Source organism: Photinus pyralis, unplaced genomic scaffold (genome assembly GCF_008802855.1).
Source record: "Photinus pyralis isolate 1611_PpyrPB1 unplaced genomic scaffold, Ppyr1.3 Ppyr1.4_LG6, whole genome shotgun sequence".
Taxonomy (NCBI): Eukaryota; Metazoa; Arthropoda; class Insecta; order Coleoptera; family Lampyridae; genus Photinus; species Photinus pyralis.
This window is the reverse complement of record NW_022170663.1, coordinates 38,315,321-38,560,473: the sequence shown is the minus strand read 5'-3', so window position 1 is coordinate 38,560,473 and position 245,153 is coordinate 38,315,321. Positions and strand designations below refer to the sequence as shown.

The 245,153-nt window shown below is 36.2% G+C and overlaps 29 protein-coding genes across 57 annotated transcripts; 11 read left to right on the top strand and 18 right to left on the bottom strand.

The window, feature by feature from the left end:
- Window positions 1–393: 393 nt before the first annotated feature.
- On the bottom strand, window positions 394–1,765 carry LOC116174697 (KRR1 small subunit processome component homolog). Of its 2 annotated transcripts, XM_031492657.1 has the most exons (3): window positions 1,401–1,765; window positions 870–1,307; window positions 394–813 (listed from the first exon to the last, which is right to left on the bottom strand). In XM_031492657.1, exons 1-3 carry the CDS (start codon window positions 1,647–1,649, stop codon window positions 568–570), a joined length of 933 nt encoding a protein of 310 aa, XP_031348517.1. In that variant the 5' UTR covers window positions 1,650–1,765; the 3' UTR covers window positions 394–567. The 2 variants fall into 2 exon arrangements, with proteins under 2 accessions (XP_031348517.1, XP_031348516.1); XM_031492656.1 differs by having other exon boundaries at window positions 870–1,763.
- A 7,048-nt stretch (window positions 1,766–8,813) lies between these two features.
- On the top strand, window positions 8,814–23,015 carry LOC116174679. Of its 2 annotated transcripts, XM_031492626.1 has the most exons (16): window positions 8,814–9,475; window positions 9,522–9,817; window positions 9,865–10,164; window positions 13,592–13,765; window positions 13,956–14,129; window positions 14,178–14,314; window positions 14,861–15,008; window positions 15,138–15,182; window positions 19,470–19,724; window positions 19,776–19,968; window positions 20,014–20,197; window positions 20,245–20,533; window positions 22,111–22,270; window positions 22,323–22,525; window positions 22,571–22,705; window positions 22,751–23,015. In XM_031492626.1, exons 1-16 carry the CDS (start codon window positions 8,899–8,901, stop codon window positions 22,976–22,978), a joined length of 3,498 nt encoding a protein of 1,165 aa, XP_031348486.1. In that variant the 5' UTR covers window positions 8,814–8,898; the 3' UTR covers window positions 22,979–23,015. The 2 variants fall into 2 exon arrangements, with proteins under 2 accessions (XP_031348486.1, XP_031348487.1); XM_031492627.1 differs by lacking the exon at window positions 15,138–15,182 and having other exon boundaries at window positions 8,815–9,475.
- Window positions 23,016–27,636: 4,621 nt separating this feature from the next.
- LOC116174682 (neuronal acetylcholine receptor subunit alpha-7-like) lies at window positions 27,637–49,655 on the bottom strand. Its single transcript, XM_031492631.1, has 9 exons — window positions 49,506–49,655; window positions 44,399–44,541; window positions 41,246–41,400; window positions 36,523–36,706; window positions 32,775–32,991; window positions 32,585–32,719; window positions 29,673–29,872; window positions 29,228–29,360; window positions 27,637–29,171 (listed from the first exon to the last, which is right to left on the bottom strand). Exons 1-9 carry the CDS (start codon window positions 49,570–49,572, stop codon window positions 28,942–28,944), a joined length of 1,464 nt encoding a protein of 487 aa, XP_031348491.1. The 5' UTR covers window positions 49,573–49,655; the 3' UTR covers window positions 27,637–28,941.
- Window positions 49,656–57,710: 8,055 nt separating this feature from the next.
- LOC116174683 (actin-histidine N-methyltransferase) lies at window positions 57,711–88,951 on the top strand. The gene is made up of 5 exons (XM_031492633.1): window positions 57,711–58,703; window positions 87,995–88,109; window positions 88,173–88,300; window positions 88,352–88,551; window positions 88,599–88,951. The coding sequence occupies exons 1-5, from the start codon at window positions 57,970–57,972 to the stop codon at window positions 88,874–88,876; spliced, it is 1,455 nt and encodes a 484-aa protein (XP_031348493.1). The 5' UTR covers window positions 57,711–57,969; the 3' UTR covers window positions 88,877–88,951.
- Window positions 68,760–79,189, bottom strand: LOC116174680. The gene is made up of 2 exons (XM_031492628.1): window positions 78,902–79,189; window positions 68,760–70,844 (listed from the first exon to the last, which is right to left on the bottom strand). Exons 1-2 carry the CDS (start codon window positions 79,037–79,039, stop codon window positions 68,919–68,921), a joined length of 2,064 nt encoding a protein of 687 aa, XP_031348488.1. The 5' UTR covers window positions 79,040–79,189; the 3' UTR covers window positions 68,760–68,918.
- A 7,794-nt stretch (window positions 88,952–96,745) lies between the features above and the next one.
- On the bottom strand, window positions 96,746–114,294 carry LOC116174681 (ATP-binding cassette sub-family G member 1-like). Of its 2 annotated transcripts, none has more exons than XM_031492629.1 (9): window positions 113,874–114,294; window positions 103,827–103,944; window positions 98,653–98,842; window positions 98,455–98,600; window positions 98,021–98,259; window positions 97,577–97,969; window positions 97,426–97,526; window positions 97,226–97,381; window positions 96,746–97,175 (listed from the first exon to the last, which is right to left on the bottom strand). In XM_031492629.1, exons 1-9 carry the CDS (start codon window positions 114,016–114,018, stop codon window positions 96,783–96,785), a joined length of 1,881 nt encoding a protein of 626 aa, XP_031348489.1. In that variant the 5' UTR covers window positions 114,019–114,294; the 3' UTR covers window positions 96,746–96,782. The 2 variants fall into 2 exon arrangements, with proteins under 2 accessions (XP_031348489.1, XP_031348490.1); XM_031492630.1 differs by lacking the exon at window positions 113,874–114,294 and adding an exon at window positions 113,731–113,841.
- A 6,569-nt stretch (window positions 114,295–120,863) lies between these two features.
- LOC116174433 lies at window positions 120,864–126,243 on the top strand. 4 transcript variants are annotated; one of them, XM_031492351.1, is made up of 10 exons: window positions 120,864–121,012; window positions 123,436–123,647; window positions 123,705–123,845; window positions 123,889–123,961; window positions 124,018–124,082; window positions 124,138–124,213; window positions 124,266–124,372; window positions 124,432–124,646; window positions 124,705–124,864; window positions 124,928–126,243. In XM_031492351.1, exons 2-10 carry the CDS (start codon window positions 123,446–123,448, stop codon window positions 125,038–125,040), a joined length of 1,152 nt encoding a protein of 383 aa, XP_031348211.1. In that variant the 5' UTR covers window positions 120,864–121,012; window positions 123,436–123,445; the 3' UTR covers window positions 125,041–126,243. The 4 variants fall into 4 exon arrangements, with proteins under 4 accessions (XP_031348211.1, XP_031348210.1, XP_031348212.1 ...); XM_031492350.1 differs by having other exon boundaries at window positions 124,913–126,240; XM_031492352.1 differs by lacking the exon at window positions 124,928–126,243 and having other exon boundaries at window positions 124,432–124,657; window positions 124,705–124,823.
- Window positions 126,244–129,239: 2,996 nt separating this feature from the next.
- Window positions 129,240–137,271, bottom strand: LOC116173739 (protein LSM14 homolog B). 3 transcript variants are annotated; one of them, XM_031491410.1, is made up of 6 exons: window positions 137,006–137,271; window positions 136,532–136,948; window positions 131,292–131,476; window positions 129,962–130,554; window positions 129,708–129,910; window positions 129,240–129,661 (listed from the first exon to the last, which is right to left on the bottom strand). In XM_031491410.1, the coding sequence occupies exons 1-6, from the start codon at window positions 137,124–137,126 to the stop codon at window positions 129,654–129,656; spliced, it is 1,527 nt and encodes a 508-aa protein (XP_031347270.1). In that variant the 5' UTR covers window positions 137,127–137,271; the 3' UTR covers window positions 129,240–129,653. The 3 variants fall into 3 exon arrangements, with proteins under 3 accessions (XP_031347270.1, XP_031347272.1, XP_031347271.1); XM_031491412.1 differs by having other exon boundaries at window positions 136,610–136,948; XM_031491411.1 differs by having other exon boundaries at window positions 131,292–131,488; window positions 136,610–136,948; window positions 137,006–137,270.
- Window positions 137,272–140,589: 3,318 nt separating this feature from the next.
- LOC116174342 (cytochrome c1, heme protein, mitochondrial) lies at window positions 140,590–142,211 on the bottom strand. Its single transcript, XM_031492249.1, has 5 exons — window positions 141,929–142,211; window positions 141,679–141,726; window positions 141,481–141,629; window positions 141,141–141,433; window positions 140,590–141,093 (listed from the first exon to the last, which is right to left on the bottom strand). The coding sequence occupies exons 1-5, from the start codon at window positions 141,998–142,000 to the stop codon at window positions 140,735–140,737; spliced, it is 921 nt and encodes a 306-aa protein (XP_031348109.1). The 5' UTR covers window positions 142,001–142,211; the 3' UTR covers window positions 140,590–140,734.
- A 337-nt stretch (window positions 142,212–142,548) lies between these two features.
- On the bottom strand, window positions 142,549–143,774 carry LOC116173540 (ubiquitin-conjugating enzyme E2 variant 2). The gene is made up of 4 exons (XM_031491060.1): window positions 143,643–143,774; window positions 143,510–143,576; window positions 143,171–143,439; window positions 142,549–143,117 (listed from the first exon to the last, which is right to left on the bottom strand). The coding sequence occupies exons 2-4, from the start codon at window positions 143,532–143,534 to the stop codon at window positions 142,977–142,979; spliced, it is 435 nt and encodes a 144-aa protein (XP_031346920.1). The 5' UTR covers window positions 143,535–143,576; window positions 143,643–143,774; the 3' UTR covers window positions 142,549–142,976.
- Window positions 143,775–144,258: 484 nt separating this feature from the next.
- LOC116174341 (dynein assembly factor 4, axonemal-like) lies at window positions 144,259–145,508 on the bottom strand. The gene is made up of 2 exons (XM_031492248.1): window positions 144,603–145,508; window positions 144,259–144,554 (listed from the first exon to the last, which is right to left on the bottom strand). The coding sequence occupies exons 1-2, from the start codon at window positions 145,471–145,473 to the stop codon at window positions 144,274–144,276; spliced, it is 1,152 nt and encodes a 383-aa protein (XP_031348108.1). The 5' UTR covers window positions 145,474–145,508; the 3' UTR covers window positions 144,259–144,273.
- A 486-nt stretch (window positions 145,509–145,994) lies between these two features.
- Window positions 145,995–148,263, top strand: LOC116174695 (E3 ubiquitin-protein ligase rnf146). The gene is made up of 4 exons (XM_031492654.1): window positions 145,995–146,209; window positions 146,260–146,499; window positions 146,899–147,090; window positions 147,761–148,263. The coding sequence occupies exons 1-4, from the start codon at window positions 146,131–146,133 to the stop codon at window positions 148,108–148,110; spliced, it is 861 nt and encodes a 286-aa protein (XP_031348514.1). The 5' UTR covers window positions 145,995–146,130; the 3' UTR covers window positions 148,111–148,263.
- A 2,885-nt stretch (window positions 148,264–151,148) lies between these two features.
- LOC116173434 (histone deacetylase Rpd3) lies at window positions 151,149–154,011 on the bottom strand. The gene is made up of 4 exons (XM_031490914.1): window positions 153,842–154,011; window positions 153,220–153,332; window positions 151,922–153,167; window positions 151,149–151,590 (listed from the first exon to the last, which is right to left on the bottom strand). The coding sequence occupies exons 1-4, from the start codon at window positions 153,888–153,890 to the stop codon at window positions 151,526–151,528; spliced, it is 1,473 nt and encodes a 490-aa protein (XP_031346774.1). The 5' UTR covers window positions 153,891–154,011; the 3' UTR covers window positions 151,149–151,525.
- A 603-nt stretch (window positions 154,012–154,614) lies between these two features.
- On the top strand, window positions 154,615–156,406 carry LOC116173435 (regulation of nuclear pre-mRNA domain-containing protein 1B). 3 transcript variants are annotated; one of them, XM_031490917.1, is made up of 5 exons: window positions 154,615–154,638; window positions 155,010–155,144; window positions 155,193–155,432; window positions 155,485–155,978; window positions 156,027–156,406. In XM_031490917.1, the coding sequence occupies exons 2-5, from the start codon at window positions 155,021–155,023 to the stop codon at window positions 156,177–156,179; spliced, it is 1,011 nt and encodes a 336-aa protein (XP_031346777.1). In that variant the 5' UTR covers window positions 154,615–154,638; window positions 155,010–155,020; the 3' UTR covers window positions 156,180–156,406. The 3 variants fall into 3 exon arrangements, with proteins under 3 accessions (XP_031346777.1, XP_031346776.1, XP_031346775.1); XM_031490916.1 differs by lacking the exon at window positions 154,615–154,638 and adding an exon at window positions 154,720–154,937; XM_031490915.1 differs by lacking the exon at window positions 154,615–154,638 and adding an exon at window positions 154,720–154,937 and having other exon boundaries at window positions 154,989–155,144.
- A 3,643-nt stretch (window positions 156,407–160,049) lies between these two features.
- On the bottom strand, window positions 160,050–165,344 carry LOC116173994 (probable cytosolic oligopeptidase A). Its single transcript, XM_031491759.1, has 3 exons — window positions 165,138–165,344; window positions 164,284–165,090; window positions 160,050–161,449 (listed from the first exon to the last, which is right to left on the bottom strand). The coding sequence occupies exons 1-3, from the start codon at window positions 165,221–165,223 to the stop codon at window positions 160,186–160,188; spliced, it is 2,157 nt and encodes a 718-aa protein (XP_031347619.1). The 5' UTR covers window positions 165,224–165,344; the 3' UTR covers window positions 160,050–160,185.
- Window positions 165,345–166,074: 730 nt separating this feature from the next.
- LOC116173873 (polyglutamine-binding protein 1) lies at window positions 166,075–167,080 on the bottom strand. The gene is made up of 3 exons (XM_031491593.1): window positions 166,950–167,080; window positions 166,685–166,904; window positions 166,075–166,638 (listed from the first exon to the last, which is right to left on the bottom strand). The coding sequence occupies exons 1-3, from the start codon at window positions 167,002–167,004 to the stop codon at window positions 166,170–166,172; spliced, it is 744 nt and encodes a 247-aa protein (XP_031347453.1). The 5' UTR covers window positions 167,005–167,080; the 3' UTR covers window positions 166,075–166,169.
- Window positions 167,081–168,113: 1,033 nt separating this feature from the next.
- LOC116173850 (15-hydroxyprostaglandin dehydrogenase [NAD(+)]-like) lies at window positions 168,114–169,342 on the bottom strand. The gene is made up of 5 exons (XM_031491567.1): window positions 169,201–169,342; window positions 169,030–169,156; window positions 168,878–168,984; window positions 168,503–168,834; window positions 168,114–168,454 (listed from the first exon to the last, which is right to left on the bottom strand). Exons 1-5 carry the CDS (start codon window positions 169,294–169,296, stop codon window positions 168,322–168,324), a joined length of 795 nt encoding a protein of 264 aa, XP_031347427.1. The 5' UTR covers window positions 169,297–169,342; the 3' UTR covers window positions 168,114–168,321.
- Window positions 169,343–169,524: 182 nt separating this feature from the next.
- Window positions 169,525–171,117, top strand: LOC116173848 (15-hydroxyprostaglandin dehydrogenase [NAD(+)]-like). The gene is made up of 5 exons (XM_031491564.1): window positions 169,525–169,662; window positions 169,709–169,835; window positions 169,879–169,985; window positions 170,033–170,364; window positions 170,504–171,117. The coding sequence occupies exons 1-5, from the start codon at window positions 169,567–169,569 to the stop codon at window positions 170,658–170,660; spliced, it is 819 nt and encodes a 272-aa protein (XP_031347424.1). The 5' UTR covers window positions 169,525–169,566; the 3' UTR covers window positions 170,661–171,117.
- An 8,580-nt stretch (window positions 171,118–179,697) lies between these two features.
- LOC116173847 (sodium-coupled monocarboxylate transporter 2-like) lies at window positions 179,698–182,290 on the top strand. Its single transcript, XM_031491562.1, has 8 exons — window positions 179,698–179,937; window positions 179,986–180,263; window positions 180,308–180,527; window positions 180,573–180,713; window positions 180,766–180,984; window positions 181,035–181,305; window positions 181,354–181,508; window positions 181,555–182,290. The coding sequence occupies exons 1-8, from the start codon at window positions 179,771–179,773 to the stop codon at window positions 181,820–181,822; spliced, it is 1,719 nt and encodes a 572-aa protein (XP_031347422.1). The 5' UTR covers window positions 179,698–179,770; the 3' UTR covers window positions 181,823–182,290.
- A 379-nt stretch (window positions 182,291–182,669) lies between these two features.
- Window positions 182,670–183,938, top strand: LOC116173849 (15-hydroxyprostaglandin dehydrogenase [NAD(+)]-like). 2 transcript variants are annotated; one of them, XM_031491566.1, is made up of 6 exons: window positions 182,670–182,756; window positions 182,812–182,941; window positions 182,987–183,113; window positions 183,160–183,266; window positions 183,319–183,656; window positions 183,704–183,938. In XM_031491566.1, exons 2-6 carry the CDS (start codon window positions 182,846–182,848, stop codon window positions 183,831–183,833), a joined length of 798 nt encoding a protein of 265 aa, XP_031347426.1. In that variant the 5' UTR covers window positions 182,670–182,756; window positions 182,812–182,845; the 3' UTR covers window positions 183,834–183,938. The 2 variants fall into 2 exon arrangements, with proteins under 2 accessions (XP_031347426.1, XP_031347425.1); XM_031491565.1 differs by lacking the exon at window positions 182,670–182,756 and having other exon boundaries at window positions 182,793–182,941.
- An 823-nt stretch (window positions 183,939–184,761) lies between these two features.
- Window positions 184,762–185,861, top strand: LOC116174807 (15-hydroxyprostaglandin dehydrogenase [NAD(+)]-like). The gene is made up of 5 exons (XM_031492797.1): window positions 184,762–184,912; window positions 184,957–185,083; window positions 185,130–185,236; window positions 185,289–185,620; window positions 185,669–185,861. Exons 1-5 carry the CDS (start codon window positions 184,817–184,819, stop codon window positions 185,796–185,798), a joined length of 792 nt encoding a protein of 263 aa, XP_031348657.1. The 5' UTR covers window positions 184,762–184,816; the 3' UTR covers window positions 185,799–185,861.
- Window positions 185,838–186,954, bottom strand: LOC116174806 (15-hydroxyprostaglandin dehydrogenase [NAD(+)]-like). Its single transcript, XM_031492796.1, has 5 exons — window positions 186,777–186,954; window positions 186,604–186,730; window positions 186,445–186,551; window positions 186,069–186,394; window positions 185,838–186,017 (listed from the first exon to the last, which is right to left on the bottom strand). Exons 1-5 carry the CDS (start codon window positions 186,870–186,872, stop codon window positions 185,876–185,878), a joined length of 798 nt encoding a protein of 265 aa, XP_031348656.1. The 5' UTR covers window positions 186,873–186,954; the 3' UTR covers window positions 185,838–185,875.
- A 4,298-nt stretch (window positions 186,955–191,252) lies between these two features.
- Window positions 191,253–194,870, bottom strand: LOC116174357 (sodium-coupled monocarboxylate transporter 2-like). Of its 2 annotated transcripts, none has more exons than XM_031492271.1 (8): window positions 194,698–194,870; window positions 194,011–194,284; window positions 193,617–193,894; window positions 193,351–193,573; window positions 193,163–193,303; window positions 192,900–193,118; window positions 192,580–192,850; window positions 191,253–192,530 (listed from the first exon to the last, which is right to left on the bottom strand). In XM_031492271.1, exons 2-8 carry the CDS (start codon window positions 194,190–194,192, stop codon window positions 192,207–192,209), a joined length of 1,638 nt encoding a protein of 545 aa, XP_031348131.1. In that variant the 5' UTR covers window positions 194,193–194,284; window positions 194,698–194,870; the 3' UTR covers window positions 191,253–192,206. The 2 variants fall into 2 exon arrangements, with proteins under 2 accessions (XP_031348131.1, XP_031348132.1); XM_031492272.1 differs by having other exon boundaries at window positions 194,011–194,268.
- A 7,604-nt stretch (window positions 194,871–202,474) lies between these two features.
- LOC116175219 (sodium-coupled monocarboxylate transporter 2-like) lies at window positions 202,475–204,592 on the bottom strand. 5 transcript variants are annotated; one of them, XM_031493367.1, is made up of 8 exons: window positions 204,567–204,592; window positions 204,160–204,369; window positions 203,838–204,115; window positions 203,571–203,793; window positions 203,392–203,532; window positions 203,126–203,344; window positions 202,810–203,077; window positions 202,475–202,761 (listed from the first exon to the last, which is right to left on the bottom strand). In XM_031493367.1, the coding sequence occupies exons 2-8, from the start codon at window positions 204,339–204,341 to the stop codon at window positions 202,648–202,650; spliced, it is 1,425 nt and encodes a 474-aa protein (XP_031349227.1). In that variant the 5' UTR covers window positions 204,342–204,369; window positions 204,567–204,592; the 3' UTR covers window positions 202,475–202,647. The 5 variants fall into 5 exon arrangements, with proteins under 5 accessions (XP_031349227.1, XP_031349225.1, XP_031349226.1 ...); XM_031493365.1 differs by lacking the exon at window positions 204,567–204,592 and adding an exon at window positions 204,432–204,561 and having other exon boundaries at window positions 204,160–204,382; XM_031493366.1 differs by lacking the exon at window positions 204,567–204,592 and adding an exon at window positions 204,432–204,476.
- A 21-nt stretch (window positions 204,593–204,613) lies between these two features.
- On the bottom strand, window positions 204,614–207,279 carry LOC116175218 (sodium-coupled monocarboxylate transporter 2-like). Of its 2 annotated transcripts, XM_031493361.1 has the most exons (9): window positions 207,246–207,279; window positions 206,976–207,194; window positions 206,653–206,930; window positions 206,387–206,609; window positions 206,201–206,341; window positions 205,937–206,155; window positions 205,617–205,887; window positions 205,419–205,564; window positions 204,614–205,375 (listed from the first exon to the last, which is right to left on the bottom strand). In XM_031493361.1, the coding sequence occupies exons 2-9, from the start codon at window positions 207,179–207,181 to the stop codon at window positions 205,141–205,143; spliced, it is 1,719 nt and encodes a 572-aa protein (XP_031349221.1). In that variant the 5' UTR covers window positions 207,182–207,194; window positions 207,246–207,279; the 3' UTR covers window positions 204,614–205,140. The 2 variants fall into 2 exon arrangements, with proteins under 2 accessions (XP_031349221.1, XP_031349222.1); XM_031493362.1 differs by lacking the exon at window positions 204,614–205,375 and having other exon boundaries at window positions 205,466–205,538; window positions 205,592–205,887.
- A 4,177-nt stretch (window positions 207,280–211,456) lies between these two features.
- On the bottom strand, window positions 211,457–215,782 carry LOC116174239 (sodium-coupled monocarboxylate transporter 2-like). Of its 2 annotated transcripts, XM_031492129.1 has the most exons (10): window positions 215,544–215,782; window positions 214,090–215,484; window positions 213,764–214,041; window positions 213,488–213,710; window positions 213,299–213,439; window positions 213,030–213,248; window positions 212,714–212,981; window positions 212,533–212,669; window positions 212,305–212,486; window positions 211,457–212,050 (listed from the first exon to the last, which is right to left on the bottom strand). In XM_031492129.1, the coding sequence occupies exons 2-9, from the start codon at window positions 214,263–214,265 to the stop codon at window positions 212,312–212,314; spliced, it is 1,617 nt and encodes a 538-aa protein (XP_031347989.1). In that variant the 5' UTR covers window positions 214,266–215,484; window positions 215,544–215,782; the 3' UTR covers window positions 211,457–212,050; window positions 212,305–212,311. The 2 variants fall into 2 exon arrangements, with proteins under 2 accessions (XP_031347989.1, XP_031347988.1); XM_031492128.1 differs by having other exon boundaries at window positions 211,461–212,486; window positions 215,544–215,781.
- Window positions 215,783–217,108: 1,326 nt separating this feature from the next.
- Window positions 217,109–219,314, bottom strand: LOC116174158 (sodium-coupled monocarboxylate transporter 2-like). 6 transcript variants are annotated; one of them, XR_004146045.1, is made up of 6 exons: window positions 218,944–219,314; window positions 218,529–218,863; window positions 218,336–218,484; window positions 217,700–218,290; window positions 217,448–217,645; window positions 217,109–217,398 (listed from the first exon to the last, which is right to left on the bottom strand). XR_004146045.1 is itself a non-coding variant. In XM_031491980.1 (3 exons), the coding sequence occupies exons 1-3, from the start codon at window positions 218,808–218,810 to the stop codon at window positions 218,053–218,055; spliced, it is 669 nt and encodes a 222-aa protein (XP_031347840.1). In that variant the 5' UTR covers window positions 218,811–219,312; the 3' UTR covers window positions 217,666–218,052. The 6 variants fall into 6 exon arrangements, 1 of the variants encoding a protein (XP_031347840.1); XR_004146044.1 differs by having other exon boundaries at window positions 218,529–218,799; XR_004146043.1 differs by having other exon boundaries at window positions 218,529–219,314.
- A 4,204-nt stretch (window positions 219,315–223,518) lies between these two features.
- Window positions 223,519–225,741, top strand: LOC116173876 (sodium-coupled monocarboxylate transporter 1-like). 4 transcript variants are annotated; one of them, XM_031491601.1, is made up of 8 exons: window positions 223,768–223,905; window positions 223,950–224,035; window positions 224,092–224,227; window positions 224,275–224,497; window positions 224,539–224,898; window positions 224,941–225,211; window positions 225,258–225,412; window positions 225,461–225,741. In XM_031491601.1, the coding sequence occupies exons 2-8, from the start codon at window positions 224,012–224,014 to the stop codon at window positions 225,723–225,725; spliced, it is 1,434 nt and encodes a 477-aa protein (XP_031347461.1). In that variant the 5' UTR covers window positions 223,768–223,905; window positions 223,950–224,011; the 3' UTR covers window positions 225,726–225,741. The 4 variants fall into 4 exon arrangements, with proteins under 4 accessions (XP_031347459.1, XP_031347460.1, XP_031347458.1 ...); XM_031491599.1 differs by having other exon boundaries at window positions 223,519–223,905; window positions 223,950–224,227; window positions 224,545–224,898; XM_031491600.1 differs by having other exon boundaries at window positions 223,521–223,905; window positions 223,950–224,227; window positions 225,466–225,608.
- Window positions 225,742–232,232: 6,491 nt separating this feature from the next.
- On the top strand, window positions 232,233–236,787 carry LOC116174754 (sodium-coupled monocarboxylate transporter 1-like). 3 transcript variants are annotated; one of them, XM_031492736.1, is made up of 8 exons: window positions 232,233–232,738; window positions 234,749–234,896; window positions 234,947–235,224; window positions 235,269–235,488; window positions 235,531–235,671; window positions 235,719–235,937; window positions 235,982–236,404; window positions 236,449–236,787. In XM_031492736.1, the coding sequence occupies exons 2-8, from the start codon at window positions 234,859–234,861 to the stop codon at window positions 236,717–236,719; spliced, it is 1,590 nt and encodes a 529-aa protein (XP_031348596.1). In that variant the 5' UTR covers window positions 232,233–232,738; window positions 234,749–234,858; the 3' UTR covers window positions 236,720–236,787. The 3 variants fall into 3 exon arrangements, with proteins under 3 accessions (XP_031348596.1, XP_031348595.1, XP_031348594.1); XM_031492735.1 differs by lacking the exon at window positions 232,233–232,738 and having other exon boundaries at window positions 234,002–234,896; window positions 235,537–235,671; XM_031492734.1 differs by lacking the exon at window positions 232,233–232,738 and having other exon boundaries at window positions 234,002–234,896.
- The last annotated feature ends 8,366 nt before the right edge of the window (window positions 236,788–245,153 follow it).

The following is a 245,153-nucleotide window of genomic DNA, read 5'->3' as shown; positions in this document are numbered from 1 at the left end:
TATTTTCAAAACTATTGAAGATATTATAAATTTCTTTTTAGATTATTATTCAGCACGAAAATTCGCAACTATGCCCTAATTTAATCAAGTTTCTATCTCTTAAGATAAGCGAGATTCCCATAGTGGCACTCGAAAAATGGACACAGTGTATACGTTTTCGATGTGTTATGTACATGCATCAGACATGCTTTGTAAATTGGTATACTAGCAAGTGGATATACTGTGATACCATAATTCCTCTTCTCAAAATTGACACTTTTTTAAATTTACTTGTTTGGGGGCCTTGACTTTTTATGAAATTTTTTATTCTAATTTATTCTTTTTTATTAGTACCGATTGTTCTAGGGGTTTTCTGTTAACAAATATAGGACTTTGTGTCATCATAAAAAATAATGCATTTTATTAATTTTTATTTTTTCAAAATTTACAAATATTTGCGCTATGGGTACACAAATGAAGTGTAGTAGTGTGTTACCAGTGTTACATAGGTTTTAGAAAAATAGGTATATACACAAAATTGTTATCATAACAATAACATAAACAATTTTAGTTGCGAATCTAGCACACTTAAAAATTCAGCTTCCCTTTCTGAGCCTTCTTAATTTTAGCTTTTAATTTTTCTAAATTTACGCTTGTATCGGATGCAGAAGCTTTGGTCGTAGACTGTTCCTTAGGAGGTACAAAAGCTTGATTTCTTTTCTCTTCCCTAAGTTTCGTAGCAATCATTTGCTTCTCAGTCATTGCCTTCTGTTGCTTTATTCTTCTCTGTTGGGCGCTCAAGAAATATTCACCACTTTCCAGCATTTTATCAATCTACAATGAAATAATTCTGTTAAATAAACGTTTAATTCAATTAGTACCATTTTTACCTTGCTTTCCATTTGACGAGGCGGAAACGGTGTATACGGTCCTTTTTCTCGTTTCTTCTTCGGCTGTTTACGCTTGCTGATATTTTGATTGACAAATTTAGGTAAAAACCGCTCCCAATTTTCATTCTTTAACTTCGGATCTTTGGCCAGTTCTCTTTTGATCATTAACGCTTTAATGTTGTATATGGGATGTACGTTCTTCATAGTGTCTTCAACGATCTTTCTAACTTGTTGCAGACCTTTATACGGTCCCAAAGCAGAAACCGTCTGCCCCTGGACCAAGACATAGCAGTTTGTTAGAAGTTCAATTGACTTTAATGTACAGCCGTTAGGACCGATTAAACGCAGTCTGCGCTTAATAAATTTATCCTTGTTTGTCGTTATTTTACCAATTTTGATAATATCGCAACCAACGTCGTCTTCAAGGACTCGTTTGGCCTGCTCAAACGGAACACTACGGGACATTAATTTAATCATATCCCTGGCTTTAATAATGATATACGGATCCCAAGTCTTTCGTGTCGTCCTTACCGTCATACTGCCTTCGACTACGTCCAATTCGGCTTTAATGAAATGTTCGCCTAGTGTTTTTTCAACAAGCGGCCAGATTTGTCGTAAGTACTGCTCTCTATATTGTGGAAATAGGGTGGCAAATGAACTTTCTTCCAGTAGTCCATGTGGGTTGTGTTCCGCTTTAAATTTGGGTAGTTTCATTTGCCAAGCATTTTCAAGTGGTGCCGTATGGGACGGTTTTTCTAATTCGACATCAGATTCGGTCATATTTATAATTTGGGTTTGAAATTAGCACACTTTTTGAATCTTGCTGAGACTTCACTTACAAAAAACAATACATACCTAACCTCACAATTCGCGAAAATTCATACCCTCAAAAATCAGAGCTGAGGCAACGAATACACTATCATTATAGAGCGGCACATACACTATGTCTGGTATAGCCTCGGGTATAGCCTAGCCGTGTAGGAGACAAAACACTTATTTTAATTAATATCTAAAAAATGTACGTCAATTATGTTCTAGATTACGATCGCCCTTTTGATTCTGTAGTCTCCATCGTTGCAATAATCACCGTATATGTAGCTTCCGTAATTTCTGTATACTTTTTGGAATAACCATAGGGGCTGTAGTTGAGGCAGCCCATGTGGCTTCTGTTGCTCCTGTTCTTTTGCCCTTAATGTAACCCCTAACTTCTGTTGCCTCTGTAGCTCCTGTAATTTATGTAGCTCTTCAGCAGCTTCAAGGGTTCCTTTAGTTTTTATGTGAGTACAGTTTGTACTGTAGCTATTGTAGCAGCTGCTGCTTTTCTAGTTTTTTGTTTGTTTGTGTAGTTGGTGCAATGTATTCTCCTAACTAACTCCAGCTCTTGAAAACCCTACAATTCTTCCTTCTGAATTAGCAGTTCTAGTTCTTGCATGTGGTGCAATTCATGTAGCTCCAGTACCTTTTTCTGTGATGTCTCTAAATACGGCACTTCATGTACCCTTGTAGCTCTGCTTTGAATGTACTAGGTTGTGTAGCTTCTGTAGTCCATCTTTTTGTTTGTAGCTTCCATATTTTTCTTTTAGTTTTTGTAGTGTTCCTATTTTTTTCTGTTCCACCTATTGCTAATTTTGGTAAGTCTATTAGAATTTGTTTTTAATATTGGTGAATTTTTTGACCTTGGTTATTTTGCTGTTTTTTGTTTGTAATGTTTATCTCCCTTTTTAAACCTTTGTTGTCTTCAGGATTTAGATTTTGGATTTTTTGAAATATTTGGAATATGTCCTGCGCTTTTTTGTGGCTTTCTTAATCTGTAATTTTGTATCGCTTATTCACAATAAAGACAAGGTAATGCAAAACACTATTTACCTATCGCTTTGTTTGGTCATTCTTTATCTTTAAAATTCTGGATTTTTTGAAATTTGTATGTTTGTAAATTTTTTTTTGCAATTAACCTTTCGGTTAGAGTACTACCAGATTAATGCAAAACACCCCGAAAACCCCCCCTTGGCTACGCCCATGGTATCGACCCTATTGTTACAGTTGCGTGGGTCTTTCTTTTTTAATTTTCTTTCCAATTGTTTGAATTTGTATTCTGCCTTCGCAATCCTTGCAACCATCGGACACATTGGAAACGACAACCATAGCAGATACGCCCATGGTCAAATTAGAAAAAAGATGCGCAATTAAAGAGCTAGTATCATGCTCAAAACCAGAAAATTCCTATTTGCGAAGATGCCATAAAAATTTACCGATTTCGTTTTTATTTTTTTTTTGTAATTTTTTTTACACAGATACAAAAAACACTGTCTCAATGGGAAAAATCATTATGAACTTCATTTTTTATAGGTATGGCTCGTAAATAAAGTACATACTGTATTGAGTAGCACTTTTAGCGCATTTTTGAAACAAGTTGTAAATCAGCATATGCATGATTAAAGCGCATTTTTGGTAATACAGATCAGTGTTTTATTAGCGAAGTTTAAAATTATCCATCTCACGAGTAATTTTGGCTGCGTTAAATAATTAATTTTATTTAATTTCAATTGAGGGTACGTCTTCATTTTGTAAAACAAATCACAAAGTAAATAATAAGTTTTTATACTGGTAGCGCTATCTAACGGTAAAATTATACCACCTCCTAAAACCATATCGGAATTATTTTCTTAAATTATCGATCTCATGAGTAACCTAACTCAAAATAGACTAGAGCCTGCACATCTACACTATAGCAGAAAGCTTTTAGTGAAAATTTGAAGTCTCTAGCTTTTGTAGTTGCTGAGATCTCACCGGGACAGCCGGCCAGCCAGCCATAACGAATATAATAGCGTATTTTTTTCAAAAATGCGCTAAAAAATACGCTAGTATATTCGTTATGGCTGGTTGTCTGACTGGCTGGTTGGGATCTGAGATCTAAAATACTGATCTGTATTACGAAAAATGCGCTTTCATCATTGTACCTATATATGCTGATTTACAAATTGTTTATGACGAATACAAGTACAACGATATAGGGGTACACCCTGGGGTACACAAAACAAAAGTTGGAAATTGTTGGTTTCAACAGGATGGTGCACCTGTGCATAACACCCTGATCGTGCGAGAATACCTATCGGGCAAATTTTCCATTTTCCAGGAATCTGGGTAAGTCTTTAAATCAGTTGTTATCAGAACGACAAGTGCAACAGGGGGAATATTTTCTTTGTCTTGTTGGCGCGTAAAATGTAGGTTGTATTTGTATTTTTTTCTGTAAAACCAGTGCCGGATGCGTTCCGTTACCAGGACATCTCTGATCGTAACACTATCAAAGGAGATGTGCGAGAATAGATGGAATAATGAAATTATAGATCGTCTCACGTAAAAAAGGAATCGGGAGAAAGTAGTGTAACCTCCCACTAAGTTTATTGTTCATCTCAATGTCGCTGTGCTTTGAATAAAGATAGGTATAAAACTGGTAATTATTGGGGCCGTTGGAACCACCCTCTAGACTCCCAATGAATGAGCGAAGTGTTTATAACCGCATAGATGTTTATAATTTGAATGGTCAACTGTATTTATACAGTTGACATTCTATGCGGTTATAACTTCTCTTATATATATGTTATAAACACTTCGCTCATTCATTGGGAGTCTAGAGGGTGGTTCCAACGGCCCGAATAATTACCAGTTTTATACCTATCTTTATTCAAAGCACAGCGACATTGAGATGAACAATAAACTTAGTGGGAGGTTACACTACTTTCTCCCGATTCCTTTTTTACGTGAGACGATCTATAACTAAGCACCATATCGACAGTATCCGCGAATTTCCTTCGGCTATACCGATCACGGTCGAGTACGGTACGATCGTCACCTGATACGACGCGGTTTGAACGAATCATCGTAATTTTGTACCTATTCTACGAAAACACTCGTGAAAGTATAAACATTTGCAATGTTATTACATTTGCATTATTGTTACTAATTTGCTTGTCAAGAGCAATGGTTGTGATGATCAAACACGATTTTAAAATGAACGGTGTTTGAAAAGGCCCCGAAAGACCAAGGTTAGTTCCGAAAAACCTCCACGTAGCTGTGACGTCACTACGAATGTTGGCGCTAGCTGTAGTGTTGCTTACAATTAATCCAGTGCAGGAAAAAAGCCTGGAATAAGTAATATTGTATTGTGCCGGGGTGTAATAATAGATCGTGAACCTAATAAGTTGTTTATAAACGTCTCGACAGGGAATATACGAAAAAAGTGTGGTTATAACTCCGATGTGGTATCAAGAGTGTCCCTTTGACGTCCTGCTTATAATATTGTTGTGAAGACCATTTTAATGTAAGTACATAATTTACTTTTACTTTCAATCAGTTATCGACGAAAATCCATCGATATACCTACCTATAAAACTGTAATTGTAATTCAGAAAATGGTTTACTTCCAACTCAATGTTGGGCATATCCGTGACCTTACTGTGTACACATTTTTCTCTCTTTTCGCTTCCATATATCCAACAGCACCATCATCATAGTTTTCACGTTGACATCTGTAAGTAGGGGCGCCATTTGAGGGGGACAGGAGAGGGTGGTCCCCCCTTCCCCCCGCAATAATTCGAAAAAAGAATCAAAATACGCAGGTACTTATAGTAAAAATGTAATGTATATGCCGCATGAACCGTATCATGTTTAGCATAACAAATGCCTATGTAAATGAACCTAGGTATAGTAAGGTACATAGTACATACACTCGTGGTCAAAACTTTCATGTAATATTAAATATACCATAGGCCTGCATCGCTTAGCGCTGCCCGCCCTACCCCCCCCCCCCCCCCCACGGTAAGGTGAAATGGAACCCCTGTCTGTAACAATGTTTATTAGATACACTATACAGATAAAAATTGACGTTATGCTTCATTTGAACCATAACAGATGTCAGACCTAATGGGCTTTGACTCCACTCGTTACAGCTGAATTGTAGTACTCGCGTTTCGGGAAAAAGGCGGGGACGAATAATGGCAACCTTTGGCAGACTACGAACCGCCCACCGCCCTTTTACGAGCCCGACAGAACTCATTTTTACCAGGACCAGGAATCCGAATCAAACAAAATCTCGATGATGTCGATCTGTCTGTACTGTACTCGTAGGTCTGTACTCTCAATTTCGGCTAGACAGCTGAACTGATTGGTACCAAATTTGGTACACATATTACATGTTATGCAGATGTCGCTGTGAGTAGTATTTTATAAAAGATAACTTTTATTTATTTTATTTATTGTGTTTCTAAATATTCTTTACTTTTTACACTTATTGAGAACAAGGGATTTTTAATATTGTTTATTTTACCATCAATGTTTTTTTGTATTTATAGGAAACATAGCGCTGTTTTTGTAGCATGTTTCTTCAGTATTTAAAAGTTCGTTCTCACTGTACTGTAGTAATAGCCCGGTCATCTCCTCTCTTCTTTTTATGACGCCACACACGCGCGAGATTTGAATTTTTAAATTTCCGGATGTCGGCAATTTTGTCGCGGTAAATTTGAATTTGTGCGGGTGATTTGAATTCCAATTGTGGCTCCGCCTAGTGGGGGGATTTGTTGGCGTTACTAGAATCGCTAATATAGTTTTCTGTAATTAGCATCTATGTAGCTCGGCATCTAGTGACTGACTCATGAAATAGTGGTGTCGTAGTGGTAAATTCGAAAATAAATGTATAGGGAATTGCGAAAGTATACATGGTGAAATGGTGTTACGGTGCCAATGTTTCGGTGGCGTCTATTTTTATTTAGATCAGAGGTCCTAATTGGTCGGTCATTTTGTTCTGGCGTCTCCGTATGTCATGATAACCCGCTAACATTTGAAATTTGTTATAATATGGTAAATTTGAATTTTTGCGGGGATTTGAATTTTAAATATACAAGGTGTAATGAGGGTTATATACAGGGTATTTGTGATGGGCGTTTTTGTACCGGTGCCAATAGGTTAACACGTCGGCCATTTTGTTTCGATGATACCAAATTGAATTGTGTGTGTCGGTATATTTGAAATTAAATATACAGGGCGTAATGATAATTATACACTTACGGATAGCCAAAAGCAAGTATCACTTTGAAATAGGTTACCAATCCAATTGGAGCCAAGACGTCTTTCGTATAAGTAAAGTTATAAGGCGACGGCCGCCTGTTACTAGATTAGTTGATTTAAAAGACGACGAGACGGAGGGTGCCTTCTGCGAGGAGGAAATACAGTTGGTTATTACCATTGACGAGGATACAGACGATACAGTATCACAGATCACATCTCGTTTGAAAAATTTCGTTTTCAACACTCGTTACGTAATATACTATTTTAGCACTCTCGTTCAGTGCTGAATTTTTAAGTCCATAATTTCGTGATATTCAGAGACAATATAGCTTTTCTCTCGAGACTACCGGATATAGGCGCATATAATGTCAATAAAAAAGGGCCTTAAAATGCAAATCTACATTCATTTCTGGGATCTGAAGTAATGGTTGCAATTTGAAATACTGAAGTCTTTGACATTTTCTTATTGCTAATTTTGAAAAATGGCAGCAGTTCTGAAAACTTTTTCAAGACGTTAGAAAGTAATAGAATCTAGCCTGTTTCATTTTAATAAAAAACAAGATGGCGCCTACTTTACTGAAGCGTCACCATTTCGAAATTATTGTCTTTCAATTCGCAATGGTCGATTATGGTTTTTAACCAAATTTTAATCCAAGTTTCTATTTCAACTACAAGTTTAAAAACTTTTAACGAACCGGTTACGCGAATCTCCCTGTATAGAGATCGCGGCCCTGGTTTTGCGAAGGGCCTTTCTAAACTCAAAATAGTACAAACACGTGCAACGATTGCTTTTGTAATCTCTGCACGGTGCGGCCCTGTCTTTTAGATATTAAATGGTATTAATTAAAATAGTACGCGTTTGTCTATATGTACAGGGTGCAGCATTTAAGACTCCCCCTGATCATAATTTCTTTACTATAAAAGATACCGAAAAAGTCTTAGAGCAAAATTGTACGCAATTACCGCTGGCACGGCATGTTTCTAAAATATTTTCGATCACCAGGGGCGTGCTGTATTCCAGTGGCGTATCAAACTTGCATTTTTTTTAATGCAACACCCCATATTTTATTACTGATTTGGAAAGTACTTGAAAAGGACTTATCTAACATGTTATACCCCTAACTTTCACGATTTCCCTGTTATAATCTTTTTTGTCAAAATTGGGAAGTTTTTCGAAGTTCTTTTTTAGAGAGACTAAATCGCGCTGGCAACTTTTGTTTCATCATGGCACACTTGGGCTCGGAAAAGAACAATTTGACGTTTCGACTTGGTTTTTCTCTGAAATTTTCTTGTGGAATGTGCGGTTTTGTTTATATCAGTGGAAAATTTGTAGTTTTTGCTTCTCAGAGGTACAATTTGTTTAGGGGAGTGCCATTTGAAATTTTTAAAAAACATGACATTTGGCGAAAGCCAATCAAAAATTTTATTTAAAGTACCTAAACGAATTATGTGACTGTGGAAGAGGTCTTAACCTGTGCCTCAATTAAAAAATTAGTCGCCTGCGCGATTTAGTTTCTCTAAAAAAAATTTCGAAAAATTGTAAAATTTTGACGAAAAAGGGTTGGAACAGCGAAATCGTTAAAGTTAGGGTATAACATGTTACTTAAATAATAAATACTTTTCAAGTACGTTCCAAATCAGTCATAAAATATGAGGTTTCCATTTAAAAAACTACAAGTTTGATATGCCACTGGAATACAGCACGCCCCTGCTGAGCAAAGATTTTAGAAACATGGCGACGGTAATTATGTACAATTTTGCTCTTAAGACTTTTTTCGGTATCTTTTATGGTAAACGAATTATGATCAGAGGGCCTCAGGATTAGGTGCTACACCCTGTATAGTGTATGTGCCGCTGTATAATGATACTACATTCGTTGCTAATTTTCCGTTGCCAACTTCACACAACAGCTATAAATCAGTGTTTGTTTATGTAGTTTAAAAATGTTTCGAACGCAACTTTGCCCAAAATGAATTTCGTGGAATTAATAAACGATCTAGAAGGGACATTAACATCTTCAAATTATGTGGAGCACCTTTGGTGTAAAATTCGCGAAGTGATACCTACAATTTCAATTTCATTAGAAGATGAAGAAGTATATCGGAACCATCTGCCACTGGATCTCACAAAGTTTCTAAAAAAGTCAGTCTTTAAACTGAGAGACATGAAGAATGTCTCACAGCCCGAAGTATGGAACGATTTAGATCCGAAGTATATAAGCACACTTGTGTACTTTGTGTTGGAACAAGAAGACGTGACCATGCAAAATGCGTTGTACGTGGCGAATATTTTTGTTTTGCTTAATGTAATACCGATGACCCAAAAACAGCACTTCTATAAGGTGACATATTTAAAAATACTAGAAATGCTGGGCGAATTCAACCGCTCCCAAGATTTAACGTGTAATAGCATTATATTTTTGATGGACGACTTTAAGACTATGTTAATGAACACGTGCATTCCAGAGGAGACTGTCATAGCGACTATTGCCGTTCTCCATTCGTATACATATTGTTGTAATGAAACGTTTAAAACATTTGATGTTGGTATGTATCGATTAGTATTTGTGTGGTTTTTAGATTAAATTTGTAGATATTTCCTTTGAGAATCTCGGATATTTAGCATTTGTAAGTTTGAAAGTGCTTGCAGAACAGCTCCAGCAGCAAAAAAATAATGACCGAAAGTTATTTCCGATCCTGTTGTGCTTGATGTCGTGCCTCAAATCCTCGTCTGTTAGGGACCGTAGCAGAAGTGTGAAAACGGCCCATTTGAACAATGTCCAACAGTTTTTAAAAGAAACTTTTGAGTTATTTCAGTCGAGAACTTTTTCCTTAATCACAGATGCTCTAAAAACTATATCTTTATCCAGAGAGTATGATAATTTTGATGTAAGTGGGTGGTATATGTATACAAAATAATACCCAATTTATTTCAGGATATAGCCAAAGTCTTGCAGCAGCTACCCTCGGATGTTAATCAAGTTTTCCAAACTTTTTTTGTGGAAACGTTGCTCTGTAATAAGGACGAATTTAAATTAAACCTGCTAAATTTGGTTATACCCATACTCAGACATCCTCCAGAATACGAGACCATTTCTAAACGAGTCGTTAAAGCGGAAGTGCTGTTGTATAATGTTATAATGCTATTTGCCGATAAAAATGAAGCAACTAGAGAAAATGCATTGAAGGTGGTTGCTGAATTTTCGGAGGACTCTTTAGGGCGGCGTGTTTTACGAGTAAGTTTTAGGGATAAGAATTCTATAGTAAAGTTGTATTATACAAATTTCTTTTGTTTGCACTGTTTTATTCTCCTCACCTCGTTTACACCAAGGTTGGGTGTAAGTTGTAAGAGAAAGAGATTTCCTTTTGCTTTACCAAACTGAAAGTACCATAAAAAAACAAGGTAAATGCTTATCCCATTTTGGTTGCTTGCCAGCATGTTGCTACAAGTGGACCTTGTTAGAACTCAGGTCTACCCTGGCTAACTAATCGCACGGATTAAAATCAAGTATTATTATTATTACTGTATTTTTGTCATAACTTTAGAATTTCTTTTTCATTTTGTTTATGTTATTGTGTACTCTATTCCTATTAATTTGTTGTTGTCCTGTGTTTGGAAAACGTTTTTTTCTGTTGAACAATAAATATATTATTATTATTATTATTATAACGTACCATGACAATTTAATATTCTGATGAACACATACTATTTATTCGTTACCATATAAACTGGAGGTCCTATTCTGTGATATAAAAAACAACTATCTCGTGTATTGCTTACGCTTAATACTTAACAAGAAAACGGACGTGAATGATATATTTACTCGTCCAGTTACTTGTCGTGGTCTAAAACTAAATTACATAAGCTTAAAAAATGTGACAATAATATTATTACAAAAGTACTTGCTGAATAATCCTCTGTTTTTCAAATTAGTATATGGGCTCGTCCAAAAACATTATGGGACCTAACCTCATTTTTAAAATAGAACACTGTATATTTTAATACAAAAAGATTTAAAAATATAACACACTAGTGATGGTTTAAAAGTATACAAATGATTCAATAAAATGTAAAAAAAATTCAAAAAGATTTAAAAAAAGAATTAAAAAAATTTAAAAAAAGTTCAAGTGATTTCAAAAAATATCAACACCAAAATTTTGAATTTTTTTATTTTTTGAAAAATCTTTTTCAACCAATATTGAATTTTTTTAAAATTTCTTTACTGCAAAATATGGCGAAGAGAATTTAATTTGCCTTTAAAATAAAATATACAGGGTGTTCCACTAAAAACAATGAGATTAGGTGCATTAACTTTTTTACCTGATCCCGTGCAGATTATTCAACAATCATAATGAAACTTTTCTGTATATCTTTTATCTAAGGAAATCTAGAGTCATTCTGAAATTGTCAATGTAAAATTTTCAAATTTTGATTTTACCATTAATTTAAGTTTGACCCAAAAAGGGCATATAACGTCCTATAGTACTTTTTTGATGGCAGTAACAATTATGGACATACTTATTATACTTACAATAGCCAATTTCACGAGCAATTGCGATGTTAATTTGAAAAAACTTATCACTCTATCGTTATTTCAGGTTCTTCTCAGTTCTCTTTGTTTATAACAAGTATTTCGGGTGGAATATAATCGTAATGAATCACTACTTTAGATAGATTACGTTTTAGCAAAGATCGCCATTTTTTATTAGGTTAGATGTATGATTGAAAAAGCGTAGTGTGTGTTAGGCCGTTGGTAAACCGTATAGCACGCTTCATAATTTCGGGTGAGCGGTTGATTTATAATTGGTATAAAGTCTGTGTTTTGTGACCGAAACCGTTTAATGCTGCAGAATTTCGAGCGAGCGTTTTATTTATTGGTAAAAACTTGTGTTTTGGGAACGGAACCATATAACACGCTTCATAATTTCGGGCGAGCGGTTGATTTATGCCGATCTCGCTTTCGGCTCGCTCGGCATTGGTATAAACTCTGTGTTTTGTGACGGAAACCGTTTAACGCTCCAGAATTTCGAGCGAGCGGTTTATTTATTTCTATGAAATTTTCACAAAAATAGCTCCGCGACCTTGTCTTGGAGTTCTGTGATACCCTGAGAAACCTTATGATGCTTTTTTTATGTGAAATTTTAATAAAAACTATTATGTTCTTTATTGTCTGCATTTACCAAGTAAGTAACTAGGCGAACTTGCTCCATTATTTTGCTTACAATCTATCTCTTCTAACGTCAATAAGAACGCATTCGTTAACAAAATTTCTAATCGCCCCCGACCAGATGTCCCTAGATTTTAACACGCAATTTTACGTTTTACAATTTAATACACAAATTTAAATAAATAATTTACAAAAGCGATAAACTATAAACCAAAAAAAATACGCAATTAAAAACAATTCTAAAAGGAAAAATAGCCACTGAGATAACAAATTCAAGTAAAATAAACTTCTTCGTAGATAATCCCTCTGCACTTTTTTTTTACATTATGCCCATATATGTCCACTTTTATTTATTTATTTATTTGCATTTTGCAACAGGTTACTTGTACTGAAATAAATAGCTATAAATAGTATATCGTTTGAATCGTTGAGGTGAGGTCTTTTTATTAGTGTCAACTATGATTTCAATTAACACAAATAAAAATTATGTGCCATAACTAGTAAATATAATTTGATATGAAAAATTCGGTTGCACTCTGCACATTATTTTACAGGAAATTTGTTGCTTTAACTAGTTTTCCTGAAATCCATGTGTAACAATTGAAAGAAACATGAAAAGAAAAATCGTTTTTGCGAGATATTTACTTAGTCGTATAATTTCCACAAAAAAACAAACAAATAGTACCTACAGTGTGTCCTATTTTGGTTGACACTGCAGTGTATCTCAACTGTTTTTAAAGATAGAGCCGTGCGGTTTTCGCGACCATATGCCACTTTTTTGTGAAACTTTTAATACTACAAAGAGAATCTTTAACTACGTTTGTTTCTGAGATACAGGGCGAAAACGAAAAGCTTAACTTTTTGAGATGTTATCACATCTTACTATCCATGTTTGAAAAAGGTAAAATCTGCCTATTATAGATATTTTTATGTAGAATCCAGTGGCGTAGTAGAAAAAAATGTTGGGCCACTTTTTCTGAGATTTGACCCAAAGTTTGTATTTTTTAAATGCAACACTGTATATTTTAACGTCAATTTTTTTGCGTTCATTTTCCTGATTCTATTAATGTACAATCTATCTATCATGAGTATCTTTGGAAACCATAGAACATACCACGATGGTTAAATTGCAGAAAAGATGCGATTGCGTACAGACAAAAAAAATAAAAAAAATCACTTTCTCATTATCACTTTATGAGCTCTACAAGATCGCATTGACAGATTTTCAATACAATGTTTCGTTTCGGAGATATCATCATCAACTTTATTTTTTTATATGGGCCAGAAAAAAAATACATACTGTATTGAGTAGTATTTTTTATTACGAATAGGTTTAGCGGGGCATTTGATCCGACACACTCCCCGAGCCCAGACAGATCAATTATTACAGCCAACAACTAATTGCATTACTTACCCAAATTTTATTATTTTAAGGTTTGATGACAAAATGGTGATGATATATCCGGAGTTCTACATGCATGTTCTTTTTTTTTAGAAATTAATGGCTTCCGATAATTATGGAGATGTAAATAAAGACTCTATACAAGACGTTTTATACAATCATATTGATCAAAATTGGAACAAAAAGAATGTGAACGTTTATTACATTCAACTTATCTGCAATTTGTTCATTATAAGACGAGATTTGGTTACAATAAAAGGTTTGAATGTAAGTAAAAGGTGTTAATTTACGTTGTATTTATACTATCAACTAATAATCAAGTATTAATAAACCACCACATTCTCTTATAATTTTTTTAGTTGTTAGTTGATCGTGTAAACTTCTTATTTCTTCAAGCAGAATCTGACTTTGTAATCTATAATTGGTTTTCGTAATTTGAGAAAAAGGTCTTTTTCAGAGATTAAGAAACATCTGCCTAAATGGATCTCCGTATGATCTAAAGCCGTGCATAATTTATTTTAAACGTCTACTTGAGTACCATTCCTGTGATAATAATGTAGTATTGTATATCTTAAGTATATTTGTAAAACAAATGTTCCATTCCATGGCAACATCCACACTATTTGCGAAGGTACGTTATAAACATTTTGTCCTTTGTAAAGTAAATGCTAATTTAAAGGAATTACACGCACAAATTTTTTCGAATATTACTGTAAGTGACCACAGTTTTGTATGGAATATCGTTAATTATTTGGTATCTCATAATTTTGACGTGCTGTCTATTTTTGAGAGGTTTCATTCTTTGCAACTACTGAGGTAGGTATGCACAAAGATAGGGAGGTTATTGAGGAAACGAGAAAATTAATTAAATGAGTCACTGTACGACTTTTGTCAACTACTGTCATACTATACTGTATTCATTTTAAGAAGGTAGCGGTAGAAAGCATAGGGAAGCTTTGACCTTCACTGTGATTGGTTAAAACACGAGTCAGTGAAACATAAAACGACTGGTGAATTTTGTAAGGGAGTAGTTTATGTTGCCAACTAAACTGCCACAGTGTCATTAGCTGTTATTGTCAAAGGTTTATTTCTGTTCGCAGTGCTGAATATTTCTACTTGACAATAATTTGGTGTCGTTTTATATTTTTCCTGTGTGTGTTTATCTTCAAACGCAGCGCCATCTACTACCTTCTTATAATGAATGCAGTTAAATAATGTTGGTTTTTTGCCAGTTTTGACTCCTAACGCTGGTTACATAAATTCTCCATTGCAATTGATGAGGATTTACAACTACATTTAACCAATTGTCTCGTTTCACTAAATACTAAAATTACTGTGTGCATGCTTTGTTAAATCTTGCAGCCAAAATACAATCAGGATTTTAATGGAATATAAAATTCACGAGGGGCAGTCGAGAACACCCGCATTAAAGCTGTTATGCGTTATGTTAAACTTTATACCTTACGATAATTGTCATTTGTTGGAGGAAATTTTAGAAGATTGGTTAATTGTGAGTATTACCTAAGAAGTAATGTATTTTAGGTCCTGCTTTCACATCTGAATCATATTTTACATAAATTATTTAGAAATTTGTTGTCTTATTTATCAGTTTTATATATTAAAAGATTCTTCTTTGTAGAGTGGCACCCGACCAATGCAACAAAGAAGACCACATAAACGAAATGTGGGTTAATGTATACAAATTTTCTAGAAGACGCAAAATTTAGTACAGAGTCAACTTTGAATTTAATGATAACATAAAGTTGGCTATCTCTCTTCGTCAACTTAATTACTACTAATCTATAATGTAGACTACCGACTGAGGCACGGCTCTTTTACGTATGTCCGAAACTAAATAATCTGGTTGTAGTGGCATTTTAATGTTCTTAATTATTGTTCATTAAACTTCTCTAAGGATGACTGTATAACCCCATAATTATGCAGGACGTTCCAAATATTCTCACTAGCCCAGTCAATCTATGTTAAATAAAAATAAAAAAACTTCTAGTTTTGAAATTAGTCAAGCATGTTCTTTGGACCTTCCTTTTGAACACATCCGAAAATCCCGTATGTGGAGGGTGCGCAACAGGACGCCATTTTGGATTTTATGCCACTTTTTGGGTTTCTCGAAAACCATCAACTTCTTCATAACCACTTATACAGGGTGCTGCAACAGTGCGTAGGTCTTTCCTAGCTCATACCTGGTAAAAAATTTCAAAAAATCTTTTGGGCGAATGTCAACTATAGATGGTTGCGTATCTACAGAAATTATCGTTGAATGTACAGGGTGTCCAATTTTTACGGTGTCAATACACAGCGGATTTTTTTTAATGGAACACCCTATATATTTTTAGCTGATTCGATGTCATTTTTTAGCCTCTGCATGGAAACCTATTCACTATTTGGTTTTTTGTCAATGTTGCCAAATTATTAATTTTTTTCGAATAATTCTCTATAAACATTGTTTAAAAATTAAACAATGCTATAAGCCACCCCTACTTTGATAAATCGTAGGGGATTTTAAAGGTATTCCTTAACTTTAAAATCAATAATGTGAATCTGAATAAAAGGCAACACTTTGTTAATGAGAAAGTTGCATTTAGTGATACAGGGTGTTCACAAAAAAATAGTAAAGTTTCTCTATTTCATAGTCTTTTGTGTGCTCTGTCCTGTGCCAATCTTTTCCCAAAAATAGTTACACATTAATTAATTACATGTTTATAAACAGGAGTAGGCGGTGATAATAAAAAACCAAAGAATTTATGATTTGCTGCAAGTGTACTCTTTATTTCGTAGTAAAATAAGATTATTTAAAAAGACTAGTTCATCTTTTTCGAAATTCGCCTTTTTAATTAATCTTATTTTACTACGAAATAGGGAGTACACTTGCTTATTTGTGACACTTGCATTTTTTCTGACATTCTTTTGTTTTTTATTATCACGGTACACGGTCTACACCGGTTTATAAACATGTAATTGATTAATGTGAAAAGTATCGAGTAACCTAAAAACTACGGGGACATCCCTTATAACAATCGGAACATAAAAGACTATCGAATAGAGAAATAAAATAATGGTAGTTGCCTTTGAAAAAAAATAGTTATGACACTTTGACATTTGGAAACTTATTTTTTTGTAAATACCAGATTGACGTTATTGATTAAATGTATTTCTTAACTTTAAAATCAAGGTCGCTACGATTTATCAGAGTGGGACTTGCCTATGGCCAATTATTCAGAAAAAAAAAATATACAGGGTGATTCCTATAGTACCTGCCACCGTTTGGGAGCGTATAGGGGGTGCCTAGGGGAGTATTTTGATATAGGACACTTGGGGTCGGAAATCTAAAATAAGGGCGCCAGAACCAAATTTATCTTCTGGAATTTCACGCCTGTATGTAGGCAACCCAACCGACCGACGTTTCGCGCGGAGCGATGCAGAGCGAGTTAGCGCGAGGAAGCGACATGGGAGGGAAGGAGGGAAAACGACAGTCAAAAGCAATAACGTTTACAAGTGTTCAACGTGGCCACCGTTGTTCTCAATGCACTTCCTACATCTAGCCAACTATTATTATACTATTGCCATAGTGTTTATTCACTTGATACGCGTCGTTGCAGACGGGATTTCGTGGGTTTAAACAAAATTCTGATCAAGTGTCAGCCACACATCGCCGCCTGAGATCGCTCCGTGTGCACCGCCGGCCGGTTGGGTTGCCTACCTACAGGCGCGAAATTCCAGAAGGTAAATTTGGCTCTGGCACCCTTATTTTAGATTTCCGACCCCAAGTGTCCTATATCAAAATACTCCCCTACGCACCACCTACACGCTCCCAAACGGTGGCAGGTACTATAGGAATCACCCTGTATTTGTTGTATAAATTGTTGAATTACAAAAAATATGTAAAAGATAAATATGGACATGCTTATATTGTTAAAAAGGTAATAAAATCCTACATTTAATGCGATAAAAAAACTTGGTAGTTCCATTTAAAAAGATCAAGTTACCTTTGATTGAAATTTTGATAATTGACGGAGTGATTTCTTTTAACACAAAAGAATTTTAACTTTAGTCGTTTGGCGTATGTTAATACATTTCATGATTAGTACCACTGCAAAGTCACGGCCTTCTAAGTTTTATGGTAACTGCGATATTCAATTTTTACTGGGCATCTACTTTTTGACAAAACGACAAATTGCGGCTATACGACTCATTTTAGATATGTTTAATACATAAAGTCACACTAAAATTGACCAAGGAATCCAAATATGTAATAATATACAGGGGGTTCCATTAAAAAAAATGCAACTGTGATATAAATCTCCCTGTATAACAATTGCAATTTCGGTGAAAATATTTTTAGGTTGTAGCCCTAAGGTCCTTTCAACATTCCCCCGCAATGAATTTTAAGTATGCGCGTTAATAAACCCACAATCTTCCACCCACACACTAATGGCGCCCACCCTGTATAGGGTGAATAAAAAGTTGTTAATAAAAGTTGAATGACTACATATTTGCCACAACCTAACGGTTTTCAATTTTTTTCTGACGTCATAGTTTCAGAATGTGATGTCATGGCAAAGAATTTTAAATGGCACCCTAAATTTTTTTCGGCGATGTGAGATAGTATTTTGTTTATTGTTTTCTCTCGCATGTGTGTACTTAAAAGAAAAGCAAATTATTTCATTAATTACAATATTTAATAATTTTAATTTACTAAAATTTGTTAATATAAACCACACTTTTAAAGTGACCCCACAAGAAAAAATCCAACGGATTCAGATTCGGATTTTTTTGCATGGACGTAAAGAGAAAACAAAATACTATCTAACATTGGCGAAAAAAATTTAAAAACGATGACATACCCTTCTGAAACTATGACGTCAGAAAAGAAATTGAAAATCGCCAAATTGTGGCAAATATTTAATCATTCAATTTTTATTAGTTTAACTTTTTTTTATATGACCAAAATAACGGCTCCAGCATCAGTGCTCCTTAATTTTTATTCATCCTGTACACCTCCCAAATGGTTAAAACTTTTTGTACATTTTTTGTAGGAAATTTAATGAGCTTTCATTTTCTGAATGTGCGTGGTTATGAAAAGGTTGATAGTTTCCGAGATATTGAGGAAAAACTGACAAAAGTGGCCTAAAATCCAAAATGGCGGCCTGTTGCCCCCCATCCCCACATATGGGGTTTCTGTATATGTTCAAGAGGAAGGTCCAAAGAACATTTTACGCCCAATTTTTAGTTTTATTTGGGGATTTTTGGTGATGATAGCCCGAGCTACACTTAAAACCGGAAATCGATCAAGTCCTTGTTTTTGGAAAACTATTTTTTTAAGTTCCTGGTCTCAATTTCAGTTATAATCAGGTGATGGGATCGCATGTGATTAATTTTATCTTCCTGATTTGGTGTTGGGATGTGGACAAGTAGAGGAGTAGTAGGTATAAACTATTGCATCAAGCAAGCACAAATTCCTAAACATAAGAATAGCAATAACATTGGTTTTGTACAATACAGTACAATGATATGGGGAAAAGTGGCAACCACAAGATGCTTTCTGTGAAAAAAACAACTGCATCAATGTTTGTTAACATATTTAGATTCAAAAAACAATATAAACCAAAGCATAGCTGTTTCGGAAACTGCCATATTATAAATTCTAACTTCCAGCTACACTTTTAATTGCTCATTTATAAGCGGTAGTATTACAGAATGGTCTTTCTACTATGTAGTTTAAACTGTCTATTCTTATTAATTTTAGTAACATATTATCAAAATAACGTATTTAGTTTGAAAATAACTTTATGTTATCATTTTATTCAATCATTGAAGAAGAATCTTAAATAAGCTTGATCCTTATTGTGGATAAGTAATATTTTCCCTATTTGCTATGTAGTGTTGTTTAGCTTGAACATTTCTCAAATTTGGTACCTAATGCAGTCTTAATGATAAACTTTTAATTTTTTAGGGTAATCACTTAAATATATCCCCTACAGATCTATGTTTTGTATTATGTGCATTGACAAAAATAATGCAAACAAAGAGACGTTGCGACTGCACCCAATCGGAATTGGACAATTATCGTCAAATGCATTACCTTACATCCCAGGCATTTTTTGAACAAGTGTTCCCTATTGTTTGTGTGAATTACGCAATCACCCTTCTCGCTGTGTATTCAGACTTAATTAATGAAGATGTTGCTTGGGATAGATTGGGTTGTACAGTAAGTATTTAAAAAGTTACCCGCTATAAATTTCAAAATACGAATTTCAAGCAATTTGAAGAGACCTTAGTAACAAAGCTGAACGAAGTGTATGGTTGTAGCTTGCAACATCACACATACTTACTTAGGGATGTTGCATATTTGGGAGATTTGATTATTTTGCGCAAGGTAAAGTTAAGCGACAACGCTTTCAGCGTACTGAGAAAAATTGCGACTGCTGCTGAACATACAAAGGAATTTACAGGTAAATTGGTATGTTTCTGAACTTTGACGAAAACCTTTATTTTAGATTATCTAAAAACCCATTCGGAAATCTGGAATACATGTTTGTTGTTGTATATAAAGGCCTGTTTTATCAATACACAATTAAGTGAAGTGTGCGTCCAAAACTTGGAGTACATTTTGTCTACAAAATTAATCGAAGAGTACTCAAAACTGCAACTTGTATATGCTCTTTATGATATTTGTTCTACGTAAGTAGATCACCTCTTACCGGTGCTTCTTCTAATAATGTTTTTAGTCATTTTCAGTACTATGATCCTCTAGTTCCTTTCCTGTTTGAGTGTTTAAATGACACAAATGCTTATATAAGGTTCATTTGTTCTAAGATCATAATGAGACTCATTAATGAAGAACAGTTGCGGTTAATGGATGGCAATTACTTTATATTTATGAGTCTTTTAGCCGACGCAAAAGATATTGTTTCACAAAATGTCGAAACATTTATCAAAGAATCTTATATAAAGAAGAATTACCAAACAGTTGCAGGTCAATACGTGGCTTGCCTTGTACATTATAATTTTTGTTATGTGAGTATTTCCTTGTTTTATCTCATGGTATGCGAATGTTGTGATTATTTTGTTCACAACCTTCTTAAAGCGAAATAATTTGAGACGTTCACATCATTTGTAAAAACGAACGTATTCAGGGAACAAAATAAAAATTATATTGGTTGGCCATTGCAGCCAAGTTTGGTGGGTTTTGGGCAGAGCTTGGGAAAGCGTGGGTAGTCGTGGTTGTCTAAACTCAATTTGATCGTGGTTGTTGTCAAAACTAACTAGGTTCTTGCCTGAACTAATGTCATTGAAGGTCATAGTGCTTGTTGTCAAAACTAACGAAGGTTATTGCCTGAACTAATGTCACCAAAGGTAATCGTGGTTGTTGTCTAAACTAAAAATTCACTGAAGGTCACGTGATTCTTTCCTGAACTAAAGCGATTTTATTGATTGCGATTTTGGGAACTGAGATATGATTATCGGGCATTCTTGAGATTTGTGTTTAGGTCATCTTTGCTCTTGATATTGATAGGTTAACAAGTGTGAAATCCTGGTTTCTTATGTGACAAAAGATTTTTATCGACCTAACTTAATCTCGAATTTAACCAAAGACAGATTGCATAAAATCTTGGTTCTTATTTTATTCTCTCTAATTGCATATGGTTTTATTTCTTTTCTTCTTTATTTAATGTATATAGTAAAATAATACTTGCACTACTCAAAACAACAAACTATCAATGCATTAAAGATAACTAGATCTAATTAATTAAGGTTAAATTAAGTTTAAAGCTTGAGAATTGTCCAGTAATCAGAATTTTTTAATATTATTTGTGATTATGAACGGACACTGTCCCTAATGTTTTGGATTACACAGCAGTAGGTATCATTGGAACAATTTGAGGTTGTATTGTGCTGCGTTTGCTTGGATAAAACGTCATTTATATTACTTTTATGGGGATATTAAAAAGTGTATACTTCCCAAATTCATGCACATTGTCAAGGGAACGTTCCACAAAAAATAATAACTGAAAGTTGGTAGAAAGAAAGAGAGCTTCGTTCAGTAGACCAGATATTTCGGACCCCTATCGCTGTCCTTCTTCAGTGGATTCAAAAGGGTACTAAACGCGTCCGGTAGTTAAAAATGATTGGATTGACCAAAACGGTAGGCGTGGTTAATTCAATCATTTTTTAACTACTGGACATGTTTAGTACAAAAATTTTGGGCCCTAGGCATACTTTGATGACATCCTCAATTTACAATAAAAACAAAAAAATCAAAGTGGGCCTAGGACATTGAAATTCTGTTTCTGTTTTAGTCAGTTTTTCATTCTGAACAACTTTTCTAAATAACCTTTGTGCATATCTCGTCCTCAAAGAGCACTTATGCACGGTATGCAAAAAACTTTCATAGGCGCCCTTGATTTTTTGAAACTAAAATTATGTCATGAATTAGTTTCCAATCAAGCAGGGCTGATCCATAGAAGCTCAAAATTACATTCCAAAATTTTTTGTCTTACAAGAGACGACAAAACACACTGTATATACCAGTACACCAAATGCACAACATAAGATGAACTTGAAATGTGAATAATAAAATATACTATTTTTAGACTCACCCTGTTGTATCTTTATCAAAAAATGACTGCAATATATTAAAAAGCAAAAATTACTCATCTTCCGATCGGCACGAAATATATTATTGCCTTTATCAATATTTACCAGACAATACAAAACTAAATGTTTTGAATGTGATCTCTACTGAAATATTGGGTAAGTTAAATTTGCCATTTTTTCGAAATAGGGTATTAATGCAAATTTGTAGGAAGAATTTTGAACGAAAGTCTTCCACATTCGCCAGAAACTATGAGAATATTAGAAGACGCTCTCAGCACAATTTTGTACATGGTTCCAAAGAGTTCAATACCGACCATAGGTGAGGGAACAAGCTTCTATGATGACGAAGTTAAATACATACATAATCATTTAATGATCCCTCTTCCAAAGAGTCAAGAATATAGACATAAGGTAAATAGTCGCATGTCTTTTTGAAAACTAAATTCGCCATTTTAGGAGAAAAATTCTACCTTAAAATCTCTGTGCAAGCTTCTACTTCAGATTTTCTATAGTAAACTCAAAGAAGATCCGAAAGTTTGTCAAAACATTCTATTCACCATTTCCGTATTACGAAACACATTTGAACTCAATGTACGCAATTTTTCTGTGTCACAAGATAAAGTTTCCCTATTTTAGATTCGACATATTATAAGTGAAGATACCGAGCTTAAAGATTTGTTCGAATCTTTGAAGAAGTTCTATCAGAAACATCGCCAACAATTTCAGTATTTGGCATTGTCAATTGGCCCTAAAAATTGGCTTAAGTCGTTTGGAAAAGAAGACGTCGTATTTTATTGGCAAAATATGCCTGATTTCACTTATATTCCTCCTTGCAAAATTCTGCGAGGAGGTAATTTACAGTGAACGGTGAACAGTTATAATTAAAAAATAATTTGCGTAATTTTATTTTTTTGTGTAGATACCTATAATAGTGATCCCTTAGTTTTTCAAAAGCTTAGCTTCTTTTCTTTTATCAGGACGTTGTGTAACAGATAAGGGATTTGCTACTTCGTAGATGATGGTTCTTATATTATCACTGTACTGTAGGTATGTCCTATTTTGGTTGAGACTACGGAGTATTTCAGTTGTTTTTAACTCGCGATTTTCGCGACCCTGTACCACTTTTTGGTGAAACTTGATACCACAAACAGTCGATCGTTTTTTGAGATACAGGGTGAAAACGAAAAGTTTGACTGTTTGGGATGTTATCGTTACTACCCATGTAAGATAGAAAAAAAGGTGAAAACTGCCCATTCTAGGTAGATATTTTTACGTAGAATCCAGTGGCGTAATAGAAATAATTTTTTGGACCACGGTTTCCGAAATTTGATCCAAACTTTTTTAATGCAACACTGTATATCGTAACATAACAATTTTGTTGGTTTTCCCTTGCCTTGTGCAGTTTTATTTTATTTCGTATTGTGGAAAGCGATTGTAAAATAAAAGAATATAATAATAATATTCGCCAATTACAAATACAATAATTATTGTATTTGCAATTGTCGAATAATAAACATCGTTTTGAACCAGCAAAACACTACTGATTACAGTTGTAATGAGTATATTGATTGTTCTCGTTCTTGCTCGTATATTGTTTAATTCCTCGCTTCAAGATAGCCGTCCAGGTATTGCAGTCACGCCAGACCATTACGAAGATACTAGCAAACAAAAACATTTCTTCCTCTTGTCAATATCACCAGAACTTCTATCCAACATACGATGAATTCGAGGCTTCTTCTTCACAAGGATTAGGAAGTTGCAAGAGTTTACTTCATCACTAGCAGTAGTGTCAACGAATACGCATCAACATTAAGGTCAGATCATTTCCTTTTTTTACATTATTTCCTTATCACACTTACCTACCTGTCTTTACCATGCCGAATAAAAAAGAACAATTTTCAGTAGCCAAGCACAAATCTAATTGAAGATTTGCAGCGATTAAAAAACAAACTCTTATATTTAAACAAACAATTTACCATTTTACAAAATTACTTAGACGAGCCAGATTCTTACAGTTGTAAGAATAAGGTTCAGAAACAATTTGAAGTTTGCGATAGGGCTTATTGATTCTTTTGAATCATTTTTGGAAAGCAGATTCGATGCTGACCATGATGATTTGTATGAGGATTTTTTTCCGAGAGACGGAAGAGACGGTTGGCCCCCTATTAATTTGGCATCATTCTCGGGAAAATACGAAGAATGGTTACGTTTCCGCGACTCCTTACGGTTAAAGAAAGGCATTTATGCCATAACTGCTTAAGAGTAGGCCACAAATCAAAAGAGTGTAAAACTTCCCGGTGCAAAAAATGCCATGGTGCTCACAGTACACCTAAACACTAACATCAGGGCCGTAGCCAAATGGGGGGGGGGGCCTCCCCTCTCATCTTATGCTTATGTTTTATTCTGTCCTATTTTAAAACTGCTGAAACAAATGAGTAATAATAATAATAATAAGGTGATATCTTGGTAACACCTTTGGACTCTATTTGTTTTAGCCGTTTTACAGTTTTTTTAACCTAATAGCACAGAGTGCACTTAACATCTTTATTGTCTTCAACGCTTGAAGTTATACTTACCGTGAGTAGCGCAATTACTTACACTGTTCACTTTTGATTTTTTTTACTTTTTTTTTAAATTACACTGATAGCAGTGATAGAAAGTTATTCAAAGCGAAGTGTGTCAAAGAATGATGTACCTACCTATATATCCCCTACTCCTACGATGATTCTTTAACTTGTCCTTATTGCTGGTTTCATAATTACACTGATCACATTTAAAATTCTTGAAAGTAATGTGATAAAATGGACGTTTTAAACTATCCTTTGCATTGATTGCAAATTAAATCTTTTTTACTTTTACAGTCAAAAAATTACAATATTGATTACTTTTGGCCATTGTAAATAAACAAAATGGCGATCTTATACCATCTATAATAATTACAATGTGCTGCCACCAGAGGTCTCACTGTTAAATCTGAATCACGAATCCAATAAGAGTCAAACCAATCACAATTAGCCAGTACAGTGCATTTCTCAGTAGGCATTTTTCGAGTGCAAGTTGGCATTTTTGACACTTTCTATCTAATCTAGGTACTTACCTCCCAACTTGGTTTTATCAACATGCTTGTTACAGATCAAAGGTAATGATAATGACGTGATTTTTATAGATGCACGTGCAACCGATCAGGTGTAGGTAGATTTCTATAAAAGGGTTCGCCATTTTGTTCCAATATGGCGGAATTGGCTGATTCACGAACTTGACCGAGATATTTAAGAGTTACACTAACCCTTAGACCCGGTTGACAATGTCAGTTTAAACCAGATTAGTTTCACTAACAGATTTCAGAAACATGATTGGCCAACTTTGGAAATATTAGCGAATCAAATCCTTTATCGCACAATTTTACTAAAACTGAAGCTTAAACTGATATTGTGCAACTGGGTCTTAAAGTTTGGTCGAAATCGGTTCATAATTACGAAAGTTAGAGTGTTTCTTGGAAGTGATATATCTCGGTAAATATCGACAAAGTTTTTCTATATGAAATTTCCTTTGAGATTTTATTTCCCATAATAAGGCAGCATTCCACTGTTTTTATTTCAGAAAACAAATGAATAACGAAAAACAATTGAATTTTTTTAAATAGCAATGCACACTTTCATTAGGCTCATTTGATAGAAATTTTTTTTCTCTTTTCAATGACTTAACACGTTAGAACCCGCGCAGAAGATATTAATTTTTATTTCAAGTTTGAAATGAAATGAAAATTAACCATTTTACTGCTACTTTCGTTTTGTCTTCAAGGTTTAATAAGAAACGTACATGTTCATTTGTTTTATTTTGATGTAGGGTATCTCAATTAATGTTATTGATCTAATTATAATACCTTTTTTTGAAAAATTTTCTTGAATAAGGGTACCAACGTGTTAGGTATCTTCGGAAAGAGAAAAAATTCTTATCAAATGAGTCCAATGAAAAGGTGCACTGCCATGTAAAAAAATTCAATTGTTTTTCGTTAGTCAGTTGTTTTCTGAATTCAAAACAACTGAATAAATAAAATGTTAAAATTTCATATAGAAAAATGTTGTATATACATTCGATATTTACCGAGATATATAATATTCCTACATAATGGGCACCCTATATAAACCTATAGACCTAGTAAATGTACTGGTACCATTACAATAAGTGGAAGAAATCTACCTAAAACTACAAAAAGTCCATTACAGTTTCCTAGTGAGTTTCTTAGTTTTTGAGAAATTTTAAATTACAAAGTTTATTTGGTAATTTTTTTTAATTTCCATTTTTTTCGAAAAGTAAGCACCATAGCGAAAAATGTTAAATACAAAAAAAGAGTGTTTTGATGAGCTGTAGAAAAAATCTCATACACTTTTTGCGTCGGGTTCAAAATAAGTAAAGGCACCCAAGACACATACCTATTCGGAAAGTCGGAAGTTTTGTTAAAATTTGACATATTTGACTGCTCCTCCCATCAGCCTTAAGCCACGGGATCTCGCTGGCAGACATGACGAGTTCCACTTGACTATACAGGGTGGTGACTTGCGTAACGCATTATAGGGATTTCAATGTAAAATTCATAACATGCGATTATTGGCTCCCTAAATTATTTTAGAGCAAAAATGTATTAAAGTTTTGTATAGAAAAATTTTTTTTACGCCAAACCACCGTATTAGTTTTCAATTTTTTTCATATAAAGACGGAAAATGGAAAAATAAAACCCCCATCTTTTTCAAGAATCTGCGATGCCATGGAATTTTCCAAAACAAAAAGATATCCAGTTAATTAGCAGCAGTTCGAAATGGATTTATGATCGACTTGGTTACCGTCTTGCAGTTAATGGTGACTTATTCGAACATTTATTGTAAATTGTTACATTAGGAAACCGTTTTTAGTAATTTGGTATTTCTTTATGTTGAATTCGCTGTTCTAAATATAATAATTTTTGATAGAATTTGATTTGTTTTATAGCAGACATTCCATGGCATGACGGATATTGGCGTAGTTTTTGTATTATAAAATTCCATGGCATCACAGATTATTGAAAAAGATGGGGTTTTTATTTTTCGAATTTTTCGTATTTATTATGCAAAAAATTGATAACTAATACGGTTGATTGGCGTAAAAAAAATTTCCTACAAAAAACTAATACATTTTTGCCATAAAATAATTTGGGGAGCCAGTATCCGCATGTTATGAATTTTACATTGAAATCCCTATGATGCGTTACGCAAGTCACCACCCTGTATATCAGAATCAGCCATGTAATGATAACTAACATTTTCCTGTAGCCCAGCTCTTAGACTTGGGCTATAGTATGTAACAGAACAGATAATTAAGTGGTAGTTGTACTTTTGGATAAAGGGTTGTACCATGTAAGTCTGTTGTGCATCTAATCGTCAAAACCAACCAATTATTATTTACGTACAGAAAATCAATGATACAGATTCGATGGGGACTTACGTCGCTTAAATTTGAATTTATTTGCTGAGAAAGAGTCGTACAGGACTAAAATCTACTAACACATACATTATACTTTTGCTTATAGTTGGTCCATTTCTAATAATAATGATAATATCTAATAATAACATACTAAAAATACAAAGTTCACCCTTTTGTTTGCGAATATTAATATTACCTAACTGGACGAGGACAATAACGAGCGAATTGTTTTGTTGTTTGTTCTGGTTTTACAGCCCTTTACAAAATTCCTCGTTATTGTGCCTCACCTTGTATTAGTTGCACCATTGATTAAAATTGTTTTTATTCAATGGTAAGACGTAGACCAGGAACTTTACGCTAAATTCGTACTAAATCTAGAATTTTTCATGAATAGTATATGGGGGATTTCGGAATGTATAAAATACACGAAATAGGCTAAATTGGGAAAGATTTGCAGTTCATGTGCCTTACTGCTAGATATTTTGAAAAAAGTAATAATATCTAGCAAACCATGAATATGTTGGAAAAACAAATGGCGTAACGCAGGGCCGAATTAAGGTTTGTCCGGGCCCTAGGCACAATGAAATTTTCGGGCCCCTTTTCATAAATTATAATAACTCGTGTTCCAGCACAGTTGTGTACTTTTTCGCATATACGTTAAACCGTTCGTAGCTCCTTCTAAATATTGAAGTGGCGCCATTTTGAAAATATTTTAGTTCAATTCATCATGTGCCAAAACCTTTAAAGGACTTATCAGTTCAGCTTAATTTTCAAAGGTTTCCCATATCTTTCTAACTGACGCTCGTCAAGAATGACCCTGTATAGTGTAAAATTGTTGTGTTGTGTACTTTAAAATCTCACACGTTACGTTACGTGTCCTTAATTTTTCCGGGCCCCCATCCTTCCCGGGTCCTAGGCACCTGCCTAGTGTGCCTAATGGGTAATACGGCCCTGGCGTAACGTATATAAAACTGCAAATCTTCCCCATTTAACCGAATTTGCATCACCTTGTACTTTCCGAAATCGACTACTACCTATTCATAAAAAACTCACCCTGTATATAACATACATAAGTAATTACTTCACTTTATTTATATTTATCGAGATTCTATTTTTTTTGTGAGATAAAAATTGGCTTAGGTACTTTAAGAATATCGCTTCAGAAATCTTTTTCATATTTTTGAGATATCTGAATAGCCTGAAGTAGGTAGCCGGTTTCAGATAAAACTTTGTACGTTCTACTCTGGTTCTACCCAACATTAAGGTACCCCGACGCACCCCGGTACCGGTTACACGTGTATTGTCTAAAACACTATCCTTACTACGTATTTTTTCAGATCACTAAAACACTCATTCCTTAATCATTCAACTCATTGGGTGAGATCATCGCGCGGTGGACCTCCGCACAAAATCGTAGTTGTAGTTATAATAGTAATAAGAAAAAACACGGCTAGTAGTAATCTATCTAGTACAAGTGATGCTTGTTTCCATTCCATCTCTGTTAGTTCTCTTCTATCTTGTTCGGCAAGTCTTTGCTCGTTACGATCAATACTCGCATGGACCTTATGTAAAATTCGTATGATTTGGTTTTCGAAGTAATCTGGAACGAAAAGGAACCTTCATAAAATTGAGAACACGCCATAGATATCAACTGACCTATATGATCCACTCTATCTCTTGTTAAAAATCTTGGGGATCTCTGTTGAAAGCAGCAATCATCCTTTTGTGAGCCCTTGTCGGTCCATGACCACTGGCAGTCTAGTCGATTTCCGGTTTGTGGATTAACTTCCTGCAACAGTGATTGTGCAATCAGTATAATACAGTTCTCCATTGCGAAAACACGCTGTACACGATAATTTACGTTTCCTTGCTTTTTGTTTCAGAAGAGATCTTTCCACCGTTAGTATACATACTTCTTTTTGAGTCATCCTACTAGACTAGGGTGTATGATAACGTTGCAAATAAACTAATATTAATCGATGAAATTGAACTACTAAGTAAAATACAAATAGGTCATATTATAGGGTTTAATGAAATTTATTTCTACAATTCCTCCATTTTGTTTCTTGAATTGAAGTAATTTATTGGTTGATAAACTTACCTGCATTTGGGAATTTCTATGGCGGGCATTGTTGGTTTCTAATCTCATAAATACAATGTGCGATAATCGCTCCAAAACAACTTTTCGAATAATTTTTGGGACTGCTGCACCTCTGACTCCTCTGTGGTATATATTCAAAGTCACCACCGATAAGCCGGAAGCGAAGGAGACTAGACAGATGCTCACCCCGTAATATAAACCTGGAAGTAATAAATAAATAAATCATTTCCGTCACAAACGAAGCTTTGGTGACGGTGGTATGATTTCCCATGTAAACAAAAATTTTAAAGGTCAATCATTTTTGATCGCAATGTATAGTAATGTATGGTAATTATTCATTTATAACACTGGTTCATTTCCCTACAACCCACATCTTAATTATGATCATGATCATCTTCATTTACCACACTTCCCTGGTAGATCGATGTGGAGAAAATTCATTTCCAAAGTATCGAAAAAAGGTTAGGTACTTATGAGAATGTATCTACACCAGTGTTTCTCAAACTTTTTATCTGGCGGCACACTAAAATTATTAAACAAAATTCGCGGAACCCCTAGTATTATTTTTTTACTTTTTTACAGTTAGTAAAGATGTGAAGGATGAGAAGTCTTTACAAAAAAAATTTCTAAACACAAAAGCATTTAAATCTAGTTGTCAGGTAAACTCCTGACTTGACTTTCCGACTATTAATAGTCATTGCAATTATCTTTGGCCATAGTATAACATTTAGAAAATGCCCTCTAGCGCCTTTATTTTGAACCCGACGGAAAAAGTGTAGAAGCCTTTTTTTGTAAATCTCATCAAGACACATCTTTTTTGTAATTGACATTTTTCACTCTGATGCTTACTTTTAGAGAAAAATAAAATAAAAACTTTTAACTCTTCAATTCAAAACTTCTCAAAAACAAAGGAACTCATAACAAAATTGTAATGAACTTTTTTGTAGAGTTTTTTAAGCCATTTTCGCCAGTAAAAGCCGTTATGACTCTTTTAAAATTTTGACACCCTCAACAACCTTGAAGATGGTTACGGATCAAAACCAAAACAGGACGTTTTCGATTCCCCATACCACCCTATATGCACCCCAAATATAAGTTATAAGATTGAGAAAGTCTGATGTAATGCAATACCAGCATATGATTGATTAATCAATTATGAACCATAGCAATAAATAAAATAGAAACTAAAAAACAGAATTGTCTTAAAAAACGAATATTCATTTTTTATAATTATTTTAATTACTTTTTTAATATATGTAGTTTTAAGCTTATTAAGTAAATATTCAAAAATTTCGCGGCACCCTTATGAAGTGCTTGCGGCACCCACTTTGAGAACCACTGATCTACACAATCAAGGTTATTTGGAACCTTTTTTCGTCTTAAAGAACTTTATATTAACGCATATTTAAGTTAAAATTTAAAAGACTAACGAAAAAAGGGCCATTTTTATAAAGACCGGTATAGTTATTCTTTGGCACCGCCCCCCCTTTTTTTTCAAAGATTTTACTTAAAACCACTAAATGCATGCGTATGCAAATTCTGAGACCAGTTGGTTATCGCATACCTATGTGTTACATTCAAAAACAGCACCCTAAGAAATAATTCACGGGGGGGGGGGGGGGCTTCAGGTAGTGAAGTTTGATGACCGTCTGGCACACAATGCCCTGAAAAACATAGATACTGCTGTGACCCTTACATTTCGGGCCACATATAAAACACCTCAAACTTAACTAGCTTAATGAAGTTTCTCTTAGTACACTTCCGCACCCCGGAATAACGAAAATAATTCAAATCTGACTTAAATTCCTGATTCCAAGCAAACAGTGGTCAAGATCAAACTCCTTAAACTCCAAAAATGCCTTTACCAAATTTTGAAAGCACTTGAAATGAACTTTGTGCGCGGATCAATAAAATTAATCATAATGGAGCATGAGACATTTCTCTGAATCGTTAAAGGGATCGAATAAACACACGACTTGCATAATTTTACATAAACAAAATTTATTGTGCAACCACAAATGAAATTAAACATAAAATCCTATTTAGTGTTCGAATAAACAAACCCTCGCACATGCGTTCGATTATAAAATTAACAAACATCAAGAAATCTAAATATTACTTACAGTTTTCAAGTTATAAATCTCAATAAACATCCGGGCAAACAAAACACTAATTGCGAAAGGAAACTAACGCACTTAATCGACACGTGACGCACAAAACTGTGGTTTTCTGGTTTATTTCCCAGGCAGATTGTAGAAACGTAAATAGTGATATCTGACTGAATGCAAACTACACCACCGATGACTCGACTGGCTGTCCGTTTAGAAACTGCTCACCAGGACGTACTGAACTTTTAATATGGCAACACGTCTTCTCAAATTAAAAAAAAATAAAAATTTGCCCTCGAAGTATCACGACAGGTTTCTTCTAACGAACGGTAACCCCGTCCTCAAAATTGATAAAAGGTTTCTTCAACGGACCGCAACTCGGCCTCGAACATGACGAAAAAGCTTCTATAAACGAATCGCAACTCGGCCTCGAAACTGGCAAAAAGCCCCGATCTTACGCCTTAATTCTAAGAAATATCCTTTCTTCTGCAATGAAATAGGTAAACACGAGATTGATTAAATGAGTTGTAATGAGGATTTGATTTAATTAATTAAACCCTCAACGTCCAAAGCGACATTGTTTGGATAACTAGACGTAGATACCTATTAGTTCACGGTCTGCTGTCTCAATCGCAAATTATTATCAAATTATTATTAACAAATGCCTCCGAAAAACTAAACAAATTTGTATTAAGCTTCCTTTAGCTATAGCCTATGGGTAGGTATATACTTATATAGGTTATAGATAGGATCGAAGGATAGACGGGAAAGTGAGAATAAAAGCGCAAAAATTGGGAAACTTACTTATCAAAGGTGTTTTCTCCGTAGGCGGCAGAGTTTCTCTTATTGTCATAAGAAAAACGGTCATCGATAGTAATGCACTTATTCCAAGGGTCACTTTCTCTCCCGATTCGGAAGGAACGTAAAAGACCAGCAGTGCTGAAATAGCGATTCGTTAATTGTGGTACTTCACTTACGGCGAATTATTAGGTACCTATTCCGTTAATTAAGATGCACGGAAGGATGAGGTTGAATACGTAAAAAAGTGGACGCCTTTTTAGCTTGATCGTGTAGGTGATGTCTGGATATGGTTCAGGACAGCACGAATAATATTCCACGTGTTTTATTGCAGAAAAGCTCAACAAATCAAATTCCCCATTCGCTTGATAATTACTTACGTCTCCTTCTTCACTTTGCTTCATTAGTTCTATCTGTAATTAAAAATGTACAAAATAATGTATACTGGAGGTTCATTCTTTATTATTTGAATTTATAATTTCTAATATTGAATGGAATCAAAATAATTTGAGAAATAGTGTTTTAAAACACATCTTTCTCAAACAAATTTACTAAGGGTGCGCCGAACCACTCAACCTTTTTTTGCGTAATTTTGAAGGGTGGGTTACCGCGTTGAATAAAAACACTATTATTGAACGGTTACCGTTACTCTATTATGTCTTCCAAAGTCATTATTGAAAGTTCGAATAAGAAATTCTAACTTTGCCGATTCAATATAACTTTCAAAATTATATTATGAGCGAATTAAGCTCGAAATTAAGTCCTAAGTTCTTGTTTGCATGTCCCTGTTTGGTTATGTACCGTGTCTCTGTCTATCTAATCTATTCATCCATGCGTTATATGTGGACCTCTAACTTTCAATTAATTTACAATTGCCCTATCGTAATGTAGCAAAAATTAGGTGTTCACTCGACGATTTCCATTGGCTGCGCACAGTCCTTGTTTATTATAAGGTAAATCGTTCAAAATTTTCAGAACTTACACCAGCGCCTACAAGATTTTATACAAAACATTCCTTTTTGGTCTGAGTATACACACAAGTAGAAAAATGATACCTCGCCCTACCACTTTTTGCACTTTTTTGTGAAGTCACAAGGTTTTTGTGGTCTTGCCGAGGGGTGATTTCTCCAGTTATGTGACTCGTTTTGCGTATTTTTTAAATTTAACTACAGATGCTTCCAGTAAAGACAAGCATATCGCATATTTTAAACATCAGGTGTGTGTCTGCCCAATTCTAAGTTTCTTATTTATAAGAATTTTTATGTTCTAACTTCTTGCACCCCAACGCTACAATTTTTTGCCATTTCGCACATAACCTTGGGCGTTAAAAAAACGCAAACACATACAAGGGGAAAACCCCAAACCACGACCTTGCACATGCACTACAAAACTTACGTAACCGGGGAAATCACCTTCGCCAAGGTCTTGTGACCTCACAAAAAGTGGTGGGGCGAGGCCGAGGTATCTCTTTTCTACTCGCATGATAGCACTCTTTATATGTGTAGAAATTTGACAATGATCTATACCTACTATGTCCAATAAGACTGTTCCTCGGCCATATCTCGGGAACCGGTCGTCGTATGACTTAGGGGTTAAAAAAATTATTGAGTAAATCGGTTATGAAAAATCTCTGGAAAATATTTTGAAGTTCTAAAAATGACCACCAGAGGGCGTAACTGCCATCTTAAATTTTAAAATTGCATATTCTTTAAATTTCGTATAATACCTAAACTACACATTCTTTTTTCACATTTTTAAAGAGAACCAGTTTATCTAACATTTTCATAAAAACAAAAACTCAGTTATTTCAAAAACAAAGATGATGTGGGGCGTTCAATTGTTTTTTGCAATAACCTGCTTTAACTTATTAGCCGTTTGACTGATTGTAACAAATTTGGTATCGTTGAAAAGAGCATTCCTTGGGCAACAAGAATCAACCAAAATCTAGTTAATTTAGTTGAATCCTTCTCCGACTACGGGCTAGTTTTGACACTGATCCAAAATCCTAAAAAAATGAAATGGAATGATATGGCTTTTTCTTTATGAGAAAGTAGCCAAATAACACCCAAAGAGGCAAGTGAAAACCGTTTTTCAAAATCTCGTTCCTAACCTTAAATATTGGGAAAATGAGATTAATTAATTCATAAAAATGCTTAAATTGTATCTTATTTGACGTATTTCCGGTATTTGTCGATGGCGCGAAAGATTTTATGGAAAAGGACCCTACAGTTTTAGGTAGGCCTTGGAAAATTAAACAAATGAAACACGATGGTCAATAATTTTTTAACCCTAAGTCATACGACGAAAGGTTCTCGAGATATGGCCGAGGAACAGTCTTATTGGGTCACCCGGTACATTTCACTCCCTCTGTTATGGAACTTAACTGGAACTTTAATCAGTTTGAGGTTGAATTTCTCCGTTTTTTCTTGTTGCGTTTTAGTTTAAATTTTACATTTTAGTGTTGTACTGACTCTGTCGTTCTAAGACAATGAATGGCAACATGAGATATATCGAATAGGTACCCAAAACAGTCACCAACGGGGAGCACATACACAATTAACAGTTAATGATTTATAAACCCCTCACGATTGCTAAAATCAAAAAATCTCTGTAAAAGTAATGTAGGCATACAGATTTGGTTAACTTTCACCTTCTATCTAATTTAAATTTCAATTTTTTGACGGTGGGTCTTTTTTACTGTCTACCCTTAACGGTGTATGTAACATTTTTTTTGTTATGCTTTTCGTTATTGGTGGAGCCCTTTAGCTGTTACTCGCCAAAATACTACTGCGTCATTAATCGTTCCTGATACTAAGATTTTCAACCAAGTTTGGGTATAGATTTTACCTAAGCTTTCAACAAATTGTATTCTGCGGCTTTAATAACTTAATCGTACTTTAGTCGAGAAAATTGTACCTACCTAAAATAATCCTTCAAATAATACAATATTACAATATACTTAGCGTAATCGCCGAGTATTATTTTAGACAATAATTAAATTTAAATGCGACGAATTGATTAAACTTTGTCTCAATTAAAAACGTCGCATTCGCCGAGATCCCCATGCGAAAAAACAGGATCTACCGTGTGTCCTATTTTGGTGGAGACTCAGCTGTTTTTAAAGATAGAGGCAATTTTCGTGACTCTCTACTATTTTTGTTTGGAGAAACTTAATACCACAAACAGAATCAATCTAGCTACGTTTGTTTCTGAGATATAGCGTGAAAACGAACACTTTGAATGTTATCGTATATTGCCCATGTAAGATAGAAACAAGGTAAAAACGGCTAATTCTAGATATTTTTACGTACAATCCAGTGGCCTAGTAAAAATAAATTTTGGATCACCGTTTCTGAGATTTCACCCATAGTTGGTATTTTGTAAATGCGACATACTGTATATCTTAACGTCAATTTTTTGCTTTATTTTTCTTGATTACATTGATTGATTTAATTTTAGCGGTTTTGTACGGTTTTTAAATCGTAGGCCATGGATTCATGGAGATTTTGTTTTTTTATTGTATTCATTGCAGCCGATACCAATCAATAAACATGACTGACAGTAGAAACCTGTTATTTCAAAATTTTGAAAAAATGTTATAATATAATGTATAATTATATAAAAAGATATAGGTTGTGATATACCAATGTAATTAGGAAAACAAATGCGAATAATTGAGGTTAAGATATATAGGGTGTTACATTTAAATACCAACTTTTGGCCAAATCTCAGAAACGGTGGTCCAACAAATTTTTTTGACTACATCACTGGATTCTACGCAAATAATGTCTAAAAGAAAGTTTATATTTTTTTTCACCCTGTATCTCACGTGACTAGATTTATTCTGTTTGTGGCATTACTATTTTAACAAAAAAAAGTGGTACAGAATTCTCTTCTGAATTTCCGTTTGGCAATTGCGAAAAATAAATATTCAAATTAACTACCTGGTATCCATCGTATGTCCACGAAGCCCATTTCATATGACAATTTTGCAAATCGAATGGAAAGTATTCTACGTTAATATCACAAGACGAGCGGTAGATCCCATGGCTTAGCCATACCACCTCTCCAGAATTTGATACTATTACATTGGTATTTATTACGGATGCTTGAAACTGTGGATCGGCACTGAAAAGAGATTTTTTTTAAAATAAAGCGTTAATTATAATAATAATACTCAAGATGAGAACCAGCGTTTCTGCAATGGTATTATCCCAGACTTATTTATTTATTTTTTTTATTCTAACGTATACCTATAACTATACCGGGTGCCCATTATGTATGGAATATAGGTATAGTACGTCGGGTACATGGCTAGAATAGGGAAAATACTGCACTTTTTGATTGGAATATGCCACTTTCTGTGGTAATAGTTAATACCAAAAGGCAACTTTTGAGATAGGGAGCCACTCGAAAATCCGTGCAGGAAACCAAAATGGTGGCCGTCAAAATGGCGCCATTAGCCGCAATATATTTTTTTGTATTTCTGCTCCTAATATTCCGATTTTAATTTTCTTTTTTTTGATTGAAAGCTCTTGTGACGAGGAAACTTTTTTTCTATATAACATTTTTCTCTCAAACTTAAGGATTTAGCACAATTCTCTCAATAAAAAATATTCTAAGCGAAAATGCTTTTTACACTGTCGACGAGTTTTTAGAAGTAAGTAAGTGCTCAAGGTTTTAAGTTATGTTATGTTATCTTTATGTTAAATTATATCAATGTTTTCTTTCGCTTTTTCTTTCTTTTTTCTTCATTTTGTGACATGTCCTAATACAATATTATATTGTCAACAGGAAACAATAAAAGTTATGAATTTTAAAAAAGTGTTCTTTTTACGAATTTGAATCACAGGTAAGCTCTTAATTGTGCAATATCCCGGTCTTTTCGACATAAAAGGCCATCATTTAGAAATTCAATCGATACAACCCCAAAACTCCTTGTATCTACCCTGCAAGTTCGGAAAATTTCAATCCGCCATGTTTTTTTTTGGAAAAAATGCGCAATATTTGTTTCATCAGGCACGAGATCAAGTATTATGAAAATTGAAAGGAAAAGCCTCGTCAATTTTTTTCTCTGAAAAACAGAAAAACACTCAGTATATCAACTTTAACTCTTACTTATCCTATTTTATTTAACTAATTGGTTTAAGCTACGACGAATGAAATTTGGAGTGCTTATTTATCAGATCATGGGTTTTTTCGAGGGATTTCTCTCGGGTTTTCTTTAAGAATATTAACGGAATATTATGATTTCCAAGTTTTAGATACCTATTCATATAAGTTGAATCATTTTTATTATACAGGGAATCCACCTTCTGTAAGCGGACGATAGAGCCTCAATGGTTGAGATTAATGGTAACGGTTTGTTGGTGAGGGGAAGCCTAAAACGTATTTTTAGGTATATAGGGTGTTCTTGAGGGCATTTTGATATTTTTTATAGGTATCCCCCGGTATATCCGTTAACAAAAGAATTATTTTTGTAGGTCTTATCGGTTTTTTTTCGTAATGCTAACCGCGAGGCTAACCGTTTTCCGGATATGTTTTTTATACAGGGCTGAAAATTTTATCTTCAAAACATTTTTTCAAAAAGCTTTTTATGACATCCATAATTATAAAAAGTACTCCACGTACATTCAATTTGGGGTCAGTAGCATACTTCTGCACGGTCAAAGGGGGCATACTGTTTTTAAATAGCAACCACTATTTTCTTGACGTAGTGAATTATTTGTCGATACAAATTGATACAATGAAACTCGTTTTTCAAATAATTGACTTTTAATATTTCTTTAGCTAATCGACTTCGAATCGTATAGACCGATTCATCATCAGACCTTAAGAGTCAGAATATTGTGCTGAATAATACAAATCCTTACATATTAACATTTGACGTGGACAAGTTACACATAAAAATCGGGTTGAGCTTACTTGTGATTCAAATTCGTAAAAAAAACACTTTTTTAAAATTGTGCTAAATCCTTAAGTTTTAGAGCAAAAAAGTTTCCTCGTCACAAGAGCTTTCAATAAAAAAAAGAAAATTAAAATCGGACTATTAGGAGCAGAGATACAAAAAAATATATTGCGGCTAATGGCGCCATTTTGACGGCCACCATTTTGGTTTCCTGCACGGATTTTTGAGTGGCTCCCTATCTCAAAAGTTGCCTTTTGGTATTAACTATTACCACAGAAAGTGGCATATTCCAATCAAAAAGTGCAGTTTTTTTTGGCGTACCCAACGTACTAGTAGTATATGTATATCTCGATAAATAACGACTGTGTAAAAAATGTTTTATACAGTGTGTAAAGCGATGGGGTATACAAGAGGGAATTTTTTTAAATATTGATTTATGAAAAAAATTTATTCTTCATTATATTTTTTGCTTACTTTGAAAGTACCAATAACGTTTCGATTGTTTGTGGTTTGATAGCAATACTCTATCTTAATTATAATGTAGAATGATAACTTTCAATAAAAAAAATTAATTTTATTATTTTTCCAGATTTCTATAAATAAATTTTAGATTATCGAAACGTTATTGGTACTTTCAAGGCAAGCAAAACATATCATGAAGAATAATTTCAAATCAATATTTAAAAAAAAATTCCCTCTTGTATACCCCATCGCTTTACACACTGTATAAGAGTTATTTAACATTTTATTCCCCATAATAAGGCAGCATTCAGTTGTTTTTATTTCAGAAAACAAATCAATAACTAAAAACAATTGAATTTTTTAAAATAGCAGTTTACTTTGCATTAGGCTCATTTGATAGAGGTTTTTTCTTCTTTTTTCGATGACGTAACATGTTACATAAAAAATTTTTCAAAAAAAGTTATTATAATTGCATCAATAACATTAATCTAGATATCCTACATTAAAATAAAACAAACGAACGTGTACGTTTCTTATTGAACCTTAAAGACAAAATGAAATTAGCAATAAAATGGTTTTAATCGCAATAAGTGTTCAAAATATTTTTATTATTGCAAGGCAGTGAACTAACCTATCACGGAAAGCTTGAAATGAACGTATGAGTATTCATGGAGAAATTGCTGCAGCAATTATTGCTAATTTCGTATTGTCTTCATTTGTTTTATTTTGATTTATGCTAATATTAATGTTATTGATGTAATTATAATAATTTTTTTGTATAAGGATACTAACTAACGTGTTACATCATCAAAAAAATTTAAAAAATCTACCATTGCTATTTAAAAAATTCAATTGTTTTTCGTTACTCATTTGTTTTCTGAAATTAAAACAACCGAATGCTGCCTTATTATGAGAAATAAAATGTTAAACAACTTTCATATAGACAAATGTTGTATACAGTGGATATTTACCGTGATATATACTACATATATGAGCACCCTGTATAGTTTGTGACGGTTAAATAATGATACAAATATATGCTCCTCGTTTTTATCCTCATCTCGATTTTTGACCACAGCAAACTTTAGGGTTTAAAGTAAGGGAAAGATTCGGAGATATTCTTTTAATACATACACTGCATTTCAGTTAAAACGCGCCACCCTATAATAAAGTAAGTTATTTGATATTGCGACTGTACAAAAATCGCAAAACACCAAATTTACTTTTCACGGGGGCACATTTCTACGTGAAAATCCAACCCCTGTCACAATAAGAACCCACATGTCAAATTATGTAAATTCTTCCGTGCCACTTTCACTTTCTACTTTGAAAAGATACAAACTTTTTCTTACATTTCTTCTGCTGTAAAAAAATGTTGCAGAGTTAGATACAGAATTGAAAGCCCTTTTAAATCAGGTGTTACTCGACTATTATTTTCGTTTGAAATTTTTTACATGAGGGTTGTGGGAATTAAGGGGATTGTACGTAGAAATGTTCCCCCTTGAAAACCAAAGTTGACGTGTTTCATTCATTTGTTATAGCCCCAATATCAAGTGATTTAGTCAGGGTGATTCCTTTTTAAAATGGAAAAAAATTATTATTTATCACTTCGGTATGATGTTAAGAGTTAAGACTAAGACTAAACACCATTCAATTTAGTTAGGTAGCAGATAAAACCGTTCTAGAGAAGTCTCGAGTTAGTATCTCATATTTCATGGAAAGAATGAGTTACATCCGATTTTATTCCTTATCGCCCTTGACTAATTCTTTGTCGACTTGAAGACAGTTTGGTATCGCTCTAGAAAATTCGCTACAGTATGTGTTCTATTAGAAGGATATCTCTGAATGAACCCGTTAAGCAAAACTAAAAGGTTCTTCGGGCTTTTTTCTGCCTGTTCGAACTTTGGTCACGATTATCAAGGAAACGGTTTGAGAATCTGACTTCACTTCTTCGAAAACGTGAACCATGTATTTAATGAAACTGTCAGAGGTGTGGTGTTATTATGGTCCTAGACTGCGATCAAAGTACCTAAGCACAACACCTTCAATTTATTAAATTATGAAAAAAAATTACCTCACAAAACTTTGTTTGTAAAGTTTCAAGGGCGTCGAAAAATCAGTAGGTGCCTGTGTATAAAAGGGTGCAGGTATGTACTTTAGAGTTAAATTTAATTGCACTCATTAGGCGCACATTCAATAAATTGCACAGTACACCTAGGAGTTTTTCAGAGTTGTAAAACATGCTTTTCAGTTGCATTAAAAGCAAAGCATTCATGCTAGGTATATAAAGAACTTACTTATTGTAAAGTATTAAATCAGGCCTCCATACCCGATTGTATGGTATTCGTATCACTTTTATTCCTGAAAAGTCAGAAGCGTTCCATTTTAAATGATGATCGATCCAAATTTGCGTTATCCAACAGTTTGTTGTCAAAATTTGATTCTTTTCATCCTATAACAATAAGAGGAAGATTAGAACTTATTGGCATTTAATCACTCTAAGTGGTTTCTAACAAAATCTAAGTCGACTATTTTGAAACAATTTAAATTAAGCGGCGATAGGTCGGGTAATTATAGAAGGGAAGGATTTTAATTCACTCCGCAATTGTACTTGATCTTACAGATTATTGTAAAAAATGTGCCAAATTCTTGACAGAACAGCTTCCTAGCTCAAACCAAAAAGTGTCTTCGAAAAATGGTACGTGTTTCCCACGAACGTTTATTATTTTCCGATGTTGAATAAGAATATTCAATAAAAAGTTGCCTCGCACTTGATCCTTAAGGAACAGTTATGTAAAAATGTGCATAGCATCATTAAATGGGCCGATACGAAGAATGTTTTATATAAATTATTTTTTGATACTCCGCTAGTTTCCGCAATAATCGACTGTCAAAATAAATGAGACACCCTGTATGTAAATTAATTCAGTGACATTCAAACACAGGCTGATTCAAATTTGAGGTTTACATTTGGCAAAGTTGAGTATTTTGATGCTTATAACAAAATGCAGTTTTGGAACTGAAAACATTCCGACTACTTTCGGAGATATCCGGAAAAACATGAAATTTTGCTAAATCTTTTTGATTTTTTACGGAAGTTATTTAAAAAATTGTTTCAAAATAAATAACACATTATTATGGCCATTTTTTCCCCTCCATAAGATGCTAGTTTTAAATTTTAAATCCGACGTTTCGTCATCGGTTAACTATCATCAACTTTGTTTTTTCTTATGGAAATAATTTTTACTTTTTGTGCCATTTGATAGAGAATTTTTTTCTGATTTCAAAAATCTAAACAATTTATTTAATGTCTTCTATTTTGCCTAGAAAACTTTGTCTTGAACAGTGTACGTACGTAGTTTCTTGCGTTTTTACGAATTAATAGCGCTATTTCTTATTAAAAGATAGTGATGTTTACATTTTTTAAATCAGAAAACAATTCTCTATCAAATGACACGAAATGTAAAAACTACTTCCATAAAAAAAAACAAAGTTGATGATGGTTGACCGGAGACGAAACGTCAAACTTAAAATTTAAAAGTAGAATCAATTCGTCTCGCTTATGCAGGTGCAGTATTTGGTCTTCAAAAATTGTTCCAATAAATCATCCCCTGAAACTGATATCTGTTCTAGGTAAAAATGCTTGCTTCAACAGTATCGTATATAACATGTTCTTTATTATCGTTCTGTAGCGTCACAATCACGATCTGATCACGTGATTTTAGCGTGGTGACCGACCCGCAATATCCCCAAAGACAAAAATTTTAGAGATGAATTGCTCCGTGGTTTTCGAGTGTATTTTTTAAGGAAACCAATAAACATTTAAAGGCCTCCTAGCATACATTCAAAATCCTCCGACACTCCATTCTGCAGATAATCTATCTCGTCCTGACGTTCCACTTGCCCTTTATGAGTACCTTTTTCCGACACTAAGTTTGCAAGGGATTTGCTTCAACTCGATTCATTTTGCTTTTGAGAGTACTTTCTTCCGACAAACTATTTGTAAGAAATTCGCTCTTAAAGTTTTTACGTTATCAATGGATATGTTTTTTGCAGATGTGCTAATCGTTCTTTGTGAGTCGACGAGGAGGTTGGTAGAATTTAATTCCTTTCGTTGATACCTTTCATTAGAGTACCATGAAGTATGAAACCAGTTTTACTCTCCCCTTTAATTAGAATACCATGAAAGATGAAATGAATTTCTAACACCCCCTCCCCCCCGGCACCGTCACCCTTTGATCTCTATACTGATCTGTACCTATGGCTCTGTCGACCTGAATTTCAAACAGTCTTCCAAAATCAACAATACTGACGTGATGCTACATGCGAATGCTTTAAATTTTGATCGCCTTTCTATACAGAGTATTTTAAAATTAATGGTCAAGTTTAACATGAACCACAAAAAAAATTTTTCAAATGAAATTTGCTTTATTTTTTTGCACTTTCAAATGTCGAATAAAATTCTACATCGATCAATTATTCCATTCCTTATACCTATCTGTGATGGTTTTCGTTTTATTTAAGATGTACTAAATTGTGACCGTTACATGCATAATTTTCTTAGGAGGCCTTGAAATAAATGCGTCCTATTTAAAATAACAAAGTTGCTATCCACATCCGGTAAATTCGGAAGTGAAATGATCATGATAATATTTTCCTTCGATAGATCATAAGAAAGAAGAATAATCAAAAATGACAGCAGAAGTTTACTTTTTCTGAAGGACGCCTACTTTTATGCAACCAAAATAACTTCTTGAAACAAATAAAGATCTGGCTGTAATATTAATCAATTTGATTATTGTTGCTTTGGCTTAACAGAAAATAAATCTCTTACGCTCCTTAAACTGTTACTGGCACTATACCATTTGAGAATATCAACTGTTTACTCAGTTGAAACATTGATTAAATTAATTTTTTATTCAATGAATTCAGTGTAGTCACACCGCACCCGAATGAAAATAAAAATACGGAAGCCAAAAGCAACTATATGCAATTTAATTAATAATGACACGCAGATCGTTATTTTTAAAAGAAAGTTATTTTGGTTGCATAAAATTAGGCGTCTTTCAGAAAAGATTTTGTCATTTAAAAGTAGACATAGGGAAAACCAACACACGCAAATCCCCATGTCTACGGCAAATTTTTCAAAAATTATTGAGAATTGTTATTTTTATTAAGAGTATTTGAAAGACTTTATTTATCTGTATACAACCTACAAAAATTGTGCCAGGTTTTATAACAAAAAAAACTGGAAAAAACTGTCAGAGTAAAAGAACTAAAATGTTTTTTTTTTATTTTGATTTCTTAAAAATTATGCAAATGTACATTAGCATGTAAGTCTGGCAAACACTTTTTTTACCAACTGGTTTAAGCTAGGAAGCCGTTCTGCCAAGAATTTGGCATCTGGTTTGGTTTTGTGTAGAGAAAAAATAAGATAATATTGAACTTACCACGTCAATGATGTGATGCAAAGAAATTCCAAATATCACAGATAAAGGTAAAGATGAATTTTTCACCGGTCGAACGGCCGGATCATAATTTGACATCAATTGGCGCATTAATCGGGCTTCATGTTCATCACCGAAACATTTATCTGAAAAAAATCCAACTAGGTACTAGGTACACAAATTATGAACACTATCTACATTCAAATTAGAATAATCGATATCACTTTCAAAATGGCAATCAGAAACGCTTCTACGTCATTTGATGCGTGTGCAATAGCTCGGTATCTTTACGCTTTTGCTTTTTGAAAAAGAAAGTAATACTGAAAGCCATTATGTATAAATCCAACAATGGAAATTCCTGCACTGCTTATAGAAAGACTTTTAATATTTGCGCTGGTTGCATGCAAAAATGAATTGAAAGGTTGACAACGCGAAAATGAAACCAACATTTGGAATCCATACTTGAATCTTTAATTTATTACTTTTTTATGCGGGTAATTAACGCAAATCTAATGACGGTAAATTAGATTAGGAGGTTGTTTAGCGTAAGTAATGGATTTAATGTAGATTTGTTGATCCACATTAAATGCCCCCGAAACTTTGTCAATCTCCATACACCTAAAACCAACAAATTGGGCCAACAGGGTACTAAGCGTTTCTGACCACCTCTACAGTGAACACACGCTAAGACCGTAAGAAACGAAAACCACCTGACAGGTTAGATTTGTTGGAATATAAAGGTACCTAATAGTCGGTGGAGTGATTCAATTGATAAGTAGAAAAATATTTTTTATTATACCGTTCTGGACACTCAAATGAGTGCGAAATTGGGTATGCTGCCAAATCTGTTCCAGTTCTTAATTGCAGAATTGCTTGAAGTTTTGAATGAATGCACTAAAATACCATTGACATTTCCTTCATATATTCCAGTATTATCGATCGTAAGATGCTTCCTATTCATCCACGTAAACAACTTTTCATATTCTCTATAATAGGCACTACTGGATTTGGATTTTGCACCTACCGACTTTTCTTCTGCTTTTACAACAAGCCATTGTATAAACGGTGTATTATCTTTTTCAACCGAAATCATTTTATTTACAAAAACTGTGATTTTTGTAAGCAAACGTTACGTGACATTTCCATGGCAATCGTGGAATTAAGAATAAACATGCCACTTAATTAGACTGTGAAACTTTTAAAGAACTTAAATCTCAGATAAGAAAGCACTAAATTAATTCAAAATGGGTCTGAATAAAGATTTCAAGTCAATTGTCATAACTTCCAGATGCGACACTTTCGCGAAAGCAGTTATAGCACTTGTTAATTATTTTATTGTTACAACCTGTGAACGTTAACCTTATATTACGAAGATCAAGAATACAATCTTCGATTTAAAATTATTGGGGGCTCGCCCCCGCTATGGCTTTGTCCCTCAGGGGGGCGAAACCAGCAAAAAAATGGTTCCCCCTTGAATCAAAAATTGTCGGGTCCGAGGAATTTTGCATAAATGTTTTGACATCCCAAAATAGGCTTTGTTTCGTTTTCAAATGGCCACCCTGTATGTATATAAAAGCAACCATACAGTGACTCTTATTTTTACTCATCTTTCTCACCTGATACCTCTGTCTTGGCCAAGACTCAATTCTAGAAAATACGCAAGCGTTCGAACTACATGATACACTACTCAGAACCTCAATTAAATAATATATAATATAAATAATTAACAATAAACAATTCGGCAGCGTACCCTCAGGTCATGAGACATCCGTTACAGCTTTACAACTCGGCATGAAATTCGAGTACAATAGTTACTTATGATATTTCGCGAGACCTATTCCTTTCCATTTTAAATTTAGTCAACTTGTACAGGATGAGTCAACGATTGCGCGGAGTAACTTAATGCCTTGAAGATAAGATTTTTCGATAGAGTGCTTTTGTATTATGATATGGTTGAATATTCTCCACATTTTAAAAATATTTGGAATTGTACAGGGTACGCCCACAAAGCAGGGCGTCAAAATGGCACATTTTTTTAAATAGAACTCCCTGTATTTGAATGCATTTTTGAATTGTACGTGTAATTGTACGTCTTTTTTATTATATGGTTAATATCCGAAAAGCAAGGACTTTTAAAGATAATTTCTTCTTCTTATCTTTTATCCTGGGTTAAGTAAAAGTCAAATAAATACACTAAAAAAATAGCTTACAGGGTGTTTTTTTTCTAGATCCAAAGTTACAAAACTTCATATTAAAAATCTCACTTTTTTTAAATGGAACACCCTGTATTTTTCTGTCATCTTTTAGCTCCTCCAAAAACCCTAAACTTTTGATAATAATGACCTATACCTATCTCTGATAGTTTTCGAAATATCTTGGTTTTCCTGGTTTTTATATTCTAATCTTAAATAAGTATATGTAATTTACATAATAGTGAGGTGGCCATGCAAAAAAAGGCAATTTTTATTTGCCTCGTTCAAAGATAAAATCATATTTATTAATTCATTTTTCTAATAATTCATTTAAGTCTATAAAAACTGGAGAATAAATTTGATAGTAAAAACATAAACAAATATCTTGGTTTTTCTACTTATTATATTTTAATCTGAAATAAGTTCTAATTTACATAATAACGAGGTGAATATGAAAAAAAATGAAACTAATATCACTGACTGGATTAGTCGATATGATTTTCGTTTTGGACGAGATAGATAAAAATTGCCTTTTTTTGTTTTTTTTACATGGCATAACTTATTTAAGATTAGAATATAAAACCCAGGAAAACCAAGATATTTCGAAAACTATCAGCGATAGGTATAGGATATTATTATCATGAAGGTTTTTGGAGGAGCTAAAAGATGACAGAAAAATATACAGGGTGTTTCATTTAAAAAAAGTGAGATTTTTAATATGAAGTTTTGTAACTTTGGATCTAAAAAAAACACCCTGTAAGCTATTTTTTTAATGTTTCATAATAGATGTATTTATTTGACTTTTACTTAACCCAGGATAAAAGATATAAAACCTGGAATCAAAATTTAAGTATCTAATAATTTTGACAATAAATATACTGACGCTTGCAAATGCCCAATTTTTCTTAAAAATCCAATTATCTTCAAAACTACTAGCTTTTCGGATATTAACCATATAATAAAAAGACGTACAATTACACGTATTCAAAAATGCATCCAAATACAGGGGGTTCGATGTAAAAAAATGTACCATTTGGGCTCCCTACTTTGTGGGCGCATCCTGTATAATTCCAAATATTTTTAAAATGTGGAGAATATTCAACCATATCATAATACAAAAGCACTCAATCGTTGACTCGCCCTGTACATTATTCATGTACAATTGTATTGGGTGGTATAAATTTAACACTTTCTTATGGCAACAGCCTTTATTTTAAGAGATACCTAAGAAATTGTGGTCTCAAATAATCCTGCCCTCTTGTGTTGGTCATGGAAACCTAGATGTCTGCAATAAAAATAATTTAATGTAGGTATAAAATGCAATATTGCAAATTATAATATTTAATATAAATATAACAAGTGCAAACGCAAGAAAATTGGACTTGCAAATTGATCTGGATATCATTTTGTTTTTTATAAGTAGTTATTGTTCTGTTGATTGGATGCGAATTAAGCGATTTAAATATTTATGAGTAAATTCGAGCTGGAGGGTAATAGTCGGCTGGCTGATTTCAATTGATTAATAGAAACCAATTATTTGACTGTGTCAGGTTGTTTTTATTTAAATAATAATATTCACCTTCCACATTAATTTATTTTCGAAACACCGTCCCATATTCTAAAGATCAACACTATCTAACAACTCCGTCTTGTTTTAAGAAGTTATTATGGTTGCATGGATATTAGGCGCCTTTCCGATGAGATTTTGTATTTTAGAAGTAGACATAGGGAAAAACAATACACGTAAATCCCTATGTCGACTTCTTAATAAATACAAGTTATCACTGTATATTCGTTTACACATTTTTAATCCTTTTAATAATTTCGGTCAAATCTTTGTTGGATATCGATATCGAATAGAGTAAATTTGAACTTTAATTTAACCTCTAACTAAGCGACGTAGGTATAGACATAATTCGAGGGTCGTCAGGATCAAGTTCTCTTGAAATTTATACTAGGGCTCCACAATCCACCATAAATTTTTAATTCCTTGTACCTATTAATTTTCCTAACATGATATGATGCCTAAATAATTAGTAGTCCCTCGAAGATCAAGTTTGGGGTTTAGACAGGGTTAAATCACTACATTGTAATAATATTTACCTATATAAGACTGTTGTTGCTCAACTATTAAGTTTCAACTCTGTTTAATGATTTTAGAATTGTTCTTTACGTATATTTTTTTGATTTCTGTTAAAAAGGATCGGAATTACAGCCAAAAGATTAAATATCATATAAACTAAAGGATATCCGATCTTTGTCAACATTTATTGTGGATTATCCTTGTAAACTCCTTGGGTTAGAAAATGGTACGTTACCTAAATATTGAACCTTGTATGTCGTATGTTTTGTTAAACCCGTTCAGCCGTTGCACAATACTTTAATAATGTCAGTGAAGGGTGCGTTATAGTTATTTACATAAAAGTCAGGAAAATGATACATTGCTGGCGAGGAAATATTGAAGTGCGAGGCCCCCTCGGGGTCGAGTACTTTAATTTCCGAGTCATCAGGTAATGACATTTTACTGACGAGTTGTATTAAATTTTACCCGAAATCGTCTTTTAATATAAAATTTCAATTTTTATATAGAACTCTTGATTAATGTGATGACAGGAGTCATTATAGACATTTGGAAATGTCAAAAATGGCGGCTGGTAAAGTGACAGGTGCGGCCACTAAAGTGACAAGCGGCAGGAAACGTAGTCTGCTCTGTCTCTGTCATGGAAACTAAAATTTCCTGACAGAAAGTAGGCATGAAAATCAGGTTTCAGAACGATTTTGGGTAAAATTAATAATATCTTGAACTCGAAAATGCTCAGGAAAGTAATGACACTTTTATTTAATTAGTACTATTTCGTCAGCGTTTCTGCATTATTTTTATGTGACCATTAAGATGAAGATGGCATACTTATACTCACCTTGTAATAAAATCTTCAGCGCGAAACATACAAAGAGGAAAGTCTTCATTTCTATTACGAGTGCCATAACATTTAAAATTAATAAAAAATGATCTGATCGAGATTCCTTAAATAAGTCTGAGAGACACTGAGTTTTGGGTAATTACTCTTTCACCGTAGTACACGCACATGTGAGAGTTACGGAGGAGTACGTACCGCCCTTTTGATTATTTGAGCGTAGACTGAAAGCAAATCGACGCTGGAAGTTTCGAACGCATGTCAGAAAGCTAGATAACTAGGAAATTATTTGCAACCGGCTGGATCGCCGATACATACATGTTGGGAACATCTACAAATTACGTTACAGATAATTAATACGTCGTAGCCATATCTCGTTCAATATTCAAATTTCAAGCTCTCTTTCCAAATGCTTATGAGCGTTTTTGGTGTGAACGTGCGCTCAAATTTCAACTAGAAGCGAAATTGTTAACTCAATTAAGACCGCTACCAATTTCTGTTAAATTTAACTGGCAGCTAATTCCTTTATACAGTAATAGTTTTCGTAATAATACCTACTAGTTTACAAACTGGAGTTTTCTCCTGCTCATACACATATAAGTATAAACATACATACAAAGAGATTTTAATAGGGTACATAAGCATAACATTCTCCTATACATCATTAGAAATATTGGGTCTATGGATGAGTGCGAGAGAGAAACTTGATTAAATGCCTGCGAATTCTTAATCTTGTGTGAAGTAATCCGCTCTCTAAACACTAAGTAATCAACCAATGGTGGAATAGTAATGGCGGAGGGATCTTATTAAATTTCATTGGTTCAAAAAAATCGGGAATTCTGTAGTGTCAGCTTATTTACAGTTGCAGAAGTAACTTAACACGACCGATTTGTAGCGTGTAATTCAAAACCAAAGCCAGACAACGAGGCGACAAACAATTTAGAACAAACAATCCATTGACAAAACCTGTGAGAAGTTACGAAAGCTCGCTGCTATTACAATCGACAAAATAAAACTTTAACTTAACACGAGTAATATTTGTTTGGTGGAATGTTCTTGAAACCTTGACTTTTTTCATCTTGGAAATTTTTAAACGGTGCCGGATTGATTTTATTTCCGTGTTCTTGTAGTGCGAAGTTAGGATAGAACCTGGGGGTTAAGTACATTACAAGTTTGGGAATTACGCTCCTAATTGCCTTGGAAAATATGTTCTATGCCCTGTTAGTTTTAGATCTTTTGCACATCAACATGTTTCCTTTTATTCAGATTAATATTATTGATCAAATGTATTTCTTAACTTTAAAATCAAGGCCGCTACGATTTATCAAAGTGGGCTTGCTTATGGACAATTATACGGAAAAAAATTAATCATTTGGTAACATTGACAAACAGAAAAAGTTAAGAGGTTTTCATGCAGAGGTTAAAAAATGACATCGAAACAACTAAAAGTATACAGGGTGTTCTATTAAAATAAATCAGTTGTCTATTGACACCGAAAAATTGGGCACCCTGTACATTCAAAGATAATTGTTGTAGGATGCGCAACCATCTATGGTTGACATTTACACAAAAGGTTTTTGGATATTTTTTACCAGGTATGAGCTAGGAAAGATTGGCGCACTGCTGAAGGACCCTGTCATTTATATACAGTCGGTTTCAAATTAAATTGGCACTATTGCTAATTTTCTTACTTGTAGAGTTAGAGAAACGGTCAAATGATCAAAATTGTGTATTTTTGTTCTAAAGAATCCGAATCTGTAACTAAAAAAACAAAACACCATCGCATTTTTTAGATAACGCGACTTTTTTATATAGAATATCCCGTATATTATTACCTCATATGACACCTTATTAAATTATCTACAAGTTCTTAATGTACCATAGCCAAAATGTACGGCGACCTGCGACTGTTCATATACTAGACGACGCGACGTAACAGCACAAAAGTTCAAAAATGTAATAAAAAGTTTCTGCTTTATTTTGCAATATTGTTTTGCACCAATACATTCCTTATTTTTTTCTTATTAGAAAAATACATACTTATGTAATATGTTTGATAAGAAACAAATTGATATAAATAGGGAAAACCGCTATTCAGTCTTGAAAATGTCGATTAAACAAAGTGGGCCGTGGAACATACAGTTCATATTTCAGAAAATGACAGTATTTTAATATAGAATTTCCTAAATTTTATAAATCTAGTAGGCTGTAATTAATATAGGTATCTCTGCTACTAAAATTGTTTAAAATTCAAATTAAATTATTTTTATTAAAGAACTGTTTTTACAGTATTGATGAGTAGGTACATGACTGCTCCTACATGCACAGACATGATTTTTTTATGTTAGTAGGTATTGTGAATGTGATGTAACCAAACAATTTTTAAATTGAAATGGGTTTAATAAAAGTTATTATTATTATTATATGTAAATCAATATCTAAGGTCTAACTTTTAGATTTACCTATAGAATTTAAAATGAATTAGATAAATGAGCAAATTCTATTAAAATACCTACTGTCATTTTGAGCATTTTTTGAAATATCAACTAGGTACATACGAGTACTTATTCACTGTGCCCAAGATAAGGATGTCTATCTTGGGGATCTCGGAAACTAGAATGTACGAAGATGGTCAAATTAGGGAAAAGTTATGCAATTAAAGAGTAATTATCATGCTGGTAAAGAAAGACACTTTCTCATTGCCACTTTTTTAGCTCTCAATATAGCAATAGTACACGGAGAAAAATGTATGTTAAAGGTAATTAAAAATATAATAATAGCTATCAAAAAATAGGTATAATACGTATAGGGATAGCTATAAAGAATTATAAAATTTATCATATACATATTGTTGCAAGTGCAGTATAGCTCGTTTTACTATATATTGTTTTAACTCATACAAAAAAACTGTATGTAACCGCGGCAACCATCTCATATGCATGCTTTTGTAATACGGGAGTACACACCCTGCCAAAAATCGACTGCATCAAAATTTCTCGGGAATTCTTATTAATTTTGGTGCGTAAAATCCAAAACAATTCGTACTTTTTCGATCAGACTTCTCAATCAAAAGTTATAGACTAGAAACCAATTTCGAAAAAAATTCAAAGGGCTGTAACTTTTGAACTAGTAGCCCAATCTTGGAACTGTTTGAAATTATGGATTCTACAGGCCACATTCTATAAGAAAATTTTTTTCCGGGTCGATCTGAGACAATTTTTTTTTCGGGGTCTCAAAAAAAGGCAGTGTATAACCTTCCTTTTTTACCAAAAATCGACTGCACCAAAATTTCTCGGGAAAACACTTTTTCTTATTAATTTTGGTGCGTAGAATCCAAAACAATTCGTACTTTTTCGATCAGACTTCTCAATCAAAAGTTATAGACTAGAAACCAATTTCGAAAGAAAATTCAAAGGGCTGTAACTTTTGAACTAGTAGCCCAATTTTGGAACTGTTTGAAATTATGGATTCTACAGGCCACATTCTATAAGAAAATTTTTTTTCCGGGTCGATCTGAGACAATTTTTTTTTCGGGGTTCAAAAAAAGGCAGTGTATAACCTTCCTTTTTTACCAAAAATCGACTGCACCAAAATTTCTCGGGAAAACACTTTTTCTTATTAATTTTGGTGCATAGAATCCAAAACAATTCGTATTTTTTCGATCAGACTTCTCAATCAAAAGTTATAGACTAGAAACCAATTTCGAAAGAAAATTCAAAGGGCTGTAACTTTTGAACCAGTAGCCCAATCTTGGAACTGTTTGAAATTATGGATTCTACAGGCCACATTCTATAAGAGTATTTTTTTTCCGGGTCGATCTGAGACAATTTTTTTTTCGGGGCTCAAAAAAAGGCAGTGTATAACCTTACTTTTTTACCAAAAATCGGCTGCGCCAAAATTTCTCGGGAAAACACTTTTTCTTATTAATTTTGGTGCGTAGAATCCAAAACAATTCGTACTTTTCCGATCAGACTTCTCAATCAAAAGTTATAGACTAGAAACCAATTTCGAAGAGAAAGAGACAATTTTTTTTCGGGGCTCAAAAAAAAGGCAGTGTATAACCTTCCTTTTTTACCAAAAATCAGGATACACACATATTGGTTTCGAATATATAAAATTATAAGTTCAAAAATAATGATATATTTGCAACAATAAGGTATAACTATATTTTAATGTTTATTATCTATTTGCTCTTGGATATATTTAAATATCTAAGATCTATATCATTATTATAGTGAGAATAATTTTGATTAGACATATTCATATTGTACAGCGTGTGTCAAGGTTTGTTTGATTTAATAATAGCTTCTCGCACTGATTACAATATAGGTAATTTTTACTATATGATACAGTACCTATGGTATAGTACATAGGTAGGTACATCATACCTACTGTATTGAACAGTATTTTGTATTATGAATACAACGATGTACGGCACAAACACATAAAAAAAAGTTGGAAACTGTTTCAACAGGATGGTGCACCCGCGCACAACAACGCCCTAATCGTGCGATAATAGCTATAGGGCATTCCATTTTTCAGGAAATTTGTTCGATAGTTATTCTCGCAAGATTAGGGCGTTGTGCGGGGGTGCTACTCAATACGGTGTGTACTTTTTTGCGGGCCATATGAAAAAATAAAGTTGATGATGTCTCCGAAACGTTGTCTTATAGAGTTCAAAAAGTGCAGGCAATGAGAAAGTGTTTTCTATTTGTTTGTATCTGTTCAAATGCCATAATCGAAAGAAACGAAACGACAAATTTTTCTTGGCATATCTTCGGAAGTAGACGAAATTTTCTGTTATTTTTTTAAAGCACGATAATATAACTGTTTAATTGTTCAACTTTTTCCTAATTTGACCATTGTCGTATCTTCTATGGTTTCAGAGATCGCCATGGACATCCTATTTTTGGACACAGTGGATTTCACGGCTCTTCTTTTACTTCTGAAAAGATCCCCCAAAAACATCGAAAACAAGCAATTTGGAACACCCTGTACACATGAGGACGTGTCTTTATTTCACTAAATTTGTCTACTACATCAACATATAATTGATTTCTAGAGAAGTTTATTTTCCTACGGATAGGTAACATTGCCAGACTTGAATCTGTATTTCCTCATTGTAGAGCGCCGGAGCGCCCCCCCCCCCTTTCGCCGCCATTGCACAGCTCCACATCGAACTTATTAGTGCCAATCCACCGATCTCTCTGCAGCAAGACTGTGGAAGTTGGGCGGTGGCGCTCCATTTTGTTGAAAGTACATAACTCTGTGCAAACTAATATCGTACAAAAAGTTGTCTAAAACATCTGTTACTTATTATAAATTGAGGTGTCTTTCCCCATTATGTGTACCTTCATCAAAAACCGGTCCAATAATTTTTCTGCCCATAATACCACACGTAATATGACATTTTCGTAGTGAATTATGATGCGTAAGAAGTGGGTTTCTCGTGTCATCAGAACAGTGCATATTTTTCCTTACACTATGCAGTTTTTTCTTGAGTTTTTTGACGTGGACGATGAAGTTGTAAATGTATCTACGAACTTATAAATTTATTTATAAAAATGAAAAATAATATTACTTAAATCAGTTAAATTTTATCTTCTCACCTTCCACCTACATAATTGTTGGTAAATACATAAATAAATAAGTTATTGTCTAAAAATTAAAAAAAAAAGATGGCGGACATTTTTTTAAAATATTTCCTTCGTATTTGCCATATAGTCAAGTTGGATCGAATGGGACTTTTGGCATGTTAATAAGAAGGATGTTCTCTACACATTAAACAAAAATCCGATGCAACTGAATACCGAACGATCCTCAAGATCTTCACACATACCCACAGCATTTTTACAATACACATTAAGGGGTTGTTTCAGTCCCACCAGATCAGCATAGCTTGTAAAACAAATTTTTTGAATCGGCATTAGTTTTACTTTTATTCGAGGTGCCTACATGAAAAATTCATTTAAATATCTTAACAGAAAAAACCGACTGCGCATGCGCAAAACAAATTTTTTGGTTCGGCGTTCGTTTTACTTTTATTCGAGGTGCGTACATACAACAGCTGGAATGCGCATGCGCAATATTTTTTTGCATCTGCCTGAGGTTTAAGGAATATTTACTAACACAGAAAACCGGACATGCATATGTTCTTTGTAACAAGAGTTATAAAAGAAACCCTTTTTGGAGGGTTGGGCTGTAACTTTTTGGGCCGTCGGTCTAGGTAGCTGAAACACAATAGCGACCTTTCTTATAGGTATCCTGAAGAACATGTATATCAATTTTCAAAGCAATCTGACGTTTCTACACAAAGTTATCCTGCACACAGACAGACGGACGGACGGACAGACAGACAGCAATACAAAATTATAAACGATCTCGAGGATCGTTAATAATTAACTTGTCTCTAATTTGTTCTACCCGAACACCCAGTATATTGCCTGTACTTTCGGCCGCTTAACGCAAGAGCTATTATAGCGCACACGGACGAACAGATGGACGGACGGACGGACAAAAATTAAAAGCTATATATCAGGAGATCTTAACTAAAGAGTTATAGCGAACACATCAGTCGAGTGGGCAGTCAAAAGACGGACACTCATGCAAAACTATATTAAAGGGTTTGAGGATTCTTTTAATAGTTTTCAAACTTGGTCCCTTTTCTTAGGGAACTTAATAGCCTAACTGCCTAATAAAACGTAGGTATAGTGAGACCAGTTTAGGGATGTTTAGTTAGGCATTTGTGAAACGCTCCGATAGAATAAATTTACATTAATCATCCCTTAAATGCTTATATATAAAACTGCTTCTTTTGTAACTGATGTGTTTTGTAGCTTTGTGTAGTATATAAGCTTATATGGCCCAGTATATGCATTCCTTATTAATAAACAATTATTGGGGGGTAAATACACAAGAACTTGATTTTTAATCGGATAATTTTATTTTTACACGAAAGTTTTGTTGCAACGGAAAAACTAGAGATCAAAAGCGTGATAAAATCGCGACAGCTCTAGCTGGAGCGATTTTATCATGTGCTTTTGATCGAGAGCTTTTTCCAGAGGTAAGCAACAAATTTTCAGCGAATTAAAAATAAAATTATCCTGATTTAAAAACCAAGATCGAATGTATTTTGGGAGATTAATAAAATACAGTAAATTTTACAACCTCTAGCTATATTTTACGCATTCCTATACGCGCATTTTTATAGCGTTTAATCGCTGATAAAAAGCTACCTAGCTTTGAATCAGATAAAAAATCATCTGATTGGTTAGAATTTGAAACAATCACCAAGCTGATTGGTCGTATATTAATGGAGTGTATTAATCATTAAAAACAAAGCGAATAGCATAGAATTATTAATACCTACCTACCCTCGTACCTACCTATATACAGGGTGGTGATTTGCGTAACGCATCATAGGGATTTCAATGTAAAATTCGTAACATGCGATTATTGGCTCCCCAAATTATTTTAGAGCAAAAATGTATTAAAGTTTTTTGTAGAAAAAATAATTTTTTTACGCCATTCAACCGTATTAGTTTTCAATTTAATCATAATAAAGAAGGAAAATTGGAAAAATAAAACCCTCATCCTTTTCAATAATCTGCAATGCCATGGAATTTTCTAAAACAAAAAGATTAGTTATAGCAATTAGCAGCAGTTCGAAATGGATTTTATGAACGACTTGGTTACCGTCTTGCAGTTAATGGTGACTTATTCGAACATTTATTGTAAATTGTTATATTAGGAAACCGTTTTTAGTAATTTGGTCTTTCTTTATGTTGAATTCGCTGTTCTAAATATAATACTTTTTGCGATAGAATTTGATTTGTTTTATAGCAGACATTCCATGGCATGACGGATATTGACGTAGTTTTTGTATTATAAAATTCCATGGCATCACAGATTATTGAAAAAGATGCGGGTTTTATTTTTCCAATTTTCCGTCTTTATTATGCAACAAATTGAAAACGAATACGGTTGATTGACGTAAAAAATTTTTTTGTACAAAAAACCTTAATACATTTTTGCTCTAAAATAATTTGGGGAGCCAATAATCGCATGTTATGAATTTTACATTGAAATCCCTACGATGCGTTACGCAAGTCACCACCCTGTATATCAATGGCGAATAGTTATAACTGTCGCCATCTATAAATCTACTATAAAAGTTCTGTGTTCTGCTTTATCCGGTTCCGGTTTCACTTGAACTTTTAAAAACATTGCAAATTTCTAATTGCATTAATACAATTATCTACTAAAGCAGAATTATTTAAGATATTTATCCGTGATTTGATTTTTGCATGACAAATTGGTTTGCTTCTTAACTGTGTACGTACGTATAGGTATTTATTTAGTTGTTTAGCTTCGCACGCCTAACCTAGTTTCCTTAAAAACATACTTCTTGCAAATTTGACCTGTTATAATTAGATATCGCTTAGTGTACAATAAAAGCAGTGAAGCAATGTCGCGTAAGAATCAAAATAAACGACAGACAAATTCTAAACAAGGGACTCAAGCAAGAATTGGAGTTTTAGTCGACCAACTCTTTCGTTTGACAACAAAACAAAATGAAGAAAACGTCTCGCAAAAGATGACATTGGTCAATCAGCTGTATCAAGTACTCAATGAAATTCGCGCATTAGAAAAAGAAAACGAAATGGAGGAAACTGTAAACAGCCGATGTAATGCGACCGTCCTATCGCGTTTCACCCAATGGCTCACCAAAAATGGCGCCAACTTTGACGGTATAAAAATCGAGGAGTTTGAGGGTTACGAGTTGGGACTGTTAGCCGAACGGGACGTAGAAGAGTCCTCGTTGATTATTACCGTACCAGAGGCTCTAATGATGACTATCGACGCGGCAGAGAAGTCCGAGTTGGGTTATTTACTTGAAACTGATCCCATGCTAAAAAATATGCCGAATGTCGCGCTTGCCATCTTTTTGTTACTTGAAAACTTTAGGGGAAAATCGTTTTGGAAACCGTATATGGATATATTACCCACGGTTTACTCAACTGTACTGTATTTCAGTCTCGATGAGTTACAAGATTTGCAAGTGTCGTCTACGTTAGAAAGTTCTTTAAAACAAATCGCAAATATCGTCAGGCAATATGCATACTTTTATAAATTAATTTGGACTTTCGATGATGCTGCTTCTCGTATCCTCAGAAAAAAATTTACCTTCAATTATTACCGGTAAGTTCCATTTTTATATGTGTTAGCTTTTCTTTTAGTTTATAGCTACAACGTATAGGTACATAAACAGATTATTTTCCTTATTTGCGTACCTTAATATACGGGGTGTTACGAAATTCGCGCCCACGGTTAATGGCGGTTTTGAGACAAACAATTGAAAACCCTATATTACACTTTTGACGATCAAGATACGAGGTTGCAAAAAAAATGAGAAAATTTTGAATTTCAAATGGTTCATTTTAGATATAGAGACGTAGAATATTTTTTAAAAATTAAAAAAAATGAAGTTTTCACATTTTCAAAACTGCGAAAGTTGACATAAATTCCTGAGCACTTTTATAAATTTTTTGAACAGTTGTTACCTATTGGGCATTACCAATTCTTAAAATAATGAGCCTGTCTCGTTTGCTTTTCAAGAGAAAGAGTAGGTATATATTTTGCAGAAAAGTCTAAAAAACTCAATTCACAGGTACCTAATATATTTGTTTCCTCCTCTCAAATTTTAAAAAATGACTAGCATTAGTTATATGGATAATGATTGCCTCAACTCGTCGTTGGACACCGTGTATTTTACTTGTCATTACTAATTATGTAGAGAGCCTATTTTCCAAAAACTTCAATTAACACCTATAATATTTATTTAGGTACTTGAAATAATTGCAGTCTATAAGAACTGAAGTGCCAACCTCATTTATATATATATATAAAACTTCGCGTGCTTTTCTATGATCGTGATTGTTTCTGGTATCTACTTATGGAGAAATACAGGGTGAGTTTTTATAAAGGTGTTACAAAGTGATATATCGAAAATTATGAAATTATTGATTTATTAACATGCTTTTTACGTTTTTTTCTCAATTTTAGGGGCGACTCTGTGACATTTTAAATGAAAAGATGTTTTTTGTTTTTATAAAATTCGAAGCTAGGTAGGTACATAAAAATCTACATAATAATATAACATATTTTTGTTTTTAATTGCTTCCATCCGCATCTAAAATAACTACCTACAGGGTGTTTTTTTTTTGGAGCTTTAGTTAAACGTTTCTGGGAAAATACCTAAAATAGGTAGGTTTTTAAAAATGTGTACTTAGGAGTTATTCCGAAGGCCGGATCGATGTAAAATATTTTCAAAATGGCTGCACTTTCGGAAATACCGGAAGTAGATCGTAACTTCGATATTTTAAATGCCAACTCCTATTTTTTATTGCATTTTTGGATTCTACGTGAAATTTCAGTTCTTTTGATACCCTGCACATGTTGATATCTGCCATAAGTTATTTTGACTTTAAGAAAAAAATGGCGGATGCAGATGGTACCTTGATAATTGATTACCTACTTGAAAACGGTTGTAGTCATGGCAACCCATTTTTATCTGTTCATAGAGAATGAATAGGGCTTTCTTTTAGTGTACTTAAAAAAAAGTTAAGTTGTGTAGTACCTACCACCGCACCTATGGAGATCCAAATTTAAGAAACTTCAAAGACTAAAAACTCAGTTTTTTTTAAATTGAATGACCATGTTCCTACTATTACCCGAGATAGAGAATCGAAATTAGCGTATTTTGATATTACATGTTCCTATAGCTATCTTTAACAGTTTCTGATTTATTCCCATTTCATTGAATTGGTGCCATTTTTTTTCGCATTTTCTTTTTAGTAGTTGGCCATGATTTTAAACAATCGAATTTTAAACAAATCAAGGAAAGGATACTTTAATATCTTTGATTCTGGTCTAAATAATTCATTAATAAAAAAGACAACAATGTTATCAGCTATAATTGGAAAACCCAAACTTATATGAAAATATAGGATCAAATTATTTAAAGAACTCTTTCTTCCTCAACACATGCTCAAAATGAGAGCCTTCGTGTTGCAAACACAATTCAATTCATTTTCTTAAATATTCTCTTTGTATCACTTGTGATTCAAGGGTTTGTAGTGCATTTGGGGTTACAAAATTTCCAAAATTCATACAATTTCGTTCCAGTGTTCGAATAAACGTACGGCGATTCTGTCCATTTCACCATAAATAATTAAATTGCAAAATAGGTGAAACCACTGATGCGAGCCATTTTTCGATTTTTGAAAAACTTGTGCGTTAACCTATACCTTTAACAGTAGGTGACGGTTTAGTGTCACTAGATTTGTTTAAAATTCGATTGTTTTAAAATCATGGCCGACTACTAAAAAGAAAATCCGAAAAAAATAGTGTCAATTCAATTAAATGGTAATAAGTCAGAAACTGTTAAAGGTAGCTATAGGAACATGTATTGTCAAAATATGCCCATTTCGATTGTTTATCTCGTGCAATAGTAAGATGGTCATTCCATTTAAAAAAACTGAGTTTTTAGTCTTTGAAGTTTCATAACTTTGGATCTCCAGAGGTGCGGTTGTCCCAGAGACATGGCCATGTCTCTGGGTTGTCCGCAATTAACTTTTTTTTAAGTACCTACACTAAAAGAGAGCCATATTCATTCTCTATGCACTGATAAATATGGGTTGCCATGACTACAACCGTTTTCAAGTATGCATCCGCCATTTTTTTCTTAAACTCAAAATAACATAAAAACCATAAATGGCAAATACAGACATGTGGATATTAAAAGAACTGAAATTTCACGTAGAATAAAAAAGAAATAGGGATTGTCATTTAAAATAACGAAGTTACTACTACTACTGGTATTTCCGGAAGTGCGGTCATTTTAAAAATATTTTACATCGATTTGGCCTTCAGAGTAACTTCTAAATACAAATTTTTAAAAACCTACCTATTTTACTTTCCCAGAAACGTTTAACTACAGCTCCCAAAAAAACACCCTGTAGGTATATCTTCGTAACCATGAAAGCAATTAAGCAAAAAAATATTAGCACAACGTAGTTTTTTATGTAGATTCGATTTTCGAGTAAAAAAACCGCACTGAACAATATTCTCAGAGAAAAGGTGTAGGTTCGAGTGCACATGCATACATACTATATACAGGGTCGCTACGAAAGTTGGAACCAAAGCTGCCACGCTCAAACCGTTTGAGATATATATAGCATGAAAATTAGAACGCTTCCATTTGTATCTGTATAATGGAACATAATAACCCAATCTCATTGGGAACGCAGGGTATATCTAATTGCCTAAACTACTACCAGATCGGATATGATAAACAAAATTCCCTTCTTGCAGATGATCTTATGAACAACTACCAATATTGAGCTTCATAGACAAAGTAAAATAGGACTTATTGATATTCAGGTGTTCGTATCCCTATGAAACTATATCTACTTCATAGGAGCCTTAACGGTCTTTACTATATTTAGCGCATATTTTAAAGATTAAAAAAAGTGCTATTATTCGCGTTTTGTTCGCGTGTCTGTCCGTCCGGACCTACTTCTGCCGTTTTGAACGACTTCTAGGTGAATTGTCCAAAGGCCTTTTGCAATAGGTAGCCTTATACTCTGAAGGTGTGCCAAACAGCCATCAAATGTGTTGCCTTAAGAGAATGAGGAAAATATCACGTGAATCAGTGGTACCGGAGGTCACCCACACACAGTCTCCGCGTTTAACGAACAAGTTCCAAATGAACGAATTAATTTAAAACTTAATGTAGACTAATGGCTAAAGACTAATGTCACCATAATATCTATTTTAATCAGAAAGAAAAGATCTATTTAATTTGTGATATCGTTATACAGGGTGTTCCATTAAAAATTTACCAAGTTTTTTCTATCTCTTATAACAACACGCTACGCGTTGTCTAAATATACGGGCTAACCCGGTATACAAACGAATATCTCATAATACGGATTCTGTGAGAAGTTAAAAGGTTTAAATAGAAAACAACCAACTCTGATGTTTTTGGGATCGACATATCGGTACTCTTAAAGTTTTTATTTGCATTAGTAGTAATTGACGAAATTCGATAGATAATTTTTATTATACTTAATTGAAATCACTTTATTTACACAATTAGAAATAGTGGAAGTTGTCCTTTTTCAGGCTAGCGCACGGAAAAAGTGTTCACGGTCCCTCGAACGTCCATCAGTAGCACAGTTTAATAGAAGTATTTAAAAAGTGGCTGCTGTGCGCTATATGCGTATAGCTTATCCATTTAGCAACCATCCGAGGCATTCTGCCTCCAATTTCGCTTTCTGCTGTATTATAATCCTGTCTTAGACACCTTGTATCTCACCTTGCACACTTTGTATCTCCCTTCTTCAATTATTTCTTGCTGACCAGCTTCGGTTTTAGCTTCTATTTTTCAGCGTACATTGTTTGTTGAACACCTTCAATGGTTTGTTGACGAGCTTTCTATTTTAGCTTCTACGACCTATTGACCGGCTTTTATTTCTTGCATTAATTGCAAAAGTTGGAGCATCTTTCTGGTCATTACTGGCATAAACTACCACTAAAGCGAGAATACCTATCGGGCATATTTTCTGGAAAATGAAAATTATGTCCGATAGGTGTTCTCGCCCGATTAACGCGTTATGCGCAGGTGCACCATCCTCTTTAAGCCAACAGTTTCTTAACTTTTGTTTCTTTTTGTATTCCGTAGTTGCATCATTTTACTCGTAATAAAAAATGCTACTCAATACAGTATGTACTTTTTTACGGGCCATATAAAAAAGTAAAGTTGATGATGATTTCTCCGAAAAGAAACGTTGTACGGAAAATTTCTTAATGCTGTCTTGTAGAGCTCAAACCTAGTGGCAATGAGAAAGTGTTTTTGAAAACTAGCTGCTAACTTCACGCAGGAACTTGACAGCAAAGTGAACATACATTTCAGAAAATCTAAATGCTACACATAGTATTTACCTATTTTGTATTTCAATTCGTAAATGTTAGAATATTCTCGTGAATATTGAGATAAATTTCTTTGCCATCCATATCTAGCCGTGGTCGTCACTCGTCATCGTTGATCTTAATCCTAATCGTTGTAGCTGCCACGCGGGCAGGTCGGGTTCGATTCCCGGCCGGTGCAGATTTTTTTAAACTTTTATGTTTTGCCAGACTAATGCTGCACGTTGATGTAGAATGTCACGCAGACTCTTGGGAGCGGGTTTTGGAAGTTTTGTAATATTTTCGTCAATAACCTTATCTGAAATTGACTAATTAAACAATCACCTTTGAAATTATTTGATAGTCACCATGAAAACGCAATAAAAATTTTAGTTTTTGTTTTTTATGTGATTAATTTCAAAGAAGTATAATAAAACATATCGTTAATTACACGCCCGGAAATGCTTTTAGCGTGCTTTGCCACCCGCACACCGCCTGATCACTCCTAATAAAATATACTATTGTTTATTACTTTTTTTGCGGATTCACAATATGTACCTACCTACTCGTATACCTAGAGACACTTACAATTTTCTAGTCACAACTCGGGTCACACAGTAGACAAGTAGTATTTGCACGGCTTTTAGGGCTGGGGTTAATATTGATTAGGCGGGTCATTCTTCTAAACGGAGACAAATTGACAAGGATCTTCAATAATAATTAAAAATTGTTTTGTTTTGAAAAAACGACGAATTGCGGCGAAAGGACTCATTTTAGATATCATGTGTAATACATAAAGTCACACTAAAATTAACCAAAGAATCTAAATATGTGATAATATACAGAGGGTTCTATAAAAAAACTTTGATATAAATCACCCCGTATAACAATTGCAATTTCGTTGAAAATATTTTTAGGTTGTAGCCTTAAGGGTCCTTCAACATTCCCCCACAATGAATTTTAAGTATGCGTGTTAATAAACCCACAGTCTTCCACCCACACACTAATGGCCCACCCTGTATGTCATACTGAACTGGCTAAGAATTGGATAATTTTTGTATCGATTTATGTTGAAAAAACTGAATACTCTTCCCATGGAGTTGACGATCTTACCCATGGAATTGAAAATATTAACAAAAACTTCGAAAAATTGACATAAATCCATTCTGTTATATTACCTAAAAAATAGCAACAATCTCATTAGAGTTTCGTTTTGATCATCTTAATATTAAATATTAGTATCTTCCTAAAATAAATGAAGATTCCATGCAGTTGACCAACATAAAAATGATTCAGAAAATACTATAATGCTCTTTCAAAAACTTAAAATCAAAAACGATAGAATTGTCTGGAAGTCTTACAATATGTGTTAGGAAATATGTTTTTACCTTAGAAATATCACAAATTTTTCGATTATTTGATCCGAAAGAACAGCTTTGGATCATCTTTGAATCGATTCTTCATAATACCTGAGTATTTCTTGATAATACAATTGAAAACCACCTTAGATAGATCTTTTTCTTGAAGCAAAATGAAAATGTTAGAGGATACTCGTCTCATGAAGGTATTTATGAAATAACCTTCACGAGACGAAATAAATCTATTCAAAATTATGTTCAATTTATATATATTCAAAAATTCAAAAATACCTATGCTTCTTGAATATATATTATAAGCGTTGTGAGAAATAAATATATTCAGGAAAGAACTGTTAAAACCGAGCTATACGAGAAAACACAATATGTTCGCACTCGGTGTTTTGCATTGAATTCGCTACACAAGACTTTAAAAAGAATAATTTTTTATTAATTGTTTACGTTGAGTTAAATTCTGAAACAGAAGTCATGAATGATATTTGAGAATCCTTTCGAAATTGGTTGAGGATTTTGATAAAGCGAACGATCTATGTTTCTTATGTAATCAAGCACCAGTTTAGAGGGGCATTGCCGTGCGTTATTGGTTTTATTGACGAATTCATATTAATGATCAATTGCAACAACTGTTAGTGTATGAAGCCGTTTGGAACCTTTATAATTCTATGGAGTCAATAGACAATACCGGGAATGTAACACGAGCGATTGCGAACAGATCGTTCAGTTCCGCGCAAGTTCGGTTTTAGCCGACCTCGATTCTGGAATATATTTATTACACAGAATTTTTAATAGGTATATTATAAATTGAATACGGTTTTCAATATATATTCCGTGTTAATTTCAAAATATATAAATAGTATATTGAAAGACAAGTGTTACAATGCGTCGCCACTCGTGCCACAAGATAGTCGTATTACAATAAAGCATTGTGACACGCGTTTTTCATACTATTTTTTCTATTTCGGTGCTTTAATTTAATTAAAGAAATCTATCAGAAACTATAGGGAACATTAGAACTAACATGTTTTATGTTGGGAACACTTTTTATGCCGTTAAGTTTTAGGTTGGCAGCGTAGTAAGACTGACATTTTGAAGTTCAAACATGGAAGTACCCAACGAAGTACCTACTTGTACTAACTAGTAACTGCCAACTTAAGAGATGAATTCCCAAAAAAAACGACTATAATCACTGTCTTTGTACAACTGTTTTCGGCCGAAAACAGTTGTACAAAATCATCATTGTGACACCGAAATAGAAAATAGTATATTGAAAGACAAGTGTTACAATGCGACCTATTGTAATACGACTATCTTGTGGCACGAGTGGCGACGCGAAGCGTAGCCACGAGTGTCCGCAAGATAGGAGTATTACAATAAAGCATTGTAACACGCGTTTTTCATACTATTTTTTCTATTTCGGTGCTTTAATTTAATTAAAAAAATCATTATCAGAAACTATAGGGAACATTAGAACTAACATGTTTTATGTTGGGAACACTTTTTATGCCGTTAAGTTTTAGGTTGGCAGCGTAGTAAGACTGACATTTTGAAGTTCAAACATGGAAGTACCCAACGAAGTACCTACTTGTACTAACTAGTAACTTAAGAGATGAGTTACCAAAAAAACGACTATAATCACTGTCTTTGTACAACTGTTTTCGGCCGAAAACAGTTGTACAAAATCATCATTGTGACACCGAAATAGAAAAAATATTTTGTGTATCTATAAAACACTTTTGAATATATACCTACAGGGTGTTTTTTGGGAGCTTTAGTTAAAAGTTTCTGGGAAAGTAAAATATGTAGGTTTTTGAAAATTTGTACTTAGGAGTTACTCTGAAGGCCGAATCGATTTAAAATATTTTCAAAATGGCCGCACTTCCGGAAACATCGGAAGTAGATAGTAACTTCGTTATTTTAAATGGCAACCCCCATTTTTTATTGCATTTTTGGATTCTACGTGAAATTTCACTTCTTTTGATACCCATATGTCGATATTTACCATTTATGGATTTTAAGTTATTGTGACTTTAAGAAAAAAATTGGCGGATGCAGATGGTACCTTGATAATTGATTACTTGAAAACGGTTGTAGTCATGGCAACCTATTTTTATCAGTGCATAGAGAATGAATAGGGCTTTCTTTTAGTGCACTTAAAAAAAAGTTAAGTTGCGTACGACCGCCCCTATGGATATCCAAATTTATGAAACTTCAAAGACTAAAAACTCAGTTTTTTTAAATGGAATGACCATGTTCTTACTATTCCATGAGATAGAGAATCGAAATTGGCATATTTTGACAATACATGTTCCTATAGCTATCTTTAACAGTTTCTGACTTATTCCCATTTTATTGAATTGACACTATTTTTTTCGGATTTTCTTTTTAGTAGTCGGCCATGATTCTATAACAATTGAATTTTAAACAATTCTAGTGACACTAATCCATCACCCACTGTTATAGGTTAACATAAGTTTTTCAAAAATCGAAAAATGACTCGCAGTGGTTTCACCTTTTTTTTGGAATTTAATTGTTATTTATGGTGAAATGGGCAGAATCGCGGCGCGTGCTTTCCGTACATTCATTCGAAAACTGGAACGAAATTGTATGAATTTTGGAAATTTTGTACCCCTAATGCACTACAAACGGTTGAAGCACAAGTGATACAAAGCTCTACAAGAGAATATTTAAGAAAATGAATTGAATTGCAAATGCAAGATTAACAAATTTTTCAAAAATTTTCCGTCCTATATCCTTAATAAATGAGTTATTTATTAATGAATTATTTAGACTAGAACTAGAATCAATGGTATTAAAGAATCCATTCCTTGATTTGTTTAAAATTCGATTGTTATAAAATCATGGCTAAGTACTAAAAAGAAAATGCGAAAAAAAATGGCATCAATTCCGAGATCAATCCAATGAAATGGGAATAAATCAGAAACTGTTAAAGATAGCTATAGGAACATGTAATATCAAAATATGCCAATTTCGATTCTCTATCTCATGCAATATTAAGAACATGGTCATTCCATTTAAATAAACTGAGTTTATAGACTTTGAAGTTTCTTCAATTTAGATCTCCATAGGTGCTGTTGTACGCAACTTAACTTTTTTTTAAGTACACTAAAAGAAAGCCCTATTCATTCTTTATGCACTGATAAAAATGGGTTGCCATGACTATAATCAATTATCAAGGTACCATCTGCATCCGCCATTTTTTTTCTTAAAGTCAAAATAAGTTAAAAATCATAAATGGCAGGAATCGACATATGGGTATCAAAAGAACTGAAATTTCACGTAGAATCCAAAAATGCAATAAAAAATAGGGGTTGCCATTTAAAATAACGGAATTACTATCTACTTCCGGTGTTTCCGGAAGTGCGGCCATTTTGAAAATATTTTACATCGATTCGGCCTTCAGAGTAACTCCTAAGTACAAATTTTCAAAAACCTACGTATTTTACTTTCCCATCAGAAACGTTTAACTAAAGCTCCCAAAAAAACACCCTGTATAAATGACCATTTTTAAAATAAATTATGCCACAAACGGCACTTCATGCATTGGACATTGTGAATGTGAACACCACTAATGGTGGCAAACTAAAATTTTAACTTTGAACATCTACCTACGTACAATGTTGAACTTGAGAGCAGTGATGCCGAAATACAATTAAGATTAGACCTTCGCCAGAGTAATTTTAATCAAGTTTGCCTATTTAATTTTGTAGTCAGTTTAATAATTACTCAAATAATTAATTGCGTATTTTTTAGTCGATCGTAGGTTAAATAAAGGGTACAGGGTATTCATCCTAATATTGTCGATCATTCCTTCGGTAACAGAAGAAGGTTGCACTTTCTACCTCCATATACAGTTCGCCTTACTACAGCAACTCCTTAAATAAATACCAAGTGATAAATTAAATACTTTATTGAGTACATATATCTTGTTGTATACCTACCCAATCAACAGCGTAAATTGTATAAAACGAACCAAATTGGTTAATAAATAAATATTGCACACAATCATCACAATAATATAATACAGGGCATAATGTATTTCACATAACATTCATTGAAACGGTTTTTTATCACTTTCCCAAAAATAATCGGATATATTCTGAGGATACACATTAGAATAGCTTTTGTGTTTCCCCAAAGTCTCATTCATAATTGTCCTAATCGTCCGTTTGGGGCGCGTTTCTAATATAGGCGATTTTATTTTCGATCCGGAATAAACATCGGAATAGCACAAACGTTTCTTCTTTTTATTCGACCACTTACATATAATGAGGATCGTTAAAAATACTAATAAGGAAACGGCAACGAGAGCAGCACTAGCTATAATTGCCGATTTCACTCCGCTCGGTAATCGCATAAAACTGTTCTCATCTTCGTAACTATTGTTTTCGATTATTTCTACATTTAACTTATGATTTCCCGCTTCTGAAATGGTATTTTCAACATTTTCCACCACGTGCACGTCGTTACGCAAAACTTCATCGACGCTTGCCTTACTTTCACTTAGAATTTCCTTCCTTTCTAACGACTTACTGCTATTAACCGTATAGAGAATGGGATAAAGTGTTTTCCACACCTGTACTGGAGCCGTTTGATTTTGATACGAAAGCTTCTCCCTAGCTATCTTGTAAGTTGGAAAGCTCGTCACAGCGTAACCAGGTTTGCTGTTGTCGTCAGAACTACCCGTTCCGCGATCGAGGAGCTCATTAGAACCGTGCAACGTCTTTGATTTGCGCCCTCCGTGTTCGCTTATTATTCCTACATAAGGCTCACTGGGAGGTTCCGGTTCTCTGGTTTGATTATGAAAAATATCGGCCAAATGAACTTGGCTCGATCCTCTTTCACGTTGTGCCACCAACTCCTCCACTGTCATGTTTCTGAGCAGCAGAATACGCGACAAATTCTGTTTACTTCTGTCGTCTTTTAAAACTTCCATTATTTCTTCACGCGCACTTGTCGGTCTGAGTTTTTCGAATTCCGTCGACGTTCTAATGTCGTCCATATCGATTTTCATTCGATAGGGTGCGTCCGTTGATGTGTTGCGATTTTGGACCAGCTGTGAAAAGCCGAAGAGCTCTTGTAAATCGATGGTAAAAGCTTGCAAAGGAATTTGTGTCGTTACATTTTGGTGATTTTGTAATTTCGTTCCCAACGAACCATATTTGGTTCTGCGATCGCTTAACTTTCCTCTGGTATTGTTCTTCGTTACTGCAGATACTGTTACAGGTCCGCTGGTGGACGTCATCCTAACGGTACTGTGTTTGTAGTGGAAAGGTATAATCTTGGCAAACGTTGGCACAAACAACTTCCTCTCTGTCGTCTGTTCAATTTCCGAAATCCTGGGATTCTGGCCCCTAATTTTTGGTTTATAGCGCGCCTCCACTGCGAGACTGGACGAATCTAAATTCGCGATGGTACTGCTGAACGTCACAGTGTCTGTACTTGACTCAGTTTTTTCTGTAAGTGCATTAATTGCGTGGTGTTTTCCATTTAGCAAATCCGAAAGTGACAAGTTTTTCCTCTGCAGTAACTCGCTCAAATTCAAAGAACCCCCCGATTGCTTGAGTATGTTCTTTAAATTGGACACGGTTGTATTTTCCATCGTTTCCGATTTCTTCTTCAATCTAGATTTAGCTTCAGCTTCTTCTAAGGCGGTGAAGGGGTCCCTTACCTTTTCATAGAGGGTGGAAATATCTTCCTGTTGCTCCAATTCGGATAAGTATGTGGGAACGACTCTGCGTCTACTGTGAGGCAGTTTGACGGATTCGTCCTCCATTTCCATCCACTTTTCTTCTACATCGTCCAACGTATGCGATGGCAATTGACGTTGTGGTAGGTTTTCGACGGATGGCCGTCGCTTTCTTTTCCGTATCCTCCTACGCCGGGGTGGGCTGTCTAAATACTCGTTTACTGCTATTGGCTTCTCTTCTTTCGGGGTCCATTCGTTCGAACTTGGCAGATGTACCGTACGCCAGCCCTAAAAATATACACAAATTATAACAATTATGTATAAAAAATATACAGGGTGTTCCAACTAAAATTTTCATCTCTTAGTAAACCAATTAACAAGCAATTTCTGAAAATTTTTCAATCGTATACGAGGTGTGTCAAATATGGATTTTGCTAAAGATTAAAATACCTTTCATTACTCAATTTAATTAGAATCAGTCATAAAATAGTTATTTATGTATTAAGGGCATAATAGTGATGTTTATATTCTCGAGGGCGACAAGTTAAAACGCTCGAGGGCCTATGTCTACTGTCTGAAACGTATACAGGGGGATCAATAATACGAAAATTACTGCAGGGAGTTTATTTATTAAAGTACATTTAGCAAGCCTTATATCGTTATACTTAAAGAGAAAAATTTGTCCTTCTTAAAAATGTCAAAGCCAACTATGATTACCATTTAAAAAAATTATAACTCAAAAAATGTAAGATCTAAAATCTCAACAGTTAAAGGAAAAATTTCTAAATCTGTTTTTCGCTCATATCTAGTGAACTGTGGATTTAAAAAAAAACAAAAGCATATCTTGAATCAGTGGCGTACGTAGAAATGTATTCTGGGGGGGGATTAAACAAGTTCGTGGCACATACAGTCACCCAGTGCGTACTAGAAGGGGGGGGGGGTAAGAAATAGAAATTGGGTTGCAGGTTGCTGATGCTGGTAGTCATTTATCTATTTATTATTGTACAGGCGAAAAAGATTAGATTAGAACGGTATTTTATTTCTTACTGCTGACAGGCCCCTTTATTGCTTTTGCTTTAATTAGTCAACGAAAACTTTGAATAATAGGTATATTTATGGGCAAAAAACCAATTTCGACAAAAAATTCAAAGGGCTGTAACTTTTGATCTAGTAGCCCGATCTTGGAACTGTGTGGAATTATGGATTCTACAGGCCACATTCTATAAGAAAATATTTTTTTCCGGTCGATCTGAGAAAATTTTTGTTTTCGGGGCTCAAAAAAAGGCAGTTATTACCTTCCTTTTTTACCAAAAATCGACTGCACCAAAATTTCTCGGGAAAAAACTATTTCTGATTAATTTGGGTGCGTAGAATCCAAAACAATTCGTACTTTTTCGATTAGACGTCTCAATCAAAATTTATGGGCAAAAAAAATTCCTGTTTTTAAAATTTAAAATTCTTATTTTCGTCATTTCGTGAAAGGCAGGACGCAGGTATCTCACCTAAGTAGCAGTACTAAGTACCTGATACCTATTTAGTTATTTTGGGCATCAATGTAGCGAATTGCCGATCGATGCCGAATAGCCAAATCGTTGACTGCCAACACTGATCACTCACTGAATAGTGAATACTGAATACTACAGAATATTTAGATTTTAGTGACTTTAGACTTTAACCAAAACCAAAATTGCTCTCTATATATGTATACCTCAATATATTATTGCCTTTATTTTAAAGTGGGCGGAGCGGATAGCGGAGTATTACCTAAATACCTAATAGCTATGATGATAACTCAATTCTTCTGGGGGGGGGGATATATCCCCTTCATCCCCCCGTAAATACGCCACTGTCTTGAATAAGCTCTTAAAACTACAACTGTTTCCTCATTTAACCGAATCTCTATGACTTACGGTTTCCGAGATCCTAATGCTTAAAATGAAAAAAACTCACCCTGTATATTGATATATTTTCCGTCTATATTCGATATCTAGAGGATTGGTTATTGGGCAAACTGCAAAGATACCAGTTTTTAGCTTTGCCCTACAATTAACGGGTAAGTTCTCTTTCTAGTTATACTCTTTGTGGATTATTTCGAAGATGCTCTCTCATGTAATGTCGTGCTTTCTTTCAGTGGCGGAACAACGTAGCCACGGGCCTGTGTGCGAAATTTTTTGCTGGGCCCCCATTATGATACGAAGTATTGATAACAATATTAATTTAGGTATGAATTTTGCCTACAAAAAAAACCAATTGATAAGTATTTATGTTCCTGAACCTGAACATAGAAAAATACGAGGAAAAATATTAGAGTCAGAGCGCGGATTAAGCGTTTACGCTTATCATTTCCCCACGATTTAGAAAATTGAATCTTATTTTCAGTTAAACTTTTACTATTCAGATAGTCATTCGTTCGGTTATAGTGTTATCTCATGATTCATGACAATTTATAGCTAATTTTTTTGTGCCCTTGAAGTTATACTGCGTATTTTAGTACAAAACAATTAAATTTAGTACATCTTCATTGACATTTTCAGTACAATTAAAAAAATTACTCAATCGCTGGCTGTAGTCTGCAGTTGGTTTCACACCGTGCTAAAGGTATGCTGCAAAAGGTTCCATTTACCGTGTTCCGTGTTTCCGTGAACAGTGTATTATTTCCGAGTATGACAATCCCGGGTCCCGGGCCCCTTTTTAGCCCGGGCCCTTGTACTTCGCACACATTGAACACCGGTAGTTCCGCCACTGCTTTCTTTACTGCGTTATGTTTCATGCTATGGATAACATAGGTCTGTTTTAATTTTACATGAATTCTTTAATCATTTACTTTACCTATACATGGTCTAGCACCTAAGATCCCTCGGATCATAATCCTTTACCATAAAAGATACCGAAAAAAGTCTTAATGCAAAATTGTACACAATTACCCCCGTCATGTTTCTAAAATATTTTTGATCACCAGGGGCGTGCTGTATTCCAGTCGCGTATCAAACTTGCATTTTTTTTAAATTGAACACCCCTCATTTTATTACTGATTTGGAGAGCACTTGAAAAGTACTTATTTTTTTATGTAACATGTTATATATAATGATACACTGCCGACACTTAATAGTGAGAATTGAACATCTTTTGTTTTATCATGGCACACTTGGTTTCGGAAAAGAACGTTTTTTTACAGATTGGTTTTTCCTGAAATTTTCTTATGGACTGTGTGGTTTTGTTTATATCAGTGGAAAATTTGTAGTTTTGGCTACCCAGAGGTATAATTTGTTTAGGGAGGTGTCATTTGAAATTTTAAAAAAAATATGACATTTAGCGAAGGTCAAGTATACCTAAAAAAATTATGTGATTGTGGAAAAGGTCTTAACTTGCGCCTCATTTCAAAAATTAACCGCCTTCGCGATTTAGTATCTCTCAAAAAAGTCCGAAAAACTGTCAAATTTTGTAGAAAAAGGGTTATAACAGCGAAACCGTTAAAGTTAGGGGTATAACACGTTACATAAAAGAATAAGTACTTTACAAATCAGTGATAAAATATGGGGTGTTCAATTTAAAAAAAATGCAAGTTTGATACGCCCCTGTTGATCAAAAATATTTTACAAACATGCCGGTGGTAATTGTGTACAATTTTCCTCTATGACTTATCTGTATTTTTTATGGTAAAGGAGTTATGATCCGAGCGAGGATCCGAGGGATCTTAGGTGATACACCCTGTATACAGGGTGCCCATTATGTATGGAATATCGACAATATCGTATATATCTCGGTAAATATCGAATGTATACAAAATTTTTCTATATGAAGTTGTTTAACATTTTATTTCCCATAATAAGGCAGCATTCAGTTGTTTTTATTTCAGAAAACAAATGACTAACGAAAAACAATTGAAATTTTTTAAATGGCAATGTTTTTTTTATTAGCCTAATAAAAAAAACATTGCCATTTAAATCTCTATCAAATGAGCCTCATTTGATAGAGATTTTTTTCTCTTTTCGATGATACAACATGTTAGTACTCTTAATGCAAGAAAATTTTTCAATAAAACTTATTACAATCGCATCAGTAACATTAATCTAGATATCCTACATCAAAATAAAACAAATTAACATGTACGTTTGTTACCATTTTATTGCTAATTTCATTTTGTCTTCAAGGTTTAATAAGAAATGTACACGTTCATTTGTTTTATTTTGACGTAGGATATCTAGATTAATGTTATTGATATGATTAGGTATAATAAGTTATATATCCAATACATACCTAATGCTAATTGGATTTATTGCCGAAATTTTGATAAAATAATGAGAAATACAACTGAAACTCAACTAACTCGCATATCATTAGATGAGAACAAAATCTACTTTTGATTTTTGTCATCTCGGGTGTCATTATAAACCCTGTAAGTTAACGTGGGGAGCAACGATCTTCAAAAAAATCTTTTTCCCATGTTAAATGCCCATGTTCGGTTTTGAAATATTCACCTGGTATAAACATTAGATTTTATAAAATACTTTAGAATTTCATAATTTTAATATGTTATATGTCATACAGAATAGAGAAAGTCGTTACCGAACGATAACCGCTGGTGGTGGGGGGGGGGGGGGGGTTGAGGGAGCAAAGACAGTATTTTACCCCCCTCCCCCCTCCGCTTCCCATCTTTCAGCTGTATTTTTTAATCAATATATCAATGTATTATTATTACTTTTTGCCTGGCAAGACCGTGAATCACTATTTTTAAATCGTTTCTATCAAAAAATATTAGCAGTTAGTTCAAAGTAGACGTATTTTGTGTGTTTATGGTTAGTAAATTTTAAATGATTGTTACCCCCTCCCCCAAAAAATGCCCCAACGATGTTTTGTAGTGCTCAAAAAGTGAAAAAAGAAATTTTTTTAATTTTTTGTATCGGTTTCTAGTATTTATTAATTACCTTGTCGTTTTTGTATCTTTTCAAAAGGCATCAGAAAAATTTGCTGTGACTAGCACAAATAGGTACCACCCGCACATCTGCGCATGCGCGTTCTACGCAAAAGCTTTTTACTAATGTTGGGGTGGTAAAACATTCGGTTTTCCCTCGGGTTTTCCTAGCATATCTAAGTAATAGGAATTTTCTTGTTCTCTTTAAAGAATTATACTAACTCTTTAATTGCGCATCTTTTCGCTAATTTGACCATCATCGTATCCTATGCCTCTATGGCTGCGGAGATCTCCATGACAGACATCCTTACTTTGGACGCAGTGTATATCAATATTCACAATATTAGTAAAATATATTCTGTGGTTGAATGGTATTCTTACAAAGCATAGGTAACTAACTCCAGGTTTAGTAATTAAAGCCTAGTTGGTTGACCAATAAAATAACATTATCTAAAAACGTGAATTTCGAAAAAAATGAACTAGTCTTTTTAATTAATCTTTTTTTTACTACGAAATATAGGGAGTACACTTGCAGTAAAAAATTCATTACGACACTTGTTTACTTTCTGGCATTCTTTTGTTTTCTGTTATCACGGCCTACTCCTGTGTATAAACATGTAGGTACTTAATTCATTAATGGGTAGGTACTTTTGTAAGAAGTATTGAATAACCTATACACTACGGGACTTAGACACAGGAAATCCCTTATAAAAATTAAAGAGACACAAAAGACTATCGAATAGAGAAATGAAATAGTGGTAGTTCCATTTGAAAAACTTCACAAAAGGTTGCTAAGATTCAACAAAGTGAGGATTTCTTATGTAGAATTATTCGTAAAAAATTAATAAGGTGGCAACATTGACAAAAAATGTTTCAAAACCTATTCGTGGGCGAAAACCCGAAGTCTTTAGGTGGCCCAGGGGCCCAGATTTCGATGGAATAGACAGGCAGACAGACGACAGAAAATCGAGCACATAAGCGTTACCTCAGCATCGTTGTGTTACGCGAAAAATCAAAAAGTGAATGGGTTTCAATGTAGGAGTTAACAAATGACATCGAAACAATTAACAATATACAGGGTGTTTTAATTTGAGTACGAATAACATGGTTATCTTTGTTATTATTATACTTACAGATTCGGTTAAATTGGCAAAGTTGTGTAGTTTTTGATGCTAATGGATAGTGCAATCTTTTGAAAAAAAAATAAATCGTTGCGTAGATCATTGGAAAAAAGTGAAAATCACCATTTTTAAACAGTTCAAATATTTTAGTAACAAAGAGTGCTATTAAAAAAAGTTTCAAATAAAAGTTACAAGATTCGATGGCATAAATTCAATGGACGTAGAAAAAATTTTTTTTAAAGGGCGGTTTCCAAGATAATGATTTTTTGGATTTTTACTCAGTTTGATAGAGTTTTTTTTCTCTTTTTCCATGTATCACAAGTTATTATCCAAATAATTAACATGGATAAAATTACAATTTTCATTTTTTCTTCATAGTTGGCCATAGAAACAAAACTAGCATAAAGGCCTAATTGTCATTTTACAATGGAACATTTGTTTAACAGGAATGCACTGTGTCAACGTAACTGCTGCAGTAGCTAAACTGTGCCCAACGTGCTTTGTTAATAATAGGGCATCTTGAACATTAGCTGTAATTTTAAACTCTGTTATTATATATTTTTTTGTTAATTATTTCTCTGACCGGCCAGACAATTGTAACATTGCCAAATGTCAATTGCTTGCTGTTTCCATGGCCAACTATGAAGAAACAATGAAAATTGTAATTTTACCCATGTTAATTATTTGGATAATAACTTGCTATACTTTGTTTGATAGCTCTCTTTGTTACTAAAATATTTTAACTTTTTAAAAAAGGCGATTTTCACTTTTTTCCTATTGTCTACGCAACGATTTATTTTTTTTCCAAAATATTGCATCAAAAACTACACAACCAATTGAACTGAATCTGTAAGTATAATAATAACAAAGATAGCCACTCAATTTAAGACACCCTGTATAATAGTGTTCTATTAAAAAAATGAGTTATTTATTTACACTGTAACAATGGAACACCCTGTAGGTACATTCAAACATTATTTCTATAGTTGGAATTTGCACAAGTTTTTTTTTATATTTTTTACCAGATGAGCTAAGAAGACACTGTATAATGAATTGCAACTCTTCTTTTGTTAAGATGATATTATCACAAGTGTGCATTTTTGATTTGAAAAAATTGGTTTGGCGACCGTGCGCCCCTTGAAACGATGCGCCCCTAAGCCCGGGCCTAGTGGTAAATCCAGCCCTGCGCAGACGAGCTGCTATTATTTTACTATCTTACGCACTATCCCTTTCTGGACCCTTATCATGCGTGTTATTTTATAGGCGAGCTCTTGGTCTCTACACACACCTGATACGATAAATAAAAAGTGACGCATTGATTAATTGCCATGTTCTCCATTAGTGAAGTGGGTTACGGTAACAATTAAGCAGATGGAGATCCGAGAGGAAAAAACTGGTACACGGTGCTACTTCCGTTCATCTTATTATCGATCAGACGCCTGACTTTGTTTACACTAAAGGTACTTTTTTAATGATGTTGACCTTAATAAATAATTCTCTATTCGTGTAATGGGCTTGATTGACCAAAGAACTTAATTGAAATGTGTATTCCGCGATAAGTACCTACGTGAATGTGACGGAGTAGGTGCAAATAATTGCATGATTAAAACAGAGAATGAATGAGAAACTTTCAGTTTTTAATTTGGCTTTTATTATTATTATTTATTGAATGCGTGTAAAATGAAAGCAGAAGCATCTTTATTATTAAGTAGGTATAGACAAGCAGAATTTTTCGATTTTGCTTTCTTTGCCAGCCTGTCGTTTCAAGGAACAGCCTGAGGACGTATCTGTGGCCATTTTCGTTTGCATCCGTTTGACTAATTCCATTTTTTCACCATCAGAACGATGGGATTTGGACATTTTTCTTAAGCTTTTTCGATTTCGACCAAAATTCGTTTCTTGCTGATTGAGTCGCCTCAATGGTCAGGGGAAAACCATGACACACTCTTCCTCAATTTTTCGGCTACCGTTAACACCTCGTTCGAAAAAGGAGTGATGGACACTTCAGGGTTCGGTACGGTGCCCCAAAGTTGAGACGATTTTTCCCCGGAAAACTGGTTTTGGTAAATTGTATTCTCGAAGTGTGGAGATTTATTCAAAATATGTTTGGTCATAATTTTTTGGAACGGGATTTTCCAAAAACGAGGGTTGATGAGTTGCATTCAAATCATTTTCAAGCCAACCATTTTTTCTTGGATGGGGACCTCTAGCAATACTAACGCCAGATCTAAGTATCTGAATTTGAGGTACCTAATTTCACTCCCTACACCTATTTCCAAAAGAACCGATTTGGCGTAGAAAAAACAACTTACCCCGTGTTCAGATTGATCTATTAATTGTTTTCCGCTTCGATTTTCTTCTTTCCCTTGCGTTTCCTGATCTATTTTCTCTTCGCACCGACAATGCACAAATAACGCACTTAATAGCACAAATAATTTACAAAACTTCATTATTCTAAGGTCGATTTACGAGGATTAACAACGCATAAAACATTGCGTCCTTCTATTCACCTATCGCGAGATCTTATCAAATATTAGTAGGTGATCGAATGTCGCATTACAGCAACAGTAGCAAATGCATGTGGTCGTTGCATTCTTCGAAGTGTACCTTTCACCAGCAAAGTAGAGGTGGAGAAGAAAGATATCGTTCCGATAATATCGTCTTTATCGAGCTTTCTCTTCTTTGATAAAACAGCGTAAAGTCCGCAAAAAATTCAATTTTTCCTTTTACAACAGGCCTTATCGTTTTTTAATGGACACGACCTACTATATAAAAATTATGTGCGGGTTTGTGATTGACATTATTAACACTCAAATCGTTTTGCTTGTTAAGAACTCTTTTATTGTGCAATGTCTAGAAAGTGTTACTTTTTTGTTGTAATTTTCGTCTAGTGATGTTTAACCCACATTGAGACTTAGTTACCAATAATTATTGTTAAACTTTTAGCTACTTACTTCTAATTGTTTTTCTTACTTAGCCACCCAAAATTATCACATCGTTAGTTTGTCATTATGCGAATTTCTAAATGATCGGCGCGCACGCAATATGAATAACTCAAATTTGATTGACCGTGACTTATAAATATTTATAAAATAAAATGGAAAATACTTTCTCCTAGACGGTTATCTTTTGATAGTGTAGAATAACAAATTAGGCATACTTACTTAAGCCAAAATCTATAGGCGATCCTGACCTACAATGTTTTTTCTGAAATATTCTAAATGGACCGACAGATGCAAATTAATGTATAGATTATTGTTAAGATATTTATCAATTGAAACCGACATACCGAAGGCTCACTTTCCCCGATTGAAATTTTATTATAGTTGCATCAAAAACCATGAATTTGTACCCAAATTAAATTTTGATTGTTTAAACAATTCAGTGGCGTATTTACGGGGGGGGGGGGGGAAGGGGATATACCCCCCCCCCCCCCCAGAAGAATTGAGTTATCATCATAGCTATTAGGTATTTAGGTAATACTCCGCTATCCGCTCCACCCACTTTAAAATAAAGGCAATAATATATACTTAAGTATATATAGAGAGCAATTTTGGTTTTGGTCTAAAGTCACTAAAATCTAAATATTCTGTAGTATTCAGTATTCACTATTCAGTGAGTGATCAGTGTTGGCAGTCAACGATTTGGCTATTCGGCATCGATCGGCAATTCGCTACATTGATGCCCAAAATAACAAATAGGTATCAGGTACTTAGTACTGCTACTGAGGTGAGGTACCTGCGTCCTGCCTTTCACGAAATGACGAAAATAAGAATTTTAAATTTTAAAAACAGGAATTTTTTTTGCCCATAACTTTTGATTGAGACGTCTAATCGAAAAAGTACGAATCGTTTTGGATTCTACGCACCTAAATTAATCAGAAAAAGTTTTTTCCCGAGAAATTTTGGTGCAGTCGATTTTTGGAAAAAAAGGAAGGTAATAACTGCCTTTTTTTTGCCCCGAAAAAAAAATTGTCTCAGATCGACCGGAAAAAAATATTTTCTTATAGAATGTGGCCTGTAGAATCCATAATTCCAAACAGTTCCAAGATCGGACTACTAGATCAAAAGTTACAGCCCTTTGAATTTTTTGTCGAAATTGGTTTTTTTGCCCATAAACATACCTATTATTCAAAGTTTTCTCAGAATTAAAAATCATCATACATCATGTTCACAATATACCCTTTATAGGCAAGAGACACAGTGAAGCTGTATACAGGGAGACTAGAGGCGCAAGGAGAAGAAATAGGAGGAGTGCGGAAGAGAACTGAAACAATATAAAAAACCAATAACGTGTTACGGGAGGTAGAAAAAGAAAGGAGTCATGGGACAGAGAGTGTACAGAAGAGAGAAATAGATACAGAGAAATGATGGAGACAGAAAGAAGAACAATAGAGGAGAGGGGAAATACAACAGAAAAAAAGTACAAAACAAAATACAGGGTGAGTTTTTTTTCATTTTAAGCATTAGGATCTCGGAAACAGTAAGACATAGAGATTCGATTAAATGGGGAAAGAGTTGTAGTTTTAAGAGCTTATTCAAGATATGCTTTTGTTGTTTTTTTTAAATCCACAGTTTAGTAGATATGAGCGAAAAACAGATTTAGTGATTTTTCATTTAACTGTTCTATTAGAAATACAGAAATATGCAAAGAAAAGAATTGTAGATTTTTTTCCGCTTAATAAGATACATTTATTAATATTTATTCTTCTTTTATAATTTTCGAGTTATAACGCAAACTTACATTTTTTTAAATGGTAATCATAGTTGGCTGTGACATTTTTAAAAAGTGCATTTTTTTCTGTTTACAATGATATAAGGTACTTACTTTGACAAATAAACATGATACAGAACTGTTTGTATTATTAAGAATAGTAAAAACAGATTTTGCCATGGGAAACATTTTTGTTCTCTTAATTACTGTCTATTATAATATTTAACTTGCAGTTAGTTGTGCGGCGGGGCACCGTTTTGTTGAAACCAGCGTAAATTACGTCGTGTTTCCAAATCTAACCCATCCTACATATCTTGAAATTCATTTGGTAGACAATGAAGATAACATTGGCCTGTCCAATTTTCGTCGTAAATGAAAGGTACCTATCTCACTAGATATTGTTTTCCATGGCCAACTCTGTTTACTTACCTCTCAATAATACGAAAATTACTGCAGGGCGTTTATTTATTGAAGTATTTAGCAAGCCTTATATCGTTATAAAGAGAAAAATTTGTCCTTAAAAATGTCAAAGCCAACTATGACTACCATTTAAAAAATTGAAGTTTGTATTATAACTCAAAAATTGTAAGATCTAAAAATAAATTAGTATGTTCATCATGTTAAGCATTAAAATGTCTAAAACTGTTATTCCTGTCATTTTGTTGTATTTCTAATAACGATTCTACAACAGTTAAATGAGAAATCACTAAATCTGTTTTTCGGTAATATCTAGTGAACTGTAGATTTTTTTAAAAAAACAAAAGCATATCTTAAATAAGCTCTTAAAACGACAACTCTTTCCTCATTTAACCGAATCCGTATATCTTATGGTTTCCGAGATCCCAATGCTTAAAAAAAAACTCACCCTGTATAAAGGACAAAAATGAAGAAACGACAGAAAGAATACGAAGAGCAAATTGACGAAATAAAAACAGAGGCGGATTGTTAGAAGGTGATAAACAGAGGAAAAAAGAAAATAGAGCAAGTGAGAGGGAAATACAATTAGATGAATCGAAACATTTTGTCAATGTATTACACGGAAAGCAGAAGAAAGAGAGAGGCTATGGAAGAGAAGAGGTTGAAGGAGATGAGATAACAATGGAAGAAATCAAGCAGCAATTAAACATACTGCAGAAAGGAAAAGCGGCATTAATTCTGATAATTTTTCTCTTTTAGTAAAAAATTGTTTAAATAATGTATAAATTGTTTAAACAATGAAAATCTAATTTGGGTACAAATTAATCTTTAATTCATAGTTTTTGATGCGAGTAATAAAATTTCAATCGGAAAAGGTAGGGGTGCAAACTTAATTTTAAGTTAGCAACCCCACTTTAAAAATCGGTTTTCCGGCAGAACTTAGCGGGTACAAATTCTAATTTTGTGAGTACATCAGTCCTAAATTATAGGCATATTTTTACTTGATGAGGGCAAAGTGGAGTAACTTTATCGGCCTTCACAATGGGAATTATTTTTTATAATGCCCCTGTGGGTATTATGGGATCGACTTACTTATATCATAAGTAACCCCCAAATAGGTTTGCCATGTACGAGTATATGTACTTGATTTGAAACTTGTTTCGTTAACATCCGAAAACTGGGAATGGAAACGTGTTAACTTTGTTTATTAATTAGGGAGAAAGTATTAATTAAATGTAAAATAAAATGTTTTATGTACCCGCTATCGATACGTAGCATATGTCGGAGAGAATGAGAAAGTAATCATTAGTCTTGGGAAAATGTATATAGACTAGTGAAAATTCTTAAATATCTATTGATTTAATCTCTAGCATCTTTGAGTAGTACCATTGAATAGTAGCCCGAAATATTTCTGAGGTCACGTTAGCCAATAAGATAATGACCAAATGAAACTGATAGATTTCCCACGTACTGCATGGTGAAAGTGGTAAAGAAGGACTGAATATAAATCAGCGACGAAACTGTTGTTCTTTGCCAGATGTTGAATTTTTTAAACAAATAATGCTTTGTTATTATACGGACATCTTAAAACACAAACAAAACATGTGTTAAGTATTTTCTAAAACCTCTATTTAAAGAAAAAGGTGTTTTGTAACAATGCAAAAAACGAATACAAAAATGCAAATTGGTGTCGTTAAAAAATAACTTTAAATTAATAAAAGTTGAAACGAAAAAATCTGAAGAGCCACATTTTTAAAAACGGATGATACCTTTGGCATGTCCAAAATCAAGTGGCAAGTGTCTTCTTGCTCTTGCAATTGTTTAAACATCACCTGTTACCACCAGCAGTCACTCGCCGTTTCACTATATTCTCAATCAATTTTTATTAGACCGCGAAAATGGCAAAACTTTTTACAATTTGTCTTATAACCAAAATTAAAGTACGATTTTTTCTTCACCTCCTTGCAATTCCATAACATTGTTCCTATATTCTCTTCTTCCTCTCCACATATTCCACACTTTGTTTCTACTTTTTCTCTCCTCATTTTGACATCTGAATCTCGCCATTATTTTGTTTTTTTCCTTCCCATAAGTATATTGGCAACCACTCCCTTATTAGATCTTTGTCACTACATATTATACAGCGTTTTTGTTAGGATTGATCTTTACGTGAGATCGGTACTACTTCCTCGTCTGCTCTTTATCTTCAAGCTCTCCAGGTCCCTTTTTGTCAGCTCATTTTCCATCCTTTTCTCCTACTCCTCTCTTCTTTTGGACCCCAGTCCGCCCGTTTCATAATATTTTCCTCTTTGTTCTTCCCACATTCCTTTTGCGTCCATCCTCGCGTCTCGACGCTATTCTTATCTTCTCCATTTTTGTTTCTTCCTCTAATATACAATTTGGTTGTATTCTTTCTAATTCATTCTAGTTCTTCTACTCTCATATCTCTGTTTCGTAATCTGTACATAAGCATCCCTCTCGTTATTGCACCGAACAAGTATTTTCTTGTTCTGAACCCATCGCCCTCCTTTTTCCTTACTTCTCTTATTTGCGCATTAGTCCCATTATTTCTTAGCATTTGGTACCCTAAATATTAAATTTGTCAAACCTCTTCCATCGTTTCTTCCCGCCATTGCATTCTCTCTCTTTTTCTTCCACCCCCATTTCCAAATCAATTATTTCGACTTTTCAACATTTAGCTCCTCGTTTAGCTCTCATTCCTCTCCATTATTTCCATGATTCTCTCTTCATTTGTTCTATACAGGGTGAGTTTTTTTTTTCATTTTAAACATTGGGATCTCGGAAACCATGACATGCGGATTCGGTTAAATGAGGAAAGAGTTGTCGTTTTAAGAGCTTATTTAAGATATGCTTTTGTTTTTTGAAAAAAATCCACAGTTCACTAGATATGAGCGAAAAACAGATTTAGTGATTTTTCATTTAACTGTTGTAGAATCGTTATTATTAGAAATACAACAAAATGACACGAATAAAAGTTTTAGACATTTTAATGCTTTACATGATGAACACTAATTTGTTTTTAGATACAAACTTCAATTTTTTTAAATGGTAGTCATAGTTGGCTTTGACATTTTTAAAAAGGAAAAATTTTTTCCTTCATAACGATATAAGGCTTGCTAAATGTACTTTAATAAATAAACGCCCTGCAGTAATTTTCGAATTATTGAGAGGTAGGTAAGTAAACATAGTTGGCCATGGAAAACAATATCTAGTGCCCTAGTGAAATAGGTACCTTTCATTTACGACGAAAATTGGACAGGCCAATGTTATCTTCATTTTCTACTAAATGAATTTCAAGATATGTAGGATGAGTTAGATTTTGAAAAACGACGTAATTTACGCTGGTTTTAACACAACGGTGCTCCGCCGCACAACTAACTGCAAGTTAAATATTATAATAGACTGAGTAATTAAGAGAAGAAAAATGTTTTCCATGGTAAAATCTGTTTTTACTACCCTTAATAATACAAACAGTTCTGTATCATGTTTATTTGTCAAAGTAAGTACCTTATATCATTGTAAACAGAAAAAAATGCACTTTTTAAATATGTCACAGCCAACTTAGATTACCATTTAAAAAAATGTAAGTTGCGTTATAACTCGAAAATTATAAAAGAAGAATAAATATTAATAAACGTATCTTATTAAGCGGAAAAAAATCTACGCTTTTTGTTCTTTGCGTATTTCTGTATTTCTAATACTAACGATTCTACAACAGTTAATGAAAAATCACTAAATCTGTTTTTCGCTCATATCTAGTAAACTGTGAATTTAAAAAAAAAAACAAAACCATATCTTGAATAAGCTCTTAAAACTACAACTCTTTCTCCATTTAACCGAATCTCTATGTTTTACGGTTTCCGAGATCCTAATGCTTAAAATGAAAAAAAAAACTCACCCTGTATATTCGAAATCTCCATTAAAAAGTGTCGGAATAATGTGTTAATTATAAATTTATTATTTACGATTTCAAAAATCAGACATTTTCGTTTTTTAGCGCATTTTTTAAGAATTAAAAAAATGTGCTATTGTTTGCGTTTTGTCCGTCCTTCCGTCCGTCCGGACCCACTTCTACTTCTAGGGGAATGGTCCTAGAGTCCTGGAATTTTTTGCAGTAGGTAGCTTATACCCTGAAGGTGTGCCAGACGGCCATCAAATTTTGCTGTCTAAAAGGGGGGGCCTCCCCACGAATTATTTCCTGAGATGCTGTTTTAGAAAATAAAACGTGCATAACTTTTACATACGGCAACTAGTTGATCTTAGATTTTGCATATACATGCCTTTAGTGGTGCCAAGTTAAACTTTAGAAAAGGGGGGGGGGGGGCATGTTCAACCCGTCATGGTATTCTACTGAAAGGTCTCATAGAAATAAATCGATTTGTACAAACTATAACTTTCCCGTGCGACTCTTTTTCGAGATCAGTGAGAGACCCGGGGGGGGGGGGCTATTTTGATTTAAAAAATGCGCTTTATCTGCACAAGAGTTCATAACTGTAGGTATCTTCCTTTATCTTTGCCTATTTTTATTTCTTGTATATCCTTTTAGACTCAATTCCGTCGGTTGATGATCCGAACAAATGGACCAATTTCGCTGAAATTTTGCATGTGGATTCCGTATCAGTTCGTGAATTCGCAATCTAGGCCAAAAAATAACGAGGGCCCTTTCGACATGTCATACCCAAGAGCTAGTTTGCTATATTTGTTTAATTTATTGTTGCCCATTTCGCGGCTCCGCAAATGAATGGTATACAGGGTGATTCGCGTAGCTCGTTCGTTAGACGTTTTAAATCTTGCAATTGAAATAGAAACTTGAAATTTGTTTTACCGCAATAATCGACCATTCCATAAACGCCGGAAGCGCGCGCCATCTTGTTTTTTTAATAGAAACATCTTTTTCTCTTTTCTTTATCTTATTCTGAATTGCACGCATTTAAGATTTAATATATCTGCCATAGTTTTTGACATATGTCAATTTTTCTCTAAACATTTTAAGATGCAAGGGTCCATTCAAAAATTCATATTTCTTAAACCGTTCTAAATAGGTGAGTGCTCTTTTTTATAATCGAATCCTTAAAGTCTAAAGAATTTTTTGAGTGCTGTTGCTGCGCAAAAATGTCAAAAAGTTTCTTATCTTAATGGCGCTGAATTCAAAATAAAATAGCGTTTTTATTAAAAAAAAATAGAAAATTGTATGTTTCTATTTATAAAAAACCAAAATTGCGCTACTTTCGGTATTTGCGAAAGCGGTGCCTTCTAAAAATTCAATTTTCTATTTCAATTGCAAGTAGAAAAACTTTTAACACATGGGCTACGTGAATCACCCTGTATATGTACAAATCATTGCACCTTAAAAATTACTATTTTTTAGACTATGGCATCCCTTTACTATAAATTTTAAATATTTTTTCCAATACCTACATTGTTAGCGAATTTTCCTCAAAGTGAAAAATCTCTATTAGCTGCACTTTGACGTCCGTCCGTCTGTCCGTCGCATGTACTTCTTCTAAACCACTGCACCGATTTTGGCGATATAGGTCTCATTTGAAAGGGCTTGGCCCGTGCATACCCACATTTTTTGGTTTTGCGCATGCGCAGTGTCAAAAATTCGGTTTAACGCATGTGTAATGCTAACTTTTTTATTTATGAAGATATTTAAATGAAACTTTATATGCAAACACTACGAATATAAGTTAAATTAACGACATTTTCAAAATGTTGTTTTGCGCATGCGCAATGCCAACTTTCTTATTTATGAAAGCAGTTAAACGAAATATCATATGCAGGCACCTTGACTGAAACTAAAACTAATACTGGTTTCAAAATTACTGTTAACGCATGCTGTATGTTTTATTTATGAAGGTATTCAATGAAATTTCTAATGTAGAGAATGCGCAATGCTATTTACGAAAGCATTTATAAAAAGTTCCATATGTAGACACTTCGAATAAAAGTAAAACTACTGCCCATTTCAAAATTTGTTTGTATTTGTATTACGTTTCACTATTTTACATTAAACTGTATAGACTTCGACGACAGGCGGCTCATTTGAAAGAGAATGGGGTAAGGATCTCGTGCCTGCCGGAATTTTTTCCTGGTCCTAGCATTAATATTATTAGGAGGAAAATACGCTCTCGTCATTTATGTTTGCCTAATGACTTTTTAAACTTGTTTTATTGAATTTAATCCCTAATTTTTGTGCATTAACAGGTAATTTTTGTTAAAAAAAGAAATGTTTATTTCTATTTCTTTTTTAGTTGGGCCGTATCGACTGTAATGACTCGCCAAAACGCTTTTCTATCTACAGATGAATCAAAGTGTGTAACATCATTAATTCCCCTCTGGGATATGTGTAATCACATGAATGGACACGTAATATATTCTTATACAATGATCCTCAGAACGAGTAGACTACAGTACCCATTCTTATTTTAGATTTCTACAAACTATAATCCGCAACTGAAGAGAAGCGAATGCTTTGCCATGAAGAATTTTAAGGCAGGAGAGCAACTGTTCATCTTTTATGGTGCCAGAAGTAACGCCGAATTGTTCACTCATAATGGGTAAGTAGTTTTCCAAGCAAATACATTTTGAATAGGTAACTCTTGTTATAGGTTTGTGTATGAAAACAACGAGCACGATGGATATCAGCTTAAATTAGGAATTAGTAAAGTAGATCCTCTAAAAGAACAGCGCGTTCAACTTCTAGAAAAACTGTCATTGGCAAATCAGAACGAATACGTAATAAAATCATCAGAACCTCAGATTGGCACAGATTTATTGGCATTCTTAAGAGTATTTAACATGGATAAAGGTATAATGGGTGCCTCCTCTTTGACTAATAACCATTGTATATTGCAGAGCAACTCCAGTACTGGTTGGAGCATTCGACGCCTAACAATTTAAAAAGCCCCGAATGCGCTTTTGATACAGCATTCGAAACGAAATACTGGGGATTTTTATTTACTCGTTTAAAGCTTATTCTCGCTTCATATAAGACGAGTTTAGAAGAAGATACGGAAGTCTTAAAGACAACTCCGTTACCTCATAATAAAAGATTGGCCGTTCAAATGAGAATGGGCGAAAAAAAAATTTTGCTATCGGCAATGCGGTGTGTCGAAGAAAAATTGAAAAACTAATTTATTACTTGTGTTTGTGAAGTTAAATGTTGTTGATTAAAATGCTCAAATGGAAAGTCTCGCCAGACATCTTCACATTCTTGACTACAATTTTTTTAATGCACCTCAAACAAGCTGTGACGTTCTTCACATGTCGTATTGTGTCATCTTTCAGAAAGTGCGTCTCACGAAATCTGCGAAAGAAGGTTCTGTGCTTAGGTACTAGAATCATCAGTTGTTCTTCGGTTTCGGTTTGTCCTGCATATAGAGGTTAGATAGACAATTTATGTGTACTCAAGCCAATTTCTTTACGCGGATTTACCCCCTCTAGCGACCTGAGACGTAACCAACAATTGCGTCACTTTCCCGATCTACATATACCAAAGCATAGACCAAAAGATAATATTATCTTTGCATAGACTAAAGCGTTGAATGAAAGGAATCCGCAAAGCCTTACTTTAATCGCATGTTTGCAAATTGCATCAATTATCACTACGGTTCATAGTCGGGGTGAAAATTTGCATACCAACATAGTTTTTCATGATCTATCGATAGAAAATATTATCATGATCGTGCCACTTCCAGTACTGAATAGTAACTTTCGTGTTTTAAGTAGAACACCCTACATTTTATTGCATTTTCGAAATCTACATGAAAATTTACGTCGTTTGATACCACATTTCCCTATACCTAGCTAGCATCAAAGGATTTCAAGTTATTCAAAATTTTTGACGTTTGACTGCTTCTCTTTAGCGCCCTGTACCTATGGCTCCTCAAAAAGTCTTCCAAAATCAACAATACTGACTTGATGCTACATGCGAATGATTTAAATTTTGATCGCCCTTCTACAGGGTGTTTTAAAATTAATGGTCAAGTTTAATAACTTTTTTCAAATGAAACCTGCTTTATTTTGTTGCACTTTCAAATGTGGAAAAAAATTCTACATCGATTAATTATTACTTCCCCTATACCTATCTGTAATCGTTTTCGTTTTACTACACTTTTGTGTAGCAGATCAGTATTTTATTAGTCCCCAATAAGATCTTGTCAGGGGCTACCATATTCCCTTTGTCGGTACCCTCTTCCTACGACCCGCAATTCGCATTTTGGTGGATTTCGCTAAAAATCCTCCATGAAATAGCGTTCAATTTTTGGGACACAGTTCTCATAGCTCGAGCTTTTATTGGCGACACGAGAAAGGTTACACATTTTTCATTCAACGGTTAGACAATCATTATTCTTATTTCAGAAGTGAGTATGTAAAGTTGCCTATTATAATGCACATTTTCTGTCTGTATAAGACAAGCGGCGCGGCGGAAGTGGTCCGATATGTGCGGTAAAGACATACTTATAGGCACAGATAGCTATAACATACCCAGCTACAAGTTACAACTATTACTGGTAGGAGACTTGATGTATTGTGGGTTGCCTATCATCAACACTAATTTTCGCGCTCTCGAGGTAAACTGTCGTTTTTCCAAGATAATTTAAATATAAATTTGTTTATTTGCAAAAAGGTAGCTTTTGGCCGGCCGGCCGGCTGGAAGCAAATGAGGGCGCGTATAAGAACGCTTGTAAAAAGACGAGAAGTGTACAATTGTACCGGGTGACCCAATAAGACTGTTCCTCGACCATATCTCGGGAGCCGTTCGTTGTATGATTTAGGGGTTAAAAAATTATTGGTTATCGGTTATAAAGAATCGCTGGCCATCTTCAATTTTAAAATTACATTTTCTTTAAATTTCGCGTAATAAACTAAACATTCTTTTTTCACATTTTTAAAGAGAACCAGTTTATCTATCATTTTTGTAAAAACAAAAACTCAGTTATTTCAAAAACAAAGATGGCGTGCGTGGGGCGTTCAATTGTTTTTGCAATAACCTGCTTTAACTTCTTAACGGTTTGACCGATTGTAACAAATTTGATTAATAGTTTATTATCCGGGGGGTAACACCGATTTCAACCAAATTTCACAGGGGTCAAGGGGAGAGGCCCACGATACTAAAAAACCATACCAAATTCGAAAAATACGCTACCCCCCGGATACGAAACCGTTACCTTCTTTATGAAAAAGTAGCCAAATACGACCCAAAGAGGCAAGTGAAAACCGTTTTTCAAAATCTCGTTCCTAACTTCAAATATTGGGAAAATGAGATTAATTAATTAATAAAAATGCTTAAATTGTATTTTATTTGACGTATTTCCGGTATTTGTCGATGGCGCGAAAGATTGTTTGGAAAAGGACCCTACAGTTTTAAGTAGGTCTTGGAAAATTAAACAAATGAAATACGATGCATTATATATTATATTATATGCGGGTCACTCTGTAATTGGGCGCATGCCTGTTGAGGGCCCAAAACAAGAGAGGAATAATAAAATAATAAAAATAATAACAGCGTTAATTTGTAAATTATTCTGCTATCTATCATTCAGCAGGTACAGTTTTTTGAATGTGTAATCTTTTCTAAAATGCCGATTTCTAACCAAGAAGCATTTAATATGCTGGCGGCGATTCAGAGCATATTTTAAGCTATAAAGTAGGCGACACTAGTGCCGCCTAGTAGTCAGTAAGCATATCAGTGGCAAAAACTTTGAAAAGTAATTTATTTTTGCCAATTTGAGACTCACTGGGAGACTAAAAGTCACTTAGAATATAAAAATTATCATATTCTATAAAACTATTGAAACATTTCTGGTTGGTGGTCTGCCCTAGAGGTGTCTTAGCACTGGCGGATTTATCAACAGGCTGAGTAGACTAGAGCCTAGGGCGGCTGATTTTAGGGGGCGGCAAATTTGGTTTAAAAATTTTTGTCATACAGAAATTTAACAAATTATTATTATACAGGGTGAGTTTTTTTACATGGCGGAGATCTCGTAAAGCGTAAAAGATACAAAGTCGTTTAAATAGGAAAAGATATGCAGAATTTTATGCTGATTAATTTTTCCTTTCACAGTTTCTTGATGCGAAATTATGGTCAAACATTTTCGCGAATACTTTCAATGATATCAAAAAATAATTTAGCAAACCCTTTGTGATTTTAAAATAAATTAAATATTATATTAAAATAAAGGCAATAAAATAAAAATAAAATAAAAAAATTGTGGGTTTCGAGTAAATCGCATTCACATTCTTATTTCTTATAAACGCCATAATGGATTTCTACACTCAACCAGGGGCGTAGGAACCGAGGGGGAGGGGTAGAAGGGTCAGTTACCTATATGAAAAAGATAATTATTATTTAATTAATTTTCCAAGATGGTCTGTCGGTCTGTACCAGTCCTCCAGTTTTTTGTTGTGGTATCTTTCTTATACGGTGTAGGACAGCCACGAGACCAGAACGACATAAGGTTTTTTCGATTAGTCACTTCCTTCCCGTCACTGATTCTGTGCGGGGAAAATGTGCTTTCGTCGGTTGCTAGTAACCACGTCTATACTATTAGGCTCGGCAGGAAAGAATGCCGGTCACAGAACGCTTGATGCTGGACTACAATCTTATGGTTTAATAGCAAAAACATACGATTGTACCTAGACCGGAATCGAGTGTTCTGTGACCGACATTCTCTCGTGGCGAGCATTGTAGTTAAAACTTCTTTATCAAAGAGTATTGACAGTTAGTTCACAATAAATTGGTTTCTAGTCTATAACTTTTGATTGAGAAGTCTGATCGAAAAAGTACGAATTGTTTTGGATGCTACGCACCAAAATTAATAAGAAAAAGTGTTTTCCCGAGAAAATTTGGTGTAGTCGATTTTTTGTAAAAAAAGGAAGGTTATACACTGCCTTTTTTTGAGGCCCGCAAACAAATTGTCTCAGATCGACCCGGAAAAAAATTTTCTTATAGAATGTGGCCTGTAGAATCCATAATTTGAAACAGTTCCAAGATTGGGCTACTAGTTCAAAAGTTACAGCCCTTTGAATTTTCTTTCGAAATTGGTTTTTAATAGTCATGCTAATAACCGGAAAAGCTGATGTAATGAAAACGGTAAAGCACAAATTATAAAGTTGCAATTGTCAGAATAAATGTAGGTAATTAATATGATTGCGAATTGGGGTATCGAATTTCGGTCAGTCAGTAGGGGCGGCAAGAATGGAATAGCCTACTGGTGGCAAATTTCTGAATCCTCCACTATGTCTTAGTGCAAAGCTACCGAGCATGTGATCTATCACTCTGACGCTTTGATCAGGGACAGATATCAACCTCTTGCAACCGGGGAGGGTGAAGCAACTTAGGCTAAACAGGGTCTTATCCTTCATTGAGAGGAACGGGCTCTGAACTCAGTTTGCGAAAAAAGGGGTAGATGTTTTAGTTCGCCAACTGGGACAGTCCAAAAATTTTACACTGGTGTGGAGCTTTCAGTATGGCCCACAGATACTGGGTTCAGTGTCGCCTAGTCGAAGTTGTTTAAAATATGCTCTGGCGATGGTTCGGTGGTCGATTCGGATAACGCAAATAGAAGTTGCGAGCAGCGATGGTCGCATTTTGAAGATACTCAAAATATATTGTCAGCATATTAAATGCTTCTTGGTTTAGGTTTAGTTTATTATGCGACATTAAAAAAAAAATGTAATTTTAAAGTTTAAGATGGCAGAACTTGAAAACATTTTCCATAACCGATTTACCCAATAATTTTTTTTACCCCTAAGTGATACGACAAACGGTTCCCGAGATATGGCCGAGGAACCGTCTTATTGGGTCACCCGGTACATGTACCTACCGTGGCCGTGTTATTAACAACTTTAGGGACGGGGCTACATGATGTGGGCTACAGTTTTAGTCCAATTATTTTCAAATTGGTGTCGATGGAAGGTTCTTGTAAACGCGCTGAGTGACGAAATGTTGTTTTTTTCCTAGGGGCTAAATTAACCACATTTTGGTTGGCGCGCGTCTTCGAGGGGTATCATACCGTCCAACCTTAAGAAACATTAAACCGCGTCGCAAAATTCGCAGCGGAAGGTAACTTTTGGGCGCCCGAGGTCAACTAGGTACCCCTTGACGACGCGTCTTTGTAAAAGGTGGTGAATTTCGCCCCTAGGGGAAAAAAACAAAATTTTGGCACGCAGGAGTTGTGCGCCTTTACAAGATGTTTACGACGACACCGAATCACACGCTCGGGAATGGCGCACTGATGTCGCCGACTTTCTACAAGCGTACGTTCTTCTAGGGGCCCTCATTTGCTCCCAGTCAGCCGGCCAAAAGCTACCTTTTTACAAATAAATTTGCAAAAACGCGCTAAAAATAACCGAAATAAATCGCTTTTATAGACAATACACGGCAATTAAGTTTCTGACCATTCGGCTTGTTAATCATCAATAGGTACGTATCTAAATATCTCGCGCATTCCACCGTATTTTCCAGTGAGGTTATGTGCTATTTCTGTGTCCGTCCGTCTGTTCGAGGCCGCAGCTACTCCACATCCAATGTATTTAGTTCGTGTTTTTTTTAACTCGGTAACTTATAGCTCTGGCACCTGACGATTAATTTGCGCATGCGCAGTCTGAGTAATATAAGAGGTTCCACCCTGTACATACAACTTACGACGATGCCACATTTGTGAAAGTTGACAACGGCGCAACTTTTAGGAGGGAAAAAGCTGTGTCGCTTTCTCGTAGAGCACCACATTACATTTGGCATCTTGTTGTTAGTGGCGGTTACGAAAGCATCACACCGCTAATGTTTGTTATTGTTATTTAATGCAGGTAGTAATCTTTGCCTTTCTTTATAATTTATTTGTGTTTTGCATGCACCATTTTATATTTGTTTATAATTTTCAATCTTTGTTTTTGAAATCGAAATGATTTAACCTCAATGCATTACGTGTGTTTATGGAATACCGTTAATTTTCATTGCTTAAAATCGTTATTTCGTTTTTTGGTTAAAATATTTGCTTAATTTATGTTTGTTTTGAATTACATGGTCTTTGTCTCAAGTTATATTCATATCAATTTTGATCATTTTTTGAAGTTTGATATGCGTACTGACTTGTTTGTAAACTAACAACTGGCCTTGAAGACACAGGGGGGTGGTAAATTGTTGTAAGAATATTAAGTTACGACACCCTATGCCGGGACTGTTCTCGATACTCAACTATAGGCTGGTAACTCCCGCAACCAGGGTCCATGTTACCTGTCCGAGGGGTCAGACTCTGCTAACACAAAACTCTTCGTAAGTTGCAATTTACTACCCAATTTCCACATGTTTCGTAGTTTGAATATTGATTTTGCCCTCCAAGGTCATGTAATTAACAGACAGAAGGGTTATATTGCACCAAAGATGAGTTACCTTTTGTACAGCTACTAGTTCTTTGTTTTACAACTTGGTTAGCCTCTTTTTATATCATGTTTTGTGTATGGTAGTCTTTAGTTTCTAGTTTATAAGGCGTTTTTTCTCCACAGAAATGATAATACCAATTTTATTACAGCAATCCGTCCGGACTCGATCTACATCTGATATCCTTACCTGAGTGCTTTACCACTTTTCTGCATTTAACGCCTTTCGAACTTTGCTTGATACTTCATGCAGCCTTCTTATTTCGGAAATTTTCTTTGGACATCAAATTCCAACTTTATGCATACTATACCTACCGACCGGGAATTTGTCTGAAATGTACACATATGGGCTATGTGCACTATGCCAATGCATGGAATACATGGATGACGTCACGTGAGCGATTCGAAATTATTTGTAATGACGTCACCACGAACTTTGCCGAATGCATATATATTCAATTAATTTTGCGCTTATTTTACAAACGGAAAGTGTCGAGAGAGGTCTCAAAAATTCGCAAAAAATTTTCGGGAACGCTAGGGATTATAATTATTAAACGTAATCACGTAATATCACGTGTAATGTTGGTTGCATATTCCATTGACCCGGTTATGGAAATATGAAACCGCGTCGATGCACAATATATTTCTGTTACGCCTAGGCATAGAGTAAATTATATTATTTACTCTATGGCCTAGGTAATGGAGAGTATTTAAAGCTTCCCCTACTACTCAGTGCTATAGAAGCTGCTTGTTACGCGATCCGAGTGGGGTTTACATGACTTTGGTTTACCCTGAGATCATATCCAGTGCTACTTATTAAGACGTAAACATAGGGATTTACGTGTATTGTTTTTCCCTAGGTCTATTTTTTAATGACAAAATCTCTTCTGACAGCTAGATCTTTATTTGTTTTAAGAAGTTATTTTGGTTGCATAAAATTAGGCGCCCTTCAGAAGGGATTTTCTCATTTAACAATACACAAAGGGAATAACAACACACGTAAATCCCTATGTTACTTCTTAATGAATAGCAGTCCATGTACTGTATGGTCTAAGGTTTTGCCTTATTTTCATTTCGAAATTCACAGAGGTCGTAGAAAAAGTATGGTACGTAATTCGGTTGTAATATCCCGTTCGTGCATCGTGCGCAACTTTTCTACTCACTTGTAATATGCACTATTACAACGTTTATGACGTAATATACTATTATAAGATTAGTTATTAACTGCCACGTGGCACGAATAATAATCAGTGAGATCTGACAGACGTCACTCATGGTAGATGTACCTATACAATCATTACCATTAGTTCATTAGATCGTTAAGAAATAGCCAATAGAAACAAAGGATTATTTGTGCATCGTCAACCAATGAAACCATACCTTTGTTTTTATTGGCTATTTCTTAACTATATAATGATAGTGAACGAATGATAATGATTGTATAGACCCACCATTAGCACTTTATAATTCCAGAAGTGGAACTGTCATTCACATTTACAACAACACTCTTGGTTTGTAGGTACTTATCGATAGTTATCCTAGGATTCAAAGAAAATTAATTTCTACCAATGCTCCAACGTTGTCTTGAAAGTCTTAAACGCCTACGAAACACAACTAATTAAGGAAGTGTGACTTAGGAGAGGGTAAGTGAGACATCTGTTAATGTTCTAAAATTTTATTAACATAATTAGAAATTGTACTTGTCGAGAATTGCGAGGTCAAACGATATCGTATTGCTAAAAATGCAATTAGTCGAAAAATTAATGCGTAAATGCCTAAAGCTAACATATTTATACTATACGATGCGTCTAACATTCCTAAATCTTTCAACATTTGATTTGGATCCTTGTAGTGACAATAATACTCGTGAAAGCAATCAAACGGTCCCCTGTCTTGAAATATTGCGGTCATTGCTGCCACTACTCCGAACCGCACGTAACTGATACCCATTATTACTTTCATGTACGATTCAATTGTACTTCCATAACCCATTCCGTACACGCAAAGGATTACTAAGGGAGCGGCTATTGCAGATGCCACCACCGTGCCATTCTAAAAAAGGAAAAGATTCACCAAACGAATAATTAAGTTTAACAACCTACAGCAACATTAAATATGGAACCCACTGCTAAACCTAAACCTTCCGTGGCAATTGCAATTAAAATTCCGGTAAGCATAAAATAGCAGAAGCGTGTAACTTCAACGGGCTGATAAGTAAGTCCGTATGTAACCAAGATGACCAAAATCCCTAAAGTAAGCTGCAACAAATATGTGGTTAGTGAGCGACGCTACCGCGTCTTACCAAAAGCGGAACATTTTGAAGTGTTACTGCCAGGAAATAAGGTTTTAACCCGTACCATCGATTAAAGTATTCCCTTTTTAGTATCTTTATTTCGGTGGGATCTAGGGATAAGCTGCTTGATTTCGTATTAGCAATCGGTGTAAATACTTACATGTTATCGCGGGCGTCATCAAATAGGTAAATATAAAAAACATACACACGGCTAAACAGAAGAAGAAATTTCCTAAAGCCATTTCTGCATTATTTCCTATTCCAAAAAATAAGGTTCCTAATAGAACCGCGGCGACACTGTGACTAAACAACTGTAGGGAAATGCCAGCCTTATTTCTGCTAAGTTGTAATAACATTCGCGCGTACAAAATACAAAATTGTGACCAGAACGATGTGGGGAAGTTAAAATTTAATTTAACTTCCGTTGTGTCTTCGTAAACACCTCTTCTGGTAATGTATTGGTCAGACATGCCTTTCCTGTTAGATTTACCATTGTGTATAACCTGAGATAAAGCGGAGGAACATTCTTTGTTACCGTGAGTAACTTCGATAACTGCAACGGGTCTAATGTCAAATTCTTTAATCCTACAATTGTATATCTTACTGTATTCCGATGGAGTATACGTTACGGGGCAGGTAATACCCACCGACGCCAAATGCGGTACGATTTCCGATATTGTGCCATTGTAAACGCAAATTCCATCGGCAAGAAAGTATGTTTGGTGAAATTTTTGAAAGACAGATGCGGGAGGTTGATGTATAGTACAGATCACTGTTCTTCCTTGCGCAGCCAACACCTCAAAAACATCGATGCAATTATTTACGGCCACAGTGTCCAATCCACTATAATGAAAATCAAATGATTTCGTTATTAAATACCTAAAATCATTATCACCATCGTTCGATCATTAAGAAATAGGTAGCCAATAGCAAAGATTTATTGTGCGTCGCTAACCAACGAAACCATACCTTTGTTTCCATTGGCTATTTCTTAACAATATAAAATGATTGCATAAACCCACCATTAAATTTACTTACCTTGTAGGCTCATCCAAAAGAATTATTGGTGGGTTATTGACCAACTCAACTGCAACGGAAAGACGCTTCCTTTGCCCACCGGAGATGGCTTCAGTTCTGGTTTGCCTACAAGACTCTAAGCCTAACATTTTTAAGATCCCATTTACCTAAAAATAATGTTATTAAGTTATAGTACGTGACACTGTATACGAGGCTTACGGTTTCCCTTTGCTGTTCCGCAGAAACATTGTCGCCTAACTTCAATTTTGCCGCAACGATCATTAGTTCGTCTACGGTCATCAATTGCGGCAATAAGTCCTCTTGCATAATATAAGCGCACATTTTGTGGAACCGTTTCAAATCTCTTGGTTTTCCATTTACAGATATCGTGCCTGTTACACCGCTGGTTCTAAAAGAGATAATGCAAGAGATTTTAAATGGGCCAAACGTTAGCTTAAATAGCACCTACAGTGCGTTCGAGATAAGAGGATCACCTTCTATTTGGCGAGATACGAAAAATGTGTCAAATATAATTTTATATGTGACATTCGATCTATCCGATCACATATTGAAGGTATCACTTCCGAATTAACCGGAAATCGTTTTCGAAGATAATCGCCATTTTTAAAAAGTTCAAACGACATCGACATCGAAAAAAGTTGCAAGATTCGATGGGATAATTCAATGGACGTAGAAAAAAAATTTTCAAACTGGCGGTTTTCGAAGTATGAACATCACCTTCGCTCTATTTTAAATGGCCGCCATATTGGATTTTTAATCAGTTAGATACAGTTTTTTTTCTCTTTCCAACAATGTATAATAAGTTATCATTCAAATAATAAACATGGGTAATATTACAATTTTCATTTTTTCTTCATAGTTGCCCATGGAAACAAAACTGTTTAATAGGTACATTGAGCAAGATAACTGCTGCAGTAGCTAAACGGAGCCGAATGTGTTTTTGTATGCATTTTGAACATTTGCTGTAGGTAATTTTAAATTCCGTTATGATATTTTTTTATAATAATTTATTCTATAATAAAACTACTGACCGGCCAGACAATTGTAACATTGCAAAATGCCAATTGCTTGCTGTTTCCATGGCCAACTATGAAGAAGAAGTGAAAATTATAATTTTACCCATGTTTGTTATTTCAATGATAATAATAATAATAACTTTATTGCCCAACAGTGTATAAACCAATTATGGACAAATACAAAATACAACAAGTAATAGTATAGACTTACAATTGAATAATTGAATAAGTGACGTAATTACATGTACGTAATTCCAAAGGAAAAGAGAACAAAACAAAAAAAACACCAGAGGTAAAAATAAAATCTCGATTCCAAAACACCAACATTCATTTTATAAAAAATCTCCGTTTTATACCGGTTTAGTATTATTTAATAATCTGCCTGAAACTCTAAAAAAAATGAACTACCCTCTATTCAAAAATAGAACGAAACAGATATTACAAAATAATTCTTTCTATTCAGTATACGAATTTGTTGATTATAGATCTCTAATAAAAACTTAATGACTGGATGCACCTGAATTGTTTGTCCACAAATTTAATATTGTCATATATACATATACATGTTTTGTTTGTGATTTGACCGAGGATTTGACATTTCTGTAATTGTTATTTACAATTTTTTGAATTAAAGATTATTATTATTGTTATTATAAAGATGAAAACTTGTTATAGGTACATGGTTAGAAAGAGAAAAAAAACTGTATCAAACTGAGTAAAAATCCAATATGGCGTCAATTTGAGATCAGGATGTTGATAATTGATGTCAATATCTCGATAACCGCCATTTTGAAAAATTTTGTTTACGTTCATTGAATTTATTTGAAACTTTTTTCGATAGTTCTCTTTGTTACTAAAATATTTGAACTTTTTAAAAATGGCAATTTTCACTTTTTTCCAATTATCTACGAAACGATTTCTTTTTTTTCCAAAATATTGCATCGGAATATCCATCAGCATCAAAAACTACACAATTTTGCCAATTTAACCGAATTTGTAAGTTTAATAATAACAAAGATAGCAATGTTATCCTACTCAATTTAAAACATCCTGTATACCCGTGTAAGGGTTCACTTAAATCGACGCGGGAATGCGGAAACGGGGGCGGGACGGACGCGGAATATATTTGTACAGCGGGATATGCATTCGAACCGGCGTCGCATCGGTATGCATACTTCATACTTGCATATCCCGCATCGGTCCCGCTCCCGATGCTACGGTGCGCACGCATATTCCGCTGTACAGGGTGAGTCAACGATTGCGCGGAGTAACTTAATGCCTTGAAGATAAGATTTTTCGATAGAGTGCTTTTGTATTCTGATTTGGTTGAATATTCTCCACATTTTAAAAATATTTGGAATTATACAGGGTGCGTCCACAAAGTAGAGCGTCAAAATGGTACATTTTTTAAAATAGAACCTCCTGTATTTGAATGCATTTTTGAATTTTACGTGTACATAATTGTACGTCTTTTTTATTACATGGTTAATATCCGAAAAGCTAGTAGTTTTAAAGATAATTAGATTTTTAAGAAAAATTGGGCATTTGCAAGCGTCAGTATATTGTCAAAATTATTACTGAAATTTTGATTCCAGGTTTTATATCTTTTATCCTGGGTTAAATAAAAGTCAAATAAATACATCTAGTATGAAACATTAAAGAAATAGCTTACAGGGTGTTTTTTTGTAGATCCAAAGTTACAAAACTTCATATTAAAAAATCTCACCCTGTATATTTTTCTGTCATCATTTAGCTCCTCCAAAAACCTTCAAGTTTTGATAATAATGCCCTATACCTATCTCTGATAGTTTTCGAAATATCTTAGTTTTCCTGGGTTTTATATTCTAATCTTAAATAAGTTATATGTAATTTACATAATAGTGAGGTGGCCGGTTTGAGTAGACCTTAACATAACAGACACCGCACATCCTAACAGCACACGGCATGCCAGTTTTCATAAATTTTTTAATATTGAATCCACCTCTTGTTTTTTGTCTATTTTTATAATACTGTATGGGAAGTACTGTACCTCCTAAATGCCCCCCCCCCCGCCACCCTGGAGATTTGAGTGAATCTCCTTCAAATCAAGAATGTTAGGTATTCTGAGTTACAAATTTGACCCGAAAGATGACAGATCCTCTTCATTCATTTATTGATGACAGAACATTTGAATCGATTATTCCAATTTTGTGTTGCTACATTTGGCCATTGGTGTCGAGACTTGGAAGATCAAAAACGTTCTGAAAAATGTTTAAAAATATCTAGAAATGACTAGAATTGACGAAAACCGTTTCGAAAAAATGCTACAATCCTTTGAAAAGGCCACGAAGATCTCTGGAAAGAGGTTTCAGAGGATTTTTCTTTTCCAGAGCGCCTTCCGAGGGTTTCCTGGCGTGTTTTGACAAGTTTGAGACCTTTTCCAAAACTTTTTGGGTGTCCACAGACCTTCCCAGAACCTTTTTAATGAGTTCTATTATCTTCCAGAGCTTTGTAGTTCATTTTATGCCATTCTGACACTGTAAAAGGCACCTAGGCGATTTTCAATCATTTCATTCAAATGTTATCCGCCTAAAGAAACCGAAAAGCGTTGGAAGGCGATAATCGATTGTTCTATAGAGGCTTCGAGGGTTTAAAAATGGTTTTGGAAAGCCCTTCGATATTCTGGAAGCCTTCACAAGATGTTAGAAAGCATTTAGAAGGCTTTGTCTGACCTGGAAAAATTCTATACGGCTCTGGTCATTTCATACGGTCTGGAAAAGATCTAGAGAACTTTGAAAGGTCTATCGCTCCGGCAAACTCTGAATGAGGTATTAAAAATCTTGGCCATCACAACCTTTGCGAAAGTGATAGGGTGCTCTGAAAAATTGTTACACTACACTGTAAAGCTTTACAATGTTCTGAAAAATACTTGCAGCCTAATCAAAGTTTAGAAATTCTGCATTTTAAAGTTTCCTAGCGGTTGTCTCTGATTTCAGGAGCTGTTAACGGGTCTTTTAGTCTCTTTCCATAATTCTTTAGGGCCGTTCGGAGCTAGAAAAGTTCAGGCTGGTTTTAAAATGGGAGTATAAGGCTTGCCGAAAAGCCCAGAGAGCCAAATAAAAATGCTATGTGGAATGTCAAACTGTCACTAAACCACCCGCAAACACCTGTCAGATAGTTCAAGTCTCCGCCATGACAAAAATTTGGATATTGACGTCAATTTTATTAATTTGAGATATTCAGCAGCCCTGACCGCAACCAAAAGTCCAAGAATGAATTAAGAGGTTTAACTCCTGATATAATTTCGCGCAGAAAATAGAAAAATTTAACTTGAGAACTCCGATCTAGGTCGTCATTTGGGAACATAAAACTAACCATTTACAGATGAAACGAAATTTATGTAACATCAATCAACTGAGCTGAAAGAATGAATGGCATTCAGGGCAGGGCCATGTAAAATACACCCCCAACAAGCGAACGATTAAACTAATTGAATGAAATCTTAATTAAATACAGTGTTAATAATCTATAATCTGGCTACGGCTACGTTTCAAAAAACTCGATCCACATCTTCCATCAAAAAGAACCACCACAAAAAGCTTAACCAACAAAAGGTGTCGTTTAAGGTCTGCTTTGCTTATTTAAAACCTGTTCCCTTCCATTTACTTCCTTCTTCCTTTAAAAATAAAGCGTGTCTTCGAGTGATCAAACTGTACCTGTGTTCAATTCGGCGGTAATACGTCCTTATCTTGCAGCTAATTGCAGCGATAAGAAAACTTTTCTACGACCGGAGAAAAACATGAGATAAACTTTTACAAATACGACGCAAATATTTTTTTACGGGGCATTCATCGTCAGTTTTGGGCGTTGTGAGGTCAAATCCACATTCTGACATAGTTACAAGTCGTGATTTTGACGATTGCAATTCAGGGGGTCAGTTGAAATTCCTCTTAGAAATTTAACACGTTTAATAAAAATTTTTACTATAGTAGGCTGCGCTTGCGTACCCTATATTCTGTGGTAGTAGTATAGTACCATTGAATTATTACAATGGTACTATGATAGTACCTAGAGAGAGGCGGACTACGTGGTAATATAATTAACATTTTGGACTGCCTGACTCATTTCCGGTACGTTATTTTGATCGTAAAAAAATTGACTTTTGTACAGGTGTGTGGGGTATATGGACCTTTAAGTACGGTAATTACGAATGATTTTTTCGCTTGCACACAAATAACAAATAGCACAAGTACTAGAGCGAATACCAAACAATAACACCCTTGAAAACGTATACAAAGGGAAATGAAAAAGCGGATGCAAGATGCACTATCTAATCTGACCTCAAAACATCGAAATATTGAATCACATTTAACTTACACATATCCAGCGAGAATATTTAATAGAGTTGTTTTTCCTGATCCGCTTGGACCTAAAATGGCTGTTAGTTCTCCAGAAGAAAATTTCCCGCTAACAGAGCTCAAGATTTTCTTTGGGGCTGAAACAAAAATGATTATTAAATTCTCGTTCCCTTTGGGTTTTTTTAAATTTAACTAAAACAAATTTTCGCAGAGGTTTTTACTCACAGTCCTTCACAATAAAATAATAAATAGGTACTTAAATATCAGTAATATTGATCCATAAAGCGAATAGCACAGTACTTCTTTTATATGCAGTTTGGATCACTATTTCAGTTACCAGACATTTTCATGCTTTATAGATTCTTCATGCCTCCTCTTGCTTTTATCGCTCGCTCGATATATCCATCGATTTAAAAGATAACAGATGGACCGATTACCATGAAATCTTGCAACCTGAGCATAGCTTTATAGCGATATAATATGCAATGCCAACAGTTGAGCCTAATCCTAATCTATTCACAGTGCCTTTTTAGCGTATTTTTGTAAATTTATCTGTAAATAGCGTGACATTCTTGGATAAAGACATCATTTGAATTTACCAACACTAGAACGTGTCCTAGTTAAGTCACCCTGTCGATTGTACGGGTTTATTTTGTCCGTTACGAGACATTATTATTGTTTACGGTTTATTACTTGTCGTAGAACATATTGAAGTGATTTGATAAATGACTCCACCTATGTATTGATGGAATTTTTCCGCGCACAATGCCAGCGCCTTGATTTTTGGGTGTCGACTGTCATTTCTTTTTCTTTCGTTATGGTTATGGTTATCTTTGATTTCTTTTAGGGTCCAAGTTCCATACACGTTTTACGTTACATACTAATTCTTGTTCGACGTACAAGTTTTGTAACATAACTGATACCTGCGGCCATTTTGCTGAAATAGGTCACCGGCAACTAATTATATATACCGAGCCCTGCGGCTTAGGAGGTTTTTCTTTTTGATTGTTTTCAGATTTGGAGGCGAGAATTGAGCTCACTTCTTAACGTCAACGTCCAATTTTATTCAAGGTAAGAGTTGCCTTTATATGTTTTACGTGTACTTGGCCCTATACGTGCGAATTTTTGCCCGGAATATCAATTTATTTTACGATTCAGTAATCAGGTTAATCGATCATTACTGTCTTGGGATTTATTCTTTTGGAGAAGTTAATTGGGGGTTTTCTGGGTTTAACACTTACACTTGGGGAAATTCGTGTATGGGAATATTTTGTGTAATTAATGTGATTCCATTTTGGTTTGATATTTGGAATAAACCAGTATTACTTTTGGTACCCCTCGTATCATCTCAATTTCATACGGGGAGAGTTACGATAGAAATTGGGTGGCGCTCAACCCCATGGATAAGTGGTAACGAAGGACGAAGATCATATGCTCAGAACGAATTACCACTGTGATAGTTTTCAAGCTTTTATTTTATTTTCCAACCCTGATGAGCTAGTTGGCCGTTTGTGCGATGCCATGCCCAGTTTGAATTTCAGGCAATTCGGTTCATACCTAGCAGATAGGTACATCAAACGTGAATTGCCCGTGAACGAGACGTCGGAAATGGGTACTAACAAAGGGAATGCGGTATTCCCCGACATGATCTTACTGGTGGAGTCAACACTGACTAATAGAACACTTATCTACCACACAAAAATGAGATTTCGATCTCAGGACTTAATTTTTCGCCACACAAAAGTGTATGAATTTAGATGAATGGCATAAATATATTAATGTTTTAGTCCAAAAGTTAATTATGTATTCGCACTTATGTAAATTTAGTTAAAGTGGGTGTTATCCTTCCTACTAGATAGACAATAAGGTAGATTACATCATGATGAAAGAAATGTTTTCATAACCAGAATCAATCTCCAGATAATTTATGCTTTATCTCAAGGCTAGTGACATTTTTTCCGATTTTCTTACATTCCTCTACATGTAGCGTGACGTAAAACAGACGCCAAACAGCTGGACCACTAACGTTACGTAAGAGTGAGCGAGAAACCGCGTTCAAATGTAAGGCGCGAGTAACGCAGGGTTAATTAAGATTAATTAAATAGCGGTCACTCTTGCTAGAACTAATTTGAACTTAATATTGAGCCTAAATCCCAAATACAACACATTTTCATATGCACAGTATAAAACGGTCCTCCGACATTAATAGTGGAGCCATCCCTCCTTCTCATTCATCGACAACGGATCATGTACCTAACTTGGAAATTCCTAGGTGGACGGTAAAACTTCTTCACATGGGCGCCGCTACATAGGGGCAAGGAGGGGCCTTGGCCCCCCCCTGGGAAAAGGGAAAAATAAAAGGTAACACTTGTCGTAAGCAACACAACGGGCAAGGGCCATGTAATCGTTTCCCTTGCGTTGCGTATTCACTTGGGAAGTGCATAGATCTCTTTGGAACAGATAATAGAAGAGTTATGTTTTTGTTTAAATAAAATGAAACGCAATAAGTTTGTTACTGGCACGTAACCTTGAGTTTGCATACCCTACCCCCTCCACTCACGTCCATATTAATGGTGAGCTTGCCCCCTCCTACAAAATTTCCTGGCGGCGTCCATGCTTCTTCATTCTATTTGTTTTCATGGTATATCCTTGTATTTTAGAAATTACGAGCAAACCACAATTTCAATTAATACAACCGTTTAGGGTTAATGATTTTAACCAACAATTGGACACACTTTTTGTTATATTATTGCGAATAGCAGAGAGTAATAGCTAGAAAGGTGACAGAGCGGTGGACTTTACGGAGTCATTGGATTTGGAATCATTCCAAGCGTTCGCGTGCGGTCAGACTACACCAATTTCTATAACAATTTTGCATCGCTTTGCTATGCCGCTTATAATAATTTGCACTTTAAATTTCCTTATTGGTTTGTTCTGATGCGGCCCGTGTAGCGCAGTTCAGTGGAAGCTCGACTGCGGTACAGGGTCCCTGGTTCGAATCCGGGTTCGAGCATGGATATTTGTAAATGTATAGTGGGTTGGGTTGGTAGAGCAGCCTCGGCTGAAACCCCGCCCACTTAAAAATAAAGGCAAAATAAAATAAATAAATTCAAATGTTTTTACAACTGGGCTCAAGCCCTTCCGAAGGTTCACGGCAATAAACGTTCGCACAGCAGTTTCAACAATGGACCTTTGCCTGAATTAGATGGTCGTTATCCGTATACTACTTCACTTTATGCGACGGAAAGTTTTTGTTCGACGTTCATTATTCGTCACTTTGAATTTGTTCGCGATCATCCGTATTTTTGCAACAATTAACGGAACTCGCGGTTTTAAGTTTTACGTTTCCAAACAGTGGCCACTACGGTCCTAAACTCGGAACTGGTTCAATTTTTTTATCGATATACCGCGTTCGCACCTCTAGATGTAGTATGGTGCTTATGGACATACAGTACATGCTTGCCAACTTTAACAAATATTGTGAATATGTTGTGTTTTAATACTCTTTCAATCATATGTCGGTTTGGCATCGTTGTGGTGAGGAACAAGAATAGCGTTATCAAAGAATGGCGCAAATTAGTAAGAGAGACTTTTAGTCCATAAGATGCGAACGTATTACAGTAACAGCGCCGCTCTGAACACGACCCTTTCCACAAATTGCAGACCTTATGTCTCTACCGACTTCCTAAAGGTATACGCAAACCTACGCGGTCGCGGTCGCGGTGGCGAACGCGGTGGCGGGCAATAGAATGCACACACTTTATACAGGCAACGCATACTGAAGCGTTCGAGCGGTGGCGGTGGAGATCAGTGCAGCGAACAAACGCGGCGATCTACACCTTTTCCACTTTTATTCGAGAAGTTGTAAATTGTATTTGAGAATTGTTACTTGTATTTTGAGAAAACGTCAAAGTAGATGAGAATAGTCAGTTGGATTTGAGAAAACATCAAATGTATTTGAGAATAGTCAATTGTATTTGAGAAATTATCATTTAATTTTATTGTATTTTAGAATGTAATATTATTCCTAATGAATTATAATTAAGAATCAAATTTTTATAATTCCGCTACTGTATGTAGTCCCGCAACAGCAGCAGCAGCAGCATCAGGCTATGTTATACATGTGATTTTGTTATTGATTCTCAAATGCTTAATTTTACCATTTCTTGAATACAATTTACTAGTCTCAAATTCATTTGATGCCTTCTCAAATACAAATCACTATTCTGAACTACATTTGTTGTTTTCTCAAATACATTTTACTATTCTCAAATACAATTGATACTTTCTCAAATTAACTTGATAGTTTCTCGAATAAAAGTGGAAAAGGTGTAGAGCGGTGGCGGGCAACCGCTGCCCTCACAGTTGGCCCGCCAGTTCGCGCTGCATGTCTCGAAAGAAAATGACAGAACAACTAATTGAGTTAGTGAGAGGAAATCCAATTTTATACGACCTTACATGTAAGGAGTATAAAAATATAAAAAAAAAGATAAGGTATGGGATGAATTTGCCATAATACTGGACAAACCTGGTGAAGGTAAGTGTATTTGTTTATAGTTTTAGTACATTGTTAGGCATTAGAAAAAGAAACAAATCTATCCCGTACTTCAAATGCCATATTTCAATCAATTGGTAGTGTGCTTAAAAAAACGTGATCTCGCGGATTGAACGCCCTAGTGTGCGGCCTCACGTTCGCCACCGTTACCGCTACCGCCACCGCGACCGCATCCGCGTAGGTTTGCGTATACCTTAAAGTAATTAAGAAACAAAATACATGCCCGTTGCACTGCAGTCAAACAATCCATTCCTTCAAACTCAGCAAGACCACGATTGGCGGTTAGGCGTAGCGCGTCTGGCCGCCGGATAGGGTAAATTAAGTGAAAAAGTGTACTTCTTTTCATCTGTGAACGGATTCCGTCATATTTTTAAAAGTGCATTTAATACTTATTAATATAAGACGATAAAGGGGATATTTTAACCCTTGAGTGAATTAATCGTCGTGTATAATACAAACTTTATTTTATTTTGACAATTCTGAATTTAATTTAAACGTCAAAAATAGCAATCTTAGGTTCCGAACGTCATTTTAGATCGTGCTCCGCGTCCCATTTAAAATAAAAATGACAGATCATTAGAATGCACAATCATTTGTTTCACTTTATCTACCCTTGCGGTTAAAGAGCGACTTGGTCTACTGATTAAAACCTATTAAATTTCCATTACGTCGATAATTGTTTGAAATTGAGTATTATAATTTGCTTGATATGACCAGGTCCCGATTGGTTCCCAACCTCCAACCGCCGAGCAATCTAGAAATTGAACAAAGCTTTTGCTTTCTTCCGGAAACAATATGAACTCAGTACCAGTGCCCCCTAGAAACGTTATATACCCGATGAACTTCTATACAGGGTAAGTAAAAAGTACCGGAATGGTCGATTATCTCCGTTATTTATGAAGAAATGTTATAAAAGATTTTGCACATACAATGCTAGTGTTTTTACAGTTCCAAAGAACGATGAACTGGAGTCATGAATTTGAATATGTAGTTATTCTTAATGTCATATACCGGTACCAATGGTATTTTTCGGTTCCAGTTTATTCTCATAATACTCTGCCTTATTTACCTTCTTTGTTATTGGATATTTGTAAATGGGCAAAATGTTTATCTCGTAAAATGCAAAATTAATGACAAAGTGATCTATTACAGAATTAAATTCTACACAAAACATGTTTTTGGGATAGATATTTTCTGTACGGTTGACCTTTAACATATTCGCGATTCAAATTAACAGTGAGACCTCTGGTGGCAGCACATTTAATTAATACAGGTGGGAGAAGATCGCCATTTTTGTTTATTTACAATGGACAAAAGTTATCGATATTGTAGTTTTTACGGATGTTCCGCTACCGGTTCTTTTCGGTTCCGGTTCCTGGTTTCAAACAGGTAGTAGGATTAAGGGGTTATATTTTCAAGCTTCAAAAATAGCATAATAAACTCATCTGCTAGAATAACCATATGTTTACAAACCGCTATCGCCTACACTCGCCATTTGTAAATTACACTAGCGCCTCTAGTGTTAATCTGAATCGCAAATAAAGTCTGGTTTTAAATGAAGAATTAAGGTTTTGTTTCCTAAAAAAGCATGTTGTTTTTTTTATTTTTCGTAATATAAATGTTGAGTTAAGCTATAACTTCTATATTTGGAGCTACAAGAAACTTTGAATGGGAAAATTAATTAACATAAAATTCTGCATTGTATTCCTTACGGTTTACGAGATCCCCATGGGAAAATGAAAAAAATCGCACCTTAGAGAGTGAGCGGCTAAAATATGGAACAAATTCAATTAAAAATGAAGCGTTGATGCTCGCACACTTTTTCTTGCGCATTTTTTGCACTAAACAGATATACAGGGTGCGTTATTTTCGAATTATTTTTATTATGCGTAGAATGTGATACAGAATTCGAAAATGGATTTTTATAAAACACTATTCCATTTAAAAAAACAACTTTGGTATCAAACTCTACTTTTTGACGCACCCTGTATATTTTTTCTTTAGTGCAAAAAATGCACAAGAAACAATTATGTTGACGTGTGCGAACTTTTCTTTTAAACCCAACACTTTGTTTTTAAAGGAATTTGTTATACAGGGTGATTAGTCTGGGTTGGTCGTACAGCATCCGTGGATCATAAAGGCGTGGCGCACCAATATTGCATTTTTGTTTAAATGGAGCACCCATATTTCAATTCTTTTATCAATTTGTAAGAAGCATAATGTACCCAAGTGCAATCGTTTTGAAAATAAAAGTATTGCTTTAAAATGCATCGAATAAAGAACAATAAATTAATGACATCCCGAATTTCTTTTGAAAACATTCTGTGGTTCTGAAAAGAACCATTGGCGTTTGTGAAGCTTGTTATGATTGTCCGGAATCATTAATTATTGTTCAATTATTAATAAATTATTTAAAATAATAGCGTTTATTTTCAAAACTGGATAACCCGGAACTATTGAATTTGGGTGCATTACGCTTGTTACAAATTTTGCTTCAAATTGAGAAAAGAATTGAAATATTGAGTAACATACAGGGTGTTCCATTAAAAAACGCAATTTTAGTGTGCCGCGCCCTTATGAGCAGCACTGTATAATTAAAGTTATTACTGCCTAGTAGACTTTGAAGAACCCCAAAACATATTTCGATATCTTGTATATTTTAGACACTCACAAATGCAAGGCAATTAAATGTTCCTTTAATTATGTAGACCCATTTAGCGTTGTAATTAAAGTATTGATAATTGCAACATTTTTTGATGGCATTAAAAAAATGTCTGTGTGGAGTAAAATCAGTATTATAGCTTAGGCTGGTTTTACCCATCTGGGGTGTAAGGTCTACAAACTGGCACAGTGACGGGTGCCGCCTTACAGTCTACCTCAAATTATCTTGATCTCATACCGAGATTAAACAAAGATGTTTCTTCGTTTCGTGGAGTAGTACATCGGCAGGACTTAGCATTGTTTAAATACTTAAGTATTAAAGTATTAAATACTTAAAGTATTTAAACAATGGCAGTACCGAGTAGTACCCGGCAGTACAGTGTACTGTCAATTTCGGAAGTACGTGTGCAAAAGTTTGCCCCCTCGGCTATATCGTTATTGCTACCTTCATACACAAGAAATATCTCCAGTTATTGTCATCTTCACACCGGTTTGTTAGATAGCTATTTTCCACTATATAATAAGGGTTGTAATGTTTATTTTTAAAATTGTTGTAAATAAATTTAACAAAAAACGAATTTCACGTATAAATCACGTATGCCGTGCGAACAATTGAACATGAAAAAACAGTGTTCTAATCTTTGTGTTATAATAAACTATATTCTCGAAAACGGTGTACCATTAGATTAGAGTACATTTTAGATAAAAGTTTAGGGAAGTAGGTAACGATTATAACACACCGTCAACACAATTGAATTTATTTATTTCAAGGAAATATAACAATTTCTCACACTTGTCTGTTTGAGACAACAGCATTGTTCATTTTATTTTCACTACATTCACGTTTCATTTCACTACAAGTATCGTAATGGATGTCTGGGAAAACAAGGAAATGTTTTTCAAAATCTGATTTTGTACATTTTGGTTTGGTTTTATGACTGTTGTTTATATTCATAGTTACAAATAAAATTTGTTTTTGGTCAAAATTGGTGACAATTTGAAAAAGCAAACATATCACCCCCTATACAGGCTGTTTTTTTGGGAGCTTTTCTGGGAAAGTAAAATACGTAGGTTTTTGAAAATTTGTACTTAGGAGTTACTCTGAAGGCCGAATCGATGTAAAATATTTTCAAAATGGCCGCACTTCCGGAAACACCGGAAGTAGATAGTAACTTCGTTATTTTAAATGGCAACCCCTATTTTTTATTGCATTTTTGGATTCTACGTGAAATTTCAGTTCTTTTGATACCCATATGTCGATATCTGCCATTTATGGTTTTTAAGTTATTTTGACTTTAAGAAAAAAAATGGCGGATGCAGATGGTACCTTGATAATTGATTACTTGAAAACGGTTGTAGTCATGGCAACCCATTTTTATCAGTGCATAGAGAATGAATAGGGCTTTCTTTTAGTGTACTTAAAAAAAAGTTAAGTTGCGTACAACCGCACCTATGGAGATCCAAATTTAAGAAACTTCAAAGTCTATAAACTCAGTTTTTTTAAATGGAATGACCATGTTCTTAATATTGCATGAGATAGAGAATCGAAATTGGCATATTTTGATATTACATGTTCCTATAGCTATCTTTAACAGTTTCTGATTTATTCCCATTTCATTGAATTGATCTCGGAATTGATGCCATTTTTTTCGCATTTTCTTTTTAGTAGTTGGCCATGATTTTATAACAATCGAATTTTAAACAAATCAAGGAATGGATTCTTTAATACCATTGATTCTAGTTCTAGTCATTAATCATTAATAAATAACTCATTTATTAAGGATATAGGACGGACAATTTTTGAAAAATCTAAACAGAGTCGTTCAACTGAATTTCTTAAACAACGTATAAGTCCGGAAATTAAGAGAGGTAATGCGATATCTGTTCTAGTTCTAGCAACAATTCCATACCAAAAATGTTTCAACGAAGTTTTTTATATTTTGCATTGAATTTTGTTAATCTTGCATTTGCAATTCAATTCATTTTCTTAAATATTCTCTTGTAGAGCTTTGTATCACTTGTGCTTCAACGGTTTGTAGTGCATTAGGGGTACAACATTTCCAGATTCATACAATTTCGTTCCAGTTTTCGAATGAATGTACGGAAAGCACGCGCCGCGATTCTGCCCATTTCACCATAAATAACAAATTCCAAAATAGGTGAAACCACTGTCATTTTTCGATTTTTGAAAAAATTATGTTAACCTACAACAGTGGGTGATGGATTAGTGTCACTAGATTTGTTTAAAATTCAATTGTTATAGAATCATGGCCGACTAGGTACTAAAAAGAAAATCCGAAAAAAATAGTGTCAATTCAATAAAATGGGAATAAGTCAGAAACTATTAAAGATAGCTATAGGAACATGTATTGTCAAAATATGCCCATTTCGATTCTCTATCTCATGGAGTAGTAAGAACATGGTCATTCCATTTAAAAAAACTGAGTTTTTAGTTTTTGAAGTTTCATAAAATATTTTGAAATACTAAAGCTGCACCCTGCATATTTTAGTTAGCAATACATTTTTGGACATCGTAAATAGCACTATCGGATGTAGGAACTTTGTTGGACTAGTCGAGGGACTAGTGGGGTAAGTGGTCCGTTTGTACTCCTGCTTGGATACCCACGGTAGGCACCTATCAGGTCAGGCCAACTTGATTTTCGCCAAAAATAATGGTGTTTAATATAACCGTGACCTACGAGTTTACCTCGATAGCGTCAAGTCTGTGACTTTTATCGAGTTAGGTAACCAGGAAGCGTTACACACACGCGCACAAAAAAAATCGTACCCGGAACAACAAACACCTTGGCAGGCGCCCGTAACACGAGAATGGTATGTCAGAATAGTTACCTGCACGAAATCCTGCTTCGCGAACAGAGTACTCCAGATCTTGAAATTCAATATCTACCGGCGGCGTCTTTACGATCGTCGTTCGTTGCCTTTTTAAGGGCCTCATCTCCCTTACATTCTCGGTACTAGCACCAGCCGAATGCATACTGAACCCTCCAACGTTATTTATTTCAATTTTTTTTTTGGCAAATTAAGCGACTTGAATTTATTCTGTATGGCTTTCACTTGCGCGAATCGGATATTTACGTACTACGACTAACGACGAGAACCAAACTGCCACGGCGTAGTTTGCAAAATAACAGTTGCTTTGCTTCAACGTTCCCGAATCCCGACCACTTCACCTACCAGTGCAATTAATTAAGTACGTCAACTGTAGGTACATGACTCCTAGCATCCCACATATCTAATGTACAATTAATAACTGATAAGATACGAGTGTTTCAATAATCAAGTACTTTATTTACTTAATTATCCTATTCAAATTAAATCGTCAATGTAAATCGGTTGGCCTAACAAAGACACAGATACAAACATCTAAGTACGCATGTTGTTGTTTACCTATCTTAATTGAATCTATTGGCCTTCAAGATAATGGTTGGCCGCGTGTTTTTGCTAATTAATTGCTGGGCTGGCCGGAGTTCAAATGACTACTGTCAACAGTGTCAACGCATCATTTATTAGAAACGTCTATCTTTATGTCGTAGGCATTTACTGTAAACTCGTCATTCCACGGGAAGTAAAGTAATTCAGTCATTGGCCGGATTGCCGGCAAAGACTGCAACCGAATATATTCCTTTGCTTGACTGGAATTCTGGGTCATTACTCATTTCAAGGATTGCCTGTCAAATAGAGTAAATTGCGAAACGGTGCAAGAATTTGTTATAAAACAAAAGTCTTGTGATTGTCCATGTCCGCCAAAAAGTACAATAAATAGGTAGGTACTTTCTGACATGAAATATACCTACGCCACATTTGCCATATACGCCATTAAAAACTATAACTTACACAATTTCATCTCTTTTAGCACAGCGACCATACAGGATGATTTACTTAATTTAATTTAATTTACCTGAAACCGCCAAGAAAATTTAAATTTCAGGGCTATTTTGACATTAGAAAGTTGATCTTTACCTGACTAGTACTGTAATATTTTTGCCTGACTCCCATTACAGTCCTAGTACATGCAAAATAACAATTAGATCGTTCATTGAATAAGTTATTCAATCAACGATTGGATAATTACAATGCCGACTATGTGGATATTTTTAAATATTGATATACCTACACAAAAGATAATGGTTTTTTAATTACTAACAATTAATGGAATATGTGTGGAAGTATTTATTCCTTTAGTTTTGCGCCAGTCATTAAAAGGTTTGTACGCCTTTTCGTACCTCTTTCTTGACTTTGTGGGGAGCGAATATTGCACTACGGCTGCCGCAGCTTCGGCTACATTATAACAACGTCTCGCGTGGGTACTCTTATTCACTGATACCCTGCTTTTGTACCTAGTTATAAAGACTGTATAGTTGGAAAGTACAAAGCATAAACTGCACACTGCATTAAAAATGACACTGATTGTTTTAATTATTTTGAAATCTCTATGGAAACAATTAAATAAAGTGATTTTAGCATGCGTGATTAGGTATCAAAATTTCACACATATGAATAATTTAATTTGGAAAAGTTATCTACATGTTGCGGTTTCAGGTAAAATTTTATACATAATACGTCATGAAAGTGAGTCCACCTGACTTGGAGGCATTAAAGAGATACTCGGAGGCTGCGCGTCCCCGTACTTTTCAATAAGCCTCCGCGTCATGTAAACGGCCACTTTAATGACTTATTATGTAAATAACTATTACAAATTAGCACAAATTGCCAATAAAATAAAAATTTAAAAAATCAAATCTATTTGGTTTCTTCACCAATCCTCCAAGTCTTTACTTGTATGATTTGCGGGCTCTAACTTATCCAGACTTTCAATGGCTCGTAGGTATACAGGGTGTTTTTTTGGGAGCTTTAGTTAAAAGTTTCTGGGAAAGTAAAATAGGTAGGTTTTTGAAAAATTGTATTTAGGAGTTACTCTGAAAGCCGAATCGATGTAAAATATTGTCAAAATGGTCGCACTTCCGGAAACACCGGAAGTAGATAGTAACTTCGTTATTTTAAATGACAACCCCTATTTTTTATTGCATTTTTGGATTCTACGTGAAATTTCACTTTTATTGATACCCATATGTCGATATCTACCATTTATGGTTTTTAAGTTATTTTGACTTTAAGAAAAGAAATGGCGGATGCAGATGGTACCTTGATAATTGATTACTTGCAAACGGTTGTAGTCATGGCAACCTATTTTTATCAGTGCATAGAGAATGAATAGGGCTTTCTTTTAGTGCACTTAAAAAAAAAGTTAAGTTGCGAACGACCGCCCCTATGGATATCCAAATTTATGAAACTTCAAAGACTAAAAACTCAGTTTTTTTAAATGGAATGACCATGTTCTTACTATTCCATGAGATAGAGAATCGAAATGGGCATATTTTGACAATACATGTTCCTATAGCTATCTTTAACAGTTTCTGACTTATTCCCATTTTATTGAATTGACACTATTTTTTTCGGATTTTCTTTTTAGTAGTCGGCCATGATTCTATAACAATTTTATTGAATTTTAAACAAATCTAGTGACACTAATCCGTCACCCACTGTTATAGGTTAACATAAGTTTTTCAAAAATCGAAAAATGACTCGCAGTGGTTTCACCTATTTTGGAATTTAATTGTTATTTATGGTGAAATGGGCAGAATCGCGGCGCGTGCTTTCCGTACATTCATTCGAAAACCGGAACGAAATTGTATGAATTTTGGAAATTTTGTACCCCTAATGCACTACAAACCGTTGAAGCACAAGTGATACAAAGCTCTAGAAGAGAATATTTAAGAAAATGAATTGAATTGCAAATGCAAGATTAATAACAAAATAAATTCAATGCAAAATATAAAAAACTTCGTTGAAACATTTTTGGTATGGAATTGTTGCTAGAACAGATATCGCATTACCTCTCTTAATTTGTAGACTTATACGTTGTTTAAGAAATTCAGTTGAACGACTCTGTTTAGATTTTTCAAAAATTTTCTGTCCTATATCCTTAATAAATGAGTTATTTATTAATGAATTATTTAGACTAGAACTAGAATCAGTGGTATTAAAGAATCCATTCCTTGATTTGTTTAAAATTAGATTGTTATAAAATCATGGCCAACTACGCATCAATTCCGAGATCAATTCAATGAAATGGGAATAATTCAGAAGCTGTTAAAGATAGCTATAGGAACATGTAATATCAAAATATGCCAATTTCGATTCTCTATCTCATGCAATATTAAGAACATGGTCATTCCATTTAAAAAACTGAGTTTATAGACTTTGAAATTTCTTAAATTTGGATTTCCATAGGTGCGGTTGTACGCAACTTAACTTTTTTTTAAGTACACTAAAAGAAAGCCCTATTCATTCTCTATGCACTGATAAAAATGGGTTGTCATGACTATAACCTTTTTCAAGTAATCAATTATCAAGGTACCATCTGCATCCGCCATTTTTTTTCTTAAAGTCAAAATAACTTAAAAACCATAAACGGCAGATATCGACATATGGGTATCAAAAGAACTGAAATTCACGTAGAATCCAAAAATGCAATAAAAAATAGGGGTTGCCATTTAAAATAACGAAGTTACTATCTACTTCCGGTGTTTCCGGAAGTGCGGCCATTTTGAAAATATTTTACATAGATTCGGCCTTCAGAGTAACTCCTAAGTACAAATTTTCAAAAACCTACGTATTTTACTTTCCCAGAAACGTTTAACTAAAGCTCCCAAAAAAACACCCTGTATATTCTCTTTTTCAGACTCTTTTACCGATGACGAACTCTACTTCTAACGGGTAAATAGGTATAGGTACCTACCTACCATGATACAAAGAATACAGGTAGGTAGGTACGTTGAATTGGTCGCGATCGCGACAATTTTCCCTTAGCTGTGCGTAACTTGGCTACACCCCCATCTTTTCCTGGATATAATTCCAAAATTTACTTCATCGGAAATGTATAACGTATATACATTCGGGAACTCCTGAACGCCTGAAGTATGTACAATTGTACAAATTAACCTTATGCAATGAATGCTTATTGCAAAGTTTCACCTTTAAACCCGGCGTGATGGAATTAAACCCATTGATTAAGGCAACAATTATTAATTTTTTAATTGACTACGTTAACCCAATTTAACGATCTGAAGTCCTCAGACCGCGGATGCAACACCTTCTTTTTCTGGCGAAAGCGGCATATTATGTAAGGACACCGGGTTTTAACTGTTTTTTAAATTTTGATTTGTAGAATCCAAATCGCCCAGAAATTTGAAAATCGTACTCGTGTGTCAAAAATTATAGCGCTTTCCTTTTAACTGCAATTGGACATCAGACATCAAAAATCGAAATTGGTTATTTGCCTATAATTTTTGATTCTAAGGTCCAATCGAAAAAAATACGAGTCGTTTTGGAATCTACGAACATTTTGTGGTAGTCGATTTTTGGTGAAATGCAAAGGCTATACACTTGCCTATATTTTGGGTCGGTAAAAAAATTGTCTGAGATCGACCTGGAAAAAACATTTTATTATAGAATTTGACCCGTAGAATCCATAATTTCAACCAGTTCCAAGATTGGGCTACTAGTTCAAAAGTTACAGCCCTTTGAATTTTCTTTCGAAATTGGTTTCTAGTCTATAACTTTTGATTGAGAAGTCTGATCAAAAAAGTACGAATTGTTTTGGATTCTACGCACCAAAATTAATAAGAAAAAGTGTTTTCCCGAGAAATTTTGGTGCAGTCGCTTTTTGGAAAAAAGGAAGGTTATACACTGCCTTTTTTTCGAGGCCCTCAAAAAAAATTGTCTCAGATCGACCCGGAAAAAAATTTTTCTTATAGAATGTGGCCTGTAGAATCCATAATTTCAAACAGTTCCTAGATTGGGCTACTAGTTCAAAAGTTACAGCCCTTTGAATTTTCTTTCGAAATTGGTCTATAACTTTTGATTGAGAAGTCTGAATAAATGGCATTCAAAATGTACGGAGTCTTGCAAGATCTGTAGAGCAATTTGTAGTTTAAAGGCCCGGTTTATACAATAAGTACTAGTGCGCCATCTCCATGGCAATCGATACACTTTCTATCAATTATAGTTTTAGAAGTCTAGTTGAGATGTCGCCACGTATGCAACTTCTTTTAAAATTTCATTTGAATTTATGCGATTAATAGCAACGTTGCACTTATTATTCCTTAAATGCAGGGCCGTTCTTAAGTTTTTCGGGGCCCTGGGCCATTCGTTCGTGGACGCCCTCCTTACCCTCAATAAAAACGGCAGATTGGGGAGATTCAAGCAAATCCCTAATTTGAATATGGGCACTGGATATTTGTATAGCCTGGTTTGTAGGCAACACATCATGCTCAATGAACAGAAAACATTTATTTTTGCAGTTCGTAACTTCTTATGCATAGGAGTTTATTAAAAAGCCCTTGAAAGAACAATTTCAATAACAGGTACATTAAACTGAACCGTTTTACAACAACTTTCACACGAAGATCGCACAAACAACACATTTTTTCGTGATTGCAAACTGCGTAACACTTTTGCCTTATTTCGCTGCCAATTTCACTACCGTTTCTATAACCGTAGTTCTATCAAATAAACTCTAGGCTCAATTCTTTAAAGAATAGCTTCGCACCATCGCCAGCTGCTGCAATCATGTAATCGTTCCGATTTTCAACCTTGAGAAGTTTGAATTGCATTAGAATGGGTTTTCTGCGAGTTCTCCACGGTGTCCTCCTGTTTTGGTTACAAAGCATTTCCCTTTTCAATTTGTGTTGTCTGAATTCAATGCTAACGTTTCTCATCCATCGAGAACTACATGTCTTCGATTGCAAGACCCAGAGCGAACAGTATCATATTCCGCAAAGGTTGAGTCTGCCGCTTTCCTATCACTCCCAGTAGCCAGTTCCCTAATTTAAACCTGTAAGCGAGAAAGGAATGATAACAAAGTTTAATTTTTGACTATAAAATAAACAAACATTCATTATGCATTTGAGGTTAAAACTTCAAATATCTATGGTTTTTTAAACTAGAGCTCTGACATCTAACGTTAGTTTCATAAAGTACCTTACAAAATTAGTGTGGCGACATCTTTGAGGTGTAAGTTCCAACTAAAATGATGGTGGTAATAAAGTGTCCTGCATTTAGCGATAAAATGTTAGTCCCCAATAATAAAGACAGATGTCAGCACAATGTATTCTGCTTTGATTATTTTAATATTAACCAAAAACTCAGGCAAGGCTATCAACATTTTGGGATTTGTGAATTTCGCTGTCAAAGGAGTAAACCACGAAACTCGAAAATTAAACATTTCGCTCCTGTATTATAGCCTATTCCTTTGCGTCATAGCGTTTTTGGAATGCCAAAGGACAGGGTGGGTAAACGGACGGCCGTCCGTATAGGTACCTCTTTGGTATACCTATACCTAGATTTTTGACGATTTTAATAAAGTATCTGTTCGCAATACACGAGTTAAATCGGCATAAGAGTACGCCACAATAAATAAGAATTTTAAATCGGTGATCATTTTAAAGACTTGAGAGTTAAGTTTCATGTGAGTTAGGTTAGATAGAACCCAGCAAACCTGTTACAGCAGTGTTATATACCTTTGGTGTAACAGTGTTATAAAACAGTTGTTACATTACACATACATAACAACAATATAACAAATTAATTCCTAGTTATATAACCTAGTTATATAGCAATTCTTTACAATGTTATATATCATCAATATACCATATATAACATAACAATCATTTGTTACATGCACATTGCAAAAGCATAGCATTGGTGACATTGAATGCGACCGCGCACATTTTATCGTATTTGGTTGGTAGACCGCGGCCGGCGTGACTCGTACTGGTACTTAAGTCATATCAATTGTTTAACTTTTGTGTGTAAGTTTTTGGTTTCAATCGTGTTGAACTCGTTATTTATCTCGGTTGCAAGTTTGTGTGGATAATCGTTCTACTTTTGCAGGTGTTAAAAACGAGGTAGGTAACGTCTAATATTAAATATTATGTAATTATAATTTTGTACATAACCTATATTGTTTTGGTTAACACGAAGTTTTTTGGCGGTTTTTTATGTTTGTTTGTGGCTCTTACACTTCTTAAAACGTGTTATTTTTCAACATGTCGAAAAAAGATGCAGCGCCCCATTTTCATTTATTAAGCAAACGACGACGAAATCAAATCATTAATTTAGAAATTTCAGCATTCAGTGCACAAGGTAGTAAAGTCCAGTTAGATCCAGTTGTTTTGCAAGATCCTAATGAAAAGAATGTTGCACCTAATTGTTCAATTCAACCTGTGAATGATGACATTGTGGAGGATAATCCAAAGCACATGCAAAATGTTATTTTAAATAATGAAATATGTGATGATGTGGATGATATAAACCCTTCTGAAGATGTACCGTTTTCAAGTCCTAAATTGGAAATTTATTCTGACTCCGACGTGCTCTCTGAATCAGAAGTTAACCATTATTCTGAATCTGATCATGAATATACAAATGCTATAGGCGATTCCAAGGGTGATTCTGAAGCTAGTCTCCAAGATGCTCTAGCTCGTTGGACTATAGAAAACAATATCTCCCATGCTGCTGTGAATTCAATGTTGAAGATATTGCACAGGTTTGGTCATTCTAATTTACCTGCCGATGTACGAACATTAATGAAAACACGTAGCGCATCACAGTTTGAAATATGTTCACGTAGCGGTGGCCAATATGTACATTTTGGTATTTTGCCTGGTCTTTTACGGTCAACTGAAGTATATTTTGATAATTTACCAAGTGATTTAAAAATTGACATTAATATTGATGGTCTTCCATTGAGTAAGAGTTCGGGAAGCCAATTTTGGCCAATAATGGCTGCCATCTCTTCTGATAAATTTTATTCAAAACCATTTTTAGTTGGTTGTTATCATGGGAACAATAAACCAACCGACGTCAATGATTATCTACGGCCATTGGTTGATGATGCAAAAGATATTTTACATAATGGTATATTTATTGGCGGGAAAAGAATTTGTGTTAAATTAAATGCGATAATTTGTGATGCCCCAGCGAAATCTTTTATAAGTTGTATTAAAAATCATACAGGATATTTTGGTTGCAGTAAATGCATTCAGGAAGGTGATTTTATAGCCAATCGAGTTACATATCCTGAATTAAACTGTACGTTACGAACGGATGCATCTTTTAGTGCTAAAATTCAAGCAGAACATCATAAAGGGATTTCTTGCTTAGAGGAATTGCAAATAGGGATGGTTTCTCAGATCCCAATTGATTATATGCATTTAGTATGCTTAGGTATTATGAAACGTTTGCTCCAATTTTGGGTAAAAGGAAAAATGAATGTCAGATTAAAAGGTGATGCATTAGACTATGCCTCGAATAAGTTAATTGGAATGAAATCTTGTATTACAACTGAATTTGCTAGAAAACCTAGAGGCTTACATGAAATTGATCGATGGAAGGCAACAGAATTGCGTCAATTTCTCTTGTATACTGGACCAGTTGTACTGAAAGATGTATTGCCACATACTTATTATGAACATTTTATTAGTTTAAGTGTTGCTATAAGAATATTGGCAGATAAAGATTTATGTATTACCTTGAATGATTATGCTCACTCTTTGTTAGTGTGGTTTGTAAGGCACTATGGAACGCTGTATGGTCAGGAATTTTTAACTTATAATGTGCACAATCTCTCGCATATAAGTAATGATGTTAAGATATTTGGTCCATTAGATAATTTTAGTAGTTTTAAATATGAAAATTATATGTATAAAATTAAACAAAAATTAAAACAAAGTGGGCGACCTTTACAACAATTAAGAAATAGAATAAAGGAAGAACAAGAACTGCCGCTTAAAACAGATATATGTAAAAACTATCCAGTTATTCATAAAGATAAAAATAATTGTGTTAACAGTTTAGATTTCAAACATTTTAATATCTCAACAAAGGAAGCGAATAATTGTTGTTTACTTCACGATGGATCTATTGCAATTATTACAAATATTAGTCACGAAAATGGAGATGCTATATTAACTGTAAATCAATATAAACATTTCAAGCCACACTATGAATCGCCTTGTGATTCTAGAAAAGTGGGAATATCTATAATCGATAAAAGTAGAATGACACAAACTGTAAAAATATCGGCAAACACAATTAGAAAGAAGTGTATTATTATAAATAATGTATTTGAAAAAAACTTTGACAAAAATGAGTACATTGTGATTCCACAAATTCATTGCAAAGAATAATTCCCGTCCAAATATATGTTGTACATATAGTGAGAAATACCTACTTTAATACATTTTTAGTTAATTATAACAATATACTATTAGGTATGATTTTGTGACAGTCAAAAAAGTTAGTTTTTCAAAAAATCTTGCCTTTTCAGGTTTTTTAACATGTCATATGCGGTGGTAACATTCACCAACGAAGGATTGGGAGTTACATCCACGTCGGAAGTCCCCACTAATTGGCTGCTTAATGACAACAAACAATGTTGGTGGCCTTCGCTGAGCAAAAACATTAGCTCCTTAATTGCTAAAAGAGCCCAACCAACTGATGTATGGAGTAAAGAAGATGTAGTGGTTGAAACACTTGGGCGTAAGTATATCTGTGTTAGTACAAAATTTGAAAATTTATTTAATAATTTTTACGCAGTATCACTTGAGACGGCTCGAAAAAAAGCAGAAGATCTAGATTACACATCCTCAGAAGAGGCCAACACTGGCAGAGGTAAAAGGAAAATAACTCCGAAGCAATTTGAAATTAGTTCTTCGGACAACGAAGTTATTTCTAAAGGTTAGTTACTTATTATTAAAATCTTAATTTAAGACAATTTAAGGCGCAAAAAGAAATGCAGCGATACCTCCGCCTCCTTCTTTCCCTAAGGATTTTCAAGAGAGTTCTTGCAATAGGTATAATACACAGTTTATAAATACATTGCATATGTAACAATTGTTTTGAATTACAGTATATCTTTGTCTGACCCAAATTCAGCTGTATTTACTGCAGTAGCTGAGGTTAATATTCCTACAGGTAAGGTCTGTGGTCTAATATATGGGTTACTAATCTTAGTGTATGATTTATATAGGAATGACGGCAGACAAACCTGATAACATAAATCTACCCGGAGTGCCAGATCAAATGCTCCAAATAGTGCCATTAAGGTAGTTTGCTTATATGTATCAATCGGCCCAGAACTAATCAGAATTTTTGTAGCCAATTTGATATAGAAAACACTCCAGTCGTAATAGCAGATAACACTACACTGTCTAGTACTGTCGACACGAGAGCTGACAAAATAGTCTTGGAAAGCATTATTAAAGGTAATATTTTGAATATATGGTATATAATAATTGTAATGGTATATTATAATTTACTGTAGAGCATTGCCAAAAAATTGAGAGAATGTTTGGTTCGATCAATTTAAATTTAAAAAACATTAACTCCAGACTGGAAAAATTAGAAAAAAATGCTCCCGCCTTGAATGAAGAAGAAGAAGATACGGTTATTCAAGACAATTTGCCATTAAGGACAATTGAGGAAATCAACTCTTTTGAAAATTTAGTAAAGACCAACAGAGAAGCAGCAATTTTATTTGTACGGAAAATGTAATTTTTATGGTAGTTATATATACTATTGTACTGTGTTGTTTTAGAGGAAATATATTTCAAACACTGGTGGGAATTGCCCAAAGGACAATGTTGTGCGACTATTACGGAAAATATTCACAAATGAATGCGCAATGAAGTGTTCGTGGATGGGGCATCGGAATAATTTTGGAGTTTCCAAATTAACCATCATGAGCATTGTAAATGGTAAGTTATATTTGTCTTATGAACCGAACTTCTGCATTTGGTTATTAGCTGTTGTTCTATCAGCATTTCCGCAACTGAAAGAACAAGAGTTTGAAACGTTTTGCGGAGAATGGCTTCGTTTCGCCAAACAAAGATTCACCAGAGAAACCAAAGGCGCAGCAGCGAGAAATAATTAAGATATGGTCGTTTTATAGAATTTTATTTTTAAATAGCGGATTAATGGTTATACAGGGTGGCCGGGTGGCCCATTAGTACGTGGGTGGAAGATTATGGGTTTATTTACGCACATATTTCATTGTCGGGGCATGTTGAAGGACTCTTAAGGCTACAACGTAAAAATATTTTTAACAAAATTGCAACTGTTAGGTATACAGGGTGATTTATATCACAATTGCATTTTTTTAAAATAGAACCCATACCTATTATTACAAAATTTCAATTCGTTGGTCAATTTTAGTGTGACTTTATGTATCACACAGGATATCTAAAATCAGTTATTGTTTAACCGCAATTCGTGATTTTTTCAAAAAGAACTACCCTTTTTTTTTATTGCATAAAGAGTAGAATTTGATTACTTTTCTAATGATATAAGCATGTTGGTATTTATCTTTTACATGTTTTATTGTAATATTAAGTGCATTTCAAGATAATGGTTTTTTTTATTTAGACGTTTTATTTTGGTTTTTGAGTTTTTATTTTGTTTTGTTTGGGGTAAATGTTTTTATAATTTGAATTGGTGTTTATAATTTTTAACGGCCTATTAATTACCGAGAGGCTTTGCAAATGGAAAAGCACTGTGGATTATTAGAAACTGATGAATTACAAGACATATGTAAAAGGCTGAATACCGACATGCTCATACTGTTAGAAAAGTACTCAAATCCTACACCTTATGCAATAAAACAAACTTGGTAGTTCCGTTTGAAAAAACCAAGTTACCTTTGACTCAAATTTTGAAAATTGGCTGAGCGATTCCTGTTAACACACAAAAAAGTTTAACTTCGACCGTTCGCCGTTGGTTAGTACATTTGCAACTTTGATATAACTCACCCTGTATAACAATTGCAATTTTGTTGAAAATATTTTTAGTTTGTAGCCGTAAAAGTCCATCATCATGCTCCAACAATGAATTTCAAATGTGTCCTTTAAGAAACCCACAATCCTCCAACCACGCACTAATGGGCCATACTGTATAGCTTATACTTAGAATTTAGGAACATTTTTTTAATTAGATAATATAAACATGTATTCAAATTGTACTTATCTTTCGATTTTGGTTTGTTTATTTTGAAATAAATACCGTTTACTGCAAAAGTTTTTATTAATACAATTTTTTACAGATTATTTGAGTAGTGGAAAATATGGGTTACCCTGTATAGCAAATGCGACTGTATAATGCTATGTGCTTGTTACATAGAAGTTATACAGTTGCAATGTATTGGTACAAACAGTTATAAACCTGTTACATTGCAACAAAGTAACAGTTATAAACCCGTTACATTGCAACAATGTTGATGTTTTATCACATGTGATTTATCTGTTATATATTGGTTATGTTGTGCTGAGTGGGAAATTACAATTTACTAGCAACTTACATGTTATCTGCTTGTTATATAACATGTTACTAATAAAGTAACACATTTATATTGCATTTATAAAACTGTTATGTAGCGAGGTTTGTTGGGAAGATTTGTAAAAATTTAAAACGCCCAAACTAATCTGACCTAACCTAACTACGACTCTAACCTAACCTTCAATCAACTCCTTGAACATTATCATGATACCAGATTTTTGACCTAACCTAACTAGCACGCTAACCTAACCTCACTTAAATTTTATTTTAACCTTCGATCTCCTCGCACATTATATTCTCCTGATACCAGATTTCTGAGCTAACCTAACTAGCACGCTAACCTAACCTCACTTAAATTTTATTTTAACCTTCGATCTCCTCGCACATTATATTCTCCTGATACCAGATTTCTGAGCTAACCTAACTAGCACGCTAACCTAACCTCACTAAAATTTTATTTTAACCTTCGATCTCCTCGCACATTATATTCTCCTGATACCAGATTTCTGAGCTAACCTAACTAGCACGCTAACCTAACCTCACTTAAATTTTATTTTAACCTTCGATCTCCTCGCACATTATATTCTCCTGATACCAGATTTCTGAGCTAACCTAACTAGCACGCTAACCTAACCTCACTTAAATTTTATTTTAACCTTCGATCTCCTCGCACATTATATTCTCCTGATACCAGATTTCTGAGCTAACCTAACTAGCACGCTAACCTAACCTCACTTAAATTTTATTTTAACCTTCGATCTCCTCGCACATTATATTCTCCTGATACCAGATTTCTGAGCTAACCTAACTAGCACGCTAACCTAACCTCACTTAAATTTTATTTTAACCTTCGATCTCCTCGCACATTATATTCTCCTGATACCAGATTTCTGAGCTAACCTAACTAGCACGCTAACCTAACCTCACTTAAATTTTATTTTAACCTTCGATCTCCTCGCACATTATATTCTCCTGATACCAGATTTCTGAGCTAACCTAACTAGCACGCTAACCTAACCTCACTTAAATTTTATTTTAACCTTCGATCTCCTCGCACATTATATTCTCCTGATACCAGATTTCTGAGCTAACCTAACTAGCACGCCAACCTAACCTCACTAAAATTTTATTTTAACCTTCGATCTCCTCGCACATTATATTCTCCTGATACCAGATTTCTGAGCTAACCATAGGCTGCATTTACTCTCAAGATTCACTCGGAACAGAATATGCGTTTATTTTGTTTGTACAGTTTGCAATATAAAAATTATTTACAGAAGTTGTACTTTATTTTTCTCCCCAATAACAAAACTGAAGATTACAGTACAATAAACACCTGGTTCTTCGCACTTTGCCGAAAACACTTACAAATTTGGTAGGTATCAGGAAGATATAACGTGAAAGGAGGTCTTTCAGTCCCAAATACACCTGTTCTTTGTAGACAAACTTACGTAAAAGGTGTCTTGCTACTAGGAGAACAGAATTCACGAAGAGGTCTTTTTCTATCACTATGAGTTATTTCAAAGCTTAAATTCGATTTAAAAATTTGCCATTCTGTATCAGGATCATATGATGTGCGAGGAGGTGTTTCTTTTCCTAATACTACACCTGTTACTTGTCGACAAACTTATGGAAAAGGTTACAAAAGTTACAGCCCTTTGAATTTTCTTTCGAAATTGGTTTCTAGTCTATAACTTTTGATTGAGAAGTCTGATCGAAAAAGTACGAATTGTTTTGGATTCTACGCACCAAAATTAATAAGAAAAAGTGTTTTCCCGAGAAATTTTGGTGCAGTCGATTTTTGGTAAAAAAGGAAGGTTATACACTGCCTTTTTTTGAGCCCTCAAAAAAAATTGTCTCAGATCGACCCGGAAAAAAATTTTTCTTATAGAATGTGGCCTGTAGAATTCATAATTTCAAACAGTTCCAAGATTGGGCTACTAGTTCAAAAGTTACAGCCCTTTGAATTTTCTTTCGAAATTGGTTTCTAGTCTATAACTTTTGATTGAGAAGTCGATCGAAAAAGTACGAATTGTTTTGGATTCTACGCACCAAAATTAATAAGAAAAAGTGTTTTCCCGAGAAATTTTGGTGCAGTCGATTTTTGATAAAAAAGGAAGGTGCCTTTTTTTGAGCTCTCATCGGTTGGTAGTTTTTCCCAATGAGAAAGCAACGCGTCGCCACACTATGTATGTGCATAGCAGATCCCCACTTTTACCCCATACAAATCATCACCTGTCGTTTTAGCGTCTAGGTACTAATACCCTCAGTTATTACCCTTATTCCTGCTTTAAGGCTTTTTTCCCTAACACTCATGATATCCACTTTGTCCATTCCAGCTTTTTATATCGCCCAGTCTAGTACAAACCCCTCTATTGCTCAGGTTGCATTTTATAATTAAAGGTGTAGGTTATCTCCTAATATTTAGTTCCGTGTAAATGCTCGATATTTTTTTAATATGGCGGATTGGGAGCGACGATCAGCAATCCAGGGCAAGTAGTTTTAAACAAGTTTTAAACCGTAAAGAGGAGTGGAGGAATGTGAATCTCAAAGCACTGATACAAAATATCGAAAATAATAGTGAAAACCAATTTAAACAAAAGAAATAAAGTACATCTACCTTGCAGTTTGCAGAAAAAAATAGAACAAATCTTATGTTTATTTAATTAAAAATCAAACAAGGTTTTTACATTTATAAAATAACAGCCGTCACAGACAGCTTTATTTTGACAAACACCTTTCGATTAGAACTACTTTCCCATACAATTGACAAAATGAAAGATTGAAATATAAATACTCTTATAAAGAAAAATTAATTATTTATTTAGTATAAAAAAAACAAAATGAAACCTTACTCTCTACCCTGCAGTGACAGCGAAACACTGTGGCTGCACAATTTTACACGAACGTAAATAGAATGATTCATTATTTGCATCTTTTTTTAACACAAGTCACAGGTAATACTGACAACAGGAAAAACAAAAAAGATTTGTATAAAATTAAAAAACATTTGGAGCGGTGAATAAAATAATTTGCGCACTTTGTTGTGCACAACTTTATCTTTCATTTGTATTGTTATTAACAAAACAGTCTTCGCAATGTGGATTCAAAATCACAACTCCTTCCAAATTAATTGCTTCATTTCTACAGCTACATTAAATTAGAAAAGTTTTCACTGGTCCTGTGTCAGCACTTAGCACACAAAGTCAGATCAATTTAATTACCTGCACGAAAACGATTAATAGAGCGGAACCTAAAGTAACTACATACCAGATACAGGTACGGAAGGTACAGACGGTTGAACGTTGCTGTTTGTATTACTAGCTTGTGCTGGTTGCTGATTTTGAACTTGGACAGGTCGAACATCGGGATACATCCTACGATTATTACCTTGATTACCTTGAATTCGATATCCGCCTCTGTAAGCAGGTCTGTATCCTCCCCGATTGTAGTAACCGCCCCTTCCGCGATATCTAAAAGCAAATATTTAAAAAAAAGGCGAAAAGATCAAGTTGATTTTTTACCCGCTACGCCTCGTCGACGATACCCCAAAGGTTTCCGAATTCAATTTCCGCTCCGCGCGCCAATCGGTCCTTTGCGATCGTCCCTTCGACCGTTCCACCGCCTCGCACGAGATGTTATCGAAAAATGACTTATTCTTGTCGTAGTAGATGGGATCCTCCTCCTCCTGTTCGCCCTCGCCCGCGCCCGTTTCGTTGCCCGAATCGTCTTTCTTCTCGTTATCGCCGTTTACCTCCGGCTTGTTCTCCTTAATTTTCACCTTCTCCAACTGACTTCGAAGCTCCTCGAATTGAGTATTCGCCTGTTCGAAATCGTAGTCGTTCTCGAACTTTAGAGTGTTTTTCGGTTTACTCGCGCTCGCCGATTGCGCGGGCTGCTGATTTTGTCTGTAATTGTTTAGGTTACTTCCGACGCCGCTGCCGCCCGACGCTCCTCTCGGACGAATTGTTTTACTTCTAGGCTGCCCGCGCGGATATTGACCCCAACCGCCTTGTTGCTGCGCTTGGTTTCGAGGATGACCTTGATAGCCTTGGACTTGTTGGTTGTTGCGATTTGGGGGTGGCCGGTTTTGCGTCCTCGACGGCTCGCCCAAATACTATCAAATAATACATGTAAAAATGCCCCACAGATCTAGTTTGCGCAAATCAAAATGTTTTGGAAATATCTGCTCCACCTTACACACAAGCATTGAATAAGCGCCTTAAAGAAGTATAAAGCCCGTGTTAACTGATGAAATAAGAAAATCTGCCCAGGATTCTGTCGTCCCTCTGTTGTGGGGGAAAGTGAACCACAAATTTAAAGCTAGTTACCGACTTTGCAGATTTCTTTACTTCTTTAAAATTCCAACGTTGCCAGATTTTTGGCAAGCGCTCTGAGTTTGAATAAACTAAAATATTTAATAAGCTTTTATGCAATGCCAATAACAATATTATGTAAGGGAGGATCAATCTGAAATGTAAGATCATAAGGAACAATAAATAAAGTAAAAAATGTAGTTTTAATCTCATAAGAAAACAACAAGAACTGCTCTAAGGACCATTATCTTTACATAATAAACAATCAAACTTTACCTAGCTCCATATAAGGATCTGGTAAATATGGCAACACTGTTCAAGTTTGATAAACAAGGAAAACAAAGGACCCCTAAGTATAACTGGTTTCCCTGTTTAAAATAGTCATTATTTACCGACCGAGGCCAAATATCCTTCAATATTTGTGGTAATTAACCACTTTGCAGTGTATGCAACACACCTTACACCAATTTCAGGTTTTCCTATGTAGTTACTTCTTTAAAGTGCTTATTCAATGACACAAGTAAAAAATTAGAATTACCTGTTCTCCTCTGGAGTCTCTACGATCCCTTTGCAAATTACGTCCGGGAGGTTGAATGGGACGCGTCACCCGCTTGTCGTCCTTCTTACTCGCGCCTGTCGCCTGAACGGCTTGATCTGCCGTTGGCGATTTTCGCGATCCAAGACTCGCCGGGGTTGTACTCCGCGAGTTGCCCCCGATTAAATCTAGAAAAGAAGCTAAAAGACTGAGACCTCTAGCAAGAACCTGATGTTGTTGCAAAGCTAAGTAAGCAAACCAACTACAATGCAATGTTATTGATACCGCACTAGAAACTACCATCAAACATTACTACTACAAGGAAGGATCTTGGCCTAAAACTTAATAAGCATGCACAACACATGGTTAAAAGGCATATAAATTTCAGAAATAATTCATTAGAAATTTTGTATCTGCCTGTATGTGTTCAAAGTGAAGTCGGCACTGTTGTTAACTTTAGCTATTATTTTAGCTATGAAGTTCGTTAAATGACGCATTTCTTCTCACATTTGCAATAGTCAAATCAGAAACACAATGTCAACGAGTGACAAGGTCACTTCCGATTGACAAGTGTTGACCAAAATTTAATCAGTTAGACCCTTAACCATTGTCCACCCATTACAAAAAATAGAAATTGAAAATTACAAACCGTTCGCGAGTTGTCATGTACCTACACAGACAAACGGACAGAAAGTCTAAAATCATCAGCTTTGTCACTCGTTAATCAATGAAATTCTGAATTAAATTAATTGAATTAATTAATTAACACCAAACGCTCACTAAATTGGAATTAAAATAATATAGGCGTTATCTCTTTTTCGGTCAAAACTAGTATAATCAAAATATTCGCTCACTTAAGAGATACGGGGAAAATCCAAAAATTGTCAATTGTCAATTCAAGTGTTTTTGAATTTTTTTGTATCTCTTTAATAATTGGAACCAATTTTTAATTCTTTTTTTTAATATATTCGAATATTTTTTGAATTTGGACCAATATTTAAATCTCTTTTTAATATCAACCCTGGTATTTTTGAAATTTTTTATATATTTGGAATAATTTGAACCAATTTTTAAATCTTTTTTAATATTTGAATGTTTTTCAATCACTTGAATATTATTAATATCACTTCCAGTGTTGATGATTCTTGAATAATCTGTCGCTTTCAAAATAAGTATACGAGGCCAGGTAAGAAAGTTACCGGATCTAACCTCATTTTTGCAAATGGAACACACTGTATATTTTCATTTAAAAAGATTAGCATATTAAATTCTCTTTTCAAAATAATATACAGCGTGTTCCATTTGCAAAAATGACGTTAAATCTGGTAACTTTTTTACCTGGCCTCGTACACTTATTTTGAAAGCGGCAGATTATTCAAGAATCATTATAAAGAAACTTTTGCAAAAAAAAAAACATTTTTCTGTATTTCTTTTAACTTAGAAAATATAGTCATTTTGAAATTGACAATTTTGATTTTACCTGTATCTCTTAAAGAAAGAGAATATTTTCAAATTTTGATTTTACCATTTCAAGTTTAAAAAGAGCACAAGAGGCCTAAACATATTAATTTTTTGATACCACTAACATGGAGATACCCTATAAGTGTAGAAAATGAGACACACTGTACAGAGTGATTCAAATTCGTGGCTCACTATTGGGATCTCCGAAAGAATGAGAGATACACTGTAGGTTAAATGACAAATGGGAGCAAAGTTACCCATTTTTGTGACTCACAAACGCATTTGAAAACAACTAAGATATGACCAAAAAACTGAAAATGTCAAATTTCGTTTTCATTTTCCCTAGTATCAACTGTCGGAAATGGACGGTTCCCGTTAGCACCTTCTATTGGTATTTTTTTGCATATGTGTCAGCCTCTGTGTCAGCATTTCCATAACACGCTACATACTACTACTTTCTTATTGGTTGTGGGCGCCATATTGGATTTTTACGAAACGAGACAAAAAAGCAACTTTTCCATTTAGAAAAATCAAATGTTTTACATTAATTTCTTAGCAAAACATTCACAGGTAACTAGATCTTTTTTTACCTTTGCTTACTTTTTTATATCGAGATAGTAAAAAAAAATTGACCCCACACTAGCGGTAGATGGTGCTAGCTCTCTAAGTCTAACGACCATAGCGCTTAATTGCTTATGGAAGAGATCAGATGCAATTGTGGTTAACACACCACCTCATCCTTCCCGTCCAAAGTCAACTAGGTAAGCGAAAGCCATCATTTTACTCAAAAACAAATGGTTGTGCTAAGTTAACGGAACCAAAATTAGCTATAGCTTGTGCTTCTGCTATTACGTAATGTACTGCCAAGTAAACCTTGGTCATTATACATAATTAGGAAAGCCCAGTCATTTATGAAATCAGAAAATTATGATTTTTAATGATTTGGACTCGTGATTTTGACTTGTACTTCAATTCTTAATGTCTATGACACATAGGTACCAAATTTAGTGCAAAAACACGTCAAAAATGGACAGTTTTTTGTTACCTTGGCACACTTGCGCATGGGCGATTCTGCCCTTTTGTGTCTAACTATATGTGCACCAAATTTGGTTCCAAACGGTTCAGCCGTCTAAGTAAAAATTAGAGCACAGGGAGACAGACTGATATCACCAAGATTTTGCTTGATTCATTTCCTGTGCTCCAAAACGTGTATTTCTGTAAAGAAAACTAGGGACCCCAATCGTTCAATGAAAACTAGCGTTGCCAACCGTCTCGTATATTTGCTATAAATTTAAGTGCCCCCCTGGGACAAACTCCCGTATTTTAACCTTGTTGCTCTTACCTTCTATTCTGCCTACAAACTACACCCTTGAGATAACACACGCTTAGCCCCTTGGTATGTACTATTGTTCTTATATGTCCTGGGTAAAAAAATGAAATCCCATGGTTCAATGCCCCATTGCTATACTTCCCTTTACTAACGTGCGGGTGGTAAAAAGCTTTTGGATTACATTTTCATGAAGAACGCTTTGAAAAATAGACTTAATTCGTTAATATGATACACCACACAGTTCGTCTATTGTTTCGATTTAGTTACATAGGGGCTTTGATCTACATCCGTAGTAAAATTAAATTATGTATGAAAGTAACGGAGAGTTCAAAGGTCACTTTGCAATAATAACAATAAATAAAGATGCGTGATTTATTTACCATAAAATAGGAACCTGTAAGACATTGGCATTGAGGTTAATTGCTTGATAATGTTAGGAACTACTTCAACGAAACCTATACCATTATTATTATTATGTATTCTTATTCAGCTATGTCTAATCGTTTGGCCGGTAGGGGGCGTTTCTCGAATTCGGTCGATTTTTAATACGCCATAACTTTCTTACTATTAAAGACGATTCATTTTTGCAAAATCTTTTTTGGGACACTTTTTTATGTAGACTCCATCGCGATTCAGAGTTGTTATACAGGGTGTTTGGTTTTCCTATACGACTCTAAACTACATTTTTTGCGAACAAAATTTTGATGTACCTATTTGTTATATTTATACTAAATATTATTTGCAATATTGCTTTTTATACATGAAAATATTTTTACTGGGGAAATCTAGGTTTCCATTACAAACAAAAGATGGCAGGATTGTTTAAAATGACAATTTCTTAGTTATTTAGACATTTTTATTAATTCCAAATATTTTTAATTTCAAATAACACGCCAAAAATAAAGGACGTGAAAACTCATAAACAAATAAAGTCATATAATATAAAATATAAATAAATAATGTAGACAACCAACACATTATCGTTTTAAACAATCCTGCCATTGTTCGCCATGGAAACTTAGATGTCTGCAATATTAGTTATTAAACCAATAAGTGCGTTAATAAGGGCGATTAACAATTGAGACTGGAAGCTTAATTAATCAGTCGAGATTGTTAATCGCCAATTAACACACGAGATGGTTACAATATTTTTCCGTCAATTGTATGTGGAAATTGAAAAATAAAATGAAATCAAAAGGAGGACTTCTATATAGGGTTACCCAAGAAAACAAATGCAATTGATATACAGATTTTATAGTACTGTCACTGTTACTTTTGATTTTCGTGTTTAAATAAATAAATTTAATATTAATACATATATCCATAAACAAATGATTGATAGAAAAATATTTTAATGTAAGTATAAAATGCAATATTAGAAATATTTAATATAAATATAATAAACGATAGATCCAAATTTAGGGAACTTTACACTCTTTTCAAATACTCGAAAATACATACAGTGGTGCATATGAAAAAACCTAGTTTGGGGTAGTATAAGAAAAACCAAACCCCCTGTATCAAAACAGTGTATCACGATTGATTCTACCTAAAAAGTGCTCTAAGAAAGATTTTGTCAAAATCAATTATATTTAATAATAAGAAAGTTATGGGGCGAAATCGACTAAATTCGAGAAACGCCCCCTAGCGGCCGAACAATTAGAGAATTCTGTTTGAGCCAGTGATTTTCCCTTTAAAATTGAGCTGCTAGGTCCATGTTTTCTATCTCTTAAAATAACCAGCGTTTCCATCAGAAATAAAATGCATATCGTATGTTTGGGCGTCTTTTTGCCCATTTAGAGAATACACACTAGTTCCCGTCTTAAGAGAGAGATAGGAGAAAAGAAATCAGGAAACTGAGAGTCCTTATAATAATCACCAGAAATCTAAAAATGTACCTAATTTAAAAATGAGACATTAGTACTGAATAATTTGTTATTTAATAAAATACCATTAGCAAGTTCTTGTAAACAATAACATAACCATTGGCGCATAAATAAGTTCTAAGAAAGACCACCCTATAGGTCGTGCACCAGTTAATTCAACTTTCTAAGAAAACAATTCCTTTTCAGTACTTAGCATCAATATCAAACAATAAAATGTCTGAACACTGTATAAATAATAGAACAAAATTGAATACCAGAGAGATACTTTCTACACAAGATTTGTCCCGATTATAAGGAACAAATTAGCATTCAACTAATCCAATCCAAGAAATCCTAAAATGGGTTTATCAACTTTATTTAAAAAATAGAGATAATTGCATAGTTTCTAGTATAGAAACCTGTGCTCAAGGCTAGTTTGCAGTCTAAGATAAGTTGAGCATCTTATCAGCAATGCGCACATTTGCATTCATACCGTAATCTCACAAAAATGTCAAAACGAGTTACCTGCTATGAACGAATCTACACATGCAAAGCGGCAAGCGAAAGAAAATAAAATTTTAGATTACCATGTTCGGTAGGTCGTTGCGGTTCAACGGCGGGAGACAGATCGGGTAGGGTTACGGGTCCTGACATTATTAACTCACTTGGCTGTTTGTTCGGTAAGTTTCTCGGGCCCGGGCCGAGCCCCATGCCGCCGGGAGCTAGCCCGGACGGCGCGGCGTAACCTGTATTAAACTGTCCCATTGGCGGGCCCATCGGTCCCAGGACCGGATGCATGTATCCCTGCGAGTGAAACTGCTGCTGGCCGAGCGACGGCGGCACCGACAGCTGCATGATCGCCGGATCGTTGGGTAGGGTGGGAACATTGTCGATGACACGTATCTCCTTGATGTCCGAACCGCGAAACAAAATGTAATCGTAAACTTGAGTCTGTGCCGGAACGGGAAACTTGGTCTCCCGCTCTTCCGTACCGAAGGATCTCACTGAAAGGAGAAAAAAAGGTTTGAACAATCGGCGGAATGAATTCTAACGGATTTTACCTGAGGCCAAGGCTATCGTGCATTCTTCTGGATCAACAGTAAACAACCGGCCCTCGTAACGAATATCGGCCTTCGATATTAGACTAATTTTTGAACCCAATTCCGGCATTCCTGCACTCATTTTTTAATTAAAACGTAAATGAAACGATGTTTTGGATTCTAAGAGATTAATAAAACGACCATTATACGTAAAGCGACTGTAAATTAAAGAATGGCGTACTAAAAACAGCTGTAAAACTAAGTGACGTCGTAGTTCACGTTCGTCGCCGTCATCTGCTTCGGTTAATTTCGCTTGTTGTATAACGCGATTAGCCAATGGGAAAATCGTATTGTATTTGAATTCTACGCCTTCCTAACAAACTTGTCCGTTTCAATGAAAACATTGAATAAAATTCTAAGTTATTCAATGAGGACCAGGACGCCGAAACTTCTTCTGGAGAATGAGCACTGCACAAAACCACTGGATATTTACTTACAGCGTGAATGATAATTTATAGTACCGGAGTACTTCCACAGCAGAAGAACCCAAACCCAAAGAATTGGAAAAGTCCAGATTAAATTGATTGGCAGAGGCGGATAGGCCCCTAAGCTGTGATAATGATGTCCCCTCTCCAGCTCTTTAAAGTCTTCTATTCACTAAGCAGCACTTAGGCACACCAAAAAGGCCCACTGTACCTTAATACCATCCTTTGCTAAAGAATAAGGATCCCCGATCCTTTTTACCCTAAGTTTCTTCACCCTCCCCTGTTTCAGATATTAACTCTCCGACTCTCCCCATACGCTGCGCTGGGAGATCTTAAGATCTCCCCAGTCCGCAGGTAACTTAGTCGCATGGCCCTATTAAAGAGCCTGCGAACCTCCTTACGAGCCTTTTCAAGGTGTTCTCTTCTTTCCTCGAAAGGTACGCAGTTTACAGCTGTCCTCATAGGACGCGCTGTTATGGCGTCGCTTACTAATGCGGCCGCCTCTTCCACCTGCCCTGCTTTCCGACAGAGCAAAGGTGGTCTATCCAACCGGTCCGACAGTTTTGCCACATAGCAGTCCCAGTCAGTGGATCGGGGATTCCGAGACCTACAGGGCCCACAGTGCAATGCCAGGTTCAGTTGGAAAAGAATGTGCCTGTGGTCCGAAAGCGACGGCTCATCGGACACCAGAGCTGGGCAGTATTCGATTTTGTAAATACTTTTTTAGTATTCAAATCCTTTAAAGTATTCAAATACTTTGTAATTAAATATACTTTTATGGAAGCATGTAGGTATTTAATTATTATTAATTTTGGTGCGTAGAATCCAAAACAATTCGTACTTTTTCGATCAGACTTCTCAATCAAAAGTTATGGACTAGAACCAATTTCAAAAGAAAATTCAAAGGGCTGTAACTTTTGAACTAGTAGCCCAATCTTGGAACTGTTTGAAATTATGAATTCTACGGGTCACATTCTATATGAAAAATTTTTTTCCAGGTCGATCTGACACAATTTTTTTTAGGGCCTCAAAAAAAGCGGTGTATAACCTTCCTTTTCTACCAAAAATCGACTGCACCAAAATTTCTCGGGAAAACACTTTTTCTTTTTAATTTTGGTGCGTAGAATCCAAAACAATTCGTACTTTTTCGATCAGACTTCTCAATCAAAAGTTATAGACTAGAAACCAATTCGAAAGAAAATTCAAAGGGCTGTAACTTTTGAACTAGTAGCCCAATCTTGGAACTGTTTGAAATTATGGATTCTACAGGCCACATTCTATAAGAAAAATTTTTTTCCGGGTCGATCTGAGACAATTTTTTTTGAGGGCCTCAAAAAAAGACAGTGTACAACCTTCCTTTTTTACCAAAAATCGACTGCACCAAAATTTCTCGGAAAAACACTTTTTCTTATTAATTTTGGTGCGTAGAATCCAAAACAATTCGTACTTCGGTATTGCATTCCCTAGTCCGAACTGTTAAAAGCGCCTTAAAAATAGGCAAACCACGTAAAATAGCATAAATAAATTCTTCCTGGGTATTTGACAATTCCCTTCAACCTTCCTAGATGTAAGAAAATACAAAACAAACCCTGGATATACATTTTTGACCCATTTTATGGGCGGGTATTGAAATGTTACCTTGCGTTTAAGAAACCCGCTATAGCAAGTGCCGTCCGGCGTTGCGAGGGTGGCGACATAGCTGAAATTAAACCTTAGGGTGTCTAGAACATCCTCTGAAAGTTTCATAAAGTTATCACAAAATGCAAGGTTGAAACCTATTTTGGCGCTTAACCCCTGCACTATATAGACTACTCCCATAATTTATATAGAATTCGCCCGCAACCAAGCGCCCTATTCGATCCCAATATGTTGGCTGACACGTCGCACACAGTCCTCATCTGATCTAAGGGTTTCCTCCCAGAATTCTACCTTGCTCAAAGCTGCTTCCCACTCGCCCCAATCGTTTAACCGTATGGAAGCCTTACAAACCTCCGCCTTCAGAAGTGTATAAGCGCTATAGTTCCATGGCCAAATAAGTTGGCGTAACTCCAGTGAACCCCAGACAGGCGAGCTTCTGTAGCTTGCCCTGGTCATGCCAGGCCACCATATACAAGTACACCGTACATTATTATTGGCTTTACCACTACCTATGGCCAATATACGAAGGACAAATGAGAACCAATTGAAACTAAGGTGTCAGCAGGGTGGGTTCCCCTATTGTTAACGCCTGAACAAAAGTTGTGCTGCATACAAATTTCTCAATGCCATTTTGGCAGCTTTTTAACACAAATTGTGACTATAGTGATGAAACTGGGGCGCAGTAGGGACCGAGAGACAAAGTTAGAATTCATCACAATGGATCCACAAAGGTTCTCCTCCTCCAAAATGGCATGCACCCAAACATCTGCTGTACAGGTGATGGCAAGAATTTTTTGGAGTATGGGGGGTGTTCTCCAATTGAAATACATGAAAAAGGGGACTACTATCATTGCAAAGCTCTTTGGCAACACTGTGCAATATCTTCACAAGGCAGTTTGAGCCTAAACGGCCCTCTCAGGGTAATTGGTAAGTGTTTATTCTGCTGCAGCACTGCTTTCATCTGGGAAAAATTGAAACCAGATTTTTCGTTCCCGAAAAAATGTCTAAACCTCTAGAAGATAGGAAATATAACAAATATGTTTTTTATTTATTACTCTAGAATTTACTACCTTAGCCAATACCCATGCAAAAATCGTCCAGGGAATATTTGCCCCCAGGAGATTACCTTGCATATGCAGTGGATCATAAAATTCGCTCTCAAACGAATCAGTGCAGGTTAATATTAAGCTCAATAAACCGCACCTTGTGGTCTATAAATACCCATACATTTTCAGACCAGCAGATCATGCTCTATGTTCCCAAAAAAGTACCAGGCATGCACCTCAATTCCAGGCAAACTTAGCAATTCTGACAGGGAATCAGCTCTGATCTTAGCCAGGTTTTCCCAATTGTAAATTCTTTAGAGTAAATGTAATTTGGTAAATATCAATCGATCACATTTTAAGTAAACAATCCAAAACGTTTATAATTTATTTAACAATAACATAAAACCAATAAACAGCCACATAAAAAGAAATGAAATGTGTTGGTAAGGTCAATGTTCAGCTCATAACTTTATTAGGTATAATGTACACATTAATAACACCTAACTAATTATGATCAAGCATTATCGAAATCGTTTCAAGTAGCTAATTTTAGTAATTAAATTGTCTACATAAAAAGAGTGTTACTTTCGCGGTTTAAATTCTATTTTACGACTTTTGATTACAGACCATTTGTGTCGCTTGTAATAGTAAGAAACCACACATAAGAACGAAAACAAGAAGAACGATTTGATCATGTATCTCTTTCTATCGTCGTGTTCCGGTTCGCCCGCCCATTTTAAAAACGTCGCGACATCTTTGGCTAACTGACTGGCGGTGGCTGGAGTACCGTCGCCGTACTCGATTACCTCGTTATATAAAGCTTGGGCCATTGAAATTGCACCACCTGGGAAGTAGGGGTTGTAGTACTGTCCCTCTCGTAAGATTACACCGGCAGGAGCGTCGACATATCCGGTTAGCAGGGAGAATATGTAATCTTCCCCTGTTAAATCAAGGATATAGAATTGATCGTTAGCATGATGTAAATACCTCCATGACGGCCTAATACAATGTAGGTCAAATCGGGAGGGAAAGCTCCATTATTGGCGGCTCGTGCTGCTTCCTCGTTTGCATAGGGGTTAGGGAAGTGATCCGATAACTTCCCTGGTCTTTGGAACATTTCACCGGTTGCATCAGGACCATCGGTTACTTGAATTTCTTCCGCTTCGGCTTTGGCCTCTGCTTCTGTATGAGTAACTCCGACCAAGTTTCGGTAACACATGAAACGCATCGAATGGCATGCTGCACAGACTTGCTTATACACTTCGTAACCTCTTCGAATACTACAACACCACGTTTAAACAAAATGGGGGATCAATTGCACCGTTACCTAGCATGGTCTAACGCTGCTGTGAATCCTTTATGGTCCCATGGGTAGCTTGGCGGATGTAATTCTAAATCGGATGCTTTTACAGACTGATCCAGTGCGAAAATGAGTGCCCCCACGCTTCCCGTGAAACCGCCTAATGCTGCTAGTAGCTAAAATTGCTCCTTATTCTCTGTACATTTTCACACCAAGGACGCTTACCTTGCGATTATTCCCTGCCCATTCTCTCGCTGTTGAAAATGCCCCTACCTAGAAGAAGTTATGTAATATTACACCTATTGAAAAAAAGCAGGCTTCCACAACTGCGTTAACATACTTAACTCACAGTCACATTTTCGGATGCAAGCGGTCGAATTTCAATGCTCAAAATGGAAATGAAACTTAATCACAAACACATGCAGCGATGGGATGAATGAAATAATAGAGCAAAAGCATTTCTCTTATGTAATACCTGATGTGATATATGGGTGGCATTCCTCTTTAAAAGTTTTACTCCACAGATCCTTCCAACACTAGCAGCCATATTGTGAAAAAGGTGGCCGGGTAGATAGTAAAATTGAATTATGTTAATTAAAACGCACTTTTTAAACAACTAGGGGTACTGTACATTCGAAACCTTAACAATTACAATCAAAATAAAACATCCATTACAAGGATTTGACTTTCTTGTGAAATTTGTTAACTTTTAACCGCTGACATTTACGTAACGGTTATGGAGAGTTTTATTTTTTAGGTTGGTAGTCCTGTCTACAGTTGGTGCTTCTCATTCTTATACAGGGTGTTGCTTTATTAACTAACCACTTTCCTCTGGAGTTTCCGATTTTTTATCAGGGTGAGTCACTTCAGCAGAAACTCTGAAATTTCAGTTCAGCTCATTAAAATTTGAAATAAAAAAAGGATTTAAAATTTATGGAAGGGGGAATTGGTATTCCTTTGGATACTAAAACTGAAGGTTACTGGAACCTCTTAAGGTTTTCAAATCAGTCTTCAGGCTTGTTTTGCCAAAAATAATTTGAAGAAAAAATGTAAGCCTAAATGATAGAATTTTATTGACGAGTATAAAACAAAAGGTGTCTTTCATAAATACAAATTTATTTGATAATCACAAACTTACGTTAAGGATAACATTGATTTAAGATTAAATTAAACCAGCGTAAACAACAGGCAACACATCCTATATTTAAAAATTTGTTTTATGATCAGAGAGTTACATAGGCATACAGCTCTAAATAATGCTTCCGACGGTAATAAAAATAAAAAGCACTCTACTGAGAAAAGATCTAAAACAATTTAGCAATGTGGCTGTCTAAGCTGTACACATACGAAAACCTTCAGTCGCAACCGGCTGTACGAGTCTCTTACGGTAACTACACGTTTTACTTCCAAATTTAAAATTAGAACTGCTAAAGTAAGCAGCACGAGTGAGTTCTACATGTATCAAGGCTTAATGGGCAGGTTGCAACGGAGGGTAAGGGGGATGATGCTTGGGGGCTTGAGGGCTAGAAACAGCTGCCCTCTGGAGGTTGTGCTAGTTTCATGTTCTCCTTGAGCGTCATAAGTCTACGCAATTCTTGCAACACAGTCTTGATGGTATAATCACGTTGCCATCTGGCTAAAACGGGCACCTGTCTACAGTCAACCTATAATTGAATCGTTAACGCTTCCACGCAGCAAAACAAACTTGAATAGTTACCCCTCCAGAATTTCCGTTAATACAATTCATATTAATTCTAGTAATGAATCTAGCGGTGGGAGCATCGTCCGGATATTTACCTCCGCATTCAATTTTAACTGAATACATCCTATTTTCGTACGGCGTACGAGGTGGGCCGATTATCATGCCCATCCAGTGTGTTAGAGTCATGTCGTCGTCATTTTCTAATCCCCAACTGATCGTACCGTCTCCGACGCCCTTTTGTCCCGCCTCCAATTCCTCGAGGAGGCGGAAATTGCGGGGCACAACTAATAATGATTAAAATATTTCAATTATAAACCGGATTACCGGTCGATTCTTGCAAATTAAAATACTTACCCACACCGGTTGACTGGGACGCCATGATAAAAGGATGTTAATTACGCACTTGTCAGGGAAAATGCTCCTGAAATACAGAGGGTGGTTTCTTTAGTTTCATGTAATCGAACGTGTTTAATTAAGAAAAACTTACAATCTGCTGTTCTGTGTGACAATTTTAATTAAATATTTTGTTAAAATTCCTTGAACACAAAGTCCTAGAGCATTCCAGAAACTTGTTCTGCAATGCAACCCTGTCATGACATTTCATTCTACCAACATAACCATTTCAGTTACTAACATTTTAGGTCGCATTCACACTTTATATGTACAAGCGTAAATGGTGATTCAAAATATTTGCATTGGGTTCTCAAAAAGTTACTCAAAATCGTAAAATCTTGGTTTTTTAATTATTATAAAAGTTTGAAATGCGTATTTTTAATTAATTAATTATGTAGTGCCAGCTGCGTGCTATACTTAGTCAAAATTTAAATTGGGAAATCGTCCTTTGTGAGATTGCAAAATGTATAGAAAATACCACAGGCAAGCATTTTAGAGGATTGTGGCTCCTAAGTCCTAAGAGCCTTTTAGGGTATTCTAGGTCCATTTTGATGTTTCTACAACATTCCCTGAGCATTTAAAGGTATTTCGGAGCTTGTTAGACGCTTTATAGATCTTAATAGTGACCCCCTACAAACGCTTTCCAAAAACCGCGATGTTAAAAAACGATAGGTGATTGTTTCATATATTTAAGCACAAAATGTATAAAGTAATGGCGTTATCATTTAGCAAGTTTGTAATTGATTAGAATTTTTTTCATCATTTTCTTCCTGGTTTGCAAGTTCTGTTTTAATATCAACCAAGACATCTCTTACTTCTTGGTTTTCCGGCTTCAACTTAAGCGCAAATTCCAACTCGTTGATACATTCCCTTAAAAACCCCATTTTGCGCAAAGCCAACCCCTTTCGCGTTAGACATGTTACGCGCTGTTCTAAATTCGAAGGAACGGCTGGTCTAAGAAGCTCGACGGCCGAGGAACAATCTTGTGCGCATTTGAAATAATTCTCTAGAAGAAAATCGGTTAGAATTGTTCGAGGTAAAGCACTAGGTCAACCTTTGTAAAAGTGCGCCTCTGAACGGCCAATGTACAAATCAGGATATTCACTACATAACTTGATGGCGAAGCTAAACGCGCTGATTGCACCCAAGTAGTTACCCGCTTTCAAAAACTCTTGACCTTTGGCATTGAGCCATTGGGGATTTTTTTCTTCGGCCCGCAGGTCTTCACTTACAAACCCCACGGACCGTCGAACTTCGGCTTGCTTACGTAGCCATTCCTCTTCTTCTGCAAGGTGTGACTCGCGACAGGGCGTTGGGAACTGTCTGTGAGTAAAATCCACGTGAACAGTAGCTATCTTCCTAGGCAAAGGTACTAAAGTGGATTTTTGAAGCTTCTTACTCCCTTTCACTATCCTAGGCGCGGACTTTTCCACGCTCCTTTCCCACGCCCGAACATCGCCCAGAGCCTTCGATTTTTCTTCGACCTTAATCTCTTCAATCTTATTTCGAATCTTTGAATCAAGACTAATCTGCTCTCTAACCGCAACCCTTTTCAGCTCACTTTTGTTGTCCGATTTTTTCTTACACTCCTCCTGAAACCTCAAATGCTCTTCCTCAATGATACCCTTCTTCAGCTTCAACCTTTCCGCCTTCGACAGATCAACCTCCAAGCTTTCCCACTCGATATTCTCATTTTTTGCCAATTCAAATACAATTTCAGATGCGGTTTTAGTACACTTACTTTCGGCTGTATTAACACTGCGTAATAAGAACGCCTCGAAGAAGAATTTCTCAAAGGACGCTTTTATGTAGACGGGCGAGGTGAACAGGTCCACTTTTGATTGGTGGACGCCGTGAAGTGGAACTTGAATTATCACAAAATTATCGGATTGTCTCCATTTATAATCCTTCACAATTAATGGCATGTTGGTTTGGTTTTATTGATTTAATCAGCGTGCGTTGTTAAGGCAACGGTTCCCTACGGTGTGGTCGATAAGTGATTGCATTACGAAATGACCAGTAAAAAGTATTAACAAAGGGACCACTTGGGGACGCCAAACTTGAAAAGACGCGTGTTAAGTGTCTGGGTGAAGGAATTGCTATAATGAGGAGAAGCAAATATTTCCATATAAAATCCTTTCCGGGGAATTTCATAAGGGTTGGCACAGCGTTGAGAATGCATGAGCAGAGCTATTGAAATTTATTAAAATTGGTTACCCCCTTGATTAAGAAAAGACACATTTTAAAAATACTTCCGTTTTAAAGCTTAAAAATTGTATGTCTGGCTCAAAGGTCTGGCTACCTTAAACTGAGTATATAAGTGACTCAAGTGTGGTTTTAATCGCAACAAACCAAACGAATCATTTTTCTGGGTTATCAAGGTTTGAGTACCTTGTATAATCTTGCTCTTGGGTAGCTGAGCCACAGCCAGTGCATTCGTCACGCCTATACAATATTTGTTTTCTCATCTGTTATCTGTCAGCATACAAATTGACTTTGACTTGTTATTTCTCTAATTAATTTCCAGTGTCATACAATACACAGAATGGAATAAGAGTAAGGAGGTGAGACATTAGCAAAACATGCTATACTGGTTAAGCTACGTTATGGCAGAAGGAAGTTCTCAAGCAGATATGGCCAAAGAGGCTCCACAAGAAAAACGTTAGTAAAAATGGATTCATTATACTCTCTTTCTACAACACTCATTCTAGATACAGACAACATAGAATGCGCCGTGTGCCTTCAACCCTGCATACACCCCGCGCAACTCCCATGTGGGCATATATTTTGCTTTCTATGCGTTAAAGGCATCGCGAATCAAAGTAAACGCTGTGCCATGTGCAGGCAAGAAATCCCAAGGGATTTCATCGAGCATCCCAAACTTCTCCATGGTCCCGAGGCAGTGGAAGGATTCGACGGCGGATACCAGTGGTTTTACGAAGGGCGAAACGGTGAGTAGTGCCATTTGTCCTTCTTATTCGTTAAGTGGGGATGTTAAATTCAAGGTTGGTGGCAATACGATCCTCGAACGAACGAAGATATCGAGGAAGCCTTTAAATTGAATTATAGTCAGTTCCAAATTTTAATCTGTGGAGAAACCTACGTTATCGATTTCGAAAATAAAGTACAGTATCCTAAAAAAAATCCCAGTCGTAAACGATTCATTAAGCGCGATACCTCCGATAATATTGCTAATTTTAAGGGTATCGCTGGTATTAACAAGTAAGGGGGTTGTTTGTATCTTGTTTGTACAAAAGAATCTCTTAGATAATAAATGGTGTTGTTTGTAATTTGTTATTAAATAAAAAAAGGTGTTTGGTGTACTATTGATTTGTTATTAAAATCTACAGGGTGGTGGCAATATGATGAACGAACAAGTCGTGAATTGGAAGCTTGTTATAAAGCGGGTGAAAGGACGTGCGAGTTACTTATTGCCGGTTTTTTATACGACGCCAATTTGGACACCATGCTACAGATGAGAAGAAATGACCACTCCAGAAGACGGCGAATCAAACGAGATTTTGCTAGTGCTCCAAAAAAGGGTAGGTATTGGTCGGTGGATTATCAAGGCTATAGTATCCACATAAATGGGGAAATAAAGCGTTAAGGGGTACAACATCACAATCAGAAATCATAGATATTTTTTTGCATCATCAAGGGGGGGGGGGGCATTTTAAACTTTTGAAATAAATATAATAAATTTTGGATCAATTTATGGAAATTCGAAAAGTTAAGTGAAGCCGTTCTTAGTCATCATTCTTCTATGCAAATGCGAATTTTGGAACTTTTGGGAACGTAGCTCACAAACAAACCATATTGGATCCTTGGTGTATTTTGGAAAAAATGTACAGTTTGTGTCAATTTTTTGACACCCGCAAAAAAATGTTGACCTATTTTTAAAAAAAACTTGACATATTGTACCACTCAATTTGCGGAATGGAATTCAAAGTGAAATTACATAGATTTCGCTGATGCGTTTTTTACGTTTGATTCTGTGAATGTTTGCAACTATCATCAGGAAGGTAAATGCGTCATTCACAGGGATATGTAGACTCCAATTCCCAATTTCAAATCAGTTCTCTGTAACAATTTGAAATAGTAGGAAACTGGTTCCCAAACTAGTGACGCGGGGCTCACCTATCGTGAATTCAACTGTACTTATTTAATTCTAAGTCTAAGGGACACTTTGATTCATGGCACTGACTGTTTAAGGTGTTGCTGGATTACGTACAGAATTGGATCAATCTCAATCATACATCGAAAATCCGCGTCCCGTCGAGTCTAACCGCCCTCATAGCCCCCTAGAAGGCCGCACTGATAATTTAACGCCAATCACGCCATCTAACACACCGCAGACGCCCGCCAGCGGACGCGAGTCGCCCCACCAAGAAGACCTAGAAGCGACGGTCGAACGTATACGATCGTTACGTTTGGACACTGCCAATAACTCGATGAGTCCTAGCGTTGCGGCGAATGAGGACGATGAGCGCAACGTTCGCTCAAACACGACCAACAGCCGAGAGGAGTATAGAGCGCCGAATTTTAGCCGCTTTCAATTTTAATGTAATTTTGTTAGATGTAATCATTTTTATGATGATAGGGTGTGGTGCAGTTATTTCATATCTCTGTTATTTTTGTGTAGTGAAACCACGGTATGAAATACATAACGAGGTACTTTGAGTATTAATATCAATAAATTAATGACTATTTAGAAATTGGTTATCATTTTATTGTCTTCTAACCTATTTTACTTTTTTTGGGCGCTAAAGCTTTAAACATCCACTCTGCAATACACCATAGCATTGGATTGGTGGATGAAGTGAACGGAAAATATCTAAAAAAGGAACCTCTGATTCGTTTAACAGGAAATTGCGATAAATTCAACTCAAAATCTCGTGATTGGCGTAGAATATTTGAGTTATAAACTAACATTTTTTTATATGGGCCGTAAAAAAAGTACATACTGTATCGAGTAGCTTTTTTTTATTACCAATACAACGATGTACGGCACTAAAAAAAAAACCAAAAGTTGGAAACTGTTGATTTCAACAGTATGGTGCACCTGCAACACAACGCCGTAATCCCGCGGAAATACCCATCAGGAAAAATATGTCCCATAGGAACAATTAAAGCGTTCTGCGCGGGTGCACAATCCTGTTGAAGCCAACAGTTTCTAAGTTTTGTTTTTTTTGTGTGCCGTACATCGGGTACATCATTGTATTCGTAATAAAAAATCCACTCAATACAGTATGGACTTTTTTTTACGAGCCATATAAAAAAAAAGGAAAAAAGGTTTTCGCCTTAAAACAATTAAATTGAGCGCATTTCCATGAATTGATCAGTACCTCCCGAAAGGTCATTTAACAAACTATTTATCATCGAAATATTTAGCCCACTTCAAAAGTTTTACAAACAAATTTCCATATAGCCTTACCGTGGAAAAAAAATTCTCAAAAATTGTCGCCTTTTCGATGTCATATTATGCATTTGGTCACGGGGATTACAAAAATATCCAAATCTCATAATGAAAATGCACCTTTTTGGCCAATTTTCATTTTTGGAATTTTGCAACCTTTACAAAATAAGTTGTAAATCAGCATAATGCATGATGAAAGCACATTTTTGGTAATGCAGATCAGTATTTCATTAGCAAAGTTTTCGATCTCACGAGTAATCTAACTCAAAATAGAGTATGGCGCGTTCTCACCTCCAGATGCAGTATGGGGTCTTATGGACTAATTGCCTCTCTTACTAGTTTGCGTCATTCTTCGATAATACTATCCTTGTTTCTAACCGCATTGATGTCAAATTGACATGATTAAATTGAAGTATTAAAACAAAACATAATCTCCTTGTGCTGTCATTGTCACGTTTGGCAAGCATGTACTGTATGTCCATAAGCACCATACTGCATCTGGAGGTGCGCTTTTAGTGAAAATTTGAAGTCTCTAGCTCAGGTGTGGGCAACCTTTTTTTCCAAGGGGCCAAAATAAAATTTTTCATATGCGCCACGGGCCACACTTGAAAATCCAAATAAAAAGTATGTTTAAAGAAATCAATATTTATCTATTTCTTTTTGGTCTATATCTATTTTTTGGTTTCGTAAAAATCATTAAAAAAAAACAATAAGTACTCTTGAAAATTGACACGATTTTGCATACAAAATTTACCAGACGTGGATAATAAATCTCCATATTCAGCTTGTATCCAAATTTTCATTTATGCTCTTTAAGATTTGTTGCAATATATGGCTTAAAAATGTTGTTTAATCCCAAAACACCTGTCCTTGTATTGCCCCACCCCGTATATATCGCTAGAAAAATTCTGGAAAATACCTGGCGATAGTTCTGAAACCAGAAATGCATCTGTAACTAGGCTTTTAAACGCCTTGGAAGCTTCGGATCGCGTCCACTAGATGCTGCAAGTGTAACATAATCATATTAATTAATTAATTAAAATTTTAAATGTCACTTGTGGGCCCTATGAAGTATTAACTCTGAATTATGTTAGCGGGCCGGACAAAACTTATCGGCGGGCCGTGGGTTGCCCACGCCTGCTCTAGCTATTGTAATTGCTGAGATCTCAGCCAGACAGCCATAACGAAAATTAATAACGTATTTTTTTCCAAAAATGCGCTAAAAAGTACCATCTTACTACCACACTCGACCAACGCTAACAAGTTGTTTGCGCTCCAATCTTATACTTCGTGTTTGTTTTAATAACAAACAAATGTGAGCATAATAATTTGTGTAAAATTGAGACAAGAATAGTCGTATGCAAACCATAGCATGAAACGAAACTACAGACACGATGTGTGCAATGAACATCTTTCTTATTTGAGGAGCAATTTGATGGTCTTTTTTAATAAAAGCAAACAAAATGAAAGTGCACTTTCCTTGAAACCTTTCATTAGTCCCATGTAGATGGAAACATCCATACAAAGAAAAATTGTAGGACCTCCCATTTATGATCATGATCAGTTTTGAAGGACATAATTCCGAAACTATGCTTATCATACATAAAAAGGTTATGTATTATATGCTCCTAAATGTATTGTTTCTTTAATTTTTTCAATATTCCATTTGAAGAAAAATTCAAAAGCACACAATACGGTAGCGAATGTATTCGTGGCGTCTTTACTGATCAGAAATGCAAAAGTAACAACAGTCAGTCTTGCAGTGAAATTTGACAATTAAAATTGAGGGAAAACCAAATGTTGGTATGGGCATCATTGTTTAAATAAGTATGGGCTCAAATTGTGGTTTAAAAGGTCTGGGTTTGGGCTCCCCTTAAAACATAAACGCAAACTAAACATTCAAAAATAAGTGGGGACCAATTTGTGGAACCGTTAATTAAAAAAATGTTTGCAAACTTCAAATCACTATCATAGCACAGATCTACACATACAACAGATCTACACATACAACAGATTGCTAACCTTATGCATTTTATGGGAAACATTTAGGTATACTTAAAAGCGCCCTCTATTGAGCAGCAGATAATGCACGCTTAGTGAAGTGACAGATATGTATGTGTAGATCTGTGATCATAGCAATTTGAATGAATTTAGTAGTCCCCGACAAATTCACTAGCTCCTAGACGCATTGTACGAGTAATTTATTTAATAAATTGTATGAAAACACTTATAAATGTGGCGCGACCTAAGGTAAATAATAAAAGTGTATTTACAAGTTACAATTCGTCTAAAATTGATACAGTACAACCTACTACAAATAATTACCTTACAAATATCTCCTCGGTAATTTCATAAGCCGGTTATACTGCATCGACACCTTAAAATAAATACTTTGTACAGCTTGATGAATCATTCAACTCAGAGGTGAACTTGGAAGTTAAAAAAAACTTAAATTCGCTCCTTTCACAAGTACTCATAATGTTGCGACGCAAACGAAAACGAGGAATAAATAAAATTTAACTACATCACGTATATTTAGAATGTTGCAAATAGTTGCTTCGTCACGGCGCAACCCCCACCTCCTTCTTATTGTCTTCAATACTGCTCTTCAAATCCTCTTTATCATCTGAAACAAAATAAATCTTGAAAAAACGAAAATGAGAGGAGGCAAGCTGAAAATGTTTCAATACCTTCTTTATTTTTGAAAACTGAAACCGGGGTGCCCAGCTGTTAAAAAAAAAGGTTTTTGACAGTCTTACTGTCAAAATTTTAATAAAATCAAAATAGCCATTAAAAAAAAATTTTAATTGTTTTATTTTGACATTTTTTATCCGTTTCTTTGTCATAAAAAAATGAAAAATTAATCTAAATAGAAGAAATCGAAAAAAGAATTACTTCAATTTTCAGCTTACCCCTTAGGATGTCTAGAACTGACCCTATATAAACGGTCAACCTACCTTTATCTGATTTCAATTCATCTTTAAGGGATTTGTCATCCAATCCGCCGTCTTTGCTGTCACCACCTTTCTCTAACCTGGGCCGCTTTCTACCCTTATAACTCCTCTGATCCCGCCTTCCGCCCTCACCTTCATCTTCGCTGTCTGAGAAGTCGTTTTCTGGCGCGATGCGTTTATCCAACTCCTTTTGTGGTAACCTTTCGTCCTTATCGACCTTATCCTCATTATCCGAATCCTCGTGGATAGCATCCTCAGGTATCGCCTGCACCTGCACTCCGGGGGCGTGAGGAAGCATCCGGAGATTTTCGAACAGTCGAGTCTTAATCTTCTCGAGATACTCGGGCGTATTCTGATTCGCCATATTGCTCGGGCTGATGTGCAACTTAAAATCGGGCCCGAAATACTCGAAGTAATCGTTATACGGCAATTCGTTAGCAATCTCCACTCCCAACGCGACCGAAGTCTCGTAAGTCCACGCGCGGCTCACATTTCGAATGGTGTAACCGCCACCTCCCACCATCATGAAGGGTAAATTGTACTTCTTAACGAACTCGACGCATTTACCGTGACCGCGCACGGTCAGATTGAAGCAACCCAAACGGTCGCCGGTAAGCGAATCGGCCCCGCACTGCAAGACCACGGCGCTCGGTTGAAAAGTCTCCATCACCTTGCTGATAATCGGCACGAATATACTTTCATAGGACTCGTCGTCCATACCATCGCGTAACGGTATATTGACCGCGTAATATTTCCCTTTTCCCGCACCGATATCGCGCAGATCGCCCGTGCCCGGAAAATACTCCCCATACTTATGGAAGGAGACCGTCATCACTCGATCTGTAGTATAAAACGCCTCCTCAACACCATCACCGTGATGAACATCGATATCAATATACAACACCCGTTGGTGGTACTTCAAGAGCTCGAGAATTCCGAGCACAATGTCATTAACGTAACAGAAACCGGATGCTTCCGACTTTTTGGCGTGATGTAAACCCCCGCCCCAATTAATACAAATTTCGGACGCCTGCTTGTTCAGCTTTACTGCGGCAGCTACCGATCCCCCCGCGGACAGTTGGCAAAACTCGTAGAGTCCGTCGAATACTGGACAATCCTCGCCTACGTTAAACCTTTGCATCTGTTTATTGTATTCCGACATGTTATCTGGACGAATTGAACGTAAAAACTTGATATAGTCGTCCGAGTGAAATTTCGTCATCTCCTCTGCTGTAGCTTTGTGTGGTCTCTAAGGAGAGTAACTAATACTAAAACTTGCTATTGGAACCGCCTGAACTTACGTATATTTCCATTTTTCTGTATAAGCCATAGTTGAGCAGCAAGTTGTGGGTCATACGAATACGATGAGGTTTCATTGGATGTCCTTGCCCATAGTAGTAATTGCCAATGTCGCCTAGTGAACATTTCAAATTTAACCCAAAAGAAGAAGGAAGGATGTAAGTAAAATATTCAAATAAGGGCTTCAAAATCCCAAACTTCCTAACAGGTTTATACCAAATCCCTAGCAGTCTATTTAATAATAGCTTAACAGTGCATTACATTTGCATTGTGGCAACCTTCGAAAAATAATAGAGAAGAGATGCAATGCCCATATCTACCTCTAAGGTCCAAGAGTGAAAAAATTCAAAAATCTGCGATAGACTAACTTCAGACAACCGTATATGTTCAATGCCAGTGACGCTACGTTTGCAACAACCAATCAGAAGAGACCAACCAGCAAATACACCGTAGTCTATCGTAGATTTCTCAACTTTAACTCAACAAAACTGTACTTAACCAAATATCATAAACAAGACATTAATTTAAAGTAAACCATTCGCAAATCATTCAAGCAGATTATTAACTGGTCTTAAAATGCACAATGAAAATTGTATGCGGAGCAAAAAAATGAAATATACTCACTGTCGTAGTAATAACAAACCCTCTTCTTGCTGTGCGGTTGCATTGCCATTACAAACGATCTTATCGTTCCCAGTGATGATTGAAGCACTATTTAAAATAAAAAACAATTGCAATTAGCACGAACCGCTTCTTTAGAAATGTTGCTGAATACCAAATGAAAGTTTTACAGTGTTACCACTACAGTAACAATGTCGACCAAAATACCATTGGCGTACGCCCCCGCTTGGTTTCTTAGGTAACCGACTCGCGGGGCGCAGTGTTGCACTCCCCGACTGCTATTCGTGAGATGTCGTTTCGAGTTTCGTCAGGGGTTTTTTCTTAAACTTACGAGGTGAATGTTGGAATATCGCATCCCTAACTTGACCTATCCATTCCAGTTTTGTGGCTGAAGGGGCTCTGAGCAGCCCGCCTCCAGAGCGTCCCTGTACCAAAGAGTTGTCTTGGGATAGGACGGATGTACTGCACCCGGCACGCAAGAAGGCGAAAAAAGGGAGGGAATAAGACCTAATGTAAAAGTCTGGAATACTTGAAAGGGACAAGAAGAAGGTTGTTAGCAGATGTGATGGAGATCTCAAGGGAACGCGAAGATAACGTGAAAAATGAGTGAGGGATATGTGAGAGAGGTGCACAGATGAAGGTGTAAAAAAGTATGTAAATAAATGGCAACTTTAGAGGTATTACTGGATTACGATTTGTAACGAAGTGTGAGATGAGAAGGGAATAAAGAAGACGTGCAGGAGATGTAAATAAGGAGTCAGATGTAGCAGAAAAACAAGGGGGAAGGACGTAAAGAAACAGTGAGTGTGAACGATTCAAGTCCAAGGTTACAAAATTTCATACACGCCACTGGTTTTTTTGGCGCCGAGCGCATTTCCCCCTGGTCGTTTCTATAGCCACAGCTACTTTATTAAAATGATAATTTTGGTTTGATTGCTCTTTACTATTTATTTTGCAAGAATTATCGTTCACCGAAAAAAGCAAAATAATCCAATTCAAGCTTCCAAATAAATAAAAAATATAAAACCAAAATCAAGTACAAAAGTCAGTTTAAAGTGCTTACGTCAAAAGTCAAAATGCCTGATGCCAGTTGAAAAGTGTAATTTTGTTATGAAAGTTTATGACGTTTTTTAATTTTTATTTAAATTAGTTACTATGTCGGGATTTACAGAGAGCGCGTTTATGAAGAAACTCGCTGAGTGTAATAATTCAACACAAAGTATTCAAACTTTATCCTTTTGGTTGATTCATCACAGAAAACACCATGTCCAAATTGTGAAAACCTGGTACAAGGAGCTGCTTAGAGGTAACATAGACCCTCTTCACCTTCCCGTTCCGATCTAATAGTTTGCAGCGAAAGATAGTAAGAAGTTAACGTTCATGTATCTGGCCAATGATGTTATTCAAAACAGTAGAAAGAAAGGACCCGAGTTCGGCAAGGAATTTGCAGTTGTTTTGGGAAAGGCCTTCGAGCATTTATCTTCCATAGGGTACGATGAAAAAATGAAATCTAGTCTAGGTAGGTTGCTTTCAATTTGGGACGAGCGGGGAATTTACGACGATCTTCAATTGACTGAATTCAAGCAAGCATTATGTAAGTAGAACGTGCCTACAATCGGTTGACATTAATTGCTCCAAAATTCTAGTACTACCACCCACTAAGCCGCCTCTAAAACGAGCAAAGACTGATAATAACGGACAGGCTAAAAAACGCAAGGGCAGTCCGAATCGAGAACGGAAAAAGTCGGAAACCGAAGTTACGGTGGAAGTCGACGGTACCGTCGAGACGCACGTACATTTAAGCCCGAGAACGCCTGCCACGGATCCGCCGGAACCTGAGGAGCTAGTCAAAGCACTGCAAGAGTTGGAGGGTAATTTGGCGTCCGCCGACGAGGTAGTTCGACAGAAGGTGTCCCAGCTTCCCAGAAGTGTTTCCGATATAACTCTATTAGAGGAAATTCAAGATAGAAGTGCGGCCGAGAGGTTAAATGTGCAAGTGACTGACGCGATGACTTTAATTGACGGCTATAATGCGCGATTGACTAGGGAAGTAGAATTACGGAAGAAAGTTACGGTAATGTTAGCCGAATTTCTGCAAGTACAAAAGGATCTTTTATCACAAGCGGAGCAGGCCTTAGAGGTAAATGACATTATTCAAACTGTGTTACGTTCACAATTAATTTTGCAGGAGTATACGGATAAATTACAAAAAGTATTTGCGGTGCGCCACGAGTTGAAGACACACATTCGAAATCTTCCAGACTTGACAAGGCTGCCGGATGTTACACACGGATTGTCTCCTTTGCCATCGGCGGGAGATCTTTTTAAAATACCAAACTGATTAGTTAATGTTATTTTCGCTGAGTACATTTTAGTAGACGATTTAGTTCTGTTTTGGACACCCAAAGTTTGAAGAACATTTGTTGTCTAAAACACGATTAATACCTTAATCTGTAATGGTGCAAAGCATGTAAGGAGGAAAACTTAGCAACATGTACCTAATATGTTATTACATCATTATCATGTAAGGGGTGTTGTATTGTACAATCAATAAAACATGTAAATTTGTTTGTTTGTGTCTAAGCTGACTTGATTGTTTGAGCAAGCATGGCTGTAGCAGGAAATATTTCGTATGACATATTTTAGAGGGAGAGTACACCCCATTGTCTACAGCTGTAGAAATAAAATCCTAATTTTAAATGATCATAAGTCATAGGGATTAACGAATCCCATTCAGAGGGTGCTCAGAAGGCCAAAATGTATGGTTAGGCAACCAACGATACTGCACTGTAACAATGGCCATTTGAAACTCCAGGGGCAAGTTCATTTTGTTATGATGAGGTACGGGTGGATACTTGGAGGGGGCTTATTATAAAAATTGGGTATAAAGGGTAAGTTCGAGCGTTAAAACTGCAAGGTTGTGCAGTTTAATTCATTATCGCAGACCCCTTGCATTCCATAAATTTCATGTAGCAATGACCATTACTGGGCTACCGAATTTGGAAATTTTAAAGGCTGATTCTCACTATACATAACGTTTCCATACCATATCCATTCCATAACCATTCTGTAAATTATTATAGGCTACGAAATTGACCTTTAAGTGATATGTGCGTAAGACATTCAGTAGCGCGCTAATACACATTCGCCTTCCATATGTGAACGGAAAGGAGAATGTGTATTAGCGCGCGGCTAAATGTCTTACGCACATATCACTTAAAGGTCAATTTCATAGGTATAATAATTTACGGAATGGTTATGGAAAGGATATGGTATGGAAACGTTATGTTAAGTGAGAATCAACCTTAATCCGGTCAATAAAGTAAGCAGTTAATTAATTGTGTTGCAACAAACTTTGTCTGATTAGATTAGGTCTAGTCGCATTAGAAGTGCGCTTAATTAACATAAATTTTGAGATGTCCCAGATTTTTTTGGACGCCCGGCAGCTATCTGCAAGATAATTGACTATATCTCAAAGAAAATTTCACTGTGACTCATCAAACACATTTTCTATTATATCAAAGCCAATCCTTGCACAAAGGGAGTTCTACACCGAGATCTCTCACAAAAATCAGTGGTTTGCAAAGTGGCCACTCATATATCACACAAAGATTCTAAATCAAAGAGTTTTTGTTAGCAGGATATCGCCCCCGAGTTAGGTAACTTGCCCTTTGTCCAGGGAATTCAAGCCTGATCGAAAAAGTACGAATTGTTGTGGATTCTACGCACCAAAATTAATAAGAAAAAGTGTTTTCCCAGGAAATGTTGGTGCATTCGATTTTTGGTAAAAAAGGAAGGTTATACACTGCCTTTTTTTGAGGCCCGAAGAAAAATTCTCTCAAATCGACCTGGAAAAATATTTTCTTCTAGAATGTGGCCTGTAGAATCTATAATTTCAAACAGTTTCAAGATTGGGCCACTAGTTCAAAAGTTACAGCCCTTTGAATTTTCTTTCGAAATTGGTTTCTAGTCTATAACTTTTTATTGAGAAGTCTGATCGAAAAAGTACGAATTGTTTTGGATTCTACGCCCCAAAATTAATAAGAAAAAGTGTTTCCCCGAGAAATTTTGGTGCAGTCGATTTTTGGTAAAAAAGGAAGGTCATACCCTGCCTTTTTTTTGAGGCCCGAAAAAAAATTGTCTCAAATCGACTCGGAAAAAAGATTTTCTTATAGAATGTGGCCTGTAGAGTCCATAATTTCAAACAGTTCCATGATTGGGCCACTAGTTCAAAAGTTACAGCCCTTTGAATTTTCTTTAGAAATTAGTTTCTAGTCTATAACTTTTTATTGAGAAGTCTGATCGAAAAAGTACGAATTGTTTTGGATTCTACGCACCAAAATTAATAAGAAAAAGTGTTTTCCCGAGAAATGTTGGTGCAGTAGATTTTTGGTAAAAAAGGAAGGTTATACACTGCCTTTTTTTGAGGGCCGAAAAAAAAATTGTCTCAGATCGACCCGGAAAAAAGATTTTCTTATAGAATGTGGCCTGTAGAATCCATAATTTCAAACAGTTCCAAAATTGGGCCACTAGTTCAAAAGTTACAGCCCTTTGAATTTTCTTTCGAAATTGGTTTCTAGTCTATAACTTTTTATTGAGAAGTCTGATCGAAAAAGTACGAATTGTTTTGGATTCTACGCACCAAAATTAATAAGAAAAAGTGTGTTCCCGAGAAATGTTGGTGCAGTAGATTTTTGGTAAAAAAGGAAGGTTATACAATGCCTTTTTTTTTGAGGCCCGAAAAAAAAATTCGGTTGACATTAATTGCTCCAAAATTCTAGTACTATCACCCACTAAGCCGCCTCTAAAACGAGCAAAGACTGATAATAACGGAGAGGCTAAGGGCAGTCCGAATCGAGAACGGAAAAAGTCGGAAACCGAAGTTACGGTGGAAGTCGACGGTACCGTCGAGACTCACGTACATTTAAGCCCGAGAACGCCTGCCACGGATCCGCCGGAACCTGAGGAGCTAGTCAAAGCACTGCAAGAGTTGGAGGGTAATTTGGCGTCCGCCGATGAGGTAGTTCGACAGAAGGTGTCTCAGCTTCCCAGAAGTGTTTCCGATATAACTCTATTAGAGGAAATTCAAGATAGAAGTGCGGCCGAGAGGTTAAATGTGCAAGTGACTGACGCGATGACTTTAATCAAAGAGTAACCATAATAAGAGATCCAACGGCATAGAGAATAGTATTGTATATGTATTGTGTGTTGCCTAACAAATTTTACTGTTTTTTCTCAATTTTATTGGCGTACGCTACCCGGCTATTTCAAGGCAACTACTTGTTTAGAAATTTATAAATATCATTGCAGAAATCCCAGCGTTGCCAAATTTTTAGTGTTTGCTTGCACTTATTTAGGTATCTATTATTCCTTGAAATGTACGATGTTTAAAGATATGTAATTCCATTCTACGCTTATGGCACAATTTATTAAGGTTCGAACGTGTAACAATAAGCGATGATGAGGTACGTGCGACATGCACGTGCAAGAAGCAGAATCAGAAGCAGGCTACTGAATTTTAATCCGGTCAATAAAGTAAGCAGTTAAATAATTGTGTTGCAACAAACTTTGTCTGATTATATTAGGTCTAGTAGCATTAGAAGTGGGCTTAATTAACATAAATTTTGAGATATGTCCCAGATTTTTTTGGACGCCCGGGAGCTATCCGCAAGATAATTGACTATACTTCAAAGAAAACCCCCGGGCAATTTCACTGTGACTCCTCAAACACATTTTCTATTACATATATCAAAGCTAACCCCTGAACAAAGGGAGTTCTACACCGCGATCTCCCACAAAAATCAGTGACTTGCAAACTGGCCACTCATATATCGCACATAGATTTTAAATCAGAGTTTTTGTTTGCATGATCTCGCACCCAAGTTAGGTAACTTGCCCTTCGTCCCGGGAATTTAAGCCTACAGTTGAGCCAAGGTCAGTCCGACCATTAGGTGTAATAACTAATGTTATTGGCCACCCCCAGTGATCGCTTCATTCTCTAAAGGAAGGTTCAAGTGCAAGATAGGTAATAATTCCAACGCGTTTCATGTGCAAAACAGGTCTAAGAATTCCAGGTGAGTGAAACAGACGGCAGTTTTACAACTTTTTTCATTTGTTCCAATGTAGGTAGATGAATTTTTTTTAATAGGGGCGCAAAATGTTATACCCACATGTGAGGTGCTAAAAACGTAAGTTATTGGTGGGTTACATATATTTTAACTTTCAATCTTTTATTTTAGATACCTATAATATACATTTATTCTTACTAACAAACAATGTCAACAAGTTGGTAAAAAAACAGGTTCTGCTGTTAGCTTAGATCACATCACAAATAAAGCATTCATCAATTATTTATCTTGCTTTAAATCTAAGGAACTCAAAAGCGCTTTCGGTGACGGATCCCTACCTCTAAACTGGCGGAACATCTCCGATGGATTGCAACTGCCTCCTAAAGCTAAAAATGTATCTCGAAATCTTTGGCTGACATTCATCAGTTGCTCATCGCCTTGTGCCTCGTCAAATGCACCGTATATATCCGCGGCAAGGACCCGTGCCCAAATGTGGGAGTAATAAGCGGCGCCCCATTCTTCGACGAATATTTGCGTGAGCGAGCAGGGGTGGCTATCGAATTTGTGTAGTGGAAAACAACGATAGTGGGACCATAGGCCCTTAACAACGTCCAACCAAAACTCCTTGTGGGTGTGAAGTTCTAAGTCTAAGGCAGAAAGGTAAAGCTCCCTGCACAAATCTAAACCCGCTGTGTGCTTGCGGAAATTAATCAGTGTCTCGAACATTTCCACGGGTAGCTTCTCGCCGTTATCACAATGTCCACTAATCATGTCAATTGTTGATTTATTGTACAGGAAATGGGAAAGAGTGTAACCGGACACTTCCACGATGTCCCACTCGACGTTCGACAGTCCCGCCACTTCAGAATAGGTGGTCCTCGTTAGTAAATGTTGCAGCGCCTGTCCGAACTTGTGAAACAGTAGATTGACGTCTTTGAACGTAAGTAATGAGGGTCTATCGCCGGTAGGTGGCGAGAAATTCAGCACGAGTGCGGCTAGTGGCTTCATATTGGCGATTTTACTACAATTTTGAATACCGACCATCCACCCGTTGTGATACGGAATGTGCATCTTCTGTGTACTTCGAATGTAGGGATCAAGATAGAAGCCCGCTATTGGATCCGCACTATCCGACTCATAAATGTCGTAGAATTTGACGTCTCTGGCCCACGTAGATACCTCTTTTCTCTGTCGAATTTCGATTTTAAATAGCTTTTTGCATAAGGAAAATAAACCGTCTAGTACGGTGGGTAAGGGAAAGTAGTGAATGTAGTCGCCCTCACGGTAGTGAAACAGTTCGATCTGTTGGCGCCTGCGCCAGTAGGGGACGTCCCAAAGTTCGATTTTGCTATCTTTGAAACCGTTTCGAAGCGCAAACTCGTGTAAGCTCGTCAGCTCACGCTCTTGCGCCGGCCGTGCGGCTTCCAACAGCGCCTCCAAGACATTTCTAACATTACTAACTTTTCCCGCCATTTTGGTCTCCATAGACATATCGGCGAAGCTTTCGTAACCGAGTAGTTTAGCTTGCTCCCTTCGTAAATACCTGTAACGTTAATAAGTATGAGTGCTTGAGGATACGATCGTGGGACTTTTAAAATTAGTGAGTGGTTGTCAAGACTGCAAGTTTGACCTCTAACCTTCTACAGTCAGTCAGTAAGTGGCCGCCTGGCGTCTGTATGCAAGCGCAATTTACTTTAATTTGTTCCCCATAGCAGCTAAAATTTTGAACCGCAGTTTCACTAGCTGTGTTGAATATCTTCAATTATTAAAGTATTCTATCATTAATTATACACACCATAGAATCAAGGTTTCTATGTTTGAATTTGCCACAACATGGCGGACGGGCTCAATTGTCACCACCGTCTACAGTCACTGTAGGAACCCACAACTTGTCACACAAGGGTTTTGGAATAAGTACTAACGGATTCCACTAAAAGCGTGCTCAACCCTATTCCAAGTGTCAGTAGGCCTCTACTCAATTGGTCCTGATGATCGGAACGAGACTTATCTCTATACAGGGTGACAATTTGAAAACTTACCACCCCCCATATCTTAGTAAATAAACGAGATATTTAAAAAAATCAAAATCCGTTTCGGTAATTCGGTGGGGGAATCACAATGACATAGTTGGCGACGCACCCCCTCCAACCCCCTGCGCCCCAGCCACCCCAACTTTTAAATCTTAAATAGTGACCCCCCATGTGTGATACGTCGTTGGAAAGCTCTGAAAAAATGCTTTCCAACCATACCAAATAGCATTACATTTAGGTTAGTAATTATCGTGCAAATTAAAAAATAAACTAATATGATACATTGGAAATCTGTCGTATTTAAAACGCAACCGGCGAACATAGACGAACTAAGACAGAGAATAATTCAAGAATGTCGAAATATTGCAAAACCAACATAGGAAAGGTTCGACAAGAGTTTGAGAATAGATTATTACTGGCGATCAAAAATGAGTTGCTGTCGAGTCGGCTTTGGAAGTTCAAGTTAAATACGATTTTCCATGTTTATTTTTTGATTTGCACGATAATTACTAACCTAAATGTAATGCTATTTGGTATGGTTGGAAAGCATTTTTTCAGAGCTTTCCAACGACGTATCACACATGGGGGGTCACTATTTAAGATTTAAAAGTTGAGGTGGCTGGGGCGCAGGGGGTGTGAGGGGGTGCGTCGCCAACTATGTCATTGTGATTCCCCCTCCGAATTACAGAAACGGATTTTGATTTTTTTAAATATCTCGTTTATTTACTAAGATATGGGGGGTGGTAAGTTTTCAAATTGTCACCCTGTATAAGCAAGGTGCAGACAAGACCGCTGCTATTTCTGGGTTCCCCACTGGGGGAACCAAGCGCTCACAGTTAACAGTAAGTGTATACTTCACAAAAAGATGGGTTTTTTCTTCTTTTCGAAGGCCGTGCCTTAAGAAAAAGTTCCACCTGGACACAATCACAGTCGCCCCTGAGCTGTCGCTGTTAAAGTCACTAGATATAGAAAGTACCGCAATCATCCGCCATTTTTGGGCAAATTTGTTGCCAACTTAAAAAAATTGACAAATAAAATCTGAATAGCTGTAATTTTTTATAACCTAACTTCATAGTACTGTCATGTTTTATAATAATATATACAGATATCTCCAAACAGGTGAAACAATCCCTAACATTAAAGTTACTAGAATTTGGTAACTTCCGCCATTTTTGGGCAAAAATCATCTCTCTCTAACACACGAGCCCAATGGATTGCTGTACTTTCTATATTTAGTGACTTTAGTCGCTGTAATTAAAGTGGTGCTATGCCAGTCGCGACCTTCGTCTTGCGAAGCAAGTGGTATCAAGTCCGAAGGCCAGGACTATCCCTGGGAGAATATGACACCGTTTCCCGCAGAAGTCGGCAGTCACGAAAACTATTAGATAAGGGTATGTCCGAGACAGCGCTACTTGAGCGGCGGCGAACGGTAGAACGGCGCTCTCCTTTCTTAGACCTTTTGTGTCCTCTCTAATTTTCTTAAAACGCTGTTTCTTAGACGTCAACCTTCGGAATGGGGGGTGGGGGGGACTACGATCAGTTGCCCAGGGCGCGGCAAATTCTTCAACGAATTTTTCTTAGCAGGAAACATTTTGACGAAAGTTGATAACAATATGTCCGCTCGTGGCTTTTAAAGATATTAGACAATAAGCGAATTTTATTTACAGCATAACAATTCCGTTTCCAAAACACAACATCACACTGTAGAGTACCCAACATACCTCCGGCAAAGCGAAACGAGGCCGCAACGCGAAGACTAAAAATAAAGGCGTGGGTTATTTGACTAATTAAATATACAGGGTGCCCACTATGGATGGACTATAGTATATCTTCTTAAATAATGACTGCATATAATATTTTTCTAAGTATATAAAAGTTGTTTAATATTTTATTTCCCATAATAAGGCAGCGTTCAGTCGTTTTTATTTCAGAAAACAAATGAATAACGAAAAACAATTGAATTTTTTTAAATAGTACTGTACCTTTTTATTATGCTCATTTGCCTTTGATTTTTTGTCTCTTTTCAATGACGTAACATCCTTCAATGTGAATAGGCCCCCTTAAGCTTTCCTTATCGTGAGTAACGCAATTACACTGTTCACAAATTAAATGTTTAAGAAGGTCGTACGTGTTAATAGCGAACACTCAGTTGTAGCGTAAATACACCACTGAACTAAAAATAATTTCTGTGAATTACACCGATAGCAGTGACAGAAAGTGACTCAAATTGAGCAGAATGTTTACACTAAAATTCTAAAAAATTCAAGAAAAGTTTTAAAAAATTCTATAAAATGCAAGTAGTGTACACCAAAATTCTACTGAGTTTTTCCCTAGACAATAGACATACCTTATTTCTTCCAAATGCCTACTCGTGCTGTAATTGGCATTGCCGTACGTAGACCCCCTTCCTACCATAGCCAACCACATATTCCACCTCAGGTCGCGTACGGAGCAATTCTCCATGAAGGGTAAATACACATTTTGCTGCAATGTCGCATTCCACGGTGCCTTTAAGTAATCGCGAGGATCACCGGCCATAGCTTGCAGTAGGTCGGCGGGAAAATTCTTGACAATGCTAGCTTCATCGATGCGATGGGAAAATGCCTTGGTCGCCATTTCGATTTTTGCCTTAAAGCTTCCCTTTTCGGCGTGCAGCTGGGTGAGAATTTCATTAAGACGCGCCCGGTGGCCTTCCTTCACGCATAACCCGTTCAATTTGCCCTCCAACTTGAACTTTTGAAGTAGCCGTATTTGTTCACTGCTCCTAGTCCCACTATCATTATTAACCGTGTTATAAATTTGACTACTGTTAAACTTCATCGACCGTGACTTTCGAGCACGATCGTGTATCGAAAGGTAGCTTTTAGTAGGCATTATCGTACTATTACCTAAATATAAAGTCTTAGATAAACCCCACGTCACATCCAACGGGGCGCCTAAAGTTTCTAAGGGATTAAGCACGTCTTGAAACACATCTTTAACCGCGTTCTTCGCAATCAGTTCTTCGATATTCTGTACGCCCAATTCCAAATCGAAAGCCTGCTTACCAATCGCTGCCATACAATTTTCTATTGTCAAGGAGTTAAATTCGGGTAAACCATTCTGTTGCGCCAGAGGGTTTTTTTCTGGTAAATCTTCCCCGATTTCCGGTACTCTGTAAAGTGTTTAATTATAGTTCTGAAATAGTTTGGGATAACCTACAAGACAATGTAGCCGTGACGTTTGGGTAATTTAAAGGGCGCAAGCTGCTTTAGAAGCAAATTTCTTCCGAAAAGTGCTGAGGCCATTATTCCCTTTTCTTTTCTTTAAATTTTAAATGTTAGCTTTCAAACATTTTCATTCAAACTTCAAAAACGCATGATTTTTGGGTGCAAAACTTGTGAACTGACGTTTGAATTACAGAAATGCCAACCTCAAAATACATAGGCGCCGATCATTATATACAGGATGCGTCACCGAAAGCCAAAATTATGATTTTCTGGTTTTCACACATAATCATCAATACGTTGTGTTGACTGTATACGTATAATACGATACAACACAAATAGTGAGGGTAAAATGCCTTCTTCCGGACCTCCAAGATGCTCATGAAACGTCACACAAAAAAGGAATAGCTCAGATTATGATAGTGCAGATGCCAAACCATGAGGGGATAGTCGATAAGACTTGCACCATTCATTTCCATATTGGTCCAGAACCCGACTGTGGAGCACCAGCTAGCTGGAGGAGTGCTCAGAAGCCAGTTAAAAAAATGATAGAAACGTCTATGGGAATCTGTTCCTGGACTAAGACAATCCAAGAAATTGATCACTAAAACCAGCTTGATGATAGCACTAGGCAGAAGTGAACTAAGGCCATACCCAGTCACTGCCCCCTGAGAGATCATCTCAACAAAACTGGGGTACTAGGTAAAACTTTGCTCAGCTGCAAAGACAGAAGCGTATTAAACTCTGGTGGGCGCATAAAAGGTGTGGAAAATCTATGGAAAATGCTCAAATAAACTTCCCAGCAGATTACAAAACATTGTAGGTGCTTTCCTAAGCTATAAACATGATCTAGAGATTCCTACCAGAGCAATTCCGACTTTTTGACATACTTCTTCCTTTCTAGAGTTACACAAGCCTATAGAATCACTGTATGGACTCTGAAGATGGTTATATTTGGAAATGTCTCTTGTATTGATTTGTAGTGGTACTATTCTAACTTATTATTATTATTACTAATATTCTACAACTATCTTTTAGATTTAGATTTATTAGCCGCTAATATATCTCCAGGTGAGGGATATGGACGTTGCTGATACAAAGCTCCCGAACTCGCATTATCATCAGCATCAGCCTTATTAGACTCCAAACCGTCACTCCAAGTACCAACTGGCACATCGGAATACGCGGCAGGATCCATGGGATCGATGATATCCTCACGGCGCGATCTCTTACGGCCGTGATCTTTCTCCTCATATTTGTGTCTCCTGTCTGAGTTATCGCTCTCGCGATCCCTTCTGGAACTTTTGCTGTGTCGTTTGCGATCGTTTTTACTGTCATCAAGATCAAGTTTAGAGATACTTCTGTCCTCGGCTGTTACACCTTTGGCTCTTCTCTCTCTTAATTTGGCAGCACTTTCAGTTATCTTCGCCCTAGGGTGCTTTGGAGGTAGCCACGAGACCATATCCGTCTCCATATCCCAATAGTAATAGCGCTTCCTTAAAATAGGTCATTTGGAAAAGTTGAGGACTGGTAGCTACTTACAATCCTTTATCGAAAATTTCGGTCCAGTGATGCGGTAATGGATACTTCTGCAGCAACTTACCAACATTGCGCATGTAACGTGGGTCGGGAATATTGGCCGGCTTCCAATGTACATCACACCAGTAGGTGCAATCGTGGTATATGTTATTCTTGTTGGGGCATCCAACAACTCCTCTGTAGTCTCGTTTGCGTTCCTTGTCCGTTGATTTCGGTGTATTTGCTAAAAACCAACGATATTTACACATTCAATTGTCAATATTCCCACCTGTGTAGAGGCCTCTTTTTGCTAATTTCGATGCTAGAGCAGCTGGAAGAGGCATTGTTATTAAATTGATTACTATTGACTATTAACCTAACTTTCTAAAAACTCCACTAATGCATTCAAAAATGGCGCTTATAAGCCAAAGAGCAATTTTCATACATGTGATTGATCTCATTTCTCATACATAAATTTCCATTCTACATACAAGAAAGGCATTTTTATAAACTTATACTCTAATGGGTCTAGGACTCAGCATGCCCATAGCCATGTTTGCCAAAATTCGGCAAAAGGGTCTGCATATCCAATCATTTTAACACCCTCGGCCAGCCTACTTCTGAAGTTTCCCTCGTAGATCAATTTCCACTTTACAAGACCCAAACAGCTTCCCCGGTGAGAGCCTCCAGAGAAATATCGGTGCAACATCAGTCTCCGGCGGCTATTGTTTCTGTTATTTTGTTGATCACCCTCCGATTCGCGTCCACGGTCGTTTTTCCCTTACGGAATCGATGTTGGTTCGGGTTGGACTCTCCGTTTTCCCCGAGCCTGTATTCGATGCGCGTTGCGATTATTCTGTCGAGCGCCTTCCCTATCACCCGCAGTAATTAGCTTTTCCAGGTTTCCGGATGAAGCCCACCAATTGAATTTTCCAACACATTGGAAACGTGCCCGTATTTAGGCAGCGGTTAAACAGCTTTGTCCATAAGGCGGACGTCAAAAGCCGCATCCACGGTTACATCGCCACTTCCCGGTGCCTTCTTCGGGTAGATTCTTGCAATTGCTCTTCCGAAATTTTGTTCTTTTTCGACATCGAAGCCTCATACGGTTTTTTAACCGCCTGGTTTAGAGCCGATGCGCATTTTTCGACGTTATACCTACCTTCTGCGATTTCGGCTAGTAGGTAAGTCAGCAGAAGGGACCGAATCAAGGAAGACATACGAAACCTATCAGTCAGACAGTTCAATCGGAAGTTCAGCAACAGAACCAAGTCGAAGAAATTCAAGACCAGAAGCATCAAGAAGACGTTGAAATTCTTAAGCCACAAGTCCATGCAAAGCCACCAGGAAGAAGTAGCTGAAGCTGAAGAACAGCAGCAAGAGGTTGATGTTGAGGTTCAAGACCAGAGCACGATTGCAAGGGTGTTTCAAGTACAGGAAGGGGTTGAAGTAATTACTTGTATAATGTTTAATGAGTAATAAGTAATACACGTAAAAAGCACGTGGAATTATGTAACTAATGGCATTACCTAGGTTTTTTCGTATGACTTTCCGCCACACATACTGTAACACGATTGGTGGTTTGACAAAAAACTAAAGTGTCTCTGTATTACAAAGAATATCTTAACTACGATCATCTGAAACGCCTTTACACTAGCTGTTTATTTTCTTCGAAGCTCGTGTCTAGAAGGCATTCCAACTTGGTACGGCGATTCACTATGTTCTGACACCCACACAGATCCATTTTGACCATTATTCAGTACGTATATTAAACTCAACGCGACATGTTCCGCTCTGTAACAAAGCACGTTAAAATAACGCTCATGCAAAATACATCTTTACGATTGAATAGTCAAATGCGGGATATTTCCCCGCATTATATCCTGATAAGCAGGCCCCAGATTACGTTCTAAGCATTCCCGCAGTAAGGGTGTGTCGGTTACCCCGGGACAAAGAGCGAGAACGCGCACTTTGGTCCGATGGTAGTGCTGCTCCTTTCCCCACGCCCTCGTGAGGCCGATGACGGCTCGCTTGGTCGCCGCATAAATCGGGAAAGCCTGAAATCTTTCCAACCCCGACACAGAAGAGACATTCACGATTACTCCTTCCGATTCCGTTTTGTACTTGGGGAGATAGTTCTCCAACGCCAAAATGCATCCATTTATCGTCCCCACCTTCAAGTTAACTTGGAAGATATTCGACAAGTGACTCTCTTACCAAATTTATGCTAATCTGCCTTTCCCAAATTGCATCATTCATAACCCCCGCGTTATTTACAACGATATCAAGATTTTTGTATTTGTCCACGGTCTGCTTGAAGGCCTCTAAAGTGATAAGATAAGATTAACTGCATGTACTCACATTCCCACCTTCATATTGATCCTTCTCAGCAACATCAACTTGAACAAAGATGGCCTTCTCGTGACCGAATTCCTCCTGGATTTCCTTGAGGGCATTTTCTCCATTCACTTTGTTGATGTCCGCTAAGGTGACCGCCTAAGACAAACACCTGCAATTGTCTCTGGTGGTGGGACACTCACCCTTAACCCGTTACGTAGAAGCTCTTTGGCGTATTGCAACCCGATACCGGCCCCTCCACCACTGATTAAAGCTACTTTTCCAGCTGCCACATTCATTTTTTTGGTTTAAAAACTTACAAGAAGCGAGAAAATATAGATGGACTTTAACCAGCCGTTGTTTATCTACACGTGTCACCTGCTCTCATTAAGGCATAGTTATCACGAAAGAATCTGTCAAGAATTTACAACACCAATGCAGAGAATGCAAACAGAATCTAATAAAAGTTTCACAATTTTAGCGTTACAGCAGATAATAAGAGCGCTTATCATAACTCTCTGATTACAGCACGTTATAAACAAAAACAACACCAATTTAGTTGAACCAAAATGAATGCGATATATGGAAAAGTTGCTCTAATAAGTGGAGGTGCTGCAGGAATTGGTTTGCACTATGCCAAAGAGCTTCTACGTAATGGCCTGCGGGTGAGTATCTGTGTTTAGGAAACCTGGTGCAGTTGTGCTTCTTTAGGCTGTCACACTTGCTGATGTAAGCGAAGAAAGAGGGAAGCATGCTGTTGAAGAGTTGACCAAAGAGTTTGGAGGCAGTCGGTCTTTATTCGTGAAAACGGATGTTACCGACAAAGAGCAGTTTGCAGGCAAGTGTCTCAAGGCAAACTATTTTTTATAATGATTTTGCAGAGGCCTTCGAGAGGACAGTCGACACATTCAAGAACATTGACATGTTGGTTAACAATGCAGGAATCATGAATGATGCGGTGTGGGAAAGACAAATTGGTATCAATTTTGTAAGTTTCTACGTGATGCTGAACGTCTCTAACAATTCAGTCTTTAGGTAGGTACGATAATCGGCTGCATTTTGGCTTTACACCATTACCTTCCCAAGTATAAGACGGCAAATGAGGGAATAATAGTAAATGTTGCCTCCACGACAGGTTTAGAAGTATTTGGAGCAATTCCGGTTTATGTGGCGACTAAACATGCTGTTGTCGGACTGACCCAATCTTGGGGCACCGAGAGCCATTACAAGCGGACACAAGTGCGTTTTTTGGCTTTGTGTCCAGGACCAACAGACACTACGTTGGCGCTGGATGGGTTGGACAAAAATCTTGGACCAGCTTATCAAGATATTTTTAGAGAAAGCCAACCGTTTGTCACTCTTCAGGGGTGCGTAGATCTAGAACTAAAACGGATAGAAAAAACCTACGCGGTCGGTTAGTGTGGTCAAAATGAATCCAGCCGACCAAGTAGGTTTTTTACGTCCTTACCTCTCAGGATGCGAAAATAAATCACTAACTGTTTCCAGGCCTGAATACGTCGCCAAAGGACTACTTCACGCAATAGAGCATGGAGAAAATGGTTCAATTTGGGTTGTAGAGGATAGCGAAGTACCTTATGAAGTTGTTATTCCTTCAAGAGAGAAGCTAAAAATTATTAATTACCACGATTCAGAGCTTATGTAAACGTTTTGAAAGCATAGCCAAATTTTAGCTTTAATCAGAGTGTTCTTTCTTTAATGAATTTCTCAAATTAATGCTCTATACGAAATCCTTCAGCGAAATCAAAAGTTCTAGAGTGTAGTTTTTTTTAGAGCAGTTAATCCTTGTTTTCATGGGTTGATGGGTCTACAAAGCATTAAAATTCTAATTGTTCAGCGTATCTTACGTGTATTATACTAAACACGGCTCTGTTAATTACTTACACCCGGTAAATTTAAAGTAGTATATATTAAACGGATTCTGTTTCAGTACCATTAACTAACGTTTCATTTATTTTAACTGTTATAGTGCTTTTGCCATTCTCGCGCAGTTTACTAGTCAAAATGAATACAAACACTATGTATAACTATCATAATCCCTGTATACTTAAATTTAACCATGTATACATTTTTCGAAACTCCCTATACATTTACTTATTATCCAATGAATAAAGAATACCTTTATTCCTTGTTATTATCGAATTTACCACCACAACACTATTTCATGAACCAGTCACTAGATGCTAATTACAGAAAACTATATTACCGATTCTTGTAAAGCCAACAAATCCCCACTAGGTGTCGTCATAATGGTTAATTCAAACATTCAAATCCTTCGCACAAATTCAAACTTACCGCTACAAAAAGACCGACATCCGCAAATTAAAAAATTCAAACTTACCGTCACAAAATGGCGCACCCAATCACAACGCAAATTTTTACTTTTTACTACTGATAAGGATAAGGTTAAATTACGACAGAGTGGAAGTCAGATTAGGCGTTCCTGAAGAGGTCGACCCCGCCACATTCTATAAGAAAAATTTTTTTCGAGTCGATCAGAGACAATTTTCTTGCGGGCCTCAAAAAAAGGCCTTCCTTTTTTACCAAAAATCGACTACACCAAAATTTCTCGGGAAAACACTTTTTCTTATTAATTTTGGTGCGTAAAATCCAAAACAATTCGTACTTTTTCGATTAGACTTCTCAAACAAAAGTTATAGACTAGAAAGAAAATTCAAAGGGCTGTAATTTTTGAAATAGTAGCCCAATCTTGGAACTGTTTGAAATTATGGATTCTACAGGCAACATTCTATAAGAAAATTTTTTTTCCGGGTCGATCTGAGACAATTTTTATTTCGGGGTTCAAAAAAAGGCAGTGTATAACCTTCCTTTTTTACCAAAAATCGACTGCACCAAAATTTCTCGGGAAAACACTTTTTCTTATTAATTTTGGTGCGTAGAATCCAAAACAATTCGTACTTTTTCGATCAGACTTCTCAATCAAAAGTTATGGACTAGAAACCAATTTCGAAAGAAAATTCAAAGGGCTGTAACTTTTGAACTAGTAGCCCAATATTGGAACTGTTTGAAATTATGGATTCTACCGGCCACATTCTATAAGAAAATTTCTTTTCCAGGTCGATCTGAGACATTTTTTTTTTCGGGGCTCAAAAAAAGGCAGTGTAAAACCTTCCTTTTTTACCAAAAATCGACTGCAACAAAATTTTTCGGGAAAACACTTTTTCTTATTAATTTTGGTGCGTAGAATCTAAAACAATTCGTACTTTTTCGATCGGACTTCTCAATCAAAAGTTATGGACTAGAAACCAATTTCGAAAGAAAATTCAAAGGGCTGTAACTGTTGAACTAGTAGCCCAATCTTGGAACTGTTTGAAATTATGGATTCTATCGGCCACATTCTATAAGAAAATTTTTTTTCCGGGTAGATCTGAGACAATTTTTTTGTCGGGGCTCAAAAAAAGGCAGTGTATAACCTTCCTTTTTTACTAAAAATCGACTGCACCAAAATTTCTCGGGAAAACACTTTTTCTTATTAATTATGGTGCGTAGAATCCAAAACAATTCGTACTTTTTCGATCAGACTTCTCAATCAAAAGTTATGGACTAGAAACCAACTTCGAAAGAAAATTCAAAGGGCTGTAACTGTTGAACTAGTAGGCCAATCTTGGAACTGTTTGAAATTATGGATTCTACGGGCCACATTCTATAAGAAAATTTTTTTTCCGGGTCGATCTGAGACAATTTTTTTGTCGGGGCTCAAAAAAAGGCAGTGTATAACCTTCCTTTTTTTCCAAAAATCGACTGTACCAAAATTTCTCGGGAAAACACTTTTTCTTATTAATTTTGGTGCGTAGAATCCAAAACAATTCGTACTTTTTCGATCGGACTTCTCAAGCAAAAGGTATGAACTGGAAACCAATTTCGAAAGAAAATTCAAAGGGCTGTAACTTTTGATCTAGTAGCCCAATCTTGGAACTGTTTTGAAATTATGGATTCTACCCCCAGAAGTTTAATACGTGAACAAATTTGTATATTTTTTATGAATGATGGGCGAACCCAGGCAAAAGATTTTTTAAGGTCGTTTCTTACTAATTGTGAAAAAAGTTTATCGGTACCTACCATTGTACCGAAATACCCGTTTTCAACCTTGAAGTTTACCCGCCTTATAATGACCACCCTGTACCTAGTGCAGGTTGTATTCCCAAAGTGTTTGATTCGAGCTAACAGCCGAGAGGAAAAAATCCGAAGCCGTCTTCAAGTAGTCGTTTGGATCCGTCCCCGTTTTTTTTTGAGGATAGGGCATGGGGAACATATGCAAAGATTAATCGTATTTACTTGCAGTTCCAGTAATTAATTATTGTATTAGTTGAACAAATTCCATTAACAATGGATGTTAGTTGGAGTAAGTATTGAATATTTTTTGGACGCGCCCAATTAAGGCTGGGATTGCCTGAAAAGAGAAGTACCCATAGTAAAGGACAAAGTTTTTTTCGTTAGAATGTGCTGGTACCTAATAATGAATAGCGTAACTACAGCAGTTTTCTATACAAATATTTAAATCATTATACTCTCTTTAAGTGGGCCCCAAACAACACAGAGGGAGCTTTAAAAAAAATGCAATTTGATTTGCATAACCACACGACAAGAAAATACAAAACACAAACGCAAGGTCGTTCACGGCTCCTTACAGACTGCTAGGTTAACAAAATTATAATTAGCGCTCTACCACACATAACTTGAGGAGAATAATGAACCGCTTGTAACGTAACGTATGAAGTAAAAATCGCGTAATTATTGGCATGGGGGACTTTCAAAATTAAGATCGTAAAATTGGTTCACAAGTGGCGACAGGGGCTTTTTGTTTGGAAGGGCCTTCAGTAAAACTCTTGATTCCGACATTTTAAAGAAAACACTTTGGAAATTCAATTCTTTTTCATTGTTACCATTGAATAAAGAGGTTTTTATTCAATGTCATTACGAAGTGTGTTATACTTATAAAACGATCCTAGTGCCTATTCAAATAACAGGTAACGAAGACTTTGTAACTAACGAAGTGTTATTACAGTAGAGACGCGTTTTGACTTTTAGGACTTGGAAAAAGTTCAACCATATTTTCGTTTTTTTTGTATTTTTCTCTGAAACGGTAGGGAAATTTCGAATTAGAACAAGCAAAAGCTTTTATGGAGAATGTATTTTTGTCAAAAAGTATAGTAAAAGTTTTTCTTCTTGTAAAGGTCAATCCGGGGACATACGGTATATCTACCGATTTTTTTTTAATTTTTTAGCCGTTTATACCTAAATATACATTTGTTCCCCATGTCTTACATTCGAGGGATGGTCTTTTGTAAATTAGTAATATACAGGCTGATTCAAATTCGAGGGCCACCATGGCAGTGCCGTATTTATATAAGGGGCAAACGTGGGCAATTGCCCACAGCGGCAAAATTGTAAGGGCGGCAAATTTGGAGAAAAACATAAAAATTAAAATGCGTTCAAATTTTTTAGGTAAACGGTGAATCGGTAAATGAAATGAAGCAAAAATAAAATCTGTTAGTACATTCATTGCATTGCAAATATAGCCAATGAATGCCTTACTTTTCCCACCTTGTAATAATGGTGATATAGTGATATGTCAAGGGCGGCAAAAAATGTTTGCCCACAGCGGCAGAAACCCTAAATCCGGCACTGCACCATGGGCATCTCGGGAACTGTAAGAGATAGGTAGGTGGTAAATTTGGCAAAGTTGTGTATTTTGATGCTTAACAAAAACAGTTTTGAAACTGAAAATTCTGACTACTTTCGGAGATATCCGGAAAAAACGAGATTTTGAAAATCGTTTTTGTTTTTTACTGAAGTTAATAGTTGTTTACAAAGATATTTAATAATAAATGACACATTATTATGGCCACTTTTTTCCCTCTACAAGATGCTACTTTTAAATTTGAAGTTTGACGTTTCGTCTCCGGTTAACTATCATCAACTTTGTTTCTTATGGAAGTAATTTTTACTTTTTGTGTCATTTGATAGAGAATTTTTTTCTGATTTCAAAAATGTACACATCAATTTTTTTAATGCTTGTAAAATATCTTTTTTGCCTTTGTCTTAAGTAACGTACGTAAGTAGTTTCTTGTGTTTTTACAAATTAATGTTATTTCTTATTAAAAATAGATGATGTTACCATCAAGGGTAACTTTGTCAAATGTAAACTACCTCTACCTATCTCTTACAGTTCCCGAGATCCCCATGGTGGCCTTTGAATTTGAATCACCCTGTATAGGTCAATTATTACACATTACACTAAACTGACTAAACTAATACTAATATCATTGAATAATAAATCAGATTTATTATTCAATGCTAATATGTAATAGGTACTATCATTGAATAAAGAGCTTTATTCAATGGAACTATTGAAGTTCAAAAAATTTAATTTGCAACAAGGTATGGATTATAAATTACGGTATTTTAATCTGCAATCAGCAAAGATAAAGAATAGGGAAGACGGTCAAACAAATCGCATTACAAATAAACACCCACACAAGGTCGCATCTTGCCAGACATCAACAACAATATACAACAGCCCTTTGTTCTAAAAATTAGGTATAATTTTGATATTTGTTGTAAAGGAATGTTACCTATCCCCATTTCTATTATTTATTTCATAAAACGATAGGTAGAGGAGGTACCTTTTACAATGAATAGGAAGGAGAAACCAAATAAATTTCGAAGCAAGTAGTTGACAAAATAATAAACCAGTGAACGATCTTTTTCTTGCTGTCAGCAAATTCTATTACACGCACGCTCGTTCAACCTTGAAAGAGAATCGCTAAATGATTTAGCATAGGCAACTTACATAGCCTGCTAGTTTTTTTTGCTCTTAAATTTTTGGTCTTTTATTATCCCCATTACACAGTACTAGTACTAGCCTAGTTAAAAAGTAAGAACAACTCCATCGCAAGATAAAAGCGCTTACCTATTTCATATCTTTATCGTATTTTTTACTGACTTCCTAAAACTCTTGGTGGCACCCTCTGTGAGAAAGAAGCTACACTGTTGACCGCGATATTAGTCACAGCTGCGTAGTTTATTTCCATTTCTCCAGTTTACATGCCCATTTTTCAGAACTTCATTCACCACTTTTTTTATGAAAACTTTTGAGCTTCACATGAATTGCCAAAATATAGATAAGTATTCACGCTACCGATCCCATACACCCGTATTGCTTAAATTGCTCCCTAATTTTTGCAATTAATTCCTAAACTATGAACTCTTTTGACGCATGTTTTCTGGATTTTTTAAACATATATTAGTGGACAAAATATCAGTTTATATTGTATGGAAACTATGCTCTGTACATCTATCTACCTAATGCATATTTTTCCGATCATATACACCCCTTGCTTATGGAATGGTGAATGAAGTTCAGAGGCAATGCACGCCCCATTGAATTACATGTGCATCACTAGTTGCCTATACTCTCTAAATCCAAACCTTAAAGTAAGCCTAATTATCAGTACTTAACAAAATGAGTTGCAGTGCACCTTATCTGATTTATTTAAAACTTATGCCGCGAGATGCGCTCTTAAAATAGCTACCATTTGGAGTTGGTTGCATATTTTTCCGGTGATCCGAAATCCTCAATTAATTAAACACGATTTAATTTGGATTGCTTTTGTTTTCAATACCAATACTTATTTCCACAATTTGCAAACTTCTATATAAAGAAAACACTCGATTTTAGGGAGATCTTTTGCTTTTCGACATCGTTGAAAGTTTGTAACGTAGCAATTTTAATTGTGCCTTCGTAACGATTCATTTTGCGTTTGGAAGAAATTTGTCTTCTTTTTAAAGTCATTAAGTTGTCGTAACGTTGCAATCAAAAGGTAACCGTTGATTTTAAAGGGGGGGGATTTTGTTACGCTTTCCTGCTTTCATTTCTCCGTAGAAACTTCTAATTAATTTGTGTTTTAATTGCTTTCCTTCCGCTAGGGAAATTGCCGGTTGGGACATAATTTTGTTTTAAAGTTACTGAGGAGCCGCCGCTATCTAGTCGTTGCTGAACTCGTGGATAAAGTAGGCATGAAAATGAAGGTTTCATGACGATTTTGGGTAAAAGAGTAGACCAATTTTTCTTCTGTAACATTTTGTCATATCTCTAAGTCTCCAACAGTAGCCGAGATATCCGCTGTGACAGCTAATATCAAACAGACTACCTATATCAAATTTTTGGCCTTTGATATTCATTTAGAAGTAGACATAGGGATTTCCTATGTCTAGTTTTAAATGACAAAAACTCTTCTGAAAGACGCCTAATTTTAGGCAACCAAAATAAGTTCTTAAAACAAATGAAGATTTGCTGGTATATTAATTAATTCGAATATTATTGCTTTCACTTCCGTATTTTTATTTTCGGTCGTGTGGGATTCATTCCGCTGAAGAAAAAGTTGATATCGTCAATTGGTATAGTGGCGGTAATAGTTTAAGCAGCGTAAGAGACTTATTTTCTGTGCTGATTACTTTAAAATAGTGGTTGTTCAAATGCGATCCACATAAGAAACCGTTAACAACCCTCAATTTTAACGGAGGATATGAAACTGAATGTTTTAATTTTTGTGAAACCAGAATCCAATAAGAAACTTAAGGGAAATAGCGGCCGAATTTAATATTTCTTCATCATGACCTAAAAGCACACTATTTACTGTCGTTTTTTATTAAAATCTAGAATGACAATGCAAAATGCGTGTGCATGTTATTTCGGTTGAATTAAACTGACAGATATTTCATTTTATTTTGTTTTAATATTTCTCAATATGGTTTTCGTGGCTTACTATTCAAATTGATTTATTTAGCAAGTTCGTAAGACAGCCTAGAACTACGCTTCTGTTTCATTCAGTTCAAGACGCCTCTCTCGGACTTTTCACTGATGTGACTTTTATTCATGACTCTTAAATGAACCCAATATAAACCATAAAACATTACACGGCGATCCTGCCATCACAGGATTACCACCGACCATTGACAACAATTCGAATCTACCCTCTTTAAAGTTCTCGGCATGTGCTCTGGTGACTTGCGTGACGCATCATAGCGATCTTCCATCTTTATTTTGCAAAAAATTGACTATAATAGGTGGATTGAAGTAAAAAAAATTTTTCTACAAAAAACCTTAATACATTTTTGCTCTAAAGTAATTTGGGGAGCCAATAATCGCATGTTATGAATTTTACATTGAAATCCCTATTACGCAAGTCACCATCCTGTATAAACTATGAAATAAATCATATTTTCCGTACTAATTGTGCTACCGTGGCACACTCGATATCGATAATTTTTTTACACGCCGCAATTTTTATTTGGTATTTAATTATGAACAATTTGCATGTCTATTTATGTGAATTACTCATTAAATACTGTTAATTACTGTTGTATCGCGAAAATTATTCGCAGCTCAGGGATGATCATAGATCGGTAGGCACATTTATTTTTATTGCGAGTACAGTTCAATACACAAGTAATGTACAGTGATCATTAATAGTCACAAAGTTTGCGTTTCTCTTGAGTTATTTGCTGAGCAACCACAACACGTGACAGATTGGAACTAACGGGCCTTTTAGGTTTAGGCCATTTCTGGTTTTGTATAATTGTTTATAACTTTGACTAGTTTTCTGAGAATCTGTTCAATAGTTATGTTCTTAAACTCACAAACAGTGTATCTCATCACATCACTCATCTGTATTTATCTTCTTTTAGACAGTTAATGAGCTTTCAATTTCATTTTCATTCAACAATTACTTCCCTAGTCCAACTCAATAAAAAAGTCAATAGAAATTTATGTCTCAGAAAACCATTTAACCTAATAAATCGACTAATTGTAGTCATGAATCCTACACAAGATTCTGATTAGCTTTTACGATATGTGAGGAATTGCTTATTTAAGGAAAAACTAAAATCCGTTAAATTATTCAGAACTGACTTCACATATTGTAACAAGTATCCCGGCGCCATCAAGTCGATAAAAGATTAATCACCGACGATAACGAAAAGCGCATGCGTCTTTCCTTGATATATTACAGACCTCTTCGAGAACGTTCCGTCATTTTTTCTAGAAACGTTCGCACGTAAATTGAAGCGTGGTTAATATCAGTTCCAACATCAATGCCGCAGTGATTATTAGTGAAGTTCGTGCTCGTATTTGATTAGTAATTGAGTACAAGTGCGTGATAAATAATAAATACCTGTTACGAATCAACCTATTTAAGGACAGCTATAAATTCGTTAATAATTAATTGTAAATAAATAATTGACATTACATGACTCTCGGAGAATCCTTAGCACCTAATCTATTTTTTTTAAGTTATTTATTTGCCTTTATTTTTGAGTGGGCGGCGTTTTAGCCAAGGCTACTCACTATACATTTACAAATATCCATGCCCGAACCCTGATTCGAACCAGGGACCCTTAGCACTAGGGAATTGTTGGACGTAAAGCAATTCAGCAAAGAGATCTGCAATCAACTTCTAAAGATTGTTGTACGACTTCAATGTATCCAAACTAAGGCCACGCCTATAATTAAATGGGTGATAACTCAGAGACTTCCTAATTTGCAATTACATGTCAACAATATTTATGTGTCCTTGTATTCGGCAGATAATTAAAAATTTAACTGGCTATTAGGTACCTTTCAAGTGCCGTATCCGAGGTTTTTTACACGTGAACATTCTCATGCATTTCTGTTATAAAGGCGAAGTTAACTAGTGGCTGCTTAGTTACTCACAGGTTTTTAACTTCGTAACAATGGGATTTGGATTAGTAGATCATATTATATTGCATGGATCGATTGCTGTCTCTTTGGGTATCGGGATATACTTTGGGTTTTGGAAAAAGTCCCGTACCGCCGATGAGTATCTGTTGGGCAATCGAAAGATGAATGTGATACCTGTAGCTATGTCGATAATTGCGAGGTGAATAAAAGTGATCATTTCCTTTATTTCATTTTGGCTCTGTTTCAGTTGCGTTACGGGTGTCACCTTTCTAGGAACTAGTGCCGATGTTTACGCGTATGGAGCAAATATGCTATGGTCTGGTATATCTTGCATATTGGCAAATGTTATTGGAGGTTTCTTGTTTGTCCCAGTGTTAATAAGGTGTAGAGCTGCAAATGTTTTTGAATATTTCGAGTTAAGATTTGACAAAAAAGTTAAGATAGTGGCCTCCTGCGCGTATACATTGTACGCTTTACTTTACAGCGCAATTTTGGCTTACGTTCCAGCCATAGCGCTCGCTCAGGGTATGTTTTTTGCAAAACCTATGCCAATTATATTCGATTTTTAGCAACCGATATCCATCCCCAAATTGTTACTTCTATTGTGTGCACTATGTGCGTCTTTTACACGACTGTTGGGGGATTCAGAGCGGTAATATGGACGGATGTGTTTCAATTGATTGGTATAACCATATGTGTCGTTTTTATACTCGTGCTGGGAATAAAGTCGGTAGGCAGCATAGGTGGGATTATAGAAATGGCGGTCGATGGCCAACGATTGGATTTTAAGTACCATTTCGTATCCAGAAACTGAAATTTAATCTGTGCCCTAAGTTACAGCCTCGATCCAACGATAAGAGATGGATTTTGGCAGGTGGTACTAGGCGGTATGGTTCTTTGGATGTTCGCCGCAGCATTCCATCCCGGAACCATCCAAAGATATTTATCAGTCTCCGAGTTTAAAAATGTCGTAAGGCAGGTTAATGAAAACACATGTTGATATTCTTCATAAGTCACCTATTTTTAGGGTAATGGCTCTCCAGTGTTTCGGAATGGTGGCAGTAAACGCCTTCTGCGCTTTTATTGGCGTTATATTATATGCAAGGTATAGGAACTGTGATCCAGTAATGGCGGGTGACGTGCGACGATACGATCAAATTCTTCCTTTTTTTATCATGGAAATCGGCAAAAAAGTTCCAGGATTGTCGGGTATTTTTATTGCCGGTATTTTTAGTGCAACTTTAAGGTTGGGTCCCATCGTAGTTGATCAATTTCATTTCGATAGTTATTTTGTAGTACACTATCTTCATCATTCAATACGTTATCTGCTACCATTTATGGGGACTTAATAGCACCGTGTATATCACGAGAAGCACTAAAGGGCAAAGAATGTTGGATCTTAAGGCTGATAGTTGTAATAACGGGTGGTCTTTGCACATGTTTAACTTTTCTGGTTGAATACATGGGAGGAATATTGCCGTTTGTGACGGCCTTTGTTGGCTTGGTGTATGGAGTACTGACCGGATTGTTCATCCTTGGCCTTACCTTTCGGAGGGCAAATGCAAAGGTAAGTGCGTACTGTAAAACTCACTTGCAAAGTAGAGGTATGTCGCAGGGTGCCTTTTATGGAAGTGTTACAAGCTTTATCTTCATTGGTACCATAGCTGCTATAGGCCAATGGTATTCTATTCAAGGTGCTGGTGTTGATTTCAGAAAACCAATGTCAGTGGCAGATTGCCCGGTTCCTGTCAACATCACAATAGTGCCCACGTATGTTCCAAAGATGATTTTAATATTACATTGATACAATGTTTAGGACACACGCGGAGTATACACACTCCAAACCATTTGTACTATTTCGAATTTCCTTCTGGTACAACTCTGTTTTGTGTACGCTAATGGTCATCATTGTTGGCATGTTGGTTAGCTGTTTAACTAAAACCGAAAGCGTAGATCCTACCCTTCTGAGTCACATTGGCCGTAAAGGCGTCAGTAAAGGAAAACTATCGACTATAAAAACGTACGCGGTTGGAATGAAGGACGAGAGTGGACATACCTACAACTTCCAGCGGAATGTTTGTTAAACAATTACGACTGACTGTTTTTTAAGGATACTGGGGTATACTGATCAGATGCTACCCCTTTTATATATCCTTGCAGCAAGAATACAACAGATAAGTTATATACAAAAAAAACTCCACCACCAAGAAAGTGACGATCAACATCCGTCTCAAATCAGGCGTCTTTCAGAAGCATTTTGTCATTTAAAAGTAGACATAGGAAATCTCTCTGTCTACTTCTAAATAAATAGCCCTGTATTACCTACTACACAATTCCATCCTCAATGTTTAGAAAAATCATTTGGCATGTCTCCCGCTTTATTTCTAGAAATAATCATATATGTATTTACTGTTCCGCAAATTAGTTCAAATGATTTATGTAATACTTATTTAAAAAAATTCAATAATGTATGTTCATCTTGTGACATAGACCATTCAACCTTTAAATGTATATTGCAATCGTTATCTCACTAATGTTCATAAATCACTATTTATCTTCACCTATAATATTATATATTGTTATCATATGTATCTGTTTATATGTATTGAAAATAACTTGTTTTTGTAGTTGTCCTGTAATTGGTTTCTGTAAACTGTTGGGAAATATTATTATTATAAACAGTTATCAAAAATGTTAAGAGTTCAGATCCTTTACCTCTTAAGAATATTGGGCCTTTGGGTTTTAAAAGGTCATTCTCAGTGTCTATGGACTCATAAGTACCTCTAGAAGGTCCTCTTAAAAGATTTGAACCATTCATAATGTCCCTTGTGAGCTATTGATTTAGCATCCGGAAAGGTTTTGAAGACTATTTAAAGTTGATTCTTAACGTGTCTGTATAGTTAATGAATACCCTCCAAGCTTTGGTCTTTTGTACACCAGACATGAAACATTTTGAGTTTGATTAATTTTGATCTTAATTGTCAAAAGATACCAGCCAGATAACCTTTATATTAATAGGTACAGTGGGTCATTCAATTAATCGTTTACAATTGTCAGGGTTTTGAACTTATAGTTGTGTTTATCCGTCGCCGTCGTCTCAAAGAGCTATGTTCGAAATTACGGGGAAAATCGCTTTGGTAACCGGTGGAGTCTCGGGAATAGGATTAGCAATATCCCAAGAACTGTTGAGGAATGGATTAAAGGTAACATCGGTGGAGGAAGGATTAATTTAGCAATCGTTCTTCTAGGCGATCGTCTTGGTGGACGTAAACGAGGTTTTGGGGCAGAAGGTATTGGGAGAAATGAAGGAGGAGTTTGGCAGTGATAAGGTACTGTTCTTGAAAGCCGATGTTAGAGAAAAGGAGAGCCTTGAAGGTAAGTGTGCAGATTGTACGTTTTATTTCATCGTTTCTAATTGCAGAAGCGTTCAATTTTGCTGTTCAAAGTTTCCAGCACTTAGATATCGTTATCAATGCGGCGGGTATACTAACAGAGAGGAAAATTGAAAACACAATCGCCACTAATTTGGTTAGTAGGATATCTGGTGTTTGAAATGGACTTAGAATGTGTGAATTTGTAGAATGGAACTATTTATGGAACCCTCTTAGCCTTTGAAGGGTACTTGCCAAAGTACAAAAAAGGAACCGAGGGTGTAATTTTGAACATTGCATCAACGACTGGTTTGGAGCCCTTCGATTGCGCACCCATTTATTCCTGCACTAAATGGGGGGTCGTCGGCTTTACTCGTTGCCTTGGCACTGAAAGACAGTATAAGAGAAATAACATAAAAGTTCTTGCACTATGTCCTGGATTTACTAATACTCCTTCACTCCCTGTTGTGAAGGACAAGGATGACTTTATCAACTTCAATTACCAAACATTCTTTGAATCTACAACGAAGTCTGTAATTTTGCAACCGTAAGATCATTTCACCACACTGGTTATGGTAAAAGTTGAACTTTTAGGGCAAGTCACGTAGCAAAGGCGGCCATGTGGGCTATTTCTCAAGGTGAAAGTGGATCAATGTGGGTGGTTACAGATAATGAGCCAGTTTATGAAGCTAAATTTGAAGACCGAAAATTATTTCCAGTTTGATACCATTGTAACATAATTTAAATATATTATAGCAACGTGTATTGACAGACAGATCGACATATGTACGAGTGTTTTTTATGTACCTACAGAATATTTATAATTTTACGGGTTGTTTTCTTTTGCCTAACTTGATTACTCTTGTTTTTTCATTGCATTTATGATGCCTCTTGTATTCCTTTTTATTAATTGGTTTAATTGCATTTGATTCGATATCTGATTTTTATTGTATAATTTAAGATGTTTGCTTTGTGTTTCCTTTCGCCATTTTGTAGGCGAAAATTGGTTCGAGTACCCATTCATTTGGTTATGATTATTTGGACTACAAGCAAGAAGTGTGCTTTCTCGCTCAATCTGCCCTAATCTCTTTTTGACTATTTTAAACACTTCGCTTTTTATTTGAAGGTTCTGTCTCTTTTTGGTAGTGGTGAGGCGTGAAGATTAGCGATTTTTGTGTTTAAGTCTTTAATGGTTCAAACTATTCCTTTAAAACCTCGAAGAATTGTCTAGTGAAGTATTGTGTGCATAAAAAGGTGCAATAAGGTTTCTAGGAAAGCCTTTGCAATTCTCTAAATGCTTGATTATTGGATTTCTTAATGATTCTATGATAGTTACGTAGGGTTTTGGTATTTTTTAGATCTCAAGAGTTGTAGAGCTTGATACTTTCTTGAGACTCGTAAGGAACTTTGTAGGATTCTATAAAACTACGAGATAGGTACTTTTTTAAGACTCGAAATCTTGAGGGAAACCTTGTAGTAGGACATCAGAAAACTCTTGACGATTCTTAACGTGTCTGAACGTTCTCCATGTCTTGAAGTTACGAAATATAATCTTTGGTCTTTAGTATACTATACAAATGAAATATTTTGAGTTTCCTATCTATTATTATCCTCATTACCAAGAGGCACCAGCCAGATAACCTTTAATCGTTATCATTCTTGATTGTTAGGGTTAGTATTAATAATCCGTTGCCGTGTCAAAGAAGTATGTTCGAAATTAGGGGGAAAATAGCTTTGGTAACCGGTGGCGTCTCGGGAATAGGATTAGCAATATCCCAAGAACTATTGAGGAATGGATTAAAGGTATAACCGGTGGAGAAGCTTTCATCTCGCAATGGATGTTCTAGGCGATAATTTTGGTGGACGTAAACGAGATTTTGGGGCAGAAGGTAACGGGAGAAATGAAGGAGGAGTTTGGCAGTGACAAGGTACTGTTTTTGAAAGCCGATGTTAGAAAAAAGGACAGCCTTGACGGTAAGTGTGCAGGTTGTACATTTTATTTCATTGTTTCCAAATGCAGAAGCGTTCAATTTTGTTGTTCGAACTTTCGAGAACTTAGATATCGTTATCAATGCGGCGGGTATACTAAAAGAGGCGAAAATCGAAGACACAATCGACACTAATTTGGTTAGTAGGATATCTGGCGTTTAAAGTGGACTTAACATGTATGAATTTGTAGAATGGAACTATTTATGGAACTCTCTTAGCTTTTGAAGAGTACTTGCCGAAGTACAAAAAAGGTACCGAGGGTGTAATTTTGAACATTGCATCAACGGCCGGTTTGGAGCCGTTGGATTGCGCACCCGTTTATTCCTGCACTAAATGGGCGGTCGTCGGTTTTACTCGTTGCCTTGGCACTGAAAGACACTATAAGAGAAATAACATTAAAGTTCTTGCACTATGTCCTGGATTTACTAATACTACTATACTCACTTTGGGCGAGGACAAATTTCTAAACTCCAATTATCAAAAATTTTTTGAATCTACAATTACGTCTGTAATTTTGCAACCGTAAGACCATTTTACCAGTACTGGTTTTTGTAAAAATTGAGCTTTTAGGACAAGTCACGTAGCAAAGGCGGCCATGTTGGCTATTTCCCAAGGTGTAAGTGGATCGACGTGGGTGGTTAAAGATAATGAGCCAGTTTATGAAGCAAAATTTGAAGACAGAAAACTATTTCCAGTATGAAAACATAAAATATTTAAATATATAGCAAACATATAGACATACGAGGAATTTAGTAGCAATTTATTCTCCCCCATGGTTTACAACACTAGATTTTTCTTCTCTTTGCGAGTGAAACTAATTTCTATTTCGTACGCTGGTTTATTGTCCTCTGCTATCCATACGGAACCATTTTCTCCTTCTTGGATAATCTGAACAGCCGCTTTTCCTAGTACCTCTGGGCTGTAATCAATTTAATTTTTAGTTGAGGAGAGAAAACATAAAGATGCGAACCTCTGAGGAATGGGTCTCGGGTTGAAATCGTGATTTTTCTGGATCTCTACATAACTTGGACTGATTAGAGTGGAGGATATACCAGTACTAACGGAAGCGGGACAAAGGGCCATTACTCTTATATTTTTCTGCTTGTAATGCACTGACCGTCCCAAGCAACGCGTGAGGGTTATAACACCTCCTTTGGTCGCTGCGTAAACAGGAGCACTCGCATGACAATGCAAAGCGGAGTATGAGGAGATATTTAATATGACCCCTTCTTCTCCACTTCTGTACGATGGTAGATAATCTTCAAAGGCAAAGATGGTACCATTCGTGGTACCGATCTGAAAAGAAGCTCTGAGCCATTTGGTATGCGTACCAGACATCCACTTACAAGATTTACTCCAATTTCCTTCTCCCAGTCCAAATCATTAAGTATTCCCGCATTATTAACGACAATATCCAACTGTTTGAAAATATCAACCGCTTTCCTAAACGCCTCTAAAAGTACCACGATATTACCTATGTCAAATGCACAGAAAAGTCGACGTACCTCCGAATTCTTGTCGACTGCTAACGTCCACCCTCAGAAATCTGGCCTTTCCATCGCCGAACTCGTTTCGAATTTGTTGTAACGCTTCCTGCCCCAACGCTTCATTTACGTCCAAAATCGCGACGCCCTGCGGCGAGTTTGTGAAAAAATTGCGCAACCAAAAGTGAAATTACCTTAACACCGTTGTGCAAGAGTTCCCGGACGATAGCCAGCCCGATTCCATGAGCGCCACCCGTTACCAAAGCCACTTTTTCGGCCACATTAAACATCTTTCATAACTTAAGTAGAGATACTGAACGTGCTAGATCCCTTTAGAGAAGATAAGATGTGATGTCGACTGTTGCGATAATAAGCCCCAAAGGTCAGCAGTCCTAACAGTAACTCTAAGTGTAAAGTTTACCATATCAAAAACTAATCGGCAAATTAGATAACAGTTGACTTTCTTTTCAACAAGGATATACTTTTTAAATTCTTTCTCGAAATTGCGCATTGAAGTTAGAACGTTTGGGACTTTTCAGGGCAGAGTAATTCTGTGTCATCGAAATTTACCGGTTGATCCACTGCAAGGGACGTTGTTTCATTTCTATGCAGCTTTGTTTCTTAATGGGCTTCGGAAATTTGTCTGTACGCCTACTTTTTTCTCTATAATGCTTCTTTCACGCTTACTTTACGCTTTCGGTTTTCATGAACATTTTTTGCGCCTTCTTTTACACTTCTGCCCTGGTGCGGGTCATTGTAATTAACATAAGAGCGAGAACAGCGTCTGTAGTAACCTAACGTTAAATGACAAAAACCTTATAATAGCGCGGAGTCGAATATTTATATTATTCATCGTATTAAGAGAAAGCGCTTATTGGATATTTTTTGTGGCACTATTACTCGTTTCTTGACTTATTGTCTACCTAAACAAGAGCCTGCGGTTTTGGCTATGGCCATACTTCTTTGAAGTGGTTTCTCGTTCTGATGTGCTGCGGTTGCTCTATTGTTCGTTGCGATTGAATCAGCTTTTACTACGGTGACATCTATAAATATGAGTGTAAATAGTGGGAAAGGGGCATTCGTTAATCAGCGTTACACAGTGTCGAAGGTTCGCCAAGTTAAACTGCCCACTAAGCGGAATAAAGAAATTAAACCCAGAGCGATGAACCATCTCCTTTAAGCCACCTTCCAGACGAGGAAGATTTTCGCAGGAAGAAAGCCGGAAAGCTGAGAATTTCCACAACGGAGCGGAGGGCACTTGACGTGGAGGTTGGACGGCGCGGCGACGGGCACTGGACTGCGTCAGATTGGCAGTGGTGGAAAAAGAGCCGCGGCCATCAGTCTCAGCAGTCGCCTCGGGTAGGTAAGGTTTTGGCTGTTTCGACGCTGCTTATATTTCCGGCGGATGGTTCGCCGTGGTGTTTATTTATTTATTTATTTATTATCCCTCTCTTAGTTTTGGGTCCTCAACAGGCATGCGCCCAATTACAGAGTGACCCGCATAATGCTATTTAGAGGTGCCTCTGCAGAAGGTCTTAAGTTGGTCTATACTACTCCAGTATTTACCTTACGAATTAGGAAAACTGCACGAAAACCTAATTCGGAGTAGCCGGTAGAATGCTCGGAACTGGTCTAAGGTAATTTACATCTCCGCCACAGATGAAAAATTCACCTCAACCCAGGTTCGAACACCCGACCTCCGGATTTATAACCCAACGCTCTTACCACTGAGCCATAAAGTCGGCCGGTTTGATTGCGCGAGCCGAGCTGACCAGTGGCAGGTGGCCCCCCCTTCTCCGAAGAGCCTCCAGAAGGAACTGCTGGTGCTGGTAGAGGTGGTGAAGGAGGTGTGGGTCGCGGGTTGTAAATGTGGACCCTAGTGAGCGCGTCGTTGTCCCTCCGGATTCAGTAGGCGTTGGTTCCAGCCAGGTGGGGTCCCGTCCATTTGGAGTGGAAGTTCCCGGCTTTCTGGTTCCGGTTCTTCTTCATTAGCCGCGCCCTTACTTGGTACTGGGTGATCGCGGGGCCGTAGTTGGGGGTTACGATGTACCTGCCGCATGGTTTCCTTGCCCGTGGGTGGAGGTTCTTGGGATCTCATTCGCCACTCTCCCGATCTGGTCAGAGCCTTCCTAGGGGTAACGACCGCGCCCGCGTTCTTTCTAGTCCGGCGGTTGAAGAGGACGAGAGGTACTACGCGCGTGGGGGTGCCAAATAAGGTGACGTAGGTGAATTGCGTCCATCGACACGGACTCACGGACAGGAGAGCGTGGGTTGCGTTCCGCACGTACAGAACGTTCGCGTGACAATCTCTGGGGACAATGAGCAGGCGGCCCTAGAGACTGTGCTTGTAGAGGTATCTCTTGTGGACGGTGAACTCCCGCAGGAACTTCCTTTCGTTGGTCGTCCTTCTTTTGGAGAATGACGATCGGGGACGAGTAGCTGTAGGTGATCGGTTCAATAATGCGGTCGGCCAGAATGGTTTCGACCTCCTGGACAATATTCGCCTTCTTGACTGGTGAATAGGTGTAGAGCTTTTTCCAAAAAAGAAACTGGATACAGCGGAGCGCTTTTTAAAATAAATCCATGACAATCTCGGGATTAAGGCAGGATATAATCGATCATGTCGCGTCTTTTCAAAAGACTTTGTCAAAATTGCGCAAAATAGATATGGGGCGGTAGTTTTTCACATAATATGGATCTCCCTTTTTGAAAATTCTAAAATTGGTGCGTAATATTGAATTAAAAAATTATCTTCAGCGCATTTTTGTGTGGCAGATCAGTATTCTATTAGCCACTTTTGATTCAACCATGAATAAAAGATCTTGTCGAAGGATACCACATTCCCTTTGACGGTACCTAGTTCCGACGTCCCGTTCACCCGCAATTCGCGTTTGAAGATTTTTCTCCACCATCAGTTAGATCTTGTCGGAGGCTACCACATTTGCTTTTTCGGTGCATACTTATACCACATTTTGGTGGATCTCGCTAAAAACCTTCCACAAGATAGTACTTAATTTTTGGGGGGCACTTCTCATTGCTCGAGCTTCTTTTGACGACACGAGAAAGAGAGACAGCCATTCGAGATTTACGAAACGTTAAAACGCGTGACAGAATTCGCAACGGAAGGTAAAAGGTGCCCGAAGTTGACTACCTCTCGAAGACGCGCGCGCGCGCCTTGCAAAAGGTCGTTAATTTCGCCCCTAGGCCAAAAAACAAAATTCCGCCACGCAGGAGTTGTGCGCGTTTACAACATCTTTCCGACGACACCAATTTGAAAGGAATCGGACCAAAACTGTAGATAGGAAAAAACTGAAAAACCTTCACGTTAGTATACTACGCTCGAGGACGACGCCCAGATGTCGCCAACCCCACATCATGTAGCCATGTCCCCAAGGTTTACAAATTACACGGCCTTGTAGATACACGTACACCCGTTGCCTTTCTACAAGAGTTCTTCTACGCGCCCACATTTGCTGCCAGCCAGCCGACCAGCCAGCCAGCCAGCCAGCCAGCCAGCCAGCCAAAGTGAGATTAAAAGCTACTTTTTACAAATAAATTTGCAAAAATGCGCTAAAAAGGCCAGTGGTTTGGGAGTTCTCTAACATTTCAAGTTGTTTTTCAATTTCATTCAGGGAAAACTGCTTCACAGTAACACATGTTGAGTTAACAATGGCTCTTGAAGAATATTGCAAATCATTTGACAATTGAAACAGGGGTATCAAGAGGGGTGTCCTGGAATTCTTGATGTAACTTTCTTCGCTTGCGCATATTGCCAAAAGTATGGGATGTAAAGATAAGATCTGTACGTAAAATACACTTGGGACTTGTTGAGCGTACGAGGTCTCATAACAAGAGTTCTTAAAGGCTGTTTTTACCCTTTAAGCAGCTTCGCTTCCAAGCGGATATTCTGTATTATTCCGTTTCATGCAGTGAAATGAGATTTTTAATTTTAAGTTTACTTTAGAGTAATTGACAAGTTGATCTCTCCACATTTACATCAGGAGGAATATAAATGAGCAAAGAGGACAAGTTAAGGATTAATTTACATCCAACGATGTCAATTAATGGTGAGTCAGAAAACCATGTTCAGTTAATTGCCACAGAACTAACTAACTAACTTCATCAAATTTACGGTCACTAATACAACCTTTTCTTTCACTAACACTAATCGTCTTATGCCTATATGATATACATACAGTGGGCATTTCTAAGTAGATGGTAAAAATGGCAATTGTACCTTTCATTTTATGTTCTATATTACTATAGGGGTATTTACGAACCCTTACATGAATTCGTAAGTAATTACCATTCTACAAAAAACGAAAACGAAGTGATGTGATGTCGTGAATACTCTTAACATAATCTTAGAGTTTCGCACGCATTTGTTATACAGTGTGTTCACTTAAAAACTTCCCAACACGGATTTACCGAAAACTATGAAAAAACTCCGAGACACATCAAAAGATTTTTTAACCTTTTAACTTTTTAACCAAAAACTACTTCACTCTCTTTCGCCCTCTGGCCCCCAGGGTCATGCCCTTAAACATTTTAAATGACAAGTGGTATTGAGTAATATCTTGTTTGAAAGGTCTTTCGAAGTCCTTTATTTTGAAATTTTTATTTATTGAATAATAATAATAATAATAATAATAATTGATTTTAATCCGTGCGATTAGTTAACCAGGCTAGACCTGAGTTCTCACAAGATACACCTACCATAATAATAATAATAATAATATATGACTTTAATAGACAATTTCTATACAGAGCCTGTCTAAATGGCGGAGTTCAGACAGAGATATCATCCGTGTCTGCTCTTCCACTCAACCTTTAATTTATTTTATGTTAGTGTATTTAACTAGACAGGTCATGATACATACAAAAAGTGAAACAAAAAATGGAGTAGTACATTTAAAACTCAAGAATTTGACAATTAAGATGTGGTTTACAAAGTAAGCTGTTAATTGTTTTTAACACGGAAATATTTTACATATTTATTATGTTTTTAGGATGTTTTTAGGAGGAGTCGACGAACACTAACTTTGAATTTATCTGGTACATAACATTTTACATCTGCTGGCAAAGTATTATATACATGAGCAATCGCGTACGAATATGACCTCTGAAATATTCCTTTTTTATGCTGCGGAATGGTTATGTGGTCTTTACGGCGAATGTTAATGTTATGTACATCTGTGCGAAAAGTTATTTTGTTATAAAGATAAGGGGGTGACTTAAACGTTACGATTTTGTGAAAAAGAACGGACCTATTTGTTCAGATAGAAAAATAAAACAAACGAAAATGTCACTTATTTGTTGCGATGGGAAAAAAAGAGTCTAATTTTCTGTCAGTTACCTTTGTGACAATCTTGGGATAGATTTATTTTGTCAGATCCAAAATGGTTTACACACTTGCCGAAAGAGTGGAAATTATTCTAATTTTTTCGGAAACGAATTTAAAAAAATCAAACGTCAAAATAAAGGACTTCGAAAGACCTTTTAAAGAAGCTATTGCTCAATACTCCTTCGTCTCGGCGTTTTTTATCAGTGGTGAGAAGTTTTCAAATGAACACTCTGCTCTGTATAACAATTGCACATAACCGATTAAGAATTTTGTATCTAATTTAACGTAAAAATCTGTGTAGTATAGGACTAACTAAATTTTTGTCGACAACCTCTCCGCGTTTTCTCGTCAGTAAGCTTACTATAGTACCCACAACAAGTGTTATAAAGATTCCAATTGAGACAATGTACCAGAAACACACACGAAATATAACAAAAATGTCTTCGCGGTTCTTTGTTACGGTCGTGTTATACGAAAAGTCACAACCCTCAACCGATAATGGTTTAGCCGCTTCCATCGGCATCCCTGAGAACATGTAGTATAATCTGCCGAATCCCAAGCAAGACACAACAAGGAGCGTGGTAACAGCACCACACAATGCACCCTAAAAACAGCGTTTATAATACTCCGTTGGCATGACACGTAGGTACTACCTTTGCGTTGGCGACCGGTACCAAGACTCCTAAGGATAGTAGACCTAAAAGGCAACCATAGATAATTCCCTGAACAGTAGTTACCAAGGGAACAATTTCATTGAATACTTTGACTACCAAAATTAGAGCAGTAGATACCATGCCGAAGCACAGGACAATTATTTTCAGTATTAAGCCTTCTCGAGTCTTCTGGGTCTCTATTGCCAAAAATCTCTTGAGGAAGTCTTCATAAATGATGCCGGCGGCGGTATTCAGCGTCGCTGAGTAGGTGCTAAAGAGGTAATAAGTAATGTTTCCATTAACTGGTTGGCGATTCTGACCTCAAAGCTGCGCAAAACACACCGGCAACGAAAATGCCTGGAAGACCAGGAGCCTGCTTGGAAATATCTAGCACAAAGTACGCCAAAAGTTGATCGTCGCGCTCTACTTGATGTGTGGTCAACGGGTCGCATTTTGAATATTTAGTGTACATTATATTCCCGTTGAAAACCGTTAGGAGCATAAGACCCGCTACCCCAATTCCGTACAGTATAGCGCACCTATAATGAAAACGTCAGGTACTTAAAGCTCTACCTTTACTAACAATCGTGCTTTTGCTAGGGTGGGTACCGATCGGCATTTTTGGAATTCTCCTTGATTGGCCAACACGTAAGCGCCCCACTGAATGGCACCGCCGAATAGCATTGACCAAAAGGTGTCCCTAGCGAATGTATCGTTTCTAAAACTAATATTCAGGATGTTATACTGTGCAATACGCAGGATTTATATTACTTAAAGATGTCCAAACGCTCTCCGGCTAAGGCAGTCTCCCATACCTTCTGGATACCACCCACCGAGACTGTACCAACGATGACAATAGTTACGCTTGCCACCACAGTACCGATAAATTGAAAAGTATCCGTCCAGATTACAGCTTTGATACCACCAATTGTTGTATAAAAAATGCAAAGCAAACAAATGATGGGGGCAACAATGATAACGTCAATTCCAGTTGCTAAACGGAACTCATTAGCACCAAATCTCGCATGGACACCTACCTTGATTGAAAGCGAGACACGGTATGTAAACAACGATGGGCCCGTACATGACCATCAGTAGTGTATACAGTACGGACGCCAAAATGCGGCTGGCCGAGCTGAACCTCTTTTCCAGGTATTCATACAAGCTGGTCACTTCGGCCTTCATATACACGGGAAGAAAGACATAGGCGTATATGAAACCATTAATTGGTATGGCTATGCATAGCCACAATGTTATCGAACCATACTTGTAAACGTCAGCCGGGTATGCCATTACAGTAACCCCCGATAAAGTGCTAAAAATTATTTTGGGTGCAATTGGACAGTTAATTGTTCGAAGCCTGTCTTTCCACAACACATGGGGAAGGTTTCGAACCATTAATATCACCTGATGTAACAAGTTGACTGATACCTTGTGATTAACGAAATTGTGACTGGAATAACACCCATGGATTTCCCTCCGAGAAGGTACTCCTCCTTATTGTCTTGCTTCTTCCAAAATCCGAAATACGTCCCGATAGCGAGGCTAATAATCAGCATTACGGAGAAGGCGACATAATCGTACCACTCAAAGTAGACAACCTCTCCGTACATTACGAATGGATTTATTTTACTTTGGCTAATCCGTTAACGCGTCGCCGGAGCTTTGAAAAGCGAGCAATAAACGCCGCTATCGGTTTTTACGTCTAATTAGTGAAACGAATTGTTTTATAATGTACAAGTAATTTTAATTGTTTCTTTGCTAATCTGCCCCCTCCACATTGATCACATTTGAACCATAAACCATTGGTGCGGCAAACGCGCCAAAATTCAGGTTTAATTCAAGGATGTCAAATTCAAAACGATTGTTTGCCTTTGAGGTAATCAAGTTAATTATATTCTGTAATTGGTAGCGAGCAGAATAACAATATAATGGCGATTTTTATTATTATTTTTATACGCTTGGGTTTTATGTGGTTACGTCAAAATTTCCATTATGTAATTCAGAAACATGCAAATATTTAGAATTATGAAAAGTACCTTTACAAGGACGCATACCTGCGTCTATTTTACATTAAATCTAAAACAAAATTTATTTTTAAATACAAACATTACTTACTGAACACATCTCTTGATATATTACGGGTGGTCCATCGACGTTGGTACAAAATTATTAAATTATTAACGTATCACGTACCTATTCCACCAGGGTACAAGTTCTGCATACACAGATAGGTTGACGTTGAATGACCGATGTTACTTCAACAATCGTGTGGCAAGGACTGTGAAAAAAATTGCTATGCACGCAAAATTAGTACTGCATTTGCAGTAGTGAGTGCAGAGCTGGGCAGAATACTTTCAAAAAGTATTTGAATACTAAATAGTAAATACTTTACATAAATCATAGGTATTGGAATACTAAATAAAGTCCAGCACAAGCGAATACTGGATACAGATACATTGAAAAGTATTCAAATACTTAAAAAAATAAGTATTCAAATACTTTAGAATGTATTCGAATACTTTCAAAAGTATTCGAATACTTTAAAAGGTATTCGAATACTTTGAAAAGTATTCGAATACAGTAAAAAGTATTTAAATACTTGTCACTCAAATACATTAAAAATTTAAAATAGTATACTAGATAAAAGTCTTAATACTACTTCAAAAATCAAGTTATACTTTGTATGGGGTTAGCTTTTTTTATATTTCTATTGTTATATACAAATTTAAGGGGAGTAAAAGCGGAATATTATTATTATTATATTATTATATAGGAGGTACCTACCAGGACCTTTCTTATACCAGTTATATCCTTAAGAATACGTGTACCAGTTTTCAAAGCGTCTTGCACATGATACGTACGCCTTTCTGAAATTAATCCTAGCGATTTTGGAACAGATCCATTTTTGACCATCCGTTTGTCCGTGAGCATGATAACTTGTTTAGAAACGTGCGATCGCTTTGAAAATTGGCACATATGGTTTTAAGGATATAAGAAAGGTCCCTATTGTTTTTAAGTTACGTAGACTATCGAGTTCTGTATTCAGATGTATCGGATTTTTATATTTGATTTTGTGACAATGGAAACTTTCCCTAAACATTTCTAAATTGTTCTCAAACATTTGAATAACTTAAAAGTACTGCCTTTTTTTGAGGCCGGAAAAAAAATTGTCTGAGATCGAGATCGATCGAGAGTCCATAATTTCAAACAGTTTGAAGATTGGGCTACTAGATCAAAAGTTACAGCCCTTTGAATTTTCTTTCGAAATTGGTTTCTAGTCTATAACTTTTGATTGAAAAATCTAATCGAAAAAGTACGAATTGTTTTGGATTCTACGCACCAAAATTAATAAGAAAAAGTGTTTTCCCGAGAAATTTTGGTGCAGCCGATTTTTGTTAAAAAAGGAAGGTTATACACTGCCTTTTTTGAGGCCCGCAAAAAAAATTGTCTCAGATCGACCCGGAAAAAAAATTTTCTTATAGAATGTGGCCTGTAGAATCCATAATTTCAAGCAGTTCCAAGATTGGGCTACTAGTTCAAAAGTTACAGCCCTTTGAATTTTCTTTCGAAATTGGTTTCTAGTCTATAACTTTTGTTTGAGAAGTCTAATCGAAAAAGTATGATTTGTTTTGGATTTTACGCACCAAAATTAATAAGAAAAAGTGTTTTCCCGAGAAATTTTGGTGTAGTCGATTTTTGGTAAAAAAGGAAGGTTATACAGTGCCTTTTTTTGAGGTCCGCAAAAAAAATTGTCTCTGATCGACTCGAAAAAAAATTTTTCTTATAGAATGTGGCCTGTAGAATCGATAATTTCAAGCAGTTCCAAGATTGGACTACTAGTTCAAAAGTTACAGCCCTTTGAATTTTCTTTCGAAATTGGTTTCGAGTCTATAACTTTTGATTGAGAAGTCTGATCGAAAAAGTACGAATTGTTTTGGATTCTACGCACCAAAATTAATAAGAAAAAGTGTTTCCTGAGAAATTTTGGTGTAGTCGATTTTTGGTAAAAAAGGAAGGTTATACACTGCCTTTTTTTGAGGCCAGCAGAAAAAAATGTCTCAAATCGACCCGGAAAAAAAATTTTCTAATAGAATGTGGCCTGTAGAATCCATAATTTCAAACAGTTCCAAGATTGGGCTACTATTTCAAAAGTTACAGCCCTTTGAAATTTCTTTCGAAATTGGTTTCTAGTCTATAACTTTTGATTGAGAAGTCTGATCGAAAAAGTACGAATTGTTTTGGATTCTACGCACCAAAATTAATAAGAAAAAGTGTTTTCCCGAGAAATTTTGGTGCAGTCGATTTTTGGTAAAAAAGGAAGGTTATACACTGCCTTTTTTTGAGGCCCGCAAAAAAAATTGTCTCAGATCGACCCGGAAAAAAAATTTCTTATAGAATGTGCCTGTAGAATCCATAATTTCAAACAGTTCCAAGATTGGGCTACTAGTTCAAAAGTTACAGCCCTTTGAATTTTCTTTCGAAATTGGTTTCTAGTCTATAACTTTTGATTGAGAAGTCTGATCGAAAAAGTACGAATTGGTTTGGATTCTACGCACCAAAATTAATAAGAAAAAGTGTTTTCCCGAGAAATTTTGGAGTAGTCGATTTTTGGTAAAAAAAGGAAAGTTAAGTATTCAAATACTATGCGAAGTATTCTGTGAAATATGTGAATACTTTACGAAGTATTCAAATACTTTGCGAAGTATTTGAATACTAAATATTTGTGAAAGTATTTGGGTTACAAAAACAAATACTGCTTCCATAAAGGTATCTAATTACAAAGTATTTGAATACTTTAAAGGATTTGAATACTAAAAAGTATTTACAAAATCGAATACTGCCCAGCTCTGAGTGAGTGCAATCCTAGATATAGCACTCTCAAAGCGCTAACAGGGCATAGGATAAGATAGCTACAGCTACTCAGAACCATATTGTATAAGTACGTTACTATACACTGTACGTGCCACAAACACATCTACCAGACATGTAACGTGGTAAATAATAAATGAAATTGAAAATTGAAATAAATAAATTTGTAACAAATATAGCAAGCGAGGCTCCTCGGTCGCTGAAAATTTCAGCTCTTTCATGGGTGCTGAAAAACAAAATACTGAAAACAGAAATGGAAAATTCGAAACTATTCGCGAGTTATCATATACACAGACGGACGGACAGACAGATCAAAATCATGAACGAGCTTTATCGCTCGTATAAAGTAATCTAGACACAAGAACCTACATCATGTAGAAAAAGAATGCATTGAACACACTATACGACTGGGAAGGAACAAAACAAAGTATAAAATTATTAATCTTCCTATATCTTCATTAGATTGGGTGTTTTTTGTTATGTAATTATCATATTGTTGTGTAAACTATGTCCGTCTAGGACGTTGTTTTTCGGATTTAGGCATTTGGTGTGAATTCGGAAGTTTAATTATTAATTAAACTCATCAAATGTTTTTTTAGCACATTTGAAAAAAATACGCTATTATATTCGTTATGGCTGGCTGGTCAGCTGTCCGGATGAGATCTCAGCAATTACAATAGCTAGAGACTTCAAATTTTCACTAAAAGCTTTCTGCTATAGTGTAGATGTGCAGGCTTTAGTCTAGTTTGAGTTAAATTACTCATGAGATAAGATCATTTTAAACTTCGCTAATAAAATACTGATTGGTATCACCAAAAATGCAATTTCATCATGCATATGCAGATTTACAAGTTGTTTTTATTTAATTTCGTTGGCTTCTTTCACGAATGAACACAAAGCAATTGTGCGAATCGAGTTTGTAGTCAAGTTCTTATGTGTGACATGATTTATTAAGCATTTCGCTTATTTCTTGAGCATAAAATTATTTTCAAGTGCTTAATTACTACACTATGTCGCCCGACAACAACAAATGGCAAAATGATGGAAAGCGGTACAACTATAACCCGATAGAACAATTGTTCATAAATATCTTTATTGTTTCTGAACCAGGAGTTCTATATGCTTTCTGGTTATCGTTTTCGATTGGATAGTAGATCTCGGATTCTTTAACTGACAATTATAGTTCCCTTATCCGTTCACAAAGAAAAAACAAATTACTATAAGATATGTATTCGGGCGTAAAATCGTTAGGCCTTATCGAGTGCTGCTTTCCTACTATTTACACTCATACTTATAAATGTCACCGTAGTAAAAGCTAATCCAATCGCAACGAACAATAGAGCAACCGCAGCACATCAGAACGAGAAACGACTTCAAAGAAGTATGGCGATAGCCAAAACCGCAGGCCCATATTTAAGTAGACAATAAGTCAAGAAACGAGTAATAGTGTAACAAAGAATAATTTGCATGCAACTAATTCGAAGCCAAAATCTTCACTGCGCGAAAGGAAAGAAATGCGTATGCAGAAAAGAAATGATCACAACCTCTAGCGGTGAAACAAAGAACTATTGTTTAAGAAACCCATAACACATGAATGACCTCTAACAGCGAAAATAAAGAGTTAAAGTAATAACAACAGCTTTACTATAGAAATAACTCACTTTTTTATTAAACGAGTTTACAAAGGAAATACTTAAATGGCGTGAGAATATTGAATATAAACGAATGTATATTTCTAAGACTTACACAGTTAGTTAATTACAAAAGAATAGGTAGGAATTAATCTGGAGAGATTTTTTAATTCATTCGGTTGAGTCACGGGAACGTTATAGTTTTCTCGGGGATTCGTCTTTAAACCACACAAGAAGTAACGGCGATAAAATTCGTTCTGAGATCAGGGGGGGAAAAGTTGCTACTTTTCGGTCACAATAGAACTAAGTTATAGAAATTTCAAGTACGAGACGCAGTATAATAAAATTCGATCCAGAAGCGAGTTTTTATCCAGGTAAATTTTTTTGAAACGAAAAAGTAAAGGCCTTGCGAACGGATAATTAAAACTATCACCTATAAGTGAATTAATTGACAGAATGGATTATCGTGCATTTAGAATAAAAAGAAAACGTTATCGTTGAGTACTCGTATTTCAGTTTGAATGAAGGATAATTCAAAAAATCGTGGCGGCGAAATTAATCCACTTAGGTCGGAATTCCTGAAAGCTGTAATTAGAAAATCTGTAAGGGAAATGTAAATTGGAGCTATTGTGCGACTTTTTTTGTCAATAAAACAAATTTGGTGTTGTATTTTGTGAGCAAGCGTTTTCGTCAAGGGAGAAAGGAGAGACAATGTTTTAATTTTTATTTATTATGACTTATGAAGTATGGCAAAATAAACATTATTGCTAATAATGCTAATATTATTAATATACTTTTATGTGCACTTAAAAAGTGGTTTCTGGACTACCACAGAAGTTACACTCTATTCGCAATAGACACATCCTTATGTAAAACTCAGTTTTTATGAAAGGGGAGAGGCTTTTATGTGCACTCTAAGGGTGATTTGCAGGTCCTCTAAATAATATCAAACAAGAAAAAAACAAAAAATTACAGCATTCACAATAAAATGGCGAAAATATGCAGGCGTGCACCGATTGCCTGTGTGTATTTCCAAAGTACCAACCTCCATACACATTTAAAATTTCTCACTTTGGTGGCAGATATTTGTCACATGTAAAAATAGTCATGCTCTTTTGTACCCGGGTAATTTATTATTCTCTTTAATTCTGGAACAGGTATAATTAAGTTTTTATTTTGTACGAAATGTAGCAAAAAATATGCAAAATTCCGAGACAGTAAAGGAAAATACCAACCTTTATTACATACCTCTGGGCAACTTAGCCATAATTAATTCTGAAGAACAAAATTATTGATTAGTTTTAATTATAACTGTTGATCATTTGAGGGTTCAAAAGTATGCTAACTAACAATCGACTTGGAATAATTTCAATGTCACTTTTTGTTCATCTTAGAACAGACTAACAACGATCACCTTTGCTGCTGGCTAGCGAAGATGTTAGAACAGATTTTAAGCGCCCTCCCAAAGTAAGAAAGTACAACGTTTAGGAAATGCTGAACAACAAGGAAATGTGTGTACCAGGAGTTAAACTGCAAACGATAGTAAAACTAACACTAAGCACATTGTTGGTAAGGTTGTCGTTTTCAGCAGTTCCTGCATACTAGCATAATGGACATAGGTTAAGGAAGCAAATTTGTGATAAATAAATAACATATAACTTACAATAAATAATATTACCAGTCAATATTTTGAACGGTCACGTACCGGGTTTGTGTTATAAGATGCCCAACAGACGGTTTTCAGTGCATTCAATAAATTTGAAAAGAAGCAGATTAGGGGATTATCATCTCTTCCACGAATCGAAAAATGATCCGGAACGATTTCATTCGTCTATGAGAATGACGCTTGTGACATTCTCGTACTTATTGGAACTATTCATGTCCATGAACCTAGTAAAGTAACGTCAACAAAACACAATCAAACATATTGCATAATTACGTGCTAATTAAGTGCCCTATTCCCAAATGGAATATTTCTTTTTTTAATTATGACATGTTCTGTCAGGTTCATAAACTCAGCAGAGCACTACCTTAAGAAAGCAAAACGAAAAGTGACCTAGCTAATAATTAGGTGCTGATTCGGTGCCAATTAAGTGCCCTGTTTTCAAATTCTGTGCTCCTTTTTTTAATTTTAACTTCCACTATTTACATGATTATTGTGTTTACAAAAACATGTTTTCAAGTGTTAGTGATGCACATATCATTATTACTTCCCAAGAAGTAAAAATAAAAACAAGGAGGAGCATAGAATTTAAAAACACCTAATCAGCACCTAATTATTAGTTAGCTCACTTGTTGTGTTATTGGTTTTTTAGGGCACTTAATTAGCACTTAATCATTAGTTAGTTCACTTTTCATTGTCTTAGTTTTTTAAGGTAGTGCTGTGCTGAGTTCTTATGAACCTAGCAGAACCTGTCATAATTTAAATAAAAGGAGCATTTAATTCAGGAATAGGGCACTTAATTAGCACCTAGTTAGCCCCTTATTATGCATTATGTTTGACTGTGTTCTGCTGACCTTGCTCCGCTAGGTTCATGGTAATTCCATATCTGGATTTCTCTGTTTCTCACCACAACTTGCATCGATCTCCAAAAGTTGGTGGTAACTATTTGAAGTGGGTAGGCCATGTTCACTTTGAACCTGCATTCGGAAACATAATTTATCACGTGCAGTCAGCTGTCTCACGTGCGGTAGAATAGAATTAGAAAACCAACTTCCTCATTTTTCGGGTTTTCAGCTGTTTCATTTCAGTTTCTCTTTTTCTAGTTCCAACAGGTGGTGGCCAATAACAGTTTGAGGCATTACTCTTTTGATGTATCCAGTGTTCGTTTTGACGGTGTTTACACTTTTACATTTGTGATATATCCCGAAGTTTCATTTGCAGAAGGACTTGAAGAATGAACATTAGTTTCTTCCTGTGCATTCTTCATATTTTCATCATATCTTCCTTCTTCCACATCCTCTGATCCGATGAGACTGCACTATCATCTTGGTTGGATGCAAGGTTCCCACTGGATTGTTTGGAGATCAGTTAAAAAAAGCATTGACTCGTATGGTCAGTTAGAGGAGGGCTCGTCTGGAGCAACGTTTCCTTAGCTGCTTCCCAAATTCCTGGTGAAGATTATTCCAGACAAATGGTATTTTTTACTTGGAAATTAAAAAAAAATGTAAAAAAGCTAATCTGTTGTGTAACATTCTACCTGCTTATAGTTTTATGGTAAATAGCTGTTTTTTGACGCGAGAGAAGTAATATCTGTGTATTAAATACAATCACTATAATACAACATCACAGAACAGAACTGGAATTTACAATAGATTTGATTCCATGGTTTCATGGTGCTCTTCATCTTAATTTAGAAACCTATGTACTAAGGGACTAATAACATTTTTTATTGACTGATTCTTGATCGTTTCTCGTTAACAAACTCGCTACAGTTCCGGTAACGACGGTTATGAGACACCCTATAGGAGTTCCGTACCAGAAAGATACACGATACAGTATAAAAATGTCTTCTTGGTTATGTATCGGAGAGGTAGTTACGTTGTAAGAAACGTCACAATGCTCTTATGACATTGGTTTTGAGGCGTCACGCAGAGTTCCTTCTAAACTGTACCATAATCTGCCAAATCCGATCCATGACATTAGTACTAGTGCAACGATAGCACCACAAATCGCACCCTATAAGTCCTGAAATGAACAAGGTAAGCACTACGCGTTTTTTCCTACCTTAGAATTCGCCACTGGTACTAAAACACCCAAGATCATTAGACCTAAGATGCAACCCTTGCCGATTGCTTGAACCGTAATCATAAAAGGAACTATTTCACTTAATGACTGTACTAGCAGTACCAAAAGGGTGGACACCACCCCGTAACATACGATTGTTTTCAAGATTGCACCTTCTCGATTTTTTTGTTTCTCAGGTGATAAGAATCGCTTAAGGTAGTCCTCATAAATAACACCCGCTACTGCATTCAAAACCACAGAGTAGGTACTGCAGCCAGAAATGAATCAATCACACATTCAATCATTGTTTTCGTACCTTAAAGCTGCACAAAATATACCCGCTATAAAGATACCGGGAAGGCCAGGGATTTCTCTGGAGGTGTCCAGGACGTAGTACGGCAGAAGCTGATCGTCACGGTACACCTGACGAGTGGACAGTGGATCGCATTTTGAATATTTGGTATACATAATGTTTCCATTAACAACTGTTAAAAAGACAAGTGCTCCAACACCAAATCCGTAAAGTACCACACAACTAAACGAAAAGGATTCAGTGGAGGAAAGCAAAGAATACCTACTAACAATTGCGCTTTTTTTAGGGTGGATACAGATTGGCACTTCTGAAATTCCGCCTGATTCGTAATAGTAAAACAACTCCAGTGTATGGTAGCACCAAATATCATTGACCAGAAGGTATCCCTCGCTGTCGCGTCAAACCTAAAACTGCCAAGGCGTGGGATGTTTCTTATGGACCGAATTACTTAAATATATCCAAACGTTGCCCAGCCATGCTCGTGTTCCATACAGTTTCGATGCCTCCCACGGAAATGATCCCGATAATGGTAATGAGTAGGGTTGATAATACCGTGCCAGTAAACTGAAATGTGTCCGTCCATATTACGGCTTTTATACCACCGATGGCCGTGTAGAACAGGCAAATTGCAGAGATTACAGGTGCAACGATGAGGACATCCACTCCAGTAGCTGAAAAAGATTGGTACTGGGCGTAGAGTGTTGATCTTATTTACCTTGCTTGAAAGCGAGGGATGGAACATAAATAACGACAGGGCCATAGAAAACTACCATCACTGTGAATATAACAGAGGTTAAAATGCGACAAGTCGAGCTGAGTCTTTTTTCGAAATATCCGTATAAATTTGTCACTTCGGCTTTTATTAGCACCGGGAGGAATACGTAGGCGTAAACGATTCCGCATACTGGCAACATCAGAGCGAGCCATAATGTGATGGAGCCATACTTGTAGACGTCTGCAGGATAGGTCATAATAGTTATTCCTGAGATAGAGCTGAAAATCAGTTATAATCCACAGTTTAAACCATTGTATGCTACCTGGTGATTAGTGAAACAGTCACAGGGAGAATGGCCATAGATTTTTCTCCAAACAGATATTCATCTTTGGTATTCTGCTTTTTCCAAAATCCAAAGTACGAACCGATCGCCACGCTAACAATGAGCATTACGCAGAACGCCAAGTAGTCGTACCATTCAAATTGCGCGCCCTCCTCGTACATTTCGAAGTTCGGTCAACTAACGGTGGATCTACGGGTATTAGCTATCACCATTTTCATGATAGTACGAAGTAATGGTGCCCACAAACTTACCAAATTTGTTTACCTATTCTAAACATTGTCATTATGATTTGGCAACATTAATGACGGCATATCTTAATTGGGAGGTTTATAGTTATTATGGATTGTTTGTTCAAAAATCATTTTGAACGTAACAAAGGCGCTCACCTTGAAGTTATTTATACGCTTCTAAAAAAGTGCATTTGCATTTTTATTTTACTGGGTATTAAATTCTAACCAGGATTCACTTGGTAGTAGCTGCACCAAATGCCACCAAAATCATCATTTTAGAGATTTGGACGCGTCCAAACGCTTTTGCGAGTAGCGAACGCAAGAAGCAGCCTTGTACGTAGACGTCCAAAATGAGCGACAGATTCGAAATGCAACAATTTTCAATTCTTCTTCCAAAACAGTTGCAAAAAAGCGCCTAAGCAGGGTGGTTCTATCTGGTATGGTATAACACACACTTCACCACTCTATTCTAGCTATATTTAATGGATATTCATGGTTCAATACCCTAATTATGGTATCCTTCAAATTAGTCTACTTATGAAATACTTAATTGTTCTCGATTTCCTATCTAAAGCCTAGTAACCTAAGATTACATTCTAATTTTAAAGCTACAACTACACTACTCCTCCCCATTTCAATTACAAAACTCCATAATGGGATATTAGAAATTGCTTTACTACTTGTTAGATATTCGATGAAAGCACAGTTAAGATTCGGATCTGAGTAACCTTTAAAAGCTATTGAGTGGGATCTTCTCTGGTTCAACACTGTCCTTACTAGAAGCTCTGCTCAAAAAACCATGGACAATCGGGCTCAACAGTTTTTTGGGCACCGGTGCTTTATCGTGCCCAGTAAAGCAACTTATCACGAATCCACACGCCATTGATACAACAGCGCCAATGAGTGCGTAAAACCAAAATGAAATTCTATACAAGAAGATCGGCCTTTCGACTTGGGAGGTATTCCTGGAAATATTCTTGATCCATTGCCGCATTACATTTTACTTACGAAATGTCAAATGAGGAGTTATAACATCCGTCCGTAGAGATCGGCTTTAAAAATTCGTCGTTCAAGCCATGACTTTGATACCACTGATTCTGTAATGCAATCCACCCGATCACAATCATACTGAAAATACCTCCATAGAATGCCCCCTAAAAAATGTTAATAAAGTCGCTTACTTTACCTACCCTTACTCCACCTCACCTTTGAATTGACAAATGGAACCAGTAAACCCATGGTAAAAATTCCCAACAGGGGGCCAGTTGCGACGGCCATCAAACCAATGTAGAAAGGAAAAATTCCCTTTACGTTGTCTAAAATAAACACAAGGAGAGTGCACACAATTCCCATCCCTGCAACGATCACTTTTAAAACGTTACTAATTCGTTGTTGGGAGGTTGACTTGGATAGAAAGTGGGAGACAAAGTCTTCGTATATAACTCCTGATATGGCATTCAAGCAGGCGGATAATGAGCTAAAATTCTATTAATGAAGTTGGGGATCCCGATCGTGTGAGATCTTACCTTAGTCCTGCACTAAACACTCCCGCTATAAAAACTCCTGGCAACCCTGGAAGACTACCAGCTACCTCCATTACGAAGTGTGGCAATAACTGCTCGATTCGAGAAATCTGGTTGGAAGCCAGGGGGTCACAGTTCCAGTATTTTGCATAAACAAGCAAACCCATGAAGACTGCGAACACATGTATAATTGATATGCAAATGGTGTATATGACTAGGGCACTACAAGTACACGGTTCAACAGACAATACTGCTACATTGTTTTACCTCCTGGCGTCTTTGAAGGTCGGGACGGATAAATATTTTTGTAAAACAGCCTGATTTGTACCCGTAAACGCAATCCATTGGGCCGTACCTCCGATTATCAAAGCCGAGAAGCTATCCCGCAGAGTTGGATCAAAGCTAAAACTATTTAAACCTCAATTCTCGTTCTTTTTCAACGGACCAATTTACTCGAGCACTTCAAACCTCCTGCCGGCAATTGATCTGTCAACAACCGAAGCGAATCCGCCGACCGAGGAGAGTCCCATGACGAACACTATGGAAAAAGTAATTACCATAACCACAAACTGAAACGTATCAGTCCACACGACTGCCTTTAAACCACCTACAGTTGTATAAAACACGCAGATAATGGAGGTAACTGAAGCCACTAGCATTACGTTAACCCCGCTCACTAAAACAAGGATTTGTGGTTATGGTTAAATTGAGTCACTCACCTTGTGCAAATGCGAGCGACGGAATGTAAATCGCAACTGGGCAAAAAACCAGCATCGACACTATCGTTAAAAATGAGCTTAGGATTCGCATCTTTCTGTCAAACCTCATTTGCAGGTACTCGTAAATGCTGGTCAGCTGAAGATTATAAAATACCGGCAAATATATCTTGTACACAGCTATGGAGACTAACAGTGTGGAGACCGAGAGCCACATGTAATTCGCCCCAAACTTGTAGATATCTGCCGGTACTGCCAGAAGCGTAGTTGCAGATATCTGACTGAAATGAACTTTTTTACTTGGCGGATGGTACAAGCTGACTTACCATGCAACTTGGGAGGCTGCAATCGGGATTGCGTGCATCCGTTTTCCGCCCATCAAGTATTCACTGGCTGTATTCTGTTTTTTTCCGAAAAATCCAAAGTAAATTCCAATAATCGTACTCATGGCCAACATGCCGCCAAAAAAGGTGTAGTCGGTCCAAGTAAATTGGTGACCGTAGGACGAACTTGCGGGAGTTGTTACTTCCATCTTTTTCGCTCGCCTGTCAAAAACTCAAGTTTAGTCAGTGTATGAAAGTGATGATAAGGTTAACTATCTGAAATTATGTTGCGTTAGGAGTACCTGATATGATTAATCATCGATACTGGGATAGAAGTTCAATTACACGTAATTGTATAGCTCGCTGCTACAATGTTTCTTGTCGAATTTAGGTGCAGAATAGCAGTCTACCTTTTTCATGTAACACGAACAGGGCATGAAGTTGACGAGGAAGACAAGACCCGAGTAGCAAAAGCAAGATTTTTTGTCAGGTAAAGCAGGAAACGAGATTTTTATACAGTATTTAGAAACGGTGACTCAAAACCATACTGTCCCTTTTAGATAGGTATATCATTTGAACGTGGAGATAATAAAAATTCAGTTAAATTTACCTACTACGTACGCGTGGTGCCGTTAAGATTCCCCGGTTTTGAATGAGTTTGGTACAGTCTGTGGTGGCAGAAGGCAGGTAGAGAGGTCAGGTGGCTTTGATGTGCGGTTCTATTACGAAAATATCCGGCGGTTCGCCGAAATTTCAACATTTCCCGTACGCGTTCTGTTCTATTCTATTATTTTTGAGGCGGAAGGTGTGACGGTCACCTTAAAGGCTGCTCGATATATGACAATGCTAGAAACATTCTTGTATCCCAGATTGGATGCCCTAGCCGAAAGTGAGGACCACCTTCGTATATGGTTCCAGCGGGATGAAGCTACCGCCCATAAGGTTCAGGTCTCTATGCATGTTTTGAAAGAAATGTTCCCTCAGCGTCTGGTCTCTCTGAGGGGGGATGTTAGGTGACTTGGATGTAGTTGGACGTATACGGACCGACCAAAATTTAGGCGTGGCTTATCGTTGATTCGATGTGGGAATGGAATTGACTTCCCAGGAGGGTTTTTGCACGGACCGATCACGAAACGGACGCGCTGTTAGCCTTACTGAGTATGCGAAGCTTACTACATGAGAGATTAGCGGCAGCGGACCTATATAAGCGTCCACCGAAAACACTAGCATCATCAAACGACCCAGCGTCTTCGGATCCACCTTAGCAACGCGCTTAAACCACTACCAGCTCTAACCGACAGCAGTCGGCCACCATCATCACCACCCCCACAGGCCTGGACTCGGCCTACAGTCAGTTGCGCCCAAACACCACAACCTACGATGCCGATGAAAACTCGCAGCACGGAAGAAGAATGACCACCACCGCCGGACCATCCACGGAAGCCAAATCAAGCACTGTAGCCACTTCCGTCGTCGTTGCCGGACCTGCCAACACGCAGTGGGGACCTCCTGGACGACCCAAAGCCGTTCCTTCAGAAAATCGAGGAAGCTGTAAGCGCACAAGGGGCCCAGAACCTGCTACGGGAAGTTACAAAAAGTCTCACGCAGCGAAATGGTGGACCACCGTCGAGCCCTTTATCACCGACTATACCGATCTGAAGGCCCACTTCCTGAAAAAGTTCGACGATCGCAGGCAAACCGCTAAGCTGACCGCTGAATTTTTCGTTCGGGAGAAGAGGGCGGAATCCGAAACACCTTCCTGCTACGAAAAGTCCGCATCGCAAGGAGGCTCAATATGTCGGCGCCCGACCACCTACACTTAGTTCGCGGTCTGCTGCACCCGGACATACGCTGCCACCTTCGATGCCACATGCCACCGAGATTGAAGAGGACGTAAAGAGCCGCAATCAATCACCAAACCATAACGCCCGTACCTAAATGTCGCTACTGCCAACCGACAACAGGGCCAGGGAAACTGACCAGTCGCCGGGCTGAGTAGCCCACTATTCAATTAATTCAAACCGCAAACGATGAATACTATAACGGTGAGGATCAGCAGCAAAGAGCTGATCAACCCTACTCGGCACCGAATCGACACATAACTTCATTCGACGCGAGTTCGTCCACAAGATCCGGAAATACACGGCCGATCCCAGCCACCACCTGCAGATAACCGGAACCACAACCGCCCAGTACCAAGTGGAAGGAGAAGAGAAGGTCATCAGGACCATCGTTCGTTGCACCAGTGATTCTTAGACAAGCTTGGTTAGGCCACCAAAAAGTCGTCATCGATGGATACGTACATTGGCATGGACAGCAGACAGACGATGCACTGGAACCGCACCATCAACCTAGCCACCCCGCCGCCATATATTGCCCCCACCGAGGTCAACCACGGTTGCATAAACGAAGTAGAGACCATGCTGGCCGCAAACGGACGGCAAACCACGATTCTGTGTGGACTACCGACGGCTGAACGCCATCACTAAAGACGAAAGCTCAAATCTATCAGTTCTCCACGAGACCTTACGGGACCTGGGGACCGCGAAGATCTTCTCAACTCTGGACCTAAAATTTGGATAGTTGCAAGTACCAATGGATGATGCGTCTTCACGACACAGGACGGAGCTTCCTTCCAATTCAGAATGATGCTCTTTGGCCTGAAGAACGCACCAGCAACATTCCAAAAGCGGATGACACAAGAAGTCCTCTCAGGATATCTACACAAATTCGTAATGGTCTACCTGGACGACATCATTGTGTACTCGCAGACCTGGGGAGAACATCTCCACCACCTCCACCTAGTGTTAGAGTGATTGTAGTACCACAGGCTACAACTATCCGCGGAGAAATGCCGCTTTGGGGTACAATGCATTCAGTACCTTGGTCACACCATTGAAGAAGCAGACGGCAACAAACCGTTAGGGGAACACGTCGAGACCATCCTCACCGGCGAAGCGCCTAAAACAAGAAAGCAGCCGAGTAGTTTCCTGCGAATGACCAATCTGTGACTACGTCCCGCTGTGAGCGGAGATGCAAGGCCCCTTCCATGACCTACTGCGGAAGAATACGCCGTACCGATAGACCGAAGCAGCCGCCTAAGCATTCAGTTAATTGAAGAACGCCGTCATCCAATGAGACTTTTAAAATTCTCCTTCAACGTGATACATTGTGTAAAGAGCATGAAGTCCTCGACCACCTGTCGAGGAACTCCACAGACTAGGCCGTGGAGGAAAATACAGTCGCCTCCTACTCCCGCCAACCGCACCAACAGACAGGGCCACCATTACTCGCCAACATTGAAGTAGCAGGACTTGCCGACCACGTGAAGAAAAGCCAGAGAAACAATCCACAACCAGGCAATCTGATAACCATGTGGAACCTAATCCAGGAAGGCAGACCCACGACTAGCCAACAGCACGTCACCCAGGAGCAGAAGAAACAGAACGGGACATATTCTCCCACTACCACTAGCCTAAAATGGAAGAAGAACTACGTGCGGAACTGTGACTCTGACCTTGTTGGCCCCCTTGGTCATATTTGGTGCACGTTCACCTGAAGAAACGTATTGTCTTGATTATTCCTTGGTCTCTGGATTTGTGTGATGGACCCATTTCGTCCCTGGAAACTGAACCGCGTAAAAACTGGTTCGGATTGCGGCCGAAAATCGCGAAACACTCTTTTGAAATGGTCATACTGTTGCGCTTATGGTCAAAGTGTGAGGAATCGCGGCACCCATCGCGCGGTGAGCTTTTTCTTGTTAACATATTTAGTCATGCAACGTGTGCTCAGTTGAGATGCCTCCAAATATCATTCCATGGATTTTATCTACCATTTCGGGCGACGGAACGACCACTTGTTAACCATTGAAATTGATGGTGCCGATGGTTCCCATAGTATTTATCGATCTTTGCTTTTGTTTCGATAATGTTTTTTTCCTTGAAAGGACGTCCAATGGATCAATAAAAAAACCACCAAATAATCTTCTCGGTGCCTCCACGTCCAAACCCACAAACTTTAATTCCTAGACGTTGTAGTGTATGGACCTTTCGTAGCATATTTTCAAAACGAGATGAATAAATAACAAAAAATCATCCTGCGCAACACGTAACCTTTTTTTGATATTAGAAAAATGCACCAAGTTAGGGTTCACAACATTAAAATGTCCTCAATTTTCTTCTCCTCACAACCTAACGAAGGAGAGACTGTCTGTGTGTTATGTCGTTCACAAATTTCAAGTCGGACGTTGTCTGAACTATTTAAGGGAACACCACCTCCACCATAAAATAATTTCCTTCTTTATAAAATTTTTAAATAAATCACCAATCACAATGGAACGCACCAAACGTGTAATTCTTCGCAAAAACTGCATTTCCTTATCAGCACCAGAACACGTGCTTTAATTAAATTTCGCCTGATACCAAACACCTATTAAAAATTACGCATCTAACACGGAAACACAAATTCAAATAAAACAAACCAACTGTGCTTATTGGTAAGATATTTAATTTTCATATTACAAAACGTACAAAAATTCCATCAAAACGTTCCTTAATATTACTAATTATATATAATCTACAATTAATTATTATTGTAATAAAATTAAAAAGGGGGCGCCTTCGTAAATAAATTAAAAAAAATAATGTTTCTGTTCCACTTGTGCTCTTTAAGGGCACCTTCTTGGAAAAGTTTGAGGATTGTTAACTTAATTTTATGATTTACGTTTTTTATTTATTAGTCTGGATAATTATTGCTACTTTCAATAATGTGTGCTATCTTTGTTTTTTTTATTTTTGTTTTTTTTTCGCATTTAGCGTTTATTATTGTATCTATGTACATTCATTGTAATTTTTCTACATTGTCTTAGAATTGGCGTGTTTTGCTGTTAGACAATAAATTTCCTTATTATTATTATTAAAACGTGAGAGTACCTTTTTTGCGCATTTTTGCAAATTTATTTGTGAAAAGGTAGCTGTTAATCTCTCTTTGGCTGGCTGGATGGCAGTAAATACGGGCCCGTAGAAGAATGTTTGTAGAAAGACGAGGATAATCAGATAATTGTAATCTACCAAGGTGCCCTACAAAGATGTAATATACCATGAAATTATGTACCGAGTGTGTGTAGTGTATAATATCTTAAGCTAAATCTGTAAGCATAATATTTTTTTGGTATGAGAGATAATGGTATGTGCTAAAAACTGACACTGTTGTGTCATCAAAAGTTCAAGAGCTATCTTAATGCTTAATTATAGTAATTTGGCCCACATTACGCATAATTTACAAGTTGCCTAAAGAGGCCCCCCAAACGAGTATTACAGAATTTCTATATTACCTAAATACTACTTAGGAAGTTTCTGCAATAAACTTGCATGAAGCGTCTTTCCTTTGTCGATGGTAAAGAAACTTGTTACCAATCCGACTATAACAACTACGGCAGACCCAATTAGAGTGTTGTACCAGAAGGAGATTCTATATAGAAAGAATGGTGGATCTACTGCAGATGTTTGGATTCTCCTAAAATCACACTTTGTTTTCCAAGTTTCAACAATTCAGCCCTCACTCTTCAACAATTAAAGAAAGGTTACAGTCCGATGTCGAAATGGGTTTTACAAAGAAATCCTGACTGGCGTACCACTGGTTCCCAATGACCATCCAACTTAAAACTATAATCGCGCTCATACATCCATAGAATGCTCCCTAAGTAAATCATGAAATCTTTGTCAAGTACTGTTATTACTCACCCTGGAATTTGCTGCAGGAACTAAGGTACCTAAAATAAATACGCCGAGTAAGGGACCACTAACAATACTGTTTACGGCAATAGAAAAAGATAAGACTCCTCTCACTTTGTCAACAAACATTGCCAATACTGTGCACACAACCCCGAACACCAGGACAATTACTTTCAAAATTCTGCATTCTTGATCCTTTTGGATTGTGGGGCGGATGGGCAAGATGAAGTCTTGGTAAATTGCTGTGGCAGCTGTGTTTAAGCTAGCGGAAAACGTACTAGAAGAGACCACTGTAGTTGACTAGGAAAACGCAAAGGAAACTTACCTTAAGGCCGCGCTAAAGACACCCGCAATAAAAACTCCGGGAAGACCTGGTAGATTTTGAGCAAGCTCGATGACAAAGTACGGCAAAAGCTGATCACTTCTGTTGATTTTGTTACTCAGAAAAGGGTCGCAGTTGTGGTATTTTGCGTACAGAATGTTGCCGGTAAGTACGCATGCTGCTATCGTCCCGATAACACCAAGGCAATAAATTTGTTGGGCACTACAAGTTGGACCTTTGAAAAGTTTTGCAAGCGCAAGATTATTCTTCACCGTTTCGCCTTTTGAAGTGTACGCACAGCCAAAAACTTTTGCATATAGCCTTGATTGAAGCAAATGTATGTCATGTACTGCAAGCTACCTCCGATTATCACTGGAACAAACCCATCCCTTACAAACGGGTTAAGTTTCAACCTGGAATGTGAAGGTTATTACCGTGGAGACCAAGCGGAACTTACTTACTCAAATATGTCCATACGACCACCCCGTTCCGCTGTTGCAAGAACCTCAGAAAACCCGCCCACTGATTTTGCACCCACAAAAACGACCACTCCAATTGATCCAAATATGCCAACGCACTGAAGTACATCTGTCCAAACGACCGCTTTGAGACCACCTACGCCTGTGTAAAAGGTGCAAATAACGCACACGAAAACTATTGTTGAGTGTAAGTCGGTACCGGTTGCTGAAATGTAAAGTATTAAGGTATTACCTGCCATATCCCGCCCGACTTCTTACCTTGGGCTAACGCCAAAGCGGGTATGTAAATGACGATGGGATTGTGAAAGAAGATCGAGAAAATAAATAAAAGCGACCCAACAACCTCAACTCTTTTATCAAAACGTAAACTTAAATACTCGTAAATACTGGTCAGTTGCAATTGGAAAAATAAAGGCAGAAATACGTAGTTATTGATAACGCACACTAACGGTATTGATATACACAGCCAAATATAGTTGGAGCCGTAGTTGTAAATATCGGCGGGAACTGCTAGCAGCGTTATGCCGGATATCTGGCTGAAAACGTAGGCGTAATCTCAAAGTTGCTTAAGACGTTCTGCTTACCTTGCGATCAACGAGATGGAAATCGGAAGTACGTCCATGTTTTTGCCGCCCAAAACGTAGTCTTTTTTTGTTTGTTTTTCGCGGTCGAACCCAAAGTAGATGCCGATCATGATGCTTAATCCCAACATGCCGAAAAATAGGGCGTAGTCAAACCAGGAAAATGCCAGGTCCATCATAACGAAATGGACGTTGGTACCTTTTTTTTTCCGTTGTTTTATGTTAAGCCATGTCCTCTATTACAAGTATACTGATAGCGCTTATCGCTTTGTGATAAGAATTCGTAAGTAAACTGTTTGCCATGGTCACATAAATAGATATTATACGAACTAGGTAGCAAAATCCGCATGCAATGACACACAAATAGATTTTGATATTCAAAAATCGAACTTAGCATGTACTGATTCAGGCAAGACGGAATTTATCAAATCCACGTGTGCTGAAAGGGTGTCTTGCGTAGGAAAATGTTGTTTTGGGTTTGATACATTTTATAAGAAGCAACTTATATTAACGGCGTCTGGCAAACGTCTGCAAGTGCTCAGTATTTGATCATCAATAATGCTCCATAGTAGATTGGAGAGAGCCATAATCCAGACCTCAGGGACAAACTATTAAAATTTACAAAAATAAGCACAGCACAGGTAAACTGTCAATTAGTTTCAAAGAAAGGAAGTTCAAACCCTTTGTATGAAAATCGAAGAAGAAGAAGCTGCAGAGAAGAGAGGGGTATGCGATGACGAAGGGAAGAGCTGCTCAGAGAGACGAGATGGACCTAGTATAACCTTGTCTATTGTGAAGCACACGGTGACCTTGGGTTGTGAGGAGGGGAAGATGCGGGGAGATCATTATAAATTTTAATAATTTGCCCCTGAGATCTGGATTACGGATTACTATCAACTATAAGTGGAGGAGCCGGCTCTGCACCATAAAACACCTGTTTTGAGGCCAGTCGGGGTTCTCATTACATTTCGTTCCAGAATGCCACACGAACTTCATGGTGTTGCTGCCTGGTACTTGCTCTAGTGTATGGTGGCGTTCGAAAACTAACCTAGAAGTATGTAATTTTACAATGATCAAGTGCCTGGAATACAGTAGGAAGTTTGCCCAGTGGTTGGTCGATATGAAAGTTCAGTTCTTTGGAGTAAATACCAGTGTCTGTTCCTTCCATAAAATTTAACCCACAGAAAAGGACGGTATTCCTAAACTTAAAATTCAACTGCACAATTAATGAGAAAAAACTTTACCAATATTTGGTTTGGGTTCATTTATTATTCATACAAAATACACAAATTTGTTCACGGGATAAATTCTCGACGGATTCCCGTGGGTCGACCTCTTCAGGAATGTTAGAATGACATTAAACATAAATCCTATATACAAAGTTCCCAAAAGAATGTTCTGCAGTATAGAAATTTCCAAAATTACCCTTTTAACTTAGGGTAACGAAAGTACCTTACCTGATTCACCTTGAAAGCTTGGCAAAGAATTTCGTTTTACGCGATCTATAAATTTCCGTGCTTACGTTACGTGGGATTGCCTCAAAGGTTTGACTATGAATGCAATACAATCGAGGAACGCAGCGCTGGACCTACAAAGATTCGCCGCGAAAGTTTAGCTTTTTATACACGTGTCGAAACACTGCGTCACGAAGGTTTTTAGAACCGGTAACACTGTAGCGTTTCGACCCTTATCTGCTTGAACACTCCTTCCTTATCTTAACGCATTTGCATATTAGTTCCCTCCTCTTTCCTTATGAAGCGGTACACGTATAAAATTTCTTATTCTGGCAAAATTGTACATTTACGCAAGGAAATAATGGGTTTTTTGTTCGTTTGAAACTAAATTGTTCTTTTTACAGTGCGTTTTTGTAACTTAATCGCTTTTTATCTTTCATAAAAGTAAACTCGCGAATATTTTCCTTGCTGGACGTGCAATATCGACAAATTAATTTTGCCGCCACGTACGTGCTTAAATTTAGATATAGAGTCGAAGAGTAAGAAAAAGAACACACGCGGCGGTTGCAATAAATAATCGCATAACATTGTGAAATGAAGCTTATCAGAAAACGTTCAGTTCAGTTTTGTTTAGCTTTAGCCATAACAATTATTATCATTTTCTTAATAATAATCGTTATGATTTGGATAATATTTGGTAAGTTTGTTACGTTCAGATTGGGTAAAAGGAACAAAGTCACTTTGAGATAAGCATAAGTTAAGCTCAGGAAAAGTAGAAGTGGGTCGGGGTGAGTATCGGGGTTGTTGTACACTAGCAAAACTGGCCCTGGTAAGCTAACGGATAGAATATAAACAATAATTTACGTCACAATCGAGGATGATTTAATAAATGACCTCAAAAATATTACAAATAGGACACTACACCAAATGATAATAATAGTGACACTCAAGGACGGCAAGATTTGCGAATCATAGACGTACACATGCCACAATTATTCTGCTACGGTCGATTAAAAAAATCCATCTCGCCGCTTTCTCCTTTTAGCTCTAGCAAAAAGGCATGATGCGTACCCGCTCGCGAATTTTCGTCCTTGTGCAATTTAAGTTGGCAAACTGAAACATTTCCAGCAGCGTATCTTACGTTTTTTTTATTAAATGAAATGCATAAAAGCGGGAACGATAAAATTCAAAGACTGCCAAGCACATTACATCACACGACATTATCATTATTATTTCCTTTTCATGCGAATTATCAGTGGAAGAAATTGAACTGCGTATACTTTCGTGCGTCTTAAGGAACGTTTATTTAATGATTTAGATTTGCTTGTTGAGAATGACTTATTACATTGTTTGCTAGGGTAATGTTTAATTATCTGGGCAGTAGGAATATTTTTTATTTCGTTTAATTAAGAATCAGGCTTTTATTCTTTTTGAGTCTGTAAGAATTTGTTAGATTTCATTATTTAATAATAATAAATGTACCGGGTGATCGGAAAGTAGTGCGGACAGTTTGAATTTCCCACAAAACAAAACATTTATAAAGTTGGTAACATACCAAATGTCATTTATTTAAAAGCAGTGGTGGATCAATTTAATGGATCACTAAACAATAATCACAATTAATTAATTAAAAAAAATTAATTTATCAAGCTCAGTTGAACGCTCGGGTTCATGTATTCAAATATCTATTCCAACGTTTCCCGAGCAATAGTCATGCTCATTAAACCATCACTGTAAGGTTCATTTTATTTGCCTACATACAATAAGACGTCTTCTCATAAATTAACGTCATCAACACTGGATGATAACATTCCGATATCAATGTGTTAAATTTTGTGCCACATATTATGCGATAAGTCTGTAAAAATAACAAATAGGGATGTTATCGTTCACATTGTTATACCCACCAACTTCATTAGAGAATTTTCGGAAAGCATTTCTTGGGGCTACGTTTTTTTTACACTTTCGACATCATGGTAAGTAGCACATTTATCGTTGAATTGCAGTAAGCACAACTGAGTCGAATATGAGCATCTTTTAAACATGTATGTCGTGTACGCCTTTCAATTGTGCATCAAAAGACATCCCCTTTAAAGCCTTTATGCCTAAAAAGTAAGGTTACATGATCCTTATAAAGTATGTTCTCTTAATTTACGTACCTTTACAAAATGATGCACGTGCGAAGACCTTTTTAAAAAGAGCTGTTTGCTTTGAAACGCATGGATCACAGTACGAAGATTAGAAAATAAAATTCACATAAAACACTACGCCAATGGATGGCAATTAATGCATAAATAAACCAACTTCTAAACATGTTTGCCAATTCCTTAAGTAAAAAACACTAAAAATTTAAAGCCCCAATTTAAATTGTCTGCAGTTTTTTTCGATCACCCGGTATTAAGGTACAAGAAGTAGGTTTTACAGCTTAGTGTCGTTTAAGTTTTGCCGAAAGAAACATTTATACATGATTTTACAAATTACAAAAATGTTTTTAACTTCACAATTAACACAATTAAATCTTCTCGTTAACAATAACGTCATCTGCATTGTAGGAAACGTGAGGATATGTATCCGTGTGTAAGAAACGACGAACCATCGGATTCACAAGGGTAGGATTAATTGTACCTTCTCGTTTCGTACAGCAACTAACAACAACCCCTACTGTAACAGTTATGACTGTGCCAGCAAGCGCGTAATACCAAAATGCGATCCTGTATAAGATAAAAACTTCTTCTTCACTAGCATAACTCCTAAAAAAATAATATGAGCTACATACTATCTTCTGAAATACGTACGTCAACTTGCGGTTTAATTTAACATCGCATTGTGCTATGGACAAGGGTTTCCTTTCATTTCGTAGCAACCCTCTGGTGGAATACGTTATATTTCCAATCACAAGCCATCCTGTTGATAATACAGCCGAAACGGCTCCAATCAGAGCACCCTGAAATATCTAGCTTAATCAAAATATCGCCCTAGGCGACTTACTTTGCTATTTGCACGCGGAAAAAGCACACCTAGTGTAAATAAACCCAGCAAAGGTGCCCCGCAAAGACTGACCAACGCCGTGACAAAAGGAAATACCCCATCGACCTGCTTGACGATGAGTTCCAGTAAAATGATCATTATACCCAGGATAACGACAATCATCTTAATAATAGTAGTCCTTCTTTGATGAGATGTAGTTTGGGAAAGGAACGAAACGATAAAGTCCTTGTAAATGAGGGTGGCGGTCGCATTAAATGACGAAGATAAAGTACTGGGGAGCATACGGATAGTACAAGTTCCATTTTGATCTTACCTAAGCGTAGCGCATATAGTTCCTGCATAAAAGAAACCCGCAAAAAATTTAAATACGCCACTGTTCCTAGGTAAATGAATATTCTATGCTAAATAAACATACCTGGTATATTGTTTTTTTTTCTAATTCTTCATCTGTATCAATCTTAGTAGGTAAGTACGTGTCGATTAGATGATTTGCATTTAGGCCTGAGAAGGTAGGTAAGCTATGTACTGTTTTTAACTTAAAACAATTATTAATTGGCTGAAAACAATTAGTGTGCATACTTTTGCGTGTACTTATTTGCAGGGGGTGGGGTTATCTGTTGACAAACAGGAGCATAGGTAATTATTATTACTAATCGCCATAATTATGCTGCCTTACCCAAAGAAATAGTAATGATATGATCATCAAGTATATAATGGAAATTGATGGTATGGTTTCGTGCTTACAAACCTTGCACAAAATTGTGTACCATAACTCCTCCACCCTTAAATACAACATAATTTAAATATGAAAATTTGCATACCAACATAATTTTTCTTGATCTACCGAAAGAAAATATTATCATGATCGTTTCATTTTCGGTTTGTAACGAGAGCTTTTATTGCAGCTGGATGTCGAGTTGTCGTCATCGTCAAGTAATGGGTACATTTAGGGGTCGTCCCGTTTTGGAATTTGAAATCATTTAAAGCATTTAGACGGCTCATTTTCAATCGTTAATTTGTGTAGGGAAATGTGGCTTAAACGACGTAAATGTTCATGTAGATTTCAAAAATGCAATAAAATACAGGATGTTCTATTTAAAGTAAGAAAGATAGAACCTGTAATGGGGTATTACATAAAGGGTTGGTACAACCTGCCCTCCTTCCTAACTCCATAAGACTGTGAAAACTATCAAAATTGTGCCGGCTAGCACCTGCGGAAATTATGGGTGCCCAAACCTCTCCTGTTAATCGGAAAGGTAATTGTAGTGTATTGATTGATTAGATCAGTTACTCGCAAATAATAAAAACGCGGGAGGCCATTTATACATATGATGGTATCCAAAATAGTGTACTCCTTGACTGGAAAGAAAAGAACTCCTTTTGCGGTTGAAACTGCTCTCCTGGGTTCACTCTATTTACTCGTAATCGGAAATGTTCTATACTAAATGAAAGCACGAACTGTTTTCTTTTTATATGAACTCAAACTTTACGATTTACAGGGTTAATTGGGCTTTGTTATCTTTTATTCCAGAATTTAACCCGGCAATTTGAGTTTGGTGCGGCAAAATTTTAACAATCTTCCCTCTACTTCAACGATCCTCGCAAACTGATTTATATCGTCCGGATAAAGATGAATTTGAGGTAATCTAAGAACTCAAGTCTTTGCATGTTGCATTGCGCTCGTTTTTGAAATGGTTAGATCCAAACCCCGCAGTATAGGGACCTGTCATACAAGATGGGATATTTCCTTTGGGGCACTGTTGCTGGGTTTATTTACACTAGGTGTGCTTTTTCCGCGTGCATAGCAAGGTAAGTCGCCTAGGGCGATATTGTGAATAAGCTAGAAACGAGGCTACAAATTTCAGGGTGCCCTGATTTGTGGCATTTCGGCTGTATTATTAACTGGATGGCTTGTGATTGGAAATATAACGTATGCCACCAGCGGGTTGCTACGAAATGAAAGGAAACCCTTGTCCATAGCGCAATGCGATGTTAAACTGAACCGCACGTTGACGTACGTATTTCAGAAGATATTATGTAGGTAGCTCATATTTTTTTAGGAGTTATACTAGTGAAGAAGAAGTTTTTATCTTATATAGGATCGCAATTTGGTATTATGCACTTGCTGGCACAATCATAACTGTTACAGTAGGAGTTGTTGTTAGCTGCTTTACGAAACGAGAGGGTACAATTAATCCTACTCTTGTGAATCCGATGGTTCGCCGTTTCTTACACACGGATACATACCCTCACGTTTCTTACAATGCAGATGACGTGACTGTTAACGAGAAGATTTAATTGTGTTAATTGTGCAAGTTAAAAACATTTTTGTAATTTGTAAAAGCATGTATAAATGTTTCTTTCGGCAAAACTTAAACGATACTAAGCTGTAAAACCTACTTCTTGTAACTTAATACATTTATCATTATTAAATAATGAAATCTAACAAATTCTTACAGACTCAAAAAGAATAAAAGCCTGATTCTTAATTAAACGAAATAAAAAATATTCCTACTGCCCAGATAATTAAACATTACCCTAGCAAACAATGTAATAAGTCATTCTCAACAAGCAAATCTAAATCATTAAATAAACGTTCCTTAAGATATAAAGCTTCGGTGGTTCCAGAATCTAACGCATGGTTAAATACACTTCCCTCTAAAACCATTGGATTGTTATTGGACAACAATACGTTTCGTATTTCCATCAGTTTACGCCTTGGAACAAACATTTGCGTTCCTCATACTTGCATTTGTGGTACGCAAGTAGACAGCAGTGGAATACACGGACTATCTTGTCGATGAGCGCAGGTCGACATTCTCGACACTCATCTTTGAATGAAATAATACATCGTTCACTTGCATCGGCAAAATCCCCGCTGTGTTGGAACCTGTAGGCCTAAGACGTGACGACAATAAACGTCCTGATGGAATGACCCTTGTGCCTTGGACCAAAGGACAAATGCTAGTTTGGGATGCCACATGCACCGACAGTCTAGCACCATCCCATGTTAATTTATCAAGTAAAACGGGTGGTGCAGTAGCTGAATCTGCGGCAGGTATAAAAATAAGGAAATATTGTTCAATTATAGAACAGAACCATTTTTTTATACCTTTCGCAGTAGAGACTTTGGGACCTTGGTGCAGAGAGGCTCGTAATTTTGTGGAGTGTTTAGGAAAACGTATTGCCAGTATTACTGGAGAACCTCGAGCTACTAGTTTTAAATATATTTAAAACAAAAAATCAGTATTGCTATACAACGTGGCAATGCGGCAAGTATAATGGGGACGCTTCCAACTGCGATCCCCATGGAAGAAATTTATTATTTGTTATGAATATTTAAAAATTTTTAACTTTGTAATTAATAAATTAAGACGCATGAAAGTATACGCAGTTCAATTTCTTCCACTGATAATTCTCATAAAATGGAAATAATAATGATATGTCTTGTGATGTAATGTACCTGGCAGTTTTTGAATTTTATCGTTCCCGCTTTTATGCATTTCATTTAATAAAAGAAACGCAAGATACGCTGTTGTAAATGTTTTTGTTTGGCAACTCAAATTGCACAAGGACGAAGATGCGCGGGTACGGATCATGCTTTGTTGGTCGAGCTAAAAGGAGAAAGCGGCGATATGGATTTTTTTATCCACTGTAGTAGAATAATTGTGGCATGTGTATGTCTTTGATTCGCAAATTTACGTAAATGTATCCTTTATTTTACCTTGTAATTACTGTAACTTACTAGCATAGGATGTAGGGCAATTGTTTTGTATTACTTGCTTGTCAATGTCACCACAACTTGAATTTATTTATTTATTTATTTATTATATTTATTTATTTATCTATTTATTTATTTATCTATTTATTTATTTATTTATTTATTTACTTATTTATTTATTTATTTAATGTCCCTCTCTTGGTCTGGGCTTGTGCCCAATTACACAGTGAGCCGCATAATGATTTTTAGAGGTGCCCCTGCAGAAGCTCTTAAGTTGTTCTATACTACCCCGGTGTTTACCTTACGAATTAGAAAAACTGCAGGAAAACTTAATTCAGAGTAGTCGGCGGAATGCTCGAAACTGGTCTAAAAAATGCCCATCTCTGCCACATGAAAAATTCCAACCTTCCAGTTACCACTGACACAGTCGCAATTTGCAAGGTTTATAAAATAAGTTGAGGTAGGGTCGTATTTAGGGGTATGTGGCTTTGTTTATTTGTTAGGGATGACACATATGTAATGTTTTCTTATGTACGTAGAAGCTTCATTGGGAATGTCGTTTCAATTACGTGTATTGGAATTCAATTGCAAGTTAGGAAAATATTAGTTTAATTAATTTTTATCTTGACATCACGGTTAGATGTATCGTGCTAAGGGAAGGTTAAAGACTAGTAGTGGTACAGAGTGTTAATTCAATTTTTTTATACGTACATGGGGGGGGGGGGGAGATTAAAAGACCGGGTGTTTAGATAATTTAGAGTATTTGGGAGATTTTGCGGACGTAGAGTGCTATGTAACTTTCCACAAGTATTTTGTATTTGAACGATTTACCGGCAGATGACTACAAAATTAAACTACGATTTTTAAAATTTAGTAACGAATGGGGAAGGGGGGGGGGGTAATATATTTGTTGAATTTGTTTGCCGTGGAATTTCGCGAAAACCTGCTGACGATCTCATATACCTCAGAAGTGCAAAAAGGAAACGGAAAACATTGTGCCTATCACATACCTCAGGTACTGGTGGTGGTGGTGACTGGTGGGGGGTTCAAAAACAGTAGTTTGAACGAATGACATTTTTCATCGGTGAGGTGAATGATTCCTTCACTCAACGGTTCTTATAATAAAACAGATTTTAGTTACCTACTCATTTCCGTGCCCTCGATATAGATTCCTTAATATTGAACTATGTGCTGCAGTTCGAAAGTGTCGATGGGAGAAAAAAACAAAACCAAGCCAAAGAGTAACTTAAATCTTTGAACTGTAACTGTGGTATGAAAAACGGATGATTGCATTACCCTCTTGTATTCATACAAACAAGATAGTAAAAGTACTTGGACCTTCACTTTATCTATCTATTGCGCTGCGCAAGTGTATCTACAATAGAGTTCCCCTTACTGTAGTTGTCGATAAAAAAAAACTGTTAGTTTAATTAGTGGGACCGCACCTTATTAATCAACGGCCACGATGCTTGGCGATGGCGACGAAAAACTGTTGTCTTTGTTTGATTACATTTTGTTCGCGCTAACTTTGCTCGGAAGTTTTCTGGTAGGTGCCTACTTTGGGCTGTCCAAGAATAAGCCTCGCACAACGGAGGAATATCTAATAGGAGGCAAATCAGTTAACGTGCTACCTATTGCAATATCTCTAGTCGCATCGTAAGTACCAACAGTTTCGCCTGCTAAAACAATCATTATTACAGAGGCATTTCCGGCAACACATTTTTGGCGGTACCTGCCGATATATACAAATTCGGATCGAATTATGTTTGGACACTTCTGGCAGACTGTATTGGATTTTTGGCAACATACTATATATTTCTACCAATCTATTTCAACTTGCAGGTTGTTAGTATATTTGAGTACTTGGAGCAGAGGTTTGACAAAAATGTTCGTCGACTTACCTCCGTATTGAATTTGTGCGCGACCCTCTGCTATGCACCCCTAGTTTTGTACTTGCCGTCACTTGCATTCTCGCAAGGTGAGTCTTTCCAGTGCGTGTGTCAAAGTTAACGGCTTTTTGGGCAGTATCCGGAATTCCCGTTCACGCAATAACAGTAGTCACATGTCTAACGTGCACTCTGTATACAACAGTTGGTGGATTCAAGGCAGTCGTATGGACGGACGCGCTTCAGTTTGTTTTGATGGTGGGATCGGTAATTGCCGTTGTTGGTATCGGTGCCCATTCAGTTGGAGGATTGTGGCAGGCTTTGGCCATAGCTGTGCGTGGAGATAGATGGGAAATTTTTAAGTAATTGCGGTTTCTGATCAAACTATACGTAAAAGAATTAGTTTCAGTTTTGACTTAACCTCAAGAAATCCCCTATGGGGGCCAATGGTTGGACACATATTCTTCGCTCTGTCCACATTAACAATGAACCAGGGCGCGATTCAAAAATACATGGGCCTCAAAAAATTTCAAGATGTTAAAAAATGCATTTGCTTACATCTGGTCGGTCACATTGCACTAAAGTGGATGACGGTATTAATCGGTAACGTAGCATATGCCAAATACGTCGAATGTGACGTACTGCAGTCACACAAGATTGCAAAGATCGACCAGTTAGTGCCGTACTTTGTGCTGGACATTGCCGGAAGCATCAAGGGATTGCCCGGATTATTTATTGCAGGAATGTTTAGTGCCGCACTCAGGTGAGTCGAAACAGAGCTTATAAACGTTAAACCCCGTTGTAGTAGCTTATCGTCCACCTTAAACGCGACGGCCGCCACAATCTACGAAGACATCATCTTACCGTTCATTTCCAAAAACACCACACAGAGGCAGAACACTAATATAATAAAGGCGATCGTTGCAGTTTTGGGAATTTTGACTATTTTAATGGCGTTTTTAGTGGAACGGGTTGGGGGAATTTATCCGTTCACGTTGTCCTTGCAAGGCAGTTTTGGTGGACCGCTAGTTGGTATATTTATTTTAGGTGTATTAGTACCCGCTGCCAATTCGAAGGTAATATAATTTTGATTTTGGTCATACCCTAGCATGCCGTCTTTAGGGGACGTTACTGGGGGGCATTGCGGGAGTTTTACTTACAGGATGGATCGCTTTTGGGAACACGGTGTACAAAATTCAAGGTTTACTTCCCACTGAAGAAAAGCCAGCGTCGGTGGAAAAATGCACCCCCTTTGTTAATCTCACTATAACACAAGCGTATGATTGCAAATCGTACTTAGGAGTTTCTTAATTTTGAATTTTTAGAAAAGTCGGCAGTAGTGACGATATCTTTGTACTGTACACAGTTTCGTTTTGGTACTACTCGGCAGTAAGCACCGCAACTGTGGTCATTGTGGGGTTGGTCATTAGCTTATTAACCAAAAAGGGAAACGTTACAATTAACAAGAATCTTTTAAGTCCGATGGTGCACTTCGCTTTACGAAAAGAACCACCACCATCAGTGTATTACAATGTAAATACTAAAGGCGACGATATTGACGCTATTCATGAACTTAACTCAAAAGACTGAATAAACTAAGCTCGAATACTTTTTTTTTATTTAAGCTTTTCAAGGATCGTAGGAGCTTTAAAGATATAAGTTATCCTTTATTAAAGAAAAACTAAATATACATATAATAATATTTACATAGTAGTTCCTTAGTAGATATAACTAAATTGGCCGACCGATCGCATCTAAGAACTTAACAACGTGTGGCCCCCCCACTTTTTGAAAATTTGTCACGGCTTAACCGTAATGGCGCTAGCTTTAATTCAAGTGGCTCAATTGAGCGCATAACCAAATGTATCAGGTGACCTAGTTACAAGGGACAAAATACGTACTGGGGGGGGCTACGTTCACTTGGCCCCCCCAAATGTTTTTTCGGATTTCTAAAAAACGATAATGGCGCAAGAGTTATTATCGGTGGCGCATATGAGCGCATAACGAGCGCATTCATTTCAAAATAATACGACTATGAAATCTCTCAGTGGGGGGGGGGGGGGCCAAGTTAACGGACCCCTTTTATATTAAGATCAGTAACAACCAGTATGCACTGTTTTAAGAGGTTAGGTTTCTCATTTGATTTAATTGTGTTTCTATTGCCATTTTTATCGTGAATAATGATCTGGATAGTATGAAAGGAAGGTAAGTTAGAATTGGATAGAATTCTGGTGAAATAGCATTTACCCAAACATTTTGAGCGTTCTTCAATTGACTGCAGTTTACATTCCTCAGGTACAACATTGTTTGGGGTTGTTCTCCTGAGTCCTAAGGCAGCAATTTGGACTTTTTCCAATTTTTCAGCACGAATAGTGACTGTCGGGAAATAAACAAAACTACAGTAGTCAATAATAGAGCGAACAAAACCTTTATATAAGATTAATAGAGTGCTTGGGTGAGATACCCATTTGACGCCGTACATAAATTTTAGGATGTTGGATCTAGTAGCACATTTTCATACAACTGAGTTTAGGTGTGGTATAAAACTGAGTTTATAATCATTAACAATGCCAAGAAGTCTGATTGACTCACACGAGACAATGTCCTTGTCACACAGATTTAGGACTGTTTCATCAGGTTTAATTCTTTTACAATTTATGTGAAGAAAGCCAGTTTTGTCAGGTTCAAATCCCAAACCGATTTTACCTAAATTTGCATTTGTGATATTAACTGCTTTTTGAAAATGACATTTAGACTTTTCAACATTTCCATCACTACAGTACATTACAATGTGATAGACGAATTGAGATATAGTTAGAATTTTAGGAACGCCCTCAGTGATATCCCTTACATAGATTAAATACATTCAAAACACCACCGATTGTGGAACTCCTTTGTGACTGAGTTTAAACTCCTCTTTAAGAGAATCAAAGAAAATCATTATATTACTGGTAATATATTTAATAAACGTGACTAGTAGTTTAGAGCATCCTATTTCAGCCAATTTATCCAAAAGTAAGTCACTGAGCACGTTATTATATGCAGCTTGCACATCAAGGAATGCTGCAATTAAATCTTTCCTATTGTTTGTTCGGCTATAAGCAGGGGCGGACCGAGGCCTCAGGGGGCCTTGGGCTAATATTTGTAGGGGGCCCTCTACTTAAGGAATTTCGGGTTAACGAAAAACATCTTCATTTCTATTATTTCTTCAGAAAATTATTTTTAAAACTACAGGTCTAAGGAAAACGCACTAAGTATGAATACAATGAAAAATATTGAAATAGAGTAGGATTCTAATTTCAAAAAGCACAGATTACACAGAAACAGTAATGCTCGATCTGTACACAGCGGCAGGCGAAAAACCACTGACCAATTGGACTTATTGTTTTTATTAATCCCCATTGTAGTGGTCGGCATGGGGTCCCCGCGCTCGCAGCCCTTAAAGCCCCTGCCTAAATCCGCCCCTGGCTATAAGTGTAAACTAAACTATATTGTCAGTACAGGACCTTCCTTTTCTAGAACCTGATTGACTGCTAGGAAGGATTTTGTAATATTTACAATACTAATCTATTTTTTACTATATTCAAACAGTTTGCACAGACTTGGTGTTAAGGAGATGGGTCTAACACCTCTATTATTAGGATTATCAATAAATAAGACAAAAGACTTTTTCCATGATTCGGGATAACAACTTGTTGAATAGATTTCATTGAAAATATCAAGGAGCAGCAGCTTGTATTTGATTGGGAGTTTTTTATTGTTTCATAATCAATTCCTTCAACTCCCGCTGCTGAATTTTTTTTTGAATCTAAAACTGTATTGAGCTCAGCAAAATCAAATTGATCAAAAACAGATTATTGTTGTCTGAACAAATGGGGAGATATTCAGGTTCCGTCTCACACCATGGAGGGCATATCCTATTAATAGTATTTTCTATTTGAGTTTGATTTTGACGATTACTATTGACGTTGGTAGGTTGAACTTTAGTCCATTTGTCTTTAAACATTTTGCTTTTGTTCCAGACAAATTTAGAGCCAGTGTTGAAATTTATAGTTCCCGCCTAGGTTCCCGCAAACTTTTTGAAACACTCTTTATCTTTATTCTGTTAATTCTATTATTATATTAATTTATACGATCTACCAACATTTTTTATAAGCAGCCTTTCTCGAAAAAAAGTGATACGTAGAGTGGGTTGAATCTTGCTAACATCCTAAGCTTTTCATTGGGTCTGTTATGGCCATTTGAATTTTCTGCTTACCTTCAATCAGGTTAGATAATTAAATCGAATGAGAGAGATGATTTGAAGTTTTCCTCCTGTAATCAGGGCTAACAAGGTCACGACCTTTTCTAAGGGTTGTTGAAGACTTGAGATTTGGAGGCAAAGTACGAAAATAGTACTTGGGGGTCCCACGTGGTGGTCGTAGAGGAGGGATCAAACGCTTCCTTTCCCAAATCGTTGTGCAGAATAAGGCTGAGAGCCGACCTTTAGGGAATTTATTGCTCCAAGTTTTTTTAAATCTTCTGCACGTTTATATTAGTTGAACGTAGAATTCGCAATTGGGGAGAACGTGGTTTCAATGGCGGCCTCTCGAGCGTTTCCGTTTAGGTTTCCTGAATGGAAAAGTATTTTTCCAAAAACGGGGTACGAGGCTATCTTGACGACTATTCTTGAGGTCATGTAACGAGGTTTGTAACTCTCGGTTTCTGTGGTTTTCTCAGCAATTGTTCTCAAAATCTGGAACAGAATCTAAGCGCATAGCGCATTGAGATCTTTGTCTATCTTTCTGTAGGCTTCCCTAACGCCAATACCGGGGCGCTGGATAGACAGTCAACATTCACATTTTCTTTACCATTTTTGCAGCGAACTATGTTGTCAATGAAGTGGATGATCAATATCCTTATATATGGGATGTATAATTAAGAAATATTTGTCTTTCCCAAATTTATGTATTACATATATATATGTTTCGGTCATATAATTTTAATGGCCATTATCAAAACACTAAAATTAAAGTTTTATAAACTATGTTACAAGGTAGGATACTTTATTACATACAGTGAATTTTTTTTAAATGCGAACATAGGAGTTTGCATGCAATGTACTTTCCCTATGTTCGATTTAAAAAAAAACACATCAATCTATTGAGTAGTTCAAATGAGTAGTAGATACAATTGACAGCTGTCACATTTTTTAAAATACCGCCGTCCAATTTAATTATGAAATCGGTTAGGTTATTGCTTAGAATGTCAAGGAGGCCAGTTCGAACATTTGTTGTAATTGTTTTTGTTATTTATTTTCTTATTTTCTTCATTTATGTATTGAATAAATCAAATTAGTAGAATACCAGGTGCACATGGCCTACAAATAATTGGTTGGTTGGTTCACAATCAATTGCGATGTCAGCGCGTGCCATGTGAAGTCAAGTTATCGTAAATTTATCCTAAAGTTACTATGGCCTCACACGGCTGATTTAAAAAAAATCTTACCGAGTGCTCTTCATCATAAAGACTATCAGTTGCTGTTCATAGTCACACAAGTTGCACGATTTGGGAATGTGAACCGCGCACACCTCATAGATTGATGGTTTTTTTTTTAAATCGAACATAGGGAAATTACATTGCATGCAAACTCCTATGTTCGCATTTAAAAAAAATTCACTGTATATGAATTTATATGAAAGCGACGTTTATATTTAAATTAATGAATTCAACTAACGAGATTAAATATGTGATTGAATATGGTACTAACGATATTATCATTTCACTGAAATTTTTGTGGATTTCTAAAAGTTCATAATTTACTAAATTGTGATAATTATTATGTTTGTGTAATAACTCTAAATTTTGAGGTAATTTAAATTCATGACCAGTATTTAATATGTGTGAAGCAAAATTGGATTTAGTATTATAAATTTGATTGTTTTTAATTTCTTTAAAGTGTTCGTTAGCTCTAATATTTATATTTCTGTTGGTCATTCCTATATATAAACCCTTACAAGTATTGCATGTTAGTTTGTATACACCGGAATTTTCAAAAAGAGGAATTTTGTCTTTATGGTTGCCGAGAGACATATTTAATGATAGGCTTTACAAGGTATTTTGAAATTAGATTTTTTGAAAATGGTAATAATTGTATCTGGAATGTTATTTACATAAGGAATTGTACCGATATATTTGTAATTATTTTGTGTAATAGGAGTCAAAGTTGTTAAATTCATCCACTGTATCTTATTTTTCTTTTTGTTGATAATTTTTTGTAAAGTAGTCAAAGAGAAACCATTAGCAATCGTAATTTGTTTAATTATGCTTAGTTCCCTATTATAATTGTTATGATTTGTAGGAACGTTCAATAGTCTGTGCACTGACTAGGGAGTTAATTGCAGCTAGTTTATGGTTATAAGGACTACAACTGTATGCAGGGATGATATTATCTGTGTGTGTAGCTTTTCTATAAATTTCAAATTCAAATTTGTTGTTTGTGGTGTGAATGTGGGTGTCTAAGAAAGGGTTAAGCATTTTTTGTGGATTTTTCCATAGTCCATTATTAGGATGTCAAGTGTTTATAAAAGTTAAGAAAGTATGAAGTTCAGTGTCTGAACCTTTAAAAAGACAAAGAACATCATCTACATATCTATACCAAAATAATATGCAATGGTTTATGTATATATTACGTTGTTGATAAGTTTATGTTTTTCTAAATGATTAAGGGAAATTTCAGCTAATAATGGTGATAATGCTCCACCCATATTAAAACCGGTTGTTTGTTTATAAAATTTATTATTAAATATGAAGAAGTATTGATTTAAACAAATATCAAAGAGTCTGTAAAACTTATCAGTATCTGAATTACTGAGTTCAGATTCAAAAAGCATTTCTTTAATTAATTTTTTGGGATCATCGACTGGTGAGTATACTTGGAAAAAGATTTGTAATATCAAAACTTACTAGAAAACTTTTATCTGGTAAGTGAATGTCTTTAAATTTACTTATTAAGTCTAAGGAATTTTTAATAGAAAATTGAGATTTGAAATTAGTGATGTCTTTGAATATTTTGTTAAGAAAATTAGCAAATTTATAGGTAGATGAGGACACTTGGGAAACGAATGGTCTAAGTAAAATGTTAATAAAATTGTTAGATTTATCTTTAATTTTATGTAATTTAGGTAAACAATATAATAGAGGTATTCTATGATTCTTTATTATTATTATTGTATTCAACCAGGGAGTAACCGCTCGCAAAGTGCACTACATTGGCCTTTCGTGACCATGAATTTCGTGACTGCGTAGTGCAGCTATCCTTGCCATCGGGTGACCCGCTTTGATGGATCAAGTCAAATTAGTACCCTGTCACCGCACAACTATGAACTCTGACCTGAGATTTAGGAAAGAGGCTGACCAAAAGAATCGTTCACCCAACTCAAGTAAACGGAATAATGGGTAGCACTTTGTGGATAAAATCCGCGATGAATTTTACATAGTAAGCGATTAAGCCAAGTAATCGCCTTAATTTATCCACATTTCTTGGTCGAGACGTCTGAAAAACTGATTTAATCTTTGCCCGGGACTTCTGAATTTGATTAAACGACACATTTCAGAGATAATTGAACCGATTTTGTAGTTTAATGGTAGAGCGTTGGGCTATAAAGCCGGAGGTCGGATGTTCGAACCTGGGCCGAGGTAAACATCTTTCATCTGTGACAGAGATGGGAATTTCCTTAGACCAGTTTCGAGCATTCTACCGATTACTCCGAATTAGGTTTTCCTGCAGTTTTCCTAGTTCGTAAGGTAACGTTTCAGTTCTCTTTCGACCTTCTCCCGTTCTTCAAAAATGGATGCATATTTTTTGAAAATGTCTTCGAGTAGAGTGACTGCATTTATCTGTACTGGCTGAAGAGCTAACTGTTTGCGGCTATCTCTTTCATTTAGGCTGATTCGGAGTACACGAATCCATATCCTTCCGAGCAAAGCCAGTTGGTTTTATAAGCCGATCAGCCTCCATTGTGTTTCTTCGGTAGACGACTGAGACGGTGACTTTACGACGGAACGAAACGGGCGTTATTCGAAGAGTAATACGGCATACTTATTCGTGTCTGGTCCAACCTTGTATACATCCTCGATCTGAACCATGCCATATTCATCCTCGGAGGAACTATCCACTTCCTTTTGGGGGTGTTGGGGCGGGAGAGTGTTTATTTGCGATTTTTTCAGTAGAGTAGTGATGCACACCTTTGTAACGTGACTGACTTTTTCGCAGGAATTACGATTAATTCTGCAGGTTTCAGGTTGTTTGCTCAACTCACCAGTTTCGTAGTGCCATTCTAATCCTGTTGATTTCTTGAGGAGGCCTTCAACATCCATGAGACTTCTGTCCCGCCGTAGTTGCTCACGGAACCAATTATCTTTCAAACCTCTGATGAACTGGGCATGGAGAAAAGTAATGCTATGAACAATTCCTTTTTACAGGTGCAGGTAAAAATCACAGTCTTTCAAATTTCCCTTCAAAGATGTGACAAATTCTGAGATGGATTGATGTGACTGTTCAGTGTTGAATGATAATGCTGAGCAACAACGTTAGAGATAGAAGGAGACAGCATATTTGTAAGGTAATCTACTAGTATCTTGATTTCAATTGATTTTATTGGAGTATCTGAGTCCAAAAGTGCGGCAAGATTATTGTAAGGACCTCTTCCTCTCTAAAAACATAACACCTGAGCCTGTTTTAGTATCATCACTAACATTTTTAAGATCACAATAATTTTCAAAACGCTCCAAAGAGAACTTTTCGTTATTCGCATCATAGCCTTCAAACGGTATAATCTGGGGTGTTGATACCGCTGGAGCTGAGTGGTTTTGAGGTGCATTAAAGGAAACTGACAATAAGGACTGCTTATCATCCAATTTGAAACGTTTGAAATACGATCAAGAAATAACAAATGTCACTTTTTGATATAAATGTTGGTCTATAGACTCCAAAAAATAGTATATTAAGATACAAGTGTATAATCAAGTCTTTAAAGCACGCGCAACGAGTTTAAGGGCACGACGCAAAGCGGAGTGCTTTTAACGTTGCAAGTGCTTTAAAGACCAATTATACACGTGTATCTTATAGTATTTTTTATTATACCTGCAGTATAATTTAAAAATAGGAAATACAATGAAATCATATTGACGTTATACTCGAATACATGTTTAATTAAGTGGGCTGGGTGTTCGAAATTTCACGATTGCCATGGAAATTTCACTTGACGTTTGCTTATAAAAATCATCGTCTTTGTAAATAAAACGATTTCCGTTGAAAAAGATAATACACCGTCCATTAAATCGCTTCTTGTAAAATCTAAACAAACGTTGCAGGTAGGTGTAAAATCCAAATCCAGTAAAGCTTATTATAAAGAATATGAAAGTTGTTTCTATGGATGAAAAGGAAGTTACTTACGAATAAAGTCTTAAATGTGTCGATAATGCTGGGATATATGAAGGAAATCTCAAAGGTATTTAAATCTCCTATCTTTTGGTGCATTCACTCAAAACTTCAAACAATGCTGAGATTAAAAGTGGAACAGATTTGAAAGCATACCCTAAATTACGCGCGTTTGTGAAACCTTCAACCAAAGGATAGGTGCAAGCCAAAGAAATGTTCTGCATTTACAGAAAGCGACCTAAGAGGATCTTTTATTTCAGCCCCAGATGACAGTTTCAAAAGTGATACTTGAAGTATCGTTACTTAGCAACTTTAAAGCACGTGTGTTTTAAAGGCCTTTTTTCGCACGCATTTGAGTGTTTAAAACGGAGATTGTGATTCAGGTATAATAAAAACATATAACCGACACGATCTGACCATTAAAAATGGAGACAAAGCAATAAAAATGAGTTACATACAAAGAGAAGGCTGTTATTATTTGCATATAAAAGTGAGCAAGAAAAAATTTGTGGGGAATCTATCCGAAAAACAATTTCTAAACGATTGTGGCCTGTAGAATCCAAAAATCTGGGCAAGGATCTCATCAAGCTAAAAATAAAGCTATAACATCTATGTTGTGTAGAATCCACCAAATAAACAACAAGATCTGACCAGGGCAATTAAAGTTTAGGGTTCCGCACTCAGGGCGAAGAATCGGATAGAATTCTTAGGGTGCGCGCATAAACAAAACATACCCCCAACCTTTAAAGTTCTTCATCAGCACGTTCGTAGAAACTAGCCCGAAACAAAAAAATTTTTTATAGCATCCACGAGGCATTTTTAGGTAGAAATTTTGTAATATTGGATACACGAGTTATTAGTGACTCAAGGTATTATCTAACCCACTCGGCAAGTCTCGTAGGTCAACTATACCTTTCGTAGGTAGTCTCTAAGATCATCCAACACAAATATAACTATTTATCTATGGCCCAATACAGTTACAGAACAAAACAATTTATGAACTCGTTGTATTTCTTTCACAATAACCTACTTAAGCAACCGAATCGATTTAAAAGTAGCACAAGCACTTTCGCAAAAACAACAAAGTACATAAACAAAAGCGCAACCCGACTTATTTAAATTAATCATGTAAATGGTTAGTAATTGAGGCACTAATGGTCCCGTTTACATCTCGCCATGTTTACGATAATAGATTCCGTCGTCTTCATCGTGGTGATACTCGCCAGCCTGTGCATCGGGGTGTACTTCGGATTCTGGAAGAAAACGCAAACCACGGACGAGTATCTCCTGGGTAGCAGGACCATGAAGGTCATACCCATCGGACTGTCGCTCATCGCGAGGTGAGAGAGCTTCAACTCGAGGCGCCTTTTCAGCGGCAATTATTTTCCAGTCAAGTTTCCGGATTTACAATTTTGGCACTTCCGTCCGACTCCTACGTTTTCGGCGCGAACTCGCTTTGGATGTGCGTGGCAATATCGATCGTGTGCCCGTTGGCGTCTTACATCTACCTGCCCGTGATAATGAAACTAAAGACGCCGAGCATATTCGGATACCTGGAGCTGAGGTTCAACAGGACCGTGAAAATCATGGCGTCCTGCATTTATATCCTGCAGATGCTGTTGTTTAATCCCGTGGTGGCCTACACTCCAGCGATAGCGTTTTCACAAGGTATGCCCAGACAAGTTTGAAGGCGCACTAGAAGTTCGTTTCAGCTACTGGAATCAACACTCACATCGTCACCTCTACAATGTGCATTGTTTGCATATTCTACACGACAATTGGAGGATTTAAAGCCGTTGTGTGGACGGATGTTCTTCAAATTGGTGGTATTCTTGCATCAGTAACCGCGGTATTTGGATTAGGCGTAGCTGCGGTTGGTGGATTTGATGCGGTCTTCACGAAGGCTTCGCGTGGCCAACGTTTCGACTTTAAGTGAGTATACTCAGTGAAATTTAAGCTTTAACCTTTACCCAGTTTCAGCATTGATCCAACGAAGCGAGATGGATTCTGGCAAGTGCTACTAGGTTGTACCACTGTCTGGGTGTATAATGTGAATTTTTATCCGGTAGCCGTTCAAAAATACCTTTCAGTTCCAGCACTTTCCAATGCCAAAAGGTATCCGTAGTCGCAATTTTGCTTGGTTTTCTAATTTTGTTTTGCAGAGTAGTTCTTTTGCAGTGCTTGGGATTAGTGTTCGTACACTTTTTGAGCATTTTGACTGGTATTATCATTTATGCAAGATACGAAGGGTGCGATCCCATTCAGAATGGCGACGTAGACCGAGCAGATCAAATCTTGCCTTACTTCGCAGTTGATGTTTCCAGAAACATCCCGGGATTGCCCGGAATTTTTATTGCGGGATTGTTTAGTGCTGCTTTGAGGTATGTGAGTGACCGCACTTTCCTTGTTTAAATGAATCTTGCAGCACTCTTTCTGCAACGTTCAATGCGCTGGCAGCTACGATTCACAGTGACCTGATTGCGCCTTTTCTTTCGAATGATGTTTTGAGGAGAAGAGAGGGTCATATTTTAAGATCGATTGTTGTAATCGCCGGAAGCATTTGTATAATTTCGGCGCTTTTCGTCGACAGACTGGGTAGTCTGATGGCGTTTATTAACGGCTCGGTTGGAGTAACGTGCGGATTATTCGTTGGGCTGTTTTCCTTAGGCATGGTCTTTCCAATGGCACACTCGAAGGGTGCGCTTTGGGGAATTGTCTCCGGTTTTGCGGTGGTTGGTACCATTACTATAGTAAACCAATGGTATACCTTGCATGGAATCACAAACAATTTTGCAAAACCGCTTTCAGTCGAACTTTGTGAAACTCCCATCAACATCACTCAGCCCAGGTATTCAAAACCACGCGCTAACTTATCTCAGTGATCAATTTTAGTGACATACATCAACCAGAACAACCCTTTGTACTATTTCGATTGTCATTTTGGTACAATTCGGTTATGAGCGCTTTGATTGTGACACTGGTTGGACTTTGTGTAAGTTGGTGTTCAAAAAATGATCGACCATGGGTTGATCCCGATCTCATTAGTCCGATATTCAAGTTCCTATTAGTGCAACGGGATATGAATGGTAATTCTCTTGACATGTACACTATTGCTAGTTCCTATGATACAGATAAATACCATTTTGAAGATTCTCAGTCATAGTTGTAGTGCAGAATTATTTATTTTTTGTAATTGTTTTTTTGTGTGATTAAAGAACAAAACACTTAGTACTTAGAACTTGAAATAACTCAGAAAAATGTTTGTTTCTGAAATAATTAATCATTGTCATTCGTATACGAGTAACAAAAGCTCCACCCTATGCTCCATATCGACGGATATATTATGATAATGGGAACCCAGTTGCACATCGGCACGATACGATGGAAGTGACTTGGCGCATGTATCAATTTCAATTCGACGCATCGAAGTTTTGTCTCCTTCCACGGAGCTGCTCTCGATAACTTCAACCTCAACCAGTCCACGGATAGTTCGACGCATGTGATCAACAATTTTTAAGCTACTTCCCTTGGGAGTGCTAAACCTAAGTGGTTTTTGCATCCCAGTCCTCAGTGCAGTCTCGGTAGGTGCGTTACCTGGTTGCTTAGAGCTCCCAGGTTGCCCCACTTCAGTAGATGGGAGTTCAGGTTGCTCATTAGCTACCGGCGCACTCCTCGGAGAGTTGTTTAGGCTTCCAGTACCAGGTGCTCTGGGAATAGTTTGTTGGGTTTTTTGTTTTTTCCTGGTCCATATGAGAATGATGCAATATTGAAACGACTATGGTTTTTCCATATAAGTACATTCGAAGCGTTGACAGTGAATCATTTAAAGAAAGAAGAATGGGTGGCGCGCGGTGTAGAAGATTCATCCCTCAAAGAGCACGGCACTACTAAACATAAATAGTTGAATTTCCCTAAAAATTACGTAACATCGAAACGGGGAGTGTGTATATTTTCATGGGTAGTTACATAGTCCAGTAACTTTGTTCCTAAAAATGGTGGGGTACCAAGCGTCAAATCCGGTAGTTCCGATTTTTTGTGGGATTGCTTATGTTGTTAACCCAATGTATAATTCAAGTTTTCGACCTCGAGCGGCGAACGCAACATAGTCAAATATACTAAAAACCGAGGAATTTTCGTTTTCTTTTCAGATTTTGACGATTTTAACCCTGAAGGACCAGTTTGTCGAAAATAACTAACGAATACGCTTTGAAAGTAGACTAAATTGTTTACAATTTGAGGCTACAACCGTTTCTATAGACGTAATAGTTTACGAGATAATGCTTTTCAAAGTTTATCGATTTTTTTCAAAGTCGAAAATTGTTAGCACTATTTTGTTGTTCTGTAATTCTATAAAAGAAAACGAGAGGTGTAAATGATATTCTTAATTAAACTCTTCTCGGGAAAACACTTCTTCTTATTAACTTTGGTACGTAGAATCCAAAACAATTCGTACTTTTTCGATCGGACTTCTCAATCAAAAGTTATGGACTAGAAACCAATTTCGAAAAAAAATTCAAAGGGCTGTAACTTTTGAACTAATAGCCCAATCTTGGAATTGTTTGAAATTATGGATTCTACAGACCACATTCTATAAGAAAATTTTTTTCCCGATTCGATCTGAGACAATTTTTTTTCGGTGCTCAAAAAAAGGCAGTGTATAACCTTCCTCTTTTACCAAAAATCGACTGCACCAAAATTTCTCGGGAAAACACTTTTTCTTATTAATTTTGGTGCGTAGAATCCAAAACAATTCGTACTTTTTCGATCGCACTTCTCAATCAAAAGTTATGGACTAGAAACCAATTTCGAAAGAAAATTCAAAGGGCTGTAACTTTTGAACTAGTAGCCCAATCTTGGAACTGTTGAAATTATGGATTCTACAGGCCACATTCTATAAGAAAATTTTTTTTCCGGGTCGATCTGAGACAATTTTTTTTTCGAGCCTCAAAAAAAGGCAGTGTATTACCTTCCTTTTTTACCAAAAATCGACTGCACCAAAATTTCTCGGGAAAACACTTTTTCTTATTAATTTTGGTGCGTAGAATCCAAAACAATTCGTACTTTTTTGATCAGACTTCTCAATCAAAAGTTATAGACTAGAAACCAATTTCGAAAAAAAATTCAAAGGGCTGTAACTTTTAAACTAGTAGCCCAATCTTGGAACTGTTTGAAATTATGGATTCTACAGGCCACATTCTATAAGAAAATTTTTTTTCGGGTCGATCCGAGACAATTTTTTTTTCGGTGCTAAAAAAAAAGCAGTGTATAACCTTCCTTTTTTACCAAAAATCGACTGCACCAAAATTTCTCGGGAAAACACTTTTTTTTATTAATTTTGGTGCGTAGAATCCAAAACAATTCGTACTTTTTCGATTAGACTTCTCAATCAAAAGTTATAGACTAGAAACCAATTTCGAAAGAAAATTCAAAGGGCTGTACTTTTGAACTAGTAGCCCAATCTTGGAACTGTTTGAAATTATGGATTCTACAGGCCACATTCTATAAGAAAATTTTTTTTCCGGGTCGATCTGAGACAATTTTTTTTTTCGGGCTCAAAAAAAGGCAGTGTATAACCTTCCTTTTTTACCAAAAATCGACTGCACCAAAATTTCTCGGGAAAACACTTTTTCTTATTAATTTTGGAGCGTAGAATCCAAAACAATTCGTACTTTTTCGATCAGACTTCTCAATAAAAAGTTATAGACTAGAAAAGAAACCAATTTCGAAAGGAAATTCAAAGGGCTGTAACTTTTGAACTAGTAGCCCAATCTTGGAACTGTTTGAAATTATGGATTCTACAGGCCACATTCCATAAGAAAATTTTTTTCCGGGTCGATCTGAGACAATTTTTTTTTCGGGGCTCAAAAAAAGGCAGTGTATAACCTTCCTTTTTTACCAAAAATCAACTGCACAAAAATTTCTCGGGAAAACACTTTTTCTTATTAATTTTGGTGCGTAGAATCCAAAACAATTCGTACTTTTTCGATCAGACTTCTCAATCAAAAGTTATAGACTAGAAACCAATTTCGAAAAAAAAATTCAAAGGGCTGTAACTTTTGAACTAGTAGCCCAATCTTGGAACTGTTTGAAATTATGGATTCTACAGGCCACATTCTATAAGAAAATTTTTTTCCGGGTCGATCCGAGACAATTTTTTTTTCGGGGCTCAAAAAAAGGCAGTGTATAACCTTCCTTTTTTACCAAAAATCGACTACACCAAAATTTCTGGGGAAAACACTTTTTCTTATTAATTTTGGTGCGTAGAATCCAAAACAATTCGTACTTTTTCGATCAGACTTCTCAATCAAAAATTATAGACTAGAAACCAATTTCGAAAGAAAATTCAAAGGGCTGTAACTTTTGAACTAGTAGCCCAATCTTGGAACTGTTTGAAATTGTGGTTTCTACAGGCCACATTCTATAAGAAAATTTTTTTTCCGGGTCGATCTGAGACAATTTTTTTTTCGGGGCTCAAAAAAGGGCAGTGTATAACCTTCCTTTTTTACCAAAAATCGACTACACGAAAATTTCCGGGAAACACTTTTTCTTATTAATTTTGGTGCGTAGAATCCAAAACAATTCGTACTTTTTCGATCAGACTTCTCAATCAAAAGTTATAGACTAGAAACCAAATTCGAAAAAAATTCAAAGGGCTGTAACTTTTGAACTAGTAGCCCAATCTTGGAACTGTTTGAAATTATGGATTCTACAGACCACATTCTATAAGAAAATTTTTTTTCCGGGTCGATCTGAGACAATTTTTTTTTCGGGGCTCAAAAAAAGGCAGTGTATAACCTTCCTTTTTACTAAAAATCGACTACACCTAAATTTCTCGGGAAAACACCTTTTCTTATTAATTTGGTTGCGTAGAATCCAAATCAATTCGTACTTTTTCGATCAGACTTCTCAATCAAAAGTTATAGACTAGAAACCAATTTCGAAAAAAAATTCAAAGGGCTGTAATTTTTGAACTAGTGGCCCAATCTTGGAACTGTTTGAAATTATGGATTCTACAGGCCACATTCTATAAGAAAATTTTTTTTCCGGGTCGATCTGAGACAATTTTTATTTCGGGGTTCAAAAAAAGGCAGTGTATAACCTTCCTTTTTTACCAAAAATTGACTGCACCAAAATTTCTCGGGAAAACACTTTTTTCTTATTAATTTTGGTGCGTAGAATCCAAAACAATTCGTACTTTTTCGATCAGACTTCTCAATCAAAAGTTATAGACTAGGAACCAATTTGAAAAAAAATTCAAAGGGCTGTAACTTTTGAACTAGTAGCCCAATCTTGGAACTGTTTGAAATTATGGATTCTACAGGCCACATTCTATAAGAAAATTTTTTTCCGGGGCGATCTGAGACAATTTTTTTTTCGGGGCTCAAAAAAAGGCAGTGTATAACCTTCCTTTTTTACCAAAAATCGATTACACCAAAATTTCTCGGGAAAACACTTTTTCTTATTAATTTGGGTGCGTAGAATCCAAATCAATTCGTACTTTTTCGATCAGACTTCTCAATCAAAAGGTATAGACTAGAAACGAATTTCGGAAAAAAATTCAAAGGGCTGTAACTTTTGAACTTCCGGGGCGATCTGAGACAATTTTTTTTTCGGGGCTCAAAAAAAGGCAGTGAATAACCAGGGGCGCACTGGCCCGGGGGGCGGGTGGCGATTGCCACCTGGCCTGTAGATCATAATGGCCCGTTGGAAATTTATAAGTATGTGCTGTATTTAGTTTCTTGCACTATTAATAAATTATTAACACGTTTCTCTAATTGGGGTTGATGTTAGGTTGTTAAAAAATTCTGTTTTAATTGAAGTGTTTTACAATGAATTTATCATTTTTTGTCGTAGCATGAAAGTGCTAAAATAGGCGACGCACCTCGTGTGGATTGTATATTTTGTTACTTTTAATTATCAGCTGCAATTTAAAAAAAAACTGTATGGTAATTTATTTTCGAGAAAGGAGTACTTTTTTTGGTGCATCTCAGAGCTAAACCCCCCCCCCCTCCGCCACATTCATTACTACACTAATACTTTAATGGCCCGTAACCTATGCAATTCCACCTGGCCCGCAGTTACCCAGTCCGCCCCTGCAAACCTCGCTAGTCCTTAAAGGACATTGACTATAGTGATCTAGTCATGATAAGGAGAAGGTAGTAAGGACTGATTTATAAGTAATTCACCCAATTTTGACCGTTATAGCTCGTTTCAAAAGTATCTTTAAAATGAAAGTGACCAAACTAGGTACCTATATTGGGTATTTGCTTTTTTGCCGTGAAAACAAATGCGGAAACGTATCTGTATCGGTCAGAATGTTACTATATCCTAATTTGATAACACAATACAAAAGAATGGTATTATTGTATTAGGTTAAAGACATCCGAATGAAATATATATGGATTGCATTATGCACAGGTCATGAATTTTAACATTAAACCGTACCTACTGCATCTTTCATATTCTTTGTTTTTACCTACTAATTATGCTGATTAATGCATTACTTAAAAGCAAATTGTTTGTGGTTTGTTTATAAATAATTTATGGATTGCTAGTTTTACTTGCTCGTAATTTCTCCATTTCTAAATGTTGACCACAACTTAGCTCTTTGGAAGAAAAATGACATTTTGCATCAGGCAAACATACTGTGAATTGTAATTTAAATATGACCAAGACAATGATTATATTTTAAATTTCAATGTTTCGTTAAATTCGTTAAATTCGAAAGTTTCCATAACCGCTTAAACCTACCCCCAGATGAAAGGTGAAGACAAAACATTCAATTAATTGGGAAGAAAATCCGGATGCTGCATTAGACCAGCATTTCTGCCCATCATGAAATCAAAGAAAACTTTTTCTAATCTACATTTGCTATATAACGTTTGTCCTTTCGATAGATAAATAGTATACTTATTGTGCTTGAAATTTGCACTTTTCCACGCGTCATTTGTTGTGAATTGTAACATGTGTAAATGTGTAAATCTTGAAATTTATACGCGTATTTCCCCAGTTTCTTGTGTAATGAACATGAACTGCTTGACTAGTCTGAAATAAGTGTGGGTTTCTTTTTATGTAGGTATATTAAGCATTTGTGGATTATTATATGGACCACCCTTCTTTGCGGTCTAAAAAATTCTCCCTCTCTACTAGAGTGCCCCCTTACTAGTATGCCATAGGTAATAACAGGTTGCAATATTGATTTGAGATAGATTGTTTGCTAATGTTCTCAAATGATGGGTGGCGGAGTTAATTTTTTTGCCATTTTATCGCCATGCGCGTGCCATAGCATTGGAATCAACAAATCTAGCCTTAGAAATCTCATCCACGTTATTTTAAGTTTTTAATTTATATAAAGTAGTAACCGGTTATTTTTAGGAATTTTGTTTCGCGTAATTTTGATATTCCTGAAGAAATCGACCGCTGAGAAGAACTTGCATGAAAAGCATAAGAGCCAAATCCAAACAAACAATTTGGGTTATACTGTTCTATTGATTGAAAATTTTGCATTTAATTTCAGTTATACCCTTCCTTCGGTTGGATTAAAATTTTATTTAGCATTCAGAAGTCTATGCAATAATTCATTATGTGGAAAATTAAATATTTCCATAAAAGTGAAATTTAGTATGGAGACGTGATCACAAAATAGCTATCGCACTTTTTTTGAATTTATTTTTATGAATCAAATCCATGTCAGATACCGTGAAGAAAAATGGAAATTGATCACCTTTGATTTTATTAATGTATTCAATCAACTAAGTTCACATGTGCGTTCATTGAATTCAATCAAACCCGAGTGTTAGATTTTGAATTTCAGATTCTTTCTTTTAAGAGAGAAGATAAGAGGTCAAACTTATGCAAGTAAGGGGTATAAAAACATTTTTCTTACTCTGAGCTAGCCGTCGGAAAATTAAAAATTAATTGGCATCGTAACATTTTTGCCAGTGCCGTATTAAGCCAGTTAGAATCGGCATTTATTTTGCGCCCGTGTGTAGAATCAAAGGATCTGTTGACTCTTCAGCATCCCGACGCTGTGCACAGTGAGGTAAGTCACCCTGCATTTTTGAAAACGAGTAAAACGAGAATATCTCAAGGTATTTTGTCAGTTTAAAAATGTGTAGTTTTTAAATCATTTTCAAAATATTTGAATACCTTTTCTCCAGCTGAGTTTATCACCAAGATCAGAGGCGAAAGTTGACAATTTTGTAGCACTTGACTGGGACCGAAACACTTCTGGTAACGCAGCACCAATTTGTTGAGTGGCTCGAAATATCATTAGGGTTGTAAGGGGTAATGCTATAATCAAGCAAAAATAAACAAGGTAATTTCGGTCGGTATCAAAAAATAAACGTGTTACCCAACTGGCCCCTAAATTCCCTAGTACGCTACTGCAAAACGCTGCAATTTCTAATGCTTACAATAAAGTTGCAATTATCAATAATGCCATACAAAAAATGGCATTAATCTATGATTTATGAAAAAGTTCATTTAACACATACTCAAACGAGTAAAAAGGTTTTCGCCCTAAAGCGAGTATCTTTTAGCGCATGGTCCATGCATTGATCAGTTCCCAAAAGACTATATAGCTATGTGCTCTATATCTTTTTAGCGCATTTCCACAAAAATAAAAAAAAAATGCGCTATTGTGGCCACTTTGTCCGTCCGTCCGTTGTCCGTCCGTCCGTCCCGTCCGCTAACTTTGCGACGCTACTAGTTTTTTATCTTAAGAGCTATTGTTCTACTTTTTTCGCTATTTGGTTCGTTATGGTGTCGAGTCTTGTACCAAGGAAGGAATTTTTTCTGTACCGCTTACAAAAAAAGTTATTGTAAAAAAAACAAAAAACCGTTTTTTACATGTTCCATAATTTTACACTTTTGCCGTTTATTAACGATCCTAGAGATCGTTTATAATTTTGCATTGCTATCTGTCGTCTGCCTGTTGGTCTGTCCGTCTGTTCCTTTGCTGTCTGTCCATCTATCTGTCCGTGTGAACGATAACTTTGTTTAGAAATGTTCGATCGCTTTTACATCTCCGTTAGTTATGAACTGAATTGCATTAAATTCAATATGGGCATAGCTTTAGCCATATAATACGCAATGCCAAAAGTTGAATCGAATCGATTCAAAATTCACAGTGCCCTTTTCGCATCTCGACCATTTATAACCCGAATTGCAAACTTTTTTACTTATAAAAGTATTTGAATGAAATTTGATACATAGGCACTTGGAATAAAGGAAAATCAAACGTCAATTTCAAAATTTGGTTTTGCGCATGCGCAGTGCCAACTTTTTTATTTATGGAAGAATTTAAGCGAAATTTGATACATAGGCACTTGGGATAAAGGAAAATCAAACGCCAATTTCAAAATTTGGTTTTTGCGCATGCGCAGTGCCAACTTTTTTATTTATGGAAGAATTTAAACGAAATTTGATACATAGGCACTTGGGATAAAGGAAAATCAAAAGCCAATTTCAAAATTTGGTTTTGCGCATGCGCAGTGCCAACTTTTTTATTTATGGAAGAATTTAAACGAAATTTGATACATAGGCACTTGGGATAAAGAAAATCAAACGCCAATTTCAAAATTTGGTTTTGCGCA

Bases quoted from the DNA above. Each gene is read 5' to 3' on its own strand.
- LOC116175218 (XM_031493361.1), bottom strand. From the start codon at position 207,181: ATGGAAGTAACAACTCCCGCAAGTTCGTCCTACGGTCACCAATTTACT. The intron at 206,610-206,652 runs GTGAGTGACTCA...TCCTTGTTTTAG, and splicing joins GTCGCTCGCATTTGCACAAG to TGAGCGGGGTTAACGTAATG. The intron at 205,565-205,616 runs GTGAGGTGGAGT...AACATTTTTTAG, and splicing joins TTCCATTTGTCAATTCAAAG to GGGGCATTCTATGGAGGTAT.
- LOC116173849 (XM_031491566.1), top strand. From the start codon at position 182,846: ATGTTCGAAATTACGGGGAAAATCGCTTTGGTAACCGGTGGAGTCTCG. The intron at 182,942-182,986 runs GTAACATCGGTG...TCGTTCTTCTAG, and splicing joins TGTTGAGGAATGGATTAAAG to GCGATCGTCTTGGTGGACGT. The intron at 183,657-183,703 runs GTAAGATCATTT...TTGAACTTTTAG, and splicing joins AAGTCTGTAATTTTGCAACC to GGCAAGTCACGTAGCAAAGG.
- LOC116174695 (XM_031492654.1), top strand. From the start codon at position 146,131: ATGCTATACTGGTTAAGCTACGTTATGGCAGAAGGAAGTTCTCAAGCA. The intron at 146,210-146,259 runs GTTAGTAAAAAT...CACTCATTCTAG, and splicing joins AGAGGCTCCACAAGAAAAAC to ATACAGACAACATAGAATGC. The intron at 146,500-146,898 runs GTGAGTAGTGCC...TAAAATCTACAG, and splicing joins GTTTTACGAAGGGCGAAACG to GGTGGTGGCAATATGATGAA.
- LOC116174680 (XM_031492628.1), bottom strand. From the start codon at position 79,039: ATGAAGTTTTGTAAATTATTTGTGCTATTAAGTGCGTTATTTGTGCAT. The intron at 70,845-78,901 runs GTAAGTTGTTTT...GTATATTTTTAG, and splicing joins TAGATCAATCTGAACACGGG to GGCTGGCGTACGGTACATCT.
- LOC116174357 (XM_031492271.1), bottom strand. From the start codon at position 194,192: ATGTACGGAGAGGTTGTCTACTTTGAGTGGTACGATTATGTCGCCTTC. The intron at 193,304-193,350 runs GTAATATAAATC...CCTGAATATTAG, and splicing joins GAGCGTTTGGACATCTTTAA to TTTTAGAAACGATACATTCG. The intron at 192,531-192,579 runs GTAGTACCTACG...CGCTGTTTTTAG, and splicing joins TACCGGTCGCCAACGCAAAG to GGTGCATTGTGTGGTGCTGT.
- LOC116173739 (XM_031491410.1), bottom strand. From the start codon at position 137,126: ATGAGTGCAGGAATGCCGGAATTGGGTTCAAAAATTAGTCTAATATCG. The intron at 136,949-137,005 runs GTAAAATCCGTT...TTCTCCTTTCAG, and splicing joins CACGATAGCCTTGGCCTCAG to TGAGATCCTTCGGTACGGAA. The intron at 130,555-131,291 runs GTAATTCTAATT...ATTATTTGATAG, and splicing joins GAGACTCCAGAGGAGAACAG to TATTTGGGCGAGCCGTCGAG.
- LOC116174681 (XM_031492629.1), bottom strand. From the start codon at position 114,018: ATGCATTCGGCTGGTGCTAGTACCGAGAATGTAAGGGAGATGAGGCCC. The intron at 98,601-98,652 runs GTAAGCCTCGTA...CATTATTTTTAG, and splicing joins CGGAACAGCAAAGGGAAACC to GTAAATGGGATCTTAAAAAT. The intron at 97,970-98,020 runs GTAAGATATACA...GACCCGTTGCAG, and splicing joins GTATACTCCATCGGAATACA to TTATCGAAGTTACTCACGGT.
- LOC116175219 (XM_031493367.1), bottom strand. From the start codon at position 204,341: ATGTACGAGGAGGGCGCGCAATTTGAATGGTACGACTACTTGGCGTTC. The intron at 204,116-204,159 runs GTAGCATACAAT...ACTGATTTTCAG, and splicing joins ACTGTTTCACTAATCACCAG to CTCTATCTCAGGAATAACTA. The intron at 202,762-202,809 runs GTAGGAAAAAAC...CAGGACTTATAG, and splicing joins TACCAGTGGCGAATTCTAAG to GGTGCGATTTGTGGTGCTAT.
- LOC116174683 (XM_031492633.1), top strand. From the start codon at position 57,970: ATGTCGCGTAAGAATCAAAATAAACGACAGACAAATTCTAAACAAGGG. The intron at 58,704-87,994 runs GTAAGTTCCATT...TTTCTTTTTTAG, and splicing joins TTTACCTTCAATTATTACCG to TTGGGCCGTATCGACTGTAA. The intron at 88,301-88,351 runs GTAAGTAGTTTT...CTCTTGTTATAG, and splicing joins GAATTGTTCACTCATAATGG to GTTTGTGTATGAAAACAACG.
- LOC116174158 (XM_031491980.1), bottom strand. From the start codon at position 218,810: ATGCTCCCCAGTACTTTATCTTCGTCATTTAATGCGACCGCCACCCTC. The intron at 218,485-218,528 runs GTAAGTCGCCTA...TAGATATTTCAG, and splicing joins TTCCGCGTGCAAATAGCAAA to GGTGCTCTGATTGGAGCCGT. The intron at 218,291-218,335 runs GTACGTATTTCA...TTATTTTTTTAG, and splicing joins AAATTAAACCGCAAGTTGAC to GAGTTATGCTAGTGAAGAAG.
- LOC116174697 (XM_031492656.1), bottom strand. From the start codon at position 1,649: ATGACCGAATCTGATGTCGAATTAGAAAAACCGTCCCATACGGCACCA. The intron at 814-869 runs GTAAAAATGGTA...ATTTCATTGTAG, and splicing joins CTCGTCAAATGGAAAGCAAG to ATTGATAAAATGCTGGAAAG.
- LOC116173994 (XM_031491759.1), bottom strand. From the start codon at position 165,223: ATGGCCTCAGCACTTTTCGGAAGAAATTTGCTTCTAAAGCAGCTTGCG. The intron at 165,091-165,137 runs GTAGGTTATCCC...AACACTTTACAG, and splicing joins CGTCACGGCTACATTGTCTT to AGTACCGGAAATCGGGGAAG. The intron at 161,450-164,283 runs GTATGTCTATTG...TTAACGTTACAG, and splicing joins AGGCATTTGGAAGAAATAAG to GTATTTACGAAGGGAGCAAG.
- LOC116174341 (XM_031492248.1), bottom strand. From the start codon at position 145,473: ATGCCATTAATTGTGAAGGATTATAAATGGAGACAATCCGATAATTTT. The intron at 144,555-144,602 runs GTTGACCTAGTG...ATTTTCTTCTAG, and splicing joins AGAGGCGCACTTTTACAAAG to AGAATTATTTCAAATGCGCA.
- LOC116173435 (XM_031490915.1), top strand. The intron at 155,145-155,192 runs GTAACATAGACC...AATAGTTTGCAG, and splicing joins GTACAAGGAGCTGCTTAGAG to CGAAAGATAGTAAGAAGTTA. The intron at 155,979-156,026 runs GTAAATGACATT...TTAATTTTGCAG, and splicing joins AAGCGGAGCAGGCCTTAGAG to GAGTATACGGATAAATTACA.
- LOC116174433 (XM_031492349.1), top strand. From the start codon at position 121,367: ATGCAAAATGTTATTTTAAATAATGAAATATGTGATGATGTGGATGAT.
- LOC116174342 (XM_031492249.1), bottom strand. From the start codon at position 142,000: ATGGCTGCTAGTGTTGGAAGGATCTGTGGAGTAAAACTTTTAAAGAGG. The intron at 141,630-141,678 runs GTAAGCGTCCTT...GAGCAATTTTAG, and splicing joins GGGCAGGGAATAATCGCAAG to CTACTAGCAGCATTAGGCGG. The intron at 141,094-141,140 runs GTATTTACATCA...TTGATTTAACAG, and splicing joins TGTATTAGGCCGTCATGGAG to GGGAAGATTACATATTCTCC.
- LOC116173540 (XM_031491060.1), bottom strand. From the start codon at position 143,534: ATGGCGTCCCAGTCAACCGGTGTGG. The intron at 143,440-143,509 runs GTAAGTATTTTA...AATCATTATTAG, and splicing joins GTCCCAGTCAACCGGTGTGG to TTGTGCCCCGCAATTTCCGC. The intron at 143,118-143,170 runs GTAACTATTCAA...ATTCAATTATAG, and splicing joins TTAACGGAAATTCTGGAGGG to GTTGACTGTAGACAGGTGCC.
- LOC116173847 (XM_031491562.1), top strand. From the start codon at position 179,771: ATGGGATTTGGATTAGTAGATCATATTATATTGCATGGATCGATTGCT. The intron at 181,306-181,353 runs GTAAGTGCGTAC...GGTATGTCGCAG, and splicing joins TTCGGAGGGCAAATGCAAAG to GGTGCCTTTTATGGAAGTGT. The intron at 181,509-181,554 runs GTATGTTCCAAA...TACAATGTTTAG, and splicing joins AACATCACAATAGTGCCCAC to GACACACGCGGAGTATACAC.
- LOC116173848 (XM_031491564.1), top strand. From the start codon at position 169,567: ATGAATGCGATATATGGAAAAGTTGCTCTAATAAGTGGAGGTGCTGCA. The intron at 169,663-169,708 runs GTGAGTATCTGT...GTGCTTCTTTAG, and splicing joins TTCTACGTAATGGCCTGCGG to GCTGTCACACTTGCTGATGT. The intron at 169,836-169,878 runs GCAAGTGTCTCA...ATGATTTTGCAG, and splicing joins CGACAAAGAGCAGTTTGCAG to AGGCCTTCGAGAGGACAGTC.
- LOC116174679 (XM_031492626.1), top strand. From the start codon at position 8,899: ATGAATTTCGTGGAATTAATAAACGATCTAGAAGGGACATTAACATCT. The intron at 15,009-15,137 runs GTGAGTATTACC...TCTTCTTTGTAG, and splicing joins TTTTAGAAGATTGGTTAATT to AGTGGCACCCGACCAATGCA. The intron at 19,969-20,013 runs GTAAATTGGTAT...CCTTTATTTTAG, and splicing joins ACATACAAAGGAATTTACAG to ATTATCTAAAAACCCATTCG.
- LOC116174807 (XM_031492797.1), top strand. From the start codon at position 184,817: ATGTTCGAAATTAGGGGGAAAATAGCTTTGGTAACCGGTGGCGTCTCG. The intron at 185,084-185,129 runs GTAAGTGTGCAG...TTCCAAATGCAG, and splicing joins AAAAAAGGACAGCCTTGACG to AAGCGTTCAATTTTGTTGTT. The intron at 185,237-185,288 runs GTTAGTAGGATA...ATGAATTTGTAG, and splicing joins ACACAATCGACACTAATTTG to AATGGAACTATTTATGGAAC.
- LOC116173876 (XM_031491598.1), top strand. From the start codon at position 223,715: ATGCTTGGCGATGGCGACGAAAAACTGTTGTCTTTGTTTGATTACATT. The intron at 224,899-224,940 runs GTGAGTCGAAAC...ACCCCGTTGTAG, and splicing joins ATGTTTAGTGCCGCACTCAG to TAGCTTATCGTCCACCTTAA. The intron at 225,413-225,460 runs GTATGATTGCAA...TTGAATTTTTAG, and splicing joins AATCTCACTATAACACAAGC to AAAAGTCGGCAGTAGTGACG.
- LOC116173850 (XM_031491567.1), bottom strand. From the start codon at position 169,296: ATGAATGTGGCAGCTGGAAAAGTAGCTTTAATCAGTGGTGGAGGGGCC. The intron at 168,985-169,029 runs GTGGGAATGTGA...TTATCACTTTAG, and splicing joins TGAGAAGGATCAATATGAAG to AGGCCTTCAAGCAGACCGTG. The intron at 168,455-168,502 runs GTAAAGATGTAT...GCTTTGTTACAG, and splicing joins CCGCATTTGACTATTCAATC to AGCGGAACATGTCGCGTTGA.
- LOC116174806 (XM_031492796.1), bottom strand. From the start codon at position 186,872: ATGTTTAATGTGGCCGAAAAAGTGGCTTTGGTAACGGGTGGCGCTCAT. The intron at 186,731-186,776 runs GTAATTTCACTT...AACTCGCCGCAG, and splicing joins TCTTGCACAACGGTGTTAAG to GGCGTCGCGATTTTGGACGT. The intron at 186,018-186,068 runs GTTCGCATCTTT...AATTGATTACAG, and splicing joins CCGAGACCCATTCCTCAGAG to CCCAGAGGTACTAGGAAAAG.
- LOC116173873 (XM_031491593.1), bottom strand. From the start codon at position 167,004: ATGCCTCTTCCAGCTGCTCTAGCATCGAAATTAGCAAAAAGAGGCCTC. The intron at 166,905-166,949 runs GTGGGAATATTG...GTTGGTTTTTAG, and splicing joins AAAAAGAGGCCTCTACACAG to CAAATACACCGAAATCAACG. The intron at 166,639-166,684 runs GTAAGTAGCTAC...ACCTATTTTAAG, and splicing joins GAAATTTTCGATAAAGGATT to GAAGCGCTATTACTATTGGG.
- LOC116174754 (XM_031492734.1), top strand. From the start codon at position 234,733: ATGTTTACGATAATAGATTCCGTCGTCTTCATCGTGGTGATACTCGCC. The intron at 234,897-234,946 runs GTGAGAGAGCTT...ATTATTTTCCAG, and splicing joins GGACTGTCGCTCATCGCGAG to TCAAGTTTCCGGATTTACAA. The intron at 235,489-235,530 runs GTGAGTATACTC...ACCTTTACCCAG, and splicing joins GGCCAACGTTTCGACTTTAA to TTTCAGCATTGATCCAACGA.
- LOC116174682 (XM_031492631.1), bottom strand. From the start codon at position 49,572: ATGGCACTCGTAATAGAAATGAAGACTTTCCTCTTTGTATGTTTCGCG. The intron at 36,707-41,245 runs GTAAGTTCTTTA...ATCTCTTTTCAG, and splicing joins GATTTAATACTTTACAATAA to TGCCGATCCACAGTTTCAAG. The intron at 32,992-36,522 runs GTAGTTAATTTG...TTTTAATTACAG, and splicing joins GGACATACGATGGATACCAG to ATAGAACTAATGAAGCAAAG.
- LOC116173434 (XM_031490914.1), bottom strand. From the start codon at position 153,890: ATGGCAATGCAACCGCACAGCAAGAAGAGGGTTTGTTATTACTACGAC. The intron at 153,168-153,219 runs GTAAGTTCAGGC...TACTCTCCTTAG, and splicing joins ACAGAAAAATGGAAATATAC to AGACCACACAAAGCTACAGC. The intron at 151,591-151,921 runs GTAGGTTGACCG...ATTTTGTTTCAG, and splicing joins TGAATTGAAATCAGATAAAG to ATGATAAAGAGGATTTGAAG.
- LOC116174239 (XM_031492129.1), bottom strand. From the start codon at position 214,265: ATGATGGACCTGGCATTTTCCTGGTTTGACTACGCCCTATTTTTCGGC. The intron at 213,249-213,298 runs GTGAAGAATAAT...TCCAACTTGTAG, and splicing joins ACACTTCAAAAGGCGAAACG to TGCCCAACAAATTTATTGCC. The intron at 212,982-213,029 runs GTAAGTTTCCTT...GGTCTCTTCTAG, and splicing joins GTCTTTAGCGCGGCCTTAAG to TACGTTTTCCGCTAGCTTAA.